General features: G+C 42.4%; 1 protein-coding gene across 2 annotated transcripts; it reads right to left on the bottom strand.

The window, feature by feature from the left end:
• Positions 1-60,058: 60,058 nt before the first annotated feature.
• On the bottom strand, positions 60,059-254,156 carry MYOM2 (myomesin 2). 2 transcript variants are annotated; one of them, XM_066603582.1, is made up of 37 exons: positions 254,076-254,156; positions 234,015-234,142; positions 224,685-224,804; positions 220,667-220,850; positions 216,793-216,950; positions 205,545-205,637; positions 188,478-188,566; positions 184,337-184,384; positions 179,367-179,531; positions 175,740-175,901; positions 173,356-173,497; positions 171,826-172,025; positions 169,834-169,887; positions 167,912-168,039; positions 165,061-165,244; positions 164,031-164,205; positions 161,233-161,354; positions 154,949-155,136; positions 138,454-138,580; positions 127,935-128,113; positions 126,221-126,335; positions 123,906-124,062; positions 123,705-123,811; positions 123,034-123,078; positions 119,991-120,127; positions 117,997-118,141; positions 117,239-117,298; positions 110,779-110,846; positions 105,791-105,904; positions 105,236-105,323; positions 102,500-102,538; positions 95,453-95,558; positions 71,055-71,218; positions 70,858-70,894; positions 70,750-70,772; positions 67,193-67,248; positions 60,059-61,466 (listed from the first exon to the last, which is right to left on the bottom strand). In XM_066603582.1, the coding sequence occupies exons 2-37, from the start codon at positions 234,119-234,121 to the stop codon at positions 61,080-61,082; spliced, it is 4,473 nt and encodes a 1,490-aa protein (XP_066459679.1). In that variant the 5' UTR covers positions 234,122-234,142; positions 254,076-254,156; the 3' UTR covers positions 60,059-61,079. The 2 variants fall into 2 exon arrangements, with proteins under 2 accessions (XP_066459679.1, XP_066459687.1); XM_066603590.1 differs by lacking the exon at positions 224,685-224,804.
• Positions 254,157-288,358: the final 34,202 nt, after the last annotated feature.

The raw sequence follows: 288,358 nt of genomic DNA, 5'->3' as shown, positions 1-288,358 counted from the left end.
TCCGCTGCCACTTCTCCTGGGTTACATGCTGCCAACCCCCCCCCCCCCCCCCCGCCCCACGCACGACGCAGTGTCCACAGCGCACACCAAAGTGTCCCTGCGCAGCCTTCAGCTGCCCTCATGCCACACCACCCTCATGTCTATTTATAAGTGCGTCTGCCATGAGGAGGAACCGCAGGCACACACTGCAGAGGGTTGGCACGGCTAGGCAGCGACCCTCTTTAAAAGGGGCGGGCGATAGCCCACAATGCTGTACAGAAGCAATGAGAAATATAATCCTGTGTCACCGCCATCAGGAGCTGCACACGTGGGCATAGCAATGGGGAACCTATGTGCCACACACTATTCATTCTGTCAAGGTGTCTGCATGCCCCAGTCAGACCGTGTTTTTTTATAAATAGTCACAGGCAGGTACAACTCTGCAATGGGAATTCCGTGTGCACCCACAGCATGGGTGGCTCCCTGGAACCCACCGCCTGTACATAAATGTATCCCACTGCAGTGCCCATCACAGCTGAGGTAATGTCATGTTAAATGCAGGTGGGCTTCGGCCCACACTGCATGCCCCAGTCAGACTGGGGTTCTTTAGAAGTGGACAGATGCAGTTACGACTCTGTGTGGACCGACAGCATGGGTGGGTGCCAGGAAGCCACCGGCAGTACATAAATATATCCCATTGCAGTGCCCATCACAGCTGAGGTAACGTCCGATTAAATGCATGTGGGCTTCGGCCCACACTGCATGCCCCAGTCAGACTGGGGTTCTTTAGAAGTAGACACATGCAGTTACAACTCCCTGTGGACCCACAGCATGGGTGGCTCCCTGGAACCCACCGGCGGTACATAAATATATCCCATTGCAGTGCCCAGCACAGCTGATGTAACGTCAGCTTTAATGCAGGTGGGCAAAAAATTAATTGGATTACACTGTAGGCGAGGGCCCCAAAAAATTGTAGTACCAACAGTACTAATGTACGTCAGAAAAATTGCCCATGCCCAACCAAGAGGGCAGGTGAAACCCATTAATCGCTTTGGTTAATGTGGCTTAATTTGTAACTAGGCCTGGAGGCAGCCGAGTTAAAATAAAAATTGGTTCAGGTGCAAGTTTCAACGCTTTAATGAGCATTGAAACATATAAAAATTGTTTACAGCAGGAGGAGGAGGAGGAATATTATACACAGATTGATGAAGCTAAAAGCTCCACGTTTTTAATGGTGATAGAGAACAATACTTCCATCTGCGGGTGTAGCCTACGTATTGTTTAGGTATCGCTGCTGTCCGCTGGTGGAGAAGAGAAGTCTGGGGAAATCCAGGCTTTGTTCATCTTGATGAGTGTAAGCCTGTCGGCACTGTCAGTTGACAGGCGGGTACGCCTATCTGTGATGATTCCCCCAGCCGCACTAAACACCCTCTCTGACAAGACGCTAGCCGCAGGACAAGCAAGCACCTCCAGGGCATACAGCGCGAGTTCAGGCCACGTGTCCAGCTTCGACACCCAGTAGTTGTAGGGGGGGCAGAGGCGTCACAGAGGACGGTCGTGCGATCGGCTACGTACTCCCTCATCATCCTTTTACAGTGCTACCGCCGACTCAGCCTTGACTGGGGAGCCGTGACACAGTCTTGCTGGGGAGCCAGAAAGCTGTCAAAGGCCTTAGAGAGTGTTCCCCTGACTGTGCTGTACATGCTGCCTGATCTCTGCGCCTCCCCTGCTACCTGGCCCTCGGAACTGCGCCTTCGGCCACTAGCGCTGTCGGAAGGGAATTTTACCATCAGTTTGTCCGCCAGGGTCCTGTGGTATAGCATCACTCTCGAACCCCTTTCCTCTTCGGGTATGAGAGTGGAAAGGTTCTCCTTATACCGTGGGTCGAGCAGTGTGTACACCCAGTAATCCATAGTGGCCAGAATGTGTGTAACGTGAGGGTCACGAGAAAGGCATCCTAACATGAAGTCAGCCATGTGTGCCAGGGTACCTGTATGCAACACATGGCTGTCCTCACTAGGAAGATCACTTTCAGGATCCTCCTCCTCCTCAGGCCATACATGCTGAAAGGATGACAGGCAAGAAGCATGGGTACCCTCAGCATTGGGCCAAGCTGTCTCTTCCCCCTCCTCCTCATCCTCCTCATGCTCCTCCTCCTCCTCCTCAACGCGCTGAGATATAGACAGGAGGGTGCTCTGACTATTCAGCGACATACTGTCTTCCCCCGCCTCTGTTTCCGAGCGCAAAGCGTCTGCCTTTATGCTTTGCAGGGAACTTCTCAAGAGGCATAGCAGAGGAATGGTGACGCTAATGATTGCAGCATCGCCGCTCACCATCTGGGTAGACTCCTCAAAGTTTTCAAGGACCTGGCAGATGTCTGCCAACCAGGCCCACTCTTCTGTAAAGAATTGAGGAGGCTGACTCCCACTGCGCCGCCCATGTTGGAGTTGGTATTCCACTATAGCTCTACGCTGCTCATAGAGCCTGGCCAACATGTGGAGCGTAGAGTTCCACTGTGTGGGCATGTCGCACAGCAGTCGATGCACTGGCAGATGAAACCGATGTTGCAGGGTGCGCAGGGTGGCAGCGTCCGTGTGGGACTTGCGGAAATGTGCGCAGAGCTGGCGCACCTTTACGAGCAGGTCTGACAAGCGTGGGTAGCTTTTCAGAAAGCGCTGAACTACCAAATTAAAGACATGGGCCAGGCATGGCACGTGCGTGAGGCTGCCGAGCTGCAGAGCCGCCACCAGGTTACGGCCGTTGTCACACACAACCATGCCCGGTTGGAGGCTCAGCGGCGCAAGCCAGCGGTCGGTCTGCTCTGTCAGACCCTGCAGCAGTTCGTGGGCCATGTGCCTCTTCTCTCCTAAGCTGAGTAGTTTCAGCACGGCCTGCTGACGCTTGCCCATCGCTGTGCTGCCACGCCGCGCAACACCGACTGCTGGCGACATGCTGCTGCTTACACATCTTGATTGCGAGACTGGGGTTGCGTAGGAGGAGGAGGAGGAGGGTGGTTTAGTGGAGGAAGCATACACCGCCGCAGATACCACCACCGAGCTGGGGCCCGCAATTCTGGGGGTGGGTAGGACGTGAGCGGTCCCAGGCTCTGACTCTGTCCCAGCCTCCACTAAATTCACCCAATGTGCCGTCAGGGAGATATAGTGGCCTTGCCCACCTGTGCTTGTCCACGTGTCTGTTGTTAAGTGGACCTTGGCAGTAACCGCGTTGGTGAGGGCGCGTACAATGTTGCGGGAGACGTGGTCGTGCAGGGCTGGGACGGCACATCGGGAAAAGTAGTGGCGACTGGGAACTGAGTAGCACGGGGCCGCCGCCGCCATCATACCTTTGAAAGCCTCCGCTTCCACAACCCTATACGGCAGCATCTCCAGGCTGATAAATTTGGCTATGTGCACGTTTAAAGCTTGAGCGTGCAAGTGCGTGGCGGCGTACTTGCGCTTGCGCTCCAACACTTGCGCTAGCGACGGCTGGACGGTGCACTGACAGACATTGGTGGATGGGGCCGAGCACAGCGGAGGTGAGGGTGTGGGTGCAGGCCAGGAGACGGTAGTGCCTGTGTCCTGAGAGGGGGGTTGGATCTCAGTGGCAGGTTGGGGCACAGGGGGAGAGGCAGCGGTGCAAACCGGAGGCGGTGAACGGCCTTCATACCACCTTGTGGGGTGCTTGGCCATCATATGTCTGTGCATGCTGGTGGTGGTGGCTCCCCGGCTGATCTTGGCGCGACAAAGGTTGCACACCACTGTTCATCGGTCGTCTGCACTCTCAGTGAAAAACTGCCAGACCTTTGAGCACCTCGGCCTCTGCAGGGTGGCATGGCACGAGGGGGCGCTTTGGGAAACAGTTGGAGGATTATTCAGTCTGGCCCTGCCTCTACCCCTGGCCACCGCACTGCCTCTTCCAACCTGCCCTGCTGCTGCACTTGCCTCCCCCTCTGAAGACCTGTCCTCAGTAGGCTTAGCAAACCAGGTGGGGTCAGTCACCTCATCATCCTGCTGCTCTTCCTCTGAATCCTCTGTGCGCTCCTCCCTCGGACTTACTCCAATTACTACTACCTGAGTGATAGACAACTGTGTCTCATCGTCATCGTCCTCCTCACCCACTGAAAGCTCTTGAGACAGTTGCCGGAAGTCCCCAGCCTCATCCCCCGGACCCCGGGAACTTTCCAAAGGTTGGGCATCGGTCACGACAAACTCCTCCGGTGGGAGAGGAACCATTGCTGGCCATTCTGGGCAGGGGCCCGGGAACAGTTCCTGGGAGTCTGCCTGCTTCTCAGAATGTCTCATTGTAATGGAGTGAGGAGGCTGGGAGGAAGGAGGAGCAGCAGCCAGAGGATTCTGAGTTGCAGCAGTGGACGGCGCAGAACTCTGGGTGGTCGATAGATTGCTGGATGCACTTTCTGCCATCCACGACAGGACCTGCTCACACTGCTCATTTTCTAATAAAGGTCTACCGCGTGGACCCATTAATTGTGAGATGAATGTGGGGACGCCAGAAACGTGCCTCTCTCCTAATCCCGCAGCAGTCGGCTGCGATACACCTGGATCAGGAGCTGGGCCTGTGCCCACACCCTGACTTGGGCCTCCGCGTCCTCGCCCTCGTCCACGTCCTCTAGGCCTACCCCTACCCCTCAGCATGCTGTATTACCAGTAGTGCAGAAACAGAACGCTGTAATTAAATGTGCCGCTTATTGGCCTGTGGTTGGAGGCTGACTTCCCTTACGGAACGCACAGCAGAGCCAGGAAACAATTTTGCGCACGCCTGTAGTGAGACGTAGGTGCGTATGACTGAGCTAGTGGAATTCACAGCGCAGAAGCAGTCAAGTGGCCAAAGGCCAGTAGTAGGCCTTAAGTATTTTGCTTCTGTTTTTTTAAAATGCTGAGCTGATACAGCAGACAGATACTGTAGGCAGCGTATAATATTATGTATACTGTTTCCCTCTGGCGGGATGACGGCGATCATGTAACAGAGACAGCAGATCCAGGAAACAATTTTGCGCAAGCCTACTGTAACGCTTAGCTGCGTATTAATTACGACTACTACCCCCAGCAGATAGATACTGTAGGCAGCGTATAATATTATGTATACTGTTTCCCTCTGGCGGGATGACGGTGATCATGTAACAGAGACAGCAGATCCAGGAAACAATTTTGCGCAAGCCTGCTGTAACGCTTAGCTGCGTATTAATTACGACTACTACCCCCAGCAGATAGATACTGTAGGCAGCGTATAATATTATCTATACTGTTTCCCTCTGGCGGGATGACGGCGATCAATTTTTTGGAAAAAGCCCACTGCCTATATAGCCTGAATATCTCTTTCCCTGCCTCAATTTGTGCAACACTGCTAAAAGCAGCCTCAACAGTACTACACACGGTCAGATGTGGCCCTAAGAAGGACTGTTGGGGTTCTTGAAGCCTAAAATAACTCCTAACGCTCTCCCTATAGCAGCTCCGGCACCAGCAGCACTTTCCCTGATCTCTGTCAGAATGCATCTGTGGCGAGCCGCGGGAGGGGCCGATTTATATACTCAGGTGACACCTGATCTCGCCAGCCACTCACTGCAGGGGGGTGGTATAGGGCTTGAACGTCGCAGGGGGAAGTTGTAATGCCTTCCCTGTCTTTCTATTGGCCAGAAAAGCGCGCTAACGTCTCAGAGATGAAAGTGAAAGTAACTCGAACATCGCGTGGTACTCGCCTCTAGTAACGAGCATCTCGAACACGCTAATACTCGAACGAGTATCAAGCTCGGACGAGTACGTTCGCTCATCTCTACTATCTATCTATCTATCTATCTATCCATCTATCTATCTGCATTGGGGCATTTAACATCTAAAATAGTGACCACTATTTCTGAATCCACAGGTGAAACCCATTTGTAACAAAGAGCAGTGCATACAATAATAAATCTTTCTTCCATTCACAGTAGAAAATGTGACCTTGTAACACAAATCCGAAGTCTGTAGCTATTTAGGAATGTTTACTGCTCTGTGAACTCCATTTCTTTTTGTTATCCTTATAGTGTATGTGGATTTCTTTTTCTTACTACCAGCTTGGAAAGAGCTTTATCCTTGCAGATAGAATTCGTGCGCTCAAGTCTTTACAAAAACTATTGTTATAATGCAAGGTGATTATTTCTCAGGCATACTGAGACTAGACCATGGAAACTTAACAAATCTGTTCAGTCCAATAACACAATTAAACAGAGAATTCAAAGGTAACTAAAGGTGCATTTACACACATAGACGATCGCTCAAAATGCATCAGAAACTGACAGTTTTTACCGATTATTTTGCATAGGTACTAATAGGCTACAGATCATTTCAAAAAATGAAAAAGATTGCTGCTTTTCTGTGAGTAATCTTTCATCCTTTATTCTTAAATGTTACGCATAAATGCTAGGTAAAAAAACTGGGGACGCGTTTCGATTCACATGTGAATCTTGGTAACCTAGTAATCCTTCAAAATAATCTGAAACAATTCACCGAAGAAGAATCAGGTGTGTTGTAGTCTTGGATATTGGAACACAACCTTTTGGCTCTAGTCATTTCACCCATTCGTATTGCCTCGATAGTGTGCCTGGGGTGGGCACTCGATGCATGCAGTATCATATTGCCAGAACTGGGTTTTCTATATATACATGTATCAATTTTATCTGTGAGAGTGTTGCTTTTAAGCATTAAATCTAGAAAATGTACAGCCACCTTATTGGTGGTAGTTGAAAAACTTAGATTACACTCATTTTCATTAATGTACTCTTCGAAGGACTTCAAAGTGGCATTAACCCATGTATCGCATTCAATATCTCTCCATATTATAATGATGTCATCGATATATCTATTGCACCGCACCATGTGGCCACAAAATAGATTGTGTTTTTTATTGGATTTTAATCATGTTGGATTTAAAAGGAAGTGATGTTTTATGCAAACTAAGTGACCAAGATTCGCTTGTGAATCGAAACGCGTCCTCTGTTTTTGTACCTTACATTTATGCGTGACACTTAAGAATAAAGGCTCAAACATTACTCACAGAAAAGCAGCGATCTTTTTCTTTTTTTTAAATCATCTGTATGAGTTGCTATGGAGGACTGAGCGGCGAAGCTGTTTTCAAGTATCAGGATCTAGCCTGATGTCAAAGTGGGTGTTGATTGGAGCGAGTTGTTTACTTTATTTCTTGCTATTTCCTACTAAAGGGCTAATCAGCCCTTTAGTACTTCATGTGCATGTATTTAGAGAACAGCGGATAGTCTGTTCTCTAAATACATCGCTATTGTCCTCCAGCAGGACAGCAGCTGTTAACAGCTGTTAAAGAAAGTTATCAGGGCTGCCTGCGGAGAACACACTGTGCAGTCCCTCTTATCAGGGATGATAGATTTCATGCTGACCTGAAGTCAGCGATGGACCAAAAGTGCACGGTAAGTGCACAATGGGCGCACATTTACATACAACGATTATTGCTCAAAAGATGGCTTTCGAGCGAATTTTGAGCAATAATCATTGCATGTAAAAGGGCCTGAAAGAGGTTCTGATGTGAAAATTTTTTACTTACCTTGCCTGGCCAGGACCGATCGTCATGCATGTCCCCTCCATCGGGCATCTTCTTCTGTGGCTTCTTGAAGCAGAGCTGGAGCAGTCAAAATGACCGCTTCCTGCTCTGCTCCGTCTGTGAGCCACTTCTGAGGTGAATGGACGGGCACTACGTCACAAGCAGTCCTTGCTGTGGGCGGCCCGTCTGTCCTGGCTGAACTGCAAGTTCTGCACGTGCGCAGTGAAGAGGCAGCCCGTCCTGACTCCTGTCAGAGGGCACCTGTCTTCTGCGCGCAATCCCGGAGGGGGGCAGCCCGTCCTAGCTCATTGGAGGAAGCAGAAAGCCTTCTGGGAGATGACCCCCGCTGCACTACAACAACAGAACAAAAAGGTAAGTATAAAGTTTTCATGCTTTAGCACGCCAAAATCGTGGGTTCCTCGTCTCCTTTAGGCAAACCAGGGAACAATGGCTGTTAAACCATAAAAACCTTATTCGCGTCAGAACCCCTTTAAGGCCTTTAAGGAGGATGATACATTATCTCAATCCCTAGGCAATAAACTAAAGCACATTAGATGTTTGGACATACAAGAAAGAAATAAAGAGGGGAAAAAGTTATTTAACTCTGATGCTACCATATATTTAACTGGCAAAGTTTCCAATCATGAGAGCGATACAGCAGGGAATGGGAGAGGTGAGTATATGCTGGTTAGTTATGTTACTGCATGAAGTAAGGGGTTTTGCACAAAGCAACCCCTTTAAGATACACTTAGAAATTTTTAATTAAATAGGTTTCTGCCAGCCCACTTAAACAAAGGCCACTTTGAATTCCCTCTTAGAGAGAATCTTGAAAGCACTTGCCCTTTGTCTAATATTTTAAATACAAAATTAATCTATTGATACTCAAGTTACAGACATTGCAGAATAAAATCTGTTATTTAGTACTTTGATAATATTTCGTCAGTGTTGTATTAATGCTGAGTTAGGAAACTGCAATCCAATGCAACTGAACACAGAACATTTATTAAACACAAGTTTACACTACTCACCTTATAATCATCGTTTATAACTGGCTACTATAGGTCAGAAAATGATATATTTGCTGCACTTTACACAATAAAATTATGAATTATAAATTAATTAAATATAAATTATAATTATAAATTAATTTTAGAATTCTTTATTATTTCAATAAGATACTTTTGTTTACCTTTATGTGTTTTTTACTTTGTGTAGCAACCCCCCATTATACATGTCCTTTCTATTATATTGCTCTTCTGTCATTTATTGTATATGTTGTATTATTTAAAAATAGTCTTTTGGATTCTCTCTGCCCTGTTTTATATTTAAACAATTATTAATGCCTACTTTGCAGGGTGTACATCTGATTCTGAATCCTCTCAGGACTGGTTGGAGGAGCTGTTATGTTGTATGTGCTGTGTTCAATAGACTGTACACAGAGAACTGTAGATTCTAGTCTCTAAATGTCTGCAACACACACAGACATAAAATCATCATGTTGGACAGTGTACGGCAAGACTAAGCAGTGAAGATGTGATTTCAATAGGTAAAACACCGCACACAGTGAGTTACTATTTCCCGCAGGTAATATCTGTGTGAGTCTTTGCTTGTCTCCCCATCTGCTCTGCTTCCTATACATTTTAAAAGGGTTGTTCTGGTTAGAAAAACATGTCTGCTTTCTTCAAAACACATAAACAAAGGAGCTGAGCTGCAATACCACACACAATCCAATGGTCAAGAGTAGCACTATATTTGTAAGAAAGCAGCCATGTTTTTTCTAACTTTGGACTCTTTTAATGAGCATGACATACCCTTCCCCAGCATCCTGGTCTGTCAATCATTTAACAGCAGGTATTGGCCATCAATCTAGGAGAAAGGACAACCCTTAATGGCCAGCACATTAGAGTGATTTTCCAACATCATTTTAGGTAAATAAAGTAAATAGCAGTTTTGCTAGTTATCACACTGGTTATCATATAAGCACAAGTTGTTTGAAAATGATTGACCATTCAAGTAAAGCCTATAATATGATGATGATATTGAAGCAAAGGCAAACATTTCTCTAATAGAGATGAGCGAACGTACTCGTCCGAGCTTGATATTCGTGTGAATATCAGGGTGTTCGGGATGCTCGTTACTCGTAACGAGTACCACGCGGTGTTCCGGTTACTTTCAGTTTCCTCTCTGAGACGTTAGCGCGCTTTTCTGGCCAATTGAAAGACAGGGAAGGCATTACAACTTCCCCCTGTGACGTTCAAGCCCTATACCACCCCCCTGCTCTGAGTGGCTGGGGCGATCAGATGTCACCCGAGTATAAAAGTCGGCCCCTCCCGCGGCTCGGCTCAGATGCCTTGTGAGTTAGCTGAGGGACAGTGGTATTGTGCTGGAGCTGCTGTAGGGAGAGCGTTAGGAGTTACTGTAGGCTTCAAGAACCCCAACGGTCCTTCTCAGGGCCACATCTAATAGTGTGCAGTACTGTGTTAGCACTGTAATTTTATTTTTTTTTTCAAAATTGGATCTGCAGAGCATTGCGCCCTGCAATAGGGACAGAAGTGGTGGTTAGGCAGGGAGAGTGTTAGCAGTGAGTGTAGGCTTCAAGAACCCCAACGGTCCTTTCTAGGGCCACATCTATCCGTGTGCAGTACTGTCCAGGCTGCTGTTAGCAGTGTTGCATTTTTATTTTTTTTTCTCAAAACCGGCTGTGCAGACCATTGCACCCGGCATTAATACTACAGGGATAGAATTGTGTAGGCAGGGCCAGAAGACATAGATTATTCATTGAATAGACGCAGTGTGGCTTGTCCTTTGAAAAACAAGGGAAAAAATTCTATTTCGCCTGCCTCTGACAGTCCTCAGGGCTCTGGGTACGTGTGTGCTGCGTGCAGAACGTTAAAAATAATCAGACGCAGCCAGCTACGTTTTACTGCAGGCTTGCGCCAATTTTTTTCCTGCATGGGAAATCCCTGATCTACTGTAGCGAATAACTTTGCATCACTGCAGTTCTCTGACACATTTGCAGGGCCACAACACAGTTATTAAACTTAGTAGTATTCATTGAATACACGCAGTGTGGCTTGTCCTTTTGAAAAACAAGGGAAAAAATTCTATTTTGGCTGCAGGCTTGCGCCAATTTTTTTCCTGCATGGGAAATCCCTGATCTACTGTAGCGAATAACTTTGCATCACTGCAGTTCTCTGACACATTTGCAGGGCCACAACACAGTTATTAAACTTAGTAGTATTCATTGAATACACGCAGTGTGGCTTGTCCTTTTGAAAAACAAGGGAAAAAATTCTATTTTGGCTGCAGGCTTGCGCCAATTTTTTTCCTGCATGGGAAATCCCTGATCTACTGTAGCAAATAACTTTGCATCACTGCAGTTCTCTGACACATTTGCAGGGCCACAACACAGTTATTAAACTTAGTAGTATTCATTGAATACACGCAGTGTGGCTTGTCCTTTTGAAAAACAAGGGAAAAAATTCTATTTTGGCTGCAGGCTTGCGCCAATTTTTTTCCTGCATGGGAAATCCCTGATCTACTGTAGCGAATAACTTTGCATCACTGCAGTTCTCTGACACATTTGCAGGGCCACAACACAGTTATTAAACTTAGTAGTATTCATTGAATACACGCAGTGTGGCTTGTCCTTTTGAAAAACAAGGGAAAAAATTCTATTTTGGCTGCAGGCTTGCGCCAATTTTTTTCCTGCATGGGAAATCCCTGATCTACTGTAGCGAATAACTTTGCATCACTGCAGTTCTCTGACACATTTGCAGGGCCACAACACAGTAATTAAACTTAGTAGTATTCATTGAATACACAGAGTGTGGCTTGTCCTTTTGAAAAACAAGGGAAAAAATTCTATTTTGGCTGCAGGCTTGCGCCAATTTTTTTCCTGCATGGGAAATCCCTGATCTACTGTAGCGAATAACTTTGCATCACTGCAGTTCTCTGACACATTTGCAGGGCCACAACACAGTTATTAAACTTAGTAGTATTCATTGAATACACGCAGTGTGGCTTGTCCTTTTGAAAAACAAGGGAAAAAATTCTATTTTGGCTGCAGGCTTGCGCCAATTTTTTTCCTGCATGGGAAATCCCTGATCTACTGTAGCGAATAACTTTGCATCACTGCAGTTCTCTGACACATTTGCAGGGCCACAACACAGTTATTAAACTTAGTAGTATTCATTGAATACACGCAGTGTGGCTTGTCCTTTTGAAAAACAAGGGAAAAAATTCTATTTTGGCTGCAGGCTTGCGCCAATTTTTTTCCTGCATGGGAAATCCCTGATCTACTGTAGCGAATAACTTTGCATCACTGCAGTTCTCTGACACATTTGCAGGGCCACAACACAGTTATTAAACTTAGTAGTATTCATTGAATACACGCAGTGTGGCTTGTCCTTTTGAAAAACAAGGGAAAAAATTCTATTTTGGCTGCAGGCTTGCGCCAATTTTTTTCCTGCATGGGAAATCCCTGATCTACTGTAGCGAATAACTTTGCATCACTGCAGTTCTCTGACACATTTGCAGGGCCACAACACAGTTATTAAACTTAGTAGTATTCATTGAATACACAGAGTGTGGCTTGTCCTTTTGAAAAACAAGGGAAAAAATTCTATTTTGGCTGCAGGCTTGCGCCAATTTTTTTCCTGCATGGGAAATCCCTGATCTACTGTAGCGAATAACTTTGCATCACTGCAGTTCTCTGACACATTTGCAGGGCCACAACACAGTTATTAAACTTAGTAGTATTCATTGAATACACGCAGTGTGGCTTGTCCTTTTGAAAAACAAGGGAAAAAATTCTATTTCGCCTGCCTCTGACAGTCCTCAGGGCTCTGGGTACGTGTGTGCTGCGTGCAGAACGTTAAAAAAAATCAGACGCAGCCAGCTACGTTTTACTGCAGGCTTGCGCCACTTTCTATCCTGCCTGGGAAATCAAATCACTAGTAATACACCATGCTGAGGGGTAGGGGTAGGCCTATAGGACGTGGACGCGGGCGAGGACGCAGAGGCCCAAGTCAGGCTGTGGGCACAGGCCGAGCCAGTGCGGTGTCCAGGGGTAGAGGCAGGGCCAGACCGAATAATCCACCAACTGTTTCCCAAAGCGCCCCCTCGCGCCATGCCACCCTGCACAGGTCAAGGTGCTCTACGGTGTGGCAGTTTTTCACAGAGACGCCTGACGACCGACGAACAGTGGTGTGCAACCTTTGTCGCGCCAAGATCAGCTGGGGAGGCACCACCAACAGCATGCGCAGGCATATGATGGCCAAGCACCCCACAAGGTGGGACGATGCCCGTTCACCGCCTCCGGTTTGCACCACTGCCTCTCCCCCTGTGCCCCAACCTGCCACTGAGATCCAACCCCCCTCTGAGGACACAGGCACTACCGTCTCCTGGCCTGCACCCACACCCTCACCTCCGCTGTCCTCGGCCCCATCCAGCAATGTCTCTCAGCGTAGCGTCCAGACGTCGCTAGTGCCACAGTTTGAGCGCAAGCGCAAGTACGCCGCCACGCACCCGCACGCTCAAGCGTTAAACGTGCACATTGCAAAATTGATCAGCCTAGAGATGCTGCCGTATAGGCTTGTGGAAACGGAGGTTTCAAAAGCATGATGGCGGCGGCTGCCCCGCGCTACTCGGTTCCCAGTCGCCACTACTTTTCCCGATGTGCCGTCCCAGGCCTGCACGACCACGTCTCCCGCAACATTGTACGCGCCCTCACCAACGCGGTTACTGCCAAGGTCCACTTAACAACAGACACGTGGACAAGCACAGGCGGGCAGAGCCACTATATCTCCCTGACGGCACATTGGGTGAATTTAGTGGAGGCTGGGACAGAGTCAGAGCCTGGGACCGCTCACGTCCTACCCACCCCCAGAATTGCGGGCCACAGCTCGGTGGTGGTATCTGCGGCGGTGTATGCTTCCTCCACTAAAGCACCTTCCTCCTCCTCCTCCTCCAACGCAACCTCTGTCTCGCAATCAAGATGTGTCAGCAGCACGTCGCCAGCAGTCGGTGTCACGCGGCGTGGCAGCACAGCGGTGGGCAAGCGTCAGCAGGCCGTGCTGAAACTACTCAGCTTAGGAGAGAAGAGGCACACGGCCCACGAACTGCTGCAGGGTCTGACAGAGCAGACCGACCACTGGCTTGCGCCGCTGAGCCTCTAACCGGGCATGGTCGTGTGTGACAACGGCCGTAAGCTGGTGGCGGCTCTGCAGCTCGGCAGCCTCATGCACGTGCCATGCCTGGCCCATGTCTTTAATTTGGTGGTTCAGCGCTTTCTGAAAAGCTACCCCCACTTGTCATACCTGCTCGGAAAGGTGCGCCAGCTCTGCGCACATTTCCGCAAATCCCACACGCACGCTGCCACCCTGCGAACACTGCAACATCTGTTTAATCTGCCAGTGCACCGACTGCTGTGCGACGTGCCCACACAGTGGAACTCTATGCTCCACATGTTGGCCAGACTCTATGAGCAGCGTAGAGCTATAGTGGAATACCAACTCCAACTTGCGCGGCGCAGTGGGAATCAGCCTCCTCAATTATTTACAGAAGAGTGGCCCTGGTGGGCAGCCATCTGCCAGGTCCTTGGAAAATTTGAGGAGTCTACCCAGGTGGTGAGCGGCGATGCTGCAATCATTAGCGTCACCATTCCTCTGCTATGCATCTTGAGAAGTTCCCTGCAAAGCATAAAGGCAGACGCTTTGCGCTCGGAAACAGAGCCGGGGGAAGACAGTATGTCGCTGGATAGTCAGAGCACCCTCCTGTCTATATCTCAGCGCGGTGAGGAGGAGGAGGAGGAGGAAGAAGATGAGGAGAAGGGGGAAGAGACATCTTGGCCCACTGCTGACGGTACCCATGCAGCTTGCCTGTCATCCTTTCAGCGTGTATGGCCTGAGGAGGAGGAAGAGGAGGAGGAGGAGGATCCTGAAAGTGATCTTCCTAGTGAAGACAGCCATGTGTTGCGTACAGGTACCCTGGCACACATGGCTGACTTCATGTTAGGATGCCTTTCTCGTGACCCTTGCGTTACACGCATTCTGGCCACTACGGATTACTGGGTGTACACACTGCTCGACCCACGGTATAAGGAGAGCCTTTGCACTCTCATTCCCGAAGAGGAAAGGGGTTCGAGAATGATGCTATACCACAGGGCGCTGGTGGACAAACTGATGGTAAACTTCCCATCCGACAGCGCTAGTGGCAGAAGGCGCAGTTCCGAGGGCCAGGTAGCAGGGGAGGCGCAGAGATCAGGCAGCATGTACAGCGCAGGCAGGGGAACATTCTCCAAGGCCTTTGCCAGCTTTATGGCTCCCCAGCAAGACTGTGTCACCGCTCCCCAGTCAAGGCTGAGTCGGCGGGAGCACTGTAAAAGGATGGTGAGGGAGTACGTAGCCGATCGCACGACCGTCCTCCGTGACGCCTCTGCCACCTACAACTACTGGGTGTCGAAGCTGGACACGTGGCCTGAACTCGCGCTGTATGCCCTGGAGGTGCTTGCTTGTCCTGCGGCTAGCGTCTTGTCAGAGAGTGTGTTTAGTGTGGCTGGGGGAATCATCACGGATAAGCGTACCCACCTGTCAACCGACAGTGCCGACAGGCTTACACTCATCAAGATGAACAAAGCCTGGATTTCCCCAGACTTCTCTTCTCCACCAGCGGACAGCAGCGATACCTAAGCAATACGTAGGCTGCACCCGCGGATGGAAGCATCGTTCTCTCTCACCATCCAAAACGGGGACATTTCTGCTTCATCAATCTGTGTATAATATTCCTCCTCCTCCTCCTCCTCCTGCTCCTCCTCCTGAAACCTCACGTAATCACGCCGAACGGGCAATTTTTCTTAGGGCCACAAGGCTCACTCATATAATTTTTCTAAACAATTTTTATACGTTTCAATGCTCTTAAAAGCGTTGAAACTTTAACTTGAACCAATTTTTCGTTAAACTGGGCTGCCTCCAGGCCTAGTTACCACTTAAGCCACATTAACCAAAGCGATTAATGGGTTTCACCTGCCCTGTTGGTTGGCCATGGCCAATTTTTCTGATGTACATTAGTACTGTTGATACAGCAATTTTTGTGGGCCCTCGCCTACAGTGTAATCAAATGAATTTTTAGCCCACCTGCATTACAGCTGACGTTACATCCGCTGTGTTGGGCAATGCAATGGGATATATTTATGTACCGCCGGTGGCTTCCTGGCACCCACCCATGCTGTGGGTCCACAGAGAATTATAAATGCATCTGAAACCACATCTAAAGAACCCCAGTCAGACTGGGGCATGCAGTGTGGGCCGAAGCCCACCTGCATTAAGCACGACATTACTACCTCAGCTGTGTTGGGCAATGCAATGGGATATTTTTGTGTATCGCCGGTGGGTTCCAGGGAGCCACCCATGCTGTCGGTCGACAGGGACTTCACAATAGGGAGTTGTACCTGCCTGTGTCTATGAATTAAAAAGCCCGGTCTGACTGGGGCATGCAGAGACACCTTGACAGAATGAATAGTGTGTGGCACATAGGTTCCCCATTGCTATGCCCACATGTGCAGCTCCTGATGGCGGTGGCACAGGATTCTATTTCTCATTGCTTCTGTACAGCATTGTGGGCTATCGCCCCGCCCCTTTTAAAGAGGGTCGCTGCCTAGCCGTGCCAACCCTCTGCAGTGTGTGCCTGCGGTTCCTCGTCATGGCAGGCGCACTTCTAAATAGACATGAGGGTGGTGTGGCATGAGGGCAGCTGAAGGCTGCGCAGGGACACTTTGGTGTGCGCTGTGGGGGGGAGGGGGGGGGGGTTGGGCAGCATGTAACCCAGGAGAAGTGGCAGTGGAGTGTCATGCAGGCAGTGATTGTGCTTTGTTGGAGGTAGTGTGGTGCTTAGCAAAGGTATGCCATGCTAATGAGGCCTTTTCAGAAGTAAAAGTTTTTGGGAGGGGGGGGGGGCCCACTCTTGCCGCTATTGTGGCTTAATAGTGGGACCTGTGAACTTGAGATGCAGCCCAACATGTAGCCCCTCGCCTGCCCTATCCGTTGCTGTGTCGTTCCCATCACTTTCTTGAATTGCCCAGATTTTCACACAAGGAAACCTTAGCGAGCATTGGCGAAATACAAAAATGCTCGGGTCGCCCATTGACTTCAATGGGGTTCGTTACTCGAAACGAACCCTCGAGCATCGCGAAAAGTTCGTCCCGAGAAACGAGCACCCGAGCATTTTGGTGCTCGCTCATCTCTATTCTCTAAGCTTCCTATTGCAAATCCCATTGGTGAGCATTACAATGAGTCACGCTGTTAGAGTGGTCCAGCAGTGCTCCCAAAGGCTTCTTCAGTGATCCCTGGCAACAATACCTCGTCCCTAATAGGCCAGGGCCATAATAGTTCAGCACAAGACAACAGAGATGACTTTGGATACCAGTTACCCAGTTGCCCCAAGGGTTTACTTATCATGGGTTTATAATTAAATAGATTAGATCTAATTGATGTGCCCTGTATATGACAGTATAGATTCAGAGTCTATGAGAAGTGTGAGTACATATGTTCTAGACAAATTTAGAGTGAACAGTGAATATTTCCCTTGTAGGCCCTTTAAATATTTTTTATAGTATAAACTATAATTATTATTATTGTGTTTTTTTATACACATTTGACCCCTTTCTCAAAAATTCTTATTCAAAGATTCGCAAATAGGTTTCCTATGTAATTACTTTTTAAATGACCTAGTGTTTTATATGCAAGAAATTCCCCATTAAAATGACTGCATTGGCTATGTGAATAAACCATTGACGGATCACTAATTGTATCTTATAACTGAATTTTCCTTCAATTGGCCGTAAATATTGTTAATTTACTGCAAACTTGGAATCATGTTGGAAAGAGAAATAATTTGATTGAAAAAACGAACTAATTAATTTAATTGCTGTGTATTGAACTGGACATGCTATTAATACTTCTGCTCATCAGTGTAAAATATAGAACTCACACTTGCATGAAACAGGCTCTTTAATTGATTGAATTGACTTTGCTGATTTAGGTTTAAAGTAAAGTTGAACTGATATATAAGCTCTGTACTTGCTGTATAGGTAAAGTCAGCTTTAACCTATAACATTGTGGTTCTAGATTACTGTCATGTTATTTAGATTAGTGTTTCTTACTTATTGAGGTGGACTACTTACATAATTTATATAATGAGTAATATTTCTTTCTTTCCCCAATACCATATGATACCCCAGATGCTAGAGTTAGAAATACAGTACGTAAATACTGTACATCCACATTGTATGATGGAGCAGAGCAGGGATGCCATCAAACAGCAGCATTGGAGCAGGTTGGTAGGCCACTGCACAGGCCACTGCACTATAATTCCATCCACTGTATATTTGCCAAATAAAATTAGAAGATTAGTAATACTGCATTAATGTACTTGCATGGACAACTAAACTGAGCTTTTAGTCAGGGTGAAAGTTTAGTTTCATATCTGGACCATCCACACATGTTATGCTATTTAATGAAATTTAAGCAATATTTTAGGTTTGAAACCCTTTATTAGGCTCTATGAATAGACCTTCATATGTTTCCCAATGCCAATGATTGTATACAATGTCTGATTGTTAGAGCCTGATGAGTGGTTACTGATCCAGGAAAATTGACTTGGATTTAATATGATATTATAATTTGTACCAGCTGTGTTTCCTTATGGCATGGATTTTCAGTAAAATATTATTTTAAGCATATATTCTACCCAGGAGTATTGCCTTGTTTCTCTATTTGTTGGGCGTTTTTGGTGGACAGCGGTAAAATGCACAGGAAATATATACCCCAAAAATTGCGTAGCTCACAAAGCAAGTGTGCTGTCTGTAAATTGAGCTGAGAAAGTAAAATATACCTGTCTGTAAATTAACCCTCTATCAATCGGCATACAGTGTCTTTATGCCAGCCATTTAAGGGACTGCTTCTGATGCGTCATGGTGATGCTTCAAGAGAAGGTTGCAGCACTATGTGTGCTTCAATCTCTATAACCAGGCTGTTAACAAGAGCCATGGGCATTGGATACTGATTAGAAACCAATAAAGGTGGTCTTTGTCCATTTTAATCCCTTAGATGCCACAGTGAACGTTTATTCCAGCAGGATTATCTGCTGGATCTGCTGGAGATCCAGCAGATCTCCAAGATCTGCCAGAAGCATTTGCCTATAGTAGTTTGTCAGTGTATTTCAAAGCATTACTGATCACTGCTTCAAGCCCCCTAATGAAGGGGGAGTGGGGTAATAAGAGTTAAATAAAATAATAGTTAAATAAGCTACCTCCCTTCAAAAAAAAATAGTTTTTTTATCATTCACTTTTTTTTAATCATAATGACCCCTAGCATAAAGTTTACACAAAAAACTCCAACATCAATAAATTATATGTACCCTAAAACAGTACCAGTAAAAAGGTCAACATGTCCTGCAAAGACCAAACCTTAATATTTTGAAAAGTTGTCGCTCTCAAAATACAATTGCATAAAAATGAGTCAAGAGGGGTAAAATTTCTACTTAGGGAAAGCATCTAGTAGGTGGTAGGAGATTCTTAAGGTCATGCATGCTCCTTTGGGAAAAATATGCAAATTAGAAGATGAAAAGATGTCTGTGCAGTCCAACCTTACAAGCCCTGTTGAAGGTCAGTCATTGACTTGCAGGAATACTGTCTTCTGATATGTGGCACTGTAGAGGCATTGTTCCATCTTCTCATTTTACATAAAAATGAATAATGAATTTTCCCCTAAAAATGTGTTCTTAGGGCTCAGACGAGCGTTTTCTTCTGCACATCTGTGTGCGCAAAAAAGCGCGTCTATTAAAACTATTGGTTCCCTATGGCACTGGTCAGATATCTGTCTTTTACAGGCACAAAATATGCGCACCTGTAAAGATAGGACATCCGTGCCTCTCATGCGCAGCACGGACCTAACCGATGCACGTAAAGAATCCACTCCCCTCATCACTGAACACTATGACAGCACTGTCACAGTGTTCAGTGATGAGGGGACACCCCATGGGGGTAAAAGAATTCAATGCCACAGCTGTCACCAGGTGTGGCAAAGGACCGCAATGCGACCGCATTACTTTCAATGGGACCAGCGCTGCAGCTGGCCCCTTTAAAGCAATGAGCTGCAGACAACCCCTGCAGTGATTTTTGGGTAAGAGCTTGAAATATAAGCCCTTCCCTGAAAATAAGCCAAAGCCGACAGAAAAAAATAAAATAATACATCACCTAGCGCTCCGGCGCAGCTTCTTTCTGCAGCTCACTGGCAGTTCTTGTTCTGTAATCTGCTGGCGGGGGATTTAAAAATCCCCACCTCTAGAAAGCACTGCCTCTGATTGGCTGTGCACTGTGACCAGTCAGAGGCCGCAATCAGCCATTGACTGACAGCTGAGCGCAGCCTCTGATTGGTCACAGCTCTCAGCCAATCAGAGGCAGTGTTTTCTTCTGGCGGGGATTTTTAAATCCCCTGCCTGAAGAAAATGCTTCAGTACAGTGACGGCTTCACAGAGAGAAGATGGGCAGGGCACCAGGCTCCAGACAGTGCCGCTAGGTGATTTATAATTTTTTTTTCTTTGACCTGGGCCTTATTTTCAGGGAGGGGTTTGTATTTCAAGCCCTTGCCCGAAAATCACTGCGGGGGTTGCCAGCCTCTCACTGCTTATAATGGAGTCGGCTGTAGCGCCGACTGCATTGAATTCAAAGGGATAGCATTGCGGTTCTTTGCCACAGCTGTGATTCTTTAACCACCGCGGGGTGTTCCCACATCACGGAACACTGTGAAAGGGCTGTCACAGTGTTTAGTGATGAGGGGACTCCCCACAGCGCTTTTTATGCGCACTGGTTAGGTGCATGCTGCGCATAGGGGCACGGATGTCCTTTCTTTTGCAGGTGTGCATATTTTGTGCCTGTAAAAGATGGACATCTGACCATGCCATAGGGAACCAATGATTCCCATAGACATGCTTTTTTGCGCGCACACAGGTGCGCGCAAAAAATGCTTGTCTGGTTGACCTAATTGTATAAATGTACTAAAATGTAAAAAAATCTTTAATCCTTTGTTATTATTTGAATATTTGTATAGATTCATAGAATAAACTTAAATTATTACTTTTACCAAGAAGTAACGGCGATTTTTAAAAAAGCTCAAAAACTCTGCGGTGAAATTGCAGTTTATTTTATTTCCCCTCCAAAAAACTATTAATAAAAGTTACCCAATAAATTGTATGTTCGTCACAATTATGCCATTGGAAACTACAACTCATCTGGCAAAAAATAAGACCTTACACTGCTATTAGAATGGAAAAATAAAAGAGTTATGGCTCTAGAAATGCAACTATTAAAAAGCAAAAACAAAATAGCTTGGTCCTAATGGGGTTCTGTCATTAGAAAAAAAAAATCAATACTTACCTTCTTCTGGCTCCTCCAGTCCCCCAGATTACATTACTGCAAGCCGATCCTTTTCTTCCTGTGACGTTACATACATTCTCCTTCCTGCAGGTCACTAGTGACGTAGCATTCACTGCTTAGCAGATAATGCTGAGCTATTGCCGAGACCACGCATGCGCGCTGTCTTGTTGCAATAGTATATGAACACTCGTGGTGAGACAGCACTCATGCGCAGTCTCAGCAATGGCTCAGCATTTTCTGCTGAGCAGTGAACATTATGTCACTAGTGACGTAACCTACGCTAACCTGCAGGAAGGAGAATGCCAAGAATGGACACTATATAACAGGAAGAAGAGGATCCGGCCAACTGGAGGTAAGGTGACCCAGGGGACTGCAGAAGCCAGAAGAAGATCGGGGAGGAGAAGATGCGGTAAGAAGATTGACGGGGGAGGAATAGGTAAGTATTGATTTTTTTTTCTAATGACAGAACACCCTTTAACATTGGAAATACATGCGTATTATGTGTTAATGATTTATTACTGATAGGAGACTAAATGTTAGTGTACAATGTATAAGCTATAGTGATAAGTGCTAAGAAAATAAAGGTTAAACTTCAAAAAGCCTCAATTGTAGCCACAAGAAGACATAAAAATGCTTGTTAATTTACCCTTACCGTGTAGGTCAGCTATTAACAATAGTGTTTATAGGCTTAATACGCTCAACATGAAGATTCACAATGAGACCTGTGCATATAAATACAATTTACTTTGTGAATAAATCTTTAATGCAAGCTCCTCAATTGGAGCAGTTTATCAAGTGTCTTTAAAATTTATCAGCTCCATTTAGTCATGCACTATTAAGATGCGTTGTCGTTATTTTTAAAATCGTTCATTTACTAAGGTCTGTAAGATACTTAAATCATATTTAATGCAATTATCTAAAATGATCTACAATACTATTATGCACTTTTCATACTTGCGCAGAAGATTGGAATAGTTCAAAATAGTTTAAGAAACATGATATGCAACTGATTTGCTTAATGCTATAACACTGATCTCCTTCTTTACGCTCTTTCGGTTTAATTAGACATATTCTGCTGTCTCCTCTCTCAAATGTTACTTAAAGAAATGCTTTGCTAACTTGTACACTATGTTATGCCTAGTATAGGGCCTGAGGGAGTGCTGCATATTGCAGAAATTCTCCTGTTGGTATTCCTTGACGTCTTTTGTCAAGCAGCACCCTCTCCAGATCTGCAGAAGGCAAGTATATAAAATTCACCTAAGATGTTGCTTAAAAAAAAGAACAGTACATTTTAATGAATCTATCCAACAATGGCAACTATCCATCTAGAAATGTAATACTAATGGCCTGTCTTTGGATGTTCCATCAGTTCTACCAAAGTATAGTAAATGATTATGCTAGCTTCACAAGAGTGAAGAGGTGGCACTTCATATGGCATTTCTTGCTGGGCAAAAGCAATAACTTTTTATATTCCCTTTTTTGCAATTCAGTCCCGGATTTCAGTAATTGGGATGGAACACTGTAATGGGCATTGTGAGACCAAATGTTCTTCAGCCATTTTTCTGGAAATGGTTCCAACAGATACAGGGGCCAGTAACGATGGTGCTACTAGTCTCTGGATCATGGACAATGAAACAGTTGGAGCTGCTTGTGCTTATTGGATGATAATAATAATCTTTATTTGTATAGCACCAACTTATTCCGCAGCACTTTCAGGCATGATGATCAGACAATCCTCTCTATTGGTGGTCTGTCGAGGACGTCCTGAGCCCTTTCACTTTGTATGCATGCCCTCATGCATCTGCTGGTCCCAACACCTCCTAACAATCTGATCAGAACAGCCCAGGTGGTGGACAATTTGTCAATACGACCATCCAACTTCTCGAATTTCAATAATGTGCCCACTTACAAACTCTATTAACTGGGCGAAATCTCTTTGATTGCATTGTAGAGGCATATCAAGTGGTCAATAAACTCTACACAAGTGGAAAAAGATGTTCACTACGCACAAGTAGCCTCTGAAAGCCTTCCTATAGGTCAAGAGTGGAACTACAATGCTAAAAACATACAGTGGAAAGAACAAATTATGTAAGGAAAAGATAAAAACTGCAAAGGAGGAAGCAGAGAGACTGATTGCCAAAGAGAGCAAAAATAACCCTAAACTATTTTTCAATTACATAAATGTTAAAAGGATTTGCACTGAGAGCACTGGTCCCTTAAGAAATAATGCAGGAGAAATCATAGAAGTTGATGGGGGAAGGCAAATCTATTAAATAGTTTTTTTCTCAAGTGTATTCATGAAGGATAAAGAAATGTCACACATTATGCAGGGGGATAAAACGAACCCCCCACAAAATATCACCTGCCTGACTCAGAAGGAAGTGCAGAGCCAGTTAAAAACGACTAAAATCAACAACTCACCAGGCCCAGATGGAATCCACTCAAGGGTTCTATATGAACTAAGTAACGTGATAGACAGACCCCTATTTCTTATATTTAGGGATACTATCAAGACCGGGGTTGTACGACAGGATTGGCGTATTACCAATGTGGTCCAATATACAAAAAGGGGTTAAGAAGGGAGCCTGGTAACTATAGGCCGGTAAGTCTCACTTCAATAATTGAAAAAATAGATGCTATCCTGTAATACCTCAAGGAAAACAAAGGTACAACTCCTCATCAGCATGGGTTCATCAGGGGTCGATCATGTCAGACCAATTCTATCAGCTTCCACAATGAAGTAAGTTCTAGGCTGGACCTGGGAGAGTCTATTGATCTTGTATATCTGGATTTTTCTGAAGCATTTGTCACAGTGCCGCATAATAGGCTGATATATAAAATGAGAGAGCTCGGTCTTGGCAAAAATGTATGTATCTGGATTAAGAACTGGCTCAGGGTGGCTTCACATGAGCGTGTTTTTGTGCGTACATAGGTGCGTACATATGTGCGCACTTCTCTACGAGCAAAAATACACATATATGTAGCTGTGTGCATTGTTTTCAATGGAGCCGTGGCTCTTTCCGGTGGCTCCATTAAAGAAAATGGTCTGCTGGCACCCCTAAATTGTTTTCCAGGGAAGGGCTTTACATATAAGCCCTTCCCTGGAAAACAAGAATTCTAGTGTAAAGAAAACAACCAAAAAAAACAACTTACCTGTCTGCCACTGATTGTCTCCTGTAGGGATGAAGAACCTGTCATTCATTCGGCGAGAGCTGCCTGTGATTGGCTGAGCACCTCAGCCAATTACAATCAGCTCTTACGGCAGGCAGGAATTTTAAATCCCCGCCTGCTCAAAGAACAGTACTATAGAGCCGAGGACAGCGCTGAGAAGACACGGCTGAGCCCTGGCAGCTGAAGGAAGGTGAGTATGTTTTTTTTTTTTTACACTACTTTTACTGGTGCTGGCAGCAGGATCCTCTACCACAGCTGTCATGTGTGACAGCTGCAGTAGGGAATTGAAGAATTCCTCTGCTGCATCTGTCACAGATGTGGCAGATGTAGTAGCAGGGAATTCTTTTTACTAGCAGGGATGAAGGAAACATCTGCTACATGTGTTCTTCATCCTCACGGGGGACACGGCAGCAGTGGACAGGTAAATTTTTTTTTTACACTAAAATTCTTGTTTTTCAGGGAAGGGCTTATATGTAAAGCCCTTCCATGAAAAACAATTCAGCCGCGGCTCCATGGAAGACAATGCATGCATTCACTATGGTGCACGCATGTCCTATCTTTGCAGGCACAAGGAATGTGAACACACCATAGGGAATACATTGGGGCTGATAGAAGCGTGTTTTTGTGCGTGCATATGCACGCACAAAAACATGCTCATGTGAAGCCACCCTCAGAGATAGAAAGCAGAGGGTGGTAATAAATGGTTCATACTGAGATTGGACCACAGTCACTAGTGGGGTGCCACAGGGTTCAGTATTAGGCCCCATTCCATTCAATATATTTATCAATGACCTGATAGAAGGACTGCACAGTAAAATATCAATATTTGTAGATGATACAAAATTATACAAGATAATAAATACAAAGGAGGACAATATACAGCTGCATATGGAGATAAGTTGGGGGCTTGGGTAGAAAAATGGCAGGTAAAGTTCAACATTGATAAATGTAAGGTTATGCACATGGGCAGAAGAAACGGATGTTACCAATATACACTAAATGGGGTACAACTAGGGAAAAGTGGTATGGAAAAAAACCTGGGGGTACGAGTTGACTGCAGACTTAACTAGAGCAATCAATGCCAGTCAGCTGCTGCAAAAGCAAATACAGTCTTAAAAAAGGTATAGGGGCGAGGGACAAGAACATTACTCTTCCACTATATAAGGCACTTGTCAGGCCTCGCATGGAATACTGTGTACAGTTGTGGACACTGGTGCTCAGGAAAGATGTTGCAGTGCTTAAGGGGCTTCAAAGAAGGGCAACAAAATTAATAAACGGAATGGGAGGACTGGAATACCCAGAGAGGCTATCAAAATTGAAATTATTCGCCCTGGAAAATAGACAGTTAAGCGGCGACCAAATATCTATGTATAAATGCATTGGGGAACAATACAAGGATCTTTCCCATGATCTGTTTATATCCAGGACTGCATCGGTAACAATAGGGCATTAGAGATGAGCGAACGTACTCGTCCGAGCTTGATATTCGTGCGAATATTAGGGTGTTCGGGATGCTCGTTACTCTTAACGAGCACCACGCGGTGTTCGGGTTACTTTCACTTTCCTCTGTGAGACGTTAGCGCGCTTTTCTGGCCAATTGAAAGACAGGGAAGGCATTACAACTTCCCCCTGCAACGTTTAAGCCCTATACCACCCCCCTGCTGTGAGTGGCTGGGGAGATAAGGTGTCACCCGAGTATTGAAATCTGCCCTTCCCGCGGCTCGCTACGGATGTATTCTGACATTAGTTCAGGGAAAGTGGTATCGTGTTGGAGCTGCTATAGGGAGAGTGTTAGGTGTATTGTAGGCTTCAAGAACCCCAACGGTCCTTCTAAAGGCCATAAATCGTCTCTATATGCGCTCAGTGGGGCCGGCGGCAGCAGCGCCGACCCCATTGAGAACATATAGAAGACAAATCCTTCTTTTCTGCCACAGCTGTAACAGCTGTAGCAGAGAAGAACGATGTTTGCCCATTGAATTCAATGGAACCAGCAATACAGCAGGTTCCACTGAATGCAATGGGCTGCCGGCGATCGCAGGATGAATGGTCGGGAAGGGGTTAAATATATAACCCCTTCCCTGCAATTCATCCAGAAATGTGATACACTAAAAATATATACCGGAGTATAAGGCGACGGGGCGTATAAGACGACCCCCCAACTGTCACCTTATACGCCGGCAATACAGTGGAGCAAAGAATAAAAAGCATTACTCACTTCTTCAGACGATCTGCGCCGCTCCTGCAGACTGTCACTCCTTCCTGGTGTTCTGCGGTGCTCCTGCAGGCTCTTGCTCCCTCCTGGTTCCCGGCAGAGCATTGCTTTCTCTACGAAAGGCTTTAAATCCACGCCTCCAGAAACACACGTGCCTTCAGCCAATCACAGCCAATGACAGTGATGTCATTGAATTGCTGTGATTGGCTGTGTTTCTGGAGGCGGGGATTTCAAGCCTTTCATAGAGAAAGCTTTAGTCCGTGGACCAGGAAGGAGTGACAGTCTGCAGGAGCGGCGCAGATCGTCTGAAGAAGTAAGTAATGCTTTTTATTCTTTGCTCCACTGTATTGCCGGCGTATAAGGTGACAGTTGGGGGGTTGTCTTATACGCCCCGTCGCCTTATACGCCGGTATATATTTTTAGTGTATCACATTTCTGGATGAATTGCAGGGAAGGGGTTATATATTTAACCCCTTCCCGACCATTCATCCTGCGATCGCCGGCAGCCCATTGCATTCAGTGGAACCTGCTGTATTGCTGGTTCCATTGAATTCAATGGGCAAACATCGTTCTTCTCTGCTACAGCTGTTACAGCTGTGCCAGAGGAGGACGATCTTTACGCTGACAGTGCGGGGGGGGGGCCCACTCTTGCCGCTATTGTGGCTTAATAGTGGGACCTGTGAACTTGAGATGCAGCCCAACATGTAGCCCCTCGCCTGCCCTGTCCATTGCTGTGTCGTTCCCATCACTTTCTTGAATTGCCCAGATTTTCACACATGAAAACCTTAGCGAGCATCGGCGAAATACAAAAATGCTCCGGTCGCCCATTGACTTCAATGGGGTTCGTTACTCGAAACGAACCCTCGAGCATTGCGAAAATTTCGTGCCGAGTAACAAGCACCCGAGCATTTTGGTGTTCGCTCATCTCTATAGGGCATCCTTTACATCTAGAGGAATGAAGGTTTCATCACAATACAGAAGGGGCTTCTTTACTGTAAGAGCAGTTAGACTGTGGAACTCTCTGCCTGAGGACATGGTGATGGCAAAATCCATAGAGGAGTTTAGAGGGGACTAGATGCCTTGCTAGAGCTCTATGATATTACAGGACATAGACATTAAATAACCAGCGGGGTTGTTGATTCGGGTCTTGGAGTCAGGTAGAAACTTTCAAAATGTTATTCCAGGGATTATTCTGACTGCCATTATGGAGTCGAGAAGGAATGTTTTCCCCCAAATGGGCTAATTGGCTTCTGCCTCATTGGTTTTTCTTTGCCTTCCTCTGGATCAACAAGGGGGGGGGGGAGTGGAAACAGGCTGAACTAGATGGACATTGTTTCCCTTCAGCCTAACATACTATGTTACTATATTTCTTTATATAACGTTCATCTAATCGCATCACAACTCTAATCATTTGCATATCTGCCTGAGATGTAACTTGCAACAAAACGATGACTCCTTGTAGGTGCTTGATTTTTTTTTTGACAGAGTAAATTAAGTACTAGAAAACCATTAAAGAATGACTTTTTTCCACTATATAGTGATATAAAAATCGATTTGAAATCACATATAGAGTAGTACACACTCATAGTTGATGTTCACTTGTTACTTCTTTATAGAAAACAGAAAGTAAACTACTTAATATTTGTGCATACATAAAAGATATGCTTATAATATGAGATATATTGTTAAATAATTATTGTTTATTGATTTTTATATTACATACATGTACTATTTGTATTCCAATGTTAAATATCTTCTCTTTCTTATACTTATTTTATTTAATCTTAAACTTGGAGCCCCTGCACGTTCACAAATAATGATCCAAGTCATGGATCTCAATTTTATTTCTATTCCAAGTAAATTAGACAGGAACGGAAGGTGCGCAATCAGCTGTCCTGAGTACTTTGCATTGTGTTATCAATGGAATATTTGATGAGTGACTGTTTTTTCTAAAAGGTTGAGACATGGTATTGCCAGATCTCACAACTGCTTATTTTTGCTCTTTGGATGCCACCTTGAGGTGTGATTGTGTACAGCACTGTGTTTTTCTCTTTATAACAAAAATGTACAATATCATTTACAAGATAGAAGATAAGTTTAACTCGAAATATATACAAAGGTAATACAAATTCAGACATTAACTAGTTTGCAACAGAGAAACTCATGCTTTAATGCTAGACCCTGGAGGATTGTCTGCAACCTTAGTTCTCCTCCTTGAAAACATTGGTAAGATAAGAGAAAGACATGAAAATTAAAGCAGTTTATCTATATATGTTTTCCGGCAGTCAACAGTATATTAGGATGCTGTTGCATCTGATTTGAATCTCCGTGCGGCATTGAGCCCAGGTGATCACACGGTGCATTGTTTTGTATAGGCATTCTGTTTTTATTCTGCATGCACTTGCATCTTGGATTCTCTTCATTTTTAGTTATGTCTCTTGACTGAAGGTTTGCTATTCCTACAGCTATGTTTATTGGATAGCCAGTCTATCTATTTTCCAGAACATCCTATTAGAGGTATCAGAGGTGTAGTTAAACTGGCATTTTATTTGTTGAAGTTGCCAGTGCTATTATCTGTGTGGTTTTACTCTGATCCTTCTGTCTTTTTGAGAAAGCATTTGCTTATTGTATCTATCAGACTTTTGAAGTGGACTTGGTGGTTTGGACTATTCTTCCAAGTTTTCCTTCTCTTACTCTGACTCAACTACAACGTAAAAATTTTGAACTTGGCTTATCCCATCTAACTATGACTCCGTATTACTCCTAGGATCTTAAACCTCCCTCTTCTTGCTGACTGGGCTTGCTTAGCTACGTGTTTGGTTTCATTCCTATCTTTGTACTAACTCTATTTTCCTTATGGCTAGTACTGTATAATCAGTCTGTAGGATTTCCTGTGGTCAGCACAGGAAGCAGGAAGCACTTAACATAGCGCAGTGGCTGGATTGGTATTACAGGCACAGCTCCAACCATGGCCACTGCTCTATGTTCACTGCTTTCTGAGCTGACCACAAGGACAGCAGTCCCAGGGATCAGCTGGTCGGTGGGGATCCAAGCTATGAGTCCCTCTAATCAGCTATTGATAACCTTTCGGTCATCAATAAAAAAAATGAAAAGTCCAAAAGTACCTGTTTATTGTATTTGTGGAGTTAGCAGCATACTTCGTAGTGACATACATTTCACTTGGGCGCTTTTCTGAGAATGTGTATTGGGGTCTTACTCTTTAACAGTTCCTCATAGGACATGATTTGCAGGCTGCTCACTGTCTTGGTAACTCTTCTTTGAACTTGCTCCAGTTTGTCTATGTCTCTTTTAAACCGGGGTGCCCAGAACCGGACACAGTATTCCAGATGAGATCTGACTAAGGAAGAGTAGAGGAGGATAATTACCTCACATGATCTAGACTCTATGCTTCTCTTAATACATCCCAAAATTGTGATTGCCTTTTTTTGCTGCTGCATCACACTGTTGACTCATGTTCAGTCTATGATCTATTAGTATAGCCAAGTCTTTTTCACATGTGATGCTGCTTAGCTCAATTCCTCTTATTCTGTATGTGCTTTTTTTATTTCTCTTGCCTAGATGTAGGACTTTGCATTTCCCCTTGTTAAATACCATTCTGTTAGTTGCTCATCTGGATCTTTTTGAATTCTCTCTGTCTTTGTGTCATCAGCAAATTTAATAATTTTTTTTCCATCAATTCCCTCTTTCAGATCATTTATAAAAATTATAAACAACACTGGGCCTAGGACAGAGCGTTGTGGTACCCCACTTGACACATTCTTCCAAATGGATGTGGAGCCATTTATGACCACTCTTTGAGTAGATCACTCAGCCAATTGTGAATCCACCTAACAGTTACCTTATCAACCCCATATTTGGTCATTTTTTCAATAAGTATGCAATGAGATACTTTGTCAAAGGCTTTACTGAAGTCAAGATATGCTACATCTACTGCATTTTCCTGATCAAACAAGTTGGTGATTCTGTCATAGAAGGGAATTAGATTAATCTGGCATGACTTGTTTTTTTACAATTTTTTGCTGGCTCTGGTTAATTATTCCATTTTTATCCAAGTACTTGCATACATGCTGTTTAATAATTTGTTCAAAGATCTTTCCCTGTATAGAAGTCAGGCTCACAGGACTCTAGTTTCCTGATTCCATCTTCTTCTCTTTTTTGAAGATAGAGACAACATTTACCCGTTTCCAATCTTCTGGGACTTCTCCTGTTCTCCAGGAATTTTCAAAGATTATGGCGAGTGGTTCAGCAATTACCTCCGCTGCTTCCTTTAGTATCCTAGGATGTAATTATTCTGGATTTGAAGACTTGAATTCATTTTAGTTAGCTAAGTGTTCCCTCACCATCTCTCTGCTTATAGATATCCTGCATTCTTCTATTCCCCCAATAGCACAGGCAAGATCAGTTGATGTAACATCTGCTTTCTGAGGGAAAACCGATACAAAATAGGGATTTAAAAGTTCGGCCTTCTCAATATCGTTTTTAACCAATTCCCCATTTTCATCTTGTAAGCAGCCAATAGCATCTTTGACTTTTCTTTTGTTTTTGACATCCCCCCAAAATCCTTTTTATTGCTTTTAGCTTCTGTTGCAATCCTCAATTCATTATTAGCCTTAGCTTTTCTGACACTCGCCCTACAGTTTGTTCAGACCACATAATATTCTTCTTTCGATATCCCCCTCTTTTACCACATGATAAAGATATTTTTCATCCTTTTTAACATATGTGTAAGTTCTGTGTTTGTCCATCCTGGTCTCTTTAAATGCTTCCCATTCTTCTTTCTTTTAGGGATTGTTAATGATTGTGCTTTGAGAACCTAATTTTGCAGTATTTCTCAACCTTCTTGGACATTTCCGTCCTTAAGAACATCTAGCCTTTGGATCCTTTCTACCCTCTTTGTGAGTCAGTGCCTCCTAAGGTGCCAGTGACCCGCACTTCCTCAACCATTTCTTCCCTGTTGGTAAGAATTAGGTCCAAGATAGCAGACCCCCTTGTTTTGTCTTTTGCCTTTTGGAAGATAACATTGTCAGCAATAGCAGAATTTGTTGGACCCATTACTTTTGCCTGAAAATGCACATAAGGAAGACGGAACATTGTCTCTGCAGTGCCACCTATTGGATGGCAGCATTCCTTCAAATCAATGTACAACCCCTTATACAGGTCTTAACAAAGATTGGGAATTGAAAACCAATCCAGAACCCATACAAAGGCAGCAGTTTTAGGGTGTTTGCTCCTCATCACTGTGCAGTAGGATTCTGACTTGGCTAATGAGTGGCCTGTGACGTGAGTTGGGAGGGGTATTGTCTCTCCTTGAGAAGAGCACCTAGAAGGTGAGTGAGGAGACTTATAAGGCCATGCATGCTCTTCTGGGTAATACTCAAATAAGGAAGGAACAATGGAAAATGCAAATAAGGAAGGAACAATACCTCTGCAGCGCCACATATTGGATGGCAGCATTCCTTCAAATCAATGTACAATTCCCAATCTTTAACAAAGATTGGGAATTGAAAACCAAGACCTGTATAAAGACCCTGTAACCTGTATGTTAAATTCATATATGATTGTGATATTTACTGAATATGGTGGGTGCTATGTCATTAGTTTTTTTCCTTTGGTTTCGTTATTTTTTCATGGCTGTATTTCTGTACTTTGGTATTGTTTTCTCATTAGCAATTTTTTGATTGATTAATAAAGATGATATTCACTTACATATTTTTTTTCTATCTGTGATTCTCTCAGTTGGTGTTTTGTTGGAATTAATTTCCATAGTTTAGCATTTTGGTACAACTTTGTTTGTACAGCGTGGAACATGTAACTATTCCTTTGCTGTTGTCTCTTGATTTATAAAATTTGACAGAGAGCTTTTAATAGATTTGGATTAGTTTAAGGACTATAACTTTGTTATATAGATATCAATTCTGGATCTTAGGGTTTACGTCTCTGTGGTAACTGCAGACTTATAGTTTAATTAGAATAACTTACTTATACATAATTGTGCTTTCTCTATTTGAAGTTCCATTTTAGTGACTTCTGCAGGCTAATGAGGAGACTATTTCTCTTCTTATGGCTGAATCATATTAGAATACATTTATATGTGGTGACGTAATCCACTCAAGTGGTTAGTACAATGATGGTCCCATAGTCTGAACTGCGTACACATGCCTGTACAAGGACAGCACTTCCTTCTGCTTGTAGACAACAGAGAGCGTGAGATGGCTGCAAAAGAATTCATGGAAAAAAATTCTTGCAGTTTTAGAAAAAAAATTAACATGATAAGAAGAAAAAGCTTAAAAAGATGAAAGGTTGCAAGTTGTGTACTCCATTTATTGAGTAGTTTTCTGCCAGCACAATTTCTCAAACTAATATAGAGAATTGTGGATTTGATATACTAGCACCAACAGCGTTTAGACAGAATTAATGTCTGTGTCTTGCATCCACATAGTACATGCAACACTGGCGTAACTATTGGGGATGCAGAGGATGCGGTTACACCTGGGCCCAGGAGTTTTAGGGAACCATAAGGCCTCTCTTCTCCATATATCCAGTACTATGAATGAAGCATTATAGTTGGGGGCCCTGCTACAGGTTTTACATTGGGCCCAGGAACTTCAAGTTATGCCTCTGACATGCAGTATATAATGCTGCACAACAGTATGTTAGTCTTCTCTGCATTCTCTGTAGTCGTGCCTGCGGAAATGTGGTGCATTGAGTTGAAGCCACTTTGAAGCTCACCAGTTGTACAGACAGATGTGACCCACTATCTCCAACGAGCTCTAGGGCTCCAAACTAAACAGGCAGTTGAAGTTTTCATCAAAATACATTCTATATTTTATAATATTCATTGAGTCAACATTTTATTGCAGTCTTTTTACAAGCTATGATCTAACAATGCGGCATCAAGCGTTTTTGCTTTATACAAAAATTTTAACTTAGATTCTATTCAACTGAGAGAAACAGGATCTGCTAATAACCACAGATGATGCAAGCTACTTAGACCAATTTGAGTACCAACAGATTGACGACAAAATGTGTATCCTAAAAGTTAAAATACACAGCGGAAAATTATAATTATAAGGAATGTTTTATGAGAAAATAACCAATTGTTTAATTAAGCTTTTATGTTAACCAGATTTTTAGGATCATTTTGTTGTTTTTTTTATTTTACTTTGTTAGTAATTATCTTAAAATAAATCCTGAAATATTGCTGTTCTCACTATGGCCACCAAGTCTCATAATAGACTGACACTTTCTTTAGAGATCACTTTTCAGTAGTCATCCTGTGAATGAGTAGAGGAGTTCACTCTTAGGCCTTAGTCAGACGGGCGTTTTTTGCCGCGATTTGCGCATGTGCATGCGTCCGGCGATTTTATAAAACCATTGCTTTGCAATGGTATCGGACACATGAGCGCTTTTTATGCGCTCGTCCGATAAATTATAGAACAGAAATCGCAGATCGCACCTCGCGTGAAAAAACGCCCGTGTGACTAAGGCCTAAGAGAGACACCTAGAAGAAATTGCATGTAGCGGTGTTGCTCTGCCCCTTTAGGTACACCCCCTTTTACTGATGCAGGCAGTGACACAGTAGCACATCTCAAATCCAGAAGATCTTGAAAATTGTTTGCTGGATACCAAGTGGTTGTCATAGCAGCCTGGAGCAAAACTTTGACTTCCAGGCTTGCCATGTACAGATGCCTATTAGACCGTTATGAAGACATGGCTTAATAGGCTAACACTGGCAGGTATAATACATTATCTTACAAAAGTATGGTGATGTATCATACAAGAAATGAAGTGATCATCTGTTCATGTGCCTTTTGGGGTAAAAGAAAAGCATAAAAAAAGTTTTAGAAAATGATCAGTGATATTTTATAAAAACACCCAAATACTAAAAGTTCAACCTCACTCTCTTGTTCCATTTCTTATGTTAAAAATGTAAACCATAATAAATAAACTTAAGGCCAGGCTCACATGACCATATTTGCATTGCATATTACATTCTTAATGTACGCGCCCATAATACACAGTATACTTATTGTTTATATATATCACACTTTTGTATATTTATTGTGTAAAAAATATATACTTTTTAGACCATTTTGTCTAAAATCAAACCAAAATTAGGCTAACCAGCACTCCGCTTCAAATGAATTCTAGTGAAACTCACTCGGGATCTCAGAGAGACTAACCCCCCTCCCCCTAATCTCCTTCCCAGGTACACCAAATAGCCAAAGTAGCTTAGCAAGGAGGTACAGATGAGGCAATCTCCTCCATAGTTGCTATACCTAGATGCTGGGGAAAGTGCTGTTCCTTGCACAGATCCCACAATGGTCTTGGTAAAGCTATGAATAGTAACTAAAAAAAAACACAGGTAGCGCTCAGGAGAAGCACCATCTATGTATTTTTCACATTTACAACTAGTTAAAGGAAAAAAAATATAACAACTAGAGATGAGCGAACACCAAAATGCTCGGGTGCTCATTACTCGGGACGAAATTTTCGCGATGCTCGAGGGTTCGTTTCGAGTAACGAACCCCATTGAAGTCAATGGGCGACCCGAGCATTTTTGTATATCGCCGATGCTCGCTAAGGTTTCCATTTGTGAAAATCTGGGCAATTCAAGAAAGTGATTGGAACGACACAGCAACGGATAGGGCAGGCGAGGGGCTACATGTTGGGCTGCATCTCAAGTTCCCAGGTCCCACTATTAAGCCACAATAGCAGCAAGAGTGCCCCCCGCCTCCCAACAATTTTTACTTCTGAAAAGCCCTCATTAGCAATGCATACCTTAGCTAAGCACCATACTACCTCCAACAAAGCACAATCACTGCCTGCATGACACTCCGCTGCCACTTCTCCTGGGTTACATGCTGCCCAACCCCCCCCCCCCCCCCGCATGACCCAGTGTCCACAGCGCACACCAAAGTGTCCCTGCGCAGCCTTCAGCTGCCCTCATGCCACACCACCCTCATGTCTATTTATAAGTGCGTCTGCCATGAGGAGGAACCGCAGGCACACACTGCAGAGGGTTGGCACGGCTAGGCAGCGACCCTCTTTAAAAGGGGCGGGGCGATAGCCCACAATGCTGTCCAGAAGCAATGAGAAATATAATCCTGTGCCACCGCCATCAGGAGCTGCACACGTGGGCATAGCAATGGGAAACCTATGTGCCACACACTATTCATTCTGTCAAGGTGTCTGCATGCCCCAGTCAGACCGCGTTTTTTTATAAATAGTCACAGGCAGGTACAACTCCGCAATGGGAATTCCGTGTGCACCCACAGCATGGGTGGCTCCCTGGAACCCACGGTGTCTGCATGCCCCAGTCAGACCGCGTTTTTTTAATAAATAGTCACAGGCAGGTACAACTCCACAATGGGAATTCCGTGTGCACCCACAGCATGGGTGGCTCCCTGGAACCCACCGACGGTACATAAATATATCCCATTGCAGTGCCCAGCACAGCTGAGGTAATGTCATGTTTAATGCAGGTGGGCTTCTGCCCACACTGCATGCCCCAGTCAGACTGGGGTTCTTTAGAAGTGGACACATGCAGTTACAACTCCGTGTGGACCGACAGCATGGGTGGGTGCCAGGAAGCCACCGGCGGTACATAAATATATCCCATTGCATTGCCCATCACAGCTGAGGTAATGTCATGTTTAATGCAGGTGGGCTTCGGCCCACACTGCATGCCCCAGTCAGACTGGGGTTCTTTAGAAGTGGACACATGCAGTTACAACTCCGTGTGGACCGACAGCATGGGTGGCTCCCTGGAACCCACCGGCGGTACATAAATATATCCCATTGCAGTGCCCAGCACAGCTGATGTAACGTCAGCTTTAATGCAGGTGGGCAAAAAATTAATTGGATTACACTGTAGGCGAGGGTCCCAAAAAATTGGTGTACCAACAGTACTAATGTACGTCAGAAAAATTGCCCATGCCCAACCAAGAGGGCAGGTGAAACCCATTAATCGCTTTGGTTAATGTGGCTTAATTTGTAACTAGGCCTGGAGGCAGCCCAGTTAAAATAAAAATTGGTTCAGGTGCAAGTTTCAACGCTTTAATGAGCATTGAAACGTATAAAAATTGTTTACAAAAATTATATGACTGAGCCTTGTGGGCCTAAGAAAAATTGCCCATTCGGCGTGATTACGTCAGGTTTCAGGAGGAGGAGCAGGAGGAGGAGGATGAATATTATACACAGATTGATGAAGCTAAAAGCTCCACATTTTTGATGGTGATAGAGAACAATACTTCCATCCACGGGTGCAGCCTACGTATTGTTTAGGTATCGCTGCTGTCCGCTGGTGGAGAAGAGAAGTCTGGGGAAAACCAGGCTTTGTTCATCTTGATGAGTGTAACCCTGTCGGCACTGTCAGTTGACAGGCGGGTACGCTTATCTGTGATGATTCCCCCAGCCGCACTAAACACCCTCTCCGACAAGACGCTAGCCGCAGGACAAGCAAGCACCTCCAGGGCATACAGCGCGAATTCAGGCCACGTGTCCAGCTTCGACACCCAGTAGTTGTAGGGGGCAGAGGCGTCATGGAGGACGGTCGTGCGATCGGCTACGTACTCCCTCACCATCCTTTTACAGTGCTCCCACCGACTCAGCTTTGACTGGGGAGCGGTGACACAGTCTTGCTGGGGAGCCAGAAAGCTGTCAAAGGCCTTAGAGAGTGTTCCCCTGCCTGTGCTGTACATGCTGCCTGATCTCCGCGCCTCCCCTGCTACCTGGCCCTCGGAACTGCGCCTTCGGCCACTAGCGCTGTCGGATGGGAATTTTACCATCAGTTTGTCCACCAGGGTCCTGTGGTATAGCATCACTCTCGAACCCCTTTCCTCTTCGAGTATAAGAGTGGAAAGGTTTTCCTTATACCGTGGGTCGAGCAGTGTGTACACCCAGTAATCCGTAGTGGCCAGAATGCGTGTAACGCGAGGGTCACGAGAAAGGCATCCTAGCATGAAGTCAGCCATGTGTGCCAGGGTACCTGTACGCAACACATGGCTGTCCTCACTAGGAAGATCACTTTCAGGATCCTCCTCCTCCTCCTCAGGCCATACACGCTGAAAGGATGACAGGCAAGCAGCATGGGTACCCTCAGCAGTGGGCCAAGCTGTCTCTTCCCCCTCCTCCTCATCCTCCTCCCCCTCCTCCTCCTCCTCAACGCGCTGAGATATAGACATGAGGGTGCTCTGACTATCCAGCGATATACTGTCTTCCCCCGCCTCTGTTTCCGAGCGCAAAGCGTCTGCCTTTATGCTTTGCAGGGAACTTCTCAAGAGGCATAGCAGAGGAATGGTGACGCTAATGATTGCAGCATCGCCGCTCACCATCTGGGTAGACTTCTCAAAGTTTCCAAGGACCTGGCAGATGTCTGCCAACCAGGCCCACTCTTCTGTAAAGAATTGAGGAGGCTGACTCCCACTGCGCCGCCCATGTTGGAGTGGGTATTCCACTATAGCTCTACGCTGCTCATAGAGCCTGGCCAACATGTGGAGCGTAGAGTTCCACCGTGTGGGCACGTCGCACAGCAGTCGGTGCACTGGCAGATGAAACCGATGTTGCAGGGTGGCAGCGTCCGTGTGGGACTTGCGGAAATGTGCGCAGAGCCGGCGCACCCTTCTGAGCAGGTCTGACAAGCGTGGGTAGCTTTTCAGAAAGTGCTGAACGACCCAATTAAAGACGTGGGCCAGGCATGGCACGTGCGTGAGGCTGCCGAGCTGCAGAGCCGCCACCAGGTTACGGCCGTTGTCATACACGACCATGCTCGGTTGGAGGCTCAGCGGCGCAAGCCAGCGGTCCGTCTGCTCTGTCAGACCCTGCAGCAGTTCGTGGGCCGTATGCCTCTTCTCTCCTAAGCTGAGTAGTTTCAGCACGGCCTGCTGACGCTTGCCCACCGCTGTGCTGCCGTGCCGCGCGACACCGACTGCGGGCGACGTGCTGCTGCTGACACATCTTGATTGCGAGACAGAGGTTGCGTAGGAGGAGGAGGAGGAGGGTGGTTTAGTGGAGGAAGCATACACCGCCGCAGATACCACCACCGAGCTGGGGCCCGCAATTCTGGGCGTGGGTAGGACGTGAGCGGTCCCAGGCTCTGACTCTGTCCCAGCCTCCACTAAATTCACCCAATGTGCCGTCAGGGAGATATAGTGACCCTGCCCGCCTGTGCTTGTCCACGTGTCCGTTGTTAAGTAGACCTTGGCAGTAACCGCGTTGGTGAGGGCGCATACAATGGTGCGGGAGACGTGGTCGTGCAGGGCTGGGATGGCACATCGGGAAAATTAGTGGCGACTGGGAACTGAGTAGCGCGGGGCCGCCGCCGCCATCATACCTTTAAATGCCTCCGTTTCCACAACCCTATACGGCAGCATCTCCAGGCTGATAAATTTGGCTATGTGCACGTTTAACGCTTGAGCCTGCGGGTGTGTGGCGGCGTACTTGCGCTTGCGCTCCAACACTTGCGCTAGCGACGGCTGGACGGTGCGCTGAGAGACATTGGTGGATGGGGCCGAGGTCAGCGGAGGTGAGGGTGTGGGTGCAGGCCAGGAGACGGTAGTGCCTGTGTCCTGAGAGGGGGGTTGGATCTCAGTGGCAGGTTGGGGCACAGGGGGAGAGGCAGCGGTGCAAACCGGAGGCGGTGAACAGCCTTCGTCCCACCTTGTGGGGTGCTTGGCCATCATATGTCTGCGCATGCTGGTGGTGGTGAGGCTGGTGGTGGTGTCTCCCCGGCTGATCTTGGCACGACAAGGGTTGCACACCACTGTTCGTCGGTCGTCTGCACTCTCAGTGAAAAACTGCCAGACCTTTGAGCACCTCGGCCTCTGCTGGGTGGCATGGCGCGAGGGGGCGCTTTGGGAAACAGTTGGTGGATTATTCGGTCTGGCCCTGCCTCTTCCAACCTGCCTTGCTGCTGCACTTGCCTCCCCCTCTGAAGACCTGTCCTCAGTAGGCGTAGCAAACCAGGTGGGGTCAGTCACCTCATCGTCCTGCTGCTCTTCCTCCGAATCCTCTGTGCGCTCCTCCCTCGGACTTACTCCAATTACTACTACCTGAGTGATAGACAACTGTGTCTCATCGTCATCGTCCTCCTCACCCACTGAAAGCTCTTGCGACAGTTGCCGGAAGTCCCCAGCCTCATCCCCCGGACCCCGGGAACTTTCCAAAGGTTGGGCATCGGTCACGACAAACTCCTCCAGTGGGAGAGGATTCGGAACCATTGCTGCCCATTCTGGGCAGGGGCCCGAGAACAGTTCCTGGGAGTCTGCCTGCTCCTCAGAATGTGTCAGTGTACTGGAGTGAGGAGGCTGGGAGGAAGGAGGAGCAGCAGCCAGAGGATTCAGAGTTGCAGCAGTGGACGGCGCAGAATTCTGGGTGGTCGATAGATTGCTGGATGCACTTTCTGCCATCCACGACAGGACCTGCTCACACTGCTCATTTTCTAATAAAGGTCTACCGCGTGGACCCATTAATTGTGAGATGAATGTTGGGACGCCAGAAACGTGCCTCTCTCCTAATCCCGCAGCAGTCGGCTGCAATACACCTGGATCAGGAGCTTGGCCTGTGCCCACACCCTGACTTGGGCCTCCGCGTTCTCGCCCACGTCCACGTCCTCTAGGCCTACCCCTACCCCTCAGCATGCTGTATTACCAGTAGTGCAGAAACAGAACGCTGTAATTAAATGTGCCGCTTATTGGCCTGTGGTTGGAGGCTGACTCCGCTTACGGAACGCACAGCAGAGGCAGGAAAGAATTTTGCGCAAGCCTGCTGTAACACTTAGCTGGCTGCGTATGAATTAGGACAACTACCCCCAGCAGAGACGCAGTACAGTCAGGACGGTCACAGGCAGCCCAAATAGATTTTTTTTCCAAAATTTGTTTGGAAAAGCCCACTGCGTATATAGACTGGATATGTCTTTCACTGTCCCTGCCTCACCACCACTACTGGCCGTAGACTATGTAAAATTACTGCAGGACGCAATGCTCTGGACGCAATGCTCTGCACGGCCGATATACAAAAAATAAATAAAAATGTGCAACACTGCAAAAAGATGCCTCAACAGTACTGCACACGGTCAGATGTGGCCCTAAGAAGGACCGTTGGGGTTCTTGAAGCCTAAAATCACTCCTAACGCTCTCCCTATAGCAGCTCCGGCATCAGCAGCACTTTCCCTGATCTCTGTCAGAATGCATCTGTGGCGAGCCGCGGGAGGGCCCGATTTATATACTCGGGTGACACCTGATCTCGCCAGCCACTCACTGCAGGGGGGTGGTATAGGGCTTGAACGTCGCAGGGGGAAGTTGTAATGCCTTCCCTGTCTTTCTATTGGCCAGAAAAGCGCGCTAACGTCTCAGAGATGAAAGTGAAAGTAACTCGAACATCGCGTGGTGCTCGCCTCTAGTAACGAGCATCTCGAACACGCTAATACTCGAACGAGCATCAAGCTCAGATGAGTACGTTCGCTCATCTCTAATAACAACTAATTTTATTGAAACATAATTTCCTTGGTTTTGGAAAAATAGTAAATATAATGGGCAAAATAAAGTAAATACTATATGTCTGAATTATAAAAGCTCCTGATGGAAATACTAATAGAGATTTTAGTCTAACATTATGCTAACCAAAGGAATATAACAAAGTGGGTCATTTTGAGCAAATATAAGGTTATGGCCATCGTAGTACTTCAGAGTGTACCTACATATTTGTACTTTGACTACCGGTAATTAATAATACATTAAATGTAATTGTTTTACAGAATTCACTTTGTCATTTGAAGGTTTTTGGAAAAAATAACAAAACTATCTAGCAACCATAAAACAAAGCTGAGCTGCATGATTCAATGTTTAACCTGTTAAGGACCAGGTGCTCTAAATTTACGGTGCTTGGTCCCGGGCTTAAAGCCCAGCCATATGTAAAATTACAGCAGGGATTAAAGCCTCCTGCTTCTGTTAGTCACATCTGATAACCCGGAGGAGGTGGGTTTTAAGTCTTTATGCCTCCTCCTTTCTTCAGTACACATCGCATTATGTACTAAAAAGTGATTTGGAAGTGTTTCTTCTACTACAGGAGGCCCTGACCAGCTCTGCTAGTAACTTTTCTCACTACAGGGGATGTTTCTCTCTGTAACTGAGGCTCCTCTGGATGCCCCAGCTACAGTGGAAAAATGCCAAATAAAAAAAAAAAACATGTGAATGTCCCCCAGAGGTTATATATGATGTCATGGGGGGCATAGAGAGTAGAAAACATAAATACATACATAAGAAAATAAAGAAAAATAAGAAAATAAAAATTACAGGATAAAACTACAATATATACATACTAAGATGCCAAACTTATATAATTTTTTTGGTGTACTACTTTGATTTTTTTTCAGACATTTAATTTTTTACAATTATTTTCTGCCGTCATCTTCTACGCGCAATAACTTTTTTATTTTTTGGTCGACATCATTTTGCAAGGGCTCATTTTTTGTGAGACATCCCGTAGTTTGCGTTGGTACCATTTAGGAATACATATGACTAGAGTTGAGCGAACGTACTCTTAGGAGCTTGATGCTGGTTCGAGTATTAGCATACTTAATGGTGCTTGCTACTTGAGCGAGCATCACACCATGTTCGACCGCGCCCCAGTTTTGGCCCCTCCCCGCCGCTGACATATCAGATTTGACCCCTCCCCACTGCGACGCTGCACACATCAACGGTAGTTTGTGGCTGGCTTGAAGGAGGAGAGAGAGAGAGGGAGAGAGAGAGAGAGGGAGAGAGAGAGAGAGAGACAGAGAGAAAGAGAGAGAGAGAGGAAACAGGAAAAAAAAAAGGTTGGCAACCGGCGGGTCCCATACAAAAATGCTCGAGTTTCCCAGTGAAGTCAATGGGGTTCGTTACTCGAATAGAGCTCTCGAATTTTACAAAAAGCTCGACTCGAATAACGAGGACCTGAGCATTTTGGTGCTCGCTCATCTCTACATATGACTTTTTGATCGCTTTTTATTGCATTTTTTCTGGGAGACAGGGTGACTAAAAAAGTGCATTTCTTGTGTTCCCTATTTTTTTTTTGGGCGACATACACCATGCGTCATAAATAATGCACTACTTTGATTGATCTGACTTTTACGGACCCGGCGATACCAAATATGTATTTTTGTTTTATGAGTTAGATTTTTTTATTATGAATATGGCAAAAAGGGGTCATTTAAACTTTTAATACTTTTTTCTCATAGTTAGTAAAACTTTATTGATATTATTTTTACTTTTTTTTTTACACCCCCCCCCTCCCCCCAGGGGACCAGAACTAGCGATGCTTTGATCCGCTCCTGCAGTATGATGTAATGCCATAGCATTACATCATACTGCAATCTGACAAGCAGTTTATCAAGGCACCAAACAGGGACGGCGTGATAGGCAGTCTGCTAAGGAAGCCCTGGGGCCTATCAGAAGGCCCACGGCTGCCATGACACCCACATGTCTCCCTGAGGGGCCATACAGGACCCCTGAACATCGTTCAGGGGATTTAAATGCCGCTGTCAGAATTGACAGCGGCATTTAAAAGGGTTGATAGCTGCAATCGGCCGCACAGCTGTTTACAGATATTGCCTACAGGTGTCAGCTGTAATCAACAGCTGACGCCCGCGCTGTATTAAGAGAGGTCGCGCCGCGATCTCTCTTCATATATACCCTGACGTTGCAGGACCTAAATGTATGTCCTGGCATGGGAAAGGTTGAGGTACAAAACAGCCTGGTCCTTTAGGGGTTAATTTCAAATGTTAGCTTTGTTATAAATACCAAATCAGATAACATTATTAATTATGATTTTATGATTAGGTCATCATTACTAGTAGAGTACCACAGGGGTCAGTATTGGGCCTTATTCTTTTTTTACATATTTATTAGCGACGCAGGGGTTGGGTTGTACAGTAAAATGTCATTAGTGTCAAATGATACAAAACTATGTGAAGTAAGAAAGACAAAAAAGGCCTGTATACAGTTGCAAATGGATCTGGATAACTTGGGGGGGTTGGACAAAAAAATGGCAAATGAGAATTAACACTAATAAGCGCGCAAAAAACATTTCCGCTCAAGTGTCTAAAAATCGCGTGAACAGGTAATGTTTCATGTGCAGAAGACCCGAACTTCACACACATGGAAATCACCCATTCACTGGAGCCGAGTGTACTTTAAAAAGAGCATCTGCTTTAGGAGGAGATGGGCTAGAGCAAGTGGGCGGGGCTATAGGACTTCTTAAAGAGATTCCCCATAGCAAATATAGAGGGGCTGGGCTAGAGGGCAGATCCCTCTAGCCCCACTCCCTCCTCCCACGCTCTCAGGGTAGCCCTCGGGGAAAGCACTGTGACCCCCCACCCCCACCCACTCTCTTTCCTTGCTATAGGGAAATCCCTTGGGGAGAGAGGTGGAGGAATACCCTACTGTCTACAACAAAACATTTAAAACGTGCTGCCCAGAAGCACATTTTACATGTCCCCCTGTAAATTCCGGTTAGTCCCTGTGGAATTAAGGGAATCATCGGGAAGTCCCCTCATCCCTGCGGGAACTAACAGGAGTTTATAGCGGGAAATTTAAAATGTGCTTCTGGGCAGCCCGTCTTAAATGTCCTGCTGTAAGCAGTGGGGAATCTTCTTTTCCTTTGCAGGAGATTCCATAAACTCCTGCTCCCATAAAAGTCAATGGAAACTTCTGCACATTGCACACCAAAGATAGGTCACGTCTAGAGATGAGCGAGCACCAAAATGCTCGGGTGCTCGTTACTCAAGTCGAACTTTCAGTGATGCTCGAGAGTTCGTTTCGAGTAACGAACCCCATTGAAGTCAATGGGTGACTCGAGCATTTTTGTATATCGCCGATGCTCGCTAAGGTTTTCATTTGTGAAAACCTGGGAAATTCAAGAAAGTGATGGGAACGACACAGGAACGGATAGGGCAGGCGAGGGGCTACATGTTGGGCTGCATCTCAAGTTCCCAGGTCCCACTATTAAGCCACAATAGTGGCAAGAGTGAGACCCCCCCACACTGTCAGCATAAAGATCGTTCTCCTTTGCCACAGCTGTAACAGCTGTGGCAGAGAAGAACAATGTTAGCCCATTGAATTCAATGGAGCCGGCAATACAGCCGGCTCCATTGAAAGCAATGGGCTTCCGGCGATCGCGGGATGAACTGTCAGGAAGGGGTTAAATATAATAGCCCTTCCCTGCAATTCATCCAGAAATGTGTAAAAATAAAAAAATAAAATACACTCACCTGGTCCCGGCAGACGGAGTTCAGCGCAGCCAGCGGCAGTCCTCCTGAACTGCTCTGAACAGCTGTGAATAGTATTCAGCAGCCGGGGATTTAAAATCCCCGCCTGCTGAATGAGCTGCCTCTAATTGGTCACAGCCTGAGTGACTGCTGCCTCTCATTGGCTCAGCAGGACCAATCAGATGAGAGGCAGCAGTCACTCACCCATTCATGAATTCATGAATGGGTGTGTGAGTGAGATCTGCCTCTGATTGGTCAGGCTGTGACCAATTAGAGGCAGCTCATTCAGCAGGCGGGGATTTTAAATCCCCGGCTGCTGAATACTACTCACAGCTGTTCAGAGCAGTTCAGGAGGACTGCCGCTGGCCGCGCTGAACTCCGTCTGCCGGGACCAGGTGAGTATATATATATATATTTTTTTTACACATTTCTGGATGAATTGCAGGGAAGGGCTTATATATTTAACCCCTTCCCGACAATTCATCCTGCGCTCGCCGGCAGCCGGCTGTATTGCCGGCTCCATTGAATTCAATGGTCAGTGCTCGTTTAATCCAGACGAGTACCGCGTGGTGCTCGTCTCGAGTAACGAGCATCTCGAACACCCTAATACTCGAACGAGCATCAAGCTCGGACGAGTATGCTCGCTCATCTCTAGTCACGTCCTACCTTTGGTGTGCACCACGGAGCTACATTTGACCTGCAGCATGTCCTATCTGTGTTAGGTGTGCGCTGTTTCGCGCACCTAACATTCTCTCATATGAACACTTCTATAGGAAACTTTTAGATTCCTATTAGAAGCACGTTCTGTGCGCTGCTAGCAGGCCGAAAAAAACGCTCCTTTGACCGAGCCCTAACACACTAAATAGGAAAGCACTAGGCAAAACTGTTATAGAAAAGGACTTGGGGATTATAATTAACTGTAAATTTCACTGTAGCAACCAATGCCAGGCAGCTGCTGCCAAGGCAAATAGGATCAAAAGAGGTCTAGGGACACAGAACAAGAACATTGTTTTCCTCATTACGAATAACTGGTCAGATCACACATGGAATATTGTGTACAATTTTGGGCAGTGGAACTCAATTAGGACATATCAGAGCTTGAGTGGGTTCAAGAAAGGTAACTAAATTAATAAAAGGAATGGGTGGACAATACCCAGAGAGGTTATTAAAAATTAGGTTATTTAGTGGGATTTTTTGCCTTCCTCTAGATCAACATTTCAGGATAATAGGCTGAACTGGATGGACATATGTCTTTTTTTCAGCCTTACATTCTTTGCTGCTATGTTATTATTATTATGCTATAATTCTATGCGAGGATTATCTGACGTGTAACCCCACATGCAATGGCTATTTTGCTCATTCATATTTGCCTATTCTACACGGATTGTCTTCTTACAGATTAGGCTAGTCTGCTGTTTTTTATGGAAGTAACCTTTTCTACCAGAAACAGAGATTAGCACTGGAAGAGGAAATCCCATGAGCGGACACCCATTGATGGGGATTTACATTAATTGTCATCAGGGTTGTTGCTGTTTCTGTTATGGGAATTGTGGCTGTCAACTTTATTTAGCATGTCCTATGCCTCTGTGGTTTTGCAGAATTGTCATTTACCTTGTGTTTTGAATACAGTAATTTTTTTAAATCTTGTACTATGTTTGCAGTTTCCAATATCATCAGTAATGGGAATATTTCCTAAAATTGCCTATTTCAAAAATATCAACTGTTTCTGCCATAGTTCTTGTAGTGATACAATTATGTGACTTCATGTGAATTCAAAAATACAGCAAACTCGTCTGAGGTCCTCCCATGAGTCTTCTTAAAGCCCCAGATTCCCTGAATGGGCTCACTAAGGAATGAGCACAGATGTGTTGTATAGTCCATATACATTAGGATATCCTAATGCACGCTAGTCCTCCATGATAACCTAGTGTCACCCAAGTGTCATGGTAAAATGGAGGGATTGCTACAACCATACCACAATGTAGCTTTAATTCTTCCCTAATGTTGTGCCATTCCTTTATTATTGCTCCTAGAAATGTAAAAATAAATTGGCAACTGGGTGCTACCATTCCACTAGTCAAAGGGGTGTGTCCCTAGAGAATCAGCAATGATTGGACAATAAAGAGACAAAAAAGCACCAGTGCTCAGAGGTGAATGATAGAATATGTCAGTTATTAAAATAAATATACGTAATAGTGAATGCAAAACGTACTTTACAGAGGGATAGTGGAACAGACTCAACCCCCCAAATCCTGAGGCACATGTTAATTAATTCCTCTCCAGTTACAAAGTGCCTGTCCAAAGCATGAAATGTTCATAGAGGTGCCATAGCTTTATTGTAGTAAACCAGGTAAGTAACACAGACTGTGGTGCATTTCGGGAAGCTACAAACTAGTTGCTTCCTTCTCTAGTAGAAATACAATGAGGCTAACCACAGAAATTCATAGAATTTATAGCAAATTAAATACGTGGTATCAATGGCATAGGTGGCACATTCATGCCGTGATGATCGGTGGGTGTACATGACCAAAGATGGCCATGTCTCTAAAAAAATGGAAATGCCAGTCAGGTGTATGTATATGTATTTAAGTTGCTAGAAATTGTTTGAGTTTCTGTGGTTAGCCTATTTGTATTTCTGCTTAAAAAAGGGGGGCAATTGGTTTGAAATACTCCAATTCCTTACATGAACTTCTGCATATGAGGGTTAGCGTATTTCACTATCCCCTGTAAACTAAGTTCTGCATGCTCTATTATATATATTTCTTTTATGAATTGATATATTCTATCTCTCACCCCTGAGTAATGGTGCCTTTTTGTCTCTTTGATGTTTTTCTTACTGTGACTAAGACCCACTAGGACCTTGGGATTGGGCCTGAAGTGCTCTCCCTTTTCTGGATATTACAAGTGGATTTGGTACCAAACTGAAACCAAGTTCTTGGATTTTTGCAAGACTCTCCGGGTGGAGTGGCCCATTAGGGTATTTCCATCAAATCAGGAGAGTTCCCCACTTCTTCTCTTTTTCTTGGCCTTATTGTGATTGTCACAGTACTGTCTTGTTTTCATTTAGTTATCTCTAATGACTGGACAATGCCAGGCTGTGCAGAGACCCACAAATGTAGTACCCAAAAGTTGGGGTTCCACAGCTTTGCTATTCCTACCTCATGTAATGTGTGGATATATGTGTGTAAATTATGTGTATTACTGTAAATGGTCAATAATGTGTTAATATCTAATTTTCTTACTACCTAAATGACTGTGCATAGTGCACCCTAGACAGCTCTCACATCTGTCAGTCACCCCTAGCTAGATAGGGGATTGGCTAGGTAGCTTTCCCTTAGCTGAGGATTGGTAGACACGGAAAGTATAAAAGGTAGAGAGTGGGCGTGGTTAGGCAGTCTAGCCAGCTCAGAAAAGACTGAAGGAGACCGGGTAGGAAGAAGGAGACCATCTATTCTAGTTAATGCGGTGGAAGGAAGATCATGTGTAAGTACTAACAACCAAAGTACTAGAGTGAAATGTGAGATAGAGAACAGAGGAGAAAGAAAAAGAAATGAAGTTTATTCTGGAGAATTAGTAAGAGAGAGAGAAAAATAGAAGCAAGTCAGCAGTTAACCCTTTCCAGTCACAGCCCACTAACTGAATCTATAGTAAATGATGCACGTGGAGTCTGTAATCTAAATACTGATAACGTAATGAAAGTCTATGATCTACCTCAGGCGAATATAATGCAACTGATGTATCTACTGAAAAACGAGGTACAGTCTCTCCCTGCAATTAAGAGTTAAATTGTTTTCATCTAAAGTCTGGTTCTGGAGTGCTTCCCACCACCTACAACAACTGCACTGAGATACCTCATGACACTACAGGAGAGTAAGGACTACTACCTCAATTTTTGTTTAATTCTCCACTTTTGGCATTTTTAGTTTTTGGCCAGAATGGGTCCCTACCCAAATACAGACTGGCGTCATCATAAATTAACATTAAGCGCTTAGCCATTTATTAAATTACAGCTGTGCGCTGCCTGTGATTGGCTGAGTGCTGTGACCAATCACAGGCAGCTCTCAGCTGTCATTTAATGAATGGTGCTCAGCCAATCAGACACAGCCCTTTCAGGAGACAAGGATTTTAAATCTCCGCCTGCTGAAAGAACTTCAGTACAGTGTCGGGGAGCCAAGAGTCAAGACACACGAGCCCCGACAGTGCCGGGGAGGTGAGTATATATTTTTTTACACAAGCTAGGGATGCTTTTCAGGGAAGGGCTTATATTTCAAGTCCTTCCCCAAAAATTACTGCGAGAGGTGCTTGTATCCCATTGCTTTCAATGGAGCAGCTGAAGCGCCGGCCCCATTGAAAGCAATGGGAGAACATCGCAATCCTCAGCCACAGCTGTTACAGCTGTGGCAGGGGATTCCGTTATCCATGCGGGGAGTCCCCTTATCACTGAACACTATGACAGTGCTGTCAAGGCTCGGACACACAAGCGGAGATCCGTGCGTTTTTCCGCACGGAAAAAAAACGCACCACAAATGTGGGCAAAAATCCGCACCTACCAAAGAAAGATCATATGGGTGGCAATGGTCGTGGTCATGCAGATTTTTTTTCGTACGCCGTTCGTTTTTTTTTCAGCGCGGAAAAACACACGGATCTCCGCTCTTGTGAGTGAGCCCTCAAAGTGTTCAGTAATGAGGGAATTCCCTGTGGGGATTCTTGTGGACATGGACTTATAGGTCCCATGCACACGGGCGGAAATTCTGTAGTGGGATTTCCTGCCCCTGGCTGCCTGCATAGGATTGCATTACAATATGCAATCCTATGCACACAGCCACGTTCTGTCCGCATTAAAATACATGCGGAAATCAAATCCCGGCATGCTCTATTTCTGTGCGGGTCTTGCAGAGGCCCGCACAGAAATGTCACTCCCGGGTTGGTACATTACAGAGCCTGAGAGGTGAGTGCCGCACTGGTCCCAGCAGGGGCTCGGGTCGGGTCCCGCTGCGAAATGTCTCACAGCACGATCCGACCCGGTCGTCTGCAGGCGGCCTTAGGGTGTACGCGTGTCCAATCTTTACAGGTGCGAGTATTATCACGCCTGTAAAACACGGACATGTGAACACATCATAGGAAACCAATGGTTCTAATAGATGCGCAGTTTTGTGGGCACATACGCACGCACAAATATACGCTTGTCTGACCGAGGCCTGTGCAATTAAGGGTTCTAAAAAAATTCCAAAATTGTTATTTCATGTAAAATACAATTTATTACTAAAACACTATCTTTTCTCCTTAGGGAGAGCAACTATATACTATAAACTAAGAGAGGAGACTCAAATGGCCATGCACGCTCCTCTGGGTAATAAGCAAATAAGGGAGATGGAATAAATCCTCCACAGTGCCACCTATTTTTATTACTAAAACAGGAATGTGCGGAGGAGTGAATTCTGGAAAACATTCCATTCTTGCAGATCTATGCAAAAGCTTTTCAATAGAACCACCTGAATTTGGGTATTTCTCAGACTGACTGGCATCTCCAAATTTTTCTTTTCACAGACTATAGACCCTCTATATTTATCAACTTTTGAAGTGCTTTCCTTTTTCTAAATGTTCCCTACTTTATCATCCAGTCTTTCATCTTTTACTGCATTTTTCTCCCAAAGGTAACGCTTTCGCCTCCACTATTGACCATTGCAATTTCTTTTCAAATTCCTACATAATATTTATCAAATCCGCTTTCACTGCATCATTCTCTGACAGCTATTTTTTTTATTACTTATTCAGTAAGATCCAGCTGCAAGAATATGACATAGATTAAATCTGTACTTTTTCATCACAAATTCCCTAAAAGGAACTATTGACAAAATCTCCATCATTCCTACTGAAAAAAAACCACATTTATGCTCAGGCTGTATTAAAGGTTCCAGCTTTTAGATGTGTACTTTTCCATTTGAACTCTGAAATATTGCTTTTGTTAATTTCTTATCCGTTTCTTTTGTGTGTGTTTGTGACAATTTGACATGACAGTGCTGACAGTAACCTGTGTTGTCACATGCATCTATAAGCACATAAACCAGAGAGGAAACGTCCTTTTTAAAGTATATATATATTTCTCTTAAGGGGTTATCTTCATAGATGAAACATAAGGGCCTTTTGTGGTGCAGAGTGTTAAAGCAGTAGTATGTGGTCCTAAGCCCTTGCTCACGACCTGAAGGTTGTGAGTTCAACCCTGAATGCTTCAGGTAGCCGGCTCAAGGTTGACTAAGCTTTCCGTTCTTCCGAGGTCGGTAAAATGAGTACCCAGCTTGCAGGGGGGTTATAAATAAATTACCTGAAAGTGCTGCAGAATAAGTTGGTGCTATACAAACAACAAATCCCCTTCCCCCTTATTTTGTAAGAAATTAATCATCAGCTTTATTAAGTGAAGTTAATAAATATACTATTCTGAGTACATAAAGGGATAGAAAGGGACAGACCCATGGACTTCATCTGAATCTAATGATTAAATTACAGCCTCTACAGAAGAGCACAGTATCATGTGACTATGATGTCTGCTCCACCGAGGACTAGCATGGACAGTCATATATGCAGTAACGATGACAGTCCATGTCATATGAGTTTGTCCTTTGCATCATTAGTATAAGATACTGCACGCTGCCTTAATTGGTCAGTTTTCCCACATGAGCAGCACCAACCAGTCAGATCAGCATGTATTGTCTTAGACTACTGCTGCAGACTAATGTACAGTGTGCGTAAGGTAATCCGAGAAGCGGTGAGGCCGGTTTTGTTTCTCCAAGCCTGAAGGGTCGCCTTAACTACCTGTAGCTATATACACAGATTGTTTGTGCATCTAGGGAAGAGCTGATTTCTAATGCTATTCATTTAACTAATCTAATATTCACAAATGCTTAGATTGCAAGTGATGTTGGAAGGACATAAAAAAGAAATCCCTAGTATGCACACAGCCTGGCATGGAAATAATTAATTTGCTTATTAGATGCATATAAGAGCTGGGCTATTGTACCATTATAGGCAACCATAAAATCAGGAGTTATGTTAAAATGGCTTAACATGGGATTAATTCACTGAGTTGAACCATCTATGCATATTAGCAATCTGTGCCAACAGAGCACTGATACACTTATGATTATTCTGCAGTAAACTAGTTGAAGTATATAAAATTCAATTTTTTGCATGTACTATAAAAGTTATGCTGAGTATTTGCCATTTTGATATTCTGCATACTGTATGTAGATTGTATGTATACGTAAAAGGATGATAAAACCTATATATAATGCTGTGGAGGATAACAATATGGGTTGGGTAAACTTTAGTGTAGCAATGAAGATAATCCCTCCTGCAACCTTCCCCCACCTCCACCCCCTTTTGCTTTGTCTTTTCTATTCCCCTTAATGGGGTATTTAAATCTAATTTTATTTCCATGTGGTTTTTCCTCTCATCAGTTTTTTTTTAATTTTTTTATGCAGCTTATGTATGCATTAGGCAAACTTAATAGCTAGAGATGAGCGAACCTACTCGGCCACGCCCCTTTTTCGCCCGAGCACCGCGATTTTCGAGTACTTCTGTACTCGGGCGAAAAGATTCGGGGGGCGTCGTGGGTGAGTGGGGGGGTTGCAGCGGGGAGTCGGGGGGAGAGGGAGAGAGAGAGGGCTCCCCCCTGTTCCCCGCTGCTACCCCCCGCTCCGCCACGCCTCCCTCCGCCCCCCGGCACCCCCCGAATCTTTTCACCCGAGTATGGAAGTACTCGAAAATCACGGTGCTCGATCGAGTAATTACTAGAAACGAGTAGGTTCGCTCATCTCTATCCATAGCCATTAACAATCAACAGTCAGTTACCACTAAACTCATATCTGGGATGTGTGGTGAGCACCGCTGGATCCATAGAGCAGGTGAGTATAAAACACACATCACCCTGTCATGTCCCCTAACAACACCGTAAAGCTTAATTCGCATGAGCGCATAAACAGCAACGTTTTTACAGCTGATTGATATACACGACCATCTGAGGCATTGGTTTCCAATGCATTTGTTAACATGGGCGAATATGCGGCACGTTAATACGTCGGATCGTCAAAAATGGAGCATACATGACTGAAATACGACCGGGGTATATACAGTGGCTAAAAGGTAGGTAGACCCCTATGGGAGCTGAAAAAAAAGGGAGGAGGAGGCATTTTAGCAGCATCCAGCGCTGCTAAAAGCTTATAGGTGCCTCTTATATAGGCACTGAAAGGCATCCGGAGGATTTTTGCAGAGCGAGGCTTTTCCAGTGTGCGACATATTGTAAGGCACGATATAAGCATCACCCATAAACTCCTAATATAAAAACAAAGTTTGCTATGTAGAAACTTTTAGAGTATTGATGTTGACTATTAGAGATGAGCGAGCATACTCGCTAAGGACAATTGCTCAATCGAGCATTGTCCTTAGCAAGTATCTCCCCACTGGGGAGAAAAGGTTCGGCTGACGGCGCGTGTGAGAGGTGAATTGCGACAGTCAGCAGTGGGGGGTAGGGGGGAGAGAGGGAGAGAGAGATCTCCCCTCCGTTCCTCCCCGCTCTCCCCCGCAGCTCCCTGCCCGCCACCGGCAGCCGAATCTTTGCTCCCGAGCGGGCAGGTACTCGCTAAGGGCAATGCTCGATCAAGCAATTGCCCTTAGCGAGTATGCTCGCTCATCACTATTGACTGTGCTATTTAATAGAGTTTAAAAAAGGTATTGAGACACACACCTCTCCAAAAGGACACAAAAGAGTTTGATCTCTTGTTATTTACATTCTAAAGCTAATGCAGGCATACAGGGGTGTAGCTAAAGGCTCATGGGCCCAGGTGCAAAAGTTTATCTTGGGGCCCCCCAACTTCTCTTAACCCTTTAACGCAGAGGTGTAACGTGAAGCTCCTGGGCCCCAATGCAAAACCCCAAACTATAATACTTTATTAATAGTACTGGACTTCCTATATGGAGAAGAGAGGTCTTATGGGCCTTCTAAGGCTCCTGGGCCCGGGTGCAACCGCATCCTCTGTATCCCCTATAGTTATGCCGGTGTAGGCATATTAAAGGTTACATTGCCCAACAATTATTTTGTTTCGCGCTCAAAATTAGTGTATTCTTATGTATTTCTATCTGCTGAATTCAAAAATCACCATAAAAATGACTGATTAGCTCTTGCTTTGGAGATACAGTGACATGTAAATTTTTAGAGTTTACACTTTTATTTTGTGGGAATTTTTTTTTGGGGGGGGGAGTTGTCAGACCTCTTTACTGACATAACACAATGTTCTCCATATGTTTGTAGGTTATAAACATAAATGTTGCTATGACTCAGTTTCATATGGCTTCTGTTTTTCTTTTTTTCAGAATTTCTGGTTTGGGAGTGCTCTTGAAGTGTAAAATTTGCTATATCAAAATGCCACGAAAATGTGTAAATTTAGTGCATAATTTTTGTTACATTTGTGGCGAAATAACATTTTCGTCACAGAAACGCAATTTGACGCCTCTTGTGAAGACTACCTACATCATTGTTTTGGTATGAGGCTAGTGGACCAGGATAAGTCATGGGCTCCACATATATGTTGCAACTTGTGATCAATTAAACTACAACAATGGCGGAAAAATAAAAAATGATCTATGGCTTTTGCTGTGCCTATGGTTTGGTGGGAGCCTACAAACCATACAGATGACTGCTATTTCTGCTTGACTCCGCCTATAAAGGCAGGATTGTCAATGAAGAAAACAGGAACAGTTCAATACCCGAATCTTCTATTTGCTATTCGATGTATTCCACATTCAGATAGTTTACCAGTTCCTACTCCAACCCAAAAATTATGAGCTTCCAGTAGAAAATGAAGAAAGTGGGGGAAAAGAAGAACCCAACAAGCCTTCTACATCCCATGACCCTGACTTTGACGTAAAAGATGATACACCGCACAGACTGAGTCAAGCAGAATTGAGTGATGTCATTTGAGATCTTGACTTGTCAAAGGAGAAGGCGGAAGTTCTAGGATCAGGACTAAAGCAATGGAATCTTCTCCAATGTGATGTCAGGGTCTCACAGTACAGAGAACGTCAGAGGCATCTGCTTCCTTTTTTTGAGAAGAAAAACAATCTGGTTGTTTGTTGCAATGTTAATAGCTTGATGAAATGTTTGAATTTGAACTATGATGCAACTGAATGGAGGATATTCATAGACTCCTCCAAGCTTAGTTTGAAAGCTGTATTACTTCACAATAGCAACCATCTTCCTTCTATTCCTGTTAGTCATGCAGTTCACATGAAGAAGACATATGCAAACATGACAGCCCTCCTCGACTCAATCAAATATGCTGAACACAAGTGGAAAATCTGTGGCGATCTAAAAGTCATCGCTGTATTCTTAGAAATGCAACTGGGGTACACTAAATGCTGTTGCTTTTTATGTATGTGGGACAGTAGGGATAGGAAATCACATTAGAACTGGCCTGCAAGAAATCTTGACTCTACCAAGAAAAATGTCGTTGCTGAGCCTCTCTTGGACCCAAAAGATTTTCTTCTTCCACCCCTTCATACAAAGCTGGGTTTAATGAAAACTTTTGTCAAAGGTATGAACCAGGAAGGACAGGCATTTAAGTTCTTAAAAGACCAATTTCCTAGATTGAGTGATGCAAAGGTTGAGGAAGGTATTTTTGTTGGGCCGCAAATTCAAACACTTGTAAAAGATCCTGCATTTGACCAAGTTTTGGAGGGAAAAGAAAAGGAAGCTTGGCAAGTCTTAAACGGCATTATTCATGGATTCTTAGGCAACAAAAGAGATGATAACTACACTCAGTTGGTGACAGTAGTTCTGGAAAAATACCATCAACTGGGATGCCACATGCCCCATTAAAACCCATTTTCTCCACTCCCACCTAGACTTTTTCCCTCCTAGTTGTGGAGCTGTCAGTGATGAACACAGAGAAAGATTCCACCAGGATATTTCTGTAATGGAACAAAGATATCAGGGCCGTTGGAATGAAGCAATGCTTGTGGATTACTGCTGGTCCCGGTGTAGGGATGCTTCGGAACTCACTCACAAGAGGTATGCCAAAAGAAAACGATCTCATGAAGTCACCACATGATTCTCTTCACACCGAACCACCTGCCAGGAATTCTTCCATCAATTTAGAACTCAGAATGTAACTGTCATAAAAAATATTCTAATGCACTTTCAATGTTGTTAGCATATGTAATTAAAATTTATAATTTTCTCTTAATCCGTTAAAATAACACACCTCCACCTATTGTATATCGCAGAAACTAGAGCTAATAAAGAAAATCTTCTTTGTCATGTTCATTTTTCTCACTCCTAAATTAGTAATATTTGACTCATAAAGTTAAGGAAACATTCCAAAATATTTTTTGTTGGCCAGTGTTATTATTCTAGTGGGCAATCAAAATACGTAGAATAGAGCCCATAGTCCATTTTTTGAGTTTAGCTGCACGTTCATAGAAGTTTTAGTCATCAGCTTATTTAAAACCATAGATGACATCCTGACTCATTCATTCCCTGATTTTATAATTTCATGACATAAGAACAGAGCAAAAGATGACATTTCTCAATGAATATATTTAAATATCTAGCAATATAAAGAGAAGCAGGCTCCAGGATAGACATTTCAGCTCAACTAATTGCAAATGGTCATAATAATCACTTATTATCATAATGCCCTTAACCAAGAACTAGAAGCACAGCTATACTTTTAATAAGCTAAATGTGGGGACTTGTGGAGTTCTAATGAGAATTAGCAATCCCCATGAAGCTGTGAGAGTTATGTCGAATTATTGCTTAAAGAGTCTACTGATGTACTGTATGGCATCTCAAGAGCCCTTGGTAAAATTACACTGAGAAGAACAATGAACATGAATGTGTTAATTACTTTTTATTACTTCCTAGCCTAAACATTCTACTTTTTTTAAATCAGGAACTTGTTGGGAGGTAGTGAGGCCATTTGCAAATCTAAGCTTAGACCTAATGACAGTACATGCAAGTTACACCCCATTTAATTAACTATCATTTATGTAGTACTTACATGAAACTGCCCTTTTATGCTGCAAAAAACACTTCCTGCTGAGACTCTGCCCAACTGCAGCACATCAGTGGTCACACGATCTTGCTGATAAGGTCGGCAAGATTGTGCTGTTATTGACAGTATTGGCTAGGCGAAGTCTCAGCTACAGGGCTCCTTCACACGGGCGCTGCGATTTTCCGTCGGTCACATCACGGCTGCATCTCCCATTTATGCGCCCGTTCAGTCGGCCCGGGTGCGGCGAGTATACGCCGAGCTGGAATACCATCGGGTGGGGGGAAAGAGTTTAACAGAGGCTCTGCTAAACTCCCTCCCCCTTCCCCTCTCCACCCCTTGCCAGTTGCCAGCAAGTGGCACACTAGCTCCCGCCCCCCCCGCCCCCCCCCCCCTTTCAGACAGCCGGTGAGGGGCTGGAGAGAGGGAGGCAGTTTAGCAGATGCGGACAACCGAAAATTGCAGCGCCCATGTGAAGGAGCCTGAAAAGATGGGTCCAGAACTATATTTACTGGCCAGAGTAAAAACGGCCGACCGGAATGCACACCGTATGCGCTATATTTTCCAGCCAACCGTTTTTATGCACCCAAAAATCAGCCATCTGAACTGGTGCATTGGAATCAAATGCATTAGATGGTCGCGTATATCAGCCGGCCGTGAAAAAGCGGCTGATACACGCTCGCGTGAATAAGCCCACAAGAAGTTTTTGATACAGCCTCACATGGGCGTATTACCAATAACACGCGGTGAATGGAGGCAATAAATGTCTATGGACTTGCCTTCTTCCATTCACACCTGCATTGGAACTGCGAGTGGACAAATAAATCGCAGCATGCCCTACTTCTCCGCATTTCATACGCGGCCCTTAAAGGGCTGAGTATTAAAACGCTGCTCCTTCACAATGCCTGCGAATAGACACGTTTAATACTCGGTACCACTCTGCACTGAGCGGAGAATTTGGAAAAAAAAGTCACACTGTGCATGTGTGACGTCAGAATCCCAGGCATGCGCAGTGCCAATCGCAGGCTGTACGCGGCCCCTGCCGGCTCTCTACCAGCAAAATGAAAGGGCTGCAATGCTACAATGCTGCGAGAAACTCGCAGCGTTGTACGCATACGAACGTGTGAATGAACCCTCAGTGCGCAAAATTTTGAAATCACCTGGAAATGTTTTTAATGAATTTATACTTTTTTTTAGTGAAATGTATTAGATTGATATCAAATTCTAATTTAGGAACTACTAATGTTGCAAATGTGTATTAAAGGGGCTCTCAAGTGAATGTGACTGAGTAGTATGTGACCCATGCACCATGCACGCATACCAACAAGTCACTGTGTCTGTGTAAACAATGAAGGGGGCATGGAGCTCACTGGAGCATCGTAGTGGTTTATGCAGGTCAGAACTCTATGGATCAAATGTTGATGGCCTTTCCTAAGGGTAGCCTATCACTCATTAAGTTCTAAAAAGGCTCTTTCACAGGAGGCAGAATTATTCCACATTCCGCACCCAAATCCGCAGCTTTTTCCACCGCTTCAAATTCTACATCAAAACCCATGAGTTTCATTGAGGATTTTCATGTGGAATTCATGAATGATTTAAATGGAGCATGCAGCGATTTTAGATCTGCGCGGGGCATCCGCAAAGCACCTAAAAATCAAATCCGTAGGGTTTCATTCAGTTGCGGACACCCCATTGTTTCCTATGGGCGGCTAGAGCTGTGGATCTAAATCAAATCTGCACGTGGACATTGGGTCGTAGGCCCAATGTCCACTTGCACGCACAGATTCAACTGCTGAATTCCGCAGTGGTATCTGCGTGCCCATGGTCACGGACATAAAAAGACAGTTTCTTACCTTTCCAGATCCAGCGCGGGAAAAAAAAAATCACATCTGCATGCTTTAAATTGCCTTGCGGATGCGAATGCATCCCTATAGGCTGCTAGCAGTGCGGATCTCCCGCAGAGGAGACTTGCGCGGGTTTTATAATTAAAATCCGTCCGTGGACATTGGGCCTTAAGCTATTATAATTCAGCTACAAAATCAGCCATGAGACGTGTGCATTTTGGTGCAGAATCTGGGTGCAGAATAATTCCATCTGTGTGAAAGCACCCTAATGAGCCTGCTATCTGCAGGGTGTGGGGAGATCGAAGATCATCCAAGATCATGCATGTGCAGCTCTTTGTACCACAAGAACCATAGTCAGAGAATGCTGCCAACTGTGCATACATGCATACATGGTTCAGGGATGAGTAGGACAGCAGTGACACATGCACACATCCAAAACAGACATGGATGAACTTTGCAGTGGACCGGTGAAGCACGGTGGCAGGAAGAAGTATTTTTATTCATCGGGGGGGGGGGGGGGGAGGGAGAAGGGGCTTACTTGCAGGGGAGCAAACAGCAGAATTAAATATTATCCTGCCTGGCACATAGTAGCATTGATTACACATAAAATGGACAATCCCTTTAATCTGGAACCTATGAATTCCCACAACATTTTTGCAACTGTGATATAGCATCCATTCTGCCTACCAACATATCACACCTGATGATCCCTAGTGGGAACTTAACAAAGCAGTCAGATTTAGGTGTCTTCTGGGGTATTAAGAGATATAGGGGTGGACAGGTAGCAGTCGCACCCGGACTCTGGTGCCCAAGGGGCCCAAAGGCTGTCACATAAGATACCAGTCATATAAATGGCACGTGGCAGATAGGGACCCTGTTTTGCTTTGATGCCCAACAGCTTCACATTACATCTCTTGTTGCCCAATCTCTGATGCTTCAGAGATTTAAAGAATACTTCCAATGTTCCTTGGGTTCTCATTCCTCCTCTTTTTATGTCCCTGTCAGTCAGTGTGACTGCTTCCCAATGTCACATCCATCCTGCTTCCTATTCCATGCAGGTAGACATGTAAAGAGAGAGGGAGATAGAAGCCAAGTCTACACAGAGTACGAATACCACACAACTCCCTTTACCAAGAAGCGCATACAATTACAGTTCCATAGTGAAGTGATTGAGAAGGAAAGTCCTGGCTGGGCTCTAGCTACTGTGTATATTTTCCATAACCTGGAACTAAAGCACTTAAAACACAAGTTAGACCCTGGATTTTGTTATAAACTAAGGCAGCATGTTTATTATAGCCCCATATAATACAAACAATGTAGGGTTATTGTTATTTTTTTGTTTTACATTTTCTGCTCTTATTCTTGGAAGTCAATTTTAACTCAATGATAATACTTTTTCCAAAGACAATTTTTCTAATGCACAAAATGGAATAAACACACATCCAAAATAGTGCTTATTAGTATGTATATTGGTGCATTGTAAATGTGCTTGGGTAATAAAAAAGGACACTGTGATTACCCGTGAATGAATGCAGACAAAAGCACTGGTGTCTTTTTAAGTTTATTAGCATGAAGCAGGGAAAACAACATTAGGTGATTCAAATATGGCCAAATGATATCAGCATTACAGGGAAACGTGTCATTTCCAATGATGCATACATACATATAATCTAATATTTGCATTCATTGATATGACAATAACACATCTGGTAATCTTAGCTATGGGCATTGCTTGTTTCTTCTAAAATCCAGGGAAGCTGTGTGCTGCTTTTCATCACTTTATATTAAACTAAGACCAGATAAGAATAAATTAAACCTTTGAATTAAATCCACATACACATTGGGTGGCAGGGGAAGAGATTATAAAAGTTTCGCACAGACAGCATTGCAATTAAGTTGATGCTTGTTTTTCTCCAGCTGCATTGTTGATATCAGTAAAGTACAAAACTTTTTAAACTACCTCCAGAGGGTCAGGATTTATTTCCTGCCAGCTATGTTTATTCGACAGCAAGTACTATCAGGGCTAGAAAGGCATTGTGTTATGACTTCATAAATCAAAGCCATAGCAGTTTGGCAATTGAAAGGTAAGTGAAGTATTTTAAAATCCAAATGTATCAAGAATTGCACATACAAATAACATGGATTTGGGAAATATTAATCTATTACTCATTTTTTTTATACTTAAACCTGTTATAAATAGGTTAGTTTAGTCGAAACTATTGAAGAAAGTAATTGGAGGTTCATTGGGATTCCGAATAGCATATATGAAATGACTTCATACATTCCTGCACTAACAGATACTAACTATCACGGTCTTTCATTGTTCTATAGTCACACATTCTCACTAAGAGATTTGGTAGACATACACAGCAAGGCTAGCACTTATCAACCAGGGTGATATCTTCTTAACTCCTATTGGAGCTTATTTACGGAAAATAGCGCAAAGCTAAAACGAAGATGAAACCATCATAAGATACGCAAACCTTCTAGGAAACAAACACCTCCACTTTTACTTTACACTACTTTGTCATAAATGTTTCATATTATAGTTTGCTAACTTTCTACAACTTTACTTTCTTCCTGACTTCCCTGCTTTGGAAGCAGATTTGGCTTTTTCAGGTGCAGGTGCAGGTGCAGGGGCGGGTGCTTTAGCAGGTGCTGGAGCAGGTGAAGGTGCAGTTTTAGGAAGCTGGCCGGGTTTTACTTCAGGTATATCTTCACCATATTTGTATACACTTACGGTGACATCGACTGTTTCACCACCATACTTGTTCTTAACGTTGATGCCATATTTTCCAGAGTCCTCAGAAGAAACATCCCTAATTGTGAGACTTGCATATTTGCCTTGTTCCAGTGTGGAAGAATAATGATCAATCATCTCTAGATCCCTGTCATTCTTCAGCCATGTTACTTCAGGATCAGGGCTGCCAAAGACTGTGCAGGTCAGACTTAATGTCTATAAACACAATAACAACATAGAAAGAATGGTCAGGTGAGGGTCTTTTGGCATTTACACGTCATCCAATGGTATTGAATTAAATGGTACAGTATTATGACTAGTAACAACATATGGTAGCAGTTCTATATTATGCTAATTTTACATGGCACTTAGCAATCAATTTAGGATGTTGCCACTTTTTAGTGGTCTGTATCATGGATGGAGGTCTGCAGTGTTGATCGCCATTGACTTACCTTCTCCATTTAGCCACTTGAAGACTTGAAGAAGACTAAAAAGGGTTTTCTGGGCAAATGCTATAGATGACCTATCCTCAGGATAGATCATCAATAGTTGATCACTGGGGACCCACCGCTTGGGATCTCTGGTGATCAATTGATCACCTGGACTGCTGTGAGTACAGCAGGGCTGGATATCGTTATCAGAGTCAGAGGCAGAAGCATCATAGAGGGCTTCATTCCAATTGAAATCAATAGGTACTAACGTCTCCCATTGCACTTCTAGCTCTGACAGTGGGGTCAGATGCGGTAGCTCTCCTATTGATTTTACTGGGAGTAAAGCCCTCCATGATGCTTCCATCTCTGATTTGAACAACGCCCGGCCTTGCTGCATTGACTTGGGGCCAGAATATCAGCTGACCGCCAAGATCCTGAGTGGTAGATCCTCAGCAATCAACTATTGTTGCCCTATCCTAAAGAGAGGGTTTCAATAGTATTTGCAGAGAAACCCCCCTTAACCCCTTCAGTGGCACGCCCGGAAATTTTCCGGGACGAGCTCCACTGCCGATAGTGATACAGCCCGGAAGATTTCCGGGCTACGTATCACTATGAAAGCTGCAGAGCACAATGCCACAAGCTGTGACATTGTGCTCTGCCTGCACTGTCCCACAGAGAACAAAACAGGACATTGAGAAGCAGGAAGATATTGCCGATATGCCGGCAATCTCCTGCTTCTAATGTCCTGCTTTGTATACAGGTTGCTATAGAGACCATCGGCTTCTCAGAAGCAAGCCGATGGTCTCTGTTCAGGGAGAGCTGGTGCTTGGCTGTCAGAGGACAGCTAGGTACCAGCTCTTACAGCAGAGATCAGAGAAAACCTCCGATCTCTGCTGTGTTAACCCTTTACATGCTGCAGTCTATGTGACTGCAGCATGTAAAGGGCTGTCACCATAGGACCCCCCCCCCCCCCCAGAATGTGATCAGGGAGTCCTGATGGGTCTCTGTGGAAGTCCCCTAAAGGGATAAAAATTTTAAAAAAGTAAAAAAAAAAAAAGTTAAAAACTATTTAAAAAATAAAATAAATAAAATTAAAAACACTTGTCTCCCTTTACTTTGTGAAAAATTAAAAATAAAATTACACATGTGGTATCCCTGCGTCGTAATGACCCAGAGAAGGAAGTTAGTACATTATTTAACCCCTTAATGACACGGTCCCTTTTTTTCTTCTTTCCCCATTTCTTTTTTTCCTGCCCCGTTTAAAAAATCATAACTCCTTTATTTATACATTGATGTCGCTGTATGAGGGCTTGTTTTTTGCGGAATGAGTTATATTTTTCAATGGTGCCATTCAAAGTACCATATAATGTACTGAAAAACTTTTACAAAAATCTAAGTGGAGTAAAATGAAAGAAAAATGACATTCCACCATCCTTCAGTGCGTTTTGTTTCTACGGCACACAAACTGCAACAAAAATGACCTGATAACTTTATTCTATGGGTCAGTACGATTACTGCGATAGCAAATGTGTATACTTTTTTTTACTATAGCACTTGTATTTTTTTTCAAAGACATTTAATTTTTTAAAATTATTTTCTGCTGCATTTTCTGCACGCAATAACTTTTTTTATTTTTCCATCGACGTACTTGAGCAAGGGCTCATTTTTTGTGGGACGTCCTGTAGTTAACGTTGGTACCATTTTGGAATACATACGACTTTTTGTTCGCTTTTTATTGCATTTTCTCTGGGAGACAGGGTGACTGAAAAAGTGCATTTCTGGCGTTCTTTATTTTTTTTTCAGATTACGTTCACCGTGGGGGGTAAATAATTCACTATTTTCATAGATCAGACATTTATGGATGCAGCGATACCAAATATGTATTTTTCTTTTATGATTTAGATTTTTTATTATAGATATGGCAAAAGGAGGGTGATTTAACTTGTATTACTTTTTTTCCCTAATCTCCCTACAAATTTTTTCACAAAAGTTATGCAATACATTATATATACCCAAAAATGATGCCATCAAAAAGTACAACTTCTTCAGCAAAAAACAAGCCCTCACATGGCCGTGTCAATGGAAAAATGAAAAAGTTATGGCTCTTGGAACGCGACTGCAAATTAGTTGAAATTAAATGATTGGCCCATTTAAAAAACCTGCCCTGATGGGCACGACAGGGGGGTAGGAAACCCACCACTCAAGGGGTTAAAGGGGATCTGTCAGAAAAAAAAAATCATACTTACCTGTGCCTTACGGGGCTGGTCACTAGGAGGCTGCTGCTTTTCTTCTTTCCCTCTGGCAGCCGTCCAATCGCAGGGCAGAAGCTGGCAAAGTTCCAGCTTCCGCCCCTGCTCTGACCATGCCACAAGTGATGCGTCGCCCACTGATTGGCCTGGCCGCCTCTAACCTCTGCCATCCTCAGAGAGTCAACAGCGAGTGCGTCCCCCTTCCCAGCGAACTTGCGCAATCGCCGTGGACTCTCCGAGGATGGCAGAGGATAGACACTCTTTTCTTTTTACTCTTCACTCTTTTCCTTTTACGGGTGACACTCTACAGGAATGCGGGGCAGGATGCATTTTTTTATTTTACTGACAGAACCCCTTTAAAGTGACCATATGGAAAAGTAAAGTTAATGATGATAAATGCTGTAAATGTCAGTGCTAACTACTGTACATGGGTCAGATATTCTCAACTGAACTAGAGGCTGATACTGTTTTTAAGGAAATCTAGATTAGCGAACAGAAAGTATTTATTGTGACTTATCATGCCTAAAAACCTGTCCGGTAAAAAGTGGTTAAGAGAAAATATGTAGAGCATAAGCCATACATGAGCCATGACACTGCAGTTACATTCTTTGGCTATTTTTTGCTTTTTTTTGGGAGGGGGTTTGCAGAGATGCAGTTTTAATACTCACCTGGCTCCCCATTCCCACACTGTCACCCATGGAAGTCATCACCAGTGGACTCTCTGGCTATGTGCACGCAGTCCTATAGAGAACAGCGGGTACATGCGCATGCACAGTAGACTCATTTCTGCAGATTGTGCATGTACAGACACGCTGTTCTTTATGGGAGTGCACACATACAGCTGCAGAGATAGGTCTGCTGGTGCCAAAATCCATGGGTGACAGTGGGGGAACATGGATCTGGGTGAGTATAGAAACTACGTCCTGAGATTCCACAGAACCTGGCCTATAAGCACCATAACTTAGTTTACGGTGGTCATAGATGTTAACAAGTTCCTTTAGTGTCTCCTCAGTCATGAATGTATCTGAAGATACCCTTCAGGAGTCTAGGCAACAAGAAATGTTATTTACTACTATTAGGAAACAAGTACAACTAAAAAAGGATTAGGAGGTAGTTTTATTTTCTAGAGAAGTAACTCTATAATTCCCAGTGTATATATGTGCATATTTTGTTATACTTGCATGACTCACTAGACTTTGCATTGCATTTGCCTTTATTAAAATGTGTTTTATACCAAAGTTAGCCAGTCCCCGTTTTTTACATTTCTTTTTAAATATCAAGTCAAACAAAGTTTGAAATACAATTATTTGCGTAGAATTTTGCGAACAATAAAAACTATGTCGGTGGCAGAGAATTCTGTATTTTAGCATATTGTTTTTTGTAGCGTACAGACTTTTCATTTTAATGTCATTTCCATCTAGCTCAGTCTTTGTTAATACCAAAAGGTCCTATGTTCTTTAACATTGTATAATAAGCCTCGGCTGATATCTTTAAAGCTTTTATGTATGCTCACAAGAATCCCCTTAAGGCAATATATTGTACAAAATAATTTAAAAGCAAGACTCGGAATACTTCAAATAAAACAGGCTTCTTCCCTTGTTACATTCTCCTGCCAAGCAAAATTTTAGAGGCAGTAAAGAATATTTCAGCTTTTGAGTACAATGTCAATGTGTATCTCGAATGATGAGGACATACCGTAGTTATTCCATGTCAATGTTTTTGATGCAGATTGTAATAACAGGTTTTGCTGTATATTATTGCATTTTGTCATTGCATTGGAATAATTAGAGGAAAAAACAGTGTCAGCGGATTTAGTTTATACCATATTGGTAAACTTTTAGATATGTAATTATTTTTCTACTGTGCCCCTTGTGTGTCTTATGTCAGGCACAAGTATTTATAATTACAATGTATTTCTCTAATGACATACAGTATGTAAACCTACTTGTTTTTAGTTTACTAATAAAACAAATGCAATGATACATATGGCCTTTCTATAGCAATGCTCAGTTCACTATAGTCTGAATGCTGTTAGCCTCTGTTCACATTACTGCTATTTCTTTCCTTTCAGCCCGCTGTCTGATATTTTCATGGCAAGAATAGAGAAATCTGCAGCAGTATTCTTGCTGTCAAAATACTGACAGTTCAATGAAAATAGAATCCATTGTATGTGAATAGGATCTGTCAAGGTTACTTAAGATCCATTTGAAAATTGGCTGTCATGGCTCCTTTATGAATGGAAGCCATATTGCTATTCTGATAAAAAAAAATAACAGATAAGTATTTTTACAAAACTTTAATGGATTTTCTAGGGTTTAACACAGTTTGTCTTTCTTTTAGGATAGATTGTTAACCAGTCGGAGTCTGACCTTTTGGGGCCCCAAATAATCATCAGAAAAAAGGAGCTTTCCCATTATTGACTTTTGTGCTGTGTGAATCTGACATATGATAGGCGCTCAAAGTCTCTACTGATGCCGAAAAGAACAGGTTCCTGACACTGATTTTAATAAAAAGATGGACTATAGCACTTATAGATCTTACCAGGATTTACAGCAACTGATGAGTGTTTTCAGTTTTCCACAACGCTCATTGCTGTTATTTCTATTATATGCATTGGCAATTTCTAAAGTTGTATAGCAGTACAACACACCTCTATGTAACAATTAAGGGATACTTGGAATTTTAACAAATTTTAGATTTCATTAATTGGCTGTTCTCATCTCAGCATTTCATGGCCGAGATGGAAAAACATGTCACTCTGTTTACAAACACTTGTCGGAAACAGCCGAGTGTTGGGGTGAAGTGCTTGGCTGTTTTCGCAATTACCGTCTGAGTAGTCGGTAACTATAGCAGTGGTTTCCCATCATGGCTGTGAAAAGTGGAGATAGGAATATCCCTTTAATATGTGATGGAACTTCCAAACTGTCATTAGTGAAGCAAGCACCACTTTGGTGTCCATTTCATAGGGTATCTATTTGTTTCTGTTATATTTGGAGCGTAAAATTAAAGTAGTCGAATAAAGTATTCTATACTCCAAATATAACGGAACCTAATTAGAAACCCAATGAAACGGACCCCAAAGTGGTGTCCATTTCACTAATCACAGTTAATGACACCATTAATTTCTGTTCGGGAGTTTTGCCATAATGCTGTTTTCAGCACCTGCGATATAAACCCCAGATGGAATCCCATAGCGTGGTGAAAAATAATATGAGAAACTGCCCTAAGCTACAAAAGGTATTCAGCATTGTGATACTCTTACCTTGCCTTCCATTATAGTTACCACATCAGGTAATCCTCCAATCACTTTACCACGATCTAAGAAAAAGGGGGAACAGGTCAATCATAAATGTAGAATAATGTAATCATTTTAATTAGAAAGCTGGAGATTTATTTCAGCTTACAGTATTAAATGGTAACGACCTTGAATGTTATCTTGGTTTCAGGAGTGTGAACATTTGCATTGCGGGACTGTCTATATGTAGTGAATGGAGCCGGGCGGGCCGCTCTGCCTCTATTCCTATAATGACTATCACAGCTGTGTAAATCACAGGAGCCGTAGTTATGGGGATGGCTGTTGGATGCTAAGGCATCTAACAGTCATGCATGTAAAGGGACCTCTACTATTTTGACATACTAATGAATGGACTGCCTTGATGTTCTTCTCTGATAATCTTACTTTATATGGTTCCATAGCTACTTTGTAGAGACATGTCAAATTGGCTGCTTAATTCTAGTTCTATGAACTTTGGGAAATCTATCTATTTTTATAAAACTCATCTTTAATTGATAAAAGTTTAATAAAGAGTATATATTTTGAAGTTTTTGCATTGTTTTCTTTACTGTTCACTTAGCACATTTTCTGGTGATATACAGTAGGTGTAATGTAGTGCATTATTACAGTTTACTTTAATGTAATTTATTTTATTCAGCAGTACTTGGCTTATAAAGATTAAGAAATGCTGCTATATATAATGCAGTTTTTTGCCAAATTAGGGCATGGTATACTAAAAGAGGAATGTTGGACCTACTACTGTATGTTAGTTCGATATGCATCATGCATACGTCTCTACTAGAGATGAGCGAATCTACTCGGCCATGCCCCTTTTTCGTCCGAACACCACGATTTTCGAGTACTTCCGTACTCGGGTGAAAAGATTCGGGGGGCGCCGTGGGTAAGTGGGGGGTTGCAGCGGGGAGTGGGGGGGGGAGAGGGAGAGAAGGCTCCCCCCTGTTCCCCGCTGCTACCCCCGCTCCGCCATGCCTACCCCCGCCCCCCCCGAATCTTTTCACCCGAGTACGGAAGTACTCGAAAATCACGGTGCTCGATCGAGTAATTACTCGAAATGAGTATATTCGCTCATCTCTAGTCTCTACTCTTGATGACCCTGGAATCCATAGGAATACTGTAAATGAATATCAATTGATTTCATTCACAGGTTTTAGTGATAATTTTTCATTACTTTTTTTGTGCAAAAACCTGAAGTGGATCCAGCAGGGAGAAGTATAAGCTCTTCCTTTATATGTCTATCCCTTTGAAATCCACTTGTGGTTTCGGCTCATAAAACTGCATCAAAAACTGCATCTTATTTCCAAAAAAGATGGTGTTTTTAGGGAGAAACGCCACACTTTTTGTTCCACTTTCTAGCATTTTCTTTTACACTTTTTATTTATATTGGTATGATCTTTGGCAATTTTGGCAAAATTAAAAATGCTTTATGTATCATGAATAGAGATGAGCGAGCATACTCGTCCAAGCTTGATGCTCGTTCGAGTATTAGGGTGCTCGAGATGCTCGTTACTCAAGACGAGCACCACGCGGTACTCGTCTCAATTAAACGAGCACTGACCATTGAATTCAATGGAGCCGGCAATACAGCCGACTCCATTGAAAGCAATGGGCTGCCAGCGAGCACGGGATGAATTTTCGGGAAGGGCTTAAAAATATAAGCCCTTACCTAAAAATCATCCTAAGATGTGTAAAAATAAAAAAAAATTTATGTCAGCATAAAGATCGTTCTCCTCTGCCACAGCTGTAACAGCTGTGGCAGAGAAGAACTATGTTAGCCCATTGAATTCAATGGAGCCGGCAATACAGCCAGCTCCATTGAAAGCAATGGGCTGCCGGCGAGCGCAGGATGAATTTTCAGGAAGGGCTTTAAAATATAAGCCCTTACCTGAAAATCATCCTTAAGGGTGCGTTCAGACGAGCGTGTTTTGGTGCGTGCATACGCACGCACAAAAACACGCTTGTATTTACATCACTGCATTCCCTATGGTGTGTGCACATGTCCGTACTTTGCAGGTGCGTGCCTGCAAAGATAGGACATGCGTGCACCATAGGGAATGCACACATTGTTTTCAATGGAGCCTGCTGGCTCCCAGCATTCCTTTTCAGGGAAGGACTTTACATATAAGCCCTTCCCTGAAAAAGAAAGATTTTAGTGTAAAAAAGAATAAAAATGCAGGCATTCTCTTCAATGGAGCCGCTGCTGCTGCCGGCGACTCCATTGAAGACAATGGTCTGCTGGCACACCTGAATTCTTTTTCAGGGAAGGGCTTTACATATAAGCCATTCCCTGGAAATGAATTAAAAGCTATTTAAAAAACAAAAAAAATAAGATACTCATCTCCCTTCAGCTGCCGGGGCACAGCCACATCTTCTCCTGCTGTCCCCTGCACTGTGGTGCTGAACTGCTGATCTATCACCAGCCGGGGATTTAAAATCCCCGCCTGCTGAAAGAGCTGAATGTGATTGCCTGAGGTGCTCAGCCAATCACAGGCAGCTCTCCCCGAATGAATGACTCAGTGTTCGGTGATGAGGGGACTGCAGCGGGGATGAAAGAATCTTCTCCCACAGCTGTGACAGCTGTGGCAGAGGATCATGATGTTCTCCCATTGCTTTCAATGGGACCGGCGCTACTGCGGACCCATTGGAAGCAATGGGATGCAGGCAACCCCTGAGCGCTCAACCAATCAGACCCAGCGCTTTCAGGAGGGGGGAGAAGCTGCACCGGAGCTACACAGCACCGGAGAGGTGACGTATATATTTTTTTAATTTTTTCCAACAGCTAGGGATGATTTTCAGAAGGGTACGGCATATATTTCAAGCCCTTCCCAGAAAATCACTGCGGGGGTTGCCTGCATCTCATTTTTTGTCAATGGGGTGGCAGCAGCGCTGGTCCCATTGAAAGCAACGGGCACAGAGCTTTGGTCAGGCGCATTTTGAACATCCATGCAGCGCATTTTTTATGCGCACACATTCACGCACAAAAAAAAAACGTTCGTCTGACTTTGGCCTTAGAAATGTTTTATGCATGTATTAGGGCTCCCACCCACTGGCGATTTTTTTTCCTTTGCGTTTTGCGTTTTTTCTCAAGAGCAATTAGTATAGAATGTGTTCCTGTCCACTGGCGTTTTTTTTTTCGGTCCGTTGCAATTTTTCACATAGGAACTGTCAGTTGCATATGTGTCCTTATTTTTCTCTTAATGCACCCATGAATGTCAATGGAAATTAACGGAAAACGCGCAAAAAAGCCGTGAAAAACGCGCCAAAAACGCCACGGAAAACGCGGTGTTTTTCACGCATGAAAATCGGCAACGCCAGTGGGTAGCCGCCCTTACAGAGTTTAAAATTCCATTTCATTGTGTACTTTATTTAGGCTTGATGAGTTGTGGAACTGAAATTGAAATAGTTGAATTTTAGTAAAATTGGACTTTGATCATTCTTTCCCCAAGCCCTTCATACACATACTGTGGATTGTGTAGGCAAACACACATATGGGGCTCTTATGCCTCTTTTTTAAAATAAATACTTACTCTTTTCAGCGAAGGCTGCAGCCCTGTGGGAGTAAAAGTAAAGTAATTGTTTAATATCATGGTTCACACATCTTATTTTGCATACAAGATAATGAATTTCAAACTCACTTAAGTCTCTGGAATTCAGCATAAGCTTCATCAAAAGCTGAAATTAAAAAGACGATGTGTCATTCAGTTTCCATAACAACACTGGAGCTTCTCAAGACAAATAGACGGTAAAACCCTTAGCTCATAGTTTTATTTGAACTTGGAGCTCTGATAATATCTGACAATCTTCTAAAATACCATAGATTTATAAGTATTACCTTGTCCTGATAAATCAACATTTCTCTTATAGGACGTTTTGGCATCAAATATTTCAAATGTGTATTTTCCTTTGTCCTTTTCTGTGGGCTCACAAATCTGCAGCCAGGCAAATTCATCCGTGCCTCCGATTCTCATCTTGTCACTTGAAGAAATCTTTGAGTCCCTTTTATATTTAAAAAAAAATGACAAATTATTAGTTATTTTACTGACTTATTTTTGGACAGTGCATGCCCTGTGATTAAAAACATTCACATGGAAATCAGATAACAGATATAATAAGAGAGATAGACTTTTGTAATAAATTGATTTAAAAAAATAATTAAAGCTTATTTATCTAGAATAATCAATAACTCTGACATTACAGTCCTGCAGTGTTGCAAATCCAAAGTCACAAAGGTGAGTTGATAAAATCTAAAGAAAAAAGTTTCAAATGGAAAGAAGCACAAAGAAAGTAAAGGAAAGATTGTGAGGTACAAGGTACGGTATGAGACTGCTTGAGGGTCAGAACCATTGAAATGTATACAGACATACTATAAGGGAAGGACATTATAAGCACCCCTAGTTGTCCACACATTCTATGATGTTCACCACAATGAATACTGGTCAACCTTATTTACTATACACCAGGAGAAGCATCTCCTCTACTTTGATTTTTCTAAAGATAATTTCCCTTATACAACACTCAATGGGATGATGAAACCATGATTTTCCATTATGCTACACTTCTGGCTTTACTTGGAAAACACACCATGACATATACTTAAAGGCTCAGTCATGTGAGTGTTGTTTTTGGGTGCACTAAAAGAGCAAATGGGTTCCTATGGAAGATCTCACATAAGAGAATGTAGTAGCATAAAAAAGCGCGCACCTAACAAAGATAGACCATTGGCCCTCTTTGGTGCACACTGTACAGAAGTCCCATGGACTCGTATGGGAGCATACGTTAATGCAACTCCTGCACTTGGAATAGATCCCTATCTGCTTACAGCAGAGCATTTAAGAGGTGCAGCCCAGAAGCACATTTTAAATATCCCGCTGTATACTCCTACAAAAGGAAGAAACGGACAGTGCCTTGGAAGTGAAAAAAAAAACGATTCCTGGGGGGGACACGTCTATGAGGGTTCTTTTTAACATCCCATACAATCCACATAAGTGGACAGCTGCACATACAAATAAAGATAGTGGTCAAGAAGGAAAGTGTGCTGGAACTTAATTGGAGTGGAGTGAGTGACCACACTATGAGGTGGGGGAATTCTCCTCCCTATGGTCCCCAAGAGTGTGTTGAGGAAAAACCACCTCCTCTCTGGATGGATGATTATTAGAGATGAGCGAACACCAAAATGTTCGGGTGTTCGTTATTCGTAACGAACTTCCCGTGATGCTCGAGGGTTCGTTTCGAACAACGAACCCCATTGAAGTCAATGGGCGACCAGAACATTTTTGTATTTCGCCGATGCTCGCTAAGGTTTTCATGTGTGAAAATCTGGGCAATTCAGGAAAGTGATGGGAATGACACAGTGACGGATAGGGCAGGCGAGGGGCTACATGTTGGGCTGCATCCTAAGTTCACAGGTCCCACTATTAAGCCACAATAGCGGCAAGAGTGGGCCCCCCCCCCTCCCAACAACTTTTACTTCTGAAAAGCGCTCATTAGCATGGCATACCTTTGCTAAGCACCACACTACCTCCAACAAAGCACAATCACTGCCTGCATGACACTCCACTGCCACTTCTCCTGAGTTACATGCTGCCCAACCGCACCCCCTCCCCCCCACAGCGCACACCAAACTGTCCCTGCGCAGCCTTCAGCTGCCCTCATGCCACACCACCCTCATGTCTATTTAGAAGTGCGTCTGCCACGACGAGGGACCGCAGGCACACACTGCACAGGGTTGGCACGGCTAGGTAGCGACCCTCTTTAATAGGGGCGGGGCGATAGCCCACAATGCTGTACAGAAGCAATGAGAAATACAATCCTGTGCCACCGCCATCAGGAGCTGCACACGTGGGCATAGCAATGGGGAACCTATGTGCCACACACTATTCATTCTGTCAAGGTGTCTGCATGCCCCAGTCAGACTGGTTATATGCACCTTAACAGTAACCGCGTTGGTGGTAATGTGGTGGTGACTGCGGACCTAGTACCACGGTTGTATTTTGTTGGTTTTCGGAATGTGGCCAGGATTAAGTGGGCCGTGGCGGGGGGATGGTGGGGGGGCTCTCTTGTAGTGTCGGTAAAGGTGAAATTCTTGGACTGCCGCCAGACGAACCAATGCAAAGGCATTTGCCAACAATGTTTTCCCTGTTGGAGGAGGAGGGGGATGTTTTTGAGGCACTACGTGTCCTCTCCACGTGTCCGTGGTTATATGCACCTTAACAGTAACCGCGTTGGTGGTAATGTGGTGGTGACTGCGGACCTAGTACCACGGTTGTATTTTGTTGGTTTTCGGAATGTGGCCAGGATTAAGTGGGCCGTGGCGGGGGGATGGTGGGGGGGCTCTCTTGTAGTGTCGGTAAAGGTGAAATTCTTGGACTGCCGCCAGACGAACCAATGCAAAGGCATTTGCCAACAATGTTTTCCCTGTTGGAGGAGGAGGGGGATGTTTTTGAGGCACTACGTGTCCTCTCCACGTGTCCGTGGTTATATGCACCTTAACAGTAACCGCGTTGGTGGTAATGTGGTGGTGACTGCGGACCTAGTACCACGGTTGTATTTTGTTGGTTTTCGGAATGTGGCCAGGATTAAGTGGGCCGTGGCGGGGGGATGGTGGGGGGGCTCTCTTGTAGTGTCGGTAAAGGTGAAATTCTTGGACTGCCGCCAGACGAACCAATGCAAAGGCATTTGCCAACAATGTTTTCCCTGTTGGAGGAGGAGGGGGATGTTTTTGAGGCACTACGTGTCCTCTCCACGTGTCCGTTCCATGTAAGCAATAGTAGCACTCAAGACAGGCCCCAGTAACAATTCTGAAGCAGCAGTATAGCGGGAGCGCAGTCTTCGTTCCATGTAAGCAATAGTAGCACTCAAGACAGGCCCCAGTAACAATTCTGAAGCAGCAGTATAGCGGGAGCGCAGTCTTCGTTCCATGTAAGCAATAGTAGCACTCAAGACAGGCCCCAGTAACAATTCTGAAGCAGCAGTATAGCGGGAGCGCAGTCTTCGTTCCATGTAAGCAATAGTAGCACTCAAGACAGGCCCCAGTAACAATTCTGAAGCAGCAGTATAGCGGGAGCGCAGTCTTCGTTCCATTTCAGTAGCCTTAGTATAGCCAAGGCACAAGTGACATTTATGTAGCTAAACTGTAGGCCAACCCCACACACCTTTCTGTACCATGAGTGCAGGCGAAGAACATAGAAATTACTACGATTACACTGTAGGTGAGGGCCCCAAAAAATTGGTGTACCAACAGTACTAATGTACCTCAGTAAAAATTGGCCATGCCCAACCAAGATGGCAGGTGAATCGCTTTGGTTAATGTGGCTTAAGTGGTAACTAGGCCTGGAGGCAGCCCAGTGTAACGAAAAATTGGTTCAAGTTAAAGTTCCAACGCTTTTAAGCTAATTGAAACTTATAAAAATTGTTCTGAAAAATTATTTGAGTGAGCCTTGTGGCCCTAAGAAAAATTGCCCGTTCAGCGTGATTACGTGAGGTTTCAGGAGGAGGAGCAGGAGGAGGAGGAGGAGGAATATTAGACACAGATTGATGAAGCACAAATGTCCCCGTTTTGGATGGTGAGAGAGAACGTAGCTTCCATCCGCGGGTGCAGCCTACGTATTGCTTACGTATCGCTGCTGTCCGCTGGTGGAGAACAGAAGTCTGGCGAAATCCAGCCTTTGTTCATCTTGATGAGTGTTAGCCTGTCGGCACTGTCGGTTGACAAGCGGCTACGCTTATCGGTGATGATTCCCCCAGCCGCACTAAACACCCTCTCCGACAAGACGCTAGCCGCAGGACAAGCAAGCACCTCAAGGGCATACAGGGCTAGTTCAGGCCACGTGTCCAGCTTCGACACCCAGTAGTTGTAGGGGGCAGAGGCGTCACCAAGGATGGTCGTGCGATCCGCTACGTACTCCCTCACCATCCTTTTACAGTGCTCCCGCCGACTCAGCCGTGACTGGGGAGCGGTGACACAGTCTTGGTGGGGAGCCATAAAGCTGGCCAGGCCCTTAAAGACTGTTGCACTGCCTGGGATGTACATGCTGCTCGATCTACGCACATCCCCTGCTACCTTGCCCTCGGTACTGCGCCTTCTGCCACTAGCGCTGTCGGCTGGGAATTTTACCATCAGCTTGTCCGCAAGGGTCCTGTGGTATAGCAACACTCTCGAACCCCTTTCCTCTTCGGGAATCAGAGTGGGCAGGTTCTCCTTATACCGTGGATCGAGCAGTGTGTACACCCAGTAATCCGTCGTGGCCAGAATGCGTGCAACGCGAGGGTCACGAGAAAGGCATCCTAACATGAAGTCAGCCATGTGTGCCAGGGTACCTGTACGCAACACATGGCTGTCTTCACTAGGAAGATCACTATCAGGATCCTCCTCCTCCTCCTCCTCCTCAGGCCATACACGCTGAAAGGATGACAGGCAATCAGCCGGTGTACCGTCAGCAGCGGGCCAAGCTGTCTCTTCCCCCTCCTCCTCATCCTCCTCATGCTCCTCCTCCTCCTCCTGTACGCGCTGAGAAATAGACAGGAGGGTGCCCTGACTATCCAGCGGCATACTGTCTTCCCCCGCCCCCGTTTCCGAGCGCAAAGCAGCTGCCTTTATGGTTTGCAGGGAATTTCTCAAGATGCATAGCAGAGGAATGGTGACGCTAATGATTGTAGCATCGCCGCTCACCACCTGGGTAGACTCCTCAAAATTACCAAGGACATGGCAGATGTCTGCCAACCAGGCCCACTCTTCTGAAAGGAATTGAGGAGGCTGACTCCCACTGCGCCGCCCATGTTGGAGTTGGTATTCGACTATAGCTCTACGCTGTTCATAGAGCCTGGCCAACATGTGGAGCGTAGAGTTCCACCGTGTGGGCACGTCGCACAGCAGTCGGTGCACTGGCAGCTTAAAGTGATGTTGCAGGGTGCGCAGGGTGGCAGCGTCCGTGTGGGACTTGCGGAAATGTGCGCAGAGCCGGCGCGCCTTTACGAGCAGGTCTGACAAGCGTGGGTAGCTTTTCAGAAACCGCTGAACCACCAAATTAAAGACGTGGGCCAGGCATGGCACGTGCGTGAGGCTGCCGAGCTGCAGAGCCGCCACCAGGTTACGGCCGTTGTCACACACGACCATGCCCGGTTGGAGGCTCAGCGGCGCAAGCCAGCGGTCGGTCTGCTGTGTCAGACCCTGCAGCAGTTCGTGGGCCGTGTGCCTCTTATCGCCTAAGCTGAGTAGTTTCAGCACGGCCTGCTGACGCTTGCCCACCGCTGTGCTGCCACACCGCGCGACACCGACTGCTGGCGACATGCTGCTGCTAACACATCTTGATTGTGAGACAGAGGAGGAGGAGGAGGAGGAGGGTGCTTTAGTGGAGGAAGCATACACCTCCGCAGATACCAGCACCGAGCTGGGGCCCGCAATTCTGGGGGTGGGTAGGACGTGAGCGGTCCCAGGCTCTGACTCTGTCCCAGCCTCCACTAAATTCACCCAATGTGCCGTCAGGGAGATGTAGTGGCCCTGCCCGCCTGTGCTTGTCCACGTGTCCGTAGTTAAGTGGACCGTGGCAGTAACCGCGTTGGTGAGGGCGCGCACAATGTTGCGGGAGACGTGGTCGTGCAGGGCTGGGACGGCACATCGGGAAAAGTAGTGGCGACTGGGAACTGAGTAGCGCGGGGCCGCCGCCTCCATAATACTTTTGAAGGACTCCGTTTCCACAACCCTATACGGCAGCATCTCAAGGCTGATGAATTTTGCGATGCGGACGGTTAACGTTTGAGCGTGCGGGTGCGTGGCGGCGTACTTGCGCTTGCGCTCGAACACTTGCGCAAGCGACGGCTGAACGGTGCGCTGAACTACACTGCTGGATGGGGCCGAGGACAGCGGAGATGAGGGTGTGGGTGCAGGCCATGAGGCGGTAGTGCCTGTGTCCTGAGAGGGGGGTTGCATCTCAGTGGCAGGTTGGGGCACAGGGGGAGAGGCAGGGGTGCAAACCGGAGGCGGTGAACGGCCTTTGTCCCACCTTGCGGGGTGCTTGGCCATCATATGTCTGCGCATGGTGGTGGTGGTGAGGCTGTTGGTGTTGGCTCCCCGGCTGAGCTTTGCGCGACAAAGGTTGCACACCACTGTTCGTCGGTCGTCAGGCGTCTCTGTGAAAAACTGCCAGACCTTAGAGCACCTCGGCCTCCGCAGGGTGGCATGGCGCGAGGGGGCGCTTTGGGAAACACTTGGTGGATTATTCGGTCTGGCCCTGCCTCTACCCCTGGCCACTGCACTGCCTCTTGCAACCTGCCCTGCTGATGCCCTTGACTCCCCCTCTGAAGACCTGTCCTCCTGAGTAAGCGTTGCACACCAGGTGGGGTCAGTCACCTCATCGTCCTGCTGCTCTTCCTCCGAATCCTCTGTGCGCTGCTCCCTGGGACTTACTGCCCTTACTACTACCTCACTGCAAGACAACTGTGTCTGATCGTCATCGTCCTCCTCACCCACAGAAAGTTGTTGAGACAGTTGGCGGAAGTCCCCAGCCTCTTCCCCCGGACCCCGGGAACTTTCGAATGGTTGGGCATCAGTGACGATAAACTCCTCTGGTGGGAGAGGAACCGCTGCTGCCCAATCTAAGCAGGGGCCCGAGAACAGTTCCTGGGAGTGTTCCCGCTCCTGAGCAGGTGTCATTGTAGTGGAGTGAGGAGGCTGGGAGGAAGGAGGAGCAGCAGACAGAGGATTCGGATTGGCAGCAGTGGACGGCGCAGAACTGCGGGTAGACGATAGGTTGCTCGAAGCACTTTCTGCCATCCAGGACAGGACCTGCTCACACTGCTCATTTTCTAATAACCGTCTCCCGCGTGGACCCATTAATTGGGCGATGAATGTGGGGACGCCAGAAACGTGCCTCTCTCCTAATCGCGCAGCAGTCGGCTGCGACACACCTGGATCAGGAGCTTGGCCTGTGCCCACACCCTGACTTGGCCCTCCGCGTCCTCGGCCGCGTCCACGTCCTCTAGGCCTACCCCTACCCCTCAGCATGCTGTATTACCAGTGATTTGATTTCACAGGCAGGAAATAAATTGGCGCAAGACTGCAGGCCAAATATAATTTTTGCCCTTTTTGGAAAACGAAAGGCCCCACTGCCTCTAGTGAATGAATTATCTAAGTTTAATAACTGTGCTGTGTCCCTGCTTATGTGTCACAGAACGTGAGGGTAGCAGAGTTATTATAACTCTTGGAGAGCAGGTATTTTTTTTCCCAATTAAGGAAAGCAAATGGCGAACCCAGCAGTAAAGCGTAGCTGGGTGCGTATGATTTAGCAATGTTTTTCACGCAGCTCACACGTCTACACAGGCGTAAGGACGGACACAGGCTGGACAAATAGATTTGTTTTCAGTTTTTTCCCACCAACAGGCAGCACTGCGTATATTCAATGAACCTGCGAAGTTTAATAACTGCGCTGTGTCCCTGCTTATGTGTCACAGAACGTGAGGGTAGCAGAGTTATTATAACTCTTGGAGAGCAGGTATTTTTTTTTCCCAATTAAGGAAAGCAAATGGCGAACCCAGCAGTAAAGCGTAGCTGGCTGCGTATGATTTAGCAATGTTTTTCACGCAGCTCACACGTCTACACAGGCGTAAGGACGGACACAGGCTGGACAAATAGATTTGTTTTCAGTTTTTTCCCACCAACAGGCAGCACTGCGTATATTCAATGAACCTGCGAAGTTTAATAACTGCGCTGTGTCCCTGCTTATGTGTCACAGAACGTGAGGGTAGCAGAGTTATTATAACTCTTGGAGAGCAGGTATTTTTTTTTCCCAATTAAGGAAAGCAAATGGCGAACCCAGCAGTAAAGCGTAGCTGGCTGCGTATGATTTAGCAATGTTTTTCACGCAGCTCACACGTCTACACAGGCGTAAGGACGGACACAGGCTGGACAAATAGATTTGTTTTCAGTTTTTTCCCACCAACAGGCAGCACTGCGTATATTCAATGAACCTGCGAAGTTTAATAACTGCGCTGTGTCCCTGCTTATGTGTCACAGAACGTGAGGGTAGCAGAGTTATTATAACTCTTGGAGAGCAGGTATTTTTTTTCCCAATTAAGGAAAGCAAATGGCGAACCCAGCAGTAAAGCGTAGCTGGGTGCGTATGATTTAGCAATGTTTTTCACGCAGCTCACACGTCTACACAGGCGTAAGGACGGACACAGGCTGGACAAATAGATTTGTTTTCAGTTTTTTCCCACCAACAGGCAGCACTGCGTATATTCAATGAACCTGCGAAGTTTAATAACTGCGCTGTGTCCCTGCTTATGTGTCACAGAACGTGAGGGTAGCAGAGTTATTATAACTCTTGGAGAGCAGGTATTTTTTTTCCCAATTAAGGAAAGCAAATGGCGAACCCAGCAGTAAAGCGTAGCTGGGTGCGTATGATTTAGCAATGTTTTTCACGCAGCTCACACGTCTACACAGGCGTAAGGACGGACACAGGCTGGACAAATAGATTTGTTTTCAGTTTTTTCCCACCAACAGGCAGCACTGCGTATATTCAATGAACCTGCGAAGTTTAATAACTGCGCTGTGTCCCTGCTTATGTGTCACAGAACGTGAGGGTAGCAGAGTTATTATAACTCTTGGAGAGCAGGTATTTTTTTTTCCCAATTAAGGAAAGCAAATGGCGAACCCAGCAGTAAAGCGTAGCTGGCTGCGTATGATTTAGCAATGTTTTTCACGCAGCTCACACGTCTACACAGGCGTAAGGACGGACACAGGCTGGACAAATAGATTTGTTTTCAGTTTTTTCCCACCAACAGGCAGCACTGCGTATATTCAATGAATAATAACTGTGTTGTGGCCCTGCCTATACAATTCTTTCCCTGCAGTATCAATGGAGGGTGCAATGCTCTGCAGAGGCGATTTTGAGAAGCCCAAAAAAAATGCAGCACAGCCAACAGCAGCCTGGACAGTACTGCACACGGATAAATATGGCCCTAGAAAGGACCGTTGAGGTTCTTGAAGGCTACACTCACTCCTAACACTCTCCCTGCCTATGCAGCACTTCTGTCCCTAATGCCAGGTGCAACGGTCTGCAGAGGCGATTTTGAGAAAAAAAAAAAAATCCCACTGCTAACAGCAGCCAACACACAGCTATCAGTGGCCCTAATAAGGACCTTTGGGGGGTCTTGAAGCCTACACTAACTACCAATTCTTTCCCTACAGCAGCTCCGGTATAAACAGCACTGTCCCTCATCTAACTCACACCGCATCTGAGGCGAGCCGCGGGAGGGGCCGACTTTTATATTAGGCGAACACCTGATCTCGCCAGCCACTCACAGCAGGGGGGTGGTATAGGGCTTAAACGTTGCAGGGGGAAGTTGTAATGCCTTCCCTGTCTTTCAATTGGCCAGAAAAGCGCGCTAACGTCTCAGGGAAGGAAGTGAAAGTAACCAGAACACCGCATGGTGTTCGTCACGAATAACGAACATCCCGAACACCCTAATATTCGCACGAATATCAAGCTCGGACGAACGCGTTCGCTCATCTCTAATGATTATATGATACTTTAATCCATACACATTAATGGAGAATCCCAGCATACAGGAATGCAATGGAGATGAGTGTGACATGTTTTGGAGCTGAGAATGGCTCCTTTTTCAAGCCCAAATCTGTGCAGGGATTGCTGGACACATAACTGGCATCCAGAAATCCCTGCACAGATTTGTACTTGAAAAAGCTTTTGGTAAATTAAGGGCATGTTCACAGAGTGGATTTTTGCTGCAGACTTTGATGTAGAATTTGTACCAATTCCATGTCAAATTGTGCAGCAAATCCCAATACTTTCAATTGGGAATCCACATATTTGTCTATACAGCGCTGAAGCAACCTGTCATTGCCTGGCATGATTCTACTATGAACCTACGACAAGAATCCCACATGTGGATTTGTCCACTGAAAAGGGCTACATCTGTGTGCAGTTGTGCGAACAAATATTTACATTGTTCAGCTGTAGATGTCTGCTGCAATTAATAGAGGTGGAAACCACATGGAAAAACCTGTGTTGGATTTCACGGTCTGAACATACCCTAACTTGCCTAATACTTGCAAATTATACATCTGGGTTAGCTCCAAGTATGCTGTGGATATTCTGGATTAAATATGTGGTACTACCCCAATAAACTTCAATAGACTTCAATAGACTTTTAATGCTCATGAAAGCTCAACTGAAGAAAGATCTAAACTATTATTGAAACTGGAGTAGGATCGCCATGCTTAATCTAGCCCACTCGTGACATGCATGGAGCCACTGATTGACAGACAGTGGAGAAGTTAGTTTCCATGTGCATATGCTGTGTATGCTATATAGTGAATTGTACTGTATTATACTGTATTCCACACAGTTTGTGCACCTTGTGGTATGTGGTATAGTGGGATGTCAGGCCCAGATGTCAGGGACTGGTGGAAAGAAAGGTAAATTCAGTGGGATCATGGTGGGTAAGCCAAGTGCTTAGGGAGTATCTGTCCTTCTGTATAGAGTGAAGAATCCAAGTGTTACATGCTCATACATTGAAAGTTACAGATTACTTTTGTGAAATTTAAAGGAATCTGTCACCTACTTTTAGCCCATAAACTTAGTTTATGGGCTGAAAGTAGGTGACCTGCTAAGTTTGGGGATGTGTTAGACTTACCTTTTCTGTCATTTCCTCACTGTCAGTGCTGAAAGCTGCTGCTTAATGTATTGAACAGCATGCTATGCAATCCACCCATTAGCAGTGCTGCTCAATGCATTGAGCAGCGACTTTCAGCGCTCACATTGGGTAATGGCAGGGAAAGTAAGTATAACACTTACATTCCCAAAGTCAGTGGGTCAGCCTACTTTCATCCCATCAAAACCAACCTGTATGAATATAAAGTTACTGCACTGAATGTTGGGCAACATGTACATTTGCACGCTCACAAGTGAAGGTAGTTGGAAGGGTAGTGGTGTGGTAATCACAAAGACCCAGAGATGCTCAGTTAGAAGAGTGGTTGATGCAGCCCCACAACATATGCCTAGGTGAGCCAGGCTGTGACAGGGAATAGCGTCAGATACCAACAGAAGTAATGTAAAACAGGCAAAAGCCACCAGTCACTTCAGGTGCAATCTGACTTTCGCAAATTGCACCTTCTGCTGGTTTGGTGGACTTGTAGATTGCTGCATGGTCCACCAAGGTAGAAGGCCACTGAAAAGTGAACCAAGTGTTAAGTTCTGCAATGTTTATATATTTTGTATCACTGAGTGCGACTCTCAGCTACCCAGCTTATTGTGCCACTTGTGTTTGTAACCATCGTTCTACTGCTATAAAGAAATATAAATTTACCTGTTCAACCATCTACGTCTGAGATGATTCTTACAGGGCCATGAATGGGTGAGTGAGTGCTGCCTCTGATTGGCTGAGCACAGGGACAAATCAGAGGCAGCTCTCAGCTGTCATTCAATAGCTGAGAGCTGCATCTAATTGGTCCCTGCACTCAGCCAATCAGATGAATTCATGAATGGGTGAGTGAGAGCTGTCTCTGATTGGTGAGAGCTGTGACCAATCAGAGGCAGCCCATTCAGCAGGCAGGGATTTTAAATCCCCGCCTGCTGAATACTACACAGAGCAGTTCAGGAGAACTGCCGGCCGGACGCGGCTGAACTCCGGCTGCAGGAAAAAGGTGAGTATCCTTTTTTTTGTTTTTTACACATTTTAGGATGGTTTTCAGGGAAGGGCTTATATTTTTAAGCGCTTCCCGAAAATTCATTCCGCGCTCGCTGGCAGCCCATTGCTTTCAATGGAACCAGCTGTATTGCCGGCTCCAATGAATTCAATGGGCGAACATCGTTCTTCTCTGCCACAGCTGTTACAGCTGTGGCAGAGGAGAAGGATCTTTAGTATATGTTCTCAATCGGGTCGGCACTGCTGCCGCCGGCCCCATTGAGCGCATATATAGAACACAACGAATCGCAGAACGCAGATAGGCGCGTTCTGCGAATCGTTGTGTCCTATAATTTATCGCACATCCGCATAAAAAGCAGACATGTGACCGATCTCATTGCGAAGCATTAGGTCTATATCTACGCAGATCGCATGCGCAAATCGTGGGAAAAAACGCCCGTGTGACCGAGGCCTAAGGGCTCATGTCACACAGTTATAGTGAATAAGATCACAACTCGGCCTTCCCACTGTACACTTATGCTTTGTAGCTTATTAAGGTGAATATAGAAGCTAATGATTGTCACAGGAGACAGGGTTTTTGGGTCCGACAGTCCCCTGCCTGTGACATATGGCAACCAGGGGCAGACCGTAGGGTTGACTTATTTCCAGCTCCCCAGATCCTGCACTTGTGCAAGATGGAGCCTAAATTGCACCCTGCATGGCCTAGTATGCCCCAACACACCTCGCTACCATCACTGACCGTTTCTGACAGGTAGGCTAGCCACGTCTGCTTCCACCAGCCAACACACAATTAACACAGTTCAGGGTTTTGGATTACTTGAAGCATTCAAGTACGATTAAAAAAGTTAACATTTTTATTCTAAAATGGGTTAGCAGTGCCTAAGTAAAAATATACAAAAGGAGATATTTACAAATAGGAAGGAGCATGCAAATACACACAAAGCATTACGAAAATAAAAAGGAAGAAAATAATAGAAAATTCCTATTGTCTATGAAGTTGTTTACAATAGTTCTGGGCCGAGAAATGCATGCAGAATGGGGGACAGGCTGACATTTAGATGCCACTCCTGGTCTGACAACATGGGGAGAGGATCCCCCTTAGTTTTAAAGCCTTCTTGAGTCACACCTCCACTGTCCTCCTTTTTTACATCAGCAATGGGCAGGCTGAATATATACACAGATCTTCTAGATAGAAATCCAATTTAACATTTTGACTATATTTCCCTAGGAGGTCATAGGGAAGCTATGTCCATGATGTTTCATATTATGAATTTACCTACTCGTGGATACCAAACATGATATGTAACAGAGGATTAGCTTTGGACATATGTAATTATGTGGGTTCCAGGAGTCACACAGCAGCCGAAGAGAATGTACTGTGTCCATGGTATACTCATGCTTCCAAAAATATAAACGCTGTTGGGCTGGGACCTCTGATGCCCCATAATCTCTGTTGTTAATTCTTCTTTCGATTAATAACAGTATAAGTTTTTCATGCCACAAGGTCTGTCCTTGTATATTGGACACAGGATGGGAGACATTGGTGGAGGGATATAAAAATTGACATCTTCTTGTAACTTGATAATTTCCTTGCTGGTCCCAAAAGGAGCAAGGGACATCAAAGACTCCTCCAGTATAGGTCTAAAAGGCAGTGGAATGAATATTAATGAGCTCTATTTGGCAGGAAATACACTGAGCCATCTGCCTAGATCCACTCAACTTTCCCTAGACCAGAAACATGGCAGATTGACACGGATGGGTGGTGATCTTCCACTATCATTACATCACAATGGTAATTCCAGTATTCACCCTGCAGGCAGAGATGGTACTGTCTCTGGTTGCTCATGTAATGTTACACTGATGTATCATGGGATGATAGCACAGAATAGTGAAAGAGAAAGCAGGGCCGCATCTCTGCATCAAGATAGTTTGTAATATGTATCAGACAGGAGGCTGCACCAAATGGAAGTGACTGCTATATATACATAGGAGACATCCAGAGTGTGACAATCAGGTGAGGGGTGCTAAGATGGAAAAGTGTGTTTTCACTGCAGTGGCCCCTTAAAGACTCTTTAACGTATTTTGAGTGACCTGCCAGAAGAACCTATTTCAGAAGTAGTTTAGTCTGTGGAGTAAAGCAAATTGGCTGACTACTGCAGACTGGCATAAGAAATCGCAAACAATGTTTGAATGGGGATGCCAGTTTTTTGAGAGCTCAGTGCAGGGCTCTTATTACATCAGATTTACCAAAATGCTGTTCAGTTAAGTAATTTTCAATGCCAAGCTGGAGCTAAATTATAGGAAATGAATGGTAACAGTAAGTGGTCTAATAATTACTCTGACCATTGACTCTTTTATTGTCTAAGTCCTGAGAAAATCCCAATTATAAAGGTTTCCTAGCCTCTCATAGTATGTAGACATAGGCTTTTTATATAACAGTCTATGGCTGGTGCTTCTCCATACATAGAGATCAGGCTCTTGCAAGCCACATCCTGTATTATAATGGTAATGTTACATGGTGAAAGCAGGCACCTGACATGGCAGAAATAGTGTACCACTAACACTAATGAATTATACACAGAGTAAAAGGGAAGAAAAGATGCAAGACAACACAGGGATAGAATGGAGCAGGGATACATGCAACCACAAGGACTCTCCAAGAGGAAGGAGAGACATGGAAACCCCGAAAGACATGGAAACTCATCACACGCTAAGTGAGACAATGTAGAATGCCAGGTGGGGGCTGAAATTCCTACAAATATCTTGAAGCTGTCCATCGCTAGGATGTTTTCTGCAGATCCTGGCCCAGCACATCCCATAAGTCCTAATGCTCACCAAAATAAGGATTTACTATGACATCAGCAGTGCCAAAAGAGAGAGGAGCACAAAACACATGTGGAATAGGCCAACTTAGCGGAAGCAGACATCAGTCTACTGTTTCTCCCAGTTACAACATACCAGTGGAAAATGACAAACATGCCACAGAGCCTGGAGAGGAATATAATATCTAAGCTTGACAGCAGCAGCAGAATAATGGGTTGTCTAAGAGCAGCTCCGCATAGTTTACTTTTTGGATGGGCAGTAAACATTGCAGTTTTATTAGCATCCAGTTACCCTCCAAACAGACAATGATCCATATTGTTCCCATTTTAAGATACCCAAGAAGAATATACTATAACTGTATATCCATTTTTAGCGGTGCATTCCCACAAATGGACAAGCAGTTATGTACAGTGAATGGCACAGGCACCGGAGCACTGCCTTGCACCATCTGTTGTGGGTGCCAGCAGTTTAATGCCTTAGATCCCACAATCAGTAATACAGTTGCATTTAGTAGATTAGAGGAAGGCTGGGAATTCCAAAGTTTGCAATGGGGTCTAGCTTTTTTTAGTTACACCCCTGTTTCCACTCAAAGTGTGCAGCTCTGATAATGTTCTTCAGGAATTCAAGTTCATGCAATTTAATAATATATGTTAATTAATGCTTTCAATTTAAATTAGGGTGCTGTGGATTGTGTATGTTAGCAAATATTTGCTTTTAGAATTTAGTGAAAATATGTTTAAGTTATAGTATAGTAAGTGACATTTGCATCTATGTATTTTTGTCTTCTTCCTAGGAAATACAATTGCATCTTCTGCTGGTTCAGATACCAATATAATCACATCATTTGTATAGAACTTCAGAACAAATCAGCTAATTGTTTGAACAGTGTCTTCTATTAGGATAATGGTAAAATGTTATCATTATCACTATATAACTATTAAAGGCACAAATAGCCGGTCTGAAGAACACACAGTATGATTTCATCATTCCAGCAGCAATACAGTTAATCAGCAAAAACATAAAATTGTTGCTTGAAAACAAAATGTCACCCCTGCAGTCATTTCCTCTCTAATTGGCACTGCTGTGTTCAGCGTTCAGCACTGCAATAATGGCAGACTTTGAAAGAGATGATCTGAACCTATCATCATTCTGGGAGATGAGAAACTACAGACTCTTGTAAATTAATGAACATAGCACAACTAAGGCGCTCACAAATAACCAAGACATTCTTTGAAAAGAAAGGCATAAGTCATTGTGCAAACAGATGTTTAATTTAATTCTGTTATGTTTACTATTAGAAATAACCAAAATGGCCATTAAAATATGTTGAATGTAATCCAACATTTAATGGATTAATGAGCCAAGTGGAGGTGTTATGCTAATATAAGGAAATTAGCAGTACATCCATGCCCCAATTACAATGGAGGCTGCCAATTTGTCTGCTGAAGCACTATTTGTGAAACTTTAGCTTATTAGCCCTGTAAAAGTAGTAACTTTATTTAACAGTTCAAATGGCTAATACTACTTTATGACCCCAAAATACATGATATCTCTGGTATCATTCCAACTACATTGCAATTAGATGTTTTCATACTGTATATTCAAAACCACACTTGTGATGTTAACACAGATATTTAATCAGCCAAGCATACAGTATCGTGGCAACACCATTTATAAAGGCATGATAATATAGCCAAAAGTCTACCCAAAAACTAGAATGGAAAAAAATGTGCAGTTTTTACCATGACATGATTGTTATCGTTACAGAGGTTAGTTTGAGGCTCTCAGAATCCTCTGGTCTCCTGGGTTATGCACAACAGTCTCTAAAGTTACAGAAAATGGTACGTAAAATATAAAAAAGATCCAATGACCACAGTTCAGTGGTGGAAATTGGTTTACGAATAAGAAAGGTCAAAGGGTTAATGCCATGCTAGCAGGGGCATACAAGTAACTTGCATAACTTGGCATGGAGAAGAGCATCTTTAAACAGGGAGCATTTTGAAGATTTACAGAAGACAAAATATGTTCCCATGCTAGTTATCTCATTGGGCTTCATTAGGTATGTGCTTGTGAAGCTGAAGATCAGAAAATGTGACTTGATGATTTTCAATTTCTGTTGTGTTATGCAGAGGGGGAAGTAATCTGCATGTACCCATGGATCAATCTGGCCTTGAGTCAATAGTTCATTCTGCTGGTGTTGGTGAGGGCGGTACATAATGTAGTGCAACCGTTTGACTTGTATAGATTAGATCTTTTATGTTCACAAACATTTTATTTTACATCAGCATAACAAAGAAAGAAAAAACATTCAGATACAAATGAGACATAAATGAATCAAATGTTTCAACTCAACAACGGATGTATACAAAAATAAATTATGACATATCAAGACTGGTCAGTATATAAGAGTATAAAAACAGATGTCAAATATTTTGTAGATTATAAAAAAATAAACATAGTAAAACATAATATAGGGAAGTATGGGACGAAAGAAAGGGGAAGGAAGAGCGTTGGTGTAAAATCATTAGTAAACCCCTAAGGTGAAACTCAGGAAAAATTCTGAACTAATCAACCCCTGGATAACCACTGCATAAAGCGCTGGGACTCTCGTATTGCTATACAAGGTTGCCATGTGGTATAAAAATTGGAAGAGACTTTTTCTTTGTCGGCTCGCTTCTCCTCATAGCACATAAGCATATTCATGGCCTCCACCCATGTTATCCTGGAAGGCACAGTAGTGGACCGCCAGAATCTAGGTATGATTTGTCTAGTTACGAGGATGAAAAAATGAAGTAGACCTTTTTTAATATTACAGATAGACCCAGCAAACATTTACAGTAGGGCTGCCTCCAGGGACGGGACCACCGACGTACCACAGGTTTGATTATACAAAGTCATCACATTCTTCCAAAGAAGAGCAACTGGGGGGCACTCCCACCATATATGGACCATGTTACGTATAGCGCTAAAGCATCTCCAGCACAGGGGGAAACCTGCTCATATATTTTGTGTAACATCTCTGGTGTTCTGTACCATTTGGAAAGCTTATTGTTATCTTATAACTAGAGATGAGCGAGCATACTCGGTAAGGCGATATACTCGAGAGAGCATCGCCTTTTTCGAGTACCTGCTGGCTCGTCCCTGAAGATTCGGGGGGGGGCGCGGGGTCGGGGGCGGCGCGGGGCAGCAAGGGGGAGCAGGGAGGAGAGTGAGAGAGATCCCTCTATCTCTCCCTCCCGATCCCCTCTGCAACCCCCCGCTCACCCCCGCGGCCCCCTCGAATCTTCAGGGACGAGCCAGCAGGTACTCGAAAAAGGTGATGCTCTCTCGAGTATATCGCCTTACCAAGTATGCTCGCTCATCTCTACTTCTAACTTAACTCTTGCAATTTACAACACACCGTAGCACATTTGTGTGTTAAAGTAAAGGCCTTGTGCCAAAATTCTTGTGTAAAAGATTGACCCAGTTCTTTTTCCCAAGTATGAATGAAACCAGGGAAAGTTTTCCCTGTCTCCCTTAACAGCAACAGCTGATATAGCATGAAAATTGCACATTTAGGAGATTCAAAAGGCATACATAGTTTCTCAATGGAGTAAGAGGCTTAGTCAGACTCATCACGGCTGTCAGCGAGCTCACAAAACGTAGTTGGAAGTAATACATCCACAATCCTGTAGGGACCATAGTCTCTTCAAAAAAGTCTGTCAAAGGCTTCAGTCCTGTTTGGGTTAGAACATCTCTCATACACTGAATAGGGGTTACTAGGTAAGGATAGTAGGGTAGCACTCTGCACTATGGCTCTGTTTAGAGGGTTACCAACCAAAGGAGTGAGAGGGCCTGGAGAGGAGCTCAGATTGCATCTGGTAGCAAACCCAATCCAAATCAAAAATTTGCTTAAGTAAAGAGAAAATAACGGGATTCTCGTAATTATTGCCTGGGAGCCAGAATACCCCTGATCAGCAGCACATTCTAATTCTCCCCAGATTTTAAGGGAGCAATGTTTTAATAAGTCTAGGACGCATTTTTACTGATATTAGCCCTATAATACAAAGCAAAATTAGGAAGGCTCAACACTCCAGACTGCTTCTGACATGTTAAAAGGTAACATTTTAATCTTCGGGAGGATGTCCATTTTAATAGCATTAATGCACCCAAACCAGGATAAAAAAAGTGAGCTTCAGTAAGTGGATCCCCAAATATTTTATGGAGGATTGGCACCATTTAAAGTGGAACTCCCTCTCGAAGTGCAACACCTCACTCTGCAGCAACATGTTGTTCAGGATTTCAGATTTTTGTAGGTTCACTTTAAAGTTGCTGACCTTTCCAAACCTCAGAAGCTCCTAAAAATGTCCAATAAACTCAAATGCCTTCTACGTATCTACAGCTCGAAGGCAAAGAGGAGTTCCAGGACTGAGGGCCCAGGAAATCAACAACAATGATTTGATAGTACTATCTCTAGCTTTTCTTCTGGGAACAAAGCCTACTTGTTCCTTGTTGATTAAGCCTGGAATATGAGGTTGTATATGCATCGCTATCATTTTAGATATGGATCAAAAATTGCAGCAGATTGAGACATCCTTACCAGGCTTAGGAATAACTACTATGTGAGCCTGAAGTTCCTGTGGAGGAAGGTGCAAGCTCCTCACCAGACATTCCATAAAACCTTAGGGAAAAAGTGTCTGGTCCTGGGTTTTGCCTAATTTCAGTTCTTTAATTATTTCTAGCAACTCAGTAATCGAGAAGTCTGGGTCCACAGACCATGCCGTCATCTTACCTATGGGGCCAAGAGCATATTTATCTAGATATGCCTCAATAATCCCTCCACTCAAAGGTTTGCCTACCATCAATTTTTCTTTCATATTACATAGCTTTTGGTAAAATGCTCGAAATCCATTAAGTATATCCGCCATGGAGTGAAACACTCCACCACTTCTAGACTGGATCCCTGTGGCATGAGTTTATGGTGACCGTCGACCATCTTTCTCCCCATATTCAAAATAAATTTTCCTATTTGAAATCCTAAAATAGAAAGAATTTGTTGCCTAAGGGAAGATATCTCAGCCTTCAAAGTATCCAGGGAATTTCCTTTATTCAATACCTCGTTAACATTTAATTCCTCAATTTAAGGGACCTCTCTTTTTTAAGTTGAGTGCCATGTAAGACAAGAATTCCCCTTATGAGACACTTTAATGATTCCCATTAAATAGAGGCTTCAGAGTTGCCATTCTGATGGTTGTCCGCAAAGTCTATAATGCCATTTTTAATGTCACTAATACATAACGGGTCATTAAGGAGGTTGTCGTTAAGACGCCACGCGTTACCTCTTGGAATCCTTCTCATGCCACTCAATTCACTGTACACAGGGGCCTGCTCTGACCACAGAAAGGATCATGGAGCATCTGAGATGCAGATTTAAAAGCCTATGGGACACAAAGACATGGTCTGTGCGGCTATAACTATTATGTGCCAAAGAGTAGAAACTATAGTCCCTGACACCTGGGTGAGAAATCATCCATAAATCAACAAGATGTAGGACTCTCAGTTCTCTTTCTAGTGTGTGTAGTGCTGACAGGGAGACAAAGGACCTACCTGACTAAGCATTTATCACTAGATTGAACACCAGGTTGAAGTCACCTCTCAGTATGATGTTGGAACCATCTGTAAATTCCGCCAAATCACGGAAAAACCTTCTACCCAAAGGGATCTGGTCCAGATTAGGAAAATAAACATTATCTATAGTCAGCCCATCATTTAAGACAGATATTTTTACAAACAAAATCCTGCTTGCTTGGTCCTCCTTAAAGGCTATAATTTGAATTTTGAAAGACCTGTATAAATATCCCAAAAGCCCTACTACAGCGATGGGGACTATGGAATCAGGATGTATAGCATTAGAGGTGCACCTGGGGATGTGTTTTGCCTTCAAGTGGGTCTCCTGAAATAAGACCACCATGACCTATTTTTTGTGTAAATAATATAAATTTTGACTTCCTTTTTCTGTTATATTAAGGTGTTTAACATTGTATATACATATAGTCACATTAGTCATGGATATATAGAAGGATAAGAGGGACAAAGGTCAACGGGAATATCCTTGCAGTCAAATGCCCAACCCATTTTAAGTGGGGGAGGGAGGGAAAGAGGGAAGGGACAGAATAACAAGAATTAGACCAGAGAGCTATTTCCTGCAACATTAATAAACTATGCGGGTAAAAATACAATTGTAAACAGCATCTAGTGCTGTAACCTCCACATAGGGGTAGAGGAAGCCAATGTCGAGGGGAGCTTCCCACATCATTTCTGGCACAACACAGACAACTGAAAGATTAAATGCGTAAACTTAGCTCAGGAACCATCTGAGAAAAGGAACCTGTGAGGAAAGTATTATAATGAAATAACACCTACGAAAGTAAATGTTGAGAATTTAATATGTTGTAATAGGCAAGGAAAACAACTTAGGCATTATAATTGAATGTGTGTGAGGCTGAGAGTTTCAACTACTAACTGTGATCTACGAGACTGAATCTGTGGTTTTCCTCCCACATGTCTTCTCTGAGGAGGGAGGGAATCAGTAAGGACCTTGAACTGGGAGTAGGCCAGTCTGTTAAATCTATCATAGGAAGTTCAAAAGTTTCTAGAAATTTCGTGAGGTTACCAAGTGACTTAAACACAGCATATTTACCCTCCGTAGCTGGAATAGATAACCCCATCGATACTGAACCTGCTTTTCTCACAGTGCTGAAAGTAGGTGATTCAAGGATCTGTGTAGTTGCACAGTGCAACAAGCTAAATCCAGGAGAACAAGAATAAGAGATCTCTTGAAAGACAAACCATCAAATTCTCTGACCTTCTGCGGGATCTGCTCTTTTTCTTTAAAAAAGTGTATGCGACAAATATTGTCCCTGGGAAATTTAGAATAAGAAGATTTAGGACCCCAGAATTGATGAAGCCTGTCTACCTCAATTGGTCGGTCAGGAGGTCTCTGAAGGAGGTCAATGAAAAATTTCTGGCCAAAAGCTTCTAACTGGGGTGCCACAATGTTCTCACTGAGACACCAAATGCAAACGTTATTCCATTTATGACAGTTCTTCAGGTCATCCAGGTGCATAAATAGTTCAGAGATCTGAAGCACTAGCTTTTGAATTGTTTGTCTGTTCAAATCCAGTTAATCCAGGATCTTTTCCTGTGTTTCCTCCTCTGCCACTATTTTCTGCCCCACATGCTGAAAATCATGTTGTAAAGCAGTCATATCTTTCTTATATGATGCTTACTTCCTCTGAAGAAAACAATCTATTTCCATCTTTGTGGACTATCTATTTCCGTATATGGGCCTTCCAGTTCCTTCAGCACCCACAGTAGGTCTCAGTGAGGAATGGTAGGAACTGCAGGAGGACGATGTTGGACAGATGTTAGTACAAGGCATTAAGACATCTGCAGAAGTTCATAGTTCAGATATAAAGATATCCTGCCTTGCTGTACGCTTCCATCCTGATCTCCTCTTGTATCATGCCATGTGCTGGTAGGGAGCGGGGTAGTGAACTCCCAGCACATTTCAGTAGGGGAGGCTGATGTTGAGAACCCTACACGGGACACTGTCTTACAGTTCAGGAGCAGAGACTTTGGCGGCAACTCCACTGCAAAGGGAGTCTCAGAGAGCCTCGGACAGTGCCATATTGGAAGCCGCCATGCAGCTGGCTGAGTTCTGTGGGGAGTGGAGTAACCGGTCCAACTGTCCTCTGTCTCCTTCAGAAGAAGGATGTGGCTTACCTGCACCTTTTCATTGCCCCATCACCAGGTTCTCCGATCCCGAGCAGTCCACACAAGCAGGTAAGTATTGGGTTAGTAGGGAGAGCTTCCTACATGCGACTATCCTACGAGCACTTCATACTCCACTATCAGCAAGCCTGGCCCCTCATTGATTAGATCTTTTAATATCAAATGAGCATTGTTTAAATTCTACAAGCTAGCTAGTCTCCATATCTTTTAGTGGCTAATTTAATTTGGCCTATGATCCATATTGCAAAAATGCATCTTCTTAAGCAGGTTCAATAAACATGTGTGTACTCCAATGACCTACACAGTCATCACACTTCTAGCAGAGCACCTTTAACATGTGATGGAATTTGAGATTAGCAGGATGAATGTACAGCCATGAATATACCTGTGATTGAAAGAAAAGTTTCTAGCACATGGTTGATGGGAGAACTTAGCAGGCACTAGACTGTAGCTAACATTTACAATCTATATTGACTTGAGAAATGTTACTTCAGCTGCATTAACTTGTAAAAATGAAATTCAGTTAATAAAAGACTAAAAGCAGTTAGAATAAATGAAAGCAAGTCTCCTTAAAAGCCTCATAGTCATTTTATAACTAACCATAATTTCCCAGGCGTTCCCATATATCGTCTACTACCGAATATCAGTTGATACAATTAAAATTTATCTCTGTCATAAATGCCAAGGCCTGTCATTGACTTCACATAGGTTTTGTCTTAATTATTTCAACATAATACTGGAATCTGTCAACTACGGGGAATTTAAATCCTTCTAGTTCTAACAATTTATCGAGACTAAGCAGGTATTTTTAGAATTCTCATCTCAAGTTTACAGAAGTGATTAGAACTTATATTGACTGTTGAAATAAACTATTTCTAACAGATGGTAAAGAATAAGTGTTTCTTAACCCCTTCCCGCGCTGTGCTGTTATAATGTGGTGTGAGAAGCAGCTAAGTCCAATTCCAATCATTTAATTGTTTAGATGCCATGGTTAATTGTAATACAATTGGCACCCCTGTGAATTGAAGGGTTAGCATGGTAGCCAAAGCCCTCTATTCTGTAATATAAGAAAGTCTAATTAGATCTTTCCATAACCCCTTTAGTGGCAGGTTTATTATTACCATGTCATGCCTCACAGGGCAGGTTTTTTAAATGAGTCAACAATGTAAGTAAAAACCCTGGAAGATTTCAGATGACAGCTCAGTACTCTGCACATTTCAGCACTAGAGCTGTCCACGGAAATCTTCCGGGGTTTAACTGCATGGTCCGTTCAGCAAGCCCGGGGAGATTTTCCGGGCGGGCCACTAAAAGAGTTAATAGGCTACCTGTCAGTGTAACACTAACGAGCAAGCTACTTAGCAATACAAGAGTTTTGCAACATATTATAAAAACAATCAAATAATGGCAGAATTGTTGCTTTTTATATATAGACACCTTCAAGGGGCATGCATGAAACCTGTTAAAGGGGTATTCCAGGCCTTAGCTACTGATTACCTATTCTCAATTGATTGATGGAGGCCTGCTGATCAGGATCCTTAATGATCAGTTGATTATTTGGTCCGCTGTCAGTGTGTCATCATTACTGGTCAGCACCAGAAGCGTAATAGCTGGATTTGCTCCCACTGAAATCAATGGGAGAGCTGCCTCCTATTACACTTTCGGGCATATGACCCTGACTGCAATGAAGAACCAGAAGTGTAATAAGAGGCAGCACACACACTGATTTTAATAGGAGTGAAACTAGCTATTACACTTTTCCCCTGACCACCTATGACTATGTCTCTCCCCCTTCATTGATAGCTGGTCAAACAATTGGCTGATTGTCGGGGATCTCGAGCGATTGGCCTCCTGTCAATCAACTACTGATAGCTTATCTTGAAGATAGTTCATCAGCAGTTACAGTCCAGAATACCTTTTAATGATGTTTTAAACAGAGACCAGAACAGGAGTAAAATATGACACCCAATTCCATACCTCTGGTACCAAGCTACTTTCATTTCTTCAGAGAAGTACTTCATGTAACAATGGAATCGTATTCCTTCGGGTGTGCAATTGATTCGAAGCTCAGAAGCAGATAACCCTATGAAACAAATATTGGGCATAAGCTCAGGTTCAGCGAGGAAAGTTAGATTTTTTTCTTTGACAAAGCAGAAAATACAGTTGTTTTCTAGATCTGTACAGAAAAGGAAAGCTATTTTTGATACTATAGAGACATATTATCTGTGAGCTTCAGTTATATATGAAATAGATTGAATTACTGACTTTGATGCATTTTTATGGCAATCCTTCTACAAGGATGCAGACAGCTATAATAAGACATTATGGGTTTCTGGTCTTCTCTGGTATTATTCTTTCAAAACAACCTAGTTTTACTTTAGTATTTTCACAATGAGCTCTTAGACACAACATGTCTCAGTGCATTTTTCTCTCCAAATGATAAACACTCAGTAATTTCAGTAATTATCTTTATAATAGACTCTTCACTTTATCTACTGAGAGCTAGAACAAGATATTTCAAACTGTACCGTCTTGTGAAAAGACTTTATTAACATTATATATCACTATAGATTAAATGGATAGACTGTAATTGTGTTTAAGCTGAATTTACTTATGTGTTGCTCCTCACATATATTACTTCAAACTTTCCAATAACAAAACAGTCACTCTGTATTTTAGCCTGTAAGCAATGAATGGGGGGAAATTAACTACCCTGTTCATTATGCTTTAAGGATAAAGCACAAGCTTTCATTGAGGGGAATGGAAAATGTTTTCATTGTATAGTGACAAAATATAAGACCTTGCTGTCATAGAAAAACAGACATCTTCGCAAACACAACAGTCGGTGTAGTTAGTGGAATTTTAAAAGCCAAGTAAAAAGAAGTAATATACCTATATATATATATATATATATATATATATATATATATATATATATATCTTCATATATATTTATATGTATATATATGTATATATATATATATATATATACTGTATATATATATATATATATATATATATATATAGACTGCTGTCAAAATAGAGAATATCTATGGTATACAAATTCTATACCTACTGTAGTTTACCAAGTGCTAAGGGTACTTCTCCACAGATGTGGCATCCAGTTAGTTAAATCATGTACATGTTATACTACTTAAGATCATTTAGAAAAAGGACATGACGGCCAAATTGCCAAGTGTTTTTGGCAAATGAACCTGCGGTAAACGACTTCCTTTTGACAGAAAGGTGATTAATAGTGCACATTTGGCAGGGAGACAGTGTTCAATTTTGTTCAGTTGATATTGAGGGTATTTTGTCAGAAATAATGACTCTGAAATATGAGGAAAATACTCTGTCTACCAGGGGAAGCTGCAGACAGAAGCTCTTGCCATATCGGAGCACTGATTCCATTAGTATCTCTGAATCTGTTAACTGGGAAATCAATCTAGGGTATGAAAAGGCAATGTCACCATGAAAAGCTAAATTGTACAACCATTATCATAGTTAAAATGCTGTGTAGGACAAAATTATACAATATTGGTAATACTGTAAATGGTAGACAATGCGCTACTAACAAGAGAAAATTACTCCTATAACCAGACTGCAGTTTTCAATGTACAACCATACTTTTTAGACTTTTAATAGACAGTATTCCTGTCTGCGCGCTGTGTAGGGAAATGGAACACAGTTTTGTTTAAGTCAATTGGACTCTGTTGTTTGATTAAACAGAAGGGAAAACTGAAGGGGTGCTGTGTTAAGAAAAAATGTGAAGTAGCTGCAGCACTAAAAGGGGTTACCCAGGGACATAATGTTCTTTAAAACTTCGCTCAGCCTGCAATATTAATAACAGATTATAAACTCACTCTTCCGCGCTCCCCATCTCGTCGACTCTCCGGAGGAGAATGATGACCCATCACTGGGTTATGTGAGTGCCGCAGCTATTCAACGGCTGAAGGGAATTGGTAATTGAATGCAGAGGTCAATGGCTCTTTTGTTGGGGAAGTCATCGTTGGCTCCCTGCACCAAGTGGGGGCAGGCAAAGTGGCAGTGGTTGGGGGAGTGCGGAAGGGGGAGTATGTATTCTCTTATTTTAATGCTGCAGGCTGAGGCAAGTTTTACAGAATACCATATTCCTGGATAATCCCTTTAAGTGCTGCAGCTCCTTCACGTTTTTTCTGAGCACAGCGCCCCTTCAGTTTTCCTGCTGTTTAAGAAAACAACAGTCTTTGACTTAAACAAAACTGTGTTCCATTTCCCTACATGGTATTTTCATTCTAAGAATTAGTGGGGATTCGGACAATCTGGCTTCTACCAATCAGGAAGTGATGGCATATGCTATTGGTAACCTACAGTTTCTAATGCTGGGAAAACCTCTTTAACCCCTTAGTGACAGCCCTATAGTGTTTTTACGTCCTGCTGTTGCAGGACGTGTATGGAGGGAGATAGCTATCTCCCTTTATACAGCGTGGGCGTGAGCTGTTTATTACAGCTGACACTTGCGGGCAATAGCTGCAATCGGCCATTTGGCCGATCATGGCTGTTAACCCTTTAAATGCCGCCCCCAGAACGATGCTCGGGGGTCCCATATGCCCCCCATCCCCCCCGAGTGAGATCGGGGGAGCCGTGCAGGTGTCATAGCAGCCAGGTGCTTTCTGAAAAGCCCCAGGGCTGCCTTATCAGACTGTCTATCAAGCCATCCCCGTGGGGTGGCTTGATAGACTGCCTGTCAAAAAACAGTATGACGTAATGCTATAGCATTACGTCATACTGCAGGAGCGATCAAAGCATCGCTGGCGCTGGTTGTTGTTCTCTAGGAGGACTAAAAGAAAGTGTAAAAATAAAATCAATAAAGTTTTAGTAATTATTTTTTAAAAAGTAATAAAAGTTTTTTTCCATTTCTCTCTGCTTACAATTTTTTAAAAGTTTTTCAGTACATTATATGGTACAATAAATAGTACCATTGAAAAATACAACTCATCCTGCAAAAAACAAGCCCTCATACAGCAACGTTGATGGATAAATAAAGGAGCTACGATTTTTTAAAAGGGAGGAGGAAAAACAAAAATGGAAAAAAGCAAAAAAGCTCTGTCACTAAGGAGTTGAGGGTGTGCTCACATGTAGCTGATTTGCTGCAAATTTTCTCGAAGATTTTGGTGTGGATCTGCAGCAGACTTCACCCTTTAGGCCTCATGTCCACGGGCAAAATAAGAATTAAAATCCGCAGCGGATTTTAACTCTTCTCCTGCCCGCGGATCCGCACCCCATAGGGATGCATTGACCACCCGCGGGTAGATAAATACCCGCGGATCGTCAATAAAAGGGATTTTAAAAAAAATGGAGCATGAAAAAATCTGGACCATGCTCCATTTTCATGCGGGTCTCCCGCGGGGACGGCTCCCGCGGGCTTCTATTGAAGCCTATGGAAGCCGTCCGGAGACAAAATTCGGAATTTACTCACACGCTCCGTTTCTTCTCTTCGCCTCGGCGCCATCTTCTCTCCGTCGCGGCCGGATCTTTTTTCTTCGGGACGGCGCATGCGCGGAGCACATCACCGACGTCATCATGCGCATCCGCCGAGCCGAAGAAAGAAGATCCGGCCGCGACGCAGAGAAGATGACGCCGCGGCGAAGAGAAGAAACGGAGCGGATGGGAGGTGAGTTTATTCTCATTTATTCTTATTTTCAGCCCTCATGTCCGCGGGGCAGGAGGGACCCGCTGCAGATTCTCCATGGAGAATCCGGAGCGGGCCTGATTTTCCCCGTGGACATGAGGCCTTAGTAAATTCTGCTGCAGAACTGCACCAAAATGTGCAATAAAACCCACAGTAAATCCGTGATTTGTGAGCACACCCTAAAGTGGTTGTCTAGGTACCAAAACCCATAGCTACATGCTCTGTATATAAATACCTAAAAGTGGGTGTCCTACATGGTTGATAATAGATAGATAGATAGATAGATAGATAGATAGATAGATAGATAGATAGATAGATAGATAGATAGATAGATAGATAGATAGATATGAGATAGATAGATAGATAGATAGATAGATAGATAGATAGATAAATAGATAGATAGATATGAGATAGATAGATAGATAGATAGATAAATAGATAGATAGATATGAGATAGATAGATAGATACTCTGTTTTTAGCTTCAGGTCCACGATTTATGAAAAACTTATTTTTCTCTATTTAGATTACATCCTAATCCGGATTAACATGTCTACAGTATTTTTTTTCAGAATGTGCATTTTAAAAGCATTCAGCATTTCAGTGGACTATTTTGCCTGCAATTTATGTGTGCTTTCTCTGGCTTCTCAGCCCGCACATATGTATATCTGCTTGAAAAAAATGAACATAAAAATACACATTAGTCAGCAAGACTTTCAGTGCACAGATGAGCTAAAAAGCATTAGCATATTCATTTTTAGACCCAGTAAAAGAAAATTTAAAATGAGGTGAAACACTTTAAAATGCATTTTGAGGAAGAGCTTTGTAATTACTCAGGGGAGGTTGAGAGTAGAAGAGAGGAAAATTAAAAAGATAAGATACAGTTTATATTCTAGAGTCTACAGAACTGCCACAGCAATAAAGGTTTGTCTTCTGAAATTGCATGCAAACTGAAAGGCATTAAGGTCCTTTTTAAATCTATTATGTAATATCAAAGCAGTACATATTCTGTCTTAGAAAATGTCACATATAGGAGAAGACAACATGGAATGGCAATTTTAATCAAGAGTAATACATACTGCATATTTTATACTCTGTGAATATAGTAAATTATTCTTATTCTACCCTATATGATGTAATATTGATTACTTCTTCTATAGAAGGGATGTGTAGAGACTTCTAATTCCTACCCATTACCATACAGCCAGCATGAAATATGTGGCAAATGATGACTCTATCGCTAATTGAGATGATTTCGACACCTATCAGTAAGAGGATTTAGATTGGGTTCCTCCCAATGGAAGTAGTGTAAAGTTGTTGAATCAGCTTAAATACTCTTGAGAATGCCTGATCAGATATTGATGGCCCATCTTGAAAGGATAGGCCATCAATTTTAAAAGGTTGGATAATCCCTTTAAGTACCTTCTGGGTACTTAAAGAACATAGACAACTACATTCTTCAAGAGATTATTTCACAGTCTTGGAACAACCTTCCCTCTACTCATGGATAGTTCTCTTACAGCCATCTACACTGAATGGCCTCTTTATTAGAGAGAGCTGCCCTTTCACGATTAGAGAATCCCTGTACGGAAATTATACATATGATTCCGAAGTGCAGCATAAAATGAAGTGTGCACGTTAGAATGAGAGAATCGAGCAGTCTGAGCAGCTTTAAAGAAGGCATGTTTATTGATGCTAGAATAGTCTGGACCAGTATTTCAAATACTGCTAACCTTGTGGGGTTTTCTTATGCTATGGTAACTAGAGTATACTGAGAATGATCTTAATGGGGAAAAGCGTCCAGGAAAAGGACATCCGGTGGGCATAAACAACTTGTCAAAGAAAGGGATTAGATGGGCATCCCAAAATTGTTCTGATGAACAAGCAGTGCACTGTCAAGTAAATTACAGCCAAATCCAAAAAATGGAAAGACAAAACTCCAGTGGACAAGACAGCTCAAAATTTGGACGACTGAACAGAAGAAAAATATTAACAGGTCGGATGAACACAAATTTTTGCTGCATCATGCTAATGGGAGGGTCAGATTTTTGGCACAAGCCACATGAAAGCAGGATGAATCCACAAACCCTTCCAATCAGGTGTCAGCATTTAAGCTGGTATAGGTGGATTAATGGTGTGGGGAATGTATTTTGGCACACTTTGGGTTCTTTAATACCTGTGGATGGATGCCACAATGAACTGCTATGGTTCGGAAGGCCAAAGGATATCTAATACATTACAAGATGGGTGTCTCTGATAAAGTGGCCATTTAGTTTAACTTTCAATCTGTAACAGAGGCTTCTTCTACACAGTTTTGTTCTCACCACATTGCATACCCTCTTGAGTCTATTTCCAGACAGTAGTTTGTTCTCTATTGCCAGTTATCAATCCCCTTCTGACAGAAATCTTTATTATTCCTCTTTCATCTGAAATTTCTCCTAAGACCTGTACAGCGCTTGTACTTTGACTTTCCTTCACCAGGGGCTAAGATTCAGTTTGTTGTTCTATCCTTGTATTTAAATATCTTGGCAAGCGCAGAGCGCTGGCATCTCCTTTGACACCCAGAATCTGATTCTCCCCTCTGATCCTCTCCTGCTTTTCCTCTACTAATAGTTCACTCATTCATCATGCTCTCATTTCTGCCAAACATCTCTCCTCCGTGTATGTACTGTATGCGTGAGCTGCTGCAGATCACAGATGAGTAAATGGCTAATTCAGAAATATTTGTAGCCCTATTAGTATTCACATGGGATTGTTCTACTGTCCCCTGTCTTCTATGGTGTTCTATATATTATTGCTACTCTTAATTATAAGCTCTAACAAGCAAAGCATCCTTACTTCAGGTTGAACTGTAAAAGTTTAGGGGCATAAATTAGCAGAAATTGTGATTTTTACTCAATGATTTCCGAATGCAGTATTAAATAATAATAATAATACTGTCCTAATAATGATTACATACCGTGTTACCGCGAAAATAAGACAGTGTCTTATATTAATTTTTGCTCAAAAAGATTTAACTTTTTTACATATATAGCTGCCTGGACACTATTTAAATTGCCTTTTTTTATTTAACCGTAAGCAGCACTTAATTTAGGAGTAGGGCTTATATTTCAAGCATCCTCAAAAATCCTTAAAAATCATTTTGCATCCACAAAAATCCTGGAAAATTATGCTATGTCTTATTTTCAGGGTATGTCTTATTTTCAGGGAAACAGGGTAAGTGTAATATTGTTTATTGAATATCGTTATGATGTTTAGACAAACCAACTGTTGCAGTTTGTTATTGTTAAATAACTGGTCTGCTTCATACTTAAATTCTGTCGTCATCATGAATTAAGAAAAGATGAAATCTTACCACTGACTTTGCTCATTCCTAGGACAATATCTTCATAAACTAGTGATAGAAGAAAACATTAAATCACACACAAGTGCATAAAAATATAAGATATTCCATTTTACAATGAGATACAGAATCAGCAACAAATGAAAATAACCATAACCATAAGCAAGAAATGCTATATCTCTACAGAAGGAACATTTCTGTTTTAGTCAAGCATGTGATGAATGTGACATGCAAAAAAAGCCATGCATTAATCTTCCTCATTGCATCCTTAAGCAAAAAGTGCCAGATTTCTTATTGGACTTTGTTTATACAGCAAAACCCTAATTGCTGTTTCCAGAAAAATGTTTAGTCAGGTAAATGTCAACAAGAAGATAATTCTTCATGGACTGGATGGTTATTACAGTGTTGCAAAAACAGTTAAGCTGGAAATTGAACACTAAGATAGAAATGCATAAATGAATATTTTTATGGGAAGTGACATGATGCGTATTCATATACAAAGAGTTTCCTGAGATCAACCATGAAGTTTTCAAAGAAATATTAAGGAAAACGATATCTTAACAGTTCAACAATATTTACATGTTGTTATCTATAGGTATGTGTTATATGTACATTTGAACATCGTAGCATGCACTTTTCTGCATCTTGCTTTTTTTTATTGCTGCCATTGCCCCAGGCTACATTCACATGGGGGAATGCAATATTGGGCCAAAATGCTTGGCCGGATATCACGCTTATATTTTCAGTGCATTTTTTACATTGACGCGAGGCATTTTTTATTCAAAAACTCCTCACAAGACTTCTGAGAAATTGGGATCCTCAGGCATGTGTTTAACGTGCGTCAAAACATCATACGTGTTCACCATCACATTGCACTTGCATGCACATTGCATGGCATGCGATTGAGTTGGAATGGAGTTGGAAATATTAGTGGACTGAGCCAGATAATGCGATCAAAGAGGACAAATCTGCCCAATCAGCCATTGGAGCATAAATTCATAATAGAAAGGATCTACAAGCTGAGAACTCCTTGTAAACGAATTGTATAGGAGAGTACGCACACAGAACTCTAAAAAGAGTCAGATTTTTTAGCTGGTTCGTGGACTTCACAGATGAGCACTGTGGGAACCAGCAATCAGGTATCTGGGAAAAATACAGCACCCGGCTCCCTGTCACTTTGCCTAACAGCACCATATGCCGGAGGAGGAGAACAACAGTAAAGACTGAGCACAAAGAGAACATAAAAAATTCCCATCCAGATGTTGCCCTTGGTCAGATATGAACCTACAACTCAAGCACTGCAAAGCAATAGCGCTAACCACTGAGCCACAGCACATTTCTGCGCCAGAGGATTAAAAGTGGAAGAATAAACAAAAAGAGAACATAAAAACCACATCTAGATGTTGCCCTTGGACAGTTTTGAACCTAAATCTCCAGCAAAGAAAGGCAGCAGTGCTAACAACTGAGTCACCATACTTGTCTGTTCTGCTCCAGAGGGAGGAGGAGGAGAACAAGAATAAAAATAAAGAAAACATAAATGAGCGGTATAATGAGTAGCTCATTACTTATGAATTGTGTTGTGATGTGCTGTGATGACTGCACAAGTCTAAAAGATCTACAGGCATCATTAGCCCATGTGTAATCCAAATGTCAACCTTTAGGGCATTGCTACACGAGCATCATTATTGCTCGTGTAATAGCGATAATTGTTGGGCTACACCTACACTTGAGAGTGCAGCCCAGCAATTACTGGGAAAACACAAGTGCTGGATGCTGCCTCAGCCCTCTTTCACACGAGTGTATATCTGCCGCCGTTTTAATGGCCGGCTTAAACATACTCTATGATTTGATGCATTGGATTCAAATGCATCAGATCACATGGCTGTATTCCCGCAGCGAGAAAGCCAATATAGCGCGAAGTGCTTTCACGCCGGACTGCAAAGATAGTCTTGGAACTATCCTTCGGGCCAGAATACGTTGGCTACCGCATGGGATCTTATGGGAGCCAATGACAGCAGCCGGAGAAGGGAGGTGGGAGGGAGTTTAGCAGCATGACTGCTAAACTTCCTCCCTCTTCTCTCCTCCCCTCCAGATGTTTGCAATGGGAGGGGTTGGGATGGGGGTGGAGCTAAGCTCTGCCCTGCCCCTCCCATTCATGCCTGCAGACAAGGGGCGGGGAGGGGGTGGGAACTTAGCCCCACCCCCTCCCATTGCACACAGCTGGACGGGAGGAGGGAGGAGGTGAGCAGGCGAGGGGGAGGCCCAATGGCATTGCGGGCTCAGCGTTAGATTTGTGAGATCGTTCATGCACTTTACGGTGCCGGCAGGTGCACATAAAAATGCCTACAGCCGTGTGAAAGAACCCTCAAAGGCATAATAGTATCCTTACACTGCTTTCACATTTATATTTAGGTAGATACTAAATTACTGAATTGTATACCAATTTGTAAGGGTGAAGAATATACTGCAGCAGAATAGACAGTACCTTTATATCTTTTTTATTTCTGTGTCAGTTTGTATAGTGACTGATTAAATGATGTCCTTGGAGAAAGCTGTGTCCCTATGTGTTTGGGCATTTCGCCACAATCAATGTACAGACTACAGACCAAGGTGAGTATTATACATGGTAGAATTAAGTAGTACATCTCTGTCCTTTACCGTCAGGATTATTTAACATCACAATTCTATTTTCTTTCTCTAAAATTGTTGTAGTATAGTATGTCATGCAGTAAAGAAATGTGTCTTTACCTTTTCCAGAGAGTTCAAGAATAGATACATCTTGGCCTCTATCATCCTTCAATGTAGCCTTATATTCACCTTGATCTTTTTTAGTCAGCTATAAATGTAATAGAAAAGTGATACATTTTTAGACTGAAATAAAAGTTAAAAGCAACTAATAAAGCGAGACGTTAAAGGGAACCATGAAAATGTTTATGTCGGGAAGCATTACGCTGGCTTAATGTAAATGTTGTTCTTATTTTACATTGCTTTAAATCAATTGTCCGTGTGGACTTGTTTCAGGGGATTAAGAGATTTAGTTTACAGCATAGCAGTTCGGTTTACTAGTGTTCTTTAATCATTCTTGCGAAAAAATCTAGTTTATGTAAGTGAATTAGATTAATCTGCAATACCAGACACAGCCTAGGGACAAAATTGGCCTTGTTTGCAGAAAAAAAGCATACCCTTTTTTCTTATGTTATGCAACCGCTTTAACTTGGTCCACGATGTAAATATCAGATTATTAGATGATTTATCTTTCATTCTGGAACCTGTTCTGGGACAAACAGAAATCTAAAACTGTACCTTTGGAATGCGGAATATGCACATTCCTTGCTGCAGATCTGGAACATCCACGGCTTCAACTGGTATTTCAGCTTTATACCACTTAAATACAGTTTCCTTCTTTGTGTTTGCTACCTGTAAAAACAATAGCATTAATAACAAATCTTCTAAAGCAGGATAACATGAAATCCATATGTTGGTATAAAGGCCCATTTACACGAGCAGATAATCGCTCAAAGATTGCTCAAACGACAGTTTGAGTGACAGCTTTGAGCGATTATTTTGCATACAAAATAATTGGTATTTAAGTAGCCACTCAGCTACTTAAATACCAATTATGTATGTTAATGAAGCCTTCACTGAATGCAGCTAATAGCCCAAGGCTATTATCTGTGCTCAGATCCTTTGTTCTCCGCGGGGAAAAAAAATCAGCACACCCCCGTGGAGAACTAATGATAAAAGTGAGCAATGATTTTTAGGTGAGCTGGATTTTAACGATCACCTAAAAGTGCCCGAAATGCGGGTGCCCCGCGCCCATTTACACGCACTGCTTATCGCTAAAACGATCGCCAATTAGTGAATTTTTAGGGATAATCATCCAGTGTAAATGGGCCTTTACTGATTACTTAAAGGGGTTGTCCCGAGGCAGCAAGTGGGTCTATACACTTCTGCATGGCCATAATAATGCACTTTGTAATGTACATTGTGCATTAATTATGAGCCATACAGAAGTTATAAAAAGTTTTATACTTACCTGCTCCGTTGCTGGCGTCCTCGTCTCCATGGTGCCGACTAATTTTCGCCCTCCGATGGCCAAATTAGCCGCGCTTGCGCAGTCCGGGTCTTCTCCTCTTCTCTATGGGGCTCCGTGTAGCTCCGTGTAGCTCCGCCCCGTCACGTGCCGATTCCAGCCAATCAGGAGGCTGGAATCGGCAATGGACCGCACAGAAGCCCTGCGGTCCATGAAGACAGAGGATCCCGGCGGCCATCTTCAGCAGGTGAGTATGAAGACGCCGGACCGCCGGGATTCAGGTAAGCGCTGTGCGGGTGGTTTTTTTAACCCCTGCATCGGGGTTGTCTCGCGCCGAACGGGGGGGGGGTTTAAAAAAAAAAAAAACCCGTTTCGGCGCGGGACATCTCCTTTAAAGAGCATTGGTTATACAAAAAATGGAGATGAGACAGATAAGATTTTTATATAGACTATTATGGGAAGAAATAGCAGCATACAATGGAGTTTGACTAGCAATTGCAGGCCTACTGTAATGCAACTTTAGTCTACCAGGGAATGCCCAGAATTCAGTAGAAAAATATAAAATGAAGAAAATGTTTTTTTTTGAGCAACTGAACAATCAATAACCTAGAAATAAGAGAGTTTAGCCAGATAGTGAATTTATATATACAGAATCAGATGGTAAAATATTATAATATAGAATAGTACGCTAAGAACAAAATGGAAGATATGCATTAATTTAAAATGTGTTGCAGATCAAAGATTGATGAATATTCCATAAAGAAAAAAAGGACATTATTAATTTGTATACTGAGTTTTCCTCAGTGACAGTATGGTAATATTTGTTTCCTGTATCATTTGGTACAGGGACGATGCAATGATTGGACAGTCTCTAAGAACCCTGGAGTTGTCAGGAACGGTACATTCCCAATGCTACAGCAACATCTGTATTTAGGGAGGAGAAGAGAGGCTTCTATCATAGCTTAATAACTTACAGCCACTCTACTGGATTATTAAACAGAATTACATTATTATAGTACATTTTCATGCTCCCAACAGCAAGCAGGGTCATATTTGTAATAGAGACCTCCATCTAGGTAAGCCGATGTGAGGATAGCATGTTCTTGATTACACTTTGACTGCATGTAATAAAGACCATGAGGGTCTCTATTACAAATATCAGACTGTGTCCTGTCAAGAGCAATCACAATGTTCATGAAGGAAAGTTCCAATTCCACATACTGTAGTGTCAATCTGGTTTTGTCTACAGATGAAAGAGTGTAATTTCTATCAGTTTGTATTCTGAAAATGTGATATAGGCCCCAATTAGCAATAATCCAAAAATACAGAAAAGTAAAACTTTGGTCCTAGACCAGCCCCAATGATGAGTATTAAAACTCTTGTGGGGATATGATAATTTAAGCAATGTAATACTGCACGTGGAATATTACTGATCCAAAAGCTTAGAGGCTGAAAAAAAGTATTAGCATTAGCTGTGGAACGTTATTAGCAGTAGAAATAGTAAGGTTTTTGTATATCAGTTATACTGTGTTTAACTTGCACAAGTAGAGAGAGAAAAAAATGTACAATGCAAAATTTAACAAGAATGTAAAATATTGTAGAAATAAAATGAGATGGACGCTGGGTTGATTTCAAGGGGAAAAATTGTGTAGGGAATAGAGATGAGCGAGCATACTCGTCCAAGCTTGATGCTCGTTCGAGTATTAGGGTGCTCGAGATGCTCGTTACTCGAGGCGAGCACCACGCGGTACTCGTCTCGATTAAACGAGCACTGACCATTGAATTCAATGGAGCCGGCAATACAGCCGGCTCCATTGAAAGCAATGGACTGCCGGCTAGCGCGGGATGAATTTTCAGGAAGGGCTTAAAAATATAAGCCCTTACCTGAAAATCATCCTAAAATGTGTAAAAAGTTAAAAAAAATATAAACTCACCTTGTCCCGGCAGAACGATGTTAGCCCATTGAATTCAATGGAGCCGGCAATACAGCCGGCTCCATTGAAAGCAATGGGCTGCCGGCGATTGCACAATGAATTTTCGGGAAGGGCTTAAATATATAAGCCTTTCCCTGCAATTCATCCAGAAATGTGTAAAAATAAAAAAATATATATATACTCACCTAGTCCCGGCAGACGGAGTCTCACCTGTCATTCATTCGGGGAGAGCTGCTTGTGATTGGCTGAGCACCTCAGCCAATCACATTCAGCTCTTTCAGCAGGCGGGGATTTTAAATCCCCGGCTGGTGATAGATCAGCAGTTCAGCACCACAGTGCAGGGGACAGCAGGAGAAGATGCGGCTGTGCCCCGGCAGCTGAAGGGAGGTCAGTATCTATTTTTTTTGTTTTTTAAATCACTTTTAATTCATTTCCAGGGAATGGCTTATATGTAAAGCCCTTCCCTGAAAAAGAATTCAGGTGTGCCAGCGGACCATTGTCTTCAATGGAGTCGCCGGCAGCAGCAGCGGCTCCATTGAAGAGAATGCCTGCATTTTTATTCTTTTTTACACTAAAATCTTTCTTTTTCAGGTAAGGCCTTCCCGAAAATTCATCCCGCGCTCACCGGCAGCCCATTGCTTTCAATGGGCTAACATCGTTCTTCTCTGCCACAGCTGTTACAGCTGTGGCAGAAGAGAACGATCTTAATGCTGACATAATTTTTATTTTTTATTTTTACACATTTTAGGATGATTTTCAGGTAAGGGCTTATATTTTTAAGCCCTTCCCGAAAATTCATCCCGCGCTCGCCGGCAGCCCATTGCTTTCAATGGAGCCGGCTGTATTGCCGGCTCCATTGAATTCAATGGGCTAACATCGTTCTTCTCTGCCACAGCTGTTACAGCTGTGGCAGAGGAGAATGATCGTTATGCTGACAGTGCGGGGGGGGGGGGTCTCACTCTTGCCACTATTGTGGCTTAATAGTGAGACCTCGGAGCCCGAAATGCAGCCCTGCATGTTGCTCCTCGCCTGCCCTATCCATTTCTGTGTTTTTTACATGACTTTGGTGATTTGCTAAGATTTTCACAAATCTATACAAAAATGCTTGAGTCGTCCATTGACTTCAATGGGGTTCGTTACTCGAAACGAACTCTGGAGCATCACTGAAAGTTCGACTTGAGTAACGAGCACTCGAGCATTTTGGTGCTCGCTCATCTCTAGTAGGGAAGTAAGATATTTTGATTATTGATTAGGGAAATTCAAAGCAGTTCTATCTGTGGGCAGCATAGTAGAGACCAGGAGGTAGATTGCTATATAGTTTTGAGGGAAACGATTCCGTATAATTTATATTTTATGCATTTACATCCCTGCTCTTTGTATCATTAGGAGTCCAGTGGGCACTGGCGTAACTATTGGGGATGCAGGGGATGCGGTTGCACCCGGGCCCAGGAGCCTTAGGGGGCCCATAAGTTCCTCTCTTCTCCATATAGGGAGCCCAGTACTATGAATAAAGCATTATAGTTGGAGGCTCTGTTATAGGTTTTGCATTGAGACCCCGGAGCTTCGAGTTACGCCTATGCGTAAAAGGGTAAAGAGTAGTTGGGGGGCCCCAAGATAAACTTTTGCACCCAGGCCCATGAGCCTTTAGCTACACCCCTGCCAGTGGGTGGTCCTACCTAGTGACTGACTGTTATCTTTGTATATAGGAAAGGCTGTTATATAGGTAATGCTATCAATATAAGGAAGGCTGTCAATCACTGTATAGAACCACCCCTTGAACAAATAGGTATAGAAAGAGTATGAATGTAAATGCATAAAATGCAAGTCACAGTGAATCTATATATCCACTCATCTCCTCCTGATTAACTATTGACTGATTCTGCTGGATGCAGCTGCAAGAAATCCAAAGCAGCTGGCTTTCTTGCAATTATCGAGTCACAGTTGTGGCAACTTGTGAATCATGTTCATTTACATTGGATTGTGATGTACCATGGCAATACTTCCAATCTCTGACTGAGCATGATGATTGATTAAGGCATATTAAAGGTATGTAAGTATTGACTAAATCTACTGGATGAAGTGAGAAGAATAGATGTTGGAACAACAAATGTAATTTGGTTGATACAGTACTTCAATAACACTTCGGGATGCCAAGAAACAATCATGGAAGAAATATACATTAAAAATCAGGTTTAACAAAAAGTACAGAACTACTTGTATATTGTAAACCGTAGCTATGAGTAGTCTGGTATTACCTTGTGCTCATTGAAAACTAGTTTATAGATATAATTCCACTGGTGGACAATGATTTAATGAATACAAACCTTGCAAACAAGCAATACTTCACATTCCTCTGTAACATCCCAATATAAGTATTCCAGGAAATGAGGGCCTGCAGATTACACAAATACATCTACTGTAAAACACATTTACATATATCTGTAATACTATATTGCAGTCATTATATGCTACTATAGGTGGTAAGGGCTGAGAGAGTGATCCCGAGGGATGATTCATTACAAGCTACTGGAGATAGTGAGTGACCATTGAGTACTGCAAATAATGACTTATATGTGAGAATGATGAATAATGAAACATCATCTAATAATTGGAAGTGCTTAGCCTCCAAATGAAAGTGATAACTGTTCTCTTAGGATTTCAACATGATACTTTTAAGTACCTGTTAACACTTGCGTTTTATTACACAGATCCAGTTTTATTAAAAACAAAAATGAAAAGTATTTGTTCCGTTTTACATGCTTCCCACTTACGGCCTTTTTCAGCATTTAAAATGGCTTAATGGTAGTGGTGCCTCTTCAATAAATGTGTCTCAGTGGTTAACACTGTTGTCTTTTAGGGGTCTTAAGTTCACACCTCATCTAAGAGATCAACTTTGAAAAACCCAATGCAGACATCACCCTTGGTCAGGTTTGAACTTTGGACTCCAGCACTGCAAGGCAACAGTGCTAAGGATAGACCCACCATGCTTGTTCTTCCTTCTGTCTGAGAAGAATGAGACCATACAAAGTCCATGCAGATATTATACTTGGTCAGATTTAAAATTAGGACTGCAGCGCTGCAAAGCAAAAGTGCTAATGGCTACACAAAAATATATACTTTTTCTTCCTTCTTCTCCTTCTTCTTCCTCCTCTAGTTGGGGAATATAAGAAGCAAACAAAGGAGGAAAAGGGGAAGGGAGAAGCAGGAAGAAACTTGATGGTGCAGTGGCTTTCACTGTTGCCTTGTAGCACTTTGGTTCTAGACTCACATCTGACTAAGGACAACATCTTCATGGAGGTTGAATGTTCTGATTGTGTTTTTTTATTTTTCACTTCCCTTTCTTCTCCTCCTCTAGAGAATGGATATGAAAAAACAGGCATGATGGTCCAGTTGTTAGCACTGCTGCTTTGCAGACCTGGCATCCTAGATTCAAATCTGGGCAACAACTATTTTGGCGTTTTTCAAGTTGATGTTGTCGTTCAACCTAGGACCCAGTGCTAACCACTGAGCCACATTCATTGAAGAGGCACCACCACAAGAAACAAAACTGGAAAGGAAAACAGGTTGCTTTCTACTTCCATCTGTCTCTCATGGACTACAATACAATAAAAAGCAGAACCGTCCTTATTCTGTTCCAGTATAATAGATGGAATGGAGACAAAAAGTACATAAACAGATTGAAACTGAAGACCTTCCACTTCAATACTTTTCTATCGGTTGGAAAACTGAAACATTTCACGACGGAACAGCGAAATGGAAATGAAGACGCTAGTGGGAACCTAGCCTAAATGGGTTTTCTTGTTATAATGGTGAGTATATATTTTTTTTCACTTTTTACACAGTTTTGGATGATTTTCAGGGAAGGGCTTATATTTTTAAGCCCTTCCCGAAAATTCATCCTGAGATCGCCTGCAGCCCATTGCTTTCAATGGAGCCGGCTGTATTGCCGGCTCCATTGAATTCAATGCGCTGGACAGCGCTGCACTGCTCCGGCCCGTTTCTAATGAAACGCGGCTAGGAGCAGATTTTTTGGGCAATTTTTCGGCCCCGGTCACGCGATTTGCGGATGCGCATCTGTCATGCGATCCGCAAATCGCGGCAAAAAACGCCCATGTGACCGAGGCCTTACAGTGCATCTGCAGCCCAAATCTGCGTTACAAATCCGCAGCGGATCTGATTTTCCCAGTGGACATGAGGCCTTATGGTGCCAATCTGCACCAAAATATGCAACCTGTGAATGAACCCTGAGGGTTTATTCACATGCTGCAGATTTTACTGCAGATCAGCACCAGAATCCGTGTCAAAAACTGCATTGCAATTCACCACAGGATTTTATGCAGTGAATCCCACCAAAAAATGTACTTCTTGTCACTTGATGAAGAAATTCTTGGAAATGCAAGTTTTCATGCCGAAATTCTGCACACCGCTTTTGCCTATTGACAAAGCTAACTCTGTGCATGGATCCACACTAAAAACCACATCAAAGAGCTGTGGATCATGACATAGTTTTTGGAAGCAGAATTCACATGGAAAATTCCTCAGTGTATTCCGCCTTCTGAACAATGCATCCAAGCTGCAAGCAATATGAAGTCCTATCCCCCTCCTTCCTGCTCTCACAGTGGCACTGCCATGACAGGAGTGAGGAGCAGTTGGAATGTACAGTAAGTTAACTACAACTTTTGTGCTGATGGTTGTTCAGAGGAAGGGGGAGGCGAATCAGCTGTGGGAAAGGGGATAGGACATTTTCAGCCCCGGGCCCCCTTATCCCATGGGCTACATAGCAGTTGCGTGGTCTGCCTCTATTGGCGTTATGCCACTGATCTTAAGACGTGTTGTGCTTGTTAAATGAAAGAGAACTGACGAATTAACCCCTTGAGGACACAGCTATTTTAAATTGTTATCTTTTTGTTTTCACCTCCCCACTTAAAAAAAAATAAAAAATCTTTTATTTTTCCTAAAATCAGAGTGATCATCTGCCAATTAGTACTTTATCAGCTTCCTTTGTGTGCCTCTGGGAGCTGCTTGCAGAACTAAGCAGGTGGTCTGAACTCAGTGCACAGGCTGCCACTGGTTGTTGGCATGAATATAATGTAATTAGCCGCTCCCGTGCAGAACACAGTGTGCGGTCTGTGTTATCTACTCTCTTGCTGAACAATGATATATAAAGAAAAAAACTTTTCTATTGACTGTGCTACACTCTCAACCCAGAACGTCCTGTGGGAATAAGTTACTAAGAACCGAGGTCAATAGTAAGCTATAATTTTATTCCCCATATTCCACAATAGCTTACTATTGACCTCGGTTCTTAGTAACTTATTCCCACAGGACGTTCTGGGTTGAGAGTGTAGCGCAGTCAATAGAAAAGTTTTTTACTTTATATATCATTGTCATTTCCCCAAATTGTTCTTTGCAACTTTTGGGGTACTTTTCGAGCTGCTGCTGTCTAGATTAGCTGAGTAGAACTATTAGATTCTTCAGTACCAGAATTTTCTGGATAAAACTCCTCCCATCGGCAAAGAAACCCTCTAAAGGCGAACTTGGATTCCCGGGTGCAGGTGGGACACAAATATATGTTTGTTGCCCCGCCTGACACCCGGTAAGTAGAATCCCATATAGTTATTGATTAATTTTTCTTTTTTGTGATGGCGCTCTCCCTAACTTTTGTTTCTTGCTGAACAATGGATTTTAAGCTCACCTTAAAATCATTGTTCAGCCAAAGAGTAAACAATAGGAGCATTTAGACGCAATAATTATCGCTCATATGCCATCGTTTTAACAAATTTTGTTTGATAATCATTGTGTGTAAATGGGCCTTAAGGGACTTTCTGCATTGACAGAAGAGATGCACTCATCAGGCTCAACACTAAGTTACAGAGGGCACAATCATTTGGCCCAGGGTGAGGTCATAAAGTCACCCCGATTCCACCATGATTGAAATGCTGCAACACAGGTGGTGTACAATAAAGAGAAACCGTGCACAGTTCACTATTTAGGTTAAATGGTTTATACAGGACTTGAAAAAGGGTGTGTTGTTTTCCTGCAAACTGTTCCATCTCATTTGGCTTATTGCAAGCAATCCACATTTAAAGGAGGTTTCCAGTGAAAAGTATTGTTTAGAGTTAAATCCAGCCAATCATTTTAAACATTTTTGGTATTTACACTTATTAAACAGTGTTTCTATCCCCAGATATTCCAGGGCTAATGTTAGAATAGCGCCACTTTCTGTTTCTATTGAAGAGCCTTTCTGTGTTCAATCCACCTCAGTAAATCTTCCAAGATGGTCACACATGCTCAGTGTTACTTCTTTGCAGCTGCCTCACTTTCTAATCATTTGCTCAGCATTTTTTCTGACATCAGAGAAGACACTGCAACCTCAGATGTAGCCACTCATCCCACCAGGGATCCCTCCACATACACTCTAGGAGTGGAGAGAGTGCCAACACTGAGCAGGTGGAACCACATTGGAACACAGACTACCGAGATGAACACAGACTAGAAACAGCAGGTGGTGCTATTCAGAGGCGTAACTTGAAGCTCCTGGGCCCCGATGCAAAACTTGTAACAGGGCCCCCAACTATAATGCTTTATTCATAGTACTGGGCCCCCTAAGGCTCCTGGGCCCGGGTGCAATCGCATCCCCTGCATCCTCTATAGTTACGCCCCTGGCGCTATTGTAAAATTAGTCCTGGAATATTTGGAGACAGAAGCATTTTTATAAGTGTAAATACAAAATATTTTTATAATTATGGGCTGATTTAACTATAAACAACATTTTTCGTAAGACAACACCTTAAAAGGGGTTGTCTTGCGGCAAACATCAAAATTTTACATTACCCCATTCCCCCTGTCACCCCCCTGGCATAAAATAGCAATTTAAAGCGGTTTTTAAGCCGCTTGCTACTCACCAATCCGACGAAATATGAACTTTAAAAAATCTTCTGCCTAAGATGGCCGCCGGTCCTTTCCCAGGGATGCACTGCTGTTTTCTCCCATGCTGCACCGCGGGTCTTCTCCCATGGTGCACCATGGGCTCTGTGCGTTCCATTGCTGATTCCAGCCTCCTGATTGGCTGGAATCGGCACACGTGACGGGTGGAGCTACGCGATGACGCGTGGAAGGGGGCGGAGCCAGAACGCCGCTCGTGCAGGACCGAAGAGAAGCCAGAAGACCCTTCTGCGCAAGCGCGTCTAAAAACGCCAGAAGACAGCAGAATTAGACGGATCCATGGAGACGGGGACGCCAGGACCGGAGGAGGTAAGTATATAACTTCTGTATGGCTCATATTTAATGCACGATATACATTACAAAGTGCATTAATATGGCCATACAGAAGTGTATAACCCCACTTGCTGCCGCCAGACAACCCCTTTAAGTGAATGAAGCTGAGCTGCAATAGTAGACGCAGCCTATGGATCGACATGTTGCTTTAATTGACATGGTGCAGTTTCTGGAAAAACAGCAGCCTCTTTTTTCTAGTCCTGATCAACCGAAGATTTGATTAGATAATGTTTTACAGCCACTAGCAAGGTAACATTGCACAGTAACAGCATCACATTAAAATGATCAACTATGTTATATTAAATATGTGAAATGTATGAGTGATTATGTCCTATAAAACGGCATGAAAATAATTTTCGAACGCTTGATATGATGAGATTGTCGGAAATACTTTCATCAGAGCCATTTGCATCAAAGAATGAGCAGGCACTACTTTTCCACTTTGCGTTAAGTGTAATGGTGTGTGCTCAAATTCGATTTTAAATGATGAATTTCTGCAATTATTGAATGAGAAATTTATACGATGATTTTTGCAATTTACTGCCAGTTGTACCATGCTAATAAACCTGCAGGTATAATATGGATAACAATTTAACCCATCCAACTCTTTGAAGAAGCTCATTTCCTGCTCAGAATCCATTAACATTTATTTAAGATTTACAATAGCATTTGCTTTTATTTGCAATTTAATTATATACAGTAAGTACAATAAGACAGATTTATCTAATACAGATGCAAATGCGTTGATACTAATACATTTGAGCTGCAAGTTATGAAGCCGCTGTACCACTTTTCCTGAAACATGTACATGCGGAGCTTCAGAGTTGTGCTGAGCATGACTCATTTATGAACAACAGCCACAGTTGTGGAGTGAAAATGTATGATTATAAAACCAGTGATTTTCAATGGTTTTATTCTCATTTACGATGTGTTCACTCCAGCGATGCTGCGTGAAAAAAAAAAAACGCAGCATGTTCTTTCTTTTTGCGATATCGCCCATTGTTTTCAATGGGGCCGGTGGCAGCAGAGCTGGCCCCATTGAAAGCAATGGGAGAACTCCACGATCCTCAGCCATGGCTGTTACAGGGAAATCCCTTTAGCTTCAGCAGGGAAATTTCTCCAGCCTCGGCTGGGAAATCTCTTCAGCCTTGGCTGGGGAATCCCTTCAGCCGTGGCTAGGGGGATTGCCCACAGTGATGCAAGGCTGCTTTCACATGAAAACGCCTCGCATCCAGGGGTTTCACATGGATTGCGAGGGCAGTATTGGGCAGTGATTCACGGCCTGATATCACCCTCGCCAGTATGAAGGAGCCCTTATTGTGATGTTTATCCTATACCAGATTTAACATGGTATGCACTCTCTTGGCAAACTGGACACCCATTGCTATAAATGAGGGAGAAATATTGATGCACAGCTCACAAGTTGTGCCAATATTAAAAAATTTGTAAGCAAGTTATTTATCTTTAGATAAGGAGTTAAAGTACTTTTTTTTTACTACATTTTACCTTGTTTCCTGATATACTCCTTCCTCTGAAAGTCAGCTTCAGCCAGAAGTGCCTTGAAAGCTGCAAATAAAAATGTACAATATATTGTTATCACTGTTATTAAGACAAATAGTGACCATGCCAATCATGAACACTGATGTAAGATTAGCAAATACTCTACAAACTAGTAATATTGTTAAGAAAAAAAAAAGAAATAACTAAGAGACTGTCAACAGAGAGCTGTAGATTTGAGTAATATAATATCTGGGCTATCTTGTGTTAGCACAACTTAAAGGGATATTTCCATCTCAAACTTTCATAGCTGCTCCACAGGATATACTATGAAAGTCTGATAGATGTGGGTCCCACCTCTGGGACCCAAACCTATCGTTTTACCAATCATAGCTCCTGGCTCAACTAAATGCGGAGACTAGGGGTGGTCGGACATAGAACAGTTGAGTGGGCATTGCTACACTATTTTTATAACTCCCATAGAAGTCAATATGGAAACAGCATAGCACAGTGGGCTACTCTGTTTCCGAGACCCCAAGTTATGAAAATAGCGCAGCAATATTTACTCAACTGTTTCCATACGTCTGGACTACCCCAGATGCTGCATTCTGCCCTGCCGTGGGCAGTGAATGCAGAGACAGAGATAGATATAGATGTCAGAGATGGGACCCACATCTATCCCACTTTCCTGACATATTCAGAAGATACTAGATGCCATCAAAGTTTTAGATGGGACTTCCCCTTTAATATAAGTGCAAACCACTTACCATCTCCAATGAGAACTAATGAAGACTGGTTCTTGGCTTTACCATCTTGGATCTGTACTGTATAGGTACCCTCGTTTTCTACAGTAAATGTGTCCATTATCATTTCAATAGTGCCAGTAGCTCTATCAAACTTAATACGGTGACTCTGCAAAACATGAAGTAATAGAATTCAGCTTCTTTTGAGTTAAAACAAACCTATTCTATAATGCGAGGTATCTTTATATATACTATTAGCCAAAAGGTTTAGAACACCTCAATGTTTCCAGTTTTTACTGATATTTACAGAGCTTAATGCCTTAAAATGTACTCTCAGATGAAAGAGTAGAACAAATAAATAAATTAAGATGAATAAAAATAGGGGATTAAGGGTGGTTTCACATCTACATCAGGAGTTCCGCTTTCCTGCTCTGTTTGGGGAGCAAGGAAGGGGAATCCCCACGGCCAAATGGTTCCATGTGAATGGAACGAAACAGCGCCAGACAGACCCCATGAACTTTAATGTGGTCCACCCGCTGTCTGCCCAGCTGCACAGATTTTGGATGGAAAAAAAGCACTGCATGCAGCCCTTTTTCTTCAGGTATTTTCAGCCAGGTTTGTGACGGAACCTCCAGCTGAAACAAATGCACCAAAAATAATAATCCGCTGCGCCTCATTTGACAAGGGGCATGACTCTTCAGAAAGGGGGCATAGTTGAAAAGGGCATGGATTAAGCTTTGCTAAAAAAAATTAGACACAAATTTAACTAACCAATGGATGGTATAAGGTAACCCATTTAGGACCAAGCACTGTAAATATACAGTGCTTGGCGCTGGGCTTTAAGCCCAGCTGTATGCAAAATTGCGGCGGGGATTAAAGTCTCTGCTTCTGCAATCAATCAAAGGTAGAACGAGTTGTCAACTGTTAGTAAAAGCTGATAACCAGAAAGAGGAGGCAGGAGGGGCTTTTAACCCTTTCTGCCTTCTCCTTCCCTAAGTACACAGCACTCAATGGTGTCATTGGAATCAATAGGCAGTCAGTCTAACACCTGGGCATGTAAATTCCCCCAGCGCAGAAGACACTCTTTGTGGACACTCTACAATCTTGATCCTGAACAGAAGACCCCTTACCATAATATTTCATTTCACAATTGATTTTGTAAAGTAGATAAGCCTTTTAACAATTAGTCTCCAGATTGGCATCTTTCCTCTTTCTAAACAAATAAGGAACTTTGTATTCAGTGTCTCAGAAACCAATTTAAAGTAAAAACTCTATGAACCTTAATACCAATATCTACATTATTGTTGGATATTTCTTCATAAGCATTGATTCTTTGCCTTAATATCTCCCAGGACAAGGGCAATAATGGCGTAGTAGAAAGAAAGGTAGTACACGTTTCCCTAACTCATTTAAGCTATGCAAGCTTATATTGCTTTTTATACCATTCATTCTGTTGAGTTTACTGACAATGTATCCACAAGAAGTGGAAAATTTTGTTTTTATATTGAGGAACACAATATGACTTTCAACCAATTCACTGCAGAAGGAACCCATGCTGTTATGTTACAGAAACTTGCTTTAGTGAAAACAATAATTGTATCTATTCCTTATGGGAACAACACAAATATATTTAGAGATTATGTAACAGATCAATATTAGATGTGGATTATTATACAGATCAATGTCCAAATGCCTACACACTTCCTTTTGGCAATAGGAAACGTTACATAATCCTTTGTTGATACTGTTATACATTAACTGGTTATTGTAAAAAAAAACATTGGATTTTGAAAGACTGGATTCATTTGCTGCTAGTGCTATGCAGCTGTGTTTTGAATCATCTTATATCGAACAGCAATTGGCGTAATTCTTCTTAAGGGACCCATATTCCATTCTATTGCAATAAGCTATGATATTAAGAAGTAGCATGGTAAGTGAATAGTAACATATCCTTTTTTTATAGCACTACATTCAAATGCTTAAGAAAAATATCTGCAGGGAAAAAGAAATATACAAACCTCACTGTCTTTAACCTCCATATCATTCGCAACAAACCTAAAGCTTGCGTCTGCAGACAAGTTGATGGCTTCCATCCAGAAGCGTACTCTGCCTTTTTCCAAAATCTCATAGGCCAGTTCTGACTTCAGAGGAATAGCTAAAAGTGAATACATATGATGTGGATCAAGGAAACCAGAAGAACAAACCAACAAGCATTACAAACATTCAAGCTTGAATAGCACAATTATGCCTTTTTGGAGAATTTTAATATAATCGGAAAAGGTGTTTTTTTTGTGTTATTCTGTCTTTGGGCTGTGTCTGTTATTTCAGCTCAGTCACATTCACTTTAAGGGCTTTTTGACACTCAAAAAGTGTCTGAGAGCTGGGGAGGGCACAAAATAACAAACTAAGGCATACTCACCAGTCAGCTATTCCCCAAGTCCATTGCAGCTGCTCCAGACAGTCCCTGCAGCTTCAGAAGCAGGAAGTTGCTGCAGCAGTCCCATGGCATTCATTGTGCACATGACAATTCAGACAATCATAGCCTTCAGTGGTGATTGTGCCATGAATGGCACATGACTGCTGAATCCTGTGATTGGCTGAGAGATCACATGCACAATGAACAGCACATTAGATTCGGAATTGGTGGGGACTACAGGAGTTGCAATGGACCCAGGGAACATCTGAAAAGTGAGCTTAGCTTGTTATTTGGTGCCCTCCCCAGTCATCACTCATTTTTAAGTATCAGAAAGCACTTCAAGTGAAAGAGTCAGAACTGCAACACCAGACAAAGCCCAAGGCCCCTACTTTCTTGTGATTGGTTGGGGACCCTTATAACATGACCTAATTCTCTGGTGATGTGCTGTCACTTGCAGTGACTAGAATACATGTTTGATATAGTGTAATTAAAAGCTACCTTGAGATCTTGGGAACCTACTTTGCTCCATAGAGAGTCTCAGACTACGAGTATGACAATGGAAAAACATTTATTTATTTTTTAAAAAATAGAAAAGCATTTTTAAAAAAATGATATAAAGTTGGTATCACTGTAATCATACTGACCCATAGAACAAGATTCATGTCATTTTAACTGTACGGTGAATGCTGTGAAAACTAAACCCACCAAAAATAGCGCAATTTCAAAAAATACAACTCGTCTTGCAAAAAAGAAGCCCTCATACATCTATGTCAATAGAAAAATGAAAAAAACTGGCTCTGAGAAGGCTGGGATGTAAAAAAAAAAAAAAAAAAAAAGCAAAATCCCTGGTCCTAAAGTAGTTAACTTAAAGGGGTTATCTCACAAGCCAACATTTTTGTCAAAAGCTCAATTCCTTCCAAGTGAGGACTGGTACGTTTTAAAAAAATGTTGTCCATTAATCGCCCTAAATAATATTTGCAGTTCATTGATTTGAATATCAGAGTCATGGGATAGAATCTCCAATCCTGGTCGCTGGGGCTGGGGGGTCAGCTGTATCTTGCAGCCTACATTTGCCATATATGCAGTGGGTTCAGCTCCTCATCTCACTCCATACAAAGCTTGTGCACATCTATCATACATGCACTGTATGGCCTCATGTCTACGGGTGGATTAGATTCCACATACGGGAGCCCGCAGGGGAATCTGACCCTGCCCGTGGCCAAGGACACTGCGGGTCGTCTACTTCCCTGTCTGGGTCTTCTGCGGGCCTTCTCTTTTCTTCACTGCGAATGTGTGTGGAAGTGCAGGCTGGAGCGCCACTACACATGTGCAGTGGAGTTTTTTATATTAAACTCCTGCTTTCCTGCAGAATCTGCGGCCCAACCGCAACTGAATTGTGAACGGACCGCGGATCAGATGTCTTTCATTGACTTTGGAAGTCGTCTGTGTGGGATCTGAAGTGAAATGGAGCATGCAGTGATTTTTTTTCTGGACCAAAAGGTCCGCGAATCAAATCTGCATGCTTCATGCATCCTTGTGGGTGCTTGATTTGCGGATCTTCCGTGCGGGCTACAAATCAAATCTGCCTGTGGACATTGGGCCTATGTCGGACAAGGGTTAAACTTTATTTGTTGAAATATACCATATTCCACTAAAAATTGTTAGTTATAGTTTTCAAAAATTGAAAGTTAATCTCATTCACAGTTTCCTAAAACTAGGTTCATTTTCTGTGGCTTTCCTGTCACAGTAGAATAATCAGGCCTGCCTTATATTACATAAACTAGAAGTGCACATCACTTTTCTAATCCTGAAATTGCTGTATATTAGATAATACATATCTCTTTTGCGAAAAGAGGTCAGGCCTTCTATTGAATATCACCGCAGCTAATGGAGATTAGATCTTCTACATCACTGAAGCTACTAACTTAGATCACCTTTTCAATAATGCGGATGCTGATAGAACTTGACCTATATCATGAAATCAGTATATTGTACTTCTACGAAGAATACAGAGAGAAGTAACCTTCAAAAAATCTATATAAGTTCAGGGATCAGGCTGCTTGTATTTCAGGTCACTACCACTTTATCAGGGAAATGGCATGAGCTGTGATACAATGACTTATACGATGTTGAGTGCTTCCTCTTGCGCAGAACTCTGGTGTACAGTACTGTTTATCGCTACATCACTCTACTTTATTAAAAGTGCTCACAAGGGCATGTATGATCACTCTCTTCACTGCAATCACTTACACAATATAGTATGTTGTGAGCTATGTGTATAGTTGGCTTTGTATTTTTTCCATAGGCTAAGACTGAAAAAAATAGAAAAAAAGTAATGAACTGAACAAAATAGAGGAAATTTATCAAGTTACTTGCACTGATTTTCTGGCATAAAAATGTCCCAAATATCAGTGCATGTTATATTTTTTGGCTTTTCCCTTGCTCTCGATACTTAGAAATGTCTAGTATTTGAACAAGCAGAGATGCACTGACTTATTATGAGCTGTGTACTACTATAAATCGGTGCATCTTACCCCAGCATTCTTAAATTGGCATACAAAAGGTCAGTTGTAGTAAATCACCCCCCCTCCCGCCCCCCCCCCCCCCCCCCCCCCCCATATTGATTTTTAAAAAGTTTTACTTACTGGGATTTCTAATTTCATGGCTTAGTGCCATCAGACGTTCAAGTTCTAGGGAATAAAACATGGAAATAAATTATAATTAATTATCCATATTGCATTCTATATGCTATAAAGTGATAGACAGATGGATAGATAGATAGATAGATAGATAGATAGATAGATAGATAGATAGATAGATATGAGAGAGATAGATAGATTGATAGATAGATATAAGATAGATAGATGATAGATAGATATGAGATAGATAGATAGATAGATAGGAGATAGATAGATAGATAGATAGATAGATAGATAGATAGATAGATAGATAGATATGAGATAAATAGATAGATAGATAATGTGTGTTTTAAAGGAAAATCATGCACAGATGTCCTGGTATAATTAATGCTTTTCACAGCAATTTAGCAGGAAGTAGTTTGATGAAGAGCAGACAAGCATGTGATTTATTGAACTAAGTCGCTAATCACATGCATCCTTCTTCAGTTCCCAGCCAATTATTTTTTGGCTATGCATTCACTGTGCAGCCGTCATCAATTCAATTCTTCTCACACTTTTCCTATGCCCTGCTGTCAAAGGCAACAATCAAATGCCAACAAAAGCAGATCATACATCTTCATGAATGTTAGACTTAGTTTTGTAATATTTTGATAAAATAGAATAATTTTCCCTCTTACCATCTGCATCAAGCACATAGCTGGATGAAATGCCATCAGTATCACTAACTGCCACAGAGTATGTCCCCAAATCATCCTTGTCTGGGTCTTTAAAGTATACTTTGGAGCTAAAATAAAGGGAAGGAAAACAGAGTTATATATATAAAAGGAGACATCAAACAATGGATCCAAGACATGATGTACACAACACCAAACACAAACTTTTCTCCAATAGTTTCAATCTTGAATTTTTGGTCTTCGGTGATTTCTTCGTAGGCTTTACACCATGAAAACTGAGATGCTTCTGAAATCTCAGTGCAGTTATAAGCAAGGTAAATGTTCCCTTCTTCATCCACTCCTGTAGTAATCTCCTGAACGCCTGCAATTTACCAAACAATAGCAATGACTTTAAACATCTTTTCAAGGTAGCAGCAAATGTAGGAAAAATATCTTATCTTGAGCAGTAAATATAGATTAAAGGGCCACTTCAGTGAAAGACATTTTTCCATCCCTGCCCTTCTCATCTAATTGTCTGTCACACTCTGGACATCTATGTATATTGCAGTCACTTCCATGCAGTGCAGCATCCTGTCTGAAAAAACGTTCTCCCTGCTTTATCTTCCTCTATGCTGTGCTAACAATCCCATGATACACATGACTATTAGAGACCGTACCATCTCTGCCTGTTTGGAAGACACTTTATCATTACCTGCTATATTCATCTAAATAAGCTAAAGAACATAAGTATACAGTCAGGAGTCCGAACTATCATCTTTATAACTGTTTGACAAGAGCCTCTAATCATTATCAGTAATAGGAGTTTAAGTCCCCCCTTCCCCATGAAGACCCTTTATGGTACACTCCATGCTGTCTCATACAGAAATTGGGGGACTGAAAAAGTGACTTCTTGAGTGAGTTCACAGACAAGTAATTCCCCCTCTGTCAGAATATCACATGACCCAACTGAAGAGAAGCATTTGAGGAATTTTTAGATAGAAAGCAATAACTAAACAAGGCAGTAATAGCTGAAGAGATATCTAATGAGGACCAGGTACATAATGAATTTAAAAAAATCACCGAAGTGGTTCTATGCATCAATTTGCAAAAGTAAGAAATAATAAAAGTAACATTAGTCAAAATACCATGTGTAAGCCCTAGATCACCATTCAATAATTTTAAGATAAGTGCTAAGTACTTTCTCATTAGAGGTGCTCATACACCTTAAACAGCTGTCAACAGTTATTTTTCTCCACTCCCCCATACACATGAGCTTTTCTATCCCCCAGCAATCAACTCTAATTACTGGGGGGAAACTCTATGCACTTACTACAGGGGGAATATAGTATTACATTTAACCCATTCAAATGAATGTACTCTATATAACACTACACATCTTTGCATATATGCACAGAAAACGGTTTTTAAGTCTAAAGACTTTTGCATACAGTGTGCTATAGCTGCTGGGGGAGCCCAGGATGTCATGCCAGTGTGGCGCACTGTGGTAATACAGGCCAATCTACAGCTTTGCCAGGGGTTGTAATCCTGTATGGTGTGGCGCACTTATCTATGGCTGGCATCCTTGGTATCAGTTCATATGTGCGGACTATGTTGTCTGCAGTCACCCCTTCCTCAATCTTGCGTTGAGCTGAGTGGCTGCACATTAGTCTGCACTGAACATTTAGCTCCCTCATATGGCAATCTGGCTTTTTGCATACTACTAGGGAATATGGTGATTGAGCCTGCCCTGCAGTATCAGGTGATGCATATTCCGCTTTTTTTCTGTGAGTTACGTTTTTGTACATTTTTTCTCACCTCTGTGATTTTAATTTAGTTATTAGTGAAATAGCGTAGGTACTGACGTACATATGGTGGCCTTGCCATGGGCTGTCAGTTTACGTGTTTTGGCCAAAATGCAGACTAACACCCACATTTATCAGTGTTTTTTTGCATGCAGTGTACAATAGATGCTGGGGTAGCCCGGGATGCCCCGCCAGTGTGGCGCATTGCTGATACAGGGCAATCCACTGCTTTGCCAGTAGGGGTTGTAATCCTGTATGGTGTGCCACACTTATCTATGGCTGGCATCCTTGGTATCAGCTCACATGTGCAGACTATGTCTGTTAGCAGTCACCCCTCCCCCAGTCTAGGTTGAGTTAAGTGGCTGCACATGAACATTTAGCTCCTCCATATTGCAATCTGGCTTTCTGCATGCTACGTGGGTATATGGTGATTGAGCCTGCCTTGCAGTATCAGGTGGTGCGTATTTGGCATATTTTCTGTGAGTAAAGGCTAACTAACATTCAGTTTGAAATACCGATGGTTGCCTAACCTTAGGATATAGCTGTGCTCTGCACTCCTACATGCATAGTTTATTACAACAGAAAATTCTTTCATTCTTGCACTGGTTTGCCCACTAATCTGAAATGTGCAATTCTGTTTTGGATTAAGATAATAGTAAGAAAATAGCTTCTGTTTTAAAGGAGGCAAAATTGTGCTTCCCATTTCTTTGCTTTAAAATCATTTGCATATATAGTTACCTGGTCTTGCCTGGACAAGTACTGGCTCTGAAATGTCAGATGGTTTACCAATGCCTGATACATTCACAGCACGGATTTGGAAAACATATGTTTTGCCTTCTTCCAGTTCCTTGACCTTCACATCAAAATAAAAACATGACATTTGAATCAATATCATAAAAAAGATTTACTAACTTTAAAATGTTATTAACAATTACAGTCAGGTCTCATCTGTCTCCTAAGGTAAAGTGCCCTTGTCGCTGACTGGTGTACAATCCATTGAAAGCCAAATATAAATTATGATACAGATAGATGAATACAATGTGGAGGTGCATTTTAATGCTACTGTGTGGTGTTGGCGACTAGCTGCTTATACATTGGGCCTATTACTGAAGAGACACTGAAGTAAGACTAGTATTTCATATGTCGGTCTTAATGTCGGCCCTGTCAAAGTAAAATGATACAAATTTATTAAGACTCACACATCTTTTATCACTGCTCGTCCTATGTGCAAAAAGTCAGATCTATGCCAGCTATGAAATGGCATGGATGTGCATTATAATTTCTCCAGTTTATGGCATGTATGAGGCCTTAGTCAGACGATCGTTTTTTCGCGCGATTTGCGCATGCGCACGCGTCCAGCGATTTTATAAAACCATTGCTTTGCAATGGTATCGGACACATGAGCGCTTTTTATGCGCTCGTCCGATAAATTATAGAACAGAAATCGCAGATCGCACCTATCTGCGATCTGCGATTCCTGTTCTCTTCTCTATATGCGCTCAATGGGGCCAACGGCAGCAGCGCCGACCCCATTGAGAGCATATACTAGACAAATCATTCATCTCTATATGTTTGCCCATTGAATTCAATGGAGCCGGCATTACAGCCGGCTCCATTGAAAGCAATGGGCTGCTGGCGATCGCGGGATGAATTGTCGGGAAGAGCTTAAATATATAAGCCCTTCCCTGCAATTCATCCAGAAATGTGTAAAAAAAAAAAACATATACTCACCTTGTCCCGGCAGACGGAGTTCAGCGCGCCCGGCTGGCAGTGGGTGTGAGTGGGTGTGAGTGAGAGCTGCCCTGATTGGTCCCTGTGCTGAGCCAATCAGAGGCAGCTCTCACTCACACCCATTCATGAATTCATGACTGGGTGTGAGTGAGAGCTGCCTCTGATTGGCTGAGGGACCAATCAGGGGCAGCTCTCACTCACACCCACTCACACCCACTGCCAGCCGGCCACGCTGAACTCCGTCTGCCGGGACCAGGTGAGTATATATATATATTTTTTTTTTTTTACACATTTCTGGATGAATTGCAGGGAAGGGCTTATATTTTTAAGCCCTTCCCGACAATTCATCGTGAGATCGCCCGCAGCGCATTGCTTTCAATGGAGCCGGCTGTATTGCCGGCTCCATTGAATTCAATGCGCTGGACAGCTCCGGACCGTTTCTATTGAAACGCGGCTAGGAACAGTTTTTTCGGGCGATTTTTCGGCCCCGGTCACGCGATTTGCAGATGCGCATCCGTAATGCGATCCGCAAATCGCGGCAAAAAAACGCCCGTGTGACTAAGGCCTTATAGTAAATATGTTGCAATGTGGGTAGCCTTGCCCCACTGCACTACGTTCAGCTCACTTTTTAAAAAAAGGGTAAAGGGCGGCAAAAAAGGTAAAAAATTCACATTTTTTTGTCTTTTTTATAGCCAGATACTGGCGCAATGTCCATAAGTACCTTTAGGTAACGGTTGGCTGTTGCAGTCTCGTTCACTCTTGTCCATAGCTCTCCATCCATTTCTCTGTATTCTACAAAATATCCCACAACAGGGCTATTTCCTGAATAAATAGGTGCTTTCCAGAGAATCACCAGGGAGGTATTCCTCACCTCACAGAATGTAAGATCATATGCTGGTCCTAATTAAAAAAAAAAGATGATAATTTATTCTTCCACTAATAATACGATTTCTAAGAATAAACACGGGTCTGTGCTATATGGAAAACAGCTTGTTAATCAGAGAGGACAAAAAACATGGGACGGCTTTATCAGGCAGACAGGTAGACAACAGTATCCAATAATGATGACATAATAGTGGTATATAGAAGACCACCCTATTAAAATGGATGAGCTATGGAAGAAGACCACTCCAGTTTCAATTCTCAGCTAAGAGTGAGAAAATGGGGCACAATAGGCAATGGTTTGCCAAAATATGAAAGCTGAAGAACAGGAATGTTGCCTGGCTTGATAGATAGTAATCTCTGACACCATGTTGATGGTAGTTGCAAAAAATGGCTTATTAACTCTCTCAATGGCATACCAAACATACCTCGCAAGATCTCCTCCATGTACAAGATTAAAGTGCTTTAATAGATGTTTGTCTTGGAGAGAGGCTAATTTCACATCTCGCTAAATTTTGTGTTTAAGTATTAAGAATTTATTAAGGAATTAAAAACTGGAAAGGAGTATATGCATTTGTCATAGGCATTAATCTATGTGTTTTATTATATTTATGCCATTTTCTAATAGTTAGATTCATCATTGGGTTGTTAATCTTTTTGAGTTTCACTCTGTTTAGGATGGATTTAAATTGGGGATTATGTGTTCAGCGTCCACGCAGATGATCTGTGGTAAAACACGGAATCTGTGTGGATGGCCTCCATTAACATCAATGGAGGCTCTCGACCCACAGCCCATACACAATTAACATTTCGTATGAGCTGTGAGTACCCGTGTCATTGTTAAGTGACCGCGTGGGAAATACAAGCAAAAAAAACCCTGTACTGTGCATGACCGCCTGTGAGCCTCTGCGGTCATCTGCAATGCAGGTAAGTGCCATATTCAGAATTAACAGTTGAGGTTACACCTTTGCGGGCCTCCGCATGTGGAATCCGACCTAGTCATGTGAGTCCAGCCCTATATGGAGTGAGCCATGTCAATTGGTTGACATTTCCATTTAAGGGATAGAGTTCATGGTCAACCCATTATATAAATTCTGATGGCTGGGTCAAATAGATCATACGATTAACATGCATAGCATTCCTATATAAGTCAAAATCTGAAAGACCAATTCCTCCCAAATTCTTGGGCGTAATTACAGTTGTGTATTTATCTCTGAAGCCATATAAACTTGTTATAACACTATAACTATGGGTAGGGCTTGTAGTAAGTAAAGAATTTTTGGGAGAATTATCATTTTTCCCTACTAAACCATGTAATTTGTAGAGCGGTCCATGAAATTAAATCTTTCTCCATCCTCTCTAACAGAGGTACAAAATTTAAGCCAGAAAGATTAGAAAATGTTTCGGGGATTTTAGTCCCAAGATAAATTATATGTTTACCAGTATCTTTAAAAGGAAGAGTTTAGTATTTGCAGACTGTGTTGTGGTATCAATAGTTCATTGTGAAGCTCAGACTTGGAGAAGTTAAGTTTAAAGTTGGAAATTTGGCCCAATACTTTTAATTCTTGTAATAAAGCATCCAGGGAATTTTGGTAAGAATTAATAACTAGAGATGAGCGAGCACCAAAATGCTCGGGTGCTCGTTACTCGAGTCGAACTTTCAGTGATGCTCGAGAGTTCGTTTCGAGTAACGAACCCCATTGAAGTCAATGGGTGACTCGAGCATTTTTGTATATCGCCGATGCTCGCTAAGGTTTTCATTTGTGAAAACCTGGGAAATTCAAGAAAGTGATGGGAACGACACAGAAACGGATAGGGCAGGCGAGGGGCTACATGTTGGGCTGCATCTCAAGTTCCCAGGTCCCACTATTAAGCCACAATAGTGGCAAGAGTGAGGCCCCCCCCCCGCGCGCACTGTCAGTATAAAGATCGTTCTCCTCTGCCACAGCTGTAACAGCTGTGGCAGAGAAGAACGATGTTGGCCCATTGAATGGGCTGCCGGCGATCGTGGGATGAATTGTCGGGTAGGCCTTAAATATATAAGCCCTTCCCTGCAATTCATCCAGAAATGTGTAAAAAAAAATATACTCACCTTGTCCCGGCAGAATGATGTTAGCCCATTGAATTCAATGGAGTCGGCAATACAGCCGGCTCCATTGAAAGCAATGGGCTGCCGGCGATCGCGGGATGAATTGTTGGGAAGGGCTTAAATATATAAGCCCTTCCCTGCAATTCATCCAGAAATGTGTAAAAATAAAAAATATATATATATACTCACCTGGTCCCGGCAGACAGAGTTCAGCACGGCCGGCGGCAGTCCTCCTGAACTGCTCTGAACAGCTGTGAGTAGTATTCAGCAGCTGGGGATTTAAAATCCCCGCCTGCTGAATGAGCTGCCTCTGATTGGTCACAGCCTGACCAATCAGAGGCAGATCTCACTCACACACCCATTCATGAATTTATGAATGGGTGAGTGACTGCTGCCTCTCATTGGCTCAGCGGCACTAATCAGATTGCTCCCTGCGCTGAGCCAATGAGAGGCAGCAGTCACTCACCTATTCAACTATCAGCCAATTAATGAGTAAGGGATATTGTGAATAGAAGGAGTATTTTTGCCTCTTATGCCTTTAAATTCAAAATAGAAACTAGAGTTATGCCTTGCACAGCCAGACACAGAAAATCATTCCTAACTTATGTTACACACACACTTGCTTAGGCTAGATAAAAACTTTGCTTCACAACACCTGACAGTATAGCTATAAAATGGCCCACTAGATAATTAGTACAAATATCATGTAGCATCATATATGATTTAAAAGTCACTACAGACAAAAAGATGAGGGAGTTCACCATGAAATAGTGTTGGTGATGTGTACTCTGGAATGGTGTTGGTGAAATCTACTCTTGGCATCTAGGGTCGTCCAGTTTCCTGGGGTTGTTGGCTATAACCAGAGTGCAGATTTTAGAGAAGAGAAGGCATGTTTAAATAGTCTTTAGCTATGGTCCAGTCGTGTATCTGTATGTGGTTTAAATCCAACTTATTCAGAAACTGAGGAATAGCTTCTGGAATTCTGTAAAATCCCAAGCTAGCTAGTCCAAGAAGAAACATCCATTTATATTGAATTTTTTTCTCTTAGGGCTCTCATAAATGGTTAGAGTTGTCTCCTCAGAGCTAACAAAAGTTTAGACAGGTCTTGAAATATTTGTATCTCTTTCTCATCATATTCTATTATTTTAGCTAATCTGGCTTTGCTAAGAATCTCCTCTACAGTCTTAAAACTTTGTACACAGCACAGGTCTTGTGGTTTATTCATGTCAATAGAGCTGGGCCTGAACACTTTATGGGCTCTCTCCAACCCAAGTTCATTATCTTCGTGCTTCCCCAAAAGTTCATAAAAAATGTGTGATGAGATAGATGGAATATCTTTATATGGAATTGTTTCCAGAATTACCATTTTACGTAAATTGTTTCTTCTGGAACTATTTTCTAAATCATAAATATACAATTTTTTGAAGATAGATTTTTTTTGTGCTTATCTGTTTTCGTCACTCTCTCAGAGAGATGAATGACTTGAGCCCATGTATCTTCTAGGATTTGAACCATTGCATAGACTTGCTTAACATCTTTCCTGAGCTCTGAGATTTCCTCCTTTAGGGATTCTTTAAATAAATGTCTAATGCAATCTGTATTGGGTTACACTTTAATAAATCCTCCTTTAATAAATCCACATGATCTTCCTTCTGTAGATCATTGTCAACATCACTTTTTGGGTCAGGAGATGGAGAAGCAAAAGCCGCATTTTTATCTTTAAAGAAAAAATTCCTTCACTTATTATTATTTGGATTCTCAAAAGATAGCTTTTTGGACAGTTTGTCACTTCCCTAAGGTTTCCTTAAGAGTCTTAGTATTCCTATTACCGTCATTATTTGAAGATTTTGAAGACATTTCCATCTTCTCTGTTTAAAATATAACTGCGCTGGGAGAATGAGAAAATTGGTAAACTCACATCAAAACTAAATCTTTACGTGAGTGGCATAAGAGATTTGCTTCAGCTTGATCCTCTTATTGTATGTGAGTAGAGTCAAAGGTTATGTCAGGAATTAACTCGCAATTTCCAAAGCAATCACTAGATGTCAGCGAAAGTATGAGTTCTCCAATTGTTTTTTTATTGCTATTGTGTGTAGCAATATTTCTGTTTAATACTTTGTGAAGTAGCTGATATTATTAAGATATTTGTTATAGCAATTAATCCTCGCCTATTTTCTTCAGATACAATAAAGTGGATAAGAGATCCAAAAATTTGTACAAAACAGTATAACAGGAGATCTGTATGTTATATGTAATTAAAGCAGTCTATTGAATTTACATTAATAGTCTCGTGTTTCAGGAGCCAAAAGTGATAAAATTAGTGCCCCCAAACTTATAAGAATGTCAATCTATATCCTACAGGGAGTGGTAGTCCAATTGTGCCACTTACTTGATAGATCTTCTGAGAGAACTGAGGGAGTCCTGAAGGCTGGAGATGACTGGTCTCACCTGGGGTGACTGTTACAGGCCACAGAATGCCCTATCTACAGCACCTCCACATGTCCAAGATTGCAGCCACAGCAAACTGGAGCTTCCACTGGAACTGCCAAGGAACCTCTGTAAAGAAACCAGAATCCTGACGGGGAACCCCAGGCTCCAATGCAAGCTGCCAGCAGGCCAGCAAAAGCTCTAGACCCTCTCGCCAAAGCAGGAAGGCGACAATCTGGAGGATGGTAAGTGAGCCTGGTCCAGCCGCCAGGAGAGCCCAAGGATTCAGCGGCACTCGAAATGCTCTGCAGAACAGGTTTCAGCCAAGGCAAGCAGAGCACACTTATACCCCAAGTGTTGGAAAATCAGAGGATGAAATAAGGGGATCTCTCAGAGCTCTCCACCGCACATTTTCTTGCTCCTGGAGCTGTGTTTCATACTCACCAGGTACTCTGTTCTTGCGCCGTGTTCCCATGAAGTTGGCATATTCAAAAAGAGGGACTCTTTTCATGTGGTTCTATGTGCGCACTCACCCATTCATCTGTACGAGAGAGCGCATACATAGAGCCATCTGAAAAGAGTCATGCTGTGTGCACACACCAACTTTGCAGGGACATGGCACAGCAATGGGGCACCCAGGGAGTATGAAATACAGCTCCCCAGACTCCCCATTTCTCTACCTTTGAGCCCCATAGTTTACTCCGATCATAGCTGTTGCAAGTGGCAGTCAGCTATTGAAAACAGCTTATATCTGCCCGGTATGGAGCTGACGCGGCTACTAAGCCTCTTCATTACAACATTTGCGACCTCATGACGTATATTTACATTTCGCTATTTGGAAAAGGTTAAAGCCTCTAATTTTTTACTATTAAAATTCAATTCATTATCATAACATGCTAGCAAAACCTTAAACAGACTGCAATTCACATCACAACCACAGGGTGGCCATACATAGACACATTTAAGATAGACATTGCATGACAAAGTATCAAAAAATCAAGTTTTGATCAAAGCTTGCACCCAACATCTACTAGCATATGGTCAAGAGCAAAGGTAAGGAAGAACGTGTGTGTGTGGGAGTGTACTTAATATATAGTATGTATTTATTAAATGCCACCTTCATTTTTTTAACCATTGTCTTCCTACAGTTTCTGAATTTGCTTTATGTTACTATGTGTTTTATTTTTTTATTATGCAAAAAGCATACTCATTTTTAACATATAACTGGAATGTTGTACTAGATTTTGATCAAACGTTTGGACTGATAATCACTCTGAGCTCCCATTTCAGTATCACAGTGACATTAGTTTGAGATACTCAAGGTAGATAGTGGATGCTTTCCCAGAGATGTAATATATCACATAATATATCTTATGTAGATAGGTACAGACGCTATTTACATTATTCATTTGTGCACAATGCAGGATTTACAATCATATGATGTCATGTCTCCAAGTCAGATAAACATATGTTCTATTCCAGTTTAGCACAACTGCAAGTCATTCAATACCCCGCACTTTGCTACATAATGCTGCTTTAAATACACAGAAGAAACATACTGACTTGCTTTCTGCTAAGCAGCCTAATACTGTATCCTGAGCCAGCAACATGCTATTCTGAAATTATATGGCCACATGAACAGTCTATAAGACTTTTTTAGGTGATTTCGTTTACATCGTACTTCACAGTTGACCATGACACATCAAATATAAATTGCACTCAGCAGTGTGTTAAAGGAAAGCCTCCACTATATAACTTGGAAAGCACAGCAACAATTCTTTTGGAAAAGTACACAAAAGTGCTCAGTAAAAGTGTAATAGACCACGGATGATAGATGCTTGAAGCATAGTCCTAGCGGATCTGAAAAATATTTATGTTCATATTAAAGATCTATATTTTAAAGACAACCTCTCACCTTTCTATAGACATTGCAAGAATTTTTAAGAAGTTTAGACTCTAAAGAGCTTGTCCACTTTGGTCAATTACTTTTAGATAAAAGGGTCCCCTAGATAAAAAGCTAATCACAGAGCGTCTTCTAGTAATCTGATGTAAACTGGGAAATGCTGAAATAAGTGTTCAATTGCTCTGCAGCACCACCTCTGTGGAAATGAAGTATTTCACAGTTTCCAATGAACCAGAGTAAAGCCCCATTTACACTGGACGAATGTTGGGCAAACGATATCCGACACTCGTTCCTGCATGTACTCGCTCCCATGCTGTTACACAGGAATGAGTATCGTTGGCTCATAGCGCGGAGGCTGCAGGAGATTTCACTCCTCGCTCTTCCCCACTCCTCTCGATTCACTTAACACAGCAGCCGTTTAGTACTGAAGACTGCTGTTTACACTAAAGATCATCGTTCAGCTCATTGTCCATCGTTTAGGCTGCATAAACAATGAAAGATGAGCTAAACGATGATCATTCAGTGTAAACAGCAGCCGTTCAGTACTGAACGGCTGCTGTGTTAAGTGAATCGAGAGAAGCGGGGAAGAGCGAGGAGTGAAATCTCCTCCAGCCACCTTGTCTCCTGCTGGCCGCTCTGTCAGAGAGCCAGCAATACTCGCTCCTGTGTAACAGCACAGGAGTGAGTATGTGCGGGGATGAAGATCAGGCATCATTTGCCCGATATTCCTCCAGTGTAAATTAATTAGTCTGGCTCAAAAATGAGGGTTTTGAAATGGCCATGCCTCACTTTTACATGAGAATTCTCCAATATATTATCTGGAAACCAAAAAACTAAAAGTCATATTATGCCTATGCAAGTAATTAAACTGCAACATAGAACAATTAGAGGTATTTTCTGTAATTGAGTTGAATTATTCCTATAAGAGTTTAACCTAAACTACACTTGGGCTTTGAGAAAAGAACTTAACAGTTTACTCTGAGCATAACTAGGGCAGTGTGACAGCAGAGGAAACTGCTTCTATAAATGCTGTCACTCTGGTTTGAATGTGGGTACAGACACAGTTTTCGTGTTGTTTTAAAGCCAAGAATCTTTCCCGTATAACCACATTCTAACCAGGGCTAGAGCAATGTAAAATTAAAACTGCAAATACTTGCAATTCGCACTTCAGCCTGTGCTCAGGTGTAGAGCAGTCAGCATGCAGGGAGAGTAGAATGCTCTTTTTAATCCTTCTCCTGTCCCTGTATAGCTTCAGATGACCTCAGTGGAGGGGCAACTGGGACATTTGATCATATTTTCACTTCCATTTATGAATCTGATTGTCACACAATCTCTGACTGTACGTAAGTTGTTTTACAGAAAAAAAAAAAACGTTTTCCCCTTATACACTGCTTTATTTTAAAAAAATAAAGGAACGAAAAAACACTACTCATAATAGTTTTATAATGAGCTATAATATAAAATGAATGTTATTTATCTAACATAGTAAACACTGTAAAAGAAAAAACAATTCCAGTGCAGCTGTTTCTGTGCATCCCAAATAAAAAGCAATAAAAAAGTCATATGTATCCCAAAATGGTACCAATGAAAATTACAAGTTGTCCTGCATTTTAAAACAAGCCCTCATACTAACATATAGATGAAAAAGTAAAACTACTTTGGATTTTGGAATGCAGCTAAAACAATAAATAATTTTGTTTAAAAAAGTGTATATCTTATGTAAAAGTAGTAAAACGTAGCAAAAGCTATATAATTGTGGTGTCATCAGAATCATACTGACCCACAGAATAAGGTTAACATAATACGTATAGCACAGGGTGAGCGGATAAGAAAAGTTATTCATTACATTACATGTACTCCAAAAATGGCTCCTATAAAAGCTACAACTCATCCTGCAAATTACAAGATCACATATGGCTATATCGGGGAAAATATGTTGACTGCTGGAACACAGATAGAGACATAATTACCGGCTATTAGATTGTCACTATCTTTTCAGCAAATATGTAATAGCTAATGTGATCGCTGACAAAACTGCAAATTGATTTAGCTACCTAAAAATTAAGATTTTGTGCTGAAAAATCTGTCTAAACTAGTGGCCACTTGGGGTCTCACTTCCTTTTAGCTTGCTGTCCACTGCCTGTTGCTATGTGAAATCAATCTCTAGCAGTAGAGACACTGAGATCGATTACAGGAAGTGGGAGTGGGTCTTTGCTGGCTGCTGTCTCATGCTGCCCTTTGAAGTCTATGGAGAGTTGAGAAGGAAACTGCAAGAAAGTGAGAGAAACAAGCTCACACAGAGAGTGACTGCAGCTACCAGTACGTGTTTTCTCATCTCCATGCAGTTTTCACATCTGCACTGCCCAATAGTGCTGTATAATGTCCTCCGTGTTGTTGCTGGTTCTCCGTTTATGAGAGCTAGTGATAGAGGAGCAGAATCCCCTCTACTTTCTTGTGCAGGTATTTGAGTTGGTAAGACAGAAAGAGGAAATAAATTATCTCAGAGTGAAAATAGCAGCCAGCTATGGATATGTCAGTGGCGTCAATAACTTGCAACAACCTGAGGGACAGCTGTTACGCTTCGCTCATGCATTACATTTTTTCTGGTTGTGGATTTACTTCAGTTTTTTTCAACAGAACCATGAAATGTGAACAAAATCTTGGTTGACTATAGATTACCCCTTAATGTCTAACTTAGTACTAATGCTAATTATAGGACTGTGTCTTATGATCTGTCAGAAGAATATAATATGCAGTGTCCCCTTAAGGGATATTTGTACTGGTATTTCTACAGCATTAATTACAATTTTTTATTAATTACTTAGAAAACTCAAAAACTAAATGTTTTCTTGTGTTTTATGGATAACAGCATTTCACAACATCCGTACTACAGTGGTAATTTTAGAAATGGTAAACTGCAGCATTACAATAGATTTTTGTTCCCTTGAGCCCTATGTCTTACATTGGCACTATCATGTTAGGCATGAGCTACATGCAGGCGTTTTGTAACAAGATTTTCCAATCTAACTGTCTCAGCTGCAGTCCAGAGAATACATTGAATTGCATGCATTGTGCAGACAGCGCCTCTTTCTCAACAGTAGAAATTGAAAAACTGAACTACAAAATGTCCAGCTGTACAGATATAGCAAACATTAACTTGACATTTAATAACTTAACTACAATGCACTACCATGCTGTAAATAGAATTACCATGATGCAACCGTCGTGTTAAAGGGGTTTTCTGTGGAAAATACTATTGATGATGTATCCTCAGGATAGGTCATCGATAGCTGATCAGCTGGGGTCCGTCGCTCAGCAGAGTTGGCGCATGTTGTCAGCACCGCAAATACACAGAGGTCAGAGTGGAAGTCTCTGTGCCAGCCTCTGTGTAGTGGCCGCTGATTGTAACTGCAAGCACGTCTCTCACCGAAATCAACACGAGCTGTGCCTACAGTTACAAGCGCCAGCCACTACACGAAGGTTGGCGCAGAGATTTCCACTAATCCTTAACCCTTTCCAATCCAATTTGTATTCTGGTTTTCCTAGGGGACTTACTCTTTTTCTGCCATTATACAACGGCGCTATATGCTGGCTAAAGCCAGTACTGCATGAGGTGACACGTTGGATAGGCTTCGACAGCAGAGAGGCTGGCAATATACAGTAAGAGAACCCCGACGGATGTCTACCAACATCGGAGCTGTACAGCCTTAAATCATAATGACTTCACAGGTCAGACAGTGGATTGGAAAGGGTTAAGGTCTGTGTAATTCCGGTGCTGACAGCATGCGCCTGCTCAGATGATCGGTCGGGGTCCCGAACGACAGACCCCAGCCGATCAACTATTGATGACCTATCCCGAGGATTCTCCATGGACTTGCTACATTTGTAGCCCTTACTTGTTGCAACCAAAAACTTCATACTAATGTGGATATAACTCACCTGGCTCAGGAGATGTCCAAGCTTCACACAGAAAATGATCACTGGGGTCAGAAGGAAGGCCAAGACCAGCCAAGTTACATGCAGTAATTTTGTATTCATAGAATGCTCCTTCCTTTAGGTCCTCCACCTGTGGGCAATAATTCGTAAGACATTGAGTTTGTATATGAATAATATTAAAGTAAGAAAGAAGTCCCATGATATGGAGATACTTTTAAAAGTATAGAATTGTATATAAATTCAATTTCTTAAATGGAATATGCTGAAGAAACGCTCTGTGAAGTATGATACTTCAAACACACAACAGATTTCCAGCAGAGCGGGTTTCAAAACCATCTCCGCTTAGGTTGGTGCACAAAGCATTGTTTGTCATCATTATTCTTTCAATGTTTTGTATTCACAGAACACTAAATTGAAGATGACAGCCTAGAAATCAAATAAGTCTCCTAATGAAGCACATCAGTTTCTTTGTCTTCCTCCTCAAAGTGTTTACTGTAAATATGATTCCAAGCAAATAATGTATTATTCAGTCTAAAGTACTCTAAAGAGATTCAATAAAAGGATGCCTGATCTGGAACTTACAGAAGACAAGACTTAGATGGGACTTTACACCTGTATCAAAGCTGAATAGTTTCTAAAATACGAGGCAAATCCAATGCATTCCTATCCAGGGATGATCATTGTGCATACTAAACACAGAGGTATCCAGCAGATCCCAGTCTGCCCTGCTCTGCATCATACATACAGTACATGCTCAGCTTCTTCACTACATAACTGTACTGATGAATTGCATAAATAGGTGCTCCTATGATTGCCTTGTTATTGGAATTATTCTCTTTTCAGATGGTAATGTTCCAGTAATGCACCAAGAATATGGAGGGATTCCAAATTTCCTGTGGATCCCGATACCGACCATCGTCAAACTGCAGGTTGTTTTATGGCAGCGTGTGTCCTCTTCACGGATCATAGACTACTATAGCCTGCATTTGTCTAACACATTCACAGAGCAATAGGAGAAATGGGATTTTACTACGTCTTGCTGCAGTACACAACATTTCTATTAAGAAAAGGAGCCATGCAATATAACTAGGGAATTGGGAATAACTGTTTAAAGGGATTCCATTTTTTTCTAATCTGTTTTTTATTTTCTGATTATTCATTGTTTATTCTATTTTCTGGACATGACTATGGGGGCTGCCATCTTGCTGATCTGAAGTTAACGGTATTTACAGATATCCTGTCACATGGCGCTGCTGGGACCTGTAGTTCTATGGGTTTCCAGGATCACACTGCTGCAGGTGTGGATGATTTGGCTGTGGATGCTGTGGAGTTCTCCAGCTAGCCAATCACCATAGGTCTTGTGCACATGCATACCAGCCCCTCTTACTAGAAGAAGTTGGTCATTTATCCATTTCCCTCTCAGAACGCTGGAGCTTGGAGTCATGCATGGTCTGCTTTGGTGTAAGTTGCATGCATAACGGTTATCAGTGGGATTCCCTTGTGTCTGCTGATTTGATCAATGACTTGTTCAGTGTATGTTTACAGGTGTTCAGACATTAGGTGAGAACAATGTCTTGGTCTGTGTCTGTATGTATGGTTGATTTTCTGTGTGGTGATGTCTGTGTCTGTAGGTGTGCAGTCACCTGAAGAGTTTTATGTTGTATTCCTGTGTCTGTAGATGTGCAAATGGCTGCTGTGTTATTTCCCCCTCTGGTGTTCCTGCCTGTTACCATCTAGAATGAGCCAGGACCCTACATTCCAATGTGGGTCCGTCCCAATTGGGACATCACCCCACTTGTAGACAGGGTTTCCTTTTTGTGGTTTTAGTTGTCTTGTTAGTGTAGGGACTCAAAAGATAACAAGAACCCTTGACAAGGGCTTGTGAGCTTAGGTATTCTGGCCAAAATACAAACCAATACCTTGTATGTACTTATTAGATATTTACACTTGTCTGGCAGCAGTTGTACATTTGGTAAGTATTTTGGCGTCTGTTGTCTTTGTGGTTGTTTGTATGTACGTTTGGTTTATGTTGATGTATCCAATTGCGAGTGCATACCCCTTTCCGTTTTCTTTCCAGCCCTTATTTAGGTTGTGTTTGTGTAGGTCGTTGTTTCCACGACCTGCACGGATGTAATATATTCTTTACAGCAGTTTTATGGCCATCGGGGACAATGGAAGGGACCTGAACAACTTACTTCTGTGATAGAGTGCTCTAGGCTGTGTGACATGTGCCCAAATTCTCCCTGGAAACAGCCTATACAGACAACAATCCTCCTATGTATGTACGTCCACAGACAGGACACTCAGCAAGAAATCGCTCACCTGTCATAGTCACTTGGATTTTTACAGAATTAAAAACCAAGCAACTGTCAGGCTGTGTAAACAAAAGCTGTAAAATGTTTGAGCAACTCCTGTTTACTGTAAATGGGCAGCCACTAGAATACAGAGAAGACTACCAGGGAGTGAGAGAAGAGCCGGACAGCGCTTCTAGGTGAGTTACTTTTTTTTTTCTTTTTCTACAGCTAGGGATGATTTTCAGGGAAGGTCTTATATTTAAAGCCCTTCCCCAAAAATCCCTGCAGGGCTTGCATTCATTCCATTAAAAGTAACGGGAGAACATTGTGCTGCTGTGCCACAGCTGTAACAGCTGTGGCAGAAGAATTCTTCATCCCCGCGGTGAGTCCCCTTGTATTAATATTTCTGACCAGTCTTTATAGCATTTTAAAGAATAGGTCCAAAACTTGGAGGTTTGTAATTACACTTCTATACTGTTCTCTGGCTTGTTCAGCCTTGTCATAGGGAATTAGCCTGTCACTAATCTTCCCATCTTCAAGAAGTCACAGTTACATATGTGCTGTATATTTGTGGATATTGTTATATATAGTGCTTAGGAACCGAACAATAGGGCACATTTACTGTTGGCAATGTGCCAGATCAATGGTGTAAGTTGCACCCTCTTTTTGTCTTAAATCATATTAGACAAATTTTTATTTTAGTTTGTTCCAAAAAGAACAAATGTTGAGCTTCACTAGACACTTTTTCAAAGTGACTAGAAAAGGAAGCAGGGTTTGAGTGGTTTTAGACCTATTAATTGAGATTTTTTTTAAAGTTCTAATTATTTTTGAGCAAACTCATTACAGTGGGTAGCATAAATATTGGAGAAACATCTACCAACATATTTAAAGGAGTGTTCTACCACTGTGATTTTTTTTCAAGTATTCTCTAGAGATGAGCGAGCATACTCGGTAAGGCAATATACTCGAGAGAGCATCGCCTTTTTCGAGTACCTACTGGCTCGTCCCAGAAGATTTGGGGGGCCGCGGGGGGTTGCAGAGGGGATCGGGAGGGAGAGAGAGGGATCTCTCTCACTCTCCTCCCCACTGCCCCCCACCCCCCCGAATCTTCAGGGACGAGCCAGCAGGTACTCGAAAAAGGCTATGCTCTCTCGAATATATCGCCTTACCGAGTATGCTCGCTCATCTCTAGTGTTCTGCCATCTACAGCATGGGGGAAAACTGATAGAGTGTGATGGTCAGACCACTGGGAAGTGCACCAATTCCAAAAACAGGCTATCCTGTTTGCCTAACTCCACTCACGTTGGCAGTACTGCTCCAACCTGCTTGGCTATTTTCGTCAGCTTCATTGAAATGAATGAAGCGGCAGTGTGCATACTCGGTCACCTCTCTATTTAAAGTGACGTAACTCAGGTCCATGTGGTGCTAAAGGATTAGAGGGGATCCCAGTACTTGGACTCCCACTGATCTATCAGTTTCACCCATCCAGTGGATGAAAAAGCGACACCATACCAGAATACCCCTTTAAAGATTTGACTAGTTTATCAACATCATGCAAAATGTTGATAAATTTGCTGCAAATGATGGCAACATTGCCTACAGCAAAAGACAAGCAAACTGACTTAAAAATTACCACATGACGAATTCCCCCAAATGTGCCTACCTGTGGGTGAAGTCGAGAACAAAGCCAATCGTTTATCCGTTAATAGATTATTATGTTTCTATCTACCCCCTAATCTTCTGGTCAACTTTATTATCGTCCTCAATTACATTTCAATATTGTTAAAGCAGTTTTAAGCCCTGTAACTATTGCTTTCTGCTTAATTCAAACAATCTCTCTATTTTAAACCATGAAAGGGAAGTCTAATGTAGTCTAATCAATAATAGCCTGCTGGTTCTGTGGTACTTTTCTTACTGATACTATAATGAGCTTGTAAACTATGAGCCGCTAAAACAGTTACAGCAATTTTAAACAAATGACATTTACACAATCCATTTACTGTGGGCGCTATCAGAATGCAATAACTTATATCTTATCTGGGAATTTACTGTCTTAATAAGACCGGAATCATCATTATATTCTAGGGAATAAGTGCTTATCTTGGTTCCATGTACTCTTAAGTCACTGTAACATGGCATTCTACAAAACAAAAAAAATAAGTACAATATACTTGCGGTAAGACCTAGATCTATTCTCATACATTTGAAAATTAAGCATAACATGCTATGCTTCAATATTGTAAAAAAGCATTTGGGGTCTGTTCTTTTGCATTTTATAGTATTTGCCATGCAGGATAAAAAGAGTCATTATGGATGCAGTGGCACCAAACATGTGACCTTTAAATGACCTTTAAGGGAAATGTGTGCAATTTTTTTTCCTTTTTATCACCTTGCATGACTTTTTTTTTTACAATTTTTATTTTTTCCACCTAGTTTTATGTGTCTGTAGGGGACATGAACCGGCAATCTTATGGTGGCTCAGATAATACACTACAGTGCTTCGGTACTACAGTGTATTATCACTATTTACTTACATTGAAAGTTATAGCAGATCCAGAGGCTACTGTTAGGCCTTTGTTTAGCTATGGCAACCCATCAGCCCTTTACAATTTCATGGCGGAAGGCTGCTGATGACATCACAGAAGGAGCTCCCTCTCTCAGTTAACTTTGTACATGCCACAATCAACATTGATTGAGGCATGTAAGATGTTAACAGGGGGATTGGTATTTTTGATGATTTCTGGCATTGCAGCAGGATGCCGGCTGTCGGTGATAGTCAGTTTCTGCTATGGATAGAGAATCTGACCTGCTTCTGCTTGATTGCAGGAGCAGAGGCTTTATTTCCCAGCCGTATTTTTGCTATCTGCTGGAATTAAAGCCTAGAACCAAGCACCGTATATTTACTGCACTCGATCCTTAAAGGGGTTGTCCCGCGCCGAAACGGGTTTTTTTTTTTTTCAACCCCCCCCCACCCCCGTTCGGCGCGAGACAACCCCGATGCAGGGGTTAAAAAAGAACACCGGAGAGTGCTTACCTGAATCCCCGCGCTCCGGTGACTTCTTACTTACCTGCTGAAGATGGCCGCCGGGATCTTCTCCCTCGGTGGACCGCAGGGCTTCTGTGCGGTCCATTGCCGATTCCAGCCTCCTGATTGGCTGGAATCGGCACGTGACGGGGCGGAGCTACACGGAGCCGGCATCCTGCACGAGCGGCCCCATTGAGAAAAGAAGAAGACCCGGACTGCGCAAGCGCGGCTAATTTGGCCATTAGACGCCGAAAATTAGTCGGCTCCATGGGAACGAGGATGCTAGCAACGGAACAGGTAAGTGAAAACCTTCTTATAACTTCTGTATGGCTCATAATTAATGCACAATGTACATTACAAAGTGCATTAATATGGCCATACAGAAGTGTATAGACCCACTTGCTGCCGCGGGACAACCCCTTTAAGGGATTAAACAGATAAGATCTACAGACTTCTATAGAATGGCTTTTGAGCTATTGAGCATGAACAAAAGTCTTCCTATTGAGATGAATTGCAGAGCAGTGGCCAGGAGGGAGTCAATCCCCGTGTTAATCAGTTGTACACAGTGAGATGAGGTAAAATATTCCTGCAGCACTGCATTTAGATACAGGAAGCAAATTGGTGAAATGCTTTATTTCACTTATTAGACACAATGAACATTGATTAATGAGATAGAAATACGCCTTTAATAGCCCGAGTCCCAAGAGTGACAAATGCATATAGGATTTGAACCAGATCTTTTTCTTATCTGTGGTCAGTGCCATGAACAGAAAATGGACAAGAAAATCATATTTGTTGTAACTTTTTAACTCAAAAACTCCAAAAAGTGATCAACACAGGTGGATTATAGAAAGGATACGCAAGGCACATAATTCCTTCAGGACTTGCGAATTCTCCATCATTCACCCTCTCTTTCCAGGCTGTTTCTTCTGAGCCGGGTCTCAAAATTACAACTGGATTCAGAGAATCAGTTGTCCAGTTGACACACAGGAGCCTCTGGCGTCTTGCCTTAACATTCACCTTGTAGGGCACAAGAGCGACCCAGTGGGGTTGGAGCCACAGAGGTGGTGAAGGGACTCATTATTTTTTCCTAGCAACTTTAATCTAGGGGGCCTACCAACTTTAATCTAGACCTTGTGATCATAATCTCTGACTAGAGTTGAGCGAACGTACTCTTCCGAGCTTGATGCTCGTTCAAGTATTAGCATACTTGATGGTGCTCGCTACTCGAACGAGCATCTCGCCATGTTCGACCCCGCCCCAGTTTTGGCCCCTCCCCACCGCTGACATGTCAGATTTGACCCCTCCCCACTGCGCACGTCAATGGTGGTTTGTGGCGGGCTTGGCGGAGGAGATAGAGAGAGAGACAACTAACACTGGAGAAAAAAAAGAAAAAGCTCGGCAATCGGCGGGCCACATACAAAAATGCTTGAGTCTCCCATTGGACTCAATGCGGTTCATTACTCGAATAGAGCTCTCAAATTTTACGAAAAGCTCAACTCGAATAACAAAGACCCGAGCATTTCGGTGCTCGCTCATCTCTATCTCTGACTCATCAGATTACTTCTGTTGTAGATAGCCTTGCTTGACCGAGAACCAAAACAGGTTATATTAGGGTTCTATTCACTTAAAAAGTGTCCAATTTATACAATCACTGGCCAGGAAAGAGCATTCTTGGTATGAGATGCAGAGTATATTCTTATCAGCAAATGGGTTTACAAAAACAACATGAGAAACATAGATACTTTCTTGAACAATGATTTGTATTCATACAAAATATTCAGTCTGAACAATATAATTTCAGTGTCACTTTAACGCTACAGTATTCTTTCCAGGATTTAAGCATGATAAATGAGTTTTCTAAAGCCCACTCTATCAGACATTGAATAGGCAGCATGTGCTGACAGCAGTGTCCACAAAATCTGGACACTTAAGTTCAAGCAAATAACATCACAAGAGAAAGTTGGATGCGGTATAAATAAATACGTGAAATAATTACATTTTAGGAATTTACCTAAAGGAACACCATCTGTAATAAACAAGAATCAACAAAATTAAATAGTAATATTCCCCCTGGCTGGTCTGACATGATACAGCAGTAGAATGAACTGAAACCTATGAAAATGTTATTTATTTAGTAGACTAAACATTTATTAGGTGCACAAAATGGGCCATGACAAACTGCAATGTGAAATAGGCTGCTACCTACTAAGCAATTGGGGTAACTTTGCAAAGCCAACCAATGTGGTCAGTGGGGTCACATTCAAAGTACTCTTCACAGGACCACAAATATTAAAGGGACTGTCATCTGACAGCTGCTCCTTACTTTCTGCACTGATCTCTGATAGGAACAGAAATAGCTGTCACAGAGGGACCAGCGACCAAACTCTTTAAATATTGTATTTGTCAGGAGAATGCTCATTCATCTAACCACTATCCCTCCCAACTCTACCATAAGCAATCACATTCTGTTAAGCCCTGCCATTGCTAAACTCATATGGTAGTAGATTATCTCCCATGGGAACAAACAATCAAAAATCCCAAATGCCTGATTCTTCTTTCTCCTGACATCTGCCATAGGGATAGAGCTGGGAGACCATCACATTCATTAGATAGTTTGCATGCACCTAATATCAGTGAGTTTGGCCAACAATTATCTAATGTACTTGGCTACCTAAATCCACTGAACAATAAGAACTGGGTATTAACAATCAACAACCAGGCCCTTATTAGTGACATTCTGGTGTCAGGACGAAATTTTGTGCAGGACTGGAGAGTGGAAGGGGTATATTACCTGCATTTGATATTCTTCTCTGTCCCTTTATTGCACAAGGTCCAGGCCTGTTTTTGGGCATCGAAGATGGCTAGTGTCATTTTCTAACTAGACTGTGCACTGCTCTCTGGTTGACCAATACTCTCGTTATGTAAGCAATGCTGGCAATCACAGAGCAGGCATAGTGCCTTGGTAGTCTAACAATATCAATGCATAATCGGTTATTAAGTAGTCTAGAGATAACAGTAGCCATTTTGGCTAACCAAAAACGGGACTGGAATTGGTGCAGCAGAGGGATGAAGGAGAAGATCAAGTGCAAGTAATATACCCCTTCCACCCTCCGTAGATTTAGCTTTAACTATTTTTTTTAAAACTAAGTATTATGGCACCCATACACCTTTAATAGCTGTTGACCAATAGCTATTTGTCCTATCTCTTCCATACATCTGAGAGCTCATTTGACCCATAGTTATTGTTTTCGACTCCTCAAACACATGCACACTTTGTTCGGTCAAGTGTTCAAGTGTTTTTAAAGGAAAAAATAGATATACGTTTATCTCCAGGAAGAACAAGAAGATCAGGTGCAGAAATTGAACATGCCTAATCCTTCAGATAGTCAGAAGGTCCTCATATACTGTACATCTGGTAGTCGGCCAGTCCCACCAAAATTGGCAAGTTCGATGACTGTAGTTTAAAGTGTATGCGAACCTTTAAGCAGGCTTATTCATGGAAGAGAAGGGGGGCAACCTTTGGAAACCAAAATCTTTCTCATTTGCAGAGGTACTATTACTGCTATACTATAAATATATCAGAGACAGAAAGTCATCTGAGATAGATAGATATGACATAGATAGATATGAGATAGATATGACATAGATAGATATGAGATAGATATGACATAGATATGAGATAGATAGATAGATAGATAGATAGATAGATAGATATGAGGTAGATAGATAGGAGATAAATAGATAGATAGATAGATAGATAGATAGATAGATATGAGATAGATAAATAGATAGATAGACCTAAGATGTTGGTATTGAAAAGGTTATACTTCATTAGAAAATCATTCTATCTTTAAGACATTTAGTGGCATGTGTCAATATGTAAAACAAGATAAGTCTTTCATTTTTATGTATATTATTATAATTCAATTTACTACAAAATGAAATAGGGAAGTATAAAATTAACCTGGACCCTTGTGATTCATAGTGTATACTATTACAATAATGCATAATTATAGGGAAAAATTGAAAGGATTAAAAACTAAGGAAACCATTCCATTAGCTAAGAGCTGTTGAAGAGATAAAGATTCATCACTAGGAGATGGAGTAAGCTCTAAAATAATTGTGTGAAAGTACTATTAGATCTGCTTTGTCCAAATTACTTGCAGATGTAATTTGTTTCATGAGCGCACAATGGTATATTATCTCATTGAGTTCTGACAGATTGATGACTGTTAAAATCTACTAGTTACAGTATTCCTGGCATATGAACTCCAAATGAATCAGTCTGTCATCTAAAAAGAGTACCACAATTGTGCTAAATCTCATTAAACTTAAAGTGCTATTTCAAGTTGCCTTCAATTTTATATTGTGTAAAATTACTTCAAGGGAATTTATTTGATTCTAAATATGACTGCATATACGGTGTGTATTTCCCAAAGCTTACATTGTATAGCAGGGACATATTCTGCAATGCTGTAAACAGATTGTTGTGCTTCGCAGCAGTCCTTGTCTCTAATGGGGTTCACTATTTCATCTTATCAAACACACACACATAATATCAGAAAGGTTTCGTTTGCTGAACATGGGCAGGATTTACATAAATTAGCTTATTGGCATAAAATATTTCATTGGCATAGATGGATAGTGGAATTATTGCAGATTCTAGTCTGAATGTGGACAGATTGCATGTGTGAACAGGGTCTAAAGACTTAAAGTGTAGCAGGAAACTGAAGTACAGTACCTAGAGGCAGGGGCGTAAGTAAAGGCTCAGGGGCCCTGATGCAAAAGGTGAGCTGGGTCCCCCCCCCCCCCCCTCCGTCTATCTGTATCTGTACCCGTACCCATACCTAAACCATGCTGCACAAAGACATAACTTGAAGCTTCTGGGCCCCAATGCAAAACCTGTAACAGGGCCCCAACTATAATGCTTTATTCATAGTACTGGGCTCCCTATATGGAGAAGAGAGGCCTTATGGGCCCCCCAAGGCTCCTGGGCCTGGATACAACTGCATCTCCTGCACCCTCTATAGTTACACCCCTGCCTGGAGGACTCACACATATGAGTGTAACAATTCTTGGCTGCCATCTTGCCACAGCACTTTCCACTGGCGGCCGCAGCACATGCTTATCCCATGTCCAAAGCAGGCATCCATGTTCACATGCTTGCAGTCTTAAAGGGCCAGCAAGCACCCTGCTATTGTGTCCCCTGCCAATCATGGAGCACCTCTGGTTATATCAGGTATCTCCCCTCTTAAGAAGGTCCCTATGTTTTTATCTTTTTGGTCTAGCAGAAGGTGCTATGGTGCTATTCATTTTTGCTGACTCGCTGATTACTGATTCTGGCTACACCGGACTAGAGGCATAACTTGAAGCTGCTGGGCCCCAGTGCAAACTCTGGAACTGGCCCCCAACTATAAAGCTTCATTGATAGTATTGTTTGCAATATGGGGAAGAGAGACTTTATGGACCCTCTAGGGCTCTTGGGCCCAGGTGTTACTGCATCCTCTGCACCCCTATAGTTACGCCTGTGCACCAGACTTCTCTGCATTTTGCACTTGTGACCTTGGCTTGTTGTGTTGTACAATATTGAACCTGCTTTGTGAGCCTTCATCTATGCACTGTCCCTTAGACTACGTTTCTAATCACACACTAAGGTACAACACCTTTGTCTACTGTAGCATCAACTGCCACATAACCAGGACCACTTCCAGTGTACAGCCTGTACTAACATACATTATCATTTAAACATTTAAAGACACTTTTCCTAGACTCCTCCCCTTATTTCTATATTCCACAGCACTCCCATAGTAACAAGGCACCTATAGCTATGTTTGTCCTCCGCTTCCAATTCATGGTTATATTGCTAGGAGTATACTTCCCACAAGAAGATATATTTTCACATCACCTGCATGCTAATTTTACTTGACACCAGCTTTATCGGTAGAGGACATCTGCATCAGCTTAAAATTAAACTCATTAGCCATGCATTAGCCATACCTATCCAAATTAGTGATGGAATAATGCTTCTTTAGCTATACCTGTAATAGCTAAACTCTCGGGTATATACTATAGATTCTATTAAATGCCATTCTGTAAACATGGTCAGTGGAGTTACAGTGCTAGCTTACAGGATGGTCAAATGTGTTTAATGCACTTTTTTCTACTCCCGTTACTTATTGTAAAGCAGCTCATACAATTTATTTGTGGAGATAAATGAAAGAACAGAGAGAAAAGATCTGTCATTGGTAGCCTCTATTAATCTGCTGGAAGTTGCAGAATGAATACTAATAGTCCACAGCAGTTGTTCCACCGCTTTGGTCTTGCAAAATGTTAAATTACCTTTTGTTTCTTTGAATTTGCTCCCAATCTTCCTGTCCTGGTGGCTATATACTGAGATTGTAGATGGCCCAGGCACCATATTATTATTGACACCTGCCATCATCTTACTTGTGTAAGGGCTCATTTAGAAGGCAGGATTTAGTCAGTACTTTTTGTATTAGTATTCGGAAGCCAAAAACAGAAGTGGGTCCAAAATACAGAACAGATTCAAATTTTTTAGTTATACGGTAGTTTTTCTCAATAGGTTCCACTACTGGTTGTAGCTTCCTAATACCAATCCAAATATCATAACCAAATATTACCACCTGTATAAGCCTTCAAATGCTTTCACTTAAAAACAAGGCTTTTTTAACCCCATGTTAGCCCTCTTTCATGGACATTAGAAAATGGGTATATTAGTAGCCATATTTCTAGGCATTTTTATGCCTCTAAAACGGATAGGCAAGAGAATTGTGCAAGTTTTGTGTGTTGCGAGACGCACAAAACTCATATAAAGATACAACCCATTATTTGCAATGGATATATTTACTTGGGCTATGCTGTGAGACGGAACAATCACAGCATGGTCTATTTTCATGAGACTCTTGCATGATACTAGAACATGCAGATGTGCGGTCTCTTGTGTACTGCTCAGCACATGGATGGGGTGTCCTTGTGCTGTGCAATGCAAGGCGCGCCTGAGAATGTCAGGCCCAACTCACTGTCAACCCTGTGTGAATGCACCCTAACTCAGGAAGAACTGGGCATACGAGATTAGTTTACTCTATCAACCTTCTACTGGATAGTGAGTGACATTGCCAGATTCATTGAGTCTACAGATGCAGCAGTGCCAACCACACTGTTATGTCAATTACTAAGCACTAGTCTGAGAAGGCCTGGGCTGTGTTTGGCAAAGAACAAGGGTAAAAAGGAAAACACTTCAGTAGGGAGTTCAAAGAACAGACAATTGCGACTTCTGAAAGGGAATGTATGACCTTTTTTTTCTTCTTTAAAATCAAATATAAATACCTATTATTTTCCTTAAAGGGATTTTCCCACAACTTAAAATTACTTCACAGCCTCTCTCTTCTTCCTGGTTACTGCTGACCAGGACATTTGACTACTGCAGGCAATCACTGACTATAGAAGGTTAATACTGTGGCCAGTGATTGGCTGCCGCCGTCACATGTCCTGATCAGCAATAACCAGGCAGGACAGAGTGGTTGTAAAGCAATTTTAAGTCATAGGAAACTGCTTTAACCCTTTCATGACCAAAAGTCATTGATGTGCTTATGTCCAGGTCACATTCTGCAGTTCTGGTGTCCCCACTTTCAAAAAAACCATAACTTTTTTTATTTTTCTGGTGACATACAAACATGAAGGCTTGTTTTTTGCGGCATGAGTTGTATTTTTCAATAGTACCATTTAACATGCCATTTAATGCATTGGAAGAGTTTAAAAAGAAGGGGGGTTAAAATGGGAAAAAACGCAATTGTACCACTTTGGGGTGGGGTTGCTTTAAAGGTGTTCATGGTGCAAGGAAAATGATATGTTGTCTTTATTACTTAGGTGAGTAAGATTACTGCAATATCAAATTTAAAGGGTTTTAAAGGGCACTTAAAAGGTTAACAGCAACAGCTATTTCTGATCATGGCTGTTATGGGACAGTCAGAGACAACCAATATCTACTGTGTATGCAGCAGATTTGGCTCCGGAGCTCGATCCATATGCTGCAAATGCTGTGGGGGTCCTAACTACACGGGGTATGCGCAGTTAAGAGGTAAACAGCAGTATGCATGACAAAGGGGTTACTTGGAGCTTATTTTCTGATTGTAGATTTGTTTCTGTCTATTTTCTGTGAATAATCATTGGGGAAGCCATACTGTATGAGCTGCTGTTAAAAAGAGGAAGTAATCAAAAAATTACCTATTATTCCTTTTCAGTTTTTACTTTGACTACTACACCTAGTAATACTCTGAGGTGTTCTGCTCTGTAGAGAAATTTTTTTCAATTATCACAAGCAGGATTATACTTTAGGAGTAGAGATGAGCGAACATACTCAGTTCGGGTGTTTTTGGACCCGAGCACCGCTTTTTCCGAGTAACTGACTACTCGGACAAAAAGATTCGGGGGGGGGGGCACCGGGGGGCGGCATGGTGGAGCGGGGGGTAGCAGTGGGGAACAGGGGGGAGCTCTCTCTCTCTCTCTCTCCCCCCCCCCCCCACACTCCCCTCTGCAACCCCCCGCGCACCCGGCGCCCCCCGAATCTTTTCATCCGAGTAGTCAGTTACTCGGAAAAAGCGATGCTCGAGTGCAAAAACACCCGAACCAAGTACGTTCGCTCATCTCTATTTAGGAGCCTTTTACACAGAACAATTATTGTTCAGAATCTCCGGATCATGGGATTCTGAATGCTAATAGTTCAGTGTAAATGCTTGTAGTGACTGAATGATGAATAATAATTCATTCACTTATCGTTCGTCGTTGAGTTTATGCAGGCAAAAAAACTAAACAATGGTCTACCCGTGTAAACGGTCTATCATTATCCATGAACGAATGTCTGTTTACGTGAATGGAGGGAGGTGCCTGAAATGATCTCCGGCTCGCCCCACCTCCATTCACTGAGCGATCATCTCTCCTGTGTGAAAACACAAGAGCAATTACTGCTGGAATGACTGTTGGGTGCTTCTGCACCCTACAATGGTCCGGTGCAAGAGGGCCCTTATTCGCCAGACTGAAAACTGCAACATATTAGAATTTTATATATACATAGTGACAAAGAACATTTTTTTAAAAATCACCAAAATTGTTTAACATGATGCTGTGTGGTGTCCGAATGTCACTAATATTTTAACTTTGAATGTGCTACTTTCTTGAAACTGGACTAGAATACCGCATGTGGCAATTTCTTTCACACTGACCGTAAGTGTGTGCAGAAATGCATATGCTTTCATGGTGAACTCCGGCTATATGAATAAGCGTTAGGGCTCATGCCCTGCAGAATTTTACACATTCAGCTGCCATATGCTCTGCCGACAGAGAGTTGGCTGAGATCGCGTATGGCTGGGTATGGCACTGCGCATGCCCACAAATCACATGCACATAGACATGTGCAGTGTGATTGTTTTTTTTAATTATCTGCGGGGATGCGTATGGAAATGCTGACCATACACAATGTATTGTGTATGGACAGCATATCATACGCTGCCCACAGAAGTGTATAGGGCTCATGCTGCGTATGAACGCAAAGAAATAGAACATGCTGAAACTCCATTGACTCCATTCACAGCGTATCATGCGTCAGTGCAACAGATGTGTGATACACGCTTAAAACACGGTAGTGGGCATGCGCCCTTAAAGAGGTTCTGTCATTAGGGTAAAAGAAATCTATACCTACTTATTCCTCCCCAGGCAGCCTTTTTATCGCATCTTCTCCCCACCGATCTTTAATTGGCTCCTCCAGTCCCCCGGGGTCAACTCACCGCAAGCCTGCTGGATCCTTTTCTTCCTGTTTTGGAGCATCCATTCTCAGCATTCTCCTTCCTGCAGGGCAATGTATGCTATGTCACTAGCGACGTAGCATTCACTGCCTAGCAGGGAATGCTGAGCTACAGCCAAGACTGCGCATGCGCGCTGTCTCACCACGAGTGTTCATATACTATTGCAATGAGACAGTGTGCATGCACAGTCTTGGCTATAGCTCAGTCTTGGCTATTCACTGGTGGGCAGCGAACCCTACGTTACTAGTGACCTGCAGGAAGGAGAATGTATGTAACGTCACAGGAAGAACAGGATCCAGATGGCTGAAGGTGAGGTGACCCAAGGGACTGGAGGAGTCAGGAGAAGATTGACGGCAGGAAGATGCGGTAAGAAGACTGCCTGGGGAGGAATAGGTGAGTATTGAATTTTTTTTTCTAATGACAGAACCCCTTTAAAGCTACACACTCTTGAAAAATTTTACATAAGGGAAATACATTACTTATGTTAGTTATTCACTGAGATATTCAGTAGGTATTTCCACCTATTTATGTGTATAATGATACAAAACATTGTATTAAGAATAATTAGGTGAGGTAGCAAACTCTAGAGTTTCTGAATTATTCTATGATTTTCTTCCTGCACCTTAGATTCAACATCAAAGTTTACAACAAAGTGCAAAGAAAATCCCTTAAAAACACACGCTTTATTGATACCATTAAAAGCACCCACCCAAAACAATAACAGTGTAACACACACATATAAATATATATATAAGCAGTTGTAGGATATAAATACAGACACACAACTACCAGAAGGTACACCATAGCAGATATAGGATATATAAGGAACACGGGTGCTGCTTAAATAGACTCTGCTAGGGCTCTTCCACACTTGCGATTTCTTGCGCGTTTTTTTTTTATGTGAATGTTAATGGGACTTTCTAATGTTAAAAATGCATTGCACAAAAATCATAAGTTTGTGTTTAGCGATTCTTATGTGATGGGTTTTTAACATTAGAAAGTCCCATTGCCATATCATGTGAAAAAACGTGCCAGCAAAACGCAAATGTGGAAGAGCCCTTATGATCTGTTTGCAGCCCTCACTACAATTCACATAAGGTAGTGACAGGCACTCTGAATATACCAATATGTCTGCTGTCTGTATCTGTGCAGTAGTTTTGGAGAAACTTGCATTTAATTGGTAGCGGTCAGGCACTGAACTAGTCCTGTATATTCATGAGTTGCAGCCTAGCCACCCCCACCCCCCATAAATGTATTTATTTGTCATGTTGTTATTGTAGTGGGTGGGTGTTTTTTATTTTTTTGCAATGATAAGTATGCAATTTTTATTTAGCTTGCAGTGATTTTTAATGACAAACCTTAAAGATTCTTTCTGAAACTTGTTTACTATTCACTTCATGCCAATTCAGATGATCCGCCTCTCGCTTATCAATATAATATCCAGTGATGTTGGCTCCTCCAGTGAATTTGGGTAACTTCCAGCCTATGGTCATGGATTGGCCATCACAGTTCAGAAGGGTAACTCCATATGGATGTGAAGGAGTTGCTGACAAGAGAAAGGACACATATTTAGTGAGCTTTATCTATTCTCTAAATAACTCTTATGTCTTTCATTTTGATACTGTAAAAATAAGTTTTCAAAAGGGCTGGATGGGTACAGAAAAACATCATTGCCTTCTTCCAGAAACAGTGCCACACTGAACCGTGGCCACTGTCTGGTATGGCAACTCAGCTTCATTTTAACACCTTTAAATCTGTATGAAAAGATATTAAAAGTTTACCAGCAACAAAAAATAATTTAAATAGAGTATTTTTCTTAATCACCATGAAATTATAATTTATGTGACTTTGCTGGAAAAGCATACTAATTGTGGAAAAAAACAAGCTGTCTCTTCCATGAACACATTTTTAATAAACTTCTGCAGCTAAGCTTGGGTTAAACTAATGTGTAAAACTATGGGGACACTTTAGGTAATGCAATGCTACTGCAAGGCTGTGTACATTAACATTCCATGACTATCTGGCAAAACCTGCTCTTTATGGGCGACCGTACGTGGTTCAAATCTAATGTATCGAAATGGACAACTGTGTCTACAAATAACAATTGAGATCTGTTTGGCTTTCCAAAATCCTGTGTTATGAAACCAAGCCTTCCCTTTTGTCATTTAAACTTTAGCCTCTTTATTGCTAATGCTTTTTTATTATTTGTTTGCATTGCAAGAACTAATTTTCCTCTTTTTGTTTTTTCATCATAAAACCCTTCATTCTGCAGTCTCACTGATCTCAATTTCTATTACTGAACATTTACTTATATGATAAAGATACTAATATGCGTTTCCCATTTAATTATATCATTCTGTGAAAACAGAAGACGCTTTAAGCAAGCCATAAACACACTGTAACTGTATTGTTGATGGTATCCATTTGCCTTTTAAAGGTACAGTGAAATTGATTTTAAGGTGATTTGTGATAGAAAACCAATAAAAATCACAGTGAACTGTGCATGTGAACACACTAGTTGAAAAGACCTACCATGTGGTATACCTCCTCCTAAAACAATGGAAATAAAGTTATTATTTAAAACACACCAACAGAATGTAAAGTTACAGAGTTTCATCAATCACTAAAACTGGCAATAGACACGAGGCAGTTCCTCCAAGTAGACTCCTCCATCACTATTCCTCTATGCCAAACTGCATGCTAATTTTATGGTAGGGTGAACATTTCCTATTTCGTAAATCAACAGCATGCATCATTGGAAAATCAACCTGTCAACCGTTGCTTCCTTTGACATGAGATTTCTAGGCAAAGTTGACATTGTTAGGGACCTTTCACACGTATGGAATATTTCCAGAATAAGCACCTAAAGACGCAGCGTAACCCCTTAAGGCTATTTTCACATGGGAGAGGGCGATATTGGGCCATGATTCATGGCCCAATATCGCACTTTCCACCATGTGAAAGCCCCATGGGTGCAAGGCGTTTTCATGTGAAAACAGCCTCACTTTCCTTGCAGGGATCCCTTCTTTCCCAAAAGGCTGAAGGGATTTCCCCCCCGCTGCGGCTGAAGGAATTCCCTCTGACTGTCACAGCCGTGGCAGAGAATCTCTGAGTTCTACTCCTGCTTTTAATGGGGTCGGCGCTGCTGCAGCGGGCCCTGTTGAAACAAATGGGCGATATCGCAGGAAGATAGAACATGCTGCGTTGTGTTTCTCACATAGCATTGCATCACGATGCCATGCAGGAAAACATTGCTCATGTGTATGTCCCCATTCAAATGAATGGGGTTCATATTTGTGTGAGATTTGTGCATCTCGCAACGCACAAATCTCAAACTATTTTCTCAGCTGTGTGAAACCGACCTAAAGACCAGGCTATTTGGTACCTAAAGGATCAGACACTTTGGGGGGATTTTACCCATGTGGTGGTTCTACTGCCCTATTTTCTTTCCTTTAGCTACCAAAATAATTTTTACAGCGTTTTTGTTTTCCATGACATATAGGGATATTTTTTTATATCTTTTTTACTTTTTCCATTTTTTAGTTTTATTGGGGGTAAGAAGCTAAAAAAATGCGTTTTATCATATTTATAGTTGTTTTTTTTAATTAGTATATTTCTGCTAAAATAAAGTATGGGTCCCTCAATTTGTTTCGGATGTTTTGATATATAATATGTATGGTTTCGGATTACAGGGCGCATACAGCGGTTTTGGTTTTCGTCAGTTTTGAGTCATCTTCTTTTTCATTTTTATTTTAGCCTGTAATTCTTTTTAACTTATTTTTGTAACTATTTATTTTACCATCCATGACCCCCATGATGTCATATAAGACCTCTTGGGGACATTCACATGATCATTTTTTTATTTTTTATTACACATACGTAGGAGCCCCAGTTACAGGGGAAAACGTCCCCTGTGGTGACAATAGTTACTGGCAAAGCTGATCAAGGTCTGCTAGCACCCTGCAGCTCTGCTGTAAAAGGGAACTCCCGGTGGTCACGTGTTTGCCAGGTCGCGTAGTGGAAGAAACACTTTCACTTCTTAGTGCATAGCGCTTATTGAGCACTATGTACCCGGGAAAGTAGAAGGAACATAACAGCTGACAACCCAATCTGCTGCTGCTTGATTGCAGGGGGAGAGGCTTTAATCCCACACAGTAATTCTGCTGGGATTAAAGCCCAGGCCCAAGTGCCGTATATTTACAGCGCTTGGTCCTTAAGGGGTTAATCAGCTGCAGATTTCTGCCCCTTAATCCACATGTATTCTTCATTAGGTGCGTTATGCAGAAATATTCTGCAAGTCTGAAAGGTCCTAGTGCATGAACACTAGCAGCTGCCACTGACATTCCTGTTTTTCCGACAATTGCTGGGCTTAACCTGCAAGTGCAGCTACAGCTCAGGAATACGTGCTAAATTGCATGCGCTAGCACTTGAGATGAGCGAGCATACTCGCTAAGGCAAACTACTCGAGCGAGCAGTGCCTTATTCGAGTACCTGCCCGCTCGTCTCTAAAGATTCGGCTCCTGGCGGGGAGCAGCGGGGGAGAGCGGGGAGGAACGGAGGAGAGATATCTCTCGCACTCTCTTCCCCCCGCCCCCCCCCTGCTCCCTCCCTCAACTCACCGCTCACCCGCAGCCGAATCTTTAGAGACGAGCGGGCAGGTACTCGAATAAAGCACTACTCGCTCGAGTAGTTTGCTTTAGCGAGTATGCTCGCTTATCTCTAGCTAGCACCCAAATTCTCTACCACAGTATTGACAAATCTGCTCCACATATCTCTTGAAAACTACAAGGAAAAGAAATTGATTTAAAACCTCCCGACCCTCAGCTGTTTGGGAAGACTATTCACTGTGTATGATCCCTTTATTGCGTAGCGTGAATGACTGACTTCAACAAAAAATAAAGCACGATTGTTGATAATACATAACTCCTAGGTAGAAGAGACTGATGGCGTGTCACCGAGCACCGTGTTAATAAATCAGATATTCAACCATAGGTGCATTTTGACTTTTCAAGTTGGAATCTAAAATGAATTGTTTTATGCAATGTAATTCTTGAAATCGCTCCCTGAAGAGGGTCTCCTTACTTAATCTAGGGTTATATTACAGCTGAAAATATCTGTCGGATTTCCAGTAGTGGAAATTACTTTTTAATACAAATATTAGTTTAGTAGAATTTACAGGAAAGACATTTTAGATGAAAAATATAGATGTCCTTATTTTCCCTGTCTGTCAATGTTTATTAGGAATGTAAGAAAGATTCATTTGGCCACATTTATCAATGTCATTATACCGTATTTCTACATTGAATAGAATGGAATGGAACAAGTCCTGCATCATTTTCTGATGCCTAAAAATTATAAAAATCTTCCATGACTTCCATTCAGTGCAACTTATTTATAAATAAAAAAGTGCCTGGAAAAGTGACATAGTTCGAAAACAGGTAGACTTTGTCACAGGAAACGGGAAACGGTTACAGCAAAGTAGCTGCCATCAATATGGAGTGCACCATGTTGATGGATACAGTGCACCTTGCATAGAAAATGAATACTGGTGCATCTTTATTAGTAAATGTACCTGATTATGTAACTTTTAAAGGGTTTTGTACATTTTGCAACTTTTTAATATATAAGAGAGTCAGTTTTATGTGTAGCCCTTGAACCTTATTTGGGACTTGCGAATAGCATAATTTAGGCAGACACCAGCTATAAATTAAAGAATGCTTTACGCTACAGTAGAAAAAGAAACATAGTAGTTAAATCACAATAGGTGCACGCTTGTGGGTTACAGAGTATATCCAAATGGAAAGATGGAACAATACTTCTGCAGTGCCACCCATTGGTAGGCAGCATTCCTGCAAGTCAATGTTGGACTTTTTAAACAAGTCTCGTAACAATGATTGGGAATTGTAAGCCAGAATCCATACACAGACAGCTGTTTCAGAATGATTATCCCTCATCAGTGTGCAGTGGGTCTCCGGCTTTGCTAGTGAAGGGCTATAAATTTAGGTCAGGTAGGGTATTGTTTCTCCTTAAGGAGAGCACCTAGAAGGTGTGTGAGGAGATTTATAAGACCAATTATGCTCATCTGGGCTCCTCAGAGTCTATACAAGTCACAGAGCTTGGCTGTTACAATAATAGTGCAAGGCTTTTACGTTACAATTTCTCTGATGGGGCTAAAAGGACAAAACCAGGAGTGGATCCAAAATGCAGTGTAGAAGAAGTGCAAGAGTTTTCATAATACTTTTTCTCTGTGTTTATTTCCCTCTTTTTGCTATCAAATACTGATGCAAAATTGTGCAATGTGAAAGTGGCCTTACTGTAGTTTGGCAGTGACAAATAACAAGAAAAAGTCTCTCCCTAAGCCACACTACACTCAGTATCCGCCCCTGTGCCCAAGGGCCAATCACATATATTATAACATGACAAACGGTCAATTGTTTGGATTACACAGTTACTGCAAATAGATGTGGCTAGCACATAACATGGTAAAACAGTGCAACAATATGGCTGTGCTGAACTTCACAGGCCTAGTTATCAACAATAAGACATTTTCAGTCCACAACATAAGAAATGATAGCACATTTCAGCTTACACTTTTAGCAAAGTTTTTGAAATATTGGCAGCTAAATATATCAAAAACACAAATCTATTGTCTCAGCACACTGGCTGAGACGCTGCCTATGTGTAAAGATTTTATTTGCTGTCTGGGGTTTGATTGGTCAGCAGCGCTCTAGTTTCCCCAGTCAGCCAATCAACCTTTATTGAAGTATATAAATGATGGCCCCTTCTTTCAGAGGGCATGGGTTATTCCTCTGCATGGTTGAGTTCTGTCAGGTGCACATTCCCCCAGTACCAGCCCAATCAGATAGGTTTTTTTTACCTGCTGTTTACTGCCTAGTACTGTTGTGATTGTTATGTACATCTGCCAATTGTCACCCCTTTTTCCATTTAGAGACAGTTTAGGTTCCAGATGTGGAGCTGCCCCTGTCAGGAAAATCACCCCACATTTAGGCAGTGTTTCCCATCTTAGTATGATAGGGTTAGATGTCCCCTTTTCCCCATTGTTTCATTTTGTTAATTGTTTTGGTTCCCAAGGTTTCAATTAAAGTGTTTATCCATCCTTTTGGTCAATTTGGTGTTTTTAATGACCAGCTCAGATGTAACATCGAGCTTCCACCCTGATACTTTGCTACAGTATCTGAGAGCAGGGGGAATATTTCTAGACAATGAATCATTGTAATTTGTCTACCATGTTAAGCTCACATATGATTGCCAAGACTGGATACAAATGTAAGAAAAATACTCAAGTAACGCATTTTATTACATTCCATCCACATATAAAATCATTATTCCTCACTACCTTTCAGATCTTTTTGGATGTTACATCCCTGTCTTACCAATGCTGTAGTTCCTTTTTCACAAAGAAAGATGAAGAATGTACAAAGATCTATATATAGACGCTAATTCTCAGACATAACAAGAAATATGAGTGTGAAATTTCACATTTTTACACTTAGTATTTCATTTTGAATCCCCAAACTTCTATTTGATCAATGCCGAGATACCTTGTGATTTAAAAACTTCTATAAAAATCGACAAGAAAAAACCTTAAAGGATAGAAATCCATTTATTATCGGATACTTACTTAGAGCGGCTTTAACAGTTATGGCCTCAGATTCTTGAGAATTTTCACTGACGCCGACAGCATTAACAGCCTTCACACGGAAAATATATTGTTCTCCAGTTGTTAGACCATGAACTACGAATCTGAGGAAAGGAATTGGGTAATATTATCACAAGCTCATTGAACTTCTCATCTCTTTAAGTAACTGCTTCATTGAAGATTGAGCTTCGAGAATATTTTATTAAAAGGTATAGTTTAAATACAGCTAATTTTTCAAATAACTTCAGAAAGGCTGCGTGTGAGACAGTACTATTTGTGTCAGGAGCCTGAAAGACAGAGCTAATTTTACATTTCTTGTCAAAGAACTTAAATCCAAAATAATCAAAATAAAATTCAAGCAAATAGTCAGAATCATAACTAGAAGTCCTGGGTGTCAGCGGAAAAGCTAATGCTGAACCCACCAACGTCTTAAGTGCCAATTACCCCACACTGCCAAATACTTACAATAAGACAGAGCTGCATTGCATCTATATTCTCTTGGAAGTTAATTACACGAACCAAAAGAAATTGGACACCTAAGCAAGAATCAAAAGTAATATTGATTTGCATATGTTAATATTTAGTGGGGCTCCTTTGGCCCTATTGACATCAGATACTCTCTATGGCATACTTTGTACTAATGTCTGATACAATTCAGTTGGTATTTCTCCTCCATTCATCCTGCATAGGCGCATCTACAAAGGTACATGGATGATCGCCATTGGACTGTTGAGCAATAGAAGAATATTCTATGCAGTGATGAATCACAGTATTCCATGTTCATACAAGATGGGCATACTTTCATGTGACAGAATGTCTTTTTCCCAAGTACGGCGGAGGTTGCGTTGTGCCATGGTCCCAGTCCAGTGGTTATAGTAGTAAGAACCATGAATACAGAGGCATGCTTTAACAATCTAGACAATAATGTGCTTCCAATAATCCAGCAATACTCTGGGAATAGTCAGCAATACTTTCAACAAGACAATGTGCCTTGTCACAAATCCAATGCTGTTTTACATTGAGTTGAGGGTATGGATGTTCCACAACGGGACTGGTCTACCCAGCTTCCTGATATGAATACTGAACAGCTTTGACACAAACTGTAATGTCGGTCAGGAAATTTTAACAGTGTCCATCCATTTGAAAGAACTCACCAAACATTTGCAGGATGAATGGAGGGAAATACCAGCTGAAGCATATCAGGAGTTAGTAGAAAGTATGCCACAAAAAGTATCTCATGGCATTGGAGCCAAAGGAGGCCCCACTAACTTTTAACATAGTAAATAAAAGCTTAGTCTGATTCTTGCAGAAGTATCCAATTACTTTAGTTAGGATAGTGTATTCATTTATGTAAGTAAACCTACTTTATCCATAAGATTCTAATATTGCATCATTGCGTTATTGAGGTACATTTAGAAGTGATACATTTTTGCAGCATTTTTAGTTAAGCTTCTTGTAAAAATCATAGTAAAATATCTTTCTGTCATTTTTACATAAATGCCGTACAAGCATCAGAATGTCAGTGTGAACATACTCCTAGAATAAGTTACTGGTTTATACTGCTGTTTGCTGTCTTTTGCTTCCATATGCACTTTTGCCTGCATTTTATGGAATAACAAACAAAAAAAAGCTCTCTGTCCCTCCAGTGTGATACTTGTGGCATCAATTAAGTTGTATTCTTTGATGTTCTGTTGCAGTTGATTATTATCAGAATAGCAAAGTCTGCTACATTACTCTGCATTGTTAGAAAAATATAACTAATGGTATGACTGAAAAAAGACATCTGACCATCAGGTTCAACCAGGGAATGGGTAAGGATGTATATGAAGAGGAGTATGGTAACATTAGATACTTGTTTCACTTTATCGATCCAGAGGATGGTAAAGTAAGAGCATAATGCATGAACCAATCTGCCCTGAAATGGAGAAATTTCCTTTCTGCTTCCAACTGATGATCAGACTAGAACAACATTCAAACAAGAATTCTATACATCTCCACAAGCTTTCATGTCATTTTGGGCTGAGAAATAATAATCTAAGCCTTCAATGGCTGTGACTAGTTCTTGAGGTAGACAATTCCAAAGCTACATAGCAATTACGGTAAGGAGGGCAGCCAGATCCCATTAAAGTCAATATGATCCTTTGGGATCCATTAGGCTTCCATTTATAGGTCTATTGTTGATCCATCAAGAACTGAAAAATTGACAGCAGTACAAGCGGAGCATTATAGGTAGGTGTTCTCTAATCTTATAAGTGAGATAGCCCCTGACCATAGGTGTCCATTTATGAAGCAATGTCTACCATTTATATGGCTTCGCCTTTTGTAAAATAATTCAATATTCATCTTAAATAGCTATTTTGAGTGCTACCAGTTTGGTAACATCACACTAAAGGGTTCTGTAGTAAAAATTAATTGAACTAGTTGATTGTATGTTACCAAGTCAAGGGTCTAACTTCCTTGGTAGGAAACTCCATGGGGCTGTATACACCCTGCCATCCACATCATTGACAGTTAGCAGCTGAACAGCATTTAGCTACAAGAGAACATCACATTCCCCAGCCTTACATCTTTACAGCTATTTTACTGATCTCTTTTGTATGATATAAGGCTCCTATAGAGCTTAGATTTAGAGGGAAATCAACTTTTTGGTTAATATCCACGTTTCAATGAAAGATATGAACTCGGATAAACTTAATATGAGAATGAAAAACAAAAATGTAACCGCGATGTTTGTTTTACAGATTTTTACTTTCAATGAAATTGCCATATAAGCAGCCTACCTGTTATATTTAATGGGTTTGTGATTGCAGTGGTCCCAATGATTAGAGCCTACCACAGATGAGTCTATATAGTATCCAATTAATTCTTCTTCTACCTTAGGTTTATCAAACTGTACGAGAACTGATGTTCTTGTGTTTCTAGTTGCCAATATACGACCAGGAGCAGATGGCACAGCTTTAAAAAAAGACAAGCATATAAATCTGGAGTAAGTAAACAAGAGCACATAACAAAACCAACATATAAATCAAGACATAAGAGCAGTGAAGCCCTGTTATGTATACATGTTAAATTTCATCTAATTTGTATATTTACATGCAATTGTAGCACAGCTGTTTTTTTATTTAAATCGTCTTTCATTGGTGCATAATGATAACTGTCTGGAATACAATTATGCAATAGGTTTACATACATAGTGTAAAAAAGAACTAAAACATCATGACATCACTATATGTTTGCCAAATGGCAATCTCCCTTCTGTTACATCTCTAAGTGTATATGTGTATACACTTTTTACATATTTTCAGTGATTTGTTTTTTATTTATCTGTTTGAACATAAAATCCTAAAATATTGCAGTTTTTACACTGACCTCTAAGCCTAATAATAGTGTGATACTTCCTGTTCTGTAGAGATCACTTTTCAGTAGTTATCTCATTAACATCACAGGCAGGATTACAATGAAAGATAATAGATAAGACATTTTCCACCATTTGCAATAGGTGAAGGTTACAGATTACCTCCTCTACCCCCCTGCACAATGACCTCTGCACATGTCACTGGCCATGCCTCACTCTCCCACAAAGGTCAATCGGTCAGTTTCTGTCTTTTGTCCATGAGCCCTGATGTAAAGAAAATATCTAAATGCTTTTAACTGCAGCTCAGGAAGGATGGCAGCCCCCATATTCGTGTATGGAAAGTAGAATAAAAAATCTACAATTAAACAATAAAATTATCCTAAAAATGGACTATGTTTAATTATCTGTTTTTTATTAGTAAAAAAATATATATATACTTAAGTAAGTATTTTTACCTAGACGTTCCTGTGCTTGTATTGGTGGGGTTACTTCAGAAGCCTCACTGACACCATGTTTGTTGACAGCAATAACTCTAAAATTGTAGGATTTTCCTTCCACTAAATCAAATACTGCATAGCGTGGTGATCGTACTGGGATATCAGAGTTGATTCTCTGCCAGCTCCCACTGCCAACCATTGTCTATAAAAATGTAAGAACAGATTAAACTCAGGTCAGATTTAAGGTACAAGTTTATTGAACCTATTTCCTTTAGCCGTTAGACGATTAAGGCTTAATAATAAATACATGTTCACTGCCATGAAAGTTCTTTGCAGTGGGTACTTTTTCCTTTACTTCCTTAATATTGTATATTCATCATGAGATATTGGCCGTTACTAACTGCAATTCAAACCCAATGCTGAACATATTGAAAGATGAATAAAAATAATTTGTATAGGATAAGAATCTGTATATAGTCAGCATTATTAACTATGCCTCTTTTTGCTCAGTTCAGACTAGGTCTACATGGTGACTTTTAGCCGCAACAGGGGTTGTGTGACCAATGATGGCTGTGCAGACCTGTGACCTCACACTCTCATTGAGGTCCATGGCATCATGTTGAGAGTCATGAATGGCAGCAACTGCAACCCACAGATCACAAAGAATTCAACCTCCAACCTTGCAGCCAAAATTTGCTGTGTAGCCCTAGCATCAATGTCTCTGTCTTGCTATGATAATACATAGAACTAGATGATCCTACCAAGAGTCCAAATTCTGACATCATACTGTAATTAAACTTTGCCACAAAGCCACATGAAGTGCGGACGCATAGGAGCACAATCCCATATGAAGCTGTCAGTGGAGTGCATAAGGATCCTCAGTAAACATGCACACTGCATAGCCAGAACAAAGTCCTCAGGATCATGTCCTTTGGTGGGCGAATAGATCCCAGTAGCTGGCAATAGATGGCACTGTGGAGGATTTATTCCCTCTCCCTTATTTGCATATTACCCAGAGTAGCATGAATGGCCTTTTGAGTCTCCTCACTTACCGTCTAGGTGCTCTCCCTAAGGAGAAAAGATAGCATTTCTGACCTAGATCCCAGTAGAATACTAATGATATCATCTTAATTTACCACTGCTATAAGTATCCCTTTCCCTGTTAGTTCGGTGTATCCAGAGATAAGCTAATATTTACCTAGGACACTAAGAAATAGCTAGGAGAAATGTCATATTCCAGCCTTACACAATATCAGTACATTGTTAGATCCCATTGATAGTGCTGGTTCTATGGTATCATATTCAATTCCATTTGATTTCATTCTTTAACTTAAGACTTGCATTTTTATACTTTTTATATTCCTAAACCAGATATCTTATCATTATTTTCTATCATATCATAGAGGAAGTATGATATTTAGAATCATGGCTGATATTAGAGACAACATAATTGCAATAAATTAAGCAGAAACATTTCGTAATTAAGTATTTTGAACTTTGCCGTTATTAGAATGAGTTTCTCCTGCATTCTAAATGTACTTCTCATTTTAGCTGACTTTTAAGCGATCAGTTGATCGTTTTGGGTATAGCTTCTATAAACCCTGGTGATCAGTTCCAACAGGCAATACATTTCCCCTGTAGTGGCTACTGCATGGAAAATACTGATGTACACAATTCTGTTCTCACTGTGTCTTACGTGGGCGTTGCACGGACACGTGATATGTGGTGAATGTAGTCAATTAAATTCCATGGACTTTCATTGATCCATGCACACCGGCGTGTGGACACTGCATATCGATACACAAAAGAATTAAATCGCAGCATGCTCTATTTCCCTGTGTACCTACACAGCATGAGTTCTACACATTTGTATGGGCTGTGTATGATACGCTGTCCCGACACAATACATTGCAAACAGACAGTATTTTTATACTCAACGCCCTTTGAACAGAGTGGGGAATAAAAAAAAAAGAGACACACAGCGCATATCCGTGTGATATGCGAGCATGTGCAGTGCCATATGCAGCCATACACAGTCTCTGCCGGCAAAGCATATGGCTGCAAAATGTGTAAAGTGCTGTGGGAGACCCACAGCGGCTGGGGGCATGAGCTCTAAGGCTTAGTTCACACGGCGGCATTGTCACAGAATGTCCATGCGGAAACTCAGCGCAGAAATTCCGCTGCATTTTTTAAAACTGGGACTAAGCAGCAAAGTGAACAAGATTTACTGAACATGCGGCGCAGAATTCAAATCTGCAACATGTCAATTTTGGTGCCGTTTCCGCTGCAGACTCTCTTCTCTCTATGGGGAGAGATTTCCACAGTGGAATACAGGCTGAAAAGCCACTTCAAAACCCGTGCTAAATGGCGCAGGTTTTGAAGCAGCCTTTCCGTTGCAGAAATCTCACAGAAGCAGCCAGTTCTGCTGCGGAGGTCCTGCTGTGGAGATTCCGCGAGATTACTGCGAAATTTCCATCTCGTGTGAACCCAGCCTAACACTCAAGGTTAAATAAAAAGTGCTATGTGCTGTAAATAAAATACAATGACTAATTGTGAGCCATACTCGCTGTATGGTATGAAAAAAATGTAGTTAGCCTGCGAGATAGTTGAAGTCCTAGAAACAAACAGCCAGACTGAAGTCCCACAAGCAGCAATTCCTTCTGTCCTTGTCTATATTTGCAATAATTATCACATTCCTACCAGTTAACCCAGCAAGAACTCCCACAGAAGTCTTGTGTTTCAATCTGCCTTTCATCAAGCATCAAAGCTAATAGATTTCCCATCATTAAGAGATTGTTAGCAACAGTAAAACATCTCTAAAATTATACGATGTGATGGAGTTATTCTCTATTTTCATGCAATCATTTACCTTCTCAATGTAATAAACCAGTGGATCTCTGCCACGGGGAACAGGTGGATCCCAGCTGAGAACAACATATGTTTTACTGGTTTCCAGTGCCTGGACATTAGTGGGTGATCCAGGAATTTTCACATCCCCTAAATGAGAGTCATAGTTAGAAAGAACATATTTAATACTTGCTCTCTATCAAAATGTGCTGTTAATTCAACTTTTATTCAACGTTAACATTAGAGCTTATTTGTGTCAGAATATTTCAAGCTTTTTTGTTCCCAACTTCCCTCTCTTGAGGTTTTTCACATGTTTGTTAATGAAAAAGAAAAAAAAATCCTGGAGGGACCTGAAATATATTTTGCTAATAACATCAATGACATATTATAAAATTGCTGAATAGGACTCTGCATTTAAAATAGGGAAATGTTAAAAATACATAGAATGATGCTTCTGATAGACATTATTTATATTTCTAATTTTCTACTTTTGAGAGTCTTAAGGGGTTTTTGTGCCGCTGCGTTTAAACTTTAATACTGTAATAAGACAGACTAGAATTGACACTAAGTTGTTAACCCTTTCCAATCCACTGTCTGACCTCTGAAGACATTATGATTTAAGGCTGTACAGCTCCAATGTTGGAAGACGTCCGCCGGGGTTCTCTTACTGTATATTGCCAGCCTCTCTGCTGTCGGAGCCTATCCAATGTGTCAACTCATGCAATACTGCCTTTAGCCAGCATATAGCACCATTGTATAATGACAGAAAAAGAGTAAGCCCCTAGGAAAACCAGGATAGAAATTGGATTGGAAAGGGTTAAATGATCTCCACCAATTTTCTGTTAGAAAAAAAAAATCACACATATTTGCACTGCCTATTTTACATTTTTTTTAGACTCCCCTTGCCTATTTAAAGCTTATACGTAGGGGTAGGGCAACATGCAGCCCATAAAATTTCCATCAAAAGCTAGCCAAAATTATAATTCAACACTACGCCTTGTAATTTGGTGCATCTTCCAATAGCGTGTTTCCGATTAAGACCATCTGCACTTAAATGCCCTTAGATGGTGATTCGACTACGATGCAAACAATTATGAAAGAAGTACTCACTGTAATCTCAGAAATCCTGCTTGTGACTATTTCTCATAGAAAATAGAAAGCTCAGGCATACAGTGAGCAAAGTCTGAGGGTGACAAATGTTTGGCCTTGATCCAGCATGCAGACAATAGACTAAAAATTCCAAACTTTATTCCATATGATTAAAAAGCCATCTATATATTAAAGTCCTACCATCTGTATGCTTGATCATTCTCAAGTACAAAAGTTGTTCCGTGGTTGGAACACGTACTGTGCACGCCTCAGTGGGCAGGTATTTCCTTGGTCCTTTGAAGTTGGCTTCCTTTCCCGATCACACTTGATAAAAATGTCTACCCCGTTATATGTGTCTACGACACATCTCACAAAGTGTGGCCAGGGTAAAGAGATTTGTAAGTTTATCCCAAACCCAACTATAATTGATACTTAGAATCATAGAATGGTAGAGCTGGAAGGGACCTCCAGGGTCATCGGGTCCAACCCCCTGCTCAGTGCAGGATTCACTAAACTTCTTTGAGACCCACCCAACATTAACTGACGACTGGGGTATTTCCCATCGTGTCACTTTAAGGAAAAAGAGGACTTAAATTAGGCTTATATGAAATCAATACTCATCCACTGATTTCCATGGACATTGGCAGTCTGTAGCCGCCCTTTAAACAGCTCCTCGGTAATAGAGGTGACCCCCAAACAAAGCATCTTTTTTAACAGGTTTTAATAAAGTTAAGGAAGGATACGTCATTTTGACCAGACTTCACCTTTAATGCATTTAAAAAATTACTGCCTGCTGTTGAAGACCATTTCATAAAAAAGAAAAGTGAACATGTCAGATCACTGAATGTAAAATACCTTCCAGGTCATCCTGACAGATGACAATATCTCGTCCTCCATCCAGATGGATTGCTGTAAAGACAGAATCATTTACATCCCATTACACAGCTGCATTGTTTCCTAATATTCCTGAGGTCTATAATGTGTTGACTGTGTATTAAACCTTTTTTAGGCTTACGTTTTTATCTTGTGTTGTCTTTCTTTTGTTAAAACAAGGACACGGCGGTGAGGATGATTTAGCTAAATGCCGGGCTTTAAATTGCATTTTAGCTGCATATGAGAAAAGCTTTCTGTATTCTTGCCTTTACTTATAACCCTTTGATTTACTGACACAAAGGTATAACAAGGCTTTTTTATGTTCTATTGTGGCGGAATATACTCTGACATCTGTTTTTATATCTTAGTCTTGCGGGAGCTATCTTCAATATATGTTTCATCTTTCTGCAGTAAGTGGTCATAAAGCAGTGTATTGATTAAATGTTCACTATGGCACAAGGATTTCAGCACATAAATATGCAAAGGTGTTAAGAAGGCAGAATCTAATCATAACCTAGATTGGTTTACAAATTTACAATAGTTATCAATTCATAACCCATAATTAGAACTACCTGCATCTCACTGCTCCAGATAGACGGCAGCTATTAATTGCTCTGACATTTCATCTAGAATTGTAGTACAACCCTGGAGTGCAAAAACTGCTAACTTAACTTTTGAAACTTCAGTCTACATTATGTAAAGGGAGAAGTGTATGCGATAAAAGCAGGTATTTTGTATGCTGTTCGCAGATATAAGGTATCCATATAGGATCCAAATATGTAGGTTTATGACACCACAAGGTTGTTTATGCCAGCGGTTTCTTTTAGGGCTCCTGCAGATGAGCGTAGGCGAAGATACACTCGCAATAGCACAATGTTTTTGTGCTGTGAAGGGAGTGCTATCACAGGCATGTATTGACGCATTTTACTGTACTTTTCTGTACTGCCGGCACTGTTCACATCGGCGTGGGACACACCTTTAAAAGGCTGTGCAGCCTAACTAGTCCCCAATATTATCAATTTCCTCACAAAATCGCACAGTTGGCTGCACAATTTCCTGTGCACCAAAATAGAGCATGTTGCGTTTTTTTCATGCGAGCGAAATGCACGCAGAGAAGAACCGTGAGAACGAACCCATTGAAATCAATGTTTTATATTCGTTGCCCTTAATGGACATGTGAGTCACTTTCTTGGAATTAAATCAATTGCATGCACAACCTTCTGCTTTAGAACTTGTTCACAGGAGCGTATTGTGCATTTTGGTTAATCCGCAGCATAGTCAAAGGCCAAAATACCCTATCTCACTGCGTTCTGTTTATTGGCAGTGTTTTTACGCGTTAAAAAAACGCACAAAATCCCATTGATTTCATGCGTAAATGCATAGTGTATATGCCAGCTTCTAGCGTATTTCCGTATGCCCATTGATTTCAATGGGCTAATATGGTGCAAAAGTCACAGAAAAATCCTCAGCAATGAATAAGCACATTGAAATGAATGAGCTCTATTTACTGCATAATATGTTGCATATTTACACTTATGTGAACGAGCCCTTTTACACTAGCTGATTGCTAAAAAATCGCTCTAAACGTGTGGCCATCGTGCACTTTTCGTGCACTGCTAGCTGATCGTTAAATTCAGTCCAAACTAAAAATCATTGTTCTGCCTTATAAGCAGTTCTCCACGGCGAGTGCTGATAGCATTAGGGCATTGGGCACTGCTTTCAGTGAAGGCTTCATTTGCACACCTAATTGCTCTTAAGTAACTGAGTAGCTATTTAATAGTTTATGCAAAATGATCGCTCAAAGCTGTCACTCAAACTGTCATTTGAGCTATCCTTGAGCGATCATCTGCTGGTGTAAATGGGCCCTTAGTCTTGGCTCATTCTCTTCTACAATAAATACACCCAATAAACCAATTATGCAAAAAAAAAACCTCTACTAATTCATAACTACTTGATGAGAATGTGTGCACCTACTTTGAAGTCGTGACAGATCAGCGGGGTCTAAAGCTGCAACAGCAACTGAAATCCTTGATGGTCTACTGATTCCAGCTTTGTTAACAGCCCGGACACGGAAAAGGTAAGAACGTCCTTCAAACAGCCCAGTCACTGGATATTTACAGATTTTCACAGGAGAATCATTGCACTGGATCCAGTTTTCAGTTCCAACTTCACATCTAGCAGGAAAAATAATAAAAAAATAGTGTTAGAAATGTGAATAATGTTTGGGGTCAAACTCATGGTAACCACAATAAAGAAATGGACATATGGTGCTACTTTGCGTCCCCAAATTGCAACCAACATTGTGCTTGCTTTATCTTTCACTCAGTATAAAGTACAGCAATGCAAGGATAAGGCCGAGATCACACGAGCGGGTTGGATTCCGTCTGTGAGCACAGCCGGTGACCTTGCATACGGCATTTTACTTTATTGCATATGACCGTAGAGGCACGCAGCCGCTCATACGCAATATAGGTTTTTTGGTTTGTTTGTATTTCCTGTGCTATTGCTTGGCGATGATGAGGGTACTCGCAGCCCATACATAATGTTAATTGCATATGGGCTATGGTTCGAACACCTCTATTGACATCAATGGAGACTGGCCGTGGAGATACTGTGGTAAAATAGAGCATGAGGCGATTTTTCTTCCACTCGCAGTATACGCAATTCTTATCTATGAGTGTGAAGGAAAATTCGAAAATGCATGTCTTTCAATGCCCGCGTTTTACAATGGAAGGTCCACGCGAACACCGATTGTGGAATCTGCTATTCAAATTCCGTTGTGTGAGACTGGCCCATGGCCTCATGTCCACGGGCGGATCAGATTCCGCATGTGGATTTCCGCAGTGGATGGCATGCGGAAACTATTTTAAATGCTTGCGAGGGGTCACGGATGCAATGGTTTTCCACACAGATGTATGCGGATTCGCTGAGGATCATCCGTGTGGAAAAAAATCTGCAACCCCATCATCCAACCTTGTCTCCACCTCCCTAATTTTGCAAATCAAATTTGCCCGTGGACATTGGGCCTAAAGGGAGTTATTTAAAAAAAAACAGTAAATTTTAAAAAAATTAATAAAAGTATAACTTTAAGCAAATTCAACAGTGTTTCACGTTACCATGAAAGTAATTGCAGTATATGAGATACAACAGAATAATGTCACATACAGCCATAAAAAGTATATATGTTTTTATGTAATTGTATGAGCATAGAGTAATAGAAGAATAACAAAATATCTGCGGAAAACAGACCCCACAATCTTCCAACAAGTAAAGCCAATATACTGCAGAGTACCGTGGTGCTAAAAGTCAAGCAGCACATGCAAGAAATTGCTACAATGAAGCCATATGATAAATCTGGCACAAGTGATAACAGAATAATTTTTTAGCGCTGCTCCCCTTCCTGGAATGAATTGGATATGTCTGCTGACTGGCAGCAGTAGCGGTATGCAGTAGGAGGGTATGAGCAGAGCAGACTACTGCACATGCCTATGTATAAATACTTACTTATCAACAAAGTATCCAATCACTGGAGCTTCACTAGCTGTGTTTGGTGGTTTCCAAGTGACAATCACATAATCTTTGTTGGCATCACAGCATTCCACATCCATTGGAGCACCGGGTGCCCCTAGTATAAGAGCTGCTGCATCTGCAATTAAGTATTTAAGTGTCAGAAGAAGAGTAAGGAGAGGGCCATGTAATATGAACATTTAAGTGATAGATAAAGTGCAGAAATCCCATTAAGGGCTCATGTCCACTACTCTGTTTTCACCTTGTATTGCGCATGCGTTGCACTGCCGCGTGATACGCGGTGAATGGAGTCAATGAAGGTCCAATAGACTTTCGTTGAGCCATGTACATGTGAATGTAGACACTGTGTATCGAGAAATAGATTGCAGCGTGAGCCCTAGACATTGGTATAGGCAGAGTATGGAGCACTGACTATGCGAAACACATTTCATATAGGTGATGTATTCCTGCCCATCACCGCTCTAAAACAGTGTCAGAGTTGGGAATCTTTTAAACAATAGAGTCACCCTGCGTATGTCTGCATGAGTTCATGGGCATGCACAGTGTCATACGCAGTCATACGCGGTCTCTTCAGGATACAAAATCCGTAAAATGCTGCAGGGAGATCCGCAGCGTTTTACGCAAATGTCTGCGGCCAGGAGCCCTAAGACGGTAGACCCAGTACTTTATTCCATAGTCGCATGATGTAATTCACTCTCCAAAATGTATTGTTGCTGCCCAGTCAATCCAAAATTGGCAAATATGGTGCTTATATGGTGAATTTGGAATAGCCATAGAAACAAAGAAAATTGACTGCATAAAAAAGACCAAATGGTCCATCTAGTCTGTCCTTATATTTCCTTTTTATTTCTCTCTTAGGACAGATAAATGCTGGATCTATATCTGCTGTACACGACTTCATGGTAGTTGTACTTTTATATGGACAGAAATTCTTTTCTTGGTGCTAGTAAGTGCTGACCAACAATGAGCATGTGGGTCGGCACTCATTGCTTTGGTCTACAAGGGTGTAGAGTAGTATGTCGTTAATACGATTTTTCATTCCCTTAGAGTTATTATTACTTGGCTGCACATCCCGTTTACATAGGAGATGATCAGGTAAGACAATCAGCTGATGAACTAGCATTTTCTTGTTAGCACATTTACACAGGCTAATGTTTCAGCAAATGAACATTGGGACAAACATTCATGCCTGATTATCGGACCACATAAAAAGTGCTTTAGAGTATTTGCACTCTGGAAGTCTGCCTGTGTATTTAGATTAGGGAATCTAGGAATCCTTTGTGATGTCTATAGTCTGCATAGTTTTTCCTATCACCATGCAGTACTTTTACAGGATGGATAAGACATGCCATTTATTAGGAGCGAGTCTAAATACTTTAATTTAACAAACAGATGTGGTATTGGCTGTGAGCTTCCCAGCCCGAGGAAGGGCGCATGAAGGGCTTATTCAGACGTCCATATATTGACCGGGTTTTCACGCCTGGCTGATATACGCTGTCCCTCTCTGCAGGGGGAGGAGGCGGGCCTGGAGCAGTGCACTGAGCTCCTGCCCCCTCTCTCCAGCCCCTCTCCACCCCTTGACACTATTTGTAATAGAAGGGGGCGGGTGGAACTTAGCTTCACCTCCGTGCCGCCCTCCCCTTGCAAACAGTGGCGAGGGCCAGAGAGGAGGCGGAGATTTTTCTCTTGGATTGAGAATCTGTCCTCAAGAATTGCCCGTTATTTCCTATGGGTGCATAAAAAATTGCATCATACTCACATGTCATGTGATTTGCATGAAAGTGCAATGCCTTTTTGTTTTATATTTTAGCCATAGGAACCACTTGCAATCTTTTCATCCGCATGAAGAACACAAGCAAATATGATGCGAATTGCACATTTTTCACACAAAATGCATCTCACATGCTTGAAAATCGCATGTAAGGTAAATGAATGCGACATAAGTCCGACCTTCTAGGACCTATATAGCACTCGCCCATGTAAATACAGCCTCAATAATATTAAATTCAGTTACCTCATGACCAATGCTCCAATGGACAGAGAATGAATGGAGAAGCGGTCAAATGTCCGTCTATGTGTTTCCTAAAATCCTATTCTTTGGGTCATGTATGTTTGTTGGTCCATATTACTAGCTATAGAGTGCATTGAACTAAGTACCCAATGTAATTGTTAGAAAAAAGTAAAAGTTTTACTAACCTGAATATTAAATATTACAAGAAAGTTTAAGATTTATGAAAATGTACTTGTAAAGTATTGTGAATCTGTTTAATGGTGTATTTGTAAAAAAGCATACTTAAAAATTACTATTTCAGGAATGGGTTATATATACATATAAAAGTATCACAGAATCAGACAAATACCAGCGACAAACAGAAATCCACTATGCTGATTGACTCCTGCTCTGGTGACCATTCTTAGAGTATACAATCCTTCATCATCCTTATTCAAATGTGTCAATGTCAGGGTAGCACGTCCCTCTCCAAAATGCAGCTGGTGCCACTTGGATTCTTTTATTGGGGCATCTGAAAAGGAAATCCAATTGTAAACAAGTTAAGAGCCATTCTCATAGTGTGTGCTAATGCCTAGAATGAAGTATGAAAAGGGAAACGTATCACATGACAAGAACGCAATCAGCCCTGGCTGGATCATTCTTACAGACCAAATACATCATCTCTACTCCTACACACAATGATGGAGAAACGTTATTTCCCATCTATTCTATTAATACTCCCAGTGATCAATAGATTTTGACTGATGATTCAGTGTAAGGAATGTAATGCACAGTGGATAAAGTCCTGGTCACATGGGGACCTGTGGGTGGTATTCCCCTTGCTAAACTGTCATGCAAATGAAGTTATAATGTAACTTTAAAATCAAAAGAATTAGGACTCCTCTTGTATTTCCGATATTGTTTGTCAGGCATCACAATCCAAATGGCCCAAGCCTGGATCATGCCAACCCTGCAATGCAATATATACTAGTAGGATAAGTGTAAAAGATACAGTTGCAAGAAAAAGTAAGAGAACTGCTTAAAATCACCTGGATTTCTGCATTGATTACTAAAAAAATATAACAATTATAGATTATCTAACTAAACTGATAATACATAAACAGTTGTACCATTCATAACTTTTATTGAGCACTAGAGACGAGCAAGCATACTCGTTAAGGGCAATTGCTCGATCGAGCATTGCCCTTAGCAAGTACCTACCCGCTCTGGAGCAAAGATTCGGCTGCCGGCGACGGGCGGGCAGCGGCGGGGGGAGAGCAGGGAGGAACCAAGGGGAGATCTCTCTCTCCCTCTCTCTCCCCCGCTGCCCCCTGCTCATGGCCGCAACTCACCTGTCACCCGCGCCGGCAGCCGAACCTTTTCTTCTGAGCGGGGAGATACTCGCTAAGGACAATGCTCGATCGAGCAATTGTCCTTAGCGAGTAGGCTCGCTCATCTCTATTGAGCACACATCCACAATGTGAGAGAAAATTACGTGAACCCTTGAAATTAATAATGTTTAGATCCCTCTTCAATAGTAATCATCTCCTATAGCAGCAAATAAGATTTGCACAACGTTGAGGAGGAATTTTGGATCATTTCTTCCTGCAAATATGTTCCTGCTCATCAATATTTCTGGAATGCCTTGCATGCATAGCCCTCTTCAGGTCAATCACAGTATGTTGATAAGGTTAAGATCAGACCTCTCGCTTAGTGTTATAGCCACTGGTTACAACTAAATGCATACCCTATCTGCCCCAGCTGTTGGTTGTGATCCACATCTCATCTCAGTTTCCATCCTACCTCTTAAAGGACTCGCACATGTACCCAGCTATTCTGTCCTTAGCCAATGCAGACAAGCCTCTAGCTATTTAAAGCAACCTCCACCACTAGAAAGTGCCTGAGCAATTAATCTCCAAGTGTGCAAAGCTGTTATAGTGCTCTGCTCTCCTGATTTGATCTCTGATTGGTTCACTCAACTTACCCGACATCTCTCCTGAACTTGATCTCGGTTTGTTTATTGATCCTATTTACTTTATCTACTGTCTGTCCTGACTTCAGCTCTGTTCAATGATCATATGTCTCTCAAAACCTTCTGGTACCGCATTACAGGAAACCTGATCAAGTTGCGTCGGCTACCTCTTACCAAAACTATTTCTGGGGTAATGATCTGGAATCTACTACAGCAAAGACCAGATCCTGATTGGTGGGGCTAAAGAAGGAAAGCCAGGGAACTCCAGGTAACGCCCTTGGATCTAACCCTAAGTCAAATCGGTTTTGACACTTGGCAATTCCAAAACACAAACCTTACTTCCAACCATTACTGTTATTTTATGAAGAATGCAATTATTTAATAAAACAGACATAGGACATGTGACAAGTTCTCTTTAATAGGATGTCTGTTCCTAGTGATAGTAATGATTTTTTTTCCCTCCATAAATACTTTTACTAACCATGGGCTGATGTGCTCCCAGGTTTTTAGCAATGCTTTTATAGCCTTTTCCAGCTATGTATGCCTATAACACATCTTCTGAGTGCTTTGCATTGAATTATGGTTTCCACCAGCCAATTTTCTTAAAATAGATTTATCAGTAACCAGACTTTGTGTACCTTTATTTAATAGGAAAAACACCTGTGAAGCTTACAGTTCCAATCTCATCTCCTTAATAGAAACACATTTTGCCAATTTGCTCTTGGACAAAACATTTACACAGATTTTTCTTTTTTTCATGCACTATGGACATTTACTCAATGTGCTTAATAAAAGACATGAATGATCTAACTGTTTTTGTGTTATTAGTTTAGTTTGATTGTCTTTTGTCTATAATTGGGACGCAGATAGAGATGAGCGAGTATACTCGCTAAGGCTAACTACTCGAGCGAGTAGTGCCTTAGCCGAGTATCCTCCCGCTTGTCTGTAAAGATTCGGGTGCCGCCGCGGGTGACAGGTGAGTTGCGGCGGTGAGCAGGGGGGAGCGGGGGGGAGAGAGGGAGAGAGAGATCTCCCCTCTGTTCCTCCCCGCTCTCCCCCGCCGCTCCCCGCCCCTCGCCGGCCCCCGAATCTTTAGAGACGAGCGGGAGGATACTCGGCTAAGGCACTACTCGCTCGAGTAATTAGCCTTAGCGAGTATACTCGCTCATCTCTAGACGCAGATAACAATCAGACCATATTTTATTAGTAGTCAATGCAGAAATCCAAATAATTCCATTTACTTATTTTTCTTGTAACTGTATATAAAGTTCGGTATATTTACATTGCAAATATTGCGAAGATTATTATGAGGGAAACATAATGATTGGATGGATGTATGTAATGCTGCAAGAAACACAGGTAGCTCCAGTATTATATGTGAAGCAAACTGAATGTAGAGTAATTGGAATAGACTCAGTCATGGTCCTTGGTCCTTAGTCCATAAAAGCTCATCACTGGATGACCAGGACTGGCCATTGAAGAAAGAATTTATTACAATGGGTCACTAATAGCAACGACAACGTTGAGAACATGTTTAGACTAGTAAAAACATATCAGCTCATAACATTTTCCTTATAATTAACAGTTTAGATGTTTACACTTGGGGAATATGTAACATGAAACAAATGTCCTGTAAGATCCCACCATAATCTCAGCTACATCAGAACATTTCCATTATTATTATTACTATCATGTCTGCACAAGTAGAGCTCTGATGGGCAGTCTCATTATGGGGAATAGCTGTGCTTTATTCTCTATGATAATGACCTTTTTTTTTGCAAAATATCTAAGTAAGATTGATGTCCCATGACACACCATATGTCTTAATGTGGAAACCCAGACAATACGAATTTATTTTCTTTTTAAGTTGTCACTAAGTGAAATGTTTACCATTGATTCAAAATGCAGAAAGTTCAACAGAGGACATTTTGATGTTTAAACTTTGATTTATTCAGTGTTCCGTCATCAGAATAGTAAATTGGACATTTAACATTTAAAATGTTCATTGCATTAAAAGTCACTCACCGTCTCTGTACCACTCAGGTTGAGGTCGTAGTCTGCTGAGTTCAGGAGTTAAAACCACAGAGCAAGACAAGGTTACGGTTTCACCTTCTACTCCAAACCTTACGCCAAATGTTTCCAGGAACTTAACTTCAATGTGGGTGAAACAAACTGCTGCTGTCAAAGGCACTGTAATTATATGAAAGGAATTATTAGTAATATGAACATGGGAAAGGTCTATCTATCTATCTATCTATCTATCATCTATCTATCTATCTATCTATCTATCTATCTATCTATCTACCTCATATCTATCTACCTATCTATCATCTATCTCCTATCTGTCCCCTATCTATCTATCTATCTATCTATCTATCTATCTATCTATCTATCTATCTATCTATCTATCTAATATCTATCTAATATCTATCTATCTATCTAATATCTATCTATCTATCTATCTATCAATCATCTATCTATCTATCTCATATCTATCTATCTCATATCTATCTATCTATCTATCTCATATCTATCTATCTCATATCTATCTATCTCATATCTATCTATCTATCTATCTCATACATTGGTCAGAGTATCGCTTCCACTCCGACCCCGGTGCTTTCCAATAGAGACTGCCTGCAAAACCCCTCTAGGCTGGGTCCACACGGGGCTGATTTGCATTGGAATTTCTGTGTGAACCCTCTGCATGGAAATTCCATGGCGTTTACAGTAGCAACACAGTGGATGAGATTTTGAAAATCTCATCCACAAGCTGCAGAAAATATCCAGACACATCCGTACAGAAATTGACATGTGGTGTTGAATTTCATTCTCAATGAGGGGGTGAATTCTGAACCAAAATATGTGATAAAACCCACGTCAGAACCAGCACCAAATGGGTTTTGAGGCAGACTTTACACTGCTGATCTACTGCAGAATGTCTACTACAAACATTCTGCAGCAAATCCGCCACAGGTGGACCCAGCCTTAGGGAATGCTTACATGTAGCGCAAATGCTGCAGATTTTCTGTAGTGGAGAATTCCACGGCAAAATCCACAGAATTTTCGCAAAAGACACAAAATCAAAATATCGATATCAGTGTTGATTTTGACTCTCAATCAGCTGCAATTCTGCAGTTGATTTCAGATGATACCACGCTCTCTCTCAACTCTGAAGTCTTTGTGCTCTCTGCACCTCTAGTGAGCACAGCGCTGCTGGTCAGGTGCTGCAGAAGTTGCCAGCTGCACCCACTAGGGGCCACAGGGGCTATATCAGAGGTAAAAGCGTAAGTTCTGATAAATCACGCCCCTAACTACACCCACTTTTTGGTGGAGGTGTCCCGTGAAAGAAAAAAAATACCCAGGGGTATGTAATTAAATTACTGTAGAAAACTAGAAAGTGGAATGTCAGTTACATATGAGGAGCACTTTTCCAAAATGAGTCTTTCCAAAAAGTCACAAGGAATTGTTTTAAAAAAAAGCTTCACTAAAGTTTGCGGACATGACTTTATGCTGAAGTCTGTGGTCAGGAGTTCATTTGCTCTGATACCATTAAATAAAATTGTTATGCAATGGGAAATAACTCGCCTTGCTTAAAGGGATTGTGTGAAAAAAGGAAAACATTTTTAATGGCCAGACAGATCAGGAGATGTCACACCTATGTCACGTGGAGGAATTGTGCACAGAACACTCAGGGGACAATGGGAAATTTCTATCAGTGTGGCAGTCTTGGTTGGAGTTTGACAGAACTCTCATGTAAGGGCCCCTGGGTTGGCTACTGGTGGGGTTCTTTACGACCTGGTTGGGTAGTTAGGAACAAGATAAATACTACCATTCCCACTGCAATTACTATAATTCTAAGGTGCAAAATTTCCCCTCCCCATTTTCTTTTTGTCTACCACCTCCCCCTTTTTTAATTATTATTTGTATGACTCCCCCCCCCCCCCCTTATTCTCTCTCTTGTCTTTTTCACTGTTTATACTTAGTTTATTTTATATTTTACATACAAGGCCCTCTGGGACCGTTTCTCAATTCTATGCTGAAACACGTATACTACAATATTTCCACTATTAACAGGTTTTCACAGTTCCCAGCATTGGTGACCGAGAGCACAACCTAATAACTTAATAAGTTTGGAACAATAAGAGTCAAAAGTATACTTAGGTTTATCGCTTGTTAGAAATGTTATATTTCTGAGTTATACACATATTGTCAGGTCCTGCGCGACCTTTGATGGACATTTTGTACTATATTTTGCAAAAAACTTAATAAAAGCAGATTAAACATAATGGCCAGACAGGTGATAAAAAAGACAACATACTCACCTGTCTCCGGCCTCCTGGGACCCAGCTGACTGACTCCCACCTCCACTTCCTGAAGTTAGGTGATCGCTGTGGAGAATCAGAGGCCTTAAGCATCACCACCCTCAACTCCTGGCATCATGGTGCCAAGGATGTGAATGCCAATGCCAGGAGTTTGAAAGGTGATGCCGCAGCCTCTGATTGGCTGCAGAAGTCACCTGATTTCCGGCAACCGTCCATGGTGGAGGATTGGGATGGAACAGCGGATGCTGGTTACCTGCGTTCCAAGAGGCCGAAGACAGTTGAGTATGCAGTCTTTTTTTATTTTATCACCTTCCCGGCCATTTTTTTTTTCTCACACAACCCCTTTAAATATTGCCTTATAGACCAATAAACAGAAGCAAAGGGATTAGTACAGTATCATAAGGTACAAAATCATTAAAAATAGACTTGACTCATTTTGAAAAAGTAAAAACTACGATTGCTTATATTTTATTGTACAGATGTCATTTTGAAGCTTTTATAGTTGAATATTAAGGTTTATATAGGGTCAAAAGTGAACTATTATATATTAGTCCATTTAAATCCACTTATTGATTAGGTCAACTCTTGTAGCATTGCATACTGCATAAAATTGACATGTTCCATTTTATTATCATTGAAAAAAGGTCAAATGGATTTGTGTATGAAACGGTCAATAGGAATTTTATATTAGCTAGTTACCACACTACATTTGAGCACATGTTGCTGTAGAAAACACATACAAGAAATATAGCATGGTACTTGTGCCAGTTTTTGGCCTAAAAAAGTTGCAAACTTTTGTAACCTTTTTAAAATTTTACACTACCCTTGCCACTTTTCAAAAACGTGGAGTATAGTGGATGGGGTTAAGACATCAGGTCATGCACCCCTGGTATGTATGCACTAGTCTCCCCGCTGTGGCAATGGCCTCAATGATGAGTATGTGCCATTGCAGGATCATGCAGTGCATGTGCGAGATTTCAGTGTCAAACTGAGTGACTTAGAGTGGCTTCACACGAGTGTGTGTTTGTGCGTACATAGGTGCGTACATATGTACGCACCCCTGTACGCGCAAAAACATGCGTGTATGCAGATGCGCACATTGCCTTCAAAGGAGCCGCGGCGGCTGCTAGTGGCACCATTAAAGGCCTCGGTCTGCCGGCATGCCTTGATTTTAATTCCCTGCCTGCTCAAAGAACTTCATTGCAGAGCCGGGGAGAGTGCAGACAGGACACAGCTGAGCCCCGGCAGCTAATGATAGGTATGTGGTTTTTTTTCAACACTACTTTGCCTTGTTTTTCAGGGAAGGGCTTATATTTAAAGCGCTTCCCTGAAAAACAATTACGGGGTGCCGGCAGCTGGATCTGCTATCGCAGCTGTCATGTGTGACAGCTGTGGTAGGGAATTCTTTATTCCCCGCAGGGATAAAGAATTGCTTTGCTGCATCTGTCACATCTGTGACAGGTGCAGCAGGGAATTCTTTATTCCCCGTGGGGATAAAGAAAACATCTGCCGCATACGGCAGATGTGTCCTTCATCCCCGCGGGGGACACGGCAGCGGCGGACAGGTAAGTATATATATATATTTTTTTTTTACACTAAAATGGTTTCTTTTCAGGGAAGAGCTTATATTTCCATGAAAAGCTGCGGCTCCATTGACGGCAATGCGTGCATTCCCTATGGTGCACGCATGTCCTATCTTTACAGGCGCACACCTGTAAAACACGGGCATGGGAACACACCATAGGGAATGCATTGGTTGTAATAGACACGTGTTTTTGTGCACATGTATGCTCGCACAAAAACACGCTTGTGTGAAGCCACCCTTAAGACAATATGGGAGACGTCAATCAACCACTAGGCAGAAGCATGGGGCTGGGTTATCTGAGGAGAGCCTGGGCACTTGTTGGCTTGGGTTTACCGACTGGACGCTTGCAAGCCTGTTGGCATTTATGATAAATGTTTTTTTTCTATTTAATTAGATCTGTATTAATGGTGACAATGGGATGTTTCCAAATCTGTATAAATCCCCTACCCAGTGCTGTTAAAGCGACTCTCCAGACCTAAACAAACAAAGATGGCCACACTGCTTGACTACCTGATGCACACTTTGGATTAGTATACTTTGGTAGTCTAATACTCTACACGTTGCTTTGACAGGCCAGTGTTGTTCATGTGGGGTGAACTAGCCAATTAAAGCATCGTGCAGTCTTTTAGATTAATGATGCATACTAATGCACAGTGTACAACAGGCACACATCTAGGCTAATCTGGATTGATTTAAGTCTTTTTTCAGTCTTACAAACTATGTTATGATGTTACAAACTATGTGATGTTACTAAATGTCTGCAAGTTGTTCATAGTATTGCAGCATAACCCCATTAGCTTTAGAAATCCCAGACAAAACCCATAAATAATATGGTGCTGTTGACAGAAGAAAGCAGTTGTGTTCTTCTAATCATGGAAAGCCCCTTTAAATGATCTTGCTATAAGGTGCTATACATAAAGTTGTCTATGAAATCATGTTGCATTAATAACTCCATAAGTCAATACAATAGCTTTGGTTCAACATTAACAATATGTTTCATTTGAAATCACACAATTTTCACTCAGTATAACTTTAAAAACCCAGCAGGGTGTTCTCATAGCAGCGGTGAACAAAGAATTACTTACATTGTGGCCTGAAACCGGGATAAAGAGGCTCATCTTCTGAGCGAAATCCTAAAAAAATCCATATTGTATATTAGGTGTTATTTCATGAAACTTTTCCCATAAAAATACAGTAAATATACCATTTTGACTTTTGCTTCTCTGTTTTTACAATCAGTAAATGAAAATACTATTTCTGCAGCATCTTCTGCTCAGTACAGCTCATTGTGTTTCTATTAATCCTTTCCAATCCACTGTCTGACCTCTGAAGACATTATGATTTAAGGCTGTACCGCTCTGATGTTGGAAGACGTCCGTCGTGGTTCTCTTACTGCATATTGCCAGCCTCTCTGCTGTAGGAGCCTATCCAATGTGTCACCTCATGCAGTACTGGCTTTAGCCAGCATATAGCGCCATTGTATAACAGCAGAAAAAGAGTATGCCCCCTAGGAAAACCAGGATACAAATTGGATTGGAAAGGGTTAAGATAGCAGAAAAAGTACAAAAACAATGTTTGTTCTGTTTTAAACTCCTAAAAACCCGTTAACAGAGTCTGTAAATGCTGTCCAAGAGTCCCAATGTGCTGGAGCTTCTGGCTGGCCAGCCCCGCACTATGATCTGGGAAGCATATTGTATAATCTCATTAAATATTACAACATCAAGACTGTTTGGAAGGATTTCACTGAACAGTTTGCTCTTGTGAACCCAGAAGTTGCAAATTCAATGTGGATTGAAATAGATGATAATATTAAACTTTCAGGCGACCTAATTTGTCCTTCATTAGGCAGTATTGCTGTCCTTCTACTTTCACAAACTATGTGGGTTTCATCTGAGCAAACGTCCAACTTCTAGAGCTTTATAAAATAGTTTCTGCAGCTGCAGGAATGTTCTGATAAAAACTTCTAGGCTTGTAAATTTCAACTGGAATTTCAACTTTTCATCATTTTCTCTGCAGATGCCAATACACTATGGATACATGTCTGCTGATGGATTTAGGTCCAATGTCCACCGCATGGGAGATCCGCAGCTCTATGTGCCCATAGGGATGCATTAGCATCCATAGGGCAACTTAATGCAAGCGGATGTGATTTTTTTCCTGGTGTGTGGGTCGTATGCACGGGAAGAGATCGCAGCACACTCCATTTTCTTGCAGATTCGGCAGGGACAGCTTCCATTGGAAGCCGTCCCTGTCACGGCACACTCATAGCTGTCAATGTGGACTGGCTGCAGATCCACAGGAAAGCAGGGGATTCAAAAACTAAAAAGAGAGCACTGCGCATGCGCTAGGTGCATCAGCCGGCACTCCCGGACACTTCCGCCATGCTGAAGAAAGAAGATCCGTCCGGCTTGAAGCAGATACGCACTGGACCTGGAGGCATATTAACATTTTCTGTGACATCTCTGCCCTACTCAGCAATTCCAGCAACCAGATTGGTTGTTTGGGTTGGCTGATTCAACCTGATTGGTTGTTAGGGCAGAAGTGTTGCAGAAAATGTTAATATGCGACCTGGAGGTAAGAAACAGTATTTTCCTCTCCATGTCCGCGGGCACGCACGGATATCACTGTGGGATTCAGCAGTGGAATCCATACATGCAAGTGGATATGAGGCCTAAGTGTAGCAAGCACAGGGAATATGGAACTCATGCCATCCATTAAGTGTACATTTATAATAAGGATACCTTTCATTCTGCTGCTTTGCATATTATTTAGTGGATACCTATTGCTTATTTTTTCTTTTTCTTAACATCTTCAAATCTCCCTTTGCATTGCTGTTTTTAAATTATAAAATTCTAACTGCCTACAGTCACCAATAGAGGGAGCTCTCAGTCAACTCAATAATAATTCAATAAGCAGCTTAAATCCCCCTCATGACAGCTACAGGCAACCAAAATTGCATCGTTGAACCCAGCACACCTATGCAAATATATATATATATATATATATATATATATATATATATATATATATATATATTTGATATGGCCACACTTTATAGAGTACAGTAGGGAGATCTAAGATCTATTAAATCTGATGCACAGTCCATGTAGTGCATCAAACTGCCTGTTGTGGCTCCACTATGTTTGTCAGCCTTGCTATTGATTTTTGACACACTTTTCTAATCAGAAAAGTGCCGGAAAAATTGAGAAATGAGACAACTTGGCATTCAGCAAAATGCCAAGGTTTTAGAGAACTGTCAATACAGTAAATATATTGATAAATCTGCCGCACAGGGCATTCAAGTTCTTGCTTGGGGTTCATATAATGTAAGCTAGATTAGCACCTATGGGGCAGATTTTGACACGGGTGATAAAATTCTGCGTTTTTTTCACAATGGGACAGTGCTACAAATCACATGTATGTGAAGCCCATGCTTTCCAATGAGTTCTTTCATATGAGCGATGTTTTGTAGCCCTCTACATTGCGAAAATACAAAATTGCAGCATGCTCTATACAGCGCGATTTGCAATGTTTTGTAGCCCATGTTTCCCTTCCTTTCTACTGTATCGCTTTGCACGAAAACACGGTTTTCATGCGGTGCGATGCAACTTTTACATTAAGTAAGAAATCCTACTGTAAAAGCCCGAAAATGAGCCCTAGCTGACTAAAAAAAAAAAAGAAATATGTCACCTAAGAGGCGTTGTCCGGCTCCAGCGCGTGTCTCCCGAAGCTCCCTGGCACTTGATTGAAGTTTTCCGGCATAGCTTCCTGGTCAGGATTGTGAAAAACCCCACCTCTGTGGAGCTTAGCCAATCAGAGCTAGCGCTCGATAAACCAATCACAGCCATTCATTAAATGGCTGTGATTGGTTCATCAAGTGCTGTCTCTGATTCATTAAATGGCTGTGATTGGTTCACATGGTGCTACAAAATTGCACGACTGTGTAGCACCACGTGTGACTTTGTAGTGACACAAAATCGTGATATTGCCACGAGGAAACACAGCGATATCGCACAGAACACAGATGTGATATCGCTTCAAATTTTGCACGGTAATATTGCGTCACCGTGTGAAAGCGACCTTAGGGTATGTTTACACATTCCTGATTTGCAGCGTATTTTATTGCAGCTTTTAGTGCAGATCTGCAGCAGATGTCATCCATCCAATTTGAATAGAGTTGGAATGGCGAAATCCGCTGAAGATCTGCATGAAAATCTGTGACAAAATCTGCAATTAATCAGCCACAGGTAAAAATACCTGTCACGTCTGTCTTCTGACTTTTGTTGTACTACAGGTTCTCTGGCGCATTCCTGCTCAGGTGTGGGGATTGTGCTGGCTGGACGTGTGTGTGACCCCAGTCAGCCAATCACTCTAGGTCAGTATACATAAGAGCTGTCTTCCCAGGTGTGGATGTGGTCAACTTTCTCTGTTCTCATTCTCTCTCTGTGGTTTGTGAACAGGTTCTGCTTGTGGTGGCTGCAAGAAAGGTCTGTGTTTTGTTTGGTTGCATCACTGTACTCCTGGTTAGTGTAGGGACTAGCGGTATTGCCGGGAGCCGTGATATGGCCCGATAGTTTCTTTATTTTGGCCAAAATGTCAACTAATACCTGGCATTTACAGCATTAACATCTGCTACTAGTGTTGGCTGCTGTATGATGTGATTTTGGCTATGTGTCCTCTTATCCTGTCCAGTTGTTCCTGTCAGTGGTGGCATGTGTATGCGTCCTAGCTTGGGTGCGTGGTTCCTAAAAGCAGCAAAAACAACGCAACATGCTCCACTTTCGTGCGGGTGTCCCACGGAGACGGCTCCCGCAGGCTTCTATTGGAGCCTATGGAAGCCGTCCGGATCCGCGGAACACCCGTACCAGAATTAAAACTCACCTGTCCTTGCCGCTGCGGGTCTCCCCTCCATCGCGGCCGGATCTTCTTTCTTCGGCCCGGCTGATGTGCCCGGCGCATGCGAGCGACACGCTGCCGGCGTGCTGAGCACATCCGCCGGGCCGAAGAAAGAAGATCCGGCCGTGACGGAGGGGAGACACGCAGCGTCAAGGACAGGTGAGTTTATTCTTATTTTTAGGCCTCATGCCGCGGGAAAGGAGGGACCCGCTACGGATTCTGCATTAAGAATCCGCTGCAGGCCTGATTTTCCCCGTGGACATGAGGCCTTACTCTTTTTAATCTTAGAAATGCATCTATGATTCACTTCACTAATAATGCTCCACTTACTTTTCACAATCACAGCAGAATTGGTAGTTGACTGTCCATGCACATTTCTTGCAACTGCCGTATATGTAGCAGTATCATTGATAGTAGTTCTGAAAAGAACATTAAAATAGTATTATTGACTGATGATACAGAATACAGATCTTTCTCTTACAAAAACCATATTAGGGTCATCACAATATATACATGAAAATTTACTATCTACAACCTTTTAAATCCTTGATAGCTATAAATATAAACTCAAAGCCTACTGAAAACCTACTGGTCATACCTAATGAACATGCTAGAAAGAAAAACGAAACTAAAATGCTTTATCCATTATCCAAAAACAAAAGTGCAATTCCTGAACTTACCACTTGGTGGCACTGCATGGAAGAGAATAGTTTTAATGTTTTCAAAATCAGAGCAGTCAGAAAGGATAACTAATAGAAGCAAAGTTTTGCTCTCTATTTTCTAATCTGACAACATATTTCAGCTACAGTATTGTAATAATCTTCTAGGTTAAGAAAAATACCATGCAGACACGATATGAACAACTATTCCTAATACAACCTATGGACAGAACAGGTGTTGTTTCTGCAAAAAAACAGCCATGTTCTTCTAATTTTGGACAACATCTTTAACCATTTTCTTGTTCTTAATCATGAGATCATGCATTTCATTTTCTCTCCTCCTGCATTAAATTATTCAGATTCATGTACATATATTTCCCTTTGAACACAAAGCAAGGTCACAATTCAGCAAAACAAAGTGGAGAACCTGTGTGAGAGTTTGCAAAATAGTATATGAACATTCGCAGCGAAACAGAGTGCATGCGCAGTCTCGGCAATAGCCCGGCTTAGAATTCGGCACTCCCTGCTAGGTAGTGAATGCTACATCACTAGTGGCACAGCGTACACTGACCTGCAGGAAGCAGAATGCCGCAAATGTACGTAATGTTACAGGAAGAAGAAGGTCCGCCCGGTGGGGGGACTAAAGGAGCCAGATGAAGATCGGCGAGGATAAGATGTGACAAGAATACTGCCTGGGGAGGAATAGTTAAGTAGAGAATTTTGTTTTTGTCTAATAACAAAACTCCTTAAAAATGGGGAAAATTGGCTTCTATCTCATTGGGATTTTATTGCCTTCCTCTGGAACAACATTGGGTGATAATAGGCTGAACTGGATGGACATGTCTTTTTTCGGCCTTACATACTATGTTACTAGTGTAAGATTATGTTCACATCTGTCTTTGGGTTTCTATTCTTCCGTTCCTTTATAGGAACAGAATAACTGAAACCATTCAGTAAATGGATCTGGCACATGCCACCCTGAGCAGCGCCAGACGGAATTCATTGACTATAATGGGTTCCATTCAGCTGCTGTTTTGCAGTCTGGCCTTTTGCCAAATGAAATAGCATTGCATGCTGCTCTATTTTGACTGGGATTTCCAGACTAAGCCTCCGCAGCAGATGTGAACAGAGCCTTAGGCTGAGAACACATAGCCGTATTTCAGAGGTGCTTTTGTATCCGTAATATAGACATACGTTCCAGCCTAACCCTGGGTCTCCTCAACTGAACTCTAAGGAATCTATGATGCTAAGAGTTCGGGTCAGGAGCCCCGCTGTCAGGCCAAGATGAACATCTGCATTACGGATGCTTCACGTTTTCAATGTGTGCCATTTTCTATTTACACTGAGTATTATTTCTGATGTATCTGCGTACTGTACTTTTTGTGTTAATATTGTATTTTTCAAAACAATTTTACGGAAATACAGCTCTAAAAAAGAAAAAAGATACACGGATGGGAACGCTTGCACTGACATTTATAATTAAATGTGATGTCCTCATCTTGGCACCTTAGGTATTTTCCAACGATTGCCCAGTATATACAGATAGACAAATGTCACCAGGGAAGAGCTCCCTAGCTCAGTACATTCGAGATGACAGCCAAGAAATTCCAAGCTGTTTTAAGCATCAAAAGATCAGTTTCCAGACAGCTCAGCAATATGGTCCGAACAGCTGAGAATAGTAGCGATGTAGAGCCACACTGTCATCTTAGACATCAAGATGAAAAATTAACAAGTGCTTTTACCCTCAAGATCCATTCACATACTGGACCTCCTACTCCGAAATCAGAAGGTATTAGCCTTTTTTTCTGGTCACTTAAATTGAGCCTTGTGTATATCCTTCAGTCTACTTCCCTATGATCAACCACAATCTTAGGTTTAGCGTTACACAAAACTCAACTTCAGAAACTTTTTAAAAAGTAACAATAGAGCTTGACTCTGAACCATTGTATTACTTCACATTCACTAAATAGAATTTGCATTATTGCTGACACTGTCGCAGAGAAAACTGATCATGGCAGTTTAACAAATAGGGACTATAGCATTTGAGAGGTTAGAGAAAAGGAGGAGTTCCCTCTTTTACCCCCATCAGCACCCCTGTGATATGATCATGGGTACATATGAGTTCCCATGGTAGTCTGGGGCTTAATGAAGTAAAAACAAATTTTATACTTACCTGTTCCTCTCCAGGCAGTTTTCATACCAGATCTTCACATCGACGATCTTCTCCTGGCTCCTGCAGTCCCCCGGGTCACCTCACCTCCAGTCATCCGGATCCTCTTCTTACGGTGACTAAGCATACATTGCGGACATTCTCCTTCCTGCATGGCAATGTACGTTACATCACTAGAGATGTGGCAATGACTGCCTAGCAGGGAATGCTGAATCATCGGCAGCCTGCTTTGGCACGCAGATGCAGGGTCTCACAGCTAAACATACTATAGGAGCACTAGCAGCGAGACCCTGCGCCTGCACACTGAAATAGGCTGCCGAGGATCGACATTGCCTGCTAGGCAGTGAACGCTACATCACTGTTGATGTAACGTACACTGACCTGCCGGAAGCAGAATGCTGGCAATGTATGCTACAAAACAGGATCTGGCCGGCTTGCTGTGAGATGTTCCAAGGGACTCCAGGAGCCAGGAGAAGATCAGTGAGTAGAAGATGAGGTAAGAAGACTGCCTGGGGAGGAATAGGTACATATAGAATTTTTTTTTTTATGACAGAACCCCTTTAAAGGCCTAATAGGATCAGTTTTTCTGTGACAGACATAATATGCTGCAATATACTGTAGAGGTATTGCACTGTATTATACGATCAGTTTACTGCACAGTTTGTGTAAAAAAAAGTTTATTAAAATGTTTAAATATATAAAATAAATTAAAAGAAACAAAAAATCCCTTTGTCTCTTGCAAAATGCTTTATTATGTGATTTTGTGTGTGTGTGTATATGACACATGAGTAGTATCACTACAAATATAATCTTTATTTATATAGCATCAACAGCACTATGCAACTCAGAGTGAACACAAGCACACAAAATAAATAGACATTCAGCCTAATATTACACTAACAAACAACTTGACCGATAGAAGTGAAGGCTCTGCTTGTAAGAGCTTACAATCTATGAAGTAAAAGGGGTGATACAAGAGGTACAAGTGCTTGTTCTGTACAATGGTCCAGCCATCTTTTAGATAAATAGGGTACTATACATAAAGCTGTATGAACCGGTCACCAGAGATGGAGAATGGAGAAGAGGCGATTCTTTCGGCCACTGGTCATGGCCCACTTTATTGGACTTCCTCTGTACATTGTCTCCGATGTTGGTGTGCAATTCACCTCTCACTTTTGGAAGGCACAATGTGCATAGCTAAGCGTCAAGCTACAATTCTCTTCTGCCTACCAGCCCCAATCTAATGGGCAGGTGGAATGAGTGAACCAGTTACTCAAAATCTACTTTAAGCATTTAATGTCCTCATGGCAGACTTCGATTTTGCCTTGGGCAGAGTTCTGTTATAATAACCTTACCAGCAAATCCACAGGAATCTTTCCATTATTTACTGTCTACAGGTGTCATCCACAGGTTCCTCTATCCATGATTACTATACACTACCAATACTACACACACTTGCACTTGAAGATTTGGCAGGAGATGATGAAGTCAGTGTGTCATGCAGTCATCAGAATGCAACAAAATGCGGACAAAAAAAACAGCCTTCCGCCTAGCTTTTCTCCTGTGGACTGAGTTTGGTTGTCCTCTAAGAATATTTGACTGAGAATGCTTGCTTTGATATTTGCGCTGAGATATCTGGGTCCATTCCAAGTACTGAAGCAACTGAATCCTATGGCCTACAAATTACGACTGCTTTACTCTTGGCATATTTCCAACTCCTTCTGTCTTCCTTTCAAAACCATTGATCCTTAACTGATTTTTTGAGACTTCTGTTCCAACTCCTGCAGATACTCTTCCAGAGGAAATATTTCAATAAAAAAAAATTATGGATGTCAAGAGGATAAGAGGAAGACTATTTTATCTAGAGGAGGGGAAGGATTATGGTCCAGAAAAGAGATATTGGCAGCTGGCTAGAAAGTAATAATGTCCCATATCTCCTAAAGAAATTTCATCAGCAGTCTGATCCTAAGATGAAGGGCATTAGGAAAGGCACCTTTTTTGGATGTTAGTCATAGCAGGCGGCGATCTTTATTTCCTGCCATCAGTCGTGGCCAGCACTATGTCCTCGAGTATATTCTGCAGCAGATGCTACATCTCTCTTTTTCCTGGTCCTCAAAAGGTGTGGGCGAGCAACTAGCCTACTTCTTCAAGCGCAAGTGCGTGCATTCTGCTTTTCGATACCCGCCAAATCTGGACAAGCTTCTGGCTATTTAAGGCACCCTTCCCTACTAGTAGGTGCCTGAGAAATCAGTCTCCTAGTGTGCAAAGGTGTTACAATGTTGTATCTGCTTTCTTGCTATTGATCTGTACTTGTCCTACTCAGCTTTTCTAACTTATTTCCTGGCCTCGACTTGTTCATTGATCACATTTACTCTGTCTGCCTGCCTTGACCTGATTCACCATTATGAAAGTATTCCAACTGTAATGAACTCAGCTCTGTTCTATTGCCAAATCTCTGTCTACACCCTCTGGTACTGTGTTATGGTAAACCTGATTGAGTTGCATCAGCTAATTCTAGGGTTATGACCTGGAGTCTCCTGCAGCAAAGACTAGATTCCAATTGTTTGGTGAAATTTAAATGGTGAAAACCAGGGAACCCTGGGTGCAGCCTCTGGATCTAGCAATCATTCAAATTGGTGTTGAGGCACAGTGGATCCACCTTCATTGTCTTGACATGAAAAAATGTTAGTTTAGGAAATCTTATAGGCCTCCCATAAAGAAGAGTAATTTTAGAGCATGCTTAAAACTGTGGGTGTTGAGGATTAACCTGATTTTTCGGGGGAGTTCATTCTAGAGGACTGGTACAGCTCGGGAAAAGCCTTCTAGCCAGGAGTGGGAGTTGGAGGCTTAGATTGAGGAACTTAGTCTAAAGTCATTAGCAGAACGAGAGAAAGGGCAGAATTGTAGACAGAGATGAGTGATGAGATGTAGCATGGTGCAGGACTGTAGCGAGCTTTACTGGTGACAGTGATGAGTTTAAAATGTATTCTATAGAGGACAGGCAACCAGCGCAGTGACTGGCACTGGGTAGAGGTGTTGGTGCAGTGGTTGGTTAAAACAAGCGACCAGCTGCTACACTCAGGATTGGAGAGTTTGCTGAGGGAAAGACTGACTAGAAGTGAGTTGCAGCAGTCAAGATGAGAATGCACCAGGGCAACTATAAGTTTTTGATGTATCACAAATAAGAAAATGGATGATTCTGATTATGTTTTTGAGGGGCGGGTAACATGAGCGAGCAAGTTATTGAATGTAGGGAATGAAGCGAAGATTGGACACAAAGATTCTGTTTAAGACAGAGAGAGGACATGATGTTAGAGACAGCAGCAGACGTGAAGGGGTGATGACTCAGGAAGCGGTGTATAATTGGAAGTCATCAGCATAGAGATGATACTGAAAACTGCCAGTAGTTTATTTGATAAGAGCTGAGTAGATAGAATCAAATCCTGTAGAACCCAAACAGCAAGAGAACAAGGCAAAGAAGTAGAGTAAGCAAATGATACAATGAACAAGTGGTCAGAGAGGTAGAAAGAAAACCAGGAGACAGAAGTATCCTTAAAAGCGGTTGTCCAGTTCTAAACTATTGATGGCCTATCCTCAGGCTAGACCATCAATTGTAGATTTGCACGGGTCAGAAAGCTAGATGATTAGCTTTCAAACCTTCCAGGAGTATGGAGATGAAGGGGAGATTAGAGATCATTCGGTACTTAGCAGCACAGGATAAATCAAGAAATTGTTTTTTTTAGTAATTGCCATATAACTGCTTGTTTTAAAGAGGAGAGAAAGAGACCAGAAGAAAGAGAGAAGTTAAATATTAAGTTGAGTTGTCGACTTAACCTGTACAATAGAGCTAATACATTCTTGATTGGTAATCCTGCATGGTGAATGCCATAAGAGGAAAAAATAAATAAGAAACTGCCAGAATTAGTTTTTTTTCACCTCATCTCCCAAAAAGTGGAATAAAAAATGACTTATGTATGCTCAAGTGGTACCAATAAAAACTACAGCTTGCCTCACAAAACAAGTCCTCACTCAACTCCATCAAAAGTTATGAATCTCAAAATATGGTGACACAAAAAAAACTAGTTTCATTAACCTACAGAACAAAGTTAACATGATTTATATCATAGGGCATAAATGTGAACGTAAAACCCAACAAAAAAACAGTGTAATTGTAGCTGCTGTATAGGATGATATATGAAATAAGAAGTAGTATATAGGAACCTTGTATTAAAAGCATTCAATGGAGTTAAATCATAAGACTGGAATTGTTAGTTGTTAGTACCCGATAAAGCTGGGCAGATGCGCTGCACTTTTTGGGGGTGCACTATGGTACTAGCCTCCAGCATCAAAGCGTCAAAAATAACACTGGAACTGAAATCCACCAAGCAGGACCCACAGTGACTGCATATCTAAAGAGCCCATATTAACACAGCTGACCCTACTGGAAATGCCTTCTATAGACTTTGAAAAAAGTAATGGAGATGTTATTCTAAATTTGGAATTTTTCACTGTGTAATGGTATTGACTTTATGTGCATCCTTTTGGTAATGAGACACTTTCATAAATGCCTTCACTGTGTGCTTGAGATATACTCCTAGAAAGCAGCTGGAAGAACTCTAGAAGAAGTTTTGTAGAATAAGTCAGGAAGTTTGCATACCACTTTAAGCTGATGGTACTTTAACAAGGCAATGACCTTGAACATGACAGCTGTACCCTTTCATTGATTTTCATCTTCAGGTTTTACAGCCTTAGAGCCTAGCAGAACTCTAGAACACGATTTAGAGTACACACATCATATACAACCATGCAGCTTCTCGCATTCCATTAATACATTTTCACTTGTATATTAGAGAGTATTATTCCCTTCCATTCCCTAATTGGAATCACTTCCTTAATGTATATATTTGATTTTAGCTTCATATGCCTTTTAGATAAATTATAGCAAATGCAACTATTATAAATGTGTGACACATGCTGGGAAATAAATAACTTTACTAATTGTACTTATCATTCTTAGTCACCTCTGCCAAGAACTTCATAAAGAATAAACTAATAATTCTGCAGTTTTTGCCAAATTGCCAAAAAAATCACATAGGCAATAGTGGAGCAAACTTAGAATACACATAGATAAAAAATGTATTCTACATAGTAACATAGTATGTATTGAATCTATACATACTATTAGATTATGCTGCTCTGTAACTTGTTTACGTACAGGGCAGGTGATTCTAAGTAGTTTTTCGTTATGTTTAATTAGCTTATTTAGTACGATTTTAGAAGAAAAACTTTCTTGAAGGGTTGACCTTATCTCTATATAGCTATGCAGCTGAAGAGGGTTACTAAGCAAAGTCCATCTTCACCTAGCTATATAGCTGAATAGAGATAGTGAATGGAAAACACCTACTCTTTACTGTGCCCTCAACTGTGGTACCTCCTCATCTCCTCCTCACATGGTGCCAGCTTCATGCTGAGACACAGTCCACTATGTCAGTGTCTTGGGGCATCAGGTGTAATACAGAGTGCATCAAGTCTTGTTGGGGAAAGGGCACATTGTGCAGAGGAGAAGCTGTATGAAGCACAGGACAGCTTCTCCTAACACAGCGCCTGTGGTCAGGCAGAAGTATTAGAAGATCATCTGTTGGCATTAATAAATTAATTAGTGAAATATCAGCAGCAATTACTACAATTCCAACATTTGTACAGTGCTGTGCCAGCAATACAGTTGAGAATGCAGGCATAGGGAAGAGCAGATGTCTCTTGTATTCACTATCACTATTCAGCTATGCACCTAGCTGAAGACAGATTTTGCTTAGCAAAGCTTCTCAATTGCACAGCTGAATAGGGCAAGGGGCAGCATTTAAAGAGGGTTCTTCTAGTCAACAGGCCAATAGGTTAATTAAACATATTACAAAAATTTGTGAACATTTCCTGCCCTGTGTGTTAAAAAAATTTAATGATGGTTACACTTAAACCATATGTAAGTAATATTATGACAGGCTTTGGCATATAATCCGAAGGATAATGCAATACAAGCAATATTTTAATGTGTGCAAGAATGTTAAATAAAATAATGGACAGTTCTTATTGGCCCCTTGCTCTCAGATGACAACTTTGTCCTGAATTTCAGTATAAAAATGGAAAAAGGAAATGGAGATCTGCAGGGGATTAGAACCGTGTAATCTGAACAGAGCTGTAGTGTTAGGAAATGCTAACTGCCTACAGGAGACTTCTAATATCTAATGTCCCTATGTTCTCAGCCATGTCCTTTCCATTTCTGTCCTGTGATATGTTCAGCTGTTTCAGCTCTTTTATCATATATGTATTTTTATGTTCTTCACTATGTCTTCTGTTAGAGCAATAAGATTCTGTAGGCACCAGTGAGCTGTAGATGGCAGAAGCGATGGATACACAGGGAGGTAACAGAGATTATTATTTTATTGCTGAAGCATAGTGTGGCTTGTTCTTGTTAATTAAGGGGTGTGGTTTAGCTTAATATTAATTAAGGGGGCACGACTTACTATTATTTAAGGGTTTGCAGTGTGATTTATTATTAATTAGTTGCACAGCATGATTTATTATTAATCAGGGACTCAATGTGGCTTATTTCTAATGAATGCTAGTGTTACTCGTCTTGATTGGCTAGACAATAAAATCAACCTGATTTTCATCAAATCAGGTAAATCCAACCCCATTTTTGGCAAAAATTACGTGAAAATAAAATTTCTCAAAATCAGAAAAACAGGGCAACTTGATCATGCCTCCAAATATATCCTCCATCTTGCATAAGGGCAGCAGTTTCATTGTACACTTGCATCCCATGACCTAGCCATATATAACATAGGCACAGTGCAACCACTAGCAATTTTACAGCTGAGCACAAGACAGAGAAGCAACATCATGTTTGTACGCCTATATAAAATGTGGTCTTTTGTTAGGGACAGATATTCTACAGACGATATATTGCTGCTGGGTGTTAAAGCTTATATAGAAGGGTTATATTGGAGGAACCAAAGAAAGAAGCTGCATCACATTAATTGCAGCTTATTTAGTTAGTAGTGGTTTTTTTTTGTTAAAATAAAACAGAAAGAAGCGCAAACAGGGAAACAGCAAATACACACAGTGCGTGTCACTGGCCTTAAAGGTCATTCAAAGTCACCAGTCCAGCCACTATGAATTGTTTGCAGGCCTTTCGCATCTAGCAGTGGTTTTCTGCAAACTACAAAGTTAGCTGAAAAGTTATATAAAACTATACAAAAAAATTAAACAAAAAATGAATAAAAAGGAAAGATAAAGAAAGCAAGAAGTAGGGGATGTGTCGGTGACGGAGGACAGGCCAAGTTAGCATTTCTAGTGAATCCCACTGAAGCAACAGCTCCATGTTCCGACATTCCTTAAAGTGGTTCCGCCTATGTATTATATCCACAGTATGCAGAACATTCTGTAGAGTGGATGATACAGCATGCCTCAAGTACAACCAACCTCCTTGTCCTCCAGTTGCAGCCACACAGCAGTCAGTCTGCACCAGTCAGCCATAAGCAATCCCCTTGTCTTTGATCATTAAGTGTTATGAATGTTGACGGGGCAGTCGAAAAAACCAAAGGGAGAAGACCAAGACATTGAATGCGCTGATACCCAACCATTTTTTCCTTCAAAGAGGAAAATGAGGGTGTGTCAGTGCACGGTAAGCCCTCTACAAGCAATGTATACTCTAGTGGATGCAGAAACAGAGGTGCCACTGTGACACAGAGTCCACTCAGGTGGAAAAGGGAAAGAGAAGAGTAGGTGGAAGAGGATGAAGTAGTCGATCTGACATGGAGAGGCAGAGAGAGAGAGAGACATGATAGCAGCTCACAGGAGGAAGAGGAGAACATTGCGAGACAGCGCCTTACCAAGACAATGAATAGGGTGTCGCCGAAAAACAAAAAGGCAGTGCTGCCACCCTCAGCTACTACTAGTCGCAGCAGCAAAATCAGGATCACAGCTAGTTCTGCTCACATGATTTATGCATCCTTGGTATTCTTTGAAACAGCAAGTGATGATAAAAGAGTGGTCATCTGTAAGATCTGTGATAAGAATTTAAAACATGACAAGAAAGTAAACAACCTCAACACAACATTTATAAACAGCCACGTCATCCTCCTCCACCAGCTACCTTGGAGAGCCTACCTGGGTCAGAGGGCAAATAGTCAGTCTAATCCTGCTCCCTCTTCTGCTGCCCCTTCCTCCATCCCCCTCTGTCCCCTTCTGTTCAGGCAGAAGTCCCTGTAGGGGCAGTAGCACGCCTACTTTATGCCTCAACACTGTAATTGACAACCAGGCTGCAGGCTTCAGAGCCAGAATTGGGAAACAGAGAGCAGAAGTCTTTTCTTTTAAAACAAGCACCACACCTGCTGTTTTCCTTGGCATAATGTTTGATCTAGGAAACCCTTCTTTTGTTATCAATGATAACCCTGAGCTAAGATTGTCCCCTACACCACTGTACACTCTTTTGATTAATTTTTGGGAGGAGCACAGTGTTCTATAGATGTGTGGCTACATTCCCATGCAATCTTGGGGGCTGCATTGGGGTGAATATGTCTTTCATTAATTTATAAAAAATATCCAAAATTTAGGGAAAATTCAGAAAAATTAGCATTTTTCAAAATTTGAAATGTTCTGCTTGTAAGACAGATAGTCATACTACACAACATAGCCAATAAATAACATACACCGTTTTTCCACATTAAGGTGATATTGTTTTAAACTGTCTTTTTACTTCTTCAAGATGTTACAAGACTTATAAATACTACAGCGATTTTTCAAATTTTGAAGAACTTGCCAAACACAACTGTTTTAGGGACCAGTTCAGTTTTGAGGGGCCTATATATTAGAAAAAAAACATAAATTACCCTTAAAAAAATTCAACCCATGAAGTATACAAAATGAGGCGGAAGTTTGTTAACCCTTCAAGGGCCCTTTCACAAGGCGAAATTTTCCACATTCCACGCTGCAAGTCATGGAAAGTGCTAACAGCAGATTTTGATGCGGAATGAAAATAGTTTAAATCAGCCTTTAATTCAGCATTAAAATCCACAGGTAGCCCTGAGGACTTTGATGTGGAATTCTGCAGTAGCAAATTCCGATATGCCCTGGTGAAAACATTCCACCCGTGTGAAATCCCCTAAGCGTTTCACTGGGATTAAAGCAAAGTGAAGTCACTGATGTGACCATTTTTATCTCACAGGTGTATGATGGAATTCTTTAGCATTAGGTGTTGAAAATGCAAATTTTCCATTTTTGCAATAATATGTAGATTGAGACTTAGAATTTGTTGTTCAATTTCCAAGTACGGAAATGCCCTATACGTGAACATTAACTGCTGTTTGGGAACATGGCAATGTTTAGAATAGAAGGAACACTATTTGACTTGGGGAGCACAGATTTTGCTGGAACAATTTTTGGATATGCTGCAAATAGAGATGAGCGAGCATCCGCAACTCACCTCTCAACCCCGCCGGCAGACGAACCTTTTCTTCCGAGCGGGCAAGTACTCGCTAAGGACAATGCTCGATCGAGTCATTGTCCTTAGCGAGTATGCTCGCTCATCTCTAGCTGCAAATTGTCCGCTGTAGAACTGGGTGTGAAAAACCTGCAGCATTTTATAGCACACTGTAATCTTTTGCCGCACAAACCATCGCCATCTGAGCTATCTATAAGAGACTAAATAAACATAAATGGTATTAACTATATGAAACATTCTCTTATTGTTCTTACAGAATAACTCTTTTTGAAAGCTTTTATTTTCTAGATGAACTTTTTTTACACAAATTTTTTTCTACAAACTTTTTTGAACTTTTTTTTACAAATGAACATTTTTATACGAACATTTTTTTTTTACAGATGAATCCTTTTTATAAACAAATTTACAAACTTTTAATGACTAGCTGTCACACTGATCACATGAGATGCCAATCAGTGTGATCTCTGGGCATATGATTGCTAGCTGTCATAGTGATCACACAATGATTTTTTCTTGCTAAAGAACCAAAGATCTAAACAGCAGGAGGTTCTCCGGCTATGTATAAATAGCTCCATGATATCAACTGTCTGCTAACAGCAAGATGACAGAGCTCCAATGTGGCAGAGAGACTCAGGAATCAAAATACTGCAGGACATTCTAAAATGTCCAGGCAGAGTTAGTTGCGAACCACCCGGACATCTAAAGCCTATGGGTGGTCCACAAGTGGCTAATATAGGGATTAAAGATATGAAAAGGTGAAGAGCCAAAATCATCTGTGTGGCCACCTCTGAAGAGTTGTATCCAGGAGAAATTGTCATACCAGTCTGGGATACTTGGAAAATTAAAGGACACTGTCTCATTCTTGTTTGCCAACTAACAACACTCATTGTACTTTACAATTGTTAAGATCATACTGTAGTTTCACATGGTACAAACTCATATATCACAAGCCAACTTGGCATTACATAGTAATATAAAGTAACATAGTATGTTAGGCCGAATGAAGACAATGTCCATCTAGTTCAGCCTGATTCAACCTCCTTGTTGATCCAGAGGAAGGCAAAAACCCCAAGGGGCAGAAGCCAATTAGCTCTTCCGGGGAAAAAATTCCTTCCCGACTCCCTAATGGCAGTCAGACTAATCCCTGGATCAACCTCTAATAGTTCTCACCTGTCTGTAAGACCCGGATCAACAACCCGCTGGTCACCTGAAATTTATATCCTGTAATATCCTTCCGCTCTAGAAAGACATCTAGTCCCCTCTTAAACTCCTTTATGGATTTTGCCATCACCACGTCTTCAGGCAGAGAGTTCCACAGTCTCACTGCTCTTACAGTAAAGAACCCTTTTCTGTGTTGGTGATGAAACCTGTTTTTTTCTAGACGTAGAGGATGCCCTCTTGTTACCGACGCAGTCCTGGGTATAAACAGATCATAAGATCCTTGTATTGTCCCCTAATGTAGTTATACATAGTTATTTGATCGCCCCTTAGCCATCTTTTTTCCAGGGTAAATAATGCCAATTTTGATAGCCTCTCTGGGTATTCCAGTCCTCTCATTCCATTTATTAATTTAGTTGCCCTTCTTTGAACCCCCTCAATAACTGAAACATCTTTCCTGAGCACCAGTGACCAGAGCTGTACGCAGTATTCCATGTGGGGCCTGACAATTGCCTTATATAGTGGAAGAATAATGTTCTCATCCTTAGCCCCTATACCTCTTTTAATGCACCCAGAGATTTTATTTGCTTTTGCAGCAGCTGACTGGCATTGGTTACTCCAGTTAAATCTACAGTCCACAAGTATCCTCAGATCTTTTTCCATATCACTTTTCCCTAGCAGCACTCCATTTAGTGTATATTGGTGGCATCCGTTTATCCTTTTATTGATCGTAATGCTTATGCTGTATATTTGTACTGGACTTGGTTTGGAGGCTTTATTTATTCTATGAGCTTGATTCGAGTGCTGTATTTAGATGCTCATCTTGGTTTTGAGTATATATTTATGTTATTTGTTCGGTTCTGGTATTATAGTTAATGTTATGAGATAGGATCTGGTATTGTGCTTATGCTATGAACATGTTTCTTATGCTGTATGCATGGTTTGAGCTTGATTACGGTGCTGAATATATAGTATGGGATTGGTTTTCCTGCTGTATTTTATGGTATGCTTTAGGTTCTGGCATTACAGTTTTGGTAAGAGCTTGGTTCTAGTGCTGTATTTAAGGTATGTGCTTGGTTCTAGAGTTGCATTTATGTATTGAACTTTGGTCTAGTATCAATCATTATATTAAAAGGATTTTCCAGAAATAAACTATCAAAGACCTATCCTCAAGATAGGTCATCAATAGTGTATGAGCAGGGTTTCTGCCACTCCAGAGTCCCGCCAATCAAGGGATAGCGGTGCTTGAGTGAGCACTGCAGGCACTTCGCTCCATACCACGCAAAGCTGTCAGATTGTATTCCTTGGACCTGTAGTTCAAGTTCTATGGGTGTCCAGGAAAACACCCCCACAGGTGTGGGATGCTTGAGCTGTCTGGGTGTGGAGTTCTCAAGCTAGCCAATCACCACCGGTCTGCTGCACGTAAATGTCAGCCCCTCTGGCGTGAGGGTGCTGGTTTCCTCATTTCCCTCCCAGTACCCTTGTGTTTGCATCCATGCATGTTTTGCTACAGGTTCAAACAGTGACTTGTTCTGTGTGTCTTTGCACGTGGTCGGACATAGGGTGAACAGCCATGGGTGTATTGGTGAGAACAGCAACGTGTTCTGTGTGACTGTGCAGGTGACTAGACATGTGGTGTGAACAGTCCTGTTCCGTGTGGTATGCATTCCCTTTGTGTGTTGGTGTTAACGGTGTCCTGTTCTGCTGGGATTGTTTTCCATCTAGGGCGAGACAAGTCCTTAGCTTCCAGCATCGGGCTGCCCCTATTAGGATGATCGCCCCACTTGCAGACAGGACTCATGGGGTAGTTGTCATTGTTAGAGTAGGGACCCATGAGACAATGAGGACCCTTGTCACTGGCTCGTGGGCTTAAGTATATTTGCTAAAATACAAACCAATACATCATACATACTGTAGCAATTTCATCTGTTCATGCGTGCAGGTATGCTAGGAAAGTGTTTTGGGTGTTTGCCAGTTGTTGTGTCATGTCTGCTTGTGAGTCCAGTACACTAATTCCCTTTCTTTTGGTGTTTAGTGTATGTGCAGGTGCCGACATATCTCAGGGTTATGGTTTCAGCATGTCCTGTTTGGACGTGACAACAGCACGCGACATTGTATAGTGGCTGTGCCTGATATGGCATATCAAACCCATTCATTTAAATAAAACAGAGCTGCTCTCAGACCTTGTGACAAATGAGCATGATGTTACAGGCCTGAGAAGAGGTTGCAGCACTCACCCAAGCATCATGGCCTCTTGCATGCATATAGAATGTGACATATGATGTTTTGGAATTCCAATGAATAGCTATCAATTCCCAATAACAGAAGAGCCAGACCTGGGCTTTTTTTATAGTGTGATGAAAGAAGCGATGTTATGAGATGGAACATGGACTTCCACAAGTTGGAGATAAGCAGGCAGCTCCAAAACATGTGGAACAGAAGGTTCCTTTTTAATCCCATTCTGGTTCTGCAGAACACTCAATTCATAGCATTTTATGAAGAGCAGACAAGTAAGCTATCGCTAAAGCTGGGTTTTCACGGGACGAATGTTGCGCAAATAATGCCAGACACTCGTCCCTGTGTGTCCTCACTCCCGTGCTCCTACACGGGAGCTAGTAGTGCTAGCTTGCTCACAGAGTGGCCAGCAGGGAGGTGGACGGCTGCAGGAGATTTCTCTCCTCTCGCTCCCAGGCCCCTCTCCATTGACATAACACAGCGGCCGTTCAGTACTAAACGGACGCTATTTACACTGAAAGATGAGCAATCAGCTCATCGTCCATAGTTTATGCTGCATTAATGATGAGCGGATCGCTCATCGTTCGAGGTAAAAGCGGCTGTTCAGTATTGAACAGCCGCTGTGTTATGTCAATGGATAGGGGCGGGGGAGCGCGAGGAGAGAGCCAGCGATACTAGCTCCTGTGCAGCAGCATGAGAGCGAGTATGTGCGGGGACAAGTGTCAGCCATTGTTTGCCCGACAGTCGTCCCGTCTAAAAGGGCCTTAACTCTGCTCCTGGATTTCATCACTGCCATTTGCATATATACAGTGTATTTAGAAACAAATAAGAGTTCACTTTACAGTATGTGAAACTTTGCTTTACCAGTGTAGCATTCTATAAGGTACATAATATATCCAATAACCTTTATGAATCAAATGAGTTTATTCAACTTAGGCCTCCCTCACACAGGGCGTTTTATACAGTGTTTAGCGCTGCCTTTTCAGCCCAGCGCTAAACGCTGTACAACACTCCCATTCATTTCAATGGGGCTGCTCACACAGGGCTGAAAACGCAGTGCCTTCCAACGCTGCGCTTTGACAGCGATGCAAGTTCTATTTTGGGGCGTTTTCAGCCCTTCGTCGCCCATTAAAATGAATGGGCAGCGGCTTTAGCACTGCTGAAAACGCGGCAACACTTGGTACCGCGTTTTTGGCAGCATTAACCACTCGCCGATTTTCGGGGTGAGGGCTTGTAATAGAAGCCCTACCCCGAAAATCTGCCCCAGCTAGGTAGAGAAAAAAAAGAAAGCAATACTCACCTAGCCGCTGCAGTCCGGGTCGCGGCCGCTGGTCTCTGCCGCTGATCCGGGCTTCCCCTGCATTCACAAGTCTATTGCCGTAGGCCAGGTTTGAGAACCCTGTATGCCAGTACGCCAGCGCTGCTGAAACGGGGCGGAATCTGCAGTAACGCAGCGTTTCTGCAAACGCCCTGTGTGAGGGAGGCCTAAAAGAAGCTGAGTTTGATGTAGGAGTCTTCTCATCTTGCTGTTAGACAAGCTCTAATTTGCAATTGCTGATTAACATAAGATTACTTCCTCCCTCTGTAGGTTTTCTTCTATTACAATACCAGTTATGCGATAACTATAACATATACCGTAATGCAGAAAAAAAGAATTACTGAAAAACATTATTTACCTGTATATTTCCAAGCTATTTACTCCATATCTGCTTTCAACTCTGTACTTTCCTGGTTCACTTGCGGGAGTAATCAAAGTTTCATTCTTATACCTAATGGAAAAAGTAGGTTCATTTTAGTAAAGTCAATAGTAACATAATCACAGCCAAGCTAATTTTACATGGTCTCAGGGTGCATTGACATTGTTTGGCATATAGTAAGCTGCTTTTGTATTGCATGGCAACAAACAATTTCATTATAGATAACAGCTAGTTTGCAAGAGGCAGTGTCACCTTTTAATGCTTATCAAAATGGAATGTAAAGATAAAACTATGTAAGTGTCCTGAGTTTCCAACAGTGCGAAAACAAATTAAATGGGATATTAATTTGGAAAATGAATATTCAATTTACTTTTCAAGCATTTCTTATTATTATAGAGGTAGAAATGAAGAAATTGATTGGTTACAATAGCAAAATAACATTTCTACAAAGCACTCCAGAGAGAGCCTAAATTAAAATAACTTCAGACTTAAGGCTGGTTTACACGGGTCGATGATCGCTCAAAGATCGCTCAAGTGACAGTTTGAGTGACAGCTTTGAGCGATCATTTTGCATAAAGTATTAAGTAGTTACTCAGCCACTTAAATACCAATTAGGTATGCAAATGAAGCCTTCACTGAATGCAGTTAATAGCCCAAACGCTACTATCTGTGCTCAGATCCTTTGTTCTCCACGGGAAACAATGCTATCAGCACTCCCCTTGGAGAACTACTGATAAAAGTGAAGGACGATTTTTAGGTTGCACTGAATTTAACAATCAGCTAACAGTGCCCGAAAAGCGGACGATGGCGCACATTTACACGCACTGATTATCGCTAAAACGATTGCCAATTAGCGATTTTTTAGCAATCATCGGCTAGTGTAAATGGGCCTTTAGAGAAGCATTTAGCCACAGTTGTCATTAAGGCACTTGAATGTCAAAGTAGCGGCCCTATGCTTGGGTCCCCCTCTATGGGTTACAGTGGAAATCTGCTGACATTGGTGATCCCAGCCCATCCATGTACTATATGATTGTCAATTTGTATAAATAGCCAGCAAGTTATAGGGTCAATTCTAAGTGTGGCTTTTGACCCTTAAAATGGGAGCCAACTCAAGGATGGCATAGTGAAGAGGCACATGCAGCAATAAACTTCAAATAACTTTATTCCACAGGCTTAAAGAGTCCCTATCACCTAAAGCTACCCATATTTTTTTACAATAAAACTCACTAATCCCCTCCCCCCAATATAACTTTAATTCAGACCCATTAAACATTTAAAAAATAGACTATATACTATTTTTTACCTTTGCTGACTGCAGCCAGGCACTTATGGTTTTCATCTCCCAGCATGACTCACATCTGTACCAATATGCCCCAAGGTTTCAGACAGCCTTGAAACACGAGATCTCTCAAGTTATCACGAGATCTCATGTTCTGACTAAGGGCTAAGTCAGACGAGCATTTTTATGCGCGCACCTAATAGAACCATTGGTTCCCTATGATGTGTTCACATGTCCGTCTTTTACAGCCGCAAAATACTTGCACCTGCGAAACATAGGACATCTGTGCGCAGGGAAGTCAAGGCTGCACGTAAAGAATTCTTGCTGGGAATCCCTCATCACTGAACAATGTCACAGCACTGTCACAATGTTCAGTGATGAAGGGACTCTCCGCGAGGACAAAAGAATCCCCTGCCACAGCTGTGACAGTTGTGTTAGAGGCTCGCGATGTTCTCCCATCGCTTTCAATGGGGCTGTCGCTGATGCGCCGGAAGCCATTGAAAGCAATGGGATGCAGGCAACCCCTGCAGTGATTTTCGGGGAAGAGCTTTAAATATAAGTCCTTCCCTGAAAATCATCCCTAGCTGTAGTAAAAAAAAATTAACTCACCTAGAAGCACTGTGCAGCTCTTCTCCCTGTCCCTGACAGTCTTTATCTGTCTTCTGGTGGCCAGGGATTGAAAAATCCCCGCCTCCAGAAAGAGCTGCCTCTGATTGGCTAAGCGCTGTGACCAATCAGAGGCAGCACTCAGCCACTAAATAACAGTTAAGCGCTGCCTGTGATTGGTCACAGTGCTTAGCCATTCATTGAATTCAATGAATGGCAGCACTCAGCTATTCACTGAATTCAATAAGTGGCTGAGCGCTGAGACCAATCACAGGCAACGCTCAACTGTCATTCAATAGCTGAGCGCTGCTTTTGATTGGTTACAATGCTCAGCCAATCAGAAGCAGTGTTTTCTGGAGGTGGAGATTTTTCAATCCCCGGCCACTAGAAGACAGATGAAGATTGCTGCGTATGGGGGGAAGAGCCACATAGTGCTTCTAGGTGAGTTAATTTTTTTTTTTTTAATACAGCTAGGGATGATTTTCAGGGAAGGGCTTAAATTTCAAGCCCTTCCCTGAAAATCACTGCGAGGGTTGCCTGCAACCCATTGCTTTCAATGGGGCCGGTGGCAGCAGTGCTGGCCCCTTTGAAAGCAATGGGAGAACATTGCATTCCTTTGCCCCAGCTGTCACAGCTGTGGCAGAGGATTACGATCTTCCCTTTACATTTTCAATTGGGCCAGCGGGGCTGCCACCGGCCCCATTGACAACAAGGTGAAACCCCTAGATGTGAGAGCATCCGGGGGTTGCGCATCCAGAGAATCCCCTGCTGCAGCTGTCACAGCCACAGCAGGGGATAGTGATTCACTTTTATTGCTTTCAATAGGGCGGCAGTAGTGCCGGCCCCATTGAAAGCAGTGGGCACAGAGCTTCGGTCATGCACACTTTGAACATGCGTTGGGGTTTTTTTTTCTTGTGCTCATAGCTGCGCAAAAAACCCCACTCATTTGACTGAGCCCTAAAACAGCACTATTTACTGCTTTAATTATTAAGTAATTACTTGACAAGCATTAATGGGGTATTCCAGGCAATTAACCCCTTGAAGAATTGATGACCTATCTTCAGAATATTTCATGAGCTGATCTACGGGGGTCTGACAGGATCAGGTCATCAATATTGGTGGGGGTAAAATGCCTGGAATACCCCTTTATTAATGCTTATTGATTGACTGCATCTTTATTAATAAAAAAGAAATATAACTATTTTAGTCAGAAAGTATTCTGTGACTGTATGGCACCATAAGTCATGGCGACACAGATGCAGGGCATACTGTAGATGGAAACCGAAAGTGCCTGGCCAACTTCCATGGCAAAGTCAGCAAAGATAAAAGGGATTTATGAAGCCTTTTTTCATTTATTAAATGGGTCTCAATTAGTTAAAGTTTCATAGGGGGTGGCTAGTGAGCTTCAAAATAAAATTATAGCTTGCTTTAGGTGAGAGGGTCTCTTTAATGATAGCAGTCCAAAATTCCAATACTCCAAGGATACGTACATAAATATAAAAGAAAATGTAAAACATAACAATGACAATAGGTCACTTACTTTACCAAGGAGGTACGTGGGACAGATCAAAAAGTAGATATGGCAAATACAAATGGTCCAAAGTGCAGGAACACATAACTAGATGAAGTCTTTAGAAAAGGTTTATTTATGAAGTCACCCAGTAAACAATGTCATTTCTGAAATGCGTTTCGGGTCCCCCTTCCTTAAGCTGAAACTTGAGTGCCCAGGGTAGCAGTTTATAACTAGTGTATATGCATATTACAATCATTACCACATCCAGTGGTGGATGTCCCAAAAATGGCAGGAGAGATGCCGTGCCAGATCTGGAAATAACAGGGCAGGACCAGGCCGACAGCTAAACCGGAAGTGACACAAACACAAAATGAGCCTGTATCATTTGGGCCAGAAGTGACGTCAGTGTTTCACTAGCCTGCCTTTCAGTGGCTGGAACTGATGTCAATGCTCCACCACTGTGGTCCAAGTACTGGAAACGGTGAATGAGCGTGTAACCCATTTGTGCAAGATTTTGTTCATTCATTCACCCAAATATTTGGTGGGTCTCAAATAAAATTGGGGACATCTGAATGTTACATGAAAATTATATGTAGAGAATAAAAAGTCATTATGAATCATGCACTAGCGAAATGCTGCATTTTTGGTACATAAAATCAACATCATATAAGCAACACACAAAATCATAAAAAGGCAATATTAAAATGATAATAAACAAAGCAATAAAAATAAGTTATAAAAAATAGTATTGAGGCATAAGAGACATAAAATAAGAAATGGTGTAGAGACATAAAAGGGCACACTAAAAGTTGTTAAAAGGTAACTTACGAGTATAGGCAGATAAAAGATATATGTCCATCTAGTTTAACCTACTACTGCCCAACGGTGATCCAGAGGATAGCCAAAAAAACTATAAGTTAGAAGCCAATTTTCCCCATCTAAGGGGAAAAAGATTCCTACCTGACTCCAATCTGGCAATCGGAATAATCCCTGGTTCAACAACCCTTCTAAAGTTATTAACGATTATACCATATAACATTGCATCAGTCAAGAAAGGCATCCAGGCCCCTCTTGAATTCTTTTATCAAAAAGTTTACCTTGAAATCCTTTTAAAGACCTTCCACCAACCTCTAACTTTGTCATTGGTACTAATTTGTACCATGACCATTGGATCCTCACCAGCCCCTCCCAGTAATCTGTCAACCCAATCCGCGATGTGTCAAATTTGAGCACCAGAAAGACAACACATCGTTTGACGATTCTGGTCACAAGCTTAATAAAAAAAAACAGGGAAAGCATGGCCAAAACGTCGCTTGTGTATTGGAGTTAACACAGCCTGAATTTGTTATCATGAAAATTTCAAGATCAAAGAGTCATTTGTGCTGCTGTACCGTTTTTAGTTTCTATGATCCCGGTCTTTGTCGCAGATTACCCTGTCTGTCCCACTAATAATTGAGTCTTCCACTACCAGGACTTGTCTAGCCTACCCTGTGCACCTATTCCCCTTCTTACTGGAGCAGATATCGTGGGCAGAGACCATGTCATGCTGCAGCAGTGATATCAGAGGACATGTCATGCTGCAGCAGTGCTAATCCTGTAATGGCATCCCCCTCATCTGCTAATTTTGCAAACTTGTTGGGGTATACAAGTTCAGGACTAGCCTCCCTGGCTCTCTTCCCTCTAACACTCCTATCGGTCACACAGGTAGTTACCTACTCATCCTGCTCTTCCATACTACCATCCACTCCCACATCTACCTCCATAGTACACTAGGACTAAGTGAAAAAGGATAAATAGAAAACAATATGTTGTATTGATAAAACTGGGTGAGGGCACCCCTTATCATGGCAGAACAGAAAAAGATAAACTAAATAATAATAATACATCCGATGACAAAATAATAAAATATATGAAATGGAGAAGCCATCCAAATATAATAAGATTACAATATTGTATAAAGCATAGTACAATAATGTGAGCTGTATAAAGTGTAGGCACTAGGATATACAAGGGGTCATCTAAGTGTTACATTTCAAAACTCAATAAAGGGGAAAATAAGGACAAGAAGGGGGCAATCAAACTCTAGTCACTGTTTAAAAAAACTGATTAAGGTTAAATACGTAAAAATAGAAATGTGCTGCTTAATAAATGTTTTCCAGTGCCTCATAAAGGCCATATAGTGTCAGAGTGTTTTAACAATAGATCTAATACATTTCTTATTTTGTCAACTTCTGTTTTTTTCCCCTTTGGGATTTGAGCAAATGAACAAATGTTCTATTAGCCTTATTTCTTACTCATAAGACAATGGGTCTGTGTTAGGATGTTTTCACCCTGCATTAGGGCTCTCTGCTTAGTTTTCAAATGGATAAAAAATTCTTCTGATGTTCTCCACATCATTGATAAGCTATAAAAATCAAATGTTCTAAAAATAATAATTCTTCATTGGATGTAAAATAGATTTTGTGAAAGATAAAATCAATAGCATCCAGGATAAATATTTGTTGTCTGACTGGCATTAAAGGGTCTGCATTAGAGATGAACGAGTATACTCGCTAAGGCACATTACTCGAGCGAGTAGTGCCTTAGCCAAGTATCTCCCCGCTCGTCTCTAAAGATTTGGCTGCCGGCGGGGGGCGGGAAGGAACGCAACTCACCTATCACCCGTGCCGGCCCCCGAATCGGCTAAGGCACTACTCGCTCAAGTAATGTGCCTTAGCGAGTATACTCGCTCATCTCTAGTCTGCATTGAGATATGTCCTTATTGATTAAATGCCTTTGTCATGCAGGATATTGCTAAACAGGCAGGTAACATCAAGAGATGCCCAAATATATGAGAGTTTATATTCAAAATCTTTTAATAATGTAAGAAGGGGGCCTGTGTCACAGATGTATGATTAAAGGGCTTTGACAGAAAGGTTGTTAGCTATTGATCCTATCCATGAGATAACAGGCTTCCCTGGTGGATGTGATAATGATTTGTGGATCTTGGGTAAGAAATAAAATTATGGTATCTCTAGGTTCTGAATACACATGTAGTCACTCTCTTCTTTAGTCAAGCACTTGTTTATAAAGGCTTTCTAAGAACAGCGACTTTTTCATTAGTTCTATTGGGTTCCCCTTTTTTATAGTAAGAATGATTACTCAGGATCCCGGGCGCTTCTTATTCATAGTACGATCCAGGATTAATTCTCCCCAACCTCCCCATTTCTCAGTATTTTCAGCCAGAGTCTTCAAGGTGTCCATTTGTTCTTTATTTAGGTTCTTTCAAGTTCTGGTTCTTTTTTTACTCTTAGCGAGTTTCCCAAAGTCCTCCAGAGCGTTGCTGTAAAATATCTCTATAAAAGACCCTTGTTGTGAATTGGGTAACAATCACTTTTTGGTTTTAGTTCTGTACAGATAGGATCTTCTGTAATACTATTGGTTATGTCCTCCGTCTCAATATATGGTAAAATACCTGCTTCCTGATTAAATGCCTTTTTATGATTTTGTGTGTTGCTTAGATCTTGTTGATTTTATGTACCGAGAGTAAAACAAAACATTTTAGCAATGCATGATTCATAATGGCTTTTTATTCTCTACATATACTTTTAGGGTTACATTCAGATGCCCCCAATTTCATTTGAGACTCACCAAATATTTTGGCGAATGAGCAAACACAATTTTGAACGAGTGGGTTCCACGCTTATTCGCTGTTTCCAGTCCTTGGACAGCAGTGGTGGAGCATTGATATCAGTTCTGGCCGCTGAAATGCAGGTTGGTAGAGCGCTGATGTCACTTCTGGCCCAGAAGATGCAGGCTCGTTTTGGGTTTGTATCACTTCTGCTTCAGTAGGCGGTCTGGTCCCACCATGCCGGGAAGACTGGTGGGCCCGGAGCACCGTCTTTCCCACTGCCACCAATGAAGGTAATGACTGTAATATGGCTGTACACTATATAAACCCCTATGATGGACACACACACGTTACTGCTTGAGAAAGGGGAACCGTTATGTTGTAACCACCAAAACGTGTAGCAGAACTGACACTGTTTACTGGTTGACTTCTTTAATTAAACTCAGCAGAATTCATCTAGTTGTGTGTTTCTGCACCCTGGAACATTTATATTAGGCATATCTACTTTTCTGGATCACGGGGGCTTGGTGGGGATCCCACCAGGTCGCAGATACCTCCCTGGTTAAGTAAGTAACCTGCTTCCTTTCGCTTTACATTTTCATGGATATTTATTTAGGATAGTCCCTGAGCGCTATCTGCTTTTCTTGTCTTTTCCTAATATATGCGGACTGTGGACTATTGGATCGCTGGGTGGATCGTTTTGGCCAAATGCCCACCAGACTGTTAGGCCTCCCTCACACAGGGCGTTTGCAAAACGCTGCCTTTTCAGCTGCCTTTTCAGCTGTGTTTTCAGCTGCCTTTTCAGCCCAGCTGAAAACGCTGCCTATTCATTTCAATGGGAGACTCAGCTGAAAATGCCCAAGAATAGAACATGCAGCGCTTTCAAAACGCAGCGTTTTTCAAAGCAGCGTTTTCAGCCCTGTGTGAGCAGCCCCATTTAAATGAATGGGAGCCTTGTACAGCGTTTAGAACAGGCTGAAAACGCTGCTGAAAAGGCCCTGTGTGAGGGAGGCCTTAGGTATTGGGACCAGTGGATGCCTGAAGGCACATACACAAGGCAGCCAGGCTCAGGACATCCTTGACAGACCATCAGTAGAGAGGAAGATCCAACACGCACGAGCAGCTTCAACTGTTTTGTTGTCTGCATTCCAGAGACAGGTGACACCATTGTTACAGGGTCCTGTGTCTATCGGAACCATTTCCAGGAATTTGGCAGATTTATCACCAATAGAACATGTATGGGACCATCTGGGGCGACAACTTTGACAGCCTACGAGTTTGCATGCTATAGAGGCTCATTTACAGCACATGTGGACTGATATGCCACTAGTTACCATATGGATCTGTATGCCTCCATGCCCGCCTGTATCACATCATGTATCCAAGCTAGAGGCGGTACAACAGGGTACTAGAGCCTCCATGCCTGCCTGTATCATACCTTGTATCGAAACTAGAGGTGGTACAACAGGGAACTAGAGCCTGCCTTCAAGTGTTCAGGTTTTTTTTTTACAATAAATTATCATTTTGCTCTGGTATTGTAATCACTTATATTAACGTTACAATCACTCATAAAATTTCATTGGATTCTGACAACTCCTTCCGGGTCCTTGATTTTTTTTACAATGAGTGTATATTCTCTAGCAGTGGCACCTAGAGCCAAGATTAAATTGCATAGGGTGAGGCACAGTAGTGCACAGCCTGGGGCATAGCAGTATTATTATACAGTGAACACAGGTTTAGTCCACCAAACCCTGTACTGGCAGTCATCATTATCAACATTAAAGGAACAGTACCTGCAAATAAAATGAGTGTCAAACAGCACATGCAGTATCAGTATGCATAACATCACAGGGCATAACACTGGTCACCAGTTGCTTCACTGGCGGTTGTATTTCAAGGATTTGGTTTATTGGAATAGGGCAGTTATGCACTCAGACAAGAGCATGTAATACTAAATTGTTTGGTTGGGTGCACCTTTTTATTTCAATAAGAGGTCATTGAGATGAGACAGCTACTTTAAGATTGAATTACTCCACAACTCCTATTCGTATACATACTTCAGAGTGAAGTGGGAATTAAATTAAAAATTATAAGTAATACTAAGGGCCACTCCAGTGTTTTTGTTTTCATTATTTATTATGCAGCTATGGCCCTAGTATCTATAAGTGAACTAGTGTTACCTTGGTTAGTTATTTCTTTCTATCTGAAACTCCTGACCTATTTCTCCTCAGTTGGTCATATGATCTCAGTTCTACCCAGCTCAGGTCTGCTTGGGGTTATGGATTTATTTTCTAGTCAAATTCTCAGTGTGTGATGTTATTGCATGATCCAAATCATGGAAACTGCCTATAGGGGGATACAGACAATCCTATCACAGTTACTTATGATGGTCAAAAAGCTCCTGTCACACAGTTATAATAGAGAAGATCACAGCTCATTCTCCTGACTGTATACTTATGCTCTGTAGCTTGTTTGAGTGAATATAGAAGGTAATGATAAATAAAATGACTCCCAGCAGGCAAAAATGGCATGGCCTTAACTAATGCTGATTCATCATGGGATCAATGTGAAACAGAAAGTAAAAAGATCTCACTCTCAAAATGGAGCCTGATAAGCATCAAATAAGGGGTTGCAGGGAAGTAGCTGGAAAATATAAAATACCTCCAGAGTGTGATAGGCAATCGGATGAGGTGGGCACGGATGGAAAAATGTGTTTTTGCCAGTGTGGCCCTGTAAAGTCTAAGGCTATATCCACTGTAGCATCATGGTTCTTAAAATGTTGTACCTGTATAATGGTATGATCATCATTGACTTTAGCTTTTAGACACCAATAATAGCTCTGCAGGCTGCACATACTTGCTGTCAAAACTGACGCAATCCTTATTGGAACCTCGGTGGTGATACACATGGAAAAACCTTTACGCAATCTACAAACAATAAAAATACTGCTACGGCTCCTATCCATCATATCTTTTGCATGGTGGTCCCATATCTCCTCATATGTTAATGACCGTGTATTGTTGACTATAGTGTCTATAAATGTAATAGGTACAATACTTCTGGTTACTAGCAATACTTCCTATGACATTTCTTTGGAGACTCATGGCAGTACTTTTCCATCATCATATTGTATTCATGTAATGTACACTATGGTAGTTGTTTTTGTATGCTGATGTCTGGTGACTACTTTGCCCCATTGTCATGGACCAATTGTGGTTTCAACTGAGGCTTAGGAGAAGACAACAGGGGACCTGCAGAATGGTCTGAGTAAGGTAAATGAAACATTGAAGACAACATTGAATAGAAATATTGAAATCCTCACACTGACACATATATATTGTGTCATTATTGACATATACCTCTATTGTTTTTCATGAATGATATATACACATCAGATAATCAGTTATGACTGTTGAATAGAATATTGACATATGCTTCTAATAAAGAGAGGAAATACATGAAAGACAGTGATAACAAAGCAACTTCAGCTATATGCCAGCTTCTTACTTACTTTAATTATTCTAAGAATGCAATTTAGTATTTTGCTTCGATGACCTGATCCAGAAGTTTTTGTTTTTCTTTTTTACTTATATTATTTTCAAGTTTTTCAATTTATATGTTTTATATAAAATTTTCTAACGTATGCCACATCAACGATAAGCAAATGTTTATTTCCTTCTTTTGTAAACATCTGAAAAACTTTTCAATAAAAACCGAATGTTCAAAAAAAAAAAGAATATTGACATATTTAGGGCCCTTTAACACGGAAGGATAATCGCTGAGATTATCACTGGATCAGGGGAATCTGAATGATAATCATTCAGTGTAAACACTGCTAGCAACTGAATGACAAATGATAATTTATTTGCTCACAGTTCTATATTCACATAAAAACTGAACGACCATCAGCCTGTGTAAAGAGGCAGTCGTTCATAGGTTGACTGTGAATGGAGGTGGGTAGCCGGAACAATCTCATGCCCACTCTGTCTCCATTCACGGAGCCATCATAGCTGCAGTGTGAAAGCACAAGAGTGATGATCACTGGGACAACGTTTGGGCCATTTTGCACCCAACAATCCCAAGTGCAGGAGCAATTATCTCTGGGACAATCATCCCGCGTAAAAAGGCCCTTGCATGTTACTTCTACAATCTATTCTACCATGTTTGAAACTATGCACAGTATGGTAGCTAAGTAAGATAATATTTTTTGATTACTCACCATTGTACAAGAGGTGTTGGGTATCCTTGGACAGTAAAGAAAAGCTTCACAGGCATGCCTTCCCAAACTGTATGTGATCTGAGTCGCACCAATAAATCCGGGGCACGGCTTATACAATCTTCATGGATTTGTCTCTGTAATGCCATCTTTTCCTCTACCTGACAAAAACAGGGTGAAGATGGTAATAAGTCCATTATTCCTGCACAGAAGGTCGGCTGCCAGCCTCCCCCCCCCCTTTCCCCCCCACCTTCATCCCTTTTTCTTATTCATGTAGTATCTATTTTTGTAAAAATGTGTTATAGGGCATCTGAATTAAATTAGGGAGTAGATCTGTAGATGAGAAGCAATAACAGGCTCACATGATACTCTATAAACTTGTTCCATACTTCCTGCTTCAAATGCAAAAGAAATGTATAAACATAAGACATGTCAGTGCTTCTGACTAGCTAAGAGGTATCAGGAAACTTAATGCATGTTAGAGTTGGTCTAACTTGAAATATTTTTGCAATACTTTTTGAAATTACTCTCCAGCAGAAAATTGTACCATCCTTGGCACAAGTTTCGTACTGTGAACTTACTCTTCCCTAGAGTATTTCTGAATTTGGAGTTTGAGCTAAAATACAAAAGTATTTCAGAATAAATATACTTTGAAAATACACTCCAAATGGGGCTTGGAGTCATGAGGTCGCCTAGACTGAGAGATCTCTCCTTGTTTAAATAGACGGAGAGACTTGTCAATCTAGATGAGCCAGGTGGGGAGAGGCTGGCAGCCAACCCTAATGACTCTGAGTCCTGCTTGGAGTGAATTTTCAAAGTACGTTTCAGAATAAAATATACATACAGTGATACCTTGGGTTACGAGTGCCTCAGCTTACAAGCTTTTTGACTTGAGAGCAGGCTCTATCCCGAATTTTTGCTCTAATTTAAGAGCAAAAACTTGGGTTACGAGCCATGCTCTCAATAGGGCTGTCACTGCTGTCGGTGGCCCTATTGAAAGCAATTGCCTGCCGGCAACCCCTGCTGTGAATTTTCGGGGAAGGGCTTTAAATATAAACCTGTCCCTGAAAATCATCCCTAGCTGTAGTAAAAAATATATACTCACCTGTCCGCCGCTGCCAGGGCTCAGGCGTGTCTAGCCACCGCTTGTTCTCCCTGCATTTTTAATTCCCACCTGCTGAAAAGCTTCAGAGCATTGCAGGGAGAACAAGCGGCGGCTAGATACGCCTGAGCCCCGGCAGCGGCGGACAGGTGAGTATATATTTTTTTTTTTACTATACCTAGGGATGATTTTCAGGGAAGGGCTCATATGTAAAGCCCTTCCCCAAAAATAACTGTGGGGGTGCCGGCGTCCTACTGCTTTCAATGGGGCAACGTCATCCCCACTAAAAATCAGTGGGAGAGCTTCGTGATGCAGAATGGATTAATGGCTTTTCCATTTATTTCAATGGGGAAAATTGATTTGACTTACAAGTGTTTTGCGTTAAGAGCTCTGTCACGGAACGAAATAAACTTTTAACCCAAGGCACCACTGTACTCACAACGTACATGCCTGTTCTGAAATTATGCAGACCATGGTTCAGGCAGCATGAACCTGGTGATACGTTCTTTTTAAATGGGTTTTCAAATTTTATGTAGGTAATATTGTACAATATACCACTTTAAATATATTATTGATAGATTTGCTCATTGGCAAAATAATGACTTCAGTTTTCATTTTGCTATACTCTAACCTGGCTCCTCCCTCTTACAGACGTAGCAAAATTTAGCCCAACAATGATAACTTACTACAACAATTTCTCCTAGCACAACAAAAGCCATTGAAAAGTTATTGAAGAGACAACAAGTTCTGTGCTGCTGTTTATTTCACATATGAAGTGTCAAGTCAAATTTTGCTGCATCTTTACTTGAATCCATTTTTTCTTTTTTGTTGTGTCAGTTAAAGATCACCTTTGGAAATCTTGTCTTATTTATAATAGATGCTTTTTAATCTTCTTGCTATAATATAACTATTACAAGAATTTAACCCTGTACAAGCATTTCAGGTAATTAGGGAAGGCAGAGCCAGGGAAATTAAAGGAGTTGTCCGGTTACTGAACAACCCTTTTTCAATATCACCTGTGAGAAAATAATAAACAGAGATTAATTACTACTTACCCCTCCGCATCCACAGGAATTCAGTGCTGCAGCCCATTTTTGGTCCCAAAGTTTGTTGTGACAGATGATGTCCCAGGAAGTCATGTGACTACTGCAGCCAATGAGAGCCTGCAGCATCACTTCTTGAACTCCTGGCATTATGACACTCAGGATGTGAAGAGAATCTCTAATTGGCTGCATCAGTCACCTGATTTCCTGTGACATCACAGGAATCAGCAGGACCGCAGCGAGCTGCAGCACTGGATCTTGGCAGCTGCAGAGTGGTAAGTATACTTATGTTTATAATTTTCACACAGATGTTCCTATAGAAAAAGGAGTTGTCCAGTAACCAGACAACCCCCTTGGATTCCATGAATATGGTCTCCTTGGAGACAACAGTATAATACTATTATTATTTAGGTTGCTTATATATCACCAATGTATTCCACAGCACTACACAAAGATTATCATCACTCAAAATAGGTCTTGACCCAATGGGACTCACAATCTAATTTCCTTATTTCAGACACTGGGGTCAGTTTCATAGGAAGGGTGATAGACAGCACTTGCTTTCTTTGATAGGGAAAAGAGTTGCAGAGAGCTTATTCTTCCCCTACATACACCTATTAAAATCTAGTTTAAAAAGTTTTGGGTAAAAGCAATCGCCACCGGTGCAGTTTTTTATATAAGCAAAGAGGATTGAAGTCTCCTAGAATCTCTCAAGCATATTAGAATCATTGAATGGTAGAGTTGGAAGGGACCTCCAAGGTCATCGGGTCCAACCCTCTGCTCTGTGCAGGATTCATTAAATCATCCTAGACAGATATTTGTCCAGCCTATGTTTGAACACTTCCATTGAAGGAGAATTCACCACCTCCTGTGGCGACCTGTTCCACTCATTGATCACCCTCACTGTCAGAAAGTTTTTTCTTAGTTTTTTCATTTGCAGACAGCTATTAAGTCTCCTCTCGGTCTTCTTTTTTCAAGCTAAACATTCCCAGATCCTTTAACCGTTCCTTAAAGGACATGATTTCTCTGAACTTGCTCCAGTTCATCTATGTCTTTTTTAAATTGGGGTGCCCAGAACTATGTAAGTTGATTTTTTTTCTGGTTGCATTGTGAACAATCGTTATGTACATGGCCATCCTAGCCAATATACCTTGTGTAAGCTGATATTAAAGATCCTTTTACACGTTACAATTTTTCTTTTGCATGAGTGAACAATGTCAGATTTTGCTTGTTCGCCTGTGCAGCCTGTTTATATAGATAAATCATTCGCTCATTGAATCACTCAGTCGTTCACATATACTGTATAAGTGAATGAGAATGAATGATTACTATTTAAACTGAGCAATTAATGAACAAGCCATGATTTTCAGTCTTGCATGAAAGGAACAATAAGCGAACAAGTTCATCGTTGGCTGTGTTTACACCAAATAATTATTGTTCATTTTTGCTCTTCTAAATGATTTTTTGAAAGATAATCGTTCCATATTAAAGGGCCATAAGGCTCATGACTGCAGGGAAGCATTGTTTATTCAACAAAATCAATTGCCAAGACTGATTTGCATGGTCGGTATAGACAGGATACTGTAATTGTAGTGCTGTCTTTGAATGATGAATCTAGTGATGCAATATCTTAAGACTGTATATATTACACTGTTGGGTTTATGTGTCAATGCAACTCTTAATGATGAAGTTATAGAAATAATATAAAGGAGGAAAACAATTACTGCCTTACCATTCTTTGGATAGACACTTTATCAATTTGCTCCCTTGCTAAGGCTCGAGCAATACGAATGTCTTCTTCCAGGAAGGCAAGCTCTGTGGTATAGTGAAGACTTCGGTCATAGCTTCTATGTTGATGCTGAGACCTATGCTCGACTTGCTGCTGGGAGTGTTGTTCAGTTTTTTGCTCATGTGTCCTAAATTATAGAACACGCAATCATTATAAAGAAAATACTGAAAGAATAGATGGTCCTCATTTTTTCACAGAAGGCTTCATTAGATTTCTACTTCTACCGTTTTTCCATGCTTTGAACGACACATTTTTTGAACACCGAACACACACAGAACAGAGCATAAAAGTTACATAAAGTTAGTAGTCTTAAAGCAAAAAAAAATATCACCAAAATGGAAAGGGTAATAGGATTCAATGAAGCACAAAGGCAAAGGCACAGATACACAGATTAGCCATACCATTAAAACCCCTGAAGGTGATGTGAATGAAATGGTTTATTTCATGACAAAAAAAATGTCAAAGGGTGGGACATGTTGATCAGCAAGTGAACAGTCAACTCTTGAGGCTGACAGTCAACTCTTGAAGCTGATATGTGAGAAGTCAGAAAAATGAGCAGGTGTAGCAAATTGAACAACTGTAATAATGGTTAAGTTGTGATGTCTAGATGCGTGGGTCAGAGCATCTCCAAATGGACAAGTCTTTAAAGGTGTTTCCAATATGCAGTGGTTAGTACCTACCAAAAGTGGTCCAATGAAGGACAACTGGTGAACCTGCATTAAAGTCATGTGCACCCAAGACTCAGTGATACCCATGGGGAACAAAGGCTACCTGTCTGGTCCAATTTCAGAGAAGAGCTACAGCAGCACAGACTGCTTAAAATGTTAATGTTGGCTATGATAAAAAGGCGAGTACAAAGTGATAAAAAGTAGCTATGTCAGAGTGTCCATGCTAACCCACTGGGACCAAGTTGTCTACTTGGGAAAGTGCCTACACTGGGCATTTGAGTGTTAGAACTGGACCATGGAACAATGAAATAAGGTGGACTGGTCTGATGAATTCTCATTTCTTTTACATAAAGTGGATGCCTGGGTGTGTGTTGCTTACCTGGAAAGGGGATGACAGCAAGATGCACTGTGAAAAGAGAGCAAGCCAATGGAGACAGTCTGCTCTAGGCTATGTTCTGCTGTGAAACCTTGGGTCCTAGGATTCATATGGATGTTACTTTGACATGTATCACCCACCTAACCATTGTATCAGGCCAACTACATCACTTCATAGCAACTACATTTCCTAATGGCAGTGGCCTGTACCAGCAGGATAATAGATCCTGCCAAAATGCAAAGACTGTTCATGAATGATTTGAGGAACATGACAAAGAGTTCAAGGTGTTGACTTGTCCTCCAAACTCCAGAGATCTCAATCCAATTGGGCATCTGTGGGATGTGGACAAAACAAAGTTTGATCTATGAAGGCCCCCCCTAACAATTTGTAGAACTTAAAGTATCTTAAGGACTAAAATGTCTTGTGCCTGATACCACAGGCCTCCTTCAGAGGTATTGTTATGTTCATGCCTTCACTGGATAGATGGCAGTATGAGAGGGACCTACACAATATTAGGCAGGTGGTGTTAATGTTATGGTTGATTGGTATATCTCCAGCCTTATGCAAATGAGAAGATAGATAGATAGATAGATAGATAGACAGATATGACATAGATAGATAGATAGATAGATAGATAGATAGATAGATAGATAGATAGATAGATAGATATGAGATAGATAGATAGATAGACAGATATGACATAGATAGATAGACAGATAGATAGATAGATAGATAGATAGATATGAGATAGATAGATAGACAGATATGACATAGATAGATAGATAGATAGATAGATAGATAGATAGATAGATATGCAACTTCATGTTGAATACATTTTCAGCAAAGCAAGTCTTAAACTTAATTTACAGAAGAACAACAGACCAACACGCCATGATATACATATCACAAGGACAATTCATGCAATTTATTTAAGCAAACACCTTACAAATTATAAACAGAGACATAAGCTGTATGACAACTTGAGACACAATACAACTCAATTATAGCATGCAATAGTAAAGTTATAATATTAGTCTACTATAAATGTACAATTTATAGTATATGGTATTACATTAGCAATAGATATTTTCAGTAACTAACTAAAGTAACTCATAAAGAAATAAAGCATGTTGCAGTTTTTATTCTTAAACATGGAGTGTCTAACTAAAAAGCATATGATGTGAACAGTTATAGCAAGTTTGCACTTAGTTGAACTGCTTTGTAATGCTCTCACTTGAATTTACAAGGCTCCCAGGAAGAAAGAAAGGAAAGGGGTGGAGCAAACGCAATGATGTCAGAGGCTTGAGTCTCAGATAAATATCCAGAACCCAAAAGCCTTAGAGAGTGTTGCAAAAAAAGTAGATAGACAATGGAGGTGCTGCCAACCAGATGGACCCATCTATGGTGGCAAGCTAGATGTGTGAGGGCCAAAAAACCTGTATTGTGGCACCACTCTCCAATAAAGGTTGTAGGATGTAATATCAAACTTCTCTTTTTATTTACAAAAATTAAAAACTGGCATAAGATATGTGGTTTGGGGTGAACCCCTTCATCAGTCAGCAGGGAAGGACATTACTCTTGGGATTGGAGAGATATGGACCCAAAGTGCTGGTGGTACTAGTAGCCGAGTGAAGCAAGACTGGGAACACCAGGAGAAGTGGCGCCGCGATACCAGTTTTTTGATCCTCTCACAAACATGGTATGGAGGAAAAAAGGAATGGACGGAAGGTAGGAAGGAAGGAAGGAAGGACCGAAGGAAGGAAGGAAGGAATGGAAGGAAGGAAGGAAGGAAGGAAGGAAGGAAGGATAAATGGTAAGAATGAGCATGAGGAAAACAAAGCAAAAAGAATTTTAAAAAATAAAGTCAGAAATACAGTAGAAGCAGAAGGAGAAAAAAAACCTGTGTAGTAAAGCAGAAAGGTAGAAATTAGATAAAAATTATTAAAATGATCCTAGTGCATATACATTAATATACATGTACCCTGATTGCGCAAAATTTAAAGAGCATCTGTCATCAACATGCTGTATTTCTCTGTCTGTTATGCTGTTGCACCAATATTTTCAGAATAGTATAATATGTTAAAGTTATTTTTCTTAAATAACGGATGAGGGTTATTTCCAGACTTTCAACTCGGTATCACTTAATATGGCTTATCATGAATATTCATTAGGGTTCTGCCTCTATCCAACCCTCTTAGAATACATAATTTAGCAGCTTCCAGTAGATACTCATTTTGAAATAGAAAAACCCTTAGGGTCATGTGCTGCCTCATTATAGCCGATGAGGCCATTTACATGCATGATTTTTCTCACGGGGCTATATGCACCGTGTGAAAATAAATTGCTGCATTTCCCTTTTCTCATCCGTTTTCACGGATGAAAATAGGACTTGCAATATGCAGTATCCATGCAGATTGGACAGCACCTAGCCAGGCGCTCATGTACTGATGCGAGTTGTGCTGGACACAAATCACAAAACCGCTGTGTGAATCCATCAGCAAAATTTGAAGAGATATTAATGAAAGTGAATACGCCCAAGACAATTTATTATAAAAGTACACTTGTTGGTAAAATTGGCATGGACGAGCCTTAATGCACCGGCCTGGATCATGTGGAAGCATGCTCTTTTATATCAACAGTTTGTTCTTTGAAATCGAAAATGTCTACCATTATTAGATAAAATGTCATATTTTGAATGTCCATGTGAAAGAGGCAGTTACTCACAATGAACTAGTAGGAACATGCCATAACTACTGCTAGACTTGTAGTATGTTAACATGCTTACGTTACCTGTGAGATGCGATGGGATGACATGGCTGTTACATGTCATTATTATATATTAATTTGTAGCAAACTATGGAGGCACATTAATTGGTCAGGTTGTAGCTACTCATGCATGGTACACAACAGCATGTACCTTTTTTTAAATGCGGGGGCATAGTATTCTTGAACATCTCTATCAGCCCCACAAATACATCTTACTCTGGAACCAGAGGAAATTGATGAAACTTTTTGAGTAGAAGCTGAGTGGCTTCTTCTGTAGTAACAGAGAGAGGAGATGATGTTGCACATACTGTACACGCTGCAGCTCTGTGACATCACCGCTGTTAAATATACTATAGGAAATGTATACAATCTACATACCAGTATATTAGAAGTTTTTTTATTCAGTTCAACTATATAACTAAATGTTATATACATACAGGATTATTACATATCTGTATCATTAAATATATTGTACTGAACTAGATTATAAAAGTGCTACTAGAAACTGTTATTAAAACCTAAAAGTACCAGTCTTACATTTAAACTATTTTATTCTCCCGAATTATATTTAAATCTTTGTGGCTCTTCTTTTAATAACCTGTATTTTGTCTTTTTTGGATTTTTACTTCAAGTGTACATTAAATTTCTGGAGTGGTACCCATGCCTTAGGGCCCATGCATGCAGATATAATATGGATCCATGTTGTATGGGTCTGTAATGTAGTGCCCAGAGACTGTTATTGGTCCATAATCTATTTGTGTGTCTTTGGTTTACACATATGATTTTTTTTTTATCACAGATTCATATGGAATCTCTAAGAAAAAATGTGCCATGTTCCAATACATGTGGTATTCTCCCTCAAAGCCAAGGACATAGCTACAGGGGGGGAAGAAGTAGCAGTTGTATGTAGGCACAGGTACCTGGGATGGCCAAAGGAACCTATAGGAACGTAAGAGGCCACTAATATTTTTAGTGGCATGCCATAAGTAGAAGCCCATATCATAGATTTTCAACTGAGGCTAAAATTCTTAGGCTTCAAAGTGGCACAATTTGGTGACACAAATAATAGTGCCTAACGGATCTTCAGGGGCAGATTTACTAATGCTCTCTAATCATTAGACTGCCTAAACTTAGACAGAACATTCAGAGGATGTGTCAAATTTTTCACAGCGGTGCATGCTACATGATAAATTTGGCATATGTTAAGCCCCATTTACATGTAAAGATGATCGCTCAAATTCGTTCAAATGATTGGATGATTGATAGTTTGAGCGATCATTTTGCATAAGCTGCTAATGGGCACTAATACCCATTATCAGCTTATTGGCTTCATTTGCATGTAAATGAGCCTCCATGAGCTGTATGCAGAGAATAGCAGGTGGTCTGTTATCTGTGTACAGCCCCTTGGTTCTGTAGTGGGACTGCAGCTGAAAACAATGTAATCAGCACTCCCTTGGAGAATTACAGTTTGCAGTCCCTGCTATCTGCTCTCCGGCCAAACGATGGATTTTAAACTCAACTAAAAATCATTGTTTGGACAAAAAGCAACCGATAGTAGCATTTACACGCAACGATTATTGCTCAAAACACATCGTTTGAGCAAATTTTGAGCAATAATTGTTGAGTATAAATAGGGGAAGGAAAATTAGACTCCTGTCATCATTATACCATATCTCTTGTGGTATGTTTTAGGGCTCCTGAACACAGGCGATTTGCATGCATAAAATTGGGCGTGGAAACTGCATCCATTAAAACCCATTGATTTCAATGGTATACTGACCAATAGGTTCCGTCACATGGAGTGTTTTTGTGTCTGCATTTCCGTCAGCCGAAAAAATATGTAACATGCTCTATTTTTGTGCACATTTGCACACCTGAGGCTCAATAGGAGTCTGCACAAAATCACATGCGTAAATTACTAACACCGGCAACTAGTGAGGCTGCTGAACCAGTTCAAAACTGGCCGATGTGAGCTGGCCAGGCAGCGTAAAAAAGGATACTTACCTGCACAGAAACGCAATTACGACACGCTCTAGAGAATGTGTTTACGTCACGCTGATGTGCAGGAGGCCTTACACCAATTATTTGCTCAAAAAATCTGGGGCATTTTGGTTCAACAAAGCTAAGTGCAAAAAGATTCTAAAACAGATAATAAATGTGGTGCACGGAGCGTGTATACTAGTTTAAAGCCCCATTTGTGGATTCTGTCCCATTTGAATTAGTAAATCTGCCCCATAGTGTTTTGTGCAAAGTGGTAATGAACACTCAAGGGTTGGCAATGCAGAGAGAAACAATATAGATAGTCCCCTACTTACAAACAGCTTCTGTTACAGGAGGCTGTTCGTAAGTGCATCTGTTCATATGCTCGTACTTGGGTTTAGATGGAGGGGGATCGGGGGTTGATCACGCTCCATATAACACAGGTGCTGGCTTTGCTAACAGCCGTCACCTGCCCGCAACAGCATCGGAGCTGACAGCAGCATTTAAATACCCCAACCGATGAGATTGCGGGTTGCTGTGCGGCTGCCATGGCAGCTGGGGGCCTTCTGATAGCCTGTGGCATGGCTCAATAGAATGCCTGTCAGACTGCAGACAACTTTGTTTGTATGTTTCAAAGTTCGTAACTCGAACATTGTCAAGTAGGGGACCATCTGTAGTTCATGAAGATTCATGAAGCTGAAGGTTCTCTATTAAATTAATGAGGCTACTAAGGATATCTTATAAAAGCTGATTGTTCAACAATTCAAGCTGAATTTATGTCTGTGACCACCCAAAATGGGTTTTCTGAGACTTTAAAAAAATGGACAGGTTTAAAATTGTGTAAAATAGCAAAACAATGTGTGCTCACCTACTTCAGATGCTCTTCATCCCGCTCAGAACCCAGAAGGAGCCAACGGGCAGTCACATGCTGATCATTGAGCACGTGACTGCTCAGCCACAGATTTCAGTGGTGATTATTTCCTGGCCACTGAAGGCTTTGACTGACTGAGTGGTCACATGCAAAATGTATGGCATGTGACTGCCCACCGCCTTCTTCCGGGTTCTGAGTGGCAGGGACAAGGCCTCCAGTACTGGATGAGGAGTCATTTGAGTAGGTGAGTATATATGTTTTTCTTCTTTACGCCTGTAAAGTTTTTTAAAGTCCCATAAAATTGTGTGCATGTATCTTTATACATACAGACAGACAAACACACACATCTTTGCCTGATGTGGTGCAGTTTGTTATCGAAACAACTCTGCCCTCATTTGTATCATTATTACCATAGCATCTACAGGGTGAGCCATGGGAAAGTAGCCTGGCATCGGAATCTTATGAAAAGCTGCCTAAAAGAAAATCTGTCTTTGCTGCCCATAGCATAAATATGTTATCAACAAATATTAGAAATATTTTAATTAGATACTCTAAGAATAAAAGCAAATCCTGCAGAGGCTTCTGGGAAATTCCACCAATGTGTACAAAAGTAGACAAATGGAGCAACACGCAAAGGTAAAAATGCCACATTTTATGATATAAGGAAAACTTAAAAAAAAAAACTATATACTTACCTTTTCTTCTTCCCCTGCCGCCGATCCGTTCTCACTTTCCGTTTGCATGGTCACAGCTGAGACACATGACTGCTGCAACCAATCCTTGGCTTTAGACACTGCGGGCAGGGATTGGTCGCAGCAGTCATGTGACATCTAGCACATGATCACATGCCCAGAAGGAGAATAAACCAGAATGGATTGAAAGGGAAAGCAAAAAAAGAGTATGTTGCTCTTTTATTTTTCATCCTTCCCCTATTTAGAGACTGCATTCTCAGAGGGACTCGGCAGCTTAGGCCCCTTTAAGACAAGGGCCCCACAGCAGCTGCTAGGGTGATAGTTACGTCCCTGGATATCATTGATTGTGCAGTGATTTTCTAGCTACATACAGTTGTTAAACAGTTAAAGCCTGAGCACAATGTGACAAATCTCAGGAACCAAACAGTCACGTGATAAATTCTTTGTTTCTGGCCATAAGCAAAAGTAGCCTAAATTAGGCTGACAATTTTATTTCTTCTCTGTACGATAATAAAGACAGTCGCTGAGCAATTATGGAGAAAAGATACTCTGAAGTGAAACACAATAAAATAGCAATTATAATATTCTGAGACAAAAATATAAGGATTCCTTTTAATGTATGTTAGACAATGAACTGGAGGGAAAGAAAGAGAAAATCCATTATAGTGCAAATAGTGTAGAAAAGATGTCATTTATTATTTGAAGATGCTATTAATTTAGTTTCAAATTATGCATGAAGTCACTTCTCACAGCTGGTTCTATAAGTGACAAGTGAAAAGAATGCAGTGATTTTCCCGTAGACCTTGTATACCACAGAGTTACAATGACACGAAGAATCAATCATTTTAGAATTATACACAGTAACAAAGTTTTATCCCACTTTCTGTAATTGTTTCAGACCATTAAATATAATGCAATATAAGACTCAGGTGACCTGTAATATACTGACCTGGATGCCGGCCAGTGTATGTGATGTGTGCTCCAGCAATCATATTGAGGATGCACCATTGACACTCACTATGGTGATCCACTAGTTGCCAGTTATAGTCATGTAGATCTTGCTGTACCTGTCCTTGCTGTTAGTGACTGACCATTCTAGCTGTCTATGACCACATAATACCTTACAACAGTAGGGTTTTTGATCTCGTATATGTACCCCCTTGTACAGCATTTAGTTTTTGCCTATCTTGGTTTTTAACCCAATACGTTTTGTGACTATATCTATGTCTAATCCTTTGCTGCTGCACCTATCTGTGAGTCGAATACAAGACCTCCTATTGCTTTGGCAATCATTTGTTCTTTTTCCTAGCTGTGGTTTCTCTATACTTTAACCAGAGAATTATCTGGTGCACGATAAAATGTTACATTAAAAAAATAAGGATGCTTTCATATCTGCAGAGAAGGCTCCGTTTTCCTGCTATCTAATGGAAGCAGAAATCCCCTGGTTGATCAGATCTGTCATAGGATGGAACCAAATTACGCTGAACAGACCCCATTGACTATAATGGGGTCTGTTCAGCTGACCGGCATTTTATCAGATGGAAAAGTCTTGCATGTAGGACTTTTTCTTCCGGTATTTTGTGCTGGATCTGCGACAGAACCTCCAAAGGGAGGTTTCAGCACGCATTTGCAAGTAGCCTAAAACTGTATTCTCTAACTTAAAGGGAGCCTGTCAATAGGTTCATGCTGCCCAAACCACAGGCAACATGAACCAGGGGCAAGTATACCCATTCCACCCATGTATTTTTTATCCTGAAATGCTAAAGTATTTCACAATAAGCATACTTTAAAGATGTATTCATGGGGGCAGCGCCGCACCAGCCTCTCCCCAACCGCATCATGTAGAGTGACAGCTGTCTCCCTATACACAAAAGGAGAGGGAGCTGGCAATGCGACTCAGGGCTCCATTCCAAGAGCACCTTTAAAATAGGTGTATTGTGAAACGTTACAGCGGTTCAGAATAAAGCCTAAATAGGTGCAGTGTACATACTGTACCTGTTCCAGGCTTATGCTGCCTGTTGTGCGCACAACATAAACCTGGTGATAGGTTCAAAATAAGTTGTCTTTGTCTTTTATTACATTTTATTTGGAGATCTGAAACATTTAAGATCATAGTCCTGCTGCATTCAAGGCTTATACTGAGTATGATTTTTCAAAGCTGACAGTTATATATCTGCCATTGATTGCCAATGAACAACATACAGTGTGGTATACATTTTCTCTAAAGCTGTATTAAAATGTGCCATCTGTGGCCTGTTTCAATACAATTGGGGCTGCAAGATGGCACATTTTAATGAACAGTATACTGACCAAATGTACAATTTAGCAGGAGGATATAATTTTAGCACAGGTTTGGCATTAAAATCTATGCGTACATTGTGAATTTAGCTTAAAGGCTATATGCACCTTTGCACTCTCTTTTTTTAATCAATATGTTTTTGGAAATGAAGACTTTTTGTCATTGGTCATTAAATATTGGCAGTGAGGGGGAATGACCAGCAGCTACTGAGAAAGAAGGTGAGATAGTTGCAGAGATAGCTGTGTAGTATTGAGTGGGCATGGGTATGCTACACAGCCTCTGAAAGAGGAGAGGGGAGGGGGGGCTGAGTTTGTGTACATTCATGAGAAAGATCGACTGATCAGTGTTGGGAAAGCCACCAAGCAAAACAGAAATGTGAATGTAGGAGAGCCTGCAAACCAAGAATGAGGCTTTGTAAATGCATAAGGAGCAAAACAATGAAAAAAAAACAGATAACTGCATCATTTTTTGCAGAGACTTAAAGTGCATTTACACACACAGATGATCGTTCACAGTTCATCAGAGACTGACAGTTTTGATCGATCGTTTTGCATAGGTACTGATGGGCTAATCAGCCCTTTAGTACTTTATGTGCATGTATTTAGAGAACAGCAGGTGGTCTGTTCTCTAAATACATCGCTATTGTTCTCCAGCGGGACAGCAGCTGTTCACAGCTGTTAAAGAATATCAGCTTTTATGGGAGAATACAGAGTGTGGTCTGTCTTATCTTATCCTCCTGAGGGATGAGGATTTCATGCAGACCTGAAGTCAGCGGTGCATGGTAAGGGCGCATTGTGTTTCTGCAGGAGGAAGACGGCTGTATCTCAAGACACACAAGGATTATCGCTCAAAAGATGGCTTTTTAGCAAATTTTGATCGATAATTGTTGTGTGTAAAAAGTCCTTTAGTAAGATAGGTATGGATTGATTTCTCATGCACTGAGGTTTCATAGCCTTTAAAGCCAAATTCACAGAAGCATAATATGGGCTCAGTCACATTGGCGCCGATCCGCCCGTGTTTCTGCACAACAAGACGGCCGCACTGCGTGTGGACGACTCTCTGCATGACCGGCTCCATTGCCGGCCATGTGTTCTTTCAGAGAGCCGTCCACACCTGCAGTGCAGCGGTCAGAATCGTACAGAAACACGGGTGGATCAGCGCCCGTGTGACTGAGCCCTATGGGTGCATTTCTGTGCCTGTATTACAGCCACAAGTTCCAGCCTTCTTGCTGCAGGTTTTTTGTCATTGAACTGACAACATCATAGGGTTTATGATGTAACAAATATGTAGAAATATAAAAAATGATGAATGGACCAAATACTTCTTCACAGCAGTGTGCATATTTTTTATATGTTGGGCAGCTCTTATCTCCTTAGCACATTTTTGATATTAAAGGGGTTAATCATTTTATAATCATTTAATTTTGTATTGTGTCACCAGGCCCACCCTTCAAAGGCCTTGATTGAATTACATGGCGTATGCACTAATCTTTACCTGAGCCGCTCTTGGTAGTGCAGTTCTCTGGATTGTTCTACCATGGACAATCATGATGATTCTCAATATTTACATGTATCCTAAAAACACATCTCTTTAAGGCCTTAGTCACACAGGCGTTTTTTCCCGCGATTTGCGGATCGCATGATGGATGCGCATCCGCAAATCGCGTGACCGGGGCCGAAAAATCGCCCGAAAATACTGCTCCTAGCCGCGTTTCAATAGAAATGGGCCGGAGCTGTCCAGCGCATTGAATTCAATGGAGCCGGCAATACAGCCGGCTCCATTGAAAGCAATGTGCTGCGGGCGATCGCGGGATGAATTGTCGGGAAGTGCTTAAATATATAAGCCCTTCCCTGCAATTCATCCAGAAATGTGTAAAAATAAAAAATATATATATACTCACCTTGTCCTGGCAGACGGAATTCAGCCGCGGCCGGCTGCAGTTCTCCTGAACTGCTCTCTCTAGTATTCAGCAGCCGGGGATTTAAAATCCCTGCCTGCTGAATGAGCTGCCTCTGATTGGTCACAGCCTGACCAATCAGAGGCAGCTCTCACTCACACCCATTTATGAATTCATGAATGGGTGTGAGTGAGAGCTGCCCCTGATTGGTCCCTGCGCTGAGCCAATCAGAGGCAGCTCTCACTCACACCCATTCATGAATTCATGAATGGGTGTGAGAGAGGGCTGCCCCTGATTGGCCCTGTGCTGAGCCAATCAGAGGCAGCACTCACTCACCCATTCATGAATTCATGAATGGGTGTGAGTGAGAGCTGCCTCTGATTGGTCAGGCTGTGACCAATCAGAGGCAGCTCATTCAGCAGGCGGGGATTTTAAATCCCCGGCTGCTGAATACTAGGGAGAGCAGTTCAGGAGAACTGCCGCCGGCCACGGCTGAACTCTGTCTGCTGGGACAAGGTGAGTATATATATTTTTTTTATTTTTACACATTTCTGGATGAATTGCAGGGAAGGGCTTATATATTTAAGCCCTTCCCGACAATGCATCCCGCGATCGCCGGCAGCCCATTGCTTTCAATGGAGCCGGCTGTATTGCCGGCTCCATTGAATTCAATGGGCAAACATCGTTCTTCTCTGCCACAGCTGTTACAGCTGTGGCAGAGAAGAATGATTTGTCTACTATATGTTCTCAATGGGGTCGGCGCTGCTGCCGCCGGCCCCATTGAGCGCATATAGTGAAGAGAACAGGAATCGCAGATAGGTGCGATCTGCGATTTCTGTTCTATAATTTATCGGACGAGCGCATAAAAAGAGCTCATGTCTCCGATACCATTGCAAAGCAATGGTATATAAAATCGGCCGACGCATGCACATGCGCAAATCACGGCAAAAAACGCCCGTGTGACTAAGGCCTAAGAAGGCATGACATATTCCCATATATCTGTTCCCCATCTCTTGTTTCTACACTGATCACAGTATGCCCCACACCCCAGAAACCCTAATGCACCTCTTATTTGTACATATCTAGATATTGGCTGGTGACTGGCTCATACAACTGTATTTGTCTGAGTACATCCAAATAGGAGCTGACATACTCTTGGACCATAGATAAGTGCAGACTGTGAGTCCTACCCAAAAAACTGCAGAAAGAAGGCTATGGAGCACATCTACTAATAGTTTCTACTCTTTAAACATTACAAACGTAGACTAGACAGTCTTATAATGAGCCAGATTTATCAAAGTGGCTAATGCTGGGTGATAAATCTGGCTCATCCTTAGACTGCGCTCATAATACGGATGGTTGTCCCGGCCCGACCGCAGTTGGAACTTGGAGCATCATGAGAATCTATGATGCTCTGAGTTCGGGTCAGTAGACCTGCAGTTGGGTTGGAACATTCGTCTATATTACTGACGTGTGAATGCACCCATAATACACTTGTGTAAAAACAGCCTTTACAGTGTATCAGATCTCTCGTAATGAGCCCTGCACTAGTGTCAGTTAAACATGTTCAGTACGGCAAGTGATTTAGAAACTATTATATGAAAAATCTAAGAATGCAATCAACTTGAACCCGGTCACACATGTCATTCATACCATTTTGTTAATTACAATATTTCCTTAACAGATTCATTTAAAATCCAATCATTATAATTACTAATCATTTTTAGATAAACACCACTTACTTTTGTGTTGAATATTCTTGAACTACATATTTGCTTTGAAGATTCCGGTAAGAGTGGTCATAATGCTTATGCCTCCTCTGATAAAAAGGAACGACCTTAGAAGACATGGCACCAGCCTGTCCCTAGAACTACAGAAAAAAAACAATTATTTAAAACGCAATGGGCCAACAACCTTAAAAGGTCAAAAGCAAACACGTTTTATTGCTGCATTTAATATATTGTCCTGATAGCTAATACTACAAATAATGACAATCATCATTGTAATTAGCAATATTTTACTGAATAGACAAAAGCTAAGGTATAATTGTTCATAAATCAGTAGCCCACAATTCCAGCCAATGCATGTAATACCATCAATTAAAGAGATCAGCTATGATTAGAAAAACATGTCTACTTTTTTTCTTTTTTTTTTAAAAACAGCACCACACCTATCCATAGATTGTTTTTTGGTATTTCAACTCAGTTGGATTGACAGAAATGGCTCTGAGCTGTAATACCACACACAACCTTAGGACAAGTGGGGCACTGTTTTTGGAAGACAACTGCAATGTTTTTTTTAAATCTTAGATAACCTATTTAAATATATTGCTAGGAAATTGCAAAAGTCTTAATGCAGAAGTCAAATCACTGTAAATGCTGGTGAGCAGCATTATACCAGCTTAATGTGTCAGAAACATGACTTATGGTGGTTTCACACAAGTTATGAAAAAAGTTGCAGTTTTTGTAAAAGTTTTTCATGCAGTTTTTGAGTGAAAGCTAGAAGTGATTGAGGGAAAATAATACAATAATTGTAAATAAAATATAAGTTTGATTATTGCCTAATACTAAGACCAGGGCAAGGGGTTCCACTGTGATTAGAACTGTCTAAGTCAACTAAACTATCTACCATCTGGTGGTATAGATAGAGTCTGGACAGAGCTGCTAATATGAAAATAGATTATAGCAATGTGGCTGCAGTACATTCCATCATCAGAAAGAAAAGGGTTGACTGCCCAACATGTTTCGTCACACAGACATTCTTTTTCGCTATGCAGATGTCCATTTATTTTTTGCCTTGCCATTCGCCATGGTCTTTGCCCAGCATTCCTGAGAACACCTGTGTGGCAAAACATGTCAGGCAGGCAACCTTTTCTTTTTAGTAATGCAATGAGGCTCCACTGTCTCTTTTATGAAATGTGCAATGTGTACTGCTGCCACATTGCCATAATCTATTTTTGTATTAGTGGAACTGTCCACAGTATATCTATTTCACCGGAAGATGCATAGTTTAGTTGACGTAGACAGTTCTATTCAGTGTTACCCCTTTCCCTGGTTTTAGTATTAAGCCTATGGGAAGATGCAAAAAAAAAAACACTATACCCCAAACATAAAATGCCATGTACACCAAAAAGATATCAGAAGTTAGAAAAAATGCTACTACAAAAAAGTGCCTTTTTATTATTTCAATATTGATTTACATCTAACATCCAGATACAACTTTTTTTGCCACAAAAAAGTGAGGAAAAAACATTTTGCAAATACTCAGCATTTTTTCTAGGCCTAGGTGTGACATCAGTTTAAATGTATTTAGATATGAGTTCAAGTCACGCAGTGACCAATGACAACCGAACATCCAATAGTTATAGGCACTTAGAAATGTTTTCCGCCTATTGCACAAAAATTCTGTTATTCCGGCAAATACAACATATTTTTAGAGTAGCGGTATTTTCAATGCTTAATCAAAATTGAAATGAATTTGGGGTATGACCTGGGCACAGAGCAGAATAGCTATACATTAACTTTGCTCTCTGCAGGCATTCTACAAAAGTAACAGCCCAAGCATTATCTCACCCTTCAAAGCACCCTCTTAGTTGCCTGACAAATTCTGCTCTTGGTCTATGATGAGCCACTGAAAGAAATAGAGGACTCCATAAAGAAGTTAGCAGACTTCGTCACTGTACAGATTAAGAACAGTAATAGCAGAAACATACTGAGGACCTCCACTTTCTACAACTAGAATATTGCAGCAGTTCTATTTTAGTGCAGGCCGCACACGGATGGCATCCATTGAATGAGCATTGCAGAAGGGTCACGAGATTCGCGTAATCGCCTAGCGACGGCGCCACACAGTCTGTACTGTGCATGTGCACCGGTGCGAGAGCCAGCACATCCACAGTACAGAAGCTGCCTGCACACGAACACATCGGACAGGTATGTGGGGGTCACCGCCAGGACACAGGGTTGGATTCCGCTGTGAAATCTCGCAGCCGGAATCCGACCTGTTCGTGTGCATTTAGCCTTACACTCTACTGAATAAACCCAAAAAGAAATACCAGAGCTCCTTCTCCAAGACATCTTGACACTGTCGATAGCACTGAGGAACAGTGACCAGGTAGTGACGGCATCTCCCTGCCTGCATTCTCCAACCCCTGCTCACTCTCAGGAACACAACAGCTACTTGGCCGTGATGGGTCAAATCTCACCTGCTAGTCCTTGAAGCAACTTCAGAGACCAATCAGAGACAGCTCATTCAGCAGGCGGGGATTTTAAATCCCCAGCTGCTGAATACTACACAGAGGAGTTCAGGAGAACTGCCGGCCAGACGCTGAACTCCAGCTGCTGGGAAAAGGTGAGTATACATTTTTTTTTCATTTTTACACATTTTAGGATGATTTTCAGGGAAGGGCTTATATTTTTAAGCCCTTCCGGAAAATTCATCCCTTGCTCGCCGGCAGCCCATTGCTTTCAAAGGAGCCGGCTGTATTGCCGGCTCCATTGGATTCAATGGGCGAACATCGTTCTTCTCTGCCAAAGCTGTTACAGCTGTGGCAGAGGAGAATGATCTTTAGTATATGTTCTCAATGGGGTTGGCGCTGCTGCCGCCAGCCCCATTGAGCGCATATATAGAACACAGCGATGCGCAGAATGCAGATAGGCGCGTTCTGCGCATCGTTGTGTCCTATAATTGATCGCACATCCGCATAAAAAGGGGACATGTGACCGATCCCATTGGGATGCATTTGGTCTATAGATCTGCAGATCGCAAGCGCGTCTGCAGATCGGACCAAAAAACGGTCGTGTGACCGAGGCCTTAGCCATGATATAGCGATGGATACAACCTCCAGGTACAGCAGACCTCATCCTCAACTGCATTCCTGGCTTATACTGGAAGACCAATATGATGTATGAAGATGTTTATTGAATGCATCTGAAAAAGATTTCACATTTCACTATGAGTGTCAAAATATCTATACATGAATAGCCATGTTTCTCACTAACAAATGGCTTCATGCTGAGATCAGTCAATGTGACATCACGTGGTCAGACCATGCTCAGTGACCATATAAGCTCCATTGCACCCAAACATCACCTTTATATGGAGGAACAACACTAACATCATGTCTATCAAACAAATCCAAGACAATCTCTCCAAACATATCAAAGAATTCATTTATACTAATAAGCCCTGTGGTCATGACCATATTTCATTCAGAACACACTCAAGTCCTTTGTCAGAGACTTGCAATAAGTGGCTAGTTTCAAAATGCAATGTCTTGAATAAAATCACTACCTTAAAATCAATCTAACCTCTCCACTATACAAACTTCCCTTAGAGAAGTGCATATTTCCCTTCAGAATTACTTAGACCTCGAATTTGAAATATATTTTCTTAAAAAATGAGAATGTCATACTACAATTCTTACAATAACACTAGTAAGCTGATGGCTAACAGTCAAAGCAATGAAAATCAAAGCCAAAGTAACCTACTTGAAATCTCAAACTTCTCATAACAAGATTATAAAAACCCAAAATACTTCAGATGAATTTAGTGAGTTCTACCATAAATTGCACAACTTGAACTTAGAGCCCAACACCCACCAACCCACTGGCTAACAAACAAAAGATTGTCTCCACTTTCTCTACTTCCCTTGCCTACCAATAGGGCAAATCAAATCTCTAGAGAGCCCTTCATTATATGATCAATAAAAATTTTGACAAATCTCCTGGCTCAGATGGGTTTTCTTATAACTAGTTTACACAAAATATTTTCTATTTCTATTACTACCTCATCTTTGCAATTATTTAACCTACTCTCTTTCCCTGAAAATAAGACATACCACGAAAATAAGCCTTAGCATGATCTTTCAGGAATTTTGAGGATGCAGAATACTTTTTCAGGATTTTTGAGGGTTCTTGAACTATTAGCCCTACTCCAAAATTAAGCCCTAGTTACAGTTAATAAGAAAAGCTATAAATGTAAAAAAGTGAAATCTTTCGGAGCAAAAATTAATATAAGACGCAGTCCTATTTTCGGAGAACCAGGGTAGCTATAGAGAAAGAAGCATTCCTAGAAGGGAATTTAAAAGCAACCATAATTGCCTTTCCAAAAGCAGGAAAAACTTCAACCCCTGTGACAACTTCCACCCAATATTTCTTCTAAATTCTGCCCTAAAACGTTATGATAAAGTGGTGACTAACAGATTATTTTCTATCCTGTCTGGATTAATAAAAAAATGATCAGGTGGGTTTTACCGAGGGAAGTTAAAGCCCAGATGATGCAATGTGAGTGACTGGCCTGTTGGCGAAGGCAAACACTTGGCAAACGCCTTCTGTATTATTCTATTTTAATCCAGAGAAGGCATTCAGCAGAGCACGTTGTGAGTACTTATTTGAAACCCATGAGAAATTTGTCTTCTCATACCCAATCCTCTAGCCATTAAATCTGTATACACACACCTTTCTGTGGATCCCATCCAGACCTTTCCCCGTCACCAGTGGCACCCAACAAGGACTTCCTTCCTCCCTTGATAGCTTGCAAAACAGTAATTGGAGCCAGCAGCTGAACGTCAGTTCAATCACTATGACCAGTGCCGCTGCCAGCCACCAACAGTGTTTCTGTGCCTGCGTTTTGCAGGTCAGAAACACTACGTGTAATAGTACCCCTAAAACAGTACTCCTGATTATTCATTTATTTCATGCTGCTATTTCAGTCATTTCTCTCATAGACTGCTCTCCATGGGCTATCCTCTCATACAGACTACACTCCACACAGGTTCCCCTCTCACTCACACAGCTTTCTATACTTATCTCTTTTACACACCTCTCCACATGATCTCCCATCTTATACACCCCCTGCATGTAGATGTCTTCTTATACCCCCTCCGCATAGACTGTGCCCCACTCTACACAGACTGCATCCCAAATATAGCTTTATTACTGAGTTGGGGCATAAATGGAGGCACTATTAATGAATGGGACATAAAGGAAGCATTATCAATAAGTTGTGTATAAAAGGGGGAAATTTTATTGTGTGGGGGACACAAAAAGTGACACTATCTGGTCCCTACAGGGAGCACAAAAGGGGGAATACTGTTAGTATCTGGGGCAGTATGGAATGGAAAATTGTGTAAAGCTGTGGAAAAGGTAGGAGGGTGCTGGAAAGGAAAGTAGCCCAGGAAGTTTGTATGTTGAAGTCTGTGAAGATAAGTTGTGGTCGGGAGAAGCTGTCATTGTACTCTGGGCCAGATGGACATAAAAAGGCAACGAGCAGTTCAAATCATAAATTACTCAAATAATGAAATGTACTATAATTACTCATGAGGTCTGCAGTACTCCTGTGGAAAGTAGGTATGTATCAGTATATGGTCACTGTATGGTGGTAATATTAATCTTTGTAGTGGTCTTTATTTAGTAACAGTATGGTGATATTGTGCAGTTACTATGTGGTGGTAATATGTGATCATGGTGAAGCGGTATTGTATGGCCTTTATATAGTGCTATTATTGGTAATAACTAGAGATGAGCGAACGCGTTCGTCCGAGCTTGCTATTCGTGCGAATATTAGGGTGTTCGGGATGTTCGTTATTCGTAACGAACACCATGCGGTGTTCTGGTAAATTAAACTTTCTTCCCTGAGACGTTAGCGCTTTTTTTTGGCCAATATAAAGACAGGGAAGGCATTACAACTTACCCCTGCAACGTTTAAGCCCTATACCACCCCCCTGCTGTGAGTGGCTGGGGAGATAAGGTGTCACCCGAGTATTGAAATCTGCCCCTCCCGCTGCTCGCTATGGATGCATTCTATATGCGCTCAATGGGGCCAGCGGCAGCAGCGCTGACCCCATTGAGAACATATAGAAGACAAATCCTTCTTCTCTGGCACAGCTGTAACAGCTGTAGCAGAGAAGAACGATGTTTGCCCATTGAATTCAATGGAACCGGCAATACAGCCGACTCCACTGAATGCAATGGGCTGCCGGCGATCGCAGGATGAATGGTCGGAAAGGGGTTAAATATATAACCCCTTTCCTGCAATTCATCCAGAAATGTGTTACACTAAAAATATATACCGGCGTATAAGGCGACGGGGCGTATAAGACGACCCCCCAACTGTCACCTTATACGCCGGTAATACAGTGGAGCAAAGAATAAAAAGCATTACTTACGTTTTTAGATGATCTGCGGCGCTCCTGCAGGCTGTCACTCCCTCCTGGTCCACGGCAGACAAGCTTTCTCCACGAAAGACTTTAAATCCCTGCCTCCAGAAGCACATGTGCCTTCAGCCAATCACAGCCAATGACAATGATGTCATTGAATGGCTGTGATTGGCTGTGTTTCTGGAGGCGGGGATTTCAAGCCTTGAAATCCCCGCCTCCAGAAACACAGCCAATCACAGCCATTCAATGACATCATTGTCATTGGCTGTGATTGGCTGAAGGCACATGTGCTTCTGGAGGCAGGGATTTAAAGTCTTTCGTGGAGAAAGCTTGTCTGCCGTGGACCAGGAGGGAGTGACAGCCTGCAGGAGCGCCGCAGATCATCTAAAAACGTAAGTAATGCTTTTTATTCTTTGCTCCACTGTATTACCGGCGTATAAGGTGACAGTTGGGGGGTCGTCTTATACGCCCCGTCGCCTTATACGCCGGTATATATTTTTAGTGTAACACATTTCTGGATGAATTGCAGGAAAGGGGTTATATATTTAACCCCTTTCCGACCATTCATCCTGCGATCGCCGGCAGCCCATTGCATTCAGTGGAGTCGGCTGTATTGCCGGTTCCATTGAATTCAATGGGCAAACATCGTTCTTCTCTGCTACAGCTGTTACAGCTGTGCCAGAGGAGGACGATCTTTATGCTGACAGTGGGGGGGGGGGGGCACTCTTGCCGCTATTGTGGCTTAATAGTGGGACCTGTGAACTTGAGATGCAGCCCACCATGTAGCCCCTCGCCTGCCCTATCCGTCACTGTGTCATTCCCATCACTTTCCTGAATTGCCCAGATTTTCACACATGAAAACCTTAGCGAGCATCGGCGAAATACAAAAATGTTCCGGTCGCCCATTGACTTCAATGGGGTTCGTTGTTCGAAACGAACCCTCGAGCATCACGGGAAGTTCGTTACGAATAACGAACACCCGAACATTTTGGTGTTCGCTCATCTCTAGTAATAACCTGTCTTGGTATAGTGGATTTTGTTCAGCAACAGTATGATGGTAATATGAATAGTGATAATAATTGCAATTTGTATATACAATATGTAATTCAGGGGTTTAATAAAATGTGGGTGTCTGGTCTGCAGTAACATACCAGTGCTGAGCTATTGGTTACATTATTCTTGTATCTGTTAGGCCTTATGCACACGGCCGTGACAGGCTCCGCAAGCGGAATACCGCAGCGGAGTCCGTCACGCCCCCCCACCCCCAAAGACCCCATACTTACTTCTGGATCCACTGCACAAAGTCCTGCATCACGATCCGGCGCGCATGCGCAGTACAGAGCATGACGCGCCAGCGGCGTCACATGACATGGCTGGCTGTGGGCGGGGCGCGTATTCACGCTATACTTCTGCTGTACTACAGCGGAAGTATAGCGTGATGGGCGGCTTCTATTGACTACAATAGAACCTAATAGCTGCAGTGAAATGCCGTGGGAATTAGGCCTTAGTGTAAGAGCACACTTAAAAATGACTCATCAGGAAAATGTGTCCTTACCAGAACCTTTACATCTTAAAAGTTCTTACTTTAGTGGGAAGGGTATTCAAAAATTTACATTGGAGCCCAGTATTTTCTAGTTATGCCCCAGCCTTTAATTTAAGTCAAACTTGCAAAAATTTATTTTTCTGGCATAAAGATTGCGAAGAATAAAAGAATGCAAATGATTTATTGCCTTAATTAAGGTCAGTGGCCTATCTGTATGGGGTTCAGGGGTAGCAGGAGCTTTAGGGGGTCCAAAGACCCCTCATTTCACATAAGAAGACGCTAGCATTATAAACAGCACGTGGTAGGTAAGGGGCCATGTTACAGATTTGCATCGGGGCACAAAAGCTTCTAGTTACGCCTCTGATTGAGGTTATAGATGCTTTGAACTGAGAAACGAAAAACACTACAGCATTGAACAAATTTGGAACAGCACCATTAAGGTGCATCCACACGGTACAGAAAAAAATCTGCCACAAATCCACCCTGTGAATTTCACAAATCCACAGTAAAATCCAAATTTGTAACATTCAGATTTTGCAGTAGGCCTGCAGAAGATTGCACCATGCTACATTGAAAAGGGTGAAATCTACGTCAGAAATCGATATGCTATCGATCTAAAAATCCACAGCACAGTGGATTGCCATGTAGACAATTTCACAAAATTCCCGTTTGTGCAAGTTGTGTCTAAGAGGCTTGGGTGCAACTCACATCGGAAAGAACATGGACAACTGCTCGTGTGCGGTCCAATTTATGGACAGGCGGTACATTGGCCTGCATTAGCATGTCTTATTTTTCACAAGAATAGGACATTGTCCTCATGAATAAACGTCAGCGTGCATGTCCTCATAGCCCTATAATAGGGGGGGGGGGTGCTACCCATGGATTAATATGGGCTACACGCGGCCCCAAACACACTAGTCTGCAATGGGCCTACAGATGAGATATGTTTAAATCTTATTGACTTGCCTAATGCTGTAATTTGCTGTCGATTTTTTGTATGCAAATCTAAATAGAAAATTCACAGCATTTCTGGTACATATAGACATATCCTTTTACACTAATTGCAAGAGACATTTGGGTTTTACATGAGCCTATCTTTGCTTTAATTGACAAAGGCCCATGCAGAGCCAAAACAGCCTCAGTATTTGGTGAGTAAAATTTTTCTCCTATATCTCTGCAAGTCCTGAGGTTTCTTCCCTTTATGGGGTTCACTTAGATTTGTGGACTTGATCTGGTTGACTGTTATAAACTAGTATACCCGTTTGCAAGAACATTGATGTGTATTTTTCTGTTTACACCCAAGAAATTAGACAAAGAACAAAATGAATAGAACCCAATGAATGTGCTATGTCACTTAACCTGTGGATGTAGAATGCATGAAACCAATCAGATTCCAACTCTCATTTAGTCAGAAGCACAGAGAGGCAGCTATGGCTAACTTCTATACTTAACGTTTGCACTATTTTATGTCCTTGCCCAGTCATGTATATGTCAGCTTTTTAGGTAGCAAACTTTGCACAGTCTTTGGGTCTCCCAGAGAGAGGGTGAGTGGGAGATCTAGTCTGTGGGTCTCTTATAGAAGAGTTGAGTAGGAGATCTCCTTTAGCTCAACATGCCTTTAGTGCATTTAACAGGGCGTGATGTAAACTATTCAATCTATTTAATCACACTATTTTTCAATTTGGATTAAATAAGAAAAGCAATAGTTAAAAAGACTCCTCAGCTGTAGCTGAGAGCCAAGGTGGTGGCATCATTAGTTCTGTATTCTACTGATAAATCATTGGCATTGACATCTAGAAGGTGTTTTCTGAAGTGGTAAAGAGCTATATTTAGCTGTGAAATACCTGATATGACTTTGACAACCCATCTCCAAAATAATGTTTCACGGTTACAGTCATATACCACATGTGATGCAGAATGTATATCTCAAAAGTGTGAAGTAGTAAGAAGAATATTTTAGTACCAGTTCATTTAGTGTTAAATATTAGTAATCCATTTTTCCTTCAAGTGTTGAAAGGATTTTCATATAATGGTTCATGCACACTGCACTGCCACGTGCACATCCCTCTACGGTGGCGGATAAAGTCCCTATAGATTCATATTACATATCGTCTACCACTCCACATGCCACTGCACTGTATTGTGCCTTTGTTATGCTGTATGACATGCTATATTACAGAGAGCATAATGCCTAGCACAGTTTTGTTCTCATGAATCTTCAGAGTTTGTGAAAAATAAATGAGTGCAGTATTATGGATCCGCATAGGAGGGATCTGTAATACACTCGTATGCATAAAGCCTAAGTCTATCTATCCTTACTGTCATGTCCGTGGGGTGCTAGAGCACCACGTCCAGCATGGACGCAGGGCGACGTCTTCACAGAACTGCCAAAGCACTCACAGTATAATGCTGAGTAAGGCTACGCCACACTAGACTATAGAAGATGGAAGTAACTTGCCCTTACTGCACAGGAAGATGGGGAACCCCTGCATAAACGCAAAGTTAGCGTCCTGGAAAGGACGGCCCCACTGTCTTCTTCTAGGACCTGGCTATCCCTATGAAAACACCAGGAGGGATATACAAAACACAGCAAAGCAACTGTGCAAACACCAACACAATGAGAGGAAAGTAAACCAGCACTTATCTGTAAGTAGATAGCTTTCAGCAAACTGAATAAACAGCAATGGACTATGGGAGGGGTAAGAATAAAAAAGTTCTCCCCATCTGTTATTAGGTAGCACAGAGAATGAACCACACCCCAAACCCTCTCTCAAAGGTAGGACCTTAAGAGAGAATGCCAGCATGCAGCATACAGGTACTGATAGTAGCCAGCAGCCCCTGCACAACATGTGTCAACCAGTGACCTGCATAGTGGCAGACTGACTGGTCTGTCCCTGTATCTTGGCCAACATGACCATGATGCCGTCGCAATAGACAAGTTGCGACACTTACTACCTTTCAGAAACCAGGTATCAACCTACAGGAGTTGGGAGAAGCAACATACAGCCATAATGATGAAACAAAGGTTCTCAACAAAAACAGAATTCATTACCTAACTCAAAATTACTGATTAATGTTTTTTTCCTTACTAATCAGTCTATTCACTGTGAATGCTATGAATTTTTTTTTATTCTTTGACTTAGTAGCGTACATTTATTCTACAAAATCCTTATAATGGTAAGCAGATTTACATCCACATAAATGTGTTTCTGGAAGGTAGTGTCTTATGAGATCTTCCTTCAGTAGTATTAATATGTCTTATGCTTTCAAATGAGCTTACATGTATGTCAATGTAACCAGAGAAGACCATAGATATAATGAGTATTATTAACAACTATTGTGAGAAATAACTTCTCATATACATTTTCCTGTCAAGCATTCTGATTGCACAAAATCTATCTTTATATCAAAGACCAGCTCAACAGTTTATGGGCAAGATTGAACTTAAACAGATCTCATTTGATCAGGGTGCGAAAATGTTCAGTAGGGGATAGTCAGCAAATGACTATAGAGAGAGGGCCGCATGCAACTAAGGCTTTGAGAATGGACAGCAGGGGAATGCTGAGCGGGTTACGTACAATAATCCCATCTCAGCTCCTATAACCCCATAAATTTAATTTGTGGCACTCATAAAAGCCAATGGATTCCCTATTATATCTCATTCACATGTCTGGCACTGTAATCGGCAGCAGTTTTTATCTGAGAAAATTTGCAGGTAACATCCACAGCAAAGAAAAACAAAATTTAATCCCAAATATCTTACAGATTCAGTGCAGAAAAGAAAAATTCTCCAGCGAGGGCAGATTAATCCTTAGACGGAAAAGTTCTTCCAGCACTCAAAAAGATCATATATAAAACTTGGCCATTATCAGATATAGTTTAAAAACATCATGTAGGAGCAGAAAATGAAAACACAGGGAATGCTTTTATGCATTTCTAGCCATACAAACTGCGTTTTACTCATCTTTTTGAATGCTGGAAGAACTTCTTTGTTCAAAAATCCACAGCATCTCCATCCTACGTGGACCTACCATTACAGTAGCTGGGAATTCTGCATTGCAATAGTTGCTGCAGGCATGTAGAAGAAAGCAAGAGATGTTAAATAATAAATTATCCAGTATGGCCAGATCCTACTAATAAGAGCTGAGTCTGACAAAGCACCTAGTTCCCAATAGAACGATGACAGAATCCTGGAATTGCATAGAATTTCATAGATGACACTGGATCCAAGGTTTCTTACCAAAGTCAAGCTAAATGCATGAACTAGTCCAGTGCAGACAGCTGGAGAAAAGATATTGTCATTTTGCCTTAGGCATACAAGGACTGAATCCCAAAGGCATTACTTATATCCATTGATAGTTTGCCTTACTACTCAGTCAGTTGTTCTGAATTGCCTGCCACTTTCCCGACGAGAATCAACTGATCTCACCAGTTCAAAACAGCTTTCATGTGTGAACTTTCCAAAAGCACAGGATAGTGTAGCAGCGAAGGGGTCGAGAAAGGAGAAGCTAGAAAATCAGTCATTTCTATTGTCCTTTTTCTTTCTACTATCCTATGTTTTTAAAATAAATCCACATATGTAGCACAGATAAATGTTTCCATATTTTTCAAACAGCTCAGACATTAATAAGACACTGAGAATAGGGATTATACCCAATGATTATATCAAGGAGGGGCTTGCGGTGCTCACACTCTTACAAGTAGACACAGTGTGGGTTCTCATTATGGGGTCTTTCATAAATGATGCCATTATACAGTGTACACAGACAAGTCTGCTATAATGTATACATAACTAATACCACCATACAGCACACAGAAATAACACTGACTAAGGCCTCATGTCCACTTGCAAATTAAGATTTTAAATCCGCAGCGTTTTTCCTGCACGCGGATCCACGCCCCATAGGGATGCATTAGACACCCGCAGGTAGTTAAATACCTGCGGATGTCATTTTTCCCTGCAGACGCGGAACCACGTGCAGGAAAAAATCCGGACCATGCTCCATTTGCTGCGGGTCTCCCACAGGCTTCTATTGAAGCCTATGGAAGCCGTCCGGATCCGCGGAATACTTAAAATCAGAATATACTCACCTGCTGTGAGCTGTGCATGTCTTCCCTTCTTCCCGGCCGGATCGTCTTGCTTCGGCTTGGCGCATGCGGGCGGCACGCAGCTGGCGTGCCGAGCACATCTGCTGGGCCAAAGAAAAGAAGATCCGGCCGGGAAGAAGGGAAGACACGCACGGCCCGCAGCAGGTGAGTTTATTCTATTTTCAGCCCTCATGTCCGCGGGGCAGGAGGGACCCGCTGCGATTCTCCATGGAGAATCCGTAGCGGGCCTGATTTTCCCAGTGGACATGAGGGCTAATACTGTCCAAGTAAACAATGCCACTATACAGTCCGCAGATAACACAAAAACATCAACAATAGCCAAAGTATCCCTGTGAATACCACCAGCCAGAAAAGTGTAACCTAATAAAAGTAACAGCTGAGTAACCCATATAAACAGTAGAATGCACTACTACCGTATAATCCTTGATGGTCTAAAGCAGTGAAGAGGTTAAGGGATACCCTGGAGATCCATGATAATTAAGCAGTAGAAACACTACTTTTTTAAAAATGGAATACAAACTTTACTTTTAAAAAATGGTACATTGTGTGAAATGTAAAGAAATGTAAAGGAAAAAAAGAATGAAATGATTTAAAAATCTCATCTAACCATATTTAATTCCCGATAGAACACATATTAGAAAATGAAAGTGAGACATTTTTCAATTTCATTAAAAAAATAAACTCATTTAGAAATGTCTGGGGAGTGAGGAGACCGACTGCTGGGGTTTTGGGATAGGAATGTTCTCCCATTCTTGTCTGATGTAGGATTCTAGTTGCTCAACAGTCCTGGGTCATCTTTGTCAGATGTTTTGTCTCATATTGTGCCGAATGTTTTTTATTGGTGCAAGGTCTAAAATGCAGGCTGGTCAGTTCAGCACCCGGACTCTTCTTCTGCGAAGCCATGATGTTGTAATGGATGCAGTATGTGGTTAAGCATTGTCTTGCTGAATTATACCAGGTCTTCCCTAAAAGAGATGTTATGTGGATGGGAGCATATGCTGTACTAAAACCTCTGTATACTGCTCAGCATTGATAGTGCCTTTCCAGATGTGTAAGCTGCCCATAGGCACTAATGCAACCCTATACCATCAGAGATGCACTGGCTTTTAAACTGTGTGCTGAGAGGAAGCTGGATGCTCTATCTCCTCTTGAATCCGCAGGACACGGCATCTGTGGTTTCCAAAAAGAGTTCTGATGCTATTGACCACAGAACAGTTTTCCATTTTGCCTCAGTTAATTTTCAATGAGCTTTGGCCCGGAGAAGATGTCAGTGTTTCCGGATTGTGTTGATATACAGCTTCTTCTTTGCATGACACAGCTTTAACTTGTATTTGCGGATTGCCCGGCGAACTGTGTTTATAGACTGATTTCTGGAAGTATTCCAGAGTCCAAGCAGTTATTTGCATTACAGAATCATTCCTGTTTTTAATGCAGTGATGCTTGAGGGCCCGTAGATATCCAGCATTGAATATTAACCAACAACCTAGTGCACAAGAATTTCTCTAGATTCTCTGAATGTTTTGATGATATCATGCACTGTGCATGGTGGGATATTCCAAGTCTTCACATTTTTACATTAAGGAACATTTTTTTCTGAAATAGTTCTACAATTTTTAGACAATTTTTCACAGAATGGTGAACTTCTGACCATCTTTGCTTCTGAGAGCTTCTCTAAGTCATGTGACTTAGTAGAATATTGACCCTCCAGCTGCTTTGCATTAGTACCACTTACTCTTCCAGCCTACTGCTACTCCTCTCCCAACTTTTTTGAAATGTGTTGCTGCCATCAATTTGTCAATCAATTTCTTAAAAATTAAATTGAAAATTGTCCCACTTTCACCCTATGATATGTGTTTTATATTCCTTAGTGAATAAAATATGGTTATATATAAAAATTCCAAATTGTTGCATTATATATATTGCTGCAACTGACCCCCTTGATCGTGCAAACTCAGAGGCTATCGAAGTTGGCATCCCAGATGGTCCCATACATGTTCTATTTGCAATAAATCTGGTGACCGGGCAGCAGTGTTGTGGAGGCATTCCTGTGACACCCTTGCTCCGCATGGCCAAGCATTATCCTGCTGAAAAATGCCTCTTGGAAGCCCTGTCATAAGAAGTAACACATGTGGCTGCAGGATGTCTTGAACATATCGCTGAGCTGTCCCTTGTACCACCACGATGGGTGACCAACTGTCATATGCTATAGCCCTCCAGACCATCACACCAAAAGCGGGGGCAGTGTGCCGCTCCACAGCAAAAGCAGGATTGAGGAGCTCACCCCTAGGTCTCCAGGCATGAGCACAACCATCATCAGTACCCAAACTAAACCTGGATTTGTTGTTGAAGACAACCCCATTCCTATCCATAGCAATCAAGTTTCATTGTTCACAACACCACTGCAAACCGAGGTGATGGTGGGTGTCAAAGGCTACACATGTAATGAGTATGGATGTCAGACAACAAAACGGTTGGAGCTAATTGTGCTTGTTGGACAATCAGATGATCCTCTCAAATAGCGGTTTGTCGAGGACGTCCTAGACCCAGTTGCCTCAGACATCCACTGATCCTGTCACATCTATCTCCTGAGATCTGTTGTACTACAGGTTCTTTGCAGCTTTCCTGCTCAGGTGTGGGGATAGTGCTGGCTGGGTGTGTGTGTGTGTCTCCAGTCAGCCAATCAACCAAGGTCAGTACACGTAAGAGCTGTCTTTTCAGGTGTGGGTGTGTTCAACTTTCTCTGTTCTCATTCTCTCTCTTTGTTGTGTGAGCAGGTTCTATGTGTGGTGGCTGCAAGAAAGGTTTGTGTCTTATGGCTTTGTTTGGTTATGTCACTGGACTCCTGGTTAGTGTAGGGACTAGCGGTATAGTTCCATATTTTGGCCAAAATGTCAACAAATACCTGGCATTTATCGTATTAACATCTGCTACTAGTGTTTGCTTTATTGGCTGCTGTATGGTATGATTATGGTTCTGTGTGTCTTCTAATTCTGTTCAGTTGTCCCTGTCAGTGGTGGCATGTGTTTGTGTCCTTGCCTGGGTGCGTGGGTTCGAAGGGGCAAAAAGGGCCCAGATCCGAAGATCGCTGGGCCAGCCTTTATTGGTGTGATGTTCCCGCTCAGGTAGGTCCTTGGTTATCTTCCTTTGTAGAATACAGGGAGAGGTGTTAATCGGTGGTAGTTTCACCTGGTGTTCCCTATCCATGGTAACATTTGTGTGGGCCCAGTGCTCACTTGCCCACGCAAAAGTAACAGATCTCAACAGCTTTGTAGAAGTATGTCTAGTGGTCATCAAGCTCTACACAAGCAGAGGAAGAGGTCACTACACACAAGTAGCCTCTGAGAGCTTTATAATAGGGCAAGGGTGGAACCACTTTTAGAGCCTCAGGTGGCATGACAGTTTATTCAATCACGTTACAACTCTAATCATTGGTATATTTGCTTGAGATGTAACTGCATGCCGAGTTTTGCAGCAAAATGCCTTATTATAGGTACTTTTTTTTTACACAGAGTGTGTATATATATTGTACTCTAGATTCAGAATGTGTACGTGCTGCAGTAGATTTACACAAGGATGAAATTATTTTCTGCTGCCATGTGTCAGGCATGATAATATCTGAGCCATCGCTGCAGCTGTTCTAAACACTCAGTACTGTTGCTAAGACTTCCATCTACCATACAAAACCACTTACAGCAAATCCCTCTCCGCTGAGAGAGACTGACTTAAGCATGCACTGCTAAGCTTGCAAGGGAGGTTTCCACACGGCATTATGCTATAAAACTAAACCATAGTCCAGAAATTAAGCTGCATCATAAAATCAATACAGTAAAAACAAATGTTACTAAATGCATAGCATTCCTGGAGTCAAGAAGAAAAAACTGCCATATATATATATATATATATATATATATATATATATATAAATATATTAGAAAATCAGAAAGAAAGCTACCTAGTTATCAACTATTAGGCCATTCAAAACATATCAGTGGGCTATAGATATAGTTATTAGCATGATAGCCTTACACTTATTTAATACAAGTACATTGAAGAGATACATAGATATATTTCTGATATACGCCTTTTTTTTTGCGAAAGTGGTATATAGCGACGTTCATATCAAAAAGGTTGCTAAATTTTTGTGCATACCTGTATCATGTATTATATTACCTATTTTAATATATATATATATATATATATATATATATATATATATATATATATACATATATATACCAGACTATTTATTAAGTTAAAATCCTGGCCAGCTTTATTACCTCATGCGTCATTTTATTGCTTTTGAGAATCTAGCTAATTTTGGAAACCTTTATGCGCAATTGTGTCTGACCGGTTCAATCACAACATGTTCCCTGCCTAAAATGTCACTGCATTTCCATATGTCAATGTTGTCAGCTGCTTTGGAAATCAACACTGAGGTTCTGTTACATACTGTACAGTCTCAGTTCACAGACAGAACATCCTTTAACATTTTTTAGAAGAAGCATTTAGTCTGCTCTTTACATCACAGCATGAATAATTAAAAATTACTTAATACCCCAAAAAAACATCTGCAAGCTATAACACATATAGTCTATATTATTAGACCAACTAAACGGTACACGTAAATCCAGCCCATAGAACCAGGCAAATCAATACACAAATAGAAAATATGGTAACACTGCAATGGAATAAATATGACGCCTTCATAAGTGCATGGGCTTAGAGATGCAATTGACACATTTCATGCATTTCATGAGTAATGAATTCCATAATGCAAAAGGCAGCTATCCAGAGTTGGTCTTGGATTCCTTGGGTTCTTCAGCAGAAAGAATTTCCGAAGCCCCACTCTCTATCTGTACAGTGCATGTCCATTTTTATGTTCTTGTGAGCTGTTATGTGGTCGTTAGCAAGAACTGATAGGTTATTTGGGATATATATCCCAAACTAATAATAAACCCCAGTAGCAGGTGATCCTTCTTGATCATCAGGTAGGTTGCATATTGCTGCTGTGGTTGGTTGCATATTGTACCAGGTCATGGGGCCATAGGAAGATGTTTTGATCTCACCTGATTGACAACAGTCAGAATGTTCAAATAAGGTAAAGAGCTGAAACCTTTCTTAGATTTAGTCAATCCTCGGTTGCTCAGACCCCTAAAGGAATCAATTTTTTGCTTAATAATAGCAGAAGGGACCAATCACCAAACCAGCATACACTTATGTGGCTGGCTCTATATATTCCAGGTGGTGTCAAGAACTCAGGTGTGGATTATCGATTACCTGGTATATTACATGTTATTGATCCTTACTCTCTGCCTGAGGACATGGTGATGGCAAAATCCATAGAGGAGTTTAAGAGGAGACTAGACATCTTTCTTGAGCGGAAGGATATTACAGGATATAGACATTAGGTGACCAGCGAGTTTGTAGTTCTGGGTCTTATATTTAGGTAGGAACTATCAAAGGTTGATCCAGGGATTATTCTGATTGCCATTACGTAGTCTGTAAGGAATTTTCCCCCAAACGGGCTAATTGGCTTCTGCCCCTTGGCGTTTTTGCCTTCCTCTGGATCAACTAGGGGTTGAAACAGGCTGAAATAGTTGGACATTGTTTTTATTCAGCCTATCATACTATGTTACTATGTTACAATAACATAGAAAGCATTGGGAGGAGACATTAATTATGGACTTTATGTTTCTTTTCTCCAATTAGGCCACACACTAGAGGTCTCACACACTCCCTTGCTAGCTCCATTTTAGATGCAGGCAGGTACTGAAAGAAGAGAAGGCCTGAATTAGGAGGAAAAACATGACTGACTTCAAAAACAGTGCCGCACCAGTCCACAGGCTGTGTTTGGTATTGCAGCTCAGCCACATTCACGTCAGTAGAGCTGAACTGAGAAGGTGTGGCACTGTTTTTGGAACAAAACAGCCATGTTTTTCTAACTCCTGTACAACCCCATTAAATACTAGATACAAAAGCGCTATGGTTTATATCACAACATAAAATCCATAATTCATGAGTTATACATTCCTCGCAAATCATGCGCTGGTTCCAGATCATGCAACTTTACATTAATACATGATGCTTTATGTAATGCTCACTACCTCGCTTCAGATTTTACTGCCTTTCCAAATACATTAGTGCACTTTTCACGCGTAAGGGAGGAATCCTAGTAATGCAGTAAAAAGAGCTTTCCCTTCTTTTTGGAACAATTTCTCGATTTTGGCTTAAAAAAACCTCATCAAAGACTACATACAGAATAATGTAGGGGATTCACAGAGCATATGTGGATACCAAGGATGTATTTGCTAATAATAAAGCATAAAATTGAGTATTGTGTTTTTGCTAAAACTCATGATAGATGCCATCTGTAGTCTACCCACATTCACTAAATACACATGGGATAAAATGAGTAATAAAAAGCTATAGAAGAGCTTAAATGATGATTCAACTATATCATCAAGTCATAGTTTGTTCTACCTTCCAAGTTTATTTGGCTCTGGTACTATACAGCTTCTATATTCAACTAATCACAATGGGTTTTTTGTTAAGCACATGAAATGTCAGAATACATACTTTGAATACATATCATTGCCTGAAACCCACCAAGATAGCTATTGCTATGTAATGCCTCTAATGCCACTTTGGATGTGCTGGTTTATTAGAAGTCTGGCTAGTAGTCAAGCCAGTGAAGTGCAAGGGTTTATACTCTCTTTTCCTCATAGCGAAATGTAGCTTAGCAGAAAGTTCTGAGTCAGCCCAAAAGAATTTTACCTTTCATTTTTATCATTCCTACATTTACTATATACTGTACATCTATCTATCTATCTATCTATCTATCTATCTATCTATAGATATAAAAACAGTTCTGGTCCTCACAAGTTTTTAAAAGTTGTTATTACAGGTAATCTGTAATATTTGCATTATGCAATAACATGTCACAGACTTAATGATATGCAGTATTATAGCTATACTAAATAAACAAATACTTACCAGTTATAAGAGGAAAACTTTAATCTTCCCTGCAGAGTAGAGCAGGATCTGTGTTAACTTCTAACCAGACTCAGAGTGAGGAAAACAAAAATAATATCTATCTGTAAAGGAATGCTGCAGCCCTTCCATCCCATGTATGGCAAGCCATGGGGCTATATATAGCAGACATGAAGTTGGACTACCACAGTTTTAGGTCACCCTGACAGAGTATATCTTGACGCTAGCACTAAACATATTATTCATCATGCTACACAATGTCTGGTCTTGCCATTACTTACGGTTTCAGAGCATTAGCAAAACATACTGCACAATGTATTATGCTGTCTATGTCTATACTTCTATCTAGCACAACTATCTATGCATCTACTTATATCCATTCACTTCTTCTTTTCTATCTGTCACTATAGATACAGAAATTATCTATCTATCTCATATATGTCTACCTATTTATCTAACATCTATCTATCTATATCCACGTATCTATCTAACATCTAACTGTCTATATATCTATTTCTATCTATCTATATATATCTAACATCTATCTATTTATCTATATCTATCTATCTATATCTACATCTATCTATCTATATCTACGTATCTATCTAAAATCTATCTATCTCATATCTATCTATCTAACATCTATCTATATCATATCTATCTATCTATCTATCTATCTATCTATCTCATATCTATCTATCTATCCGTCTATCTCATATCTATCTATCTCGTATCTATCTATCTATCTATCTATCTATCTATCTCATATCTATCTATCTATCTATCTATCTATCTATCTATCTATCTATCTATCTATCTATCTCCTATCTATCTATCTATCTCCTATCTATCTATCTATCTCATATCTATCTATGTATCTCATATCTATCTATCTATCTATCTATCTCATATCTATCTATCTATCTATCTATCTATCTATCTATCTATCTATCTATCTATCTATCTATCTATCTATTTTTCAAGGTCTGTCTGTTCTATTTTCATGCGTTTTTGCATTTTAAAACGTGATGCTTTGCCCATTGAAAGGAATGGGATGCGTTTTCAGCACTGCTGAATACGCCATGGAATGTGGTTCCTGCGTTTTTGACTGCGTTTTTTCAGTTCAGGCATTATCAGCTTGTGAAAACACAGCTGAAAATGCAGTCAACTGCTATAAAAATGCTGAAAACGCAGTAAACATGTGTGAGAGGGGCCTAAATGAAGCCTTGTAACTTTTTGCTGTATCTAATTAAATGTTATGCTAAATGCTCGAAGGAAAATATCATAAATGCAGTGCATGGTATAATTCTTCTAAAAAGCCAGTTTACCAGGAGGGATATAGAATGTATTTGTCTTTGAAATTCCATTTACAGATCTGTAGGTTGCTAATATCCATTTCATTACAAAATGTACAGAGTAAATGGATGACCTTGGAGACATACCGGTGCCTGGCTTTTCTCAGGCTTGTTTCTATACTCTCAAATTACACTCATTCATTTAAAAAATAAGGGAAGGGTAAAGGCCTGCATCCGGCACAACTACAGTTGCAAGAAAAAGTGAGTGAACTCTTTTTTTTTTTTAAACAATCTCTTTTTTTGGAAAAATAACCAAGACAGTAGGGAGGGTAACCTCCTCCCTGGGAAGCCATACATAAGTGGACACGCAGGTCCTTGCGGCTTAATTGCAGCACATGAATAACAAAAGGAAAAGAAACCCTTGTGTCCAGTTAGAGAAATTATTGCATCAACTCCTTGACATACCTAAGATAAAATTTTAATTTTGTCTTCGCACCTAGTGCAACCTAGCGCCATTAAATTAGAAAGCAACTTAAAGAGATGGGAGGGGGGAGGGAAAGTAGAAAATAGGGATGAAGGGTATGGATGTATTGGGGTAGGGAGAGGGGGGCAGGTGGGGGGTGCAAGAGGTCTAAGAGTATTTTTAGCCAAACTTAAGTGCATACTACTAAAAGAGACAAGAACTGTAGGTATACATATTAGATACTATGATCCACATTTGGGTTTGTATTGTCTTCACTATAACCAACCCATGGCGTCCAAAATGACTGGAATTTGTCCCTTGAATGAACTCTTTTCAATTTTTACATTCATTAGTAATAAAATGTGACCACCTACAATACACGCAAAAAGGTAAAATAACACAAAAATATATAAGCATACAAATCTCATTCCCAGTTATTATTGGTTTGTTATTATTTTTTCAGTGTCACCCATCTGCTACGTTATCTGATAAACGTCACCATCATCCGTCTATTCCACTATCCAACTACCATCATCCATTGAAGCCATTGACTGATCACCATCATTATTCCGTTCTTGTCATCTATTGGCTCATATTCTTGCATTTCTGCTAGCTACTAGTTTGGAATCATGTTTCATACTATTGCTCATTTGACTATCCTGTTATTGCATAATTGTGTCCTACTGTAAAGGCCCATTTAGACGCAACGATCATCGCTCAAAATTCGTTAAGTGTCGCAATTGAACGATAATCGTTACATGTAAACACGCGCCCATCGTGCACTTTTCGTTAGTCATTCATTCATCATTGTCTTTCAGTTCGCTTAGAATCAATTGTTTGGTAGTTCGCTTATCGTTTGGTTTAAATGAAAATTGTTCAGTGGTTTAACAGTTTTTACCTAATTTTTTCACCTTCCTGATGCACACGCCATTCAAACAAACTATCGTTCAATTATCGTTTATTGTCCAGTTTTCAATGATAATTGTTACGTTTAAACAGTCGTCTTTAAAAGCAAAACCATCGCTCACTTTCGACACTTTTTACGAATTTTGAGCGATGATCATTGCATCTAAAAGGGCCTTAAGACTTGGGGTGTCTGAGTATTCGGAGACACTATTAGTACTTGGCAAACATGAATGCTACAGGTGAAGTCCAGTTCTGTTGTTTTCTGTCCGGCCGCTATCATCACACAAGCATGCTGTTTCCGTGGAAAAATGCCCTTTTTCTTCTGTGATACAACCTTTTAACCTTTTAAATAATGTAGTGACTAGAGATGAGCGAACGTACTCGGATAAGCACTACTCGTCCGAGTAATGTGCCTTATCCGAGTACCGCTGTACTCGTCTTGAAAGATTCGGGGCGCTCCGCTGCTGACAGGTGAGTCGCAGCGGGGAGCGGGGCAGAGCGGGCGGGAGAGAAGGAGAGAAAGATCTCCCCTCCGTTCCTCCCCGCTCTCTCCTGCAGCTCCCCGCACCGCAGCGCGTCCCGAATCTTTCAGCACGAGTACAGCGGTACTCGGATAAGGCACATTACTCGGACGAGTAGTGCTTATCCGAGTACGTTCGCTCATCTCTAGTAGTGACTTAACAAACGCTGGCAAATAAGTAAAAAAAAAACTGATTTCTGAATGGATAAGAAAAAAAATATTTGTTTCCACAGTGCTTGAATGCATCTCTGCGCTGCTACACTTCTATCTGAAATGTCAGTGAGCTTGGAACCCTCAAACAAAGCCCAGCTCTTAAGGAAAGAGTCTTCAACCTCATTCACTGTAATGTTTTTGCATAGTTACATTAGTGATCCACTCATTGAATAAGCATCAGGCACATACCCAAATGTTAGCTGCCCTGTAATGCCAATCTGACCCGCACTACTATTTAGTCATGTAATCACTAGAGAATTTCCTTAGTAGTGTATGCATTACAAATATAATTAAGGAGACATTGGACATGTGCAACTCTAATATAAATAAGCTTACATGCTTTTTCTTGCACCACACTTTGACTCCTTTGCTGTTACTTTGGTGTATGACGTTAGTGTCATTAGATGACACACATGCTCACCAGTGCCGTAAAATCATCATATGTGGGTTTAATACATTCAGGGAACTGTCAGGTGGGTTGAAAGTTACAATGTTAAAGGGGTTGTCCCGCGAAAGCAAGTGGGGTTCAGCACTTCTGTATGGCCATATTAATGCACTTTGTAATGTACATTGTGCATTAATTATGAGCCATACAGAAGTTATTCACTTACCTGTTCCGTTGCTAGTGTCCTCGTCTCCATGGAGCCGTCTAATTTCAGCGTCTAATCGCCCGATTAGACGCGCTTGCGCAGTCCGGTCTTCTCCCTTCTGAATGGGGCCGCTCGTGCCGGAGAGCTGCTCCTCGTAGCTCCGCCCCGTCACGTGTGCCGATTCCAGCCAATCAGGAGGCTGGAATCGGCAATGGAACGCACAGAGCCCACGGTGCTCCATGGGAGAAGACCTGCGGTCCACCGTGGGTGAAGATCCCGGCGGCCATCTTCGCAAGGTAAGTAAGAAGTCACCGGAGCGCGGGGATTCGGGTAAGTACTATCCGTTTTTTTTTTTTAAACCCCTGCATCGGGTTTGTCTCGCGCCGAACGGGGGGGCTATTGAAAAAAAAAAAAACTGTTTCGGCGCGGGACAACCCCTTTAAGGCCGGCTGTCCACGGGCTTTGTGAAGACCAGTGGCACATCTCCGCAGCGGGAGCCGCCGCACACGAATCTTTGCTTGTCAACCTAATCTAATAGATAGGCTGACCGCGGAGAATTGGGGCAATTCGCAGCGTGCCGCGAATTGCCTACCGCGAGCGGAGAATCGCAATGATTCTCCGCTTGTGGACACGGGGCCAGCGCTTTGCATAGCAACGCGTGGAAAGCTTCAGCCTGCTTCGGCCTGTGTGATTCGCCGGTGAATACATGGTCGTGGACAGGGGCCTTAGTCTATGGGTGGCACTGCAGTGCTTCAGGCATGCACTGGAATGAATGAAGCATTACTAAGCAACACAGCATACACTGCTAAGCTTACCATACACTGCCCAACCAAGAGCAATAGAGAAGCAGAGAGAGAGGCGGAGAGAGAGCAATAGAGAGACAGAGTGAGAGAGCGATAGAGGCAGAGAGAGCGATAGAGAGAGACACAGTGAGAGAAAGAGCGATAGAGAGAGACAGTGATAGAGAGAGACAATGATAGAGAGACAGATAGACCAATAGAGAGACAGAGTGAGAGAGCAATAGAGACAGAGAGCGATAGAGAGACAGTGAGAGAAAGAGTGATAGAGAGAGAGAGACAACAATAGAGAGATGGACAGAGAGAGCGCAATAGAGAGGCAGAGTAAGAGAGTGATAAAGAGACAGTGAGAGAAAGAGTGACAGAAACAGAGAGAAAGCAATAGTGAGACAGAGAGAGAGATAAATAGGGAGACAGACACAGAGAAAGCAATAGAGAGACAGTTAGAGAGAGCAATAGAGAGACAAACAGAAAGAGAGCGATAGAGAAACAGGCAGAGGTAGAGTGATAGAGAAACAGAGAGAGCAATAGAGAGACAGACAAAAAGAGAGAATGGTAGAGAGACAGAGAGAGCAATAGAAAGACAAATAGAGAGAGATAAAATAGAGAGACAGTGGAAAACTGAGCACTTGACGGGAGGCTCTAGTCCCCTGTTGGGCCGCCTCTAGCTTGGATACAAGATGTGATACGGACGGGCATCGAGGCTCTAGTAACCTGTTGGGCCGCCTCTAGCTTGGATACAAGATTTGATATGGGCGGCATGGAGGCAAACAGGTTCCATATGTTATTCCTGCAGCTGTAACTGAACCTCTGGATCATGCAAACCCGTAGGCTGTCGAAGTTGGCGTCCCAGATGTTCTATTGGCGATAAATTTGGTGACCAGGCAGGCCACAGAAGTGTGGCAATGTTGTGGAGAGATTTCTGCAACACCATTTCTGTGTGTGGGCAAGCATTATCCTGCCGAAAAATGCCTCTTGGAAGCTACCATAGGAGGAACACATGTGGCTGCAGGATGTCCTGAACATATCGCTGAGCTGTCATTGTCCCTCTTACCACTACTAGGGGTGATTGCCTGTCATATGTGTTGGCCACCAAGACCATCACACCAGCAGGGGGCACAGAAAAGGCAGGATTGAGGCGCTCACCCCTAGGTCTCCACGAACAAAGCCGACATCAGTCCCCACACTAAACCTGAATTCATAGCTCACAACACCACTGCAAATGGTGGTAACATTGCGTGGGTGCCAGAATCTGTACACGTAATGGGCGCCATGATTCATCCAATTGCCTGGAAATGGTTGTGACAGACACAGAGGCCGATAAAAATGGTGCTGTCTGTCTCTGGATGGCAGACAACTAAACACTTGGAGCTGCTTGTGCTTGTCATTGACCAGGCAATGTTCTCTACTGGTGGTCTGTCGAGGGCATCCTCACTCATCCACTGGTCCCAACACCTCTTAGAGGTCTGAGCAGAACAGGACAGGTGGTGGACAACTCATCAATACAACTTACCAGTTTCTTACATTCCAATAATGCGCCCCCTCTCAAATTCTGTTAACTGGGCAAAATCTCTTTGATTGAATTGTAGAGTCATGTCTAGTTGTCAACAAGATCAACACAGCCGGAAAAGAGGTCCACTACACACAAGTAGCCTCTGAGATTCTTTTTATAAGCCAAGGGTGGAACCACTTTTAGGACCTCAGGTGGCAAGACCGTTCATCAAATCACGCCACAACTCTAATCATTTACATATCTGCCTGAGATGTAACTGCATGCAAAGTTTTGCAGCAAAAGGAGAACTCCATCCAGGTGCTTGATTTCTTTTACAAAGATTGTACACATATCATCATACAACATGTGGGAAGTCCCCTTAATAGACGAAAAATTCTTGAATTAATTTTGTTTGAATAGCATATAGAAGTTCCTGAAAAAATATTTTAAAGAGATAAGCATTGTTGAGGTGTGCCAGCCACAATCAGCAAGTGGGGCCGGGGTGACTTTGACTTCCACGCGGTGCGCTGATGAATACATTTTCTGTCACTGCAGAACTTCCTTTAAGAACTGTCTTTCGGGAATCCCTGCATGTTTTCTGATACTGCAGATGTTCCCTTAAGAATCTTGTCTTTATTTGTTGTTGGTAGTTTTGTTTTATTAAAAATATCCACGTATTAAACTTGGAAACTGCTGGTGATCTTTAACAAACCTATGACTTTTCTTTCTCTTAAGAAGTCACATGAATAGATTAATGTGTGGCTGTACCATCAACACTTTTAGGACACAAAATCGTTTGTGAATTATCTCATACTTGTGATAAGCATAGCAAGCTGTTGCCTTTTTCTTTCTTTTAAGGCAACAGTGCAATTTCAAGGATGTGATTTTTATTAGCCACTAGATTTTAATTAAAAGAATTGTGACAACCAAGAGCTATAGAAGAACATCGAAGAATATGTAACTAACCACAATCTGCACCCTATTTCTAGTGAGGGCTCTTCTAACCTAGATCGGGATTTTACATATTTAGAAATAGCTATGATTATAAAGGATTTGAAACTGGGAAAGCGCCCTGGCCCAAATAGTTTCTGAGATTTTACAATCTCTGTGGCAATATGCTTGCTACATTGTTACTCAAGACTTTTAACTCTATTTATCAGAATTGCTCCACAGGCACTTCAAGTCATAAATACTATATTCCCTAAGCCTGAGAAAGACCCCTTGGCCTGTGGCAACTTTTGCCCTATCTCACTAATCAATGTAGACATTAAATTATATTTAGAAATCTTGGCTCTTCAGGTGCAATATCATATCCCATCTCTTACCTATAGAGAACAAGTTGGTTTTGTGCCCAGCCAAGAGTCTAGGGACAATACTATAAAGACAAGCTTGCCCTTCTGGGATCCCCCATGTCTCCTAAAAGCCGATACGAAGAAAGCATTTGATAGGATTCATTGCAGGTTCCTTGAGGCAACAATATTGCAAACTTTGTCTTGGTTTACATATGAGAAACTGGATCATGTCTTTCTCCCACCATCCAAGTCTGCAGGTGTGGATTAAAAGCTCTCTTTCCACCGTGCTTTAAATAAAGGGTACGCCTACCAGTGGTACTATGCGAATTTGAGAGGCTTGGTGGGGTCAGCAACTTTGAGGTCAACATCCTGCTGGGGTAACTCACCTCAGAACATTATTTCTCTGGCAGGATGTCTTGAACAAATATCTGGGTGTCCTTATATCAGTAGATCCAGATCAAACTTATAACTTGAATTATAATCCCGTGATAACAGTGCTGAACTGACTTTAACAGTTGGAATATTATCCCCACTCTCATGGTTTGGCAGAATAAACATTTTAAAAATTGATACCCTACCTAAGCTCCTTAACCTATTCCAGACACCACCACTAAACTGACAAAGTTCATATTTGTCATATATTTGTAAACTGTCCTCAGAATTTGTTTAGAGGGGTGCTAGACCTCGCCTGAAGCACAGCCTGATCACATGACCTAAAAAAGAAATGGGGCCGGCCTTCCAGACTTTTGCTTGTGTCATAAGGCTAGCCTATGATCTATAAGTATATATTGGATCTTTTCCACCACCGCTCCACTACATTATGGGTAGATCTCAAGCAGGATGCTGCCTCATATCAGGCCCAGGGTCTTTTCTGGTTCTCACAGGCTGCATACAAACAAATCATAGATCTATCTCCTTTAATGACTAATCTTCTAGATACATGGGAAAGACTTGCAGTGTATTTACATCTGGCCTCTATTCCATTCCCACTCACTCCACTTGTGGTTAACCCCCACCTACTTTCTTGGCTGGATAGCCTCCTGCCCAACATTAGGGATGTGGTTTCCACCTCAGTTCCAGTACCTTCAAATAAATCGTTATATTCACTACCCGGGGCTTGCCTCCAGGTTTGTTTCCCCATTCTCTCAATGTCTCTGGTCTATAGCATTTTGATCACAGAGGGTACAGGATGACACTCCAGTTTTCCTATAAGAAACTAGGATGCACTTACCCAGCAGAGATGTGGACTAAGTCTTTTGCACTTATGCATGGGCTCTCAGTTTCCTGTATAAACTCCTTTCACAGTGTTATAGGACCCCTGTAAGATTAGCCAAAATATACCCACAGATCCTAAATTTCTGCTGGAGGTGTTCCTCTTCCCCTGGTATGCTGCTTCTTATTTGGTGGACATTCCTCTTGATAGCCCATCTTTGGAGGGAAATATCTCTATTATACAATATGTTGTGTGGGGCCTCTGTCCATGTTACACCTGAGATGGCTCTGTTTTCGATGTTCTCAGGTTCTATGTCCAAGATTAAGAAAGGTGTACTGCGATTTTCTACCTTGCCAATGCACCAGATCTTTCCCAGATTTTGGAAATCATCTACTCTTCCCTCAAAGCAGATGTGGACAGAGGCTCTTAACTTGTTATTGCAAATTCAGCAAATTTGAGCAGAAGTTAACAACTAATATGTCGCTTTCAATACTACATAGTCTCATTTGTTCTGCTCCTACTCTGAGCACAGAAGCTGGCTTCTTAATGATGTTGCACTTTCATAGTCATGCTGCCACATGTGTCACGTACTTGAACATATCTGTACCATTTAGGCTGCCTGTCCACGGGTGATGAGGCTTTCCATAGCGTTGCTATGGAAAGCGCAGAACGGCGTCCACGAGCGGAGAATCATAGCGATTCTCTGCTCGCAGGATTTAAATCGCGACATGCTGCGATTGTCATGATTCTCCACGGTGATCCTATCTGTTAGATAGGCTCACTGCTGAGACCTGTCAGCTCTCCCCTCCTCATCCCCCCCAGTGGAATATCACTGGCGATATTCTGCCTCGACCATGGACAGGGGGCCTTAGTCAGCTGTTCCTCCCTTCCGCTGTCCTCCCCTTTTCTTCTTTGTATTCTGTTTAGTACTGCCTGTCTTTGTGTTACTGTGTTTACTAGTTTTACCAAATATGTATTGGAAGAAATTCAAGATATTCAAAGAAGAAACAATATGGTTGTAACAATTATCAGTTTATTGATTATAATGTACGTTTTTTTTAAAGCCATTCTACAAGCTTTTGATAAAAATATTTTGAACCACGAAACAGAAAACACAATTCAAATGTAATTGGAGTCTAAGCCATTCAGGGCTTGTACTATTTCAAGTTTTGTCCTGAGTTTTAATACCCCATGGGACAGAACTGCTTAGGGAAGGAAAACCCTAATGCAGTATGAAAAGAAACTCCAATACATACAGTAAAATAAATTAAGAAATGGGTAATCTATTATCAAGTGTTTGATAGTGAAAGAAAACCTCATTAGAAAACCATCATTATTATTCATCAGTGTACTGTTGTAATAAGTGAACTCTTTGAAGTGATCGGAATTTCTGTATAGATTACTAATAGAGATGAGCGAACGAACTCGTCCTAGCTTGATACTCGTTCGAGTATTAGCGTGTTCGAGATGCTAGTTACTCGAGACGAGTACCACGCGATGTTCGAGTTACTTTCACTTTCATCTCTGAGACGTTAGCACGCTTTTCTGGCCAATAGAAAGACAGGGAAGGCATTACAACTTCCTCCTGCGACGTTCAAGCCCTATACCATTCCCCTGCAGTGAGTGGCTGGTGAGATCAGGTGTCACCCGAGTATATAAATCGGCCCCTCCCGCGGCTCGCCACAGATGCGTTCTGACAGAGATCAGGGAAAGTGCTGTCTTGCTGGAGTTGCTATAGGGAGAGTGTTAGGAGTATTTTAGGCTTCAAGAACCCCAACGGTCCTTCTTAGGGCCACATCTAACCGTGTGCAGTAGTGTGGAGGCTGCTTTTTGCAATGTTGCACTTTTTTTTTTTTTTGTATATCGGCCGTGCAGAGCATTGCGCCCTGCAGTAATTATACATAGTCCAGGGCCAGTAGTGGTGGTGAGGCAGGGACAGAAGACATATATTGTGAGGCAGGGACAGAAGACATATATTGTGAGGCAGGGCAGAAGACATATTTAGTGTATATAGGCAGTGGGCCTTTCCAAAAACATTTGGGGAAAAAAAATCTATTTGGGCTGCCTGTGACTGTCCTCAGTGTACTGGGTCTGTGCTGGGGGTAGTTGTCCTAATTCATACGCAGCCAGCTAAGTGTTACAGCAGGCTTGCGCAAAATTATTTCCTGGCTCTGTGTTGGCTGTTACATCACTGCTGTATTCCAGTCCACAGTGCAACAGTCTGCAGTTATTTTACATACTCCAGGGCCAGTAGTGGTGACGCAGAGAGAGAAGACATATACAGTGTATATAGGCAGTGGGCCTTTCCAAAAACATTTGGGAAAAAAAATCTATTTGGGCTGCCTGTGACCGTCCTCAGTGTACTGGGTCTGTGCTGGGGGTAGTTGTCCTAATTCATACGCAGCCAGCTAAGTGTTACAGCAGGCTTGTGCAAAATTATTTCCTGGCTCTGTGTTGGCTGTTACATCACTGCTGTATTCCAGTCCACAGTGCAACAGTCTGCAGTTATTTTACATACTCCAGGGCCAGTAGTGGTGACGCAGAGAGAGAAGACATATACAGTGTATATAGGCAGTGGGCCTTTCCAAAAACATTTGGGAAAAAAAATCTATTTGGGCTGCCTGTGACCGTCCTCAGTGTACTGGGTCTGTGCTGGGGGTAGTTGTCCTAATTCATACGCAGCCAGCTAAGTGTTACAGCAGGCTTGCGCAAAATTATTTCCTGGCTCTGCTGTGCGTTCCGTAAGCGAAGTCAGCCTCTAACCACAGGCCAATAAGCGGCACATTTAATTACAGCGTTCTGTTTCTGCACTACTGGTAATACACCATGCTGAGGGGTAGGGGTAGGCCTAGAGGACGTGGATGCGGGCGAGGACGTGGAGGCCCAAGTCAGGGTGTGGGCACAGGCCGAGCTCCTGATCGAGGTGTATTGCAGCCGACTGCTGCGGGATTAGGAGAGAGGCACGTTTCTGGCGTCCCCACATTCATCTCACAATTAATGAGTCCACGCGGTAGACCTTTATTAGAAAATGAGCAGTGTGAGCAGGTCCTGTCGTGGATGGCAGAAAGTGCATCCAGCAATCTATCGAACACCCAGAGTTCTGCGCCGTCCACTGCTGCAACTCTGAATCCTCTGGCTGCTGCTCCTCCTTCCTCCCAGCCTCCTCACTCCATTACAATGACACATTCTGAGGAGCAGGCAGACTCCCAGGAACTGTTCCCGAGCCCCTGCCCAGAATGGGCAGCAAGGGTTCCGAATCCTCTCCCACCAGAGGAGTTTGTCGTGACCGATGCCCAACCTTTTGAAAGTTCCCGGGGTCCGGGGGATGAGGCTGGGGACTTCCGGCAACTGTCTCAAGACCTTTCAATGGGTGAGAAGGACGATGACGATGAGACACAGTTGTCTATCAGTGAGGTAGTAGTAAGGGCAGTAAGTCCGAGGGAGGAGCGCACAGAGGATTCGGAGGAAGAGCAGCAGGACGATGAGGTGACTGACCCCACCTGGTTTGCTATGCCTACTGAGGACAGGTCTTCAGAGGGGGAGGCAAGGGCAGCAGCAGGGCAGGTTGCAAGAGGCAGTGCGGTGTCCAGGGGTAGAGGCAGGGCCAGGCCGAATAATTCAGACCGAGCAATACGTAGGCTGCACCCGCGGATGGAAGCATTGTTCTCTATCACCATCAAAACGTGGACCTTTTAGCTTCATCAATCTGTGTATAATATTCATCCTCCTCCTCCTGCCCCTCCTCCTGAAACCTGACGTAATCACGCCGAACGGGCAATTTTTCTTAGGCCCACAAGGCTCAGTCATATAATTTTTGTAAACAATTTTTATACGTTTCAATGCTCATTAAAGCGTTGAAACTTTCACCTGAACCAATTTTTATTTTAACTGGGCTGCCTCCAGGCCTAGTTACCAATTAAGCCACATTAACCAAAGCGATTAATGGGTTTCACCTGCCCTCTTGGTTGGGCATGGGCAATTTTTCAGAGGTACATTAGTACTGTTGGTACACAAATTTTTTGGGGCCCTCGCCTACAGTGCAATTAATTTTTTGCCCACCTGCATTAAAGCTGACGTTACATCAGCTGTGTTGGGCACTGCAATGGGATATATTTATGTACCGCCAGTGGGTTCCAGGGAGCCACCCATGCTGTGGGTCCACAGGGAGTTGTAACTGCATGTGTCTACTTCTAAAGAACCCCAGTCTGACTGGGGCATGCAGTGTGGGCACGAAGCCCACCTGCATTTAATCGGACGTTACCTCAGCTGTGATGGGCACTGCAATGGGATACATTTATGTATAGCCGGTGGGTTCCAGGAAGCCACCCATGCTGTGGGAGCACACGGAATTCCCATTGCGGAGTTGTACCTGCCTGTGACTATTTCTACTTTTGTCTCATCTGTCCATAGAACGTTATCCTAGAAGCAGTCAAACTTGAAACGTGCCACAAAGTTTTTTTTGGACAACAGCAATTTCCTTTATGGTCCTTCCATGAACACAGTTCTTTTTTTTTTTTTTTTTTCTAATAGTGGGCACAGAAGCATAGTTTTCTTTCAGTTTGTAGAGTTTTCTGTGAAAGCATTGAACGATTAGTGAAGAGAATCATGCAGTCTAAACACGCTGCTCGAGCACGGACTAGCTGGGGATGACGTCCCCGCCTTGTTCTGTAGGGCAAACGAGAATCATGAGATTCTCAGCCCTTGTAAAAAGGGCATTAATTCAGTGATACAAGGCTCCTGTAAAACTCACACTTTCAATTTCACCTCGTTAATTTAAACACATTTTGCTAATTAGCTCTTGGAGAAATCATTAACACAGTGGTTGACTTACTTTTTCCTCTCTGCAGTGAGGATGTTTACTCAATGTGCTCAATACAAGACATAAAAGGTAAAATTGTTTCTGTGTTTTTAGTTTAGTTAGATTGTGTTTGTCTGTAATTGGGAGTTAAATAACAATCAGACCACATTTTCTTAGAAATTAGAGATGAGCGAGCACCAAAATGCTCGGGTGCTCATTACTCGAGACGAATTTTTCGCGATGCTCGAGGGTTCGTTTCGAGTAACGAACCCCATTGAAGTCAATGGGCGACCCGAGCATTTTTGTATATCGCCGATGCTCGCTGAGGTTTTCATTTGTGAAAATCGGGGCAATTCAAGAAAGTGATGGGAACGACACAGCAACGGATAGGGCAGGCGAGGGGCTACATGTTGGGCTGCATCTCAAGTTTACAGGTCCCACTATTAAGCCACAATAGCAGCAAGAGTGGGCCCCCCCCCCCCCCAACAACTTTTACATCTGAAAAGCCCTCATTAGCAATGCATACCTTAGCTAAGCACCACGCTACCTCCAACAAAGCACAATCACTGCCTGCATGACACTCCGCTGCCACTTCTCCTGGGTTACATGCTGCCAAATCGCCCCCACGACCCAGCGTCCACAGCGCACACCAAACTGTCCCTGCCCAGCCTTCAGCTGCCCTCATGCCACGCCACCCTCATGTCTATTTATAAGTGCGTCTGCCATGACGAGGAACCGCAGGCACACACTGCAGAGGGTTGGCACGGCTAGGCAGCGACCCTCTTTAAAAGTGGCGGGGCGATAGCCCACAATGCTGTACAGAAGCAATGAGAAATCCAATCCTGTGCCACCTCCATCTGGAGCTGCACACGTGGGCATAGCAATGGGGAACCTATGTGCCACACACTATTCATTCTGTCAAGGTGTCTGCATGCCCCAGTCAGACCACGGTTTTTTATATATAGTCACAGGCAGGTACAACTCCGCAATGGGAATTCCGTGTGCACCCACAGCATGGGTGGCTCCCTGGAACCCACCGGCGGTACATAAAAATATCCCATTGCATTGCCCATCACAGCTGAGGTAGTATTGTCATGTTTAATGCAGGTGGGTTTCGGCCCACACTGCATGCCCCAGTCAGACTGGGGTTCTTTAGAAGTGGAAATAGATGCATTTACAACTCCCTGTGGACCCACAGCATGGGTGGGTGCCAGGAAGCCACCGGCGGTACATAAATATATCCCATTGCATTGCCCAACACAGCTGAGGTAGTAATGTTGTGCTTAATCCAGGTGGGCTTCGGCCCACACTGCATGCCCCAGTCAGACTGGGGTTCTTTAGAAGTGGAAACAGATGCATTTACAACTCCCTGTCGACCCACAGCATGGGTGGCTCCCTGGAACCCACCGGCGGTACATAAATATATCCCATTGCATTGGCCAACACAGCTGAGGTAGTATTGTCATGTTTAATGCAGGTGGGCTTCGGCCCACACTGCATGCCCCAGTCAGACTGGGGTTCTTTAGAAGTGGAAACAGATGCATTTACAACTCCCTGTCGACCCACAGCATGGGTGGCTCCCTGGAACCCACCGGCGGTACATAAATATATCCCATTGCATTGCCCAACACAGCTGAGGTAGTATTGTCATGTTTAATGCAGGTGGGCTTCGGCCCACACTGCATGCCCCAGTCAGACTGGGGTTCTTTAGAAGTGGAAACAGATGCATTTACAACTCCCTGTGGACCCACAGCATGGGTGGGTGCCAGGAAGCCACCGGCGGTACATAAATATATCCCATTGCATTGCCCAACACAGCTGAGGTAGTAATGTCATGCTTAATGCAGGTGGGCTTCGGCCCACACTGCATGCCCCAGTCAGACTGGGGTTCTTTAGAAGTGGAAACAGATGCATTTACAACTCCCTGTGGACCCACAGCATGGGTGGGTGCCAGGAAGCCACCGGCGGTACATAAATATATCCCATTGCAGTGCCCAACACAGCTGATGTAACGTCAGCTGTAATGCAGGTGGGCTAAAAATTAATTTGATTACACTGTAGGCGAGGGCCCACAAAAATTGCTGTATCAACAGTACTAATGTACCTCTGAAAAATTGCCCATGCCCAACCAAGAGGGCAGGTGAAACCCATAAATCGCTTTGGTTAATGTGGCTTAATTGGTAACTAGGCCAGGAGGCAGCCAAGTTAAAATAAAAATTGGTTGAGGTGAAAGTTTCAACGCTTTAATGAGCATTGAAACGTATAAAAATTGTTTATAAAAATTATATGACTGAGCCTTGTGGGCCTAAGAAAAATTGCCCGTTCGGCGTGATTATGTGAGGTTTCAGGAGGAGGAGCAGGAGGAGGAGGAGGAATATTATACACAGATTGATGAAGCGAAAAGGTCCCCGTTTTTGATGGGGATACAGAACGATGCTTCCATCCGCGGGTGCAGCCTACGTATTGCTTAGGTATCGCTGCTGTCCGCTGGTGGAGAAGAGAAGTCTGGGGAAATCCAGGCTTTGTTCATCTTGATGAGTGTTAGCTAGAGATGAGCGAACGCACTCGTCCGAGCTTGATGCTCGGGCGAATATTAGCGTGTTCGGGATGCTCGTTACTCGTAACGAGCACCACGCGGTGTTCGAGTTACTTTCAGTTTCCTCTCTGAGTCGTTAGCGCGCTTTTCTGGCCAATTGAAAGACAGGGAAGGCATTACAACTTCCCCCTGTGACGTTCAAGCCCTATACCACCCCCCTGCTGTGAGTGGCTGGGGCGATCAGATGTCACCCGAGTATAAAAGTCGGCCCCTCCCGCGGCTCGCCACACATGCCTTGTGAGTTAGCTGAGGGACAGTGCTGTTCTATTGGAGTTGCTGTAGGGAGAGTGTTTGTAGTGAGTGTAGGCTTCAAGAACCCCAACGGTCCTTCTTAGGGCCACATCTACGTGTGTGCAGGCTGCTGTAAGTAGTGGAGAAAATTTTTTTTTTTCTCAAATCGGCAGTGCAGAGCATTGCACCCGGCATTAGGGACAGAAGAGGTGCTTAGGCAGGGAGAGTGTTGGGAGTGAGTGTAGCCTTCAAGAACCTCAACGGTCCTTTCTAGGGCCACATTTAACTGTGTGGAGTACTGTGCAGGCTGCTGTTAGCTGTGTTGCTTTTTTTTTTTTTCTCAAAATCGGCGGTGCAGAGCATTGCACCCTGCATTGATACTACAGGCACAGAATTGTGTAGGCAGGGCCACAACACAGTTATTAGTCATTGAATAGGCACAGTGGGCCTTTCCTTTTAAACAAAAGGGAAAAAAGTATATTTGCCCTGCCTCTGTCAGTCCTAAGGGCTCTGTGTACGTGTGTGCTGCGTGGAGAACGTAAAAAAATCAGACGCAACCAGCTACGGTTGAGTTCAGCCTTGCGCCAATTTCTTTCCTGCCTGGGAAATACCTGCTCTGCCACAGTTAATAACTCTGCAACAGTAAAGTTCTGTGACACTTTTGCAGGGCCGCAACACAGTTATATTAGTCATTGAATAGGCACAGTGGGCCTTTCCTTTTAAACAAAAGGGAAAAAATTATATTTGCCCTGCCTCTGTCAGTCCTAAGGGCTCTGGGTACATGTGTGCTGCGTGGAGAACGTAAAAAAATCAGACGCAACCAGCTACGGTTGAGTGCAGCCTTGCGCCAATTTCTTTCCTGCCTGGGAAATACCTGCTCTGCCACAGTTAATAACTCTGCAACAGTAAAGTTCTGTGACACTTTTGCAGGCCCGCAACACAGTTATATTAGTCATTGAATAGGCACAGTGGGCCTTTCCTTTTAAACAAAAGGGAAAAAATTATATTTGCCCTGCCTCTGTCAGTCCTAAGGGCTCTGGGTACATGTGTGCTGCATGGAGAACGTAAAAAAATCAGACGCAACCAGCTACGGTTGAGTGCAGCCTTGCGCCAATTTCTTTCCTGCCTGGGAAATACCTGCTCTGCCACAGTTAATAACTCTGCAACAGTAAAGTTCTGTGACACTTTTGCAGGGCCGCAACACAGTTATATTAGTCATTGAATAGGCACAGTGGGCCTTTCCTTTTAAACAAAAGGGAAAAAATTATATTTGCCCTGCCTCTGTCAGTCCTAAGGGCTCTGGGTACGTGTGTGCTGCGTGGAGAAAGTAAAAAAATCAGACGCAACCAGCTACGGCTGAGTGCAGCCTTGCGCCAATTTCTTTCCTGCCTGGGAAAAACCTGCTCTGCCACAGCTAATAACTCTGCAACAGTAAAGTTCTGTGACACTTTTGCAGGGCCGCAACACAGTTATATTAGTCATTGAATAGGCACAGTGGGCCTTTCCTTTTAAACAAAAGGGAAAAAATTATATTTGCCCTGCCTCTGTCAGTCCTAAGGGCTCTGGGTACGTGTGTGCTGCGTGGAGAACGTAAAAAAATCAGACGCAACCAGCTACGGTTGAGTGCAGCCTTGCGCCAATTTCTTTCCTGCCTGGGAAATACCTGCTCTGCCACAGTTAATAACTCTGCAACAGTAAAGTTCTGTGACACTTTTGCAGGGCCGCAACACAGTTATTAAACTTATTATTCATTCACTAGAGGCAGTGGGCCTTTCCTTTTTAAAAAAAAAGGTAAAAAATTATATTTGGCCTGCAGGCTTGCGCCAATTTATTTCCTGCCTGTGAAATCAAATCACTGGTAATACAGCATGCTGAGGGGTAGGGGTAGGCCTAGAGGATGTGGACGCGGCCGAGGACGCGGAGGGCCAAGTGAGGGTGTGGGCACAGGTTAGGTGTGTCGCAGCCGACTGCTGCGCGATTAGGAGAGAGGCACGTTTCTGGCGTCCCCACATTCATCGCCCAATTAATGGGTCCACGCGGGAGACCTTTATTAGAAAATGAGCAGTGTGAGCAGGTCCTGTCCTGGATGGCAGAAAGTGCTTCGAGCAACCTATCGTCCAGCCACAGTTCTGCGCCGTCCACTGCTGCAAATCCGAATCCTCTGTCTGCTGCTCCTCCTTCCTCCCAGCCTCCTCACTCCACTACAATGACACATGCTCAGGAGCGGGAAGACTCCCAGGAACTGTTCTCGGGCCCCTGCTCAGATTGGGCAGCAGTGGTTCCTCTCCCACCAGAGGAGTTTATCGTCACTGATGCACAACCATTGGAAAGTTCCCGGGGTCCGGGGGATGAGGCTGGGGACTTCCGCCAACTGTCTCAAGAACTTTCTGTGGGTGAGGAGGACGATGACGATGAGACACAGTTGTCTTGCAGTGAGGTAGTAGTAAGGGCAGTAAGTCCGAGGGTGGAGCGCACAGAGGAATCGGAGGAAGAGCAGCAGGACGATGAGGTGACTGACCCCACCTGGTGTGCAACGCCTACACAGGACAGGTCTTCAGAGGGGGAGGCACGGGCAGCAGCAGGGCAGGTTGCAAGAGGCAGTGCGGTGGCCAGGGGTAGAGGCAGGGCCAGACCGAATAATCCACCAACTGTTTCCCAAAGCGCACCCTCGCGCCATGCCACCCTGCAGAGGATGAGGTGCTCTAAGGTCTGGCAGTTTTTCACAGAGACGCCTGACGACCGACGAACAGTGCTGTGCAACCTTTGTCGCGCCAAGATCAGCCGGGGAGCCACCACCAACAGCCTCACCACCACCAGCATGCGCAGACATATGATGGCGATGGTGAGAGAGAACATAGCTTCCATCCGCGGGTGCAGCCTACGTATTGCTTACGTATCGCTGCTGTCCGCTGGTGGAGAAGAGAAGTCTGGGGAAATCCAGGCTTTGTTCATCTTGATGAGTGTTAGCCTGTCGGCACTGTCGGTTGACAGGCGGGTACGCTTATCTGTGATGATTCCCCCAGCCGCACTAAACACCCTCTCTGACAAGACGCTAGCCGCAGGACAAGCAAGTACCTCCAGGGCATACAGCGCGAGTTCAGGCCACGTGTCCAGCTTCAACACCCAGTAGTTGTAGGGGGCAGAGGCGTCACGGAGGACGGTCGTGCGATCGGCTACGTACTCCCTCACCATCCTTTTACAGTGCTCCCGCCGACTCAGCCGTGACTGGGGAGCGGTGACACAGTCTTGCTGGGGAGCCATAAAGCAGTCAAGGGCCTTAAAGAGTGTTGCCCTGCCTGTGCTGTACATGCTGCCTGATCTCTGCGCCTCCCCTGCTACCTGGCCCTCGGAACTGCGCCATCGGCCACTAGCGCTGTCGGATGGGAAGTTTACCATCAGTTTGTCCACCAGCGCCCTGTGGTATAGCATCATTCTGGAACCCCTTTCCTCTTCGGGAATGAGAGTGGAAAGGTTCTCCTTATACCGTGGGTCGAGCAGTGTGTACACCCAGTAATCTGTAGTAGCCAGAATGCGTGTAACACGAGGGTCACGAGAAAGGCATCCCAACATGAAGTCAGCTATGTGTGCCAGGGTACCAGTACGCAACACATGGCTGTCCTCACTAGGATGATCACTTTCAGGATCCTCCTCCTCCTCCTCATCAGGCCATACACGCTGAAAGGATGACAGCCCAGCAGCATGTGTACCCTCACCAGAGGGCCAAGCTGTCTCTTCCCCCTCCTCCTCATCTTCCTCCTCCTCCTCACCGCGCTGAGATATAGACAGGAGGGTGCTCTGACTATCCAGCGACATACTGTCTTCCCCCGGCTCTGTTTCCGAGTGCAAAGCGTCTGCCTTTATGCTTTGCAGGGAACTTCTCAAGAGGCATAGCAGAGGAATGGTGACGCTAATGATTGGAACATCGCCGCTCACCACCTGGGTAGACTCCTCAAACTTTCCAAGGACCTGGCAGATGTCTGCCAACCAGGCCCACTCTTCTGAAAATAATTGAGGAGGCTGACTCCCACTGCGCTGCCCATGTTGGAGTTGGTATTCCACTATAGCTCTACGCTGCTCATAGAGTCTGGCCAACATGTGGAGCGTAGAGTTCCACCGTGTGGGCACGTCGCACAGCAGTCGGTGCACTGGCAGATGAAACCGATGTTGCAGGGTGCGCAGGGTGGCAGCATCCGTGTGGGACTTGCGGAAATGTGCGCAGAGCCGGCGCACCTTTCCGAGCAGGTCTGACAAGCGTGGGTAGCTTTTCAGAAAGCGCTGAACCACCAAATTCAAGACGTGGGCCAGGCATGGCAAGTGCGTGAGGCTGCCGAGCTGCAGAGCCGCCACCAGGTTACGGCCGTTGTCACACACGACCATGCCCGGTTGGAGGCTCAGCGGCGCAAGCCAGCGGTCGGTCTGCTCTGTCAGACCCTGCAGCAGTTCGTGGGCCGTGTGCCTCTTATCTCCTAAGCTGAGTAGTTTCAGCACGGCCTGCTGACGCTTGCCCACCGCTGTGCTGCCACGCCGCGCGACACCGACTGCTGGCGACGTGCTGCTGCTGCTGACACATCTTGATTGCGAGACAGAGGTTGCGTTGAAGGAGGAAGAGGAGGAGGAGGGTGCTTTAGTGGAGGAAGCATACACCGCCGCAGATACCACCACCGAGCTGTGGCCCGCAATTCTGGGGATGGGTAGGACGTGAGCGGTCCCAGGCTCTGACTCTGTCCCAGCCTCCACTAAATTCACCCAATGTGCCGTCAGGGAGATATAGTGGCCCTGCCCGCCTGTGCTTGTCCACGTGTCCGTTGTTAAGTGGACCTTGGCAGTAACCGCATTGGTGAGGGCGCGTACAATGTTGCGGGAGACGTGGTCGTGCAGGGCTGGGACGGCACATCGGGAAAAGTAGTGGCGACTGGGAACTGAGTAGCGCGGGGCCGCCGCCGCCATCATACTTTTGAAGGACTCCGTTTCCACAACCCTATATGGCAGCATCTCCAGCCTGATAAATTTGGCTACGTGCACGTTTAACGCTTGAGCGTGTGGGTGCGTGGCGGCGTACTTGCGCTTGCGCTCAAACACTTGCGCTAGCGACGGCTGGATGCTGCGCTGACAGACATTGCTGGATGGGGCCGAGGACAGCGGAGGTGAGGGTGCGGGTGCAGGCCAGGAGACGGTAGTGCCTGTGTCCTCAGAGCAGGCTTGGATCTCAGTGGCAGGTTGGGGCACAGGGGGAGAGGCAGCGGTGCAAACCGGAGGCGGTGAACGGCCTTCGTCCCACCTTGTGGGGTGCTTGGCCATCATATGCCTGCGCATGCTGGTGGTGGTGAGGCTGGTGGTGGTGGCTCCCCGGCTGATCTTGGCGCGACAAAGGTTGCACACCACTGTTCGTTGGTCGTCTGCACTCTCAGTGAAAAACTGCCAGACCTTTGAGCACCTCGGCCTCTGCAGGGTGGCGCTTTGGGAAACAGTTGGTGGATTATTCGGTCTGACCCTGCCTCTACCCCTGGCCACCGCACTGCCTCTTGCAACCTGCCCTGCTGCTGCCCTTGCCTCCCCCTCTGAAGACCTGTCCTCAGTAGGCGTAGCAAAGCAGGTGGGGTCAGTCACCTCATTGTCCTGCTGCTCTTCTTCAGAATACTCGGTGCGCTCCTCCCTCGGACTTAATGCCCTTACTACTACCTCACTGATAGACAACTGTGTCTCATCGTCATCGGCCTCCTCACTCACTGAAAGATCTTGAGACAGTTGCCGGAAGTCCCCAGCCTCATCCCCCGGACCCCGGGAACTTTGCAATGGTTGGGCATCAGTCACGATAAACTCCTCTGGTGGGAGAGGAACCACTGCTGCCCAATCTGAGCAGGGGCCCGAGAACAGTTCCTGGGAGTCTGCCCGCTCCTCACAATGTCTCATTTTCATGGAGTGAGGAGGCTGGGAGGAAGGAGGAGCAGCAGCCAGAGGATTCTGAGTTGCAGCAGTGGACGGCGCAGAACTCTGGGTGGACGATAGGTTGCTGGAAGCACTTTCTGCCATCCCCAACAGGACCTGCTCACACTGCTCATTTTCTAATAAAGGTCTACCGCGTGGACCCATTAAATGTGCTATGAATGTGGGGACGCCAGAAACGAGCCTCTCTCCTAATCCCGCAGCAGTCGGCTGCGATACACCTGGATCAGGAGCTCGGCCTGTGCCCACACCCGGACTAGGGCCTCCGCGTCCTCGGCCGCGCCCACATCCTCTAGGCCTACCCCTACCCCTCAGCATGCTGTATTACCAGGAATGCAGAAACACAACGCTGTAATTAAATGTGCCGCTTATTGGCCTGTGGTTGGAGGCTCACTTCGTTTACGGAACCCCAGGAAATAATTTGGCGCAAGCCTGCTGTCACACTTAGCTGGCTGCGTATTTATTTGGAGAACTACTACCCCCAGCAGACACAGACCCAGAACACTGAGCAGAGTGACAGGCAGGCCAAATAGATTTTTTTCAAATATTTTTTTCAAAAGGACCACTGCGTATATTCAATCTATAATATATGTCTTCTGGCCCTGCCTACGCAATTCTGTCCCTGATGTGTGTGTCACGGAACTGCAGTGTTGCACTGTTATTAACTGCAACAGACCGGTGATTTCAGAGCCAGGAAATAATTTGGCGCAAGCCTGCTGTAACACTTAGCTGGCTGCGTATTTATTTGGAGAACTACTACCCCCAGCAGACACGGACCCAGAACACTGAGCAGAGTGACAGGCAGGCCAAATAGATTTTTTTCAAAAGGACCACTGCGTATATTCTATCTATAATATATGTCTTCTGGCCCTGCCTACACAATTCTATCCCTGGAGTATTACTGCAGGGCGCAATGCTCTGCACGGCCGATATACCAAAAAAAAAAAAATATGCAACACTGCTAAAAGCAGCCTCCACAGTACTGCACACGGTTAGATGTGGCCCTAAGAAGGACCGTTGGGGTTCTTGAAGCCTACACTAACTCCTAACACTCTCCCTATAGCAGCTCCAACACGATACCACTGTCCCTCAGCTATGTCACAACGCATCTGAGGCGAGCCGCGGGAGGGGCCGATTTTTATACTCGGGTGACACCTGATCTCCCCAGCCACTCACTGCAGGGGGGTGGTATAGGGCTTGAACGTTGCAGGGGGAAGTTGTAATGCCTTTCCTGTCTTTCAATTGGCCAGAAAAGCGCGCTAACGTCTCAGAGAGGAAAGTGAAAGTAACCCGAACATCGCGTGGTACTCGTTACGAGTAACGAGCATCTCGAACACGCTAATACTCGAACAAGTATCAAGCTCGGACGAGTACGTTCGCTCATCTCTAGCTGTAATCAATGGCCTCAAGTTGCAGAGATGTTGAGTGATGCAACAAGACAATATCCCAAAGTACACAAGTAATCACCTAAAGAATAGTTGAAAAAGTAGCTTTGTGCTTTGGTATGGTGAAGTCAGAGTCCTGACCTTAACCCTATGGACAAGCTGTAACATGACCTGAAGAGGACTCTGTATGTAAAGCTTACCAGAAATATTGATGAACTGAAATACAATTGGAACGGTACAAAATTCTTCTTCAATGTTGTACAAATGTTATTTGCAGCTACTGGAAACATTTGCTGGAGGTCATTGCCAATAAAGGATGATCTGAAGATTATTAATTTACTTTTTCTCCCTGAAGTGTAAATGCTTACTCATTAAAAGACATTACCGGTCAATAAAAGACATTACCGGTACAACTGCCTGTATATTATTAACCTAGATTGTGTTTGTCTATAATGGGAATTTAGATAGTAGTCCGTCAACATTTTACTAGTAATCAATGCAGAGATCAATGCCATGTCCAAGGATTCACTAATTTTCCTTGCAACTACATACTGTAGATTTCTGCAAATGATGGTTGTTTACTGATTTCGCTGTCTATGAATCCTAGAATCTAACTTTTACTATAGATAGGATAAAAACCAGAGTTTCGGCTTGAAGGACATTACTGATCGAGTTTAGTAATCTGATTATGCTGAACATGTAGTAATGTCGTAAGGGTTTTTTTCAGGCTCCTAAATGTGTATCAAGGTTTGGATGTCCTGTGTTTAACGACAGCAGTCTTAGTTCTTATTTTGGCCCTTACATCATCAACAGAGAGGCACATTCCGCTTTTTCACATATGGGTCATACATGTTACCATCTCCTTGATATTTTAAGAGGACATTCTATGCATTGGAAAGAAAAACTAAATAAATAGAAATGTAAAATACAATTTTAATAAAGTTATTAAATCTAAGAGATTAAAATAAAGGCAAGATATATCTGCACTTTAGAGGGTAGAGTGGATTTAATAGTTGACTCATTAAGGGGTAGACCACTAAATTTGTCAAAAGAATATTCAGATGCAACAAAATGTAGCCTTCATATAAAATCCCTTCCATGATAGAATTAAACTCATCATCCAGAGGAGTGGTGGAAGGGGAAATGGAGACTGAGGCCATAAAAGTTTTTTAGGCAGGGATTATATTTGTATTACGATGTATGCGCATATAATGCGCAGTACATTGCAGCACTCACACTAACATTTTTTCATTGTGTATAATACGCACTTTAAAAACCCCAGCATGTTCTATGTTACACGCAATAGATCCCTATTGTTTTCTACAGGTGCGTAAAAAATGCTGTACTTACACAATGACATTGCGTACGTGTGGCATTTATATGCAGTGTTGCTAAGCGATAGAGTGGGAAATTTTTAAAAAATGTAACCAGGAAGACTGCGCATGAGATACGCTGTTATTCGCAGTACAAAATTGCTGCCACACGTGGCGATACAACGGCTCACACAGCAGTAAACTGCACGTCATATGAATGAGCCCATACTCAGATTGAAAAGCTGTTATCGCATGATATATCTGAACATATTCAACCAAGAGGACCGGTAAGGAAGGACACATCAGTAATTGGGAGCTCTTAGAGGGTTTATTTACCTTGTGACTTGGGAATCTGGTTGTAAGGGTTTAACTACAGTAGCTCCTGGCTGACAGCTCTTGTCACCGAGAATAGCTGTCAGCAGATCTACTGCAGTGATACAGTCGGAAGGCAGTGAGTGATTATGTAATTCATGGACACTCGGAGTACTTCAAAGTCTGAGCTGCTATTTACAGCAGCTTACTACTATGGCTAAAATGTCAGGGTCACGTTCTCAGGACCCCACTCTATGAAGTTCTACTAGGGTAAATGGACAGGGGTTATTCTGGAGGGCCAACAATTTTAACACAGGAAGTCTGCGTTTACTTCTAGAATTATCAGCTACCTAATTGCTACTCCAACAGGATACATTTAAAGACAGTCAAGCCATTGTCATATACATTGCGCTGTCAGAAGTTATCATCAAAGTTTGTGGGGTTGTTTGAAAGGATTGAATAACTGTGATCTAATGTGTTTTCAGGAGTTTCTCTTTTAGCTATTAATGGAGGACAGTTTCTATAGAAGTCGTCTCATCCCTCAGCAACCTATATAAATCCTGCTGTTATTATTTATTTTCCCCAGTGTTGACTGCTATTTTAGCTTTGCTCCATTAGGACATAACTATGATCGGAGATTGTAGTTTAGCAGAATAATAGTCTAAGCTGCAAATGACACCTGTCTCCTCCTCTCTTATTAGTGGCCCAGACTTCTACTCTTTCTCTTATGTTTTGCACTGCACTTGGCAATGTTCAGGTTTATGGATGCAGCTTAGGGTGGCTTCACACAACCCATGCACAACCAATGCATTCCCTATGGTGCGAACACATGTCCGTGCTTTACAGGCATGTGCCTGCAAAGATAGGAGATGCGTGCTCCATAGGGAATGCATGCATTGTCTTCAATGGAGCTGCAGATGCTGCCGTCAGCTCCATTGAAGGCAATGGCCTGCCCACACCCTGTAATTGTTTTTCAGGGAAGAGCTTTAAATATAAGCCTTTCCCTGAAAAACAACAATTTTAGTGTACAAAAAAAAATACTTACCTGTCCACGACTGCCGTGTCCCCACGGGGATGAAGAACACATCTGCTGCATGCGCCAGATATTTCCTTCATCCCCGCGAGGGGCACGGCAGCGGCGGACAGGTAAGTATATTTTTTATTTTTTTACACTAAGAATTGCCTGCTGCACCTACCACATCTGTAACAGATGCAGCAAAGGAATTCTTCCTCCCTGCAGGAAAAAATAATCCAGCTGCCAGCATCCTGCAATTGCTTTTCAGGGAAGGGCTTTAAATATAAGCCCTTCCCTGAAAAACAAGGAAAAGTGGTATAAAAAATAATAAACACCACATACTCACCTTCCTTCAGCTGTGGGACTCAGCCGCATCATCTCAGCGCTGTCCCCGACTCTCCAATGCAGTTCTTTCAGCAGGCGGACCCCTGCTGAAAGAGCTGATTGTGATTGGCTGAGGCGCTCAGCCAATCACAGGGAGCTCTCACCTGTCATTCATTCATTCATTCATTCAGTGAGAGCTGCCTGTGATTTCAATAAGGTGCTCAGCCAATGAGAAGCAGCTGTCTGTAATTGGATGAGCAGCTCAGCCAATCACAGGCAGCTCTCGCTGAATGACTGACAGGTAAGAGCTGCCTGTGATTGGTAGAGAAGCAACTCTTTCAGCAGGTGGGGATTTTTAATCCCCACCTGCTGAAAGAACTACATTACAGGGCTGGGGACAGCGCTGAGAGGACTTGACTGAGCCCCGGCAGCTGAAGGAAGGTGAGTATGTGGTGTTTATTATTTTTTACACCACTTTTCCTTGTTTTTCAGGGAAGGGCTGACATCTGTGATAGCTGTGGTAGGGAATTCTTTATTCCCCACAGGGATGAAGAATTCCTTTGCTGCATCTGTCACAGATGTGCCAGTTGCAGCAGGGAATTCTTTTTTCTCGCAGGGATGAAGGACACATCTGCCGCATGCGGCAGATGTCTTCTTCATCCCCGTGGGGATTTAGAATTCCTTTGCTGCATTTGTCACAGATGTGGCAGGTGCAGCAGGGAATTCTTTTTCCTCGCCGGGATGAAGGAAACATTTGCCGCATGTGGCAGATGTGTTCTTCATCCCCGCGGGGACACGGCAGCGGCGGACAGGTAAGTATTTATTTTTTCTTGCACTAAAATTCTTGTTTTTCAGGGAAGAGCTTATATTTACAGCTCTTCCATGAAAAACAATTATGGGGTGCTGGCAAACCATTGCCTTCAATGGAGCCGCCGGCAGCAGCCGCGGCTCCATTGAAGGCAATGCACGGACCTTCATACACGCATGTTTTTGCGCGTACAGGGGTGCGCACCTAAGTACACACCTATGTACGCACACGCACACACTTGTTTGAAGTCACCCTAAACAGCAGGGGAACTGCTAAGGTCTTAAAAGATGAGGAGTACAAGCCCTAAGGCATATGTGTCATGCATCCTATTCCCCCATCCAAAAAAAAAGATTTATGGTGTTATAATTATAATTACTCCCCAAAACGCTGCTACATAATCAGCACCCCTGAAATTAATAGAGGCAGCTAGAAAATGCCTTTTAAAAGTGTCATCTTTTGTTCTCCAAACTGTGATAGTACTCCACACAATATTAGTGCCCCATTTGTGCTTCTACACAGTAATAACACTCACAGTAGTGCCCCTTACGAACACATAATGCCCCGTGTCCCTACAGACAGTAATAATGCCCTATGTGTGCTTTTAGATATAATACTCTAATTTTGTTCCCTGGATGTCTTTGATTGATTGCAGCAATGGTGTCAGCACATGACTATTACAGCCATTTACTGACTGCAGCAGTGACATGACAACAAATGACCATTACAGCCATTCATTGACTGTAGCAATGAAGTGTCAACACATGACTATTACAGCCATTTACTGACTGCAGCAGTGAAGTGTCAACACATGACCATTACAGCCATTCATTGACTGTAGCAATGAGGTGTCAAGACATGACCATTACAGCCATTCATTGACTGTGGCAATGACTTGTCAACACATGACCATTACAGCCATTCATTGACTGCAGCAGTACATGTCAACAAATGACCATTACAGCCATTCATTGACTGTAGCAATGAAGTGTCAACGCATGACCATTACAGCTATTCATTGACTGCAGCAATGAAGTGTCAACACATGACCATTACAGCCATTCATTGACTGTGGCAATGACTTGTCAACACATGACCATTACAGCCATTCATTGACTGCAGCAGTACATGTCAACAAATGACCATTACAGCCATTCATTGACTGTAGCAATGAAGTGTCAACGCATGACCATTACAGCTATTCATTGACTGCAGCAGTGAAGTGTCAACACATGACCATTACAGCCATTCATTGACTGTGGCAATGAGGTGTCAAGACATGACCATTACAGCCATTCATTGACTGTGGCAATGACTTGTCAACACATGACCATTACAGCCATTCATTGACTGCAGCAGTACATGTCAACAAATGACCATTACAGCCATTCATTGACTGTAGCAATGAAGTGTCAACGCATGACCATTACAGCTATTCATTGACTGCAGCAATGAAGTGTCAACACATGACCATTACAGCCATTCATTGACTGTGGCAATGACTTGTCAACACATGACCATTACAGCCATTCATTGACTGCAGCAGTACATGTCAACAAATGACCATTACAGCCATTCATTGACTGTAGCAATGAAGTGTCAACGCATGACCATTACAGCTATTCATTGACTGCAGCAATGAAGTGTCAACACATGACCATTACAGCCATTCATTGACTGTAGCAATGAGGTGTCAACACATGACCATTACAGCCATTCATTGACTGTAGCAATGACTTGTCAATGAATGACCATTACAGCCATTCACTGATTATAGCAATGAAGTGTCAACACATGACCATTACAGCCATTCATTGACTGTAGCAATGAAGTGTCAACTGTTAAGAAAATTGTAGATCAATGTATCAGTTAATTATTCTATATTGCATTATAGACTAGGAATATATAGCAGTGAAGGGGTTAAATGAAACTCTTCTATAGGCCTGCATGTCTTCTGAGGAAGAAAGATTAGAAGATAAGACAGTCTACTAAATCACTCATGTATGTTTATAGAATAACATATACAGGGAGAAGTAGACTGTATGGCGCCTTCCCAGGCCTTCCTTTCTCCTGAATTTATGACGGTCTTATTGTATGTAATAGATACACTTAAGGAGGTGTAACTTATGTTAATCATTTTTTGTTTTAGCCTATCATGTATTATTATTAATCTTGGAGGTATATACTTTTGCTGTGATGTCATTTATAGTATAAGAACCAAATACGCCTTAGAATAAATTAGAAATCATCTGATACAGCACAGGCTGGTGTGATGTGTTTCTCCTGGGCCCAGACTTCTGCACGGGATCTGGGATCGTCTTCTCTTTGATAAACACATAAATTCTCCTTACATTTTTGGTCCTTCGAGCCGGAATCACTCACTGCAGAGGGAGAGGACAGCCTGGCTGTGAGAAGGTGGGTCTGAAGTACTCTCCGATCATTAAAAGACCTCCGTCTTGATTAGACGTCATTAGAGGCCAGTCGGGCATCCTGTCTGAAACAGTGACGTTTTTCCGAACTAGCCGGAGAATTTAGAAGCCTCCCAGATAACGTGTAGTAAGTATAACAATGGTTAAACTTCTCTTCTCTCTTCTTCTTCTTCTGTATACTTTAGTGTTAGTAGAATTTGCAATGTGTATTGTAAATGAGAGGCAAGTATAGACAAATGGGTTGTCAAGGGACAATAGCAGTAGTCTATGTGAAATGTGTAAGGTAAATGAGAAGTATAGACGAATGGGTTGCCAAAGGGGCAATAGCAGTAGTCTATGTGAGACCATAGCCATTGTGAGAAGGCTACAGGAAAGAATTGACTCCGTGCGACACGTAAAAAGCGGTTAGATGACGTCATGGGACACAGGGGTGTCCAGGAACTTTACTTCTTATCTTTCTATTACTTTCTCTTTGATATTGTGTTATAGAGTAACTAAGAATATGAAGAGGGCGGCCGCCTACTAACATAATGTACTATTTGTATTGTTGTCTTATATTGCATGAAGCGAATGTGTGAGTGATTGAGATGAGTGGAATAAATAAATAAATTAAAAGTCCTAGTTGTAAAGAATTATGTGATAAAATACGGACAAAATCAGCTAAAAGATCAGCAGAAATACGGATTATCCGCTGCTGAAGTCTGGTTAAAAGAAGTCCCAAACTGTCACGCCCGTATAAAAAGAGACCCCCGACAGTTTGATGAACAATTCAAAGGGTTAATGAGGAGTTCCAATTGAATGAAAAATAGAGAGAGCAGATAGAATAATTCTATGGCCAGATTGGAGTTCTGTAGAAGGAAATTAGAATGGGAGGGGAGGAGATGGTGGACCCCTCCCATAGTATAATCAGAAGGGAATAGGAGGTTATATAGTGAGATACATGGTTACCCTGAGGATGGGATCCTTGCAGGATGTTTTGCAGAATATGCAAAACATGCAGAAAAGTGTTACAAAGAAAAGGGTGAGAAAGTGAGGTTTTTTTATATGGGGAGAAGAATGTGATATGATGGTTCAAGAAAGTCAGAGAGGTCATTGGACAGCGAAAGGATGTGAAAGCAGAGACAGAGGAAGAAGCAGAGGTGGGATGCAGCTCGGGGATTTAAATGTGTGTTTGAATAATGGAAGTCTAGTGATTTTGCCCGAGAGTGCCCTGAGAAACAATGTTCTCAGCCACCTTGGGGAAAAATGACTAGGAGGGGTCGATGTACAACACTTGGAGGATCTCATGGCAATTTCCACTGCCTGAGATAGATCTCCAGGTGAATGGGCGGATGATTACTTTCCTGGTGGGCTCAGGAGCCACCAGGACATTAATACATCCCAATATGTAGCCAATGTTAAATGTAGTAATAGTCATACCCTGGTAAGAGGGGTTAATGGCCGGACCCACAGGGAATCCCTCTCTGAACCCGTTATAACAGACCTAGAGACAAATAAGCCTGTGAAATGTCAGATTATATAGTCTTGAATATGTCCAGTAAATGTATTGTGATGAGATATTATGATAAAATTAGGTATACCTTCACCAGAGTACCTCAGGGCTGCTGTGAATCTCCAACAATTTTCTCCCAGGCTATGTCAGTACACTTAGCCCAGTTCCAGCCTCTTAGAGGTAGTCAGCTACTACTGTATGTTGGTAGCCAGCAGCAGACAGTGGAGAGAATTGTGGGGGGACACAGTCGCACTCTTGAGGTTTCTTTATGAGCAAGGCCATAAAGTAAACATGTAGAAACTCCAATACGGTCAGCAAACGGTTAAATATTTAGGTAGGCAAGCAATTCTGGAGGTCCCAAAACTATGAGCAAATGATGTCCTCTTTGGGAATGACAATGTTACGTGTGCTGCTGGGATTTGTTGTTCTATTGTGTTTCCAGCAGCACAGCACTCACAGGGTTAATGATTGAGCTGGCTGGGTGTTGTGCTGTCTGCTAGCCAATCCCCTGGTCAGTCTATATGGCCCCTCAGGCGAGTAGTCATGAATGCTTGTCTGGTGAGGGTTACAGTGTGATCAGGTTCATGTCTGTTTGTACGTTTATATTCTGTCAGTTTCGTGTTAGCTTGCTTTGTGTCCTGCTAGCTGTGTCCTGTCCTGTTGCAGCGTGTGGTGTGAACTCTGTCCGGTTCTGCTGGACTCCTGGTTAGTGTAGGGACTAGCAGTATAACCAGGAGCCGTGAAGTGGCCTGCTAGTTTCAAAATATTGTACAACATGTCAACTAATACCTGGTATTTATATTCAGCTTCCAATCTGGTACTAGTGGTTGCATTTTGTGTGCAGTGTATTCTGGGTCTGTCATGTGGCATGTGAATGCGTCCTGTTCTGGTGCGTGGCTCCTAGGATCAGCTAGGGCCCAGATCCGAAGACCGCTGGGCTGCCCTTATTAGGGCAATGTCCCCGCTTAGGTAGGGCCACTGTCATCCTCCCTTGTAGCACAGGGTCAGTTGCCTGAAACCGGTGTGAGTCCCGTGTGACCCTGGTGATACCCGTGTGCGTCCCCTTTGGTCATGATCATGTGGGTTCAGTGCTTTGCCTGCCCACACGATCATAACAGACAAACTTCTGCAGCTCCTGGATCCCAAATTCTGCATCTCTGACAGCGCTTCTTACCAGACTCTGGTGGGCACATCAGTCTGGGGGGCTGCTGAACTACAGCAAGCCCTTTGTGCTAACTGTTGACTCAGGGGAAGGATATATGACCTCTGTGTTAACTCAGGAACACGGTGGGAAACAGAGCGCTGGCATACTACTCTGCAGACTAGATCCAGTGGCTGAGCGCTCCCACCCTGCGTACAAGTGGTAGTCAGACCTTCTGCCACTATAGTGCTGTCCCCCCACACACTGAGTACTGCACGCAGTTAGTTATACTCATATCTTAGTCCTTCTAGACATCCCCCTGCAGGACACTACTGCTCACAGCCACACCTGACAACCTAGGGATCTACTACGCTCCATCCATCTACCTTACTGCCTATTTCTTCAGACGGTCCTCCATACAACTGTCTAGGAGAGATGGCACATAAGGTGTTACTCAGACCAGATCTGCAGGATGTATCTCTTGTAGATGCTGAATACACTCTTGTAGATGGACTGTACATCTCCGTTAAAAAAAAAAAAAAAGCTATCTTACCTAAATTGTTCTTCAGATGTGCAGCAGTTTTGAGCCATGGCCTGTGTCATGTCTCAACAGGGGGGATGGTGGCACTCATATGGACAGTGTTCACAGCCTAGGGGTTTACAAACTACTCTAAAAAAATTTTTTTGTCTTGTATTATTTGTGCTAAACAATGCAGAAGGGAGTATAAGACCAGGAGGGGGCGCCGTCCTACACATGGGGGATGCTGGGATAGCTCTGAGTGTAACTTATATAGAAGGAGTGACGAGCGCCATACTGGTAGATCTGCTCCCTGACCTACTGACTGCACTCCCTGCTAGCCATCATGAACCGCTCCTGCAGTCACACAGTTTCTGCCGTCACACGGCTAAATGTCTGACCATTGTCTATGTGTATAGCATCTCTCACTCTCTACTCCGCCATACTGTGCACATCTCCACCCCGCCATACAGTGCACATCTCCACCCCGCCATACAGTGCACATCTCCACCCCGCCATACTGTGCACATCTCCACCCCGCCATACTGTGCACATCTCCAGCCCCTTTACCTCCTGTACCCCCCATTACCTGTAGTATGTAAGCTCGTTGGAGCAGGACCCGCACCCCTATTGTTTCCATCAGCTGATTACTATGTAACCGTGGTTCTGTAATGTTTGTACTTTTGTCTTTCTGTATCCCCCCTGTCTATGTAAGCGCTGCGGGATATGTTGGCGCTATACACAAAGATTATTATAGATGTGTGTCAGATGAGGGACTTGTTGGCATTGCACACAAAGGGGTAAGGCGTGGCTAGATGCTTGCCTGGCTTGATCGTACTCCTAGTCAGGCCACGTCCCTGGCGGCCATCTTAGTGCCAGTCATGGCCTGCGGCCATTTTAGTACCTGCTGTAAGACCTTCAGCCGCCGCCCAGGCGCCATCTTGGCTCCTTACATCCCATAGCTGTACCTTCTACCTGGCATCCCAATGCTTGCACTTGTAGTACACAACACCAGTGATTAGTGCCTTCTCTGAATTGTGTAGGAATAGTCAGCAGCCTCCATCACTGTCCTCTGTGTGTTGATGATATGTTGTCTACCTGAGGTGTGTGCCATAAGATGGGGTCAGTATGATACTGCGGGATATTTAGTCGTAGCAGAGGAATATGTAAGGTCTCCTTCAGATAAGTGTCAGGTAGTGAGGGG

This window comes from Eleutherodactylus coqui, chromosome 1 (genome assembly GCF_035609145.1).
Source record: "Eleutherodactylus coqui strain aEleCoq1 chromosome 1, aEleCoq1.hap1, whole genome shotgun sequence".
NCBI lineage: Eukaryota > Metazoa > Chordata > Amphibia > Anura > Eleutherodactylidae > Eleutherodactylus > Eleutherodactylus coqui.
Note: the sequence above shows the minus strand (reverse complement) of the source record. Positions and strands in the feature narration are given on the sequence as shown.

Coding starts and splice junctions, on each gene's coding strand:
- MYOM2 (XM_066603582.1), bottom strand. CDS start 234,121: ATGTCTTCTAAGGTCGTTCCTTTTTATCAGAGGAGGCATAAGCATTAT. Junction 184,385..188,477: donor TTCTGCTGTGATTGTGAAAA/GTAAGTGGAGCA, acceptor GGATTTTTTTAG/GATTTCGCTCAGAAGATGAG. Junction 123,079..123,704: donor CTATGTGCTTGATGCAGATG/GTAAGAGGGAAA, acceptor TTTATTCCCTAG/AACTTGAACGTCTGATGGCA.